We start from the raw sequence: 270,197 nt of genomic DNA, 5'->3' as shown, positions 1-270,197 counted from the left end.
TCGCCGGGGACCTTGTCAAAAGCCTTGCTTAAATTAAGATACGCTACATCCACAGCATTCCCCATATCTATCAAGTGTGTGATTCTGCCACAAAAGAAAGAAAAAGAAAAAAAAGTAAGATAGTCTGATATAACTTGTTCTTTAGAAATCCATGTAGGTGTTCACAGATCATTTTATGACTGTTTTATTATCTGCTCTGGAAAAAAATCTTGGTATCGGTATAACATTGATCAGTCAACTGCCAACAACCTCTCCCCACCCCCCTTTTCAAAGATGAGAACCACATTTGCCTACCTTAGGGATCTCACCTGCCCACTAAGAATTCTCAAAAATTGCAGATTTTTCTGTTCTTTGATTCAATCACCATTCAAATGGAGACTGCAGTCAGTAAATCAGAAGAAAATAAGTTTGGAAAGCAGCTATGAAAGAACTAGAAGAGATTCCTAAGTATAAGGATGTGTCATTGGAAACCAAGACCAAGATCATTCAAATTGCTGTGTACAGATGTGAGAGCTGGACAGTGAGGAAATTTGACAGGAAAAAAAAGATACCTTTGAAATGTGTCAAAGGAGAGTTTTATGGATATCATGGATCTCTATAAAAACAAATGAGGTTTTAATTCAAATCAAGCCTGAGGTCTTGTGAGAAACAAAAACGGATAAACTGAGGCTACTGTGCTTTGGGCACATCACGAGAAAGTATGACTCATTGGAAATGACAATAATGCTAGGCAATATGGAAAAAAAGACCGGACATGAGATGGATTGGCTCAGTAAAGGAGGTTGCAAGTTTTCATTTGTGAGCCCTAGTCTGAGTAGGATTGGGGAAACGTGTTCCAGTCCAAATCCAATCTGTGCTTGAGCTGAAATATTTTGGTGGAGCTGTAGGGCTTCTACTTTTGAGAGGCAAGCTAGGTTAGAGGTCATTAATTCATAGGATTGCCATATGCTGGAGCCAGAATGGCGCATTACAGAAGTAACAATAAGTAGGAAGAGATTTTGAGATTTGATTCGCAGGCTTATTTAATACTCTTCGCTGAGCACTACCAGCTCTACAATGTAGGCAGCAGGTATTCTTCTGGTTTTGCCTGATAGCACAGACTATCCTGGCTACCACTTCTGAAAGACTTCTGATATCCTCAGGCTGTTTTGTGAATGGTGAGTTTGCAGCACAAATAACGTTCAGATTTTTCTGGTTTAGCTCAGTATGTTAAGCACTGTGTTACACTAAATCCTTAGATTGGATGAATTAGTTAGCTGAGCTCTGTTAAAAAATCGTCAAGGATCTGGCCTGTGTTTATCACATTTGCACCTTTTCTTCAGGGATATCAAGGCAACATTCATTCATTCATTCATTCATTCATTCATTCATTCATTCATTCCATACATACATACATACATACATACATACATACATACATACATACATACATACATACATACATACCCCTGCCTTTCTCTTCGAGAGATCTCAAGGCAGCAATCTAAAAACAAGGAATATGAAAGCTGGGAGGGAAGAGGGAAAAAACAATTAAAAACCAGCAGCTAGTTAAAAGATAAGTTGCTAATGGAGCAATTTTCCAAAGATGGTAAAAAGCTTACCAGAAAAAAAATGATCATAATGTGCAGTATGTCAATCTCTTAAAGTGCACATGAATTGTATAAGCATAATTCTTCCTCACAGTTCACTACGGAGATATCAAAAGTAAAGTGATAATAAACTCAATTAAATGGGGCAGTTGTATCATAGCTTGTCTCTTTGAGGCAGGATTGGTAGGACACATAGTGAAGCAGAATAAGTATTATGACTGAACAGAAATTTTTGCTGTGCTAATTGAGCTTTGACAGAGAGTAAGTCTCCAACATTGATTGCTGAGGAGCATCTAGGGGGTTTGATTGTTACCAAAACCACCTTCTTTCATCTCGGATTCCCCAGTTGTGCCCCTTCCTGGATGAGAGATCCCTGAAGACCTTGATCCTTGCATTGGTAATCTTTAGAACTGACTACTGGAATGGTCTCTACGTGGGGCTTCCTTTAAGGATTATACAGAAGCTATAAGAAGTCCAGAATGTGGCAGCCAGCTTAAATTCAGGGGCTAGGAGATTTGACAATGTTTTCCCAATCCTGGCTGTTCTGTACTGACTTCCTGATGGCTGCCATGTCAGATTTAAGGTGTTAGCTACTTATGACTTACAAAGCCCTATCTACACATCAAACCTGCTCCTCTCAAGCTGCATTATGGAGGGTGTCTACCCCAAGTCCAATGAAGAAAAATACTAAGACTTGGGCTTTTTCAGAAGTTGCACCCTTGCTGTGGAATAAACTTTCACCAGAAACTAGACAGGCTTCCCTCTCTACAGGTCTTTGGAAGATTAGTAAAGTACTTGCCTTTGGCAACATCTTTGGTTAATATCTACATTCTGGTCTGCCCGGTGCTCAGGTTTTTCATCCCCTCTGGTTCTGCATAGGTGATTTATTGAGTTTCTGTAAGCTGGTTTTGCAGGTTTTCAGATGTGCTCATCAAGAAAATCTTTGTGAATGTTCATTGTGTAGTTTAATAACAATGGGGTGACATAACTAAGGGAGGAAGATAACAGCAAAGATGGGCTCACTGAGTCTATCATATTTTTTTGCTTTTGGTCAGAGATCTTTGCACATAGCAAAACACAAATTATTAAAAATAAATAGACAATACCAATTATGTCTATTTTTTTTTCAATTAATGGATTTCTTCCAGCTAAGCTATGCTTTAGTTGCTTTGAAATCAATAGTATTTTAGTTAGAACTACCAGGATGCTGTCACAAGGTGTCTGTTGAACCAACATGAGACCCTAACCTTTGTTAGATGTTAAGTTAAGAGATAGAATAATAGAAATTGGAAGGAGTCTGTAACTCCTGCTCAATGCAGAAATATGTATCAAGGTATGTCACACAGATGGCTTTCTAACTTTCTCTTGAATGCCTCCAGTATTGGAGCACTCACCACTGTTACTGTAATTAGGGAGAACGATGGGGAGAACACCAAAATTCCTTTAATTGGCTCTTGCTCCACCTGCCATTTATTTTCTCTATGGCCAATATGCCTCTTAGTTTGAAATGTTAATCTGTTTAAAGCTTACCCCTCTCTGCCTTTTGGCGGCAAGACAGAGAGAAAGGCCTTTCTCAAAGATCTTAAAGCTGGGCAGGTTTCTAGAGGATAATGCAGTCTTTCAAACAACCCTCTCCAAAACAAAGCATATTAATATTATTGTTAATTTTTACTGAGGTTCCTCTTTTAACTGATGAACTGAAGTTGGCACTTAACCAAATTCTTAAAACATTCTGTTCTACTTAAAACATCCTACCGATAGGACATTTCATGCCCAATTCTGTTGCATAATTGCTTCATTAAATCTTTGCCTAGGAAAATAAAAAGCATGTATATTAACAAATCAAGAAGATACCTTTTGTCATGCAGATTGGTCATTTTCTGCCCTCTGGTGGTGATTTTGAGAAACAGTTTGAGCAATTATTCATGGAGAAGTTTTAAATAGTACATATTTAGTGAATTAATATATAGTATTCAAAGTATATTTGTACCTTTGTCTTCTATTTCCTATCTTGAAGCAATCATACTGCAATTAAAAATAATTATGTTAAAGATTCATTTACACTTTGCATCTGAGTCTCGCTTTGAAAACTTGAAATACATGAGATTCAGTATGACATCCAATTCATTGCAAACAATAAAGTGTTGAGGCACTTTAAAGTCTAACACATTTATTATGGCATGAAATTTGATGGACTTGGAACTGCTTCGTAAGATACTAGGAATGATTCTGTTGGCATGGATAAATTGACCACCTCACCAGTTTTCCCTTTCAACCTACAGTCATGGCCAAAAATATTGGCACCCTTGCAATTTTGTCAGAAAATGCAACCCTTCTCTCAGAAAATTGTTGCAGTTGCAAATGTTTTGGTATTCACATGTTCATTTCTTTGGTTTGCATTGGAAACACACACACACACACACACACACACACACGGACACACACGGACACACACGGACACACACGCACGGGCACATGCACAGACACACACACACACACACACACACACACACACACACACACACACACACACACACACACACACACACACACACACACACACACACACACACACACACCAGAGAAGGGAAGTTAAATCTAATACAATCCCACACAGAAACCCAAAAATGCACTGGCCAAAATTATTGGCACCCCTAACTTAATATTTGGTAGCACCCCCTTATTTTTGGCCATGATTGTACCTAACTCCTATACAGATATGATGGAACAAGTTTCATGCTCCATTCTAGTAGTCTCATGAATTGGCATGGTCTTTTGTTAATCCTGTAGGTTTAATTGCCAGTGCCCTGATCTCCACTTGGAACTAAGGGTGAACCAAGTCATCATATAATCACAGAGTTAAAGGAGACCCATGTTTGTGTTTACTTGTATGTTCCTTTGTTTTGCGCCCAAGCGTAAGACTTTACACATAGCACTTGTTGAAATTCAGCCTGCTAGTTTTGGCCCAGATTTCTAGGCTCCCAAGATCCTTTTGAATATCTCCTCTGTTGTCTTTTGTGGTGTTAACTATTCCTTCCAAGTTTATGTCCTCCTACAAATTTGCTGAGTTCTGCAAACTGATCTCAGTCGTTTATTAAAATGTTAAAACAGCACAGAGCCTAGCACACTGCCCTGTGGTGATTCACTGGAGACTTTCTTCTAGGCTCATGCAGAGCCATTCATGAGTACAGTCCTTGATGGAGAGGGATGCTTGATCAGTTGTGGATCTGTTCAACAACAGCTGGTCATGTGTTGCAATTTACTCAACAAGGGCATGGGAAACTTTGACACTTTCCTGAAATCAAGTCATGCTACAATCACAGGGTTCTCATAATTTATCATGCTAGAAACTTTAGCCAAACAAACAAGAACAAGAAGATTGGTCATTATATTGTCCCTCCTCCTCAAATAAACCCACAGTGACCCCAAATCATCAAAGCTATCTTATCCAGATTAGTAGTTGTGGGAATTGCACTGCCTGTAGATCACATGCAGTCCACCATGGGCCCCAGTGCAGTCCTCTGTCTGAACCCCCATCCCGTAAAAAGAGGGAAAAAGGAGTACCTTCCAAAACAGAACTGTAACTCCAAAAATTTTAGTGGAGAAGATTGTGATCAGATGTGCTGTCTGGATGTTACCGTGTTTTCCTGAAAATAAGACGGGGTCTTATATTAATTTTTGCTACAAAAATGCACTAGGGCTTATTTTCAGGGTAGTTTTTTTCCCATGTACAACAATCTACATTTATTCAAGTACAGTCATGTCCTCTTGTGGTTGCTGCACAAGGGTGGAAGGTGGGGTTTCACTCAACTGGGGTTTATTTTAGGGGTAGGGCTTATATTACGAGCATCCTGAAAAATCATACTAGGGCTTATTTTCAGATTAGGTCTTATTTTTGGGGAAACGGTATATTTGGAAGCATGTTTGTTAAAGAATGCAGAAATGAAATTGTTTAAAAATGATTTGACACATGGATTCATCTGGACTGCCCCGAGATGCTTGCTACCATTTATTGGCTTTGAAGGTAAGTTTTCAAAGGATGGAGGTGGAATAAAGGTGAGAACTATGGAAATGAAAGGTAATGCCAAAAGAGTTGTAAAAAAATTATAAGGCTTGCCCACCTTTACCATCTCAGCTGCTTCTAAGAATATAAGAATATAGTCCTCACTGAGTTTTTCAGTTTTTCTCTGGTGTTCTTGTTCCACTTCATTCCCATATAGGAACTGTGGACATTTCTGCCCCTAAAGTACATATACTTCGAACCCGTTTCCCGAACATTTATAATTTTGTACACATTTTTCTATTGGCTCAAAAGATTTGTGGACTCATTTTTGAATGTATGGATTTTTAGGCAAAGATATTACAAAATACTTTCATAGGGAAATATGAATCTGATTAATTGCTTAATCAAACCTACCGACAGCCCTTTTTTCTAGTCAAATTCCTTTGTGCATCAGAACAGTCACAAGACTCATGTGGTGGTTTTCTTGTTCCTGAGAGCCCTGGATTGCAGCTGTTGCAAATGAGAACAGCTGCTTCTCTGGATGCTCAGAGGTTCACCAAAATTACATGCAGCATAGAACTGTCTTGTGCAGCAAATGGCGCCAAGCCCTTCTGAGCACCTGTGACAAGAGGTGGTCTTGTCCTGGTGCCTTTTAGTTAAACCTGGAGCCTTGCCAATTGGGTTGCATTGCTGCGTTCTTGTTCCTAATGACTGCCATTGCTCAGAGGTTCCAGTCCATTAGTTAAAAGAAGCAGAGCAGCTCCCATTGGTCATCTTAGCCTGAAGGCCCTTTGGAAAGCAAGCGACATGAACTGCCATTCATCTTCCTTGGAGGTGAAGATGCCCTTGGTGATTCTCTTGATAGTCCTGAGCCTATGAGAAATTATACTCCCTGCCAACTTTTTTTTAAAAGAGCAAGAGGTCTAGAATCCTGCACAAGAACTGATGTGCATGCAAGAACATCCATAGGAGCACCTGTTTAGCAGAGGCTTAAAACTACATAGCGCTACAGTCAAATTGCTGGAATACATTTTAAAGTGGTCAATAGGGGAACCTAGTTCAGTCACATATCATTGAACGTGAAAGGCTTTCTAAGGAACAGCCATAGCAGACAGAGCAAAGTTATGGGGCTTTGGCATTCTTGTAAGGTACCTGGGAGGTTTTCTGTGGGTCACTGCCAAAGCCTCAGAAGAGAAAGGTATAGATTCTCATTCATCATTTCTCTTCTCCCCACTTCAGCTTCTTAATCTGGATGCAAGGGACGGTGAGACGACTTCTTCATCCTATATAGGCATTTTTGCACTGCTGTCTTCTCTTCCCCCCTCACATTAAACTCCAGGGCCAGCCCAAACATTAGGCAGCATGAAGCAACTGGCTATTGTTGCACCTGCTAGTCATTCTTTCGTTTAGAACAGAAAAAAAATTAAAATTAAGATGCATTTTCAGCATAAACACCCTCAGGGGTGGTTCTCCCTGACCATCAATGTTAAGGGAAAGTTCAGTTGTCTGTTCATGAAGTTAGTGTACATAGAGGGACAGGAAGACTAACTGTTCACGGAATAACCCTGTTTATTCCTTCTGCTCACCCTGTCATTTTTTCCAGTTATCCCTGCTCCTCAGGTCATATGCATATCTGACAGCCTCTCCCCCAAACTGTGCCAGCTTCTGGCTAGGGGAAGCACTTGACTGTGAGGGCCTTAATCTCCCGGCCCCCATGTCATGGTTAGGTTACACACACCCACTCACTTCTCTTTGACTCCCATATGCACAATTACCCTGAGAGAAAGTGAAGATGAAAGTGAGATGCTGCCCTGTTGTCTTGTTCATGTCTGCCTTCCCATGCTCAGAGGGGGTGGACAAAGAGGCACTAAGAAAGCTAAGAAAGAGGAACACCAGCTAAAGGGGCCCCAGGAGTTAGCAGCTGGCCCTATGCAAGAGTGTGCTTTTTGGCTGCTGCCAGATCATGCCAATTCTTGGTTCAGGCCCTTTTGTTTGCATCCGGGGAGTCATAAAGTCGCATCCCACCATCTTGCAGCAATACAGCATTTGGTCTCAAAGGTCTATTAGCTAGATAAAACTTTATTATGGTCAAAAGAAAAGCCTCAGAAGTCTATTTAATTTCTACCCCCCCCACACACACACACACCCAGAACGATTCTTCTTCTCAGTAGTTCTCTGTGGTCAAGTGGGGATTTGAACCCAATTTTCCTGAGTTTTTGTTTTGTCTGGCACTCTGCCCACAACACCGTAGTGGCTCTCCTTTGAAGGGCTGCCCGTCTTCCTTTTGAAGATGTCCTCTGTCGGAAGGGCCAACTGACCCAAATCTGATTTAAAGAAAAAAGACAGGTAGAGAGATCACGGACTCTGACATTCCCCATCCACAGTGAGCATCTGGGCTGCATGATTGGTGAGCAGGCAAATCACCGCCCACTGTCTTTCCCACTAGTGATTGGTTCTGTGATTCCATTAAAATTACAAAAGAGCATGGTCAGTTTTGCATTTGTATGTATAAATTATGGTACGCAATTTGAGATGAAACAGGGCCCTCTTTTGCCTTCCTTTTTGGTCCTTCTTATGATATGCAAGTTTCCATCCCAGCTTGAGTCCAACAACAAGCCATCACCACTGGCCCATACCATGTACAGAAGCGACATGTTACTTCAGCATGGGCAATGGAACAGTACCCTTCATTGCACCTGAGGACAGAAATATGTCAATCCGCCTGGGCACACCTCTATCAGCTTCTCATTTCCCTTCCTCCTCCCCCCCCCCAATCATTTTCCATCTGTTTCACTTTGCCTAATGGTAGAACCAGCACAAGAACAATGGGTCCTAGAAGTCCCCGAGGAACTGAGATGCACCAGCAAAGCCGATTAAATACATCAATACACGGCAGTGCAATACATTGCAAGTTAAAAGGAGGGTGTGTGTGTGTGTCATTTTCTTGTGAGCTCCAAGGCAATTCTTTCAGTAAATTATTTTCTGAATTATGGTCTGCAAGCAGAATTTGAAAGCCTAGAAAATCTGTTCTTTTATCTCAATTATCTGGTTCCTCTGAAGACTAGCTTTTCAGCCTGAACTATGTCTGGATTAGTGTATGCCAAATATTTCAGGGTCCTTTGCTTCATCCTTCTGGTGGGCTTATCTGACTGGAAAGCTATCCTAAACTAGAGCACTCCAATATGCTATGTATCCTTTCAAAGAACCAAGCAGTGCTGTGACTGCATTGTAAGGCCAATGTTACAAATAACCCCTCAAGAGCTGAAGTCAGGTTACTGTTCCAGAGGTGTGATTCAGGCAGAATTATGTATCACACTTCCCAACAAAGAATGTTCATATGTCTTGTAGACCAATCCCAAAACCAAGCAATTGGAGCTGCAAGCTACAGGAGATAAAGGAAGCTCTCGCGGCTGAGACAATCACACATTTGCAGACAGTCAACTATGAATCAATTCTTTCTAATGATGGGTGATCTTTAACATTTGAGAGTTCTTTGAGCATTGATCTGAAATAGTAAGATGTTAAGCTTTATTTTACAACAATGAAACCCATTATCTTAGATTTTTGTCCACTATAAAACGTGGTAGCCAGTTTTTTAAAAACTAAAATCTGGTCTATTACTTTCTCTGCTACTTTCTCTTCTTCTTTCTCCTCCCTTCTGGTTGTAAAAAACTGTGTAAGCTTTAGTTGATCTTAGCCATCTTGCAAACTGGCGGGCTACTCACACAACTAGGCAGAATTCCCTGGTCTCTGAGTTCTTTTCTGGTAATTTTCAGTACGGGTCTTTGGCTTGATAGTGTGTATTCAAACAAACATCCTTTCTGATGGTTGTTGTGGGTTTTTTGGGTTCTTTGGCTGTCTTCTTCCTGATGTTTTGCCAGTCTCTGTGGCCGGCATCTTCAGAGGACTGGAGTAGGAAAAACCCACAACAACCATCAGATCCCGCCGTGAAAGCCTTCAAGAATACACGAAACATCCTTTCTGTTTTACCTGCAGAAGCCAGTCTGTGTCCCGTAGCAACAATAATAGTCCAATCAAGGTTAGACAAAGTGTAAAGTTAAAACAAAGAAGGAAGCAGCAGGTAAACTCAAAAGCTAATCATGGGACCTCCAAACTCCATCTTGCTGCTGCCACCATCTTGCTCTGCCTCTAATGAATGTTGTAGACATAGTTTAACTCTAAGGCCCTTAGTTCACCTCTAAGGAAGGTCTCAGGAGGAAGTCCTATATGCCACAGTTGTTGGAGCTGCTGACCATGTTGGATGAGGGCAAGACAAGAAAGGATCTGATTTTGCAATTGTAAAAAATCTGCTTTATCATGGAATAGGATGCCTTTAATAGCTGTGTAACTGCCTCTCTGGAGAGAGCAGTTTCTTGCATCTAAGTCCGTTGTGCATGTTGTTGGAGGACTGGACTGACACTGTGCTACGATATCGAAGGCAATACTAGGAGACTCATACTTCCATATAATGCTGTCCTTCACAAAGAGCTTGGCAATACTGCCTTAAGAATAAAACATTATGGTAATTTCTTTTTTAATAACAAGGAAAACAAACATACTGTATTTTTCCATGTATAAGATGACCCGATGCATAAGACAACCCCCGCTTTTCCAACTCCAAATAAGAAATTTTGATTGCTGCTTTCCCCCTCCACTTCCTAAGCCCTGCAAAAGCAGGATCAAAGGGCTGCGGAAGTGGAGGGTGAAAGCAGCGATGAAAGGGCTGCACGGTCACAATCCTTTGATTGTGCAGCCCTTTCATGGCTGCTTTACCCACTTCCTAAGCTGCACGGGCTGCATGGTCACAGGGCTTAGGAAGTGGGTAAAGTAGCCATGAAAGGACTGCAGGATCAAAGGGCTGTGATCCTGCAGCACTTTGATCCCTTTCCCCTCCTTACTTCCATGTATAAGACCACCCTCAATTTTTACTCTAACTATTTTAGGAAAAAGTATTGTCCTATACATGGAAAAATATGGTACTTCACCTGTAACTTATTAAGGCCCATACTATTTCCAGTTTTGACATACTGAATAACAAGTTTTATCTGCTTATTATACTTCTCTTCTATGCTTGCATCTCAGAGATTGGAGCTGGACCACTATTGAAAGCCTGGGAAGGTTTCATGGTGAAATGAGCTCAGGTTTGCAGTCCTGGAAGGTTTTGCATGGATTGGGTTACAAGATTTTGCATTGAACAGTCACTGTGATTTGCAGACTGGCTATGATTTCTTTAAGAAGTGACAATTAGTGTAACAGTTAATGTAATACAGGGAGGTTTTGCACTTCCAGTATGAAAATAATGAATAAATTTTGTTATTCACTAATAAATAATTAAACAAAGCAATTTTAAAACTAACTTTTCAGGCTTTGCATTCATATGTATTAGGTTGTCGTAGAGCATTAATTATTGCATTTTGATGACTGTTTGGATGTTGTCTTTTTTTATAACAGTTTTTGCATTTTCTTTTCATTGAAATTGCCCTGGGAATTCGTTTTATTTTAAAACAGCAACTTTAAAAATGTTCATAAACGAGTGGCAAAATGAAGCTCATGTCATAAGATGAAGAATACATTGTAATTCCTCTTGAAACCTCTGGCCAACTATTATTAAAATGTTGTTGGACACTGCAACCAATAGGCAACACTGAAAGAAGTTTCTTGTACTGCTCCTGATTTGTATTGGGTTACCAGTCACTTATTTGGTGCTCCTTTGCTGATGATGAAACGAGAAGGACTTATTCCTATCAAGACACTTCCGAGAACGGATCTCCCTTCCCCTAAATTTTGTCATACTTTCAGGAGTAAAACCCTGGATGGTTTGACTTCATTATGTTCCATACCATTTGATGGTCTTTTAAGGCCCTTCTGCCGAGATCTGAGGTACGTAGTAGACATCCTTCAGTCTTGGAACAGCGTCTAGTGTGGCTGAGAAGGCCAATTTCAGAGTGACAATCCCTTCCACATTGAAGACAAATACAAACTGTCCCCTGTCCAGCTCCCTGATTTTGCTGGTTTTGGGATTGTTCGCCTTGGCCTGCTGAACATGTGTCTCTTCAAATTGGGAGAGGCCATGCTGCACCACCTGCCTCCAGGCTGAACGCTCAGATGTCAAAGTTTCCCATCTGTTGAGGTCCATTCCTAAGGCCTTCAAATCCCTCTTGCAGATATCTTTGAGAGAGAGATCGAGAGAGATTGTTGAGCCAAGGTACACGAAGTCATGAACAACCTCCCATTCTTGTGTGGAGATGGTAATAGAGGGAGGTGAGTCCACGCCCTGGCCCATGACTTGTGTTTTCTTCAGGCTGATTATTAATCCAAAATCTTGGCAGGCCTTACTGAAATGATTCATAAGTTGTTGGAGCTCCTCAGCAGAATGGGTCAACAGCTGTATCATCATCGGCGAAGAGGAAGTCCCGCATGCATTTCAGCTGGACTTTGGTCTTTGCTCTCAGTGTAGAGAGATTAAAGAACTTTCCATCTGATCTAGTCCAGAGATAGACAACTTCTGTTGCAGTTCCAAAGGGGTGAGGACACAGCTCTGTTTCACTCTGCTTTAGATGTCAAGGGGATCTGATGTTCAGCCATTAAAAACTACAGTGCCCTTCATTTTCTGATGATGATCTTAAGGAGTCGAGGTGGACATCCAGTCTTGGGAAGTATTTTAAAAAGGCCGTCCCTGCTAACCAAATCAAAGGCCTTTGTAAGATCTATGAAGGCCACAAAGAGTGGCTGTCGTTGTTCCCTACATTTCTCCTGCAACTGTGTGAGGGAAAATACCATGTCAGTGGTGGGTCTATTAGCTCGAAATCCACAATGTAATTCTGGATAGAATTACACCTGGAGTCTCTTCAGCACAACACAGGCAAGTAGCTTCCCTACAATGCTGAGAAGAGAGTAGTTACTGCAGTCGCCCCTGTCGCCTTTGTTCTTATACAATGTGACGATGTTTGCATCCTTCATGTCCTGTGGTATTCCAACTTCCCTCCAGCAAAGACAAAAGATTTCATCCAGCTCAGTGGTGTATGTATGTATGTATGTATGTACAGTATGTGTGTGTCTGTGTGTGTGTGTGTGTGTGTGTGTGTGTGTGTGTGTGTGTGTGTGTGTGTGTGTGTGTGTGTATGTATGTATGTATGTATGTATGTATGTATGTATGTATGTATGTATGTATGTATGTGCACATGTGATAGTGTCAGCATGCATTTATTAATTGATTTATTGACTGATTGATTGATTGACCACTTGACTTAGTGCTGAGCACTATAAGTGGTTTACGTCAAGGAATAACCCTGAGAAACCAAAATGCAAATAAACATATGTTACATTAAACCCTAATAGTAGCAGCAACAGGAAACACATTAAATGAGGATGTCTTTAAATGCTTCTCAAAAGGCAGGCCTGTTAGCATGGATGTTAAAATGGATTTAAAGTGGCATGTTTTAAAATTTCTATCTGAATCGACACAATGAATTGCTTGAGAAATGAGATGCTCAAGTGGGTAACATTGCAGCATCTGTAGTTTAGTTTTGCAGGTAACAACATGTCTAAAACAATAAGTGCATGGGCTGGGCATTGAGGGAGGTAATGTGTCATTCTTCTATGCCAGACAGGCATGCTGTGTGATCAGTAGTGATGTGGAAAGTCAGAATGTGATTGCTTATCTATTACTTTCCATGAGCTCACACTTTCCCTCTTCCTTTCAGGCACAAATCCATATGGGAAGATATGCGCCAGACCAGCAAAAACAATGCACATTGTCCCCAGTTCTAGTCCTGTACTCCTTATGCAGATAATGAGCTGTTACATGGAAGATGGAGCAAGGCTGTTTCCTGTGGATTCAGGGTACAGAGGGTAGGACCTGAACAAATGGATTCCAAGTACAAGAAATGAGATTCGGACTAAACATTAGGAAGACCATCCTAGCAATAAGAGCTGTACAACAGCAGAACACTGGAAGGCTGTCGATTTCCTTCAATTGAAAGTTTAAAAATAGAATCTGGGTGGCCATCTGTCAGGGATATTTTAGTGGTGAGTTTCTTCCACAGGGAGGAGGTTGAAGTATATAGCTCTTGGAGGTCCTTCCATGATTTTAGGTAATAAAATAACTTTACTAGTCTAGAGTACTCTGGACATTTGGTGATCCACTTCAAACAGCAACATTTGTCCATCTATTCCTATTCCCATTTACTCTGTATTGACAATTGAGTCTTATGTCTGCACTGGCAATGACATCCTCCAGTACACCCAAAGGCAGCAAGCTAGCTAAGAGGTAGGTCATGTGATACCCATCACTCTGTGCTCTTGTGGGGCAAGGTGAGTTGGGGTGAGTATGGCTGGCTGGGCTGCCCTCCATTCATTGAAAGCCTTCTGCTACTCAGGTAATGACTGCCAATCTTCCCTGGGGCCGTGATATAGTTGGAAAATTTTGAGTCCTCCTTCTCATGTGGTGTGGCCCTTATTTATCTCTTATAGTTGCATGAGCACCCTGTTCTTCACTGCCCTCTCCCATGATTAAAACCAGGCATAAAATGCAGTTGTACATTTTTCATAACATCTACTTTAGCTCAAAGAGCATCTTCAAATCCATTGGGCTGAATAGGTGATATGTAATTATAATAATTATGTTTTAGTGCACTTCACCGAGTGTTTCTGCATTGGCGGCCAATTTCCATTTTTCTGTGGATAAAAGCATGATGGATAACCTGTACAGAAGGTAGTCAGCTGAAAAGAAGGGCAGGGTGAGAATTTTGGGCAGATCCTGCCAAATATTTCCAAGAGAAAATGCAGAAGTTGCACTAGTAGATGCGAGGTCATTCTCCTCTCAGCTGCATGCTCAGTCGAATGTCTGGCATATACCCGGCACTTTGTCAGCTAGCCACAACTAGCCATACCAATTTCTGCCATTCCCCTTGCACGTGTGTTAAATGTCCAAAGATGATGAACGTAAGACTATCATACTTTGGATGCATCATGAGATGAAAAGACTTGCTGAAAACGAGAATAACAATGTTAGAAAATGTTGAAGGCATCAGGGCAAAAGGAAGACCAAATATGAGACCGACTGACTCAATAAAAGAAGCCACAGCATTGTGTGTGCAAGATCTGAGCTGAGCCGTTAAGGACAGGACATTTTATAAGTCACTCATTCAAAGGGTGGCCGTAAATTGGAAGCAACTTGGAAAGTAGCACATAACATCGGACGCCACGTAGAAGGACAACCAAGACCCAATAGGATGTTGGACCACGTGTCCTGATTTGCAGAGGACAGTCTTCTTTTTGAAGGACGACCTCAGCCTACCCTGTTTTAAAGATAAAGAACCGTATGAGGGGAGAGCCAAAGCCTTGAGGGTGTCCATTCACACTTAGCAGTTGGACAGCAGACATGCTGTCACTGAACACCCAGGTCACGGATTCACAGCATAAATCATTGCAATCAAATGTGTTATATTCCTCTTTAAATGATGGTGTTTCTACATTTGCAATATATGGCCAACTTCCTGCTGGTTTCTGTCCTCATTTGTCCTTATTTTTTTGTTGGCAGTGCATAGTAAAGAGGCCTTCTGCACCATTAATCACGGAGAAGAGGGAATTTTCTGGAGGTGACACTTGTCTCACTTTTGCATGGCAAGCAGCAGCCACCACAATTCCCTTGGCCACCAAAGTCTCCAACTCCTTTACATCTGGCCATCTGAATGCCAAGGTGTTTCTCGTTTCCATGTGTCCTGTTAAAAGCCAGAGTTTCAGGCAAGCGTCAGCAGCAAATGGGTAGTAGCGTCTCACTGATTGTTTTCTCCAAACCTTCACTTTAAATTATTAACCACGTCAGAATCCAAGCATTTCCAGTCTGAAGCAGAGTTTAACATTCCAGGCTTGCCCTGCTGTGTGTTCAGCAAATTATTCAGGCTTTTAATCCAAATGACATGTATGGGAGAAACTACATTTCAATTGAAGCTCAAGTTAATCGAAACAAAAGTGAGGGCATGGCAGACTGAGCCCATACCAGCTGTTTGATGCTGTATAGATTTGTTTGCATCAGTGTGGTTTTAAATTGCCCTATTTGCATACATAATCACGGAATGTTTACTTGCAAATGAGGCCTGCAGTTCTGCAAGGGGGAGCCAAGACACCTCCTTTGCATCCACCATCTGACTATAAGAAGAAGTGCAATTTCCGTGTGTTTCTATTAATGGCCATGCATCTGGGATGTTATTTTTATTGTCACTCTCCTCTTAGCTTGCACTTGTTCAAGGGGTGGGGGGAGAGTTGACTGGGATGCTGATGCGACAATAGAGGGCAATTGATCTTCTTTTTACATATTTACACTAATCTGGGGTGGGTAACTGTCAGAGGGCCATACCTATCCCCACGTATGAGCCACTTCAAATGGCAGGTGTACTAGGGGTGCCAGCATCCCTCAGGCTGTGCTTTGCCTACCCTTGCATTAATTCCATCCCATTAGGGAGTACATCAGACTATTGGTCTACCCAGTTTGATTGCGTCTGCACTGTTGGAGAGCAAGCAGACAACAGTACAAGAGCAATGTTAGCTTGTGGATTCTGCCCTGTGAAACTCAGAATGATTAGCTGAGCAAACTTCCCCTGTAATAAAGGCATCACAGTCACACTTTTTTCTATGAAAAGAAAGGAAGGAAGCTTCTGTTTATTAGACAAATTTTTTGATAGGAAAGATGGTGGAAGGCTAAGTTCTACAGAACTAAATTAGAAGTGCCATGGACCTTGTGGCATGGTGGTTAAACTGCAATAAAGGTAAAGGTTCCCCTTGACAAATTGTCCAGTCCTGTCCGACTCCAGGGGGCGGTGCTCATCCCCGTCTCCAAGCCATAGAGTCAGCATTTGTCCGTAGACAGTTTCTGTGGTCACGTGGCCAGCACGACTAGAGTGCCCGTGTGAAGGGGTGGGTGGGTGCACGGGCAGGCATGCAGGTGCCCCTGTGCATGCACAAAGGGGTGGGGGAGCGCTCAAGCTGGTGCTGGTAGGCGGGCGCTCCTCCACCACTTTGTGCATGCGCCCAAGAGAGCACCTGCGTCCGCGTGCACCTGTGCCCCCCCTGCCTTCCTCGGAGGCTCAGCCCATCCGCGGTCTCAAAAAGGTTGGGGACCACTGCTCTAGATGCTTTGGACTTCAGTTCCCATCACCCACTGCAGCATGGCCAGTGGAAACAGATTGTGGGAGTTGCAGCTCAAAACATCTGGAGGGCCAAAGCTTCCCCACTGATCACGTCTACAGTGAGTAGCAGATTTTCAGGCACTGGTTCTTCTCAGCCTTCCTTTGACACGTCCAGGATTGAACCTGTGCTCCACCCACTGGCCGTGGACACATCCTGTGTATCAGTCCTGAGAAAAGAATTGTGCCTGACAATGGACATTTTAAAAACATATGGATATATGAAGCTGTCTTGTCTTGAGCTGGGGACAGACCAATTGTCTCACTAGCTCTGCACTAGCTACTCTGCTCGGTGATTACTCCCTCGTTTATCACCTGCTATCTGATCCTATTAATTGGAGATCCTAGGGATTAGATGTCTTGGCCCTGCTTTCATCAAGAGCCAGGGTTGGCACATGTTCAGAGGCATTTACTCAGATGTTCTTTGCCTGCCTTCCTTTTTTTGGGCTTGGCTGTTGTCAGTTAACTTCAAAGTTTTCATGGGAAGCAAAGGCGATCTTGTAAATCTAAAGCCTCTTTACTCTTTTCCAATGTATCCTGATTACTACACTCTAGTGGCAGTGCCAGGCTCCACCACTAACTGGAATTGCCACAGCTTCTTCCTCCCCAAGGATACTGGAAATGCTCCTTGATAAGAGGGATGGAGAATAGAATCAATGGACGTTTGAACAAAGCACAAGGTAGGTCCACAGTTTCTAGTTTCCAGACTGCAAATATTGCAGCTCGCAGGTCTCAGGGTTCCATGTGAAGGGACTCCAGCCGAATTCTCAGGAACTACCTGTACTTCTCCTAACAGGTAGGAACTACCTGTACTTCTCCTACCATTCTCAGCTGATGCCAGGGGCTTACTGTTCAGTTTGAGATGTTTTTGGATGTGCTGTTCCATATGGTTCCAAGTGTAGGCATCCCATTGGATCTCTGCCCAGTCCCCTCCCTTTGCTCCTGGCTCTTTTGGCACGCCAGTATGGCGCTATTGTGCTACTTGAAGTAAATCATGGAGTAGACTACCACCCTTCCTGTTGGGCAGCCCCTGGCAGTGAAAGCACAAAATCTTGGGAAAAAATTTTGTCCTTCTCAAACCTTCCATGTTCCACCATGTGATAGCAGTTCATCCCACTGCTTCCACAGCTTCCCCTGTGAAGTTTCAGAGAATGGGCAGCCATTGCTGAACTGGCAAGTCCAATAAATTCTGATAATCTGTTGCAGCAACACATTTTCCTGTAGTACAGTACCTTAAAGTCTAAAAAGTCCTATTTGGCAGAAGTGTGTGCGGACTGCAGCCCATCAGTGCATCTGAAGAATGCTGCAATTCACAAAATGCCAAAAAGACCTTATCAACCTTTAAAGGTCCACAAAACCAACTGGATAGTTCAGTGGTTTAAGTACCTGGTTGAGGAGCCAGAGGCTGGGAGTTCAGTTCCCCCCTGTGCCTACTGCAAGTACAGCCAGCCTGTGCGGCCTTGGGCAAGCTGTAAGAAAGAAATATCAACAACCTCCGATATGCAGATGATACCACTCTGGTGGCAGAAAGTGAGGAGGAAGTAAAGAACCTCTTAATGAGGGTGAAAGAGGAGAGTGCCAAAAGTGGTTTGAAACCCAACATCAAAAAACTAGGATAATGGCCACTGGTCCCATCACCTCCTGGCAAATAGAAGGGAAAGATATGGAGGCAGTGACAGATTTTACTTTCTTGGACTCCATGATCACTGCAGATGGTGACAGCAGCCACGAAATTAAAAAACGCCTGCTTCTTGGGGGGAAAGTGATGACAAACTTAGACAGCATCTTAAAAAGCAGAGACATCACCTTGCCGACAAAGGTCTGCATAGTCAAAGCTATGGTTTTTCCAGTAGTGATGTATGGAAGTGAGAGCTGGACCATAAAGAAAGCTGACCGCTGAAGAATTGATGCTTTTGCATTGTGGTGCTGGAGGAGACTCCTGGGAGTCCCCTGGATTGCAAGGAGAACAAACCTATCCATTCTTAAGGAAATCAACTCTGAGGGCTCACTGAAAGGACAGATCCTGAAGCTGAGGCTCCAATCCTTTGGCCATCTGATGAGAAGAGAAGACTCCCTGTAAAAGACCCTGATGTTGAGAAAGTGTGAGGGCAAGAGGAGAAGGGGACAACAGAGGTCGAGATGGTTGGACAGTGTCATCAAAGCTACCAATTTGATGCAACTTCGGGAGGCAGTGGAAGACAGGAGGGGCTGGTGTGCTCTGGTCCATGGGGTCACGAAGAGTCGGACATGACTTGATGACTAAACAACCACAAGATATATAAAATCCACCTCTTTTTTATTTCTGAAGGACACTGACTGCAACTAGGGGACAGGATGGAAGTAAACCTCTTCCTCCCACCTTTTTCTAGACTGTACTAACTCCTTGCAATGTCATCTGTGAAGACAGAACTATGCTTCAAGTGGCCACCTGGACATGCCCTTAAAACATAATCCTATGAACAACCACAGACAGATAAAAAGTCTTGTGGCAGCTATTTAGATTAACAGATATATTTCAGTGCATGGTTTCCTTAGACACATGACATGCAGTATTCATTCCAGTGGTTCATATGCACAGAGTGGATGGTTGTGTGTGTTGAGGGGTGTGGGGGGGCGAGGTCATTTTAAAAATAAAAATAACCATGGAATTGAACTGCTGAATAGTTCAGTGACTTTAGGTATCCAGCTGCAAAACCAGAGTATGGGAGTTCAGTTCCTCGCTGTGCATTTTTGAATGCGGCTGGATCTGATGATCCATTGGGTCCCTTCCAGCTCTGCAATTCTAAGATGATGAATACGACAACTAATGATCAGTTTTACTGTTATAAAAGGGCCTATGAAAGTTTTCAGCTGTTTCTCATAAAAGAATCGCCACTAGAGGGCAAGCCTTGCCTATATTTACATGTCTGCTAACCATGAGCAAAAATTTTTTCAAACTCCTATGGAAGGACATGCCAATAAGTGCCAGTATTTGTGCACCGCCTGAGTGCCTGTTATCCATTAAAGCTGCTACTCTTAACCTAGATGAGGATGTTTGGGGGGGGGGGAGCAAGATATTGTCTAGGTCTCCTTCTGGGAGCTTGGAGAAAGATGGGTACCTTGAGATGGGGAGATCTGAGTTAGAAACTCTTTTCTCAATCCTTGCTGAAACATCTGCATCTCTTATCTTTCCAGGATCAAAACTCTGGCAGTGGAGGAACTGAAGGGGTGGCTCTTCACTGATGGATTGATTCCATGGGTAGATGCTCTCATGCCATTCTGGTCTCCAAATTTGCCCATGACTCTCCTCCTGCAGCCTTGGAACAGGAAGAAGGGAGGGCCACACCACTTCTTCCCACTATTAGGATAATGATATGATGTTTATTGGTGGAGTCCAGTGGGTAGTAATCAGTCTGGAGATTGGTAATAAGGCAAAAGCAAAACTTGCTGTTTATGAATTAAAGAAATCCATTTATTGATAGTGCAGGAGGGTAAAGAACCCTCAACTCATACAGAGAAGCTTCCATTTAGGAAGGAAGCACAAGAAAGAAAGGTAAAAAAACCCCAACAAGTGAGCTTAAAGGAAGAAGGAAGCTTGCAAGTATCAATTTGCATACAGACTATACACAAAAACCAAATCAGGTTCTGACTTCCGAGCTTCAGGTAGGTTTGCCTTGCCTGTCAAATTCAGGAATCTTTTTGCACAACTGTTTTTCTCATTCAGCGCCAGCTTGATGAGTCAGAATGAAAAAAGAGACACTTTGCGCTTTTTGTTTGTGTAGCTTCTGTGTGCACAGGAAAGCGTCTACAGTACTACACAGTACTGATCATTATGGAAGTAAATACTCCAGGTACTGTACCACAACATTCTATGATGCTCCTCAAATGTTACAATGGTGATGGTCAGAAAAACACCCTCTTCTGAAATTCATTCCTTGATTCCTTCCAGAGAAGATAATCTACTCTGTCTTGCTTGGTATGTGGTTGCCCTAACTATTTGCAAGCTGTATCTTACTGGATCAGTAAAAGTAATCTGCTTTCTCTCTTAAATTATTTTTCCTCCACGCCCTGCCCTAACATTGCTGACTCCGACCTGCGGCACCATCACACCGCAGTCTTTCTGACATCCACCGCCGGGTCTTTTAATGGGAAATGCTGAGGACTGAACTCGGGGCTTTCTTCAGTCAAAATGGATACTCTTATCACTGAGCGTTGGTAGTCCTGGATATATTGCTAGCTTCTTATGTCGCTTTTCAAAGCTGTCTAGCAGTAAAGGTGCATAGGGAACAGGAAGATTCAGAAGAAAGCAGAGTGGATTCAACATGCTCTCTTTCCATCCTGTTTTGAATTTGCAATCCTCCTTTTCTCCTAAAATTTCAGGTTAATTGCCTGATAGGCACTGTTTCCCATCACTTCTGTTGGTCTCTATGTCAGTTTTGCCTGCCATGTAGTTATTAGTAGACCATGACCCCTTCTGGAAAAAAATAAGGTGGCGACTCTGTTTTGTGAATGGGTGGTTCAGGGAAAGCACTGCTTTTGCATGTGTTCACTGGGAGTTATACCCTCTGGTGCCTTCTGACATCTTCCTACCTTCCCATTCTGCCTGTCTCTAGTGGTCCTTACAAAAAGAAGGAGAAAATCAGTAGATATAAGCCATCTCCAAAGAGTTAAAGTGGTTCACTAATAACAACAGATAGAAAATAAGATGACCCAATGATCCAGGGAATGAATGTGCCTCTAGCAGAAATCGGCTGGTCTGTTTTTTATTCCCCAGACCATGTTCAAGGTGATGGGCGGCAACAGAGCCCCAGAAGAGGCAATTTCCTTGAATTGCTCTTCAAGAGCTATTGATGCTCATACAACAGTTTTCTGCAAAGCCCTGTCATCTTTCTGGGCCTTCTTGACTTGCCAGTCAAAGTGAAGTGTGCAGTCAAGAGCAAGGAGGTTAAGTTCTTGAACTGCGCAACCCCTCACCCATCCCTGTCCACCACTCTTGACATGAATAAAGGAATACTGCAGATGGGAGGCTGGCGCTGTGTACATGAAGGAAGAGTGATCGTGCTAATTTAAGGTTGCTTTTAGGCAAGATTTTATTGGAGAATTGGACTGCCCCAAACATGAGATCTTGAAGGGGTTTGCTGATTGAGGGGGAAAGGAACTCTGAACTGATTCACATTTCCCTTTACATCATGCAGTCAATTTTTTAAAAATGCAAGCCAGCCCATCCCAATCCCGTAACTCATTCTGCAATTGTAATTTATTTATTTAATGTGAGGGCACCCAAAATCGTGTTGGCATGTCTCCAAAAGAGTGCAGGACAAGTCAGGCACCAAGCAGCGTCCCCTTATTTAGGCATGGATTGGGCTGGGAATCAGCATATGTCCCTAGTTAAGACCGTATATGCCTGCTGGTAGTTGACTAAATGGATATGTCAGTGCATTGTCATTTTTGCTGTTTTTGAGTATGTTAGGTGTGATAGCTGTTGTTGCTATTTATTTTGTCAGTGTATATTGTTTGATGCAGTAAATCTCCAAGATGTTGAAATTAGAGTGCATCTCTAGCACAATGTGAAAACAACATCAAACAGTTAATAATACAAAAACATTCTAACAATAGCACAGATAAACAGAGTAGTTGTCAAACAGGGAAGGCCTACATAAACAGTTACGTTTTCAGCAGACATTTAAACTGAATACAACTTCTGTCTTTCTGACCACGTAGGAGAGAGTGTTCAAAAGGGGAGGGGCCACCACTGGGAAGCGCCCCCCCTTTCACACTGTTATGAGATGGTTCTAGTAAGATAATCAGTAAAGCCACTTTTGAGGCTCTCAGGACTCAGCTGGGCATATGCAAGGGAGGGTTGTCTGCTTGCTAGGTGTTCCACTCCCAAGGATCTTCAGGCCTTGTATGCAAACAACAAAACCTTCAGTGTGGCTTCAATATGCCACCAAGGGAGCTGTTTCCACATAGCTATACTGAAATATAGCTTGCCATTCTGATGACCACCCACACTGGACCACCAGCAGCTTCCAAACCATGTGCAAGGGCAAACCCACATACAATTCATTTCAGTAGTCTAATGGTCAACTGTGCATTCCTAAAGAGTAAAGGAGATACTAAGGAACTATAGATGTGGAAATATGGTACTCTGAAGCATAGTTATTGATAGGCCTTTTGAGAAATGGACTGAGAATTCCTTAGATTCCTGCTTTCCCTTCCTCTTTCCTTTAGAGTGCCTTGAATTATTTGAATGCAGGTCTACTTCAGGGACTAGCTGAAGAACCCAATTGTGATTGTAAGGTAAAGGTAAAGGTTCCCCTTGACAATTTTTTTTGTCCACTCGTGTCCGACTCTAGGGGGCGGCGCTCATCCCGCTCTTCAAGCCATAGAGCCAGCGTTTGTCCGAAGACAATCTTTCCGTGGTCACATGGCCAGTGTGATTTAGACACGGAACGCTGTTTACCTTCCCACCGAGGTGGTCCCTATTTATCTACTTGCATTTGCATGCTTTCAAACCACTAGGTTGGCGGGAGCTGGGACAATTGTGATTGTACTGATACGTAAAAAGCCTTAGACTGAATTAGAGCATTGACCCATCTATCCCAGTGTTATCAACTCTAGCTGTCAGTAGCTCTGCAGGATTTCAGACAAGATTCTCTCCTTGTTGTTGTTTAGTCATTTAGTCGTGTCCGACTCTTCGTGACCCCATGGACCAGAGCACGCCAGGCCCTCTTGTCTTCCACTGCCTCCCGGAGTTGGGTCAAATTCATGTTGGGAACTTCGATAACACTGTCTACCCATTTCATCCTCGGTCGTCCCTTTCTCCTCTTGCCCTCACACTTTCCTAACATCAGGGTTTTTTCTAGGGAGTCTTCTCTTCTCATGAGATGGCCAAAGTATTGGAGCCTCAGTTTCAGGATCTGTCCTTCCAGTGAACACTCAGGGTTGATTTCCTTCAAGATGGATAGGTTTGTTCTCTTTGCAGTCCAGGGGACTCTCAAGAGCCTCCTCCAGCACAATTCAAAAGCATCAATTCTTCAGCGGTCAGCTTTCTTTATGGTCCAGCTCTCACTTCCATACATCACTACAGGAAAAACCATAGCTTTGACTATGCAGACTTTTGTTGGCAAGGTGATGTCTCTGCTTTTTAAGATGCTGTTGAGGTTTGTCATCGTTTTCCTCCCAAGAAGAAGGCGTCTTTTAATTTCATGGCTGCTGTCACCATCTGCAGTTATCACGGAGCCCAAAAAAGTAAAATCTGTCACTACCTCCATGTCTTCCCCTTCTATTTGCCAGGAGGTGATGGGACCAGTGGCCATGATCTTAGTTTTTTTTATGTTGAACTTCAGACCGTTTTTTGCACTCTCCTCTTTCACCCTCATTACAAGCTTCCTTAATTCCTCCTCACTTTCTTCCATCAGAGTGGTATCATCTGCATATCTGAGGTTGTTGATATTTCTTCTGGCAATCTTAATTCCGCCTTGGGATTCCTCCAGTCCGGCCTTTCGCATGATGTATTCTGCAGTTAAATAAGCAGGGGGACAAAATACAGCCTTGTCATACTCCTTTCCCAATTTTGAACCAATCAGATTCTCTCCTACCCTTACCTAAATATCAGGAGAACCCTGATACTGCCTGGTGATCTCCCATCCAACTGTTGACCAGGCCAAACTCTACTTCCCTTCCAAGGCCAGGTGTGTCCAAGGTGTTATGATGGTTCTGAAGATCTTTCTAGGGACGTAGGAAGGTGCATTGTACTACATCAGACTATTGGTCCATCTAGCCAGCATTACCAACTGTTTAGAGTTTGGGCATAATTATTTTCAAGCCCTATCTAGAGTTATTAAGGACTGAAAACATGGACTATACCACTGAGTGAAGGAGTCTTCTATCCTCTCAAGCTCAAAACAATGCCCTGGGACAGAAAAAAGCTTTGGGCATGGAAAGGTCTGTTTGTTGTGCCTTTGTTTATCTTAGGAGAATGTTTCAGAATTGAATAGTTGTTTTGTAACTTGCTGCCCACTTGAAGTATGAGGAGAAACAGAGTTTCTCTACAGCATTATTGTTGTGGTGTGTTTCAGGGGACTGCTTTAAACAGTACTTCCTATGCAAGATTTTTGCTGAAAGCCCTTCTTTACCTATATATACTTTACAACACAGAGTAACAGCTCAATGTTTCTACTGTATTAAACTTCTGGAAACGTTGGAATTCATCTAATCATATTGATAACTTTATTTTGTTTGTCGGTGGCCTCCATCTGTTGGGAATCAATGGCCAGTGTATGTATCAAGTGTCTGAAGTGGTGGGGGATAGTGGCGGTGGTGCGAGATATAGGCCTGTGGATGTTTTTGTCTCCTTTTCTCTTTTCTAGATTTACATGCAGATTTATACTCTCATGTTCTCTTCCCTCTTTTCTGAGATCGCTTTCCATTTGTTCTTTCTGTCTATATTAGGAAGAGGAGACCAAGACATAGCATTTCCATGATGGATGTTAGGTAGACATGAAAATCAATTTCAGGAGCTTCTATATCTAAATGTAGATACTCATTTTCTTCTTGTGTTGTTCATGAATATATTTCTTAATACAATAAACTGTACGTCCCTCTTTTTTGTTATTTTTTTGTTTTTTGGTCTAAGAATTTTCCAGAGCAATTATTCCTTTTCTTTAATCACAAGCTAAGCACTAGGTCATTCTTCCAGTCAGAAAACAAATAATGCTAACTCCCATCTTGGCCACAAGTCTGTCAGCACCCGGCCGATGAGTTCGCTGTTAGAAGAAGTCTTCTGGGAAAATGGATTGTGACAATTCCATCCTGAATAAATTCATTTTAATCCCCTGAATGCACTAAGCCTGAGAACAGCAGGCTGTGGGCATGTCCCTTGACATTGCAAGGAACGAATTATTAAGAGGCTTGCTGTACAGCATAAGATAAGCTTCAAATGAAGATGCTTATGAGATAAACAGTAAAAATGCTTGATAGGAAACCAATTAGAATGAACAAAGAGACTGCTAATCACCTACCCACCAGTAAAGCAAAGGGAAGACACATAACCACAACTCCTATGAAGAGAATTTTAAACACGCATCTGAGTTAACTTAAGACCTTTCTCTTACACACTTTTATAGTCAGTTAGTAATTACTATTATAGCTGCTGGACAGCTCAGTGGTTTTGGCATCTGGCTGGGAAACCAGAGTTTGGGAGTTTGATTCCCCACTGTGCCACCTTTGACAGGGGATGGACCCAATCATCCATAGGATCCCTTTCAGCTCAGCAGTTCTAAGATGATGATGATGATGATGATGATGATGATGATGATGATGATGATGATGATGATGATGATGATGATAGTTCCTATAACCCCAAACCCCTAAAACATAAGCCTGGAAAGTTGCATCTTCCTATTGGCAGGAATCCTTCCCTGGATCTGTACCTAATGCAAGAAGGGATTTGAAGGTGTCGGAGAAGCTGAGAGCAATAGCATCAGAAAGCTAGATGATATTCTAAATCTGCACTTCTATCAAGATCACCAAAGAAGAATGGGACATTCTTAGAGTTGAGACACAAGACCAAAATGCACCCATGGTTTTCAGGAATTAATGGTAGAATCAACAAAAGAGAGTTAAAAGAGCTACTTGTGATGGGTGTAGAGAAGCTCTTAAAGTGCTGCTACTGGGCAGCAGCTGTATTAGGAAATGACACAGGCAAGATGATGCTTCACAGACAATAACAGTTATGCTCAATGGGTGGAACGATGCAATGGCAAGCCACTTTTATTTTGTTTTATATCTCAAAAACTCTATGGGGAATCAATCCAAAATGGAACAAGCGATAGTGCTGGAAGATGAAACCCCAGATTGGAAGGCATTTAATCAGTTACTGGGAAATTGGTTGGGAGCTGGGGACAAATGTAAGTAGTGCTAAGAGACTTGTGGCACCATAGTTATACTGCAGCACAGCAGTTAAAACTCTGCTCATGATCTGAGTTTGATCCCAGTGGGCTCAGGCAGCTAACTCAAAGTTGACTCAGCCTTCTATCCTTCCAAGGTCAGTAAAATGCATACCCATCTCTCTCTCTCTCTCTCTCTCTCTCTCTCTCTCTCTGTGTGTGTGTGTGTGTGTGTGTAGTCTGCATAGTTAAATTATAAACTTATCAGAGGGTACTTTAAGTGCTATGAGCTGGTATAAAAGTAGCACACTAAGCAGCACACTTAGTATTATTCTAAATGAGGCAACTGAAAGGGTGTTTAGCTGCATGTGTGCAGATGAAAAAGTAAAGTCTAAAGTGGCTTGACCTATGTAACAAACTTGGAATGTTAGAAATATGAATACAGTTAAGCTTAAAGTTGTAAAACCCAAAATGCAACATATAATCATCATAGTACTTGGAGTGAGTGAAGTGGACTGGAGTAAGACAGCTTCAAATTATGGTATATACCATTTCATTCTAGAAGCTGGGTGAGATAGTACCAAAGCTACAGGATATTTTTGTTACAATAGACTAATTTCCTATGGCAGCCTAAAGACTAACAGATTTGTTGCAGCATAAGCTTTTGTGGACAAGAGCCCAGATCATCAGTTTAATGAAAAGCAAGGAGTATGTTAAAACTAATTATGTTAAAACTAGAGCGTAGGAAAATTGCTCTTTTTTTCAGTACAGCTCCCCTCGTCTCTGTGGGAGACTGGCCACTTTCCCAAGTTCTAGTGGATGTTGCTGGCTTAATTGCAGAGCAACTGTAGGTTTGTTAGTCCTCAGGGTGCCACTGGACTCTTTGTTCTTTTTGGGCATGCTGACTCTCCCCATGACGCTCCACAGCATTGGCTTTCCCTCTCAGGCCACCTTGACCTTCTCCGCCGTTTATTTAAGGCGACGGCTCTTTAAAAATGTATAAATGTGGGAGTCGTGGTGGAACACAATAGGGCCTCCAGTTTGCTGTGGTGTGGTTTCAGCGATAGGGATGGAGTGACAAGAGAGAGAAAGGGGAAAGAAATAGCAGCAAGAGAGAAGAGACCGTGGTATCTAAACCTCCCGAGGGAGCCTTGTGCATTATCAGTGTCACTAGAGCTAAAAAAGATATTACGGGAGGCGACTCTGGGAAGGTTAAACCTACACCGTGGCTTGTGGTGGAGAGAGCTTGGCTAACGAGTCTCTTGAAGCCAGGTTTTAAATCTGCTCCAAATGTCATTTGCAACCAAAGAGAGGTGAACCGACAGCATGGAGGCAGGGCTGGCTCACGTAGAGGATGATTTAAAGGGTAAATTCAGAGGATGGGTGAGGAGATTCTCTTTCACAGCCAGGAAGTCTGATAACTCAGGGTCACCTTTCTTTTGACCTCTAGATAAAACTAGCACTGTGCAGAAAATTTCTCCCACAAGAATTTCAATTCAATAATTGAAAAATGAACACTTCCTTTCAGAAAAGAATTTCAAAGGAGAAGTTTCAGAGAAATTCTCACAGGTAAGGCTCCCAATGTCTGTGCTGATCCTCCTTAAGAGGTTCCCAAGTTTTGTGCGTGTGTGTGTGTGTGTGTGTGTGTGTGTGTGTGTGTGTGTGTGTGTGTGTACACAGGCATGTGTGCATTTCGTCTTCATTATGCCATCATCTCTATAACAGCTAGCAACTTCCTCATCTTCTCATACTTTAGTTAAAGTCCAGAGGAAGGGACTCCCTCCACCAACTTCTCTCTCTCTCTCTCTCTCTCTCTCTCTCTCTCTCTCTCTCTCTCTCTCTCTCTCTCTCTCTCTCACACACACACACACACACACACACACACACACACACACACACACACACACACACACACACACACACACACACACACACACACACACACACACACACTCAAATGCTAAACTCTTGGCCACTTTGCAATGTTATATTAATTTCCAGATATAACCAATAGAGGATGCAAAGGGCCCTGAGAATGAGTAAAATAAAATAAATAATTTTTTTTAAAAAAAGAAAGATAGATAAAATGAAATAGAAAAAAGAAAGCTCCTTCATGGAGAAATAAAACTGAAGTAAATGGGAGGGCAAATGAAAGCATAGCACTAGGCTCGCCTTTTTACCTGCTTCAGGATTTACAGGGAAGGAGATGTATTAAAACCATCAGCCGTAGAAACCAAATATGCCTCCAGTAACACTTCAGCACTGTAATATTTGGGAGGTTTTGAAGAAGGAGCTGAGTCACAAGAATGACAACCAAATGTCAAGCCAAAATTTTCAGAAGGCATTTTTCTAGGTAATGCTCTGATATTTTCCTTTTCTTTCTCCCCAAGAAATGGAAGGTTAACTTTTACAGAATTTATTCCAAATGTTCTACATCCTTTCTTGATAGTGGCTTCCTTGCTACCACCATCATTCCAACAGCACTAGAGAAGAGGGAATTGTGGAGAAAGCAAAGTGATGGCCATGTGGCTAACAAAGTCGCTGTTGTTGCCACCTGGCAGTGGGAGACACAAAAAACCTTCCATGGGAGAAGCTGAAGAAATGCCATTGAAGTTCCCATCTGGAAACGTTGTGCATACCAGTGAATGCACAAGCATTTTGACATCAGGTAGAATGAAGCAAAGGAGAATAACTGCACAACGGTCAAACTCCTGTTTTACAATGTCAGCAAAGCCATTAATTTCAGCCCATTTCTTGTTTGTCAATAAAAAGTCCTTGTTGTGAGTTTTGGAAGTATTCACACAAGCTTGCATGGCGCATGTTCTTGGTTCTGTTGTCTTGCACAGAACTGTGAACTTCAACACAGGCAACTATGAAAAAGGTAGAAGCAAATGAAATATTGATTTATCATAGGATACTAAAAGTGTTTTGGACTGAGAGAGAGAGAGACCAAGAAGAAAAAGTACAAAAACAATTGAATAAAGCCCAAGAAATCATACCTCACAAACAATGCAGAGAAGCTAGAATGCTTTGGTCACATAATGAAAAATGAGAAAGTACAGGTGGTTACAGCTGATCATTCAAAGTAAAAAGAATGGGAAAAGACGTAGAACAGAACAGAAGAACTTATTAGACACAATCCTATTAGTTACACCTCCCGGCCTCATACAATTGATGCAAAGCTGACATAAATCTTGGCAGTGAATTGTCGTGAGATAAGAAATTGCCACAGATGTTTGCTGCTGCTGACTTGGCATGTCACAGAAACTGTCTGCTCCAACCTCTTACCCAGGGGCAATTTGTTGCCAAGATTTATGTCGGTTGTGTTACACTGACATCAAAACACAACAGGACTTTGGCTGACAAACCTTGATGACCAGCTTGAATGCAGCAGAACATCATTGTTTTAGAACTACAGCAGCTAAGGTTAAAAACCAAACCAAACCACCCAGAGACAACCAGTCTCTTTCAGGAAAAGAACAATAAGGCAGAATACATCACCTCCCTCCCTCCAAAGGACACAGGTCTGTGTACTTTGTGAGTGCTAATTGGTATGTATAGATGCACGTGCGGAAATAATTACTTGCTCTGTGGTCTTCCAGGGCACCTTGCCCACAATGTCTTATTCTGTATGCACGAGAGAGAGAGATACTTTTTCTAGTACTTCACCCATCTCGTTGTACTCTTCTGTCCAGCACATTAGCAAAGATTATGGTTGGATTTATATAACTGTTGATGCCATGTTATACAACACCGATATTTTATATATTCTGAAAATCCTGTTGGGGTCATCATAAATCAGAAACAGTTTAGGGCTCATCCTTATATCTTATTTGCTCTTGTTTAGGATGTCATTCCATCTTCCCTCTCCCTTGTTTCAGGTTCGTTTTATGCATCTTCATGATGTTACTGGAGACTCAAATAAATATCTTCCACTTACAAAATATTTTACTAGAATTGGGATTCCCCCCCCCCCAATTTTCTTTTTTTAACTCCATGTATGTGTCAGTGTTAAGAAAGCAAAGAGTCCCTTGTGGTGGGGCTTTGCAAAAAAGCTGGACAAAGCAACATGAAGGGAGAGAAAGAGACAAGGTGTGGCCACAGGGTGGAGAATGGAGTGGGCATGAGAAGGAAGGAGGGGAAGAGGAGGAAGAAAGGGAATCTATGGTGTGGCAATTGAAATGGGAAGAATCTGGATTATATTGAAAGAAAACTGACTAACAGGTATGGGAGTCTGCAGTGAGTAGTTCCAAATCTATTGGGGGGGGGGGGAAGGGAGAACTTGGTTCCAACCTATATCGATTCAAGCCAAACACTTTATATGGACAAACCCTTTATGACACATACGTAGTAAGTTTTTCTTCATATTCAAATGTCTTGTGATTTATCAAATGACAACAGGAGGAAAAAGAAGCAGCATGAGAGTTTGGTTACATGACAACGGATGCAATAAAGCTGCAGGATGAACACAGTTTGTGTAACTAGCCAAGTGAAAAAGGGAACGTGAAGACCTCCCAACTGCTCTTCAACACCACCAGCTCCCTACTCTGACACAGGAGGGTCAGTATCACATCGTCAGCCCTCTGCAGACTTTCCAGTGCAGATGGTGAGGATGGATTGGTGGGTGGGTTCTATGAGCAAAATGGGGGAAGAGGCAGGTATCATGGCTCACCTTGCAAGGGTCACCCACCTCATTTCTATTCACACACCATCATTTTAGAACTGCAGAGCTGGAAGGGAACCTGTGGATCATTGAGTCCAGTCCCTTTCAAGGAGGCACAGTGGGGAATCGAACTCCCAACCTCTGGCTCCGAAGCCAGTGACCTAAGCCACTGAGCTATCTGGCCAGCCTGTTTTGATCCCCAAGAGGGTATAAAACCAACTCTGGAGACCAGGCAGAGCTTGCAGAATTTAGAATTTTGACCTACAAACCCCCCAAAGTATTTGTCAGGAGTTACAATAATCACAAAGAACTTTTTCCAAGCTCTGAGGCCTGGATGGAAAGATGTGAGTGTCATTTTTTAAATGGTTTCAAATGTCTGGCCATGACAATTTTGAAGATTTTTCTCTTTCTTCAGCATCTCCTATCCCCAGCACTGCAATGCCCAGCCTGATGAAGAGTCACCCTCCTTTCCGAAGTTTTAGTGGTCTAATGAAACCAACACCCACCCTTGGTTTTGGATTTTCTACTGGGACTTAGTTCTACTGGGAATCAGTTCCCTTCCATCATGAATGATGGGGAGGGAGAGGGGGGAAAACATATTCTTTGTCAGTTTATTGATGTGAGCTTGGAAATATTACAGAGCATTTGTTCTAATGAAAGTACTGGATTCCATAGGGATCATACTGGTATTTCCCCCTATTCACACAGTATATTCCTTTTTTCTAGTTAGTTCACTGTTCTTCTGCCTTGTTTTTTTTCCTGTTCTTTTTTTCTGTTCTTTTTTTGTTGGAAGTGTGGTTTGTTTTTAAATTTATTTCTTTTGACATTTCTTTGTTTTTGAGCTGGAATTTAGTACAATTTTGCTTCTCAGTGAAAAGCGCTCTGCTGTTCCAACTTATATACCAGCGCACAGTGCTAGAGCACTCTCTGGGCAGTTTACAACATAATAATTTGGCCCCCAGGCAGCTGGGTGCTCAGAAGCTTTTAATTAACACTTCAGAACAATTCAGAAAGGAAGTAGACTTTTCTATGTTTGTTGTGGGTTTTCCGGGCTGTTTGGCCATGTTCTTAAGGTTTCTGTTCCTAACGTTTTGCCAGTGTCTGTGGCCAGCATCTTCAGAGGACAGGAGTCAGACAGAGTTCTAGCTCCTGTCCTCTGAAAATGCTGGCCACAGAGACTGGCGAAACATTAGGAATAAAAACCTTCAGAACACGGCCAAACAGCCTGGAAAACCCACAACTACCATCAGATCCTGGCCATGAAAGTCTTTGAGAAGACTTCTCTATGTTTTTCTAAAAAGATTCCTTCATGATCTTTTACACAGCAGCAATCTTTTTAAAAAGATTTTTCCCCAAAAAGAGAGGTTTGGGTGCACAACCCAGAAAACAGCACATTCCTGTGGCAAACAAGTGTGCGTGTGCGTGTCGTCGTTTAGTTGTTTAGTCGTGTCCGACTCTTCATGACCCCATGGACCAGAGCACGCCAGGTCCTCCTATCGTCTACTGCCTCCCGGAGTTGTGTCAAATTCATGTTGGTTGCTTCACAGACACTGTCCAGCCATCTCATCCTCGGTCGTCCCCTTCTCCTCTTGCCATCACACTTTCCCAACATCAGGGTCTTTTCCAGGGAGTCTTTTCTTCTCATTAGATGGCCAAAGTACTGGAGCCTCAGCTTCAGGATCTGTCCTTCCAGTGAGCACTCAGGGTTGATTTCCTTTAGAATTGATAGGTTTGTTCTCCTTGCAGTCCAGGGGATTCTCAAGAGTCTCCTCCAGCACCACAATTCAAAGGCATCAATTCTTCGGCGGTCAGCTTTCTTTATGGTCCAGCTCTCACTTCCATACATCACGACAGGAAAAACCATAGCTTTGACTATTCGGACTTTTGTTGGCAAGGTGATGTCTCTGCTTTTTAAGATGCTGTCAAGATTTGTCATCGCTTTCCTCCCAAGAAGCAGGCGTCTTTTAATTTCGTGGCTGCTGTCTCCATCTGCAGTGATCATGGAGCCCAGGAAAATAAAATCTGTCACTGCCTCCATATCTTCCCCTTCTATTTCCCAGGAGGTGATGGGACCAGTGGCCATGATCTTAGTTTTTTTAATGTTGAGTTTCAGACCATTTTTTCCACTCTCGTCTTTCACCCTCATTACAAGGTTCTTTAATTCCTCCTCACTTTCTGCCATCAGAGTGGTGTCATCTGCATATCGGAGGTTGTTGATATTTCTTCCGGCAATCTTAATTCCGGCTTGGGATTCCTCCAGTCCAGCCTTCCGCATGATGTATTCTGCATATAAGTTGAATAAGCTGGACAAAAACACTCCATGTGGAAGAACCCTTTGTTAATATCATTATCATGTTATATTGTTTGGCTTCATTTCTCATTCCAGCACCTTGACTCTTATAGTTCCACTTATTCTAGTTTTATCAACAAATTAAAAGCAAGCGACTTAGACAACAACAGCACAATCTTCCCTCTGGACTTCTCTCCACAGATGTCTAAGACCTCCTCCTCTTTCAGATCCGAGTCATATCTTTCTTCATAACATCTTAATTTGACCTGTTTTCAGTCTCATAATCACTCAGTTCCAGACTGTCTTCTTCCCAATGCCCTTTCTAGCTGACCTCAAATCTGTCTCAAAACCCCAATCTCTGTCTGACTCATTCCAGCTCACTCACATGGGCTCATTGTAACATTCTTGAAAGGGCCAGTTCCTCTATAGTGGAGGGGGGCAGAGATCCACCCTCCTGCTCACCTCTCACTGCTTGCTAAACTGTCACTCTGTATGGGCCAGAGCCTGCACAAAGACAAAACACAGCACAGATCTACATAAAATTTGTATATGCACTCACAAGTATGACTGTATTTCTGTATTTTACCCTGCCTTTCTCCTTATTAAAATATTTCAAATATTTTTACCCTGTCTTTCTCCTTAAAAAAAGATCAAAAGCAGCTTATACCATTAAAATATTTAAAGCTAAAAATAGTAAGTAAACAAAAGAAGATCAAACAAATACCAAACTGAAAAATGGTAAGCAAAAGCAATGCTAAAAACACATTTGAAGCAGGAAGGCACAACAATCCATTTAAAAGCCCCCACTCAAGAAGCCATTCATTACAGGAAAGCCTACTTGAAGAGAAAGGTCTCTGCCTGCTTGCCGAAGGATAGCAAAGATGGGGTCAGCCTGGTCTCCTGTGGGAGGGAGTTCCAAATTCTGGGAGCAGCAACAGAAAAGGCCCTCTCCCGTGTCCCCACCGAAGGCATCTGTGAAGGTGGTGGGACTGAGAGAAAGGCTTCTCCTGATGATCTTAAAACCAGAACAGGCTCAAAATGGAAGACAAGGTCTTCGAGATAGCTCAGACAGACCCAAGCCATTTAGGGTGCTATAAGTTAGAATCAGCACTTTGAATTTTGCCCAGAAATGGATTGGTAGCCAGTTGAGGTGTCGTGACAGGGGGTTATATGTTCCCTGTGACCAGCTGCAATTAGCAACCTGGCTGCCGTGTTTTGGAACCACGGAAGTTTCCTGACACTTTCCAGAGGCAGCTCCATGTAGAGTGTATTACAGTAATCCAGCTGGGATGTAACTAAGGCATGTGCCACAGTGGCCAGATCAGACAGATTTCTCCAGGAATAGGCACAGTTCATGCAGTAGTCTTAATTATGCAAATGCCGAAACTTCGGCATCCAGACTCAGAGACGCAGCTGAGCACCTGTGTTTTCAGAGGGAGTATAACCCTGTCCAGCACAAGCTGCATCCTCATTCTTTGACCTTCCAGTAGGGTTTACTATAATTCTTGCAGTTTTCTGCATTGGCAGATGGTTGGAAATGATGACACATAGTGTGCCTTTAAAGTCTATATTTCTGATACCAAGAATGCAGGAATACAATATCTCTCTCTATAACAAGGAAAATAGGGATCAGGTAATTGCTGTGCACCCCTGCTCAGTTGGCTACCAGTCATGTCTAGTGGACAATGTCAAGATCTTGCTCATTTTTCTTATGGTTTCTTTATCTCCAAATCCAACTCAGATAGCCCTTCAAATACAGAAGGCCTCCAAATAGTGTGGCATAGTGTTTAGCGTGATGGACTGACAATTGGGACACTGAGACATGAAATGTACGAGATGACCAATTACTCTCCTTAGGCTGACCTACCTCACAGGACTCTTATGAGAACAAAGGAGGCACCGGAAGGGGAAGCTTGAGCTCATTGTAGGAAAATTAGCCTATCATGCTACAAAAGATGAACAGAGGATGCTTCTCAGCCGGGGCTTCTAATAGAGAGCAGTTCTCTGTAAAGAAAGAGGTCGGACCTTGAGGGAACCAGTCTGCCTGGCTTGGCTATCATGAGTACATAGTTTTTTCTCAGCTGAACGGCCACTAATGACCAGTTTAAAGCAGTCTGAGTAGCTACCTCATAACAACCTCTGAGTCAAATTACTGTTCAAGATTATAAATGTCTCCAGCACTGACTTTACAACTTGATCCCTCCCCTCCAAAGCTATAAACACAGAGCTGCTAAAACAAGAAGACAAAAGACCCCCCATCTCATGAATGGTACCTGATGGGTTGAGTCACCGTTGCACCCATTAAGGCTCCAGATGGATTGCCTTGTCTCGCCTAAAATGATCCTCTTTAATACACTTGGCCCGTTTACTGCCTCTCTGTCTCCAGGCTGTGGAATGTGGCTTTCCGTGACTTTGTTTGCATCTGTCTAAGATGGCTGGAGGATCAGATCAATTGTCTCTTTTGCCTGGCAAGTTTTCCTCGTAGACTAATACAATCCGAAAGTGACGGCGCATTTTGGGGAGATGAACTTTTGTGACGTGGGCTGGAACTGAGAGGGCAGAGGTGGAGGGAACATGATGGGCAAGAGGCGAATAATGGAAGAGGGGATGTAATGAAGGCTTCTGATGTTCACTGCTGTCGCCTTTGTGGAAAGCGACGTTTGTTGTCATTCTGAGGGCTGTGCAACTAAAAAGGTAGCAGAGCTTCTGTTGGATGAAAAGGTGGCACCACTCGTGATGCTCTTTCTGAAATCCAATGGGATCGTAACCATCTAGGCCTATCCTAAGCTGATGTTCAGAATGTATTGTGTATAAAAACATGTATTTAAGGGGGATCCTTGAATGAACAAGTATGGGGAATTGGAGTAATACCTTAGTAACATGTTCCTTGTATGTTGTTTTCATTCTACCCTCTTTTTTAAAATGGCAAAGCACCCTCCCACATGACCCTTCATAACTAACATTTGGGAAATGAGTAAATAATAATAAGAAACTTAGAACTGCAGAGTTAATTTTATTCATCATTCTGAAGAGGAAGAGCTTTCATAATTTGATCTCCTCTCCCTCCCCTTTTATCTGGCAAGAAAATTTTGGAAAGGTATTGTGGAGAAGTGGGATTCCCTCCCCTCCTCTTTTTTCGTTATATCCTCACATGTTTAATAATTTCTCAGCTTATGGCCCAAAAACTGGTCGGTGCTTTTTTGTTGTTGTTTCGACTAATATACCACTTCACAGTGCTTGGAGCACTCTTTGGGTGGTTTGCAACATAATTATGCAAAGAACTTGGTCCCCAGCAAGCTGGATACTCAATTTGCTGACCTCGGAAGGATGGAAGGCTTAGTCAGTCTTGAGCCTGGCAACCTGAAGCCATTGGGACTGAACTCAGGTTGCAAGCAGAGGCTTGACTGCAGCACAGTAGTTTAACCACTGTGCCATGGGGTGCATGTTAAATCAAGAAGCCATTATATATATTTTTTATCCATGAAGTTCTCCTGCATGTTCTATGTTACAACTCCCATAGCCCTCAGTCGTGTGATGGCCGACTCTCTGAAAGTGTGCTGCTTACATACAGCCCCATAGTGCTTAAAGCACTGGATGCTTTACAATTTAAATTATGTAGGCTACACATTGTGTGGAGTGATGATTGCAGTTCTTTTTAATGGCAATGAGAATAGGATTGAGGTGTGACATTTTATAACCCTCATCTACTCAGTTTAATATAAATAATAGTGCTGGCTATGAGGATGTGTGTGTATCTTCTGTCAACATCACAGACAGGGTGGGGATTTAAGATTAGGGTTAAGAATCCACACCTATTTCCTGCTGACAGCCAGAGTACATTAAGTCTGCTTCACTGCATCATGGTTTGCCCCAAATTAACATAGACCAGTGAAATTTGGAAACATCCTCGACACCACAGGTTGAAATGTAGTAGAATGCCTGCCTTGTAAGTCCACCCCCTAGCTGGATTGAGCAACAAAACAACATTCTTAGCGGGCTCAAGTGTCCTGCCGAGGTACACAAGTGTTTAAAAAAGTAATCTCAAAAGGAATATTTGGTCCTGAACAGCCAACCTGTCTCCTGTCACTCTAACCATTTAGTAGATGGAGCCCTTTCTGAAGGTACCTTCCCTTTTCAGTGTGCTGTAATACATAGAGTGTTGAGCTAGGACTCAAGAGACCTGGGCTCAAATCCAGGCTCGACATGAAAATTCACTGAAGGGTTATACTCGTAAAACCACTGCTTAAATATCTGACATACCTTAAAAACCCTTTTGGGTCACACACCTATGGAGTTATTTCTTCAAGTACCTTTGCTTTTCTAATCCCAGCTGTACAATTTTACAGAGCTGTCAACTGAGAAGACAAAAACCTGCCTTACTTGTTTCTGTGCTGTAAACAGGTATTAATGCACAGCTCCTTGGCAGATGTCTTTATGGTTTGAAGCTAACTGTGATCACCTGTTAAGCATAATGTCTGCTAATTGCTGCAATTTGAATGATTATTAGAGGGACAGCTAGAGGGGGTAGCTAACAAGGCTGATCAGATGTCAAAATATTGGCTTCTGGTTGTTAGGATGACCAGGTGCAAAAGATTATGTTGTACCATCTTGCACATTCTTAATTGTTAAAGGCAATTTGGCAGGGATTTAAATGTTAAGATCAAGAACCTAGAAAGCTCTCAAATACAGTGTGAAATATCAATCTTTTCCTTTTCCAGTTAAACAACATGTTCGCCTACTGCTCATCAGGCTGAATGGATCAGTGGTTCAGATATTTAATCCAATAAATTCTATCAGATCCTGGCTCTTTGTAAACCTTCATTAATTCCATTTATATCTCATTCTTTCTTCCAAGAGGATCAATGCATCCTTTTCTTCCCCATTTTTCTTCTGAATGACAATCCTGAAAATTACGTTGAGAGAGAGTGGCTGGCTTAAGATTTTCCCTATGCCCATCACCCAAAACCTATTGCCTACAGGTTCAGTGGATAATCTCATCTCCTTCCTGGTAATGTCCAGCTTCCCATCCAGTTGGCTTCAGCATCTACAAATCCATCTGGATGGAGCCCTTCCCCCCACTTGCCTTCAACTGCCAAATAGCTTTGGTCAACCATGCTCTCCTGCTTCATTGTTCCATTGGTACTTTAGAAATAATAGTAGTCCATCTGCTAGCATTCTTCTGAACTTCAAAGTAGACGGAGACCATTACAAAGTCTGAAACAACAGCTTCTAGAATCACTTATACCTGTGTTTCCCAGGAATATCTGGATACCAGAGAATAACAGAATCACTGAATTGGAACATTTTAGATTGGAAGGAATCCAATAATCACCAAGGCCAGCCCCTGGCATGGTAGGAAGCATCTCTGACAGAAGGTCGGACATCCAAAACTCTATCTAGAACTTCTCAGAAATGGAAAGTGCACCACCTTCTGAGGTAGTCCATGTTACTGTCAAATAGCTCTTACTATCCCAGAGTTCTTCCTAATGTGTAGTTGGACTCTCCTGTCTTGTAATTTTAGTCCACTAGTTGAAGCTACTGCCTTCTGGAGCAGCAGAACACAAGCTTATGTCATCTTCTGTGTGGCAGGCAGCTCTTCAGGTATGTGATCATAGCTATTTTATCACCTCTGTGTCTTTTCTTCTCTGGGTTAAACATGTAAACTTTTCCCTTGAACTGCATGGGTCTGAGCAGCACAGTTGTACACAGTCCTCCCCCCCCAATAAATAAATATTTCAATAAATATGGAGTCTCTGGCCACCCAGAACCAGGGGCGTGAGTTCAACACTGAAGGTATCGAAGTGGTCTACTTGCCCCAAACACAACATCTCTAATTCTGTTCCTCTAATTCAAGCCCATTACACATGGTACTGTATGGAAAGAATTGTCAACACATGGAAGAGAAACCCTGCTAGAGAGAACTGTTCACTTTGTGTGTCTGTGTGTGAATCAAGTGTTTATGCTTTGTAGTTACTGTATTTTTCCGTGTATAAGACTATATTTTTGTCTAAAATCTTTAGACTAAATATCGAGGGTCGTCTTAAACATAGAAGTAAGCTAAGGAGAAAAAAAATCAAGTGGAGGGGAAAGCAAGGATCAAACTGTTCCTGCAGGGCTTTGATCCCTGCTTTCCCTTCTGCTTGCTAAGTCCCATGGGGCTTAGCAAAATGAGAGGGAAGGATCAAAGCAATCCCATGGCTGTATAAGAGGGAAAACGATCAACATGATTGTGCAGTCATGGAATTGCTTTGCTCCCTTTCCCCCTCCTTTTGCTAAGCCACACGGAGCTTAGCACAAAGGTAGAAAGCAGGGATCAAAGCCATTCTGCAGCACATTGATCCTTTTTACCCTACATTTGCTAAACCCCATTTAGATTTCTTAATTTTGGATTAGAAAAGTGGGGGGCGTCTTATACATGGGACGTCTTATACACGGAAAAATATGGCATATTTTTTTGGGGGGGCATAAGAGTTATGCACAGATTTTGAACTACACGAAGCTCCAGTACCCCTAACCCCAGTATTGTTCAAGAGAGAAGTGTATTTCAAAACAGGTGATGTTTCAAAGCTCTGGGTGCTGGGCTACGGCATAATTCCTCCTTCTCTCCCTTCCTGATAACTTGGAAAAAGGAGCAGGCTGTGTCTATATCATGGGGACGTGCGTTGAAACCTTCCAGTATCAGCCCAAGCACATGGAGCGTGGAGGCTCTGGAGTGAGAGCAGCTGATGATCTCCCATTAAGGTCTGCCGGAGCAGATGGCTTGTTCTGCTTGCTGATTCTGGAGAAAGCAAGGATCAAACTGTTCCTGCAGGGCTTTGATCCCTGCTTTCCCTTCTGCTTGCTAAGTCCCATGGGGCTTAGCAAAATGAGAGGGAAGGATCAAAGCAATCCCATGGCTGTATAAGAGGGAAAACGATCAACATGATTGTGCAGTCATGGAATTGCTTTGCTCCCTTTCCCCCTCCTTTTGCTAAGCCACACGGAGCTTAGCACAAAGGTAGAAAGCAGGGATCAAAGCCATTCTGCAGCACATTGATCCTTTTTACCCTACATTTGCTAAACCCCATTTAGATTTCTTAATTTTGGATTAGAAAAGTGGGGGGCGTCTTATACATGGGACGTCTTATACACGGAAAAATATGGCATATTTTTTTGGGGGGGCATAAGAGTTATGCACAGATTTTGAACTACACGAAGCTCCAGTACCCCTAACCCCAGTATTGTTCAAGAGAGAAGTGTATTTCAAAACAGGTGATGTTTCAAAGCTCTGGGTGCTGGGCTACGGCATAATTCCTCCTTCTCTCCCTTCCTGATAACTTGGAAAAAGGAGCAGGCTGTGTCTATATCATGGGGACGTGCGTTGAAACCTTCCAGTATCAGCCCAAGCACATGGAGCGTGGAGGCTCTGGAGTGAGAGCAGCTGATGATCTCCCATTAAGGTCTGCCGGAGCAGATGGCTTGTTCTGCTTGCTGATTCTGGAGAAAGCCACAAATGGCTTGTGTCTTGCCCAAAAGCAAACAGGACTTGTCAGCTCAGGAGTTTGCTCGCTCCCCTGCCTGATATTCAAGTGGGTTCATTTTATCAAGGCTCATTGACCAAGGGTAATTACGTTGGCCAAGCAGCTGCAGAAGGGTCCATAGCAGATTCACACTCATCATTCTTCAGGAAGCTATAGAGGAGAGGAGGAAAATGGAGCTGTGATGGTGATGCCTTTGAGCACACGCAACAAAGCAAGGATTCAGGCCATAGGCCAAATGCACGCAACTGTTTGGAGATGTTCTCCAGGCAATAAAATCATTGCTATGAGAAACTCTCACTGCTGCCTCTGAAGACATGCTATTACTAGAGCTACGAGCTTATAGTGGTGCCCCGCATGACGATAGCCCCACTAAATGACAAAACTGCAGGGCAATGACTTTTTAGCGATCGCTATAGCGATCGCAAAACGATTTTCCTATGGGGAAATTCCGCTGGATGTCAATTAGGTCTGTGCTTTGCAAACCATTTGTTCGCAAGACAATTTTTCTGGCTCCGCAAAATGGCTGCCCTGTCTTTTCCGGACCCATGCTTTGCAGGGCAGCCATTTTAACATCTGATCGGCACTCAGAAAATGGCTTCCCCTACGGGCGATCTTCGCTGGACGATGAGGTAATTTCCCCATTGGAACACCTTAAACTGGGCTTCAATGCATTCCAATGGGGAAAGGTTTTTCACATGATGGCAATTTCGCTTAAGAGTGATTTTCTTGGAACGGATTATCGTTGTCATGCAGGGCACCACTGTATTACGCACTACAGCATTATAACATTCTATAACAAGGTTATAATATCATTCTATTTAAAATAGACTGAAACAAGAATTAATGCTGTCGAACTGTTAGTGCACTGAGTTGAGGTTACCTGCAAAACATATTTTGGAGGCCACTTTTGATACACTGTGGCCATTGGAAACCTTTTAAAAATAATTTTCATGATTTTCAAAATGAGTAAGTCAATGGATAAAAAGCAAGTTTGATACTTTGCTGCAGAGCCAGAGGTTGAGAGATCTTTCTTTTCTTTATTCGTAACAGAGTGTTGCACAATTCAAAATCAGGGACACGCATGAAATAGGCAAGAAATCAAAAACCAATGAAAACGTCAAGACAAGCAGACTATTTTTGACCAGAAGCAACCAGAACTTGAGATGTATTGCTTGATTGACCCTCGTTGAGAGGGTCAGTGTCTATGAAGTAGGTGGTTTCAGTGTTTTTCCCATTCAATGCTTCTGGAAGTGAAGGATTTGACAGCTGCACACCATTGCCAAGGCACACCTGAGCATACTGACAATGTTTCTTCAGTCTTTGGGGAGACTTCTTCTATGTCAGTTCCTCACTTTGCCACTCCAAGAACCAGCTTGTGTAGCCTTGCGCAAGCTGCACAGCCCCAGCTGAATGGACTGGTGAAGCACCTCTGAGTACTATATACCTAGAAAGGATTGCCATAATCCAGAAGTGACTTGATGGCACATAATTATTGTTAATAAGGTAACAAGTAACGAGTAACAACTATTATGTTTCCCTTTTCCCTGTAAAGCTAATGCTTTTTAGTTTTTTTTTTTTAAATAACATTCCAAGCTTTGCTTATGACTTCTCTGAAAAGGGTAAGCTGTGATTCTGAAGCTGGTCAGATAATTCAGCAAATGATCTACCAACACTATTATCTTGTATCTGAAAGGATATATAACGAGGATTGCCAATTGGCCAAGGAAAAATGTCAAACCTGGCCTGCTCCTGTGGCTCTTCACAGAGGTTTTGTGTGCAGAGATAATCACCTGCTAAGCATAACTACTTGAGAATTGCTACAAAATTAACCCCTTCACTGATTGCTGCCTTGTCGTAGCAAAGGGGCTTGTGTAATTCAGAGAAGCTATGGGCTATGCTGTGGAGGGGCACCCAAGACGGACAGGACATAGTGGAGACTTCGGACTAAACGCGATCCACCTGGAGCAGGAACTGGCAATGCCACTTCAGTATTTTTGCCAAGAAAACTCCATGGTCAGAAACAAAAGGCTAAAAGATATGACTCTGTAAGATGAGCCCCTCAGGTCGGAAAGCGTCCAACATGCTACTGAGGAAGAGCGAAGGACAAGTACAAGTAGCTCCAGAGCTAATGAAGTGGTTGGGCCAAAGCTGAAAGGATGCTCAGCTGCGGACGTGCCTGGAAGTAAAAGGAAAGTCCGATGCTGCAAAGAAAAATACTGCATAGAAACCTGGAATGTAAGATCTATGAACCTTAGGAAGCTGGATGTGGTCAAACAGGAGATGGCAAGAATAAACATTGACATCCTGGGTGTCAGTGAACTAAAATGGATGGGAATGGGCGAATTCAGTTCAAACGATTATCATATCTACTATTGTGGGCAAGAATCCTATAGAAGAAATGGAGTAGCCCTCATAGTCAACAAAGGGGTGGACAAAGCTGTACTGGGATACAATCTCAAAAATGATAGAATGATGTCAATACAAATCCAAGGCAGACCTTTCAACATCACAGTAATCAAAGTTTATGCATCAACCACCGATGCTGAAGAGGCGGAAACTGATCAATTCTATGAAGACTTACACCTTCTTAACTGACACCAAAGAAATATGTTTTTCTCATTATAGGGGACTGGAATGCTAAAGTAGGGAGTAAAGTGGGCCTTAGAAAGCATGGCTAACAACAAGGCCAGTGGAGGTGATGGGATTCCAGTCTAACTATTTAAAATCTTAAAAGATGATGCTGTTAAGGTGCTACACTCAATACTAATATGCCAGCAAGTCTGGAAAGCTCAGCAGTGGCCAGAGGATTGGAAAAGAGCAGCCTATATCCCAATCCTAAAAAAGGGCAGGGCCAAAGAATGCTCCAACTACCGTACAATTGCACTCATTTCACACGCTAGCAAGGTTATGCTCAAAATCCTACAAGGTAGGCTTCAGCAGTATGTGGACCGAGAAATCCCAGAAGTACACGTTGAATTTTGAAGGGGCAGAGGAACTAGAGACCAAATTGCTAACATGTACTGGAATATGGAGAAAGCCAGAGAGTTTAAAAAAATCTACTTCTGTTTCATTGACTATGCAAAAGCCTTTGACTGTGTGGATCACAGCAGACTATGGGAAGTCCTTAAAGAAATGGGCGTGCCTGACCACCGTATCTACCTCCTGAGAAACCTATATGTGGGACAGGAATCAACAATTAGAACTGGATATGGAACAACTGATTGGTTCAAAATTGGGAAAGGAGTACGACAAGGCTGTTAACTTATTTGCAGAATATGTCATGCAAAAGGCCGGACTGGAGAATCCCAAATTGGAATTAAGATTGCCAGAAGAAATATCAACAACCTCCAATATGCAGATGATACCACTCTGGTGGCAGAAAGTGTGGAGGAATTAAGGAACCTTGTAATGAGGGTGAAAGTTCGTTCGTTTAGTCGTTTAGTCGTGTCCGACTCTTTGTGACCCCATGGACCAGAGCACGCCAGGCCCTCCTATCTTCCACTACCTCCCAGAGTTGGGTCAGATTCATGTTGGTTGCTTCGGTGACACTGTCCAACCATCTCATCCTCTGTCGTCCTCTTCTCCGCTTGCCTTCACACTTTCCTAACATTAAGGTCTTTTCCAGGGAGTCCTCTCTTCTCATGAGATGGCCAAAGTATTGGAGCCTCAGCTTCAGGATCTGTCCTTCCAGTGAGCACTGAGGGTTGATTTCCTTTAGAATTGATAGGTTTGTTCTCCTTGCAGTCCAGGGGACTCTCAAGAGCCTCCTCCAGCACCACAATTCAAAGGCATCAATTCTTCAGCGGTCAGCTTTCTTTATGGTCCAGCTGCATCCTCTGAAGATGCCGGCCACAGAGACTGGCAAAACGTTAGGAAAAACAACCTTCAGAACACGGCCAAAGAGCCCAAAAAACCCACAACAACCATTAGATCCCTGGCCGTGAAAGCTTTCACGAATATATTTGAAGGTGGTTTAGTCTTGATCAAGCAATTAAGAAGTACTAGCTTTACAAGAGGCCTGCACCTCATTTGTTGATGTGGACCAATTCAGCAGACACTGTTTTTGGACTTTCTTGTGAAGGTTGCTGACTGCAAAGACTGTCATGAAGAGCTCCCGCACTTGCAAAATTTACCACTGCACCAAACAGTTTGCTATCCGAGGCAGAGAAGCAAATTGTGCCTTCATCTTACCTAAACCAAGGCACATAATAAATAAGACTGGGCCACTTATTTTGGTGCACGGGAGGCAATGTGGTGTGTCATTTACCATGCTGGGTTAAGTGGGAGGCGCAGGTTCTAGTTCTTGACTGAACCATGAAACTCACCAGGTAATTCTGTGGCCAGTAACTTTCTTTCATCCTTGTCTACCTCACAGGTTTGTATTGTATCCCCCCCCCGCTGCCCCTTTGCAATGGTGACTTGAGAAGAAGAAAGTAAGAACTAAAACCCAACCAGTATTTGTCCTCTTCCCTGGCAGTAAAATGAAAGTATAGATAAATGAGCAGCTTCTGTTTTTTCCCCCCCTCAGGACACCCAGACTCATCTGCTTGAGGCAGCCACTTCACTCTTCTGGATAGGACACTTCACCTTGGTTCTTCCCTTCCCCCCCCCCCCATGAAACTGGTGGTGGGTCTTGAAGTTTATGTATATATGATGCTCTGCACTCCATCATAAATTATCTGTGGGTAAACTCAGACTTTATGATGGCTATGTGTGTGTGAAACTTCTAGTGACACTCGTAGAGTTTTCAAGGTAAATGAGACATTTAAATAGTGTAGTTTTACAAATTCAACACACACACACACACCCCAGTGAGTGCCCACAGCCAAGTAGAGATTTGAACCTTTTTCTCCAGAAGAAGTCCTCCAAAAAAAGTCTTAGTCAGTTACTCTATCCGCTACACCACACTGGGAATGGTGGCTGTAGCCACTGCATAATTACACCTGGTGGCTGATTTCCAGTCCACCATTAAAATGCATAGTGGAGATTAGACCTTTTTCTCTTTTTGACAGTTTTAAGACTACTGTTTAACCTGCTTTCTTATTTATACATTCAAGGCATAGTGTGATGATACACCCATTTTGTACTGAATTTGTATGTAGACGTTGATGCTAGCAAAGCCTGCCATTTCAAGTTTTCCACATCACTAGTGAGGCAATATATAGGAAGTTGTCTGTCAAGTGGGATTATGCTGTAATGTTTACCTGGAGTGGGATTTAAGGTAGAAAAAGAGTGCATCAATATGCCCATATTTTGAATGGAAATGAATCTCTTTATTTTTACTTTAAACTGATGCTTTTTCTCTTTAGCTATCTGAATAGCTCAGTGATTTGTACATCTGGCAGTGGGACCAGAAGTTGGGAGTTCAATTTTCCATTGTGCCTCCTTCAAGTAGAACCAGCCTGTGTGACCTTGGGTCTCACATCCAACATGGTGAAGTACTGGTCCTCTTACTGGCCTGGGAGCTAAAGAAAATGTTTTCCAGTCTTGCTGGAAGTATTATAAATCTTTGGAGATACATTTCTATGATGCTTTATGCAGTTATATAAATATACAGTAAGTAAAAATGGGAAATTCTGCTTCAGGATTACCTCACCTTTTGCATTCCTTTTTGAGGTTCAGCATGTCTTTTTGATCTTCACACTTCTCTCCTGTGGTCTTTCTTGATCAAGTTTCTTCCAGTTTTTCACTTCAAGCTCCTTCCCTCTAGCTTGAAGCACCTCTGATCTCCTTTTCTATTGTAAAGGTAAAGGTTCCCCTTGACAATTTTTGTCCAGTCGTGTTCGACTCTAGGGGGCGGTGCTCATCCCCGTTTCCAAGCCATAGAGCCAGCGTTTTGTCCGAAGACAATCTTCCGTGGTCATGTGGCCAGTGTGACTTAGACACGGAACGCTGTTACCTTCCCACCGAGGTGGTCCCTATTTATCTACTCGCATTTTACGTGCTTTCGAACCGCTAGGTTGGCGGGAGCTGGGACAAGTGACGGGCGCTCACTCCGTCGCGTGGATTCGATCTTACGACTGCTTGGTCTTCTGACCCTGCAGCACAGGCTTCCGCAGTTTAGCCCACAGCGCCACCACGTCCCTTTCTATTGTACCTACCTTTAAAAGTTTTAGTTTCGTTACCAGTCAAACTGCTCCTTCAGTCCGGCCAATAATTTCTGTCCTTGCCCTCCACCCTTATGCATTTTCCTCAGCTGCTAACTTAGTCCTGGAATTCCATTTTGTTCCATTTATCTCTTATTCTCAGTTTACCTCTTTCTGGTGGCCTCTCACAAGCTGATTTTCAAATACTGTATCAGCATTGTGTTACCTGGTGTTGACTTAGTTTTGGCAGCACATAGACTTACATAGCAGAAATATGTTATCTTATGTATGTGTATTTATAATTTATCTTAATTCTTTTAAAATGCCTTCAATGTTTCTTAGAAAAAGTCATCTAATAAATCATGATAATCATCAAGCATTTAGGCTGCACCAACACCAGAGGAAAGGCCAAAATAGATGATGCTTGGGTTGCTTATATTGCTAAAAAAAACTATGGTGAAGTTTTCTTTTTTTACACTAGATCAGTGATTCCCAACCTAGAGTCCCCAAATGTCCTTGGACTATAACTCCCAGAAATCCTGGCTAGCATAGTTAGTGGTGAAAGTTTCTGGGAGTTTTAGTCCAAAAACACCTGGGGACTCAAGGTTGGGAACCAGAGGAAACATGGGGAAGAGGATCTGAATCGGAATCCAAGCATGGGAGTGAAATGCTTTTTGGAAAAACAAAACTGCCAAAAGTGATGCATTTATTTAAATAAATGATTTAGGATCAATGCAAATCACAAGAGCACTGAGGCTGCACCAACTTGAGAGTAATCGAGGGAGGTCAAGCATTGAAGTCCTCCCTATTGCCACACTAGATTAATAAGCCAGTTCAGGCACGCTGTGCTTACCCACGAGTAGCGCTTGGAGCACTTATATTTGGGATTAAAATTCCCAGACCCCACCCCTGCTAGCATGGCCAATGTTCTTCCGTTGACCCGAAGAATTTGATTACTTAGTTATTGCTAACTACTGTAATAGCTTTAAAGGGTGTAGTCTTGTAGATCTCCAGGGAGGCCAACCCAACCTCCTACAAGGTCCAAATTCAAATATAGCAAACTGGTTGGGAGTCATGTAGGGTTGCCAACTAGCTTGTGTGCCCTTAAGAGCAATTTCTGCTATAAAGATCATGGCAAGTGAAACTTCACATGAAGGGAGGCAACATCTGGTGAGCTCTTACCCACTGTGATTTAGCCAGCTGCAAAGGATGGTGTATCAACAGATGGGCACAGAGACTGAGTAAGTTACTTATCCAATAGATAATTTATCCAGGCTTTGATAAGGGATTGATGTACAAGTTATCCACAATATCTGGAAGGCCAAAGGTTTTCTACTCTGTATTAAACGGACAGTTACAGAGGCAAATTGAGAAGTTGGCAAGCAATCCCCTCTGTTGACCATCAGTATTCAGCCAGTCAGAGATGTGTGATTATTCCGAGTTCAGCCAGGATGGAAATTTGGCCTGTGATGGAAGCAGTACTTTGCAGAGAGAGGGTATTTTTTTTCTTCTTCTTCCAGCCTTAAAGCACAGTGCCGGTCCCAGCACCCTTGACAAATGAGATGTCCTCCCCTCACCTTGATATGGTGTCATTAACTGCAGAGATGGAAACCTTTCCATATTCCCCAGCCCTGGAGGGACTTGCATTAGCAATTCTATCTGTTCAGCAGAAGGTGGAGTGCAGGCGAACAACAAACTCACACTTCAATTGAGCCAGTGCTTCACAGAAGTTTTGCATGAACAAATTTATTTGGAAAACATACCATTTCTGCACGACAAATTGAGTTCTTAAGCAGAGAAACAGAGGTTTGGGTTAGGTGGTGGTGTTTTTCGTTTCATGTGGCAGGGGTGGATAGTGCTGTGGTGTTCACAGCTGTAGCCCTTGGTATTTCATTGGTGGCCACTGGATAGTCTGGAGTGAGGTATTCAGGTTTTAGGTTAGGATTTCCAGCTTTTATAGGATGTAAAAAAGAAGCCTCTTGCAAACAGTTGGAATTTGTTCTTGTTTTGTTTGCTTGCTAGCTTGATCTCACAGTTTTGTCACTGCATAGCACCATTAGGATGTGAACAGAGGTGGGGAAAGTTACTTTTTTGGGGGGGACTCCAATCCTAGGACTCCTCCCTGGCCATGTTGGCTGGAGAATTCTGGGGATTGGAGTCCACAAAGTAACTTTCCTACCTCTGGATTTGAAGCCCAGAACATCTGGCAAATAGATGTGAGGGTGGCTGGTTCAATGTTTTAAGGATCCAGTTGTGCAAAGATTTGTGTGTGCGTTTGCATTTGTTCACAACATGGACCCAGTAGTGGGTTAAGGAAAACAGAGGTCCTGCGTGAAACTGTAATCTGGGGTCACACATCTGTCCTCTCCTCTGTCTGGCTATTGACTTCCTGCTGTGTCATTAGGGAAGAGCCCTCACCCTCTGAACTGTGTGTAAAGAGAAAAGGAGAAAGATGCTCCACACAGGATTCCTGGGTCACATTACCTAGAGACTGGCCATCTAAAAGGTCAGCTCTCCCAAAGGGCGGGAAGATGCACCTTCCTCAGCAAAGTGCAGGAATCCCTCAACAGTCCCTAAAACTGATCCGAAGAACCTTGTCTCTGGTGCTGCTACCTAGAGATGGTTGAATTTTCCTGCCCACTCCTGCCTCATAGTCTGTCTTGGTCTGACAGCAAAACAGAGGGCAGGTAGGATCCATAGAGAATCGAGACAATGACAGAAAGCAACCAGCGCTGTTCCTCATAGGCCTGGTGAGACCTCAAATGGCTGACTCTGTGTGATTGAGGCATCTCTGTGGAAAGTAATGTATTTTTCCATGTATAAGACACCCCATGTATAAGACTTTTCTAACCCAAAATTAAGAAATCTAAGTGGGGCTTAGCAAATGTAGGGTAAAAAGGATCAAAGTGCTGCAGGATGGCTTTGTTCCCTGCTTTCTCCCTTTGTGCTAAGCCCCGCATGACTTAGCAAAAGGAGGGGGAAAGGGATCAAAGCAATTCCACGACTGCACAATTATTTTGATCCCTTTCTCCCTTATACAACTGCAGGATTGCTTTGATCCTCCATGGGACTTAGCAAGCAGAGGGGAAATCAGGGATCAAAGCCATCCTGCAGCATTTTGAGCCCTGCTTTCCTCCTGCTAAGGCTTAGCAAGTGGAGGGGAAAGCAGGGATCAAAGCCCTGCAAGATCACTTTGATCCTTGCTTTCCCTTCCACTTGTTTTTTCTTCCTCACCTTACTTCCGTTTATAAGATGACCCTCAATTTTTAGTCTAAAGATTTTAGACAAAAGTATAGTCTTATACACAAAAAAATACGGTAGATGGTGTTACTCTTTTCACAGAGCTGGCTCCCAGAACAAGATGAAAAGGACGAGCTAAGGATGTTTAGGGCAGTGGTGTTCATGGCTCCAGTGGGCCAGCAGCAGCATTCCCTCCTGCCTCAGGCAGAAGTCAGCCTGGACCATTGCTCTCCATGTGGTTTTCTGCCTGTCACCACATCAGCACATGCCACAGCAGCTCTTTCTTCCATCCAGCCCTTCTTCCCGCCAGCCTTTTTGCTCACTATGTCACCCTTCTGGCAGTGCAATGGACCCAAAGCTGTAGCTGCTTGATTAGGCAGAATGGTGAACAGAAGGATAAACATCTGAGGCTTTCTCAACAGCCAATTCAACAGTAGAGTTAAAGTTTCAAAAGGAAAATCTCTGGCTTGCAACCCTCCAACTCTACCCATAGGTAATGGAGTTGGCCCCTCTTTGTTAACCCTGCGTATGTCTGACATACAACAATCTGGCAGGTAACATTGTTCCTTCTGTTTAGTAAGAATCACCTGCCACATTATCCTGTCCCAAGCTCTTCAGGTGGCAGCTCCAAGACAGAGGCTCTGCAGGAGTGGACTGGCTTTCTTTGTACCAGGAGCCCAGGACTCTATTCTGCTAGATACTAACAGCCAAGAAAGCCTTGTGGAAGTTTTTTTGTGGACCCCAATAAGACACATGATGGTGGTAAAGTTGGCAATGTGCGTGCGACTTTGCAGAATCTGGGCTTGCTTGCTTGTTTGCATGTGCTTATGCATGTTCAGCGCAGGATATCACAGAATCTGAGTGCGCTGGTTTGCATTAAAACTCTGGAAATCTGGGACAAGTCCGAAGTCTAGTCCCATCTGTGTTCGTTGACCCACTCACATCATAGACAGTATGCTAAGTTACAGCAGCAGCTTAGCTTCAAGACCACCAGTGGGGAACCAAGGCATCTGCCACATTTTACATGACGCATGCTTTGCCATGCTAGCTAGAGCTACGACCAGTATTTTCTTGGTTAAAGATAATGCTTACACATATAAGAACAGCTCATTCCATCTGGATGAATCCCGAAGTGCTTTTTGAGCTCCTGAGTGGCTTGGCTGTTACGGACTGGTAACAGAGCAGCCACTTTTGCAAACACTGCAGAAGCGTGGCCACTTCTGGAGGAAAAAAAGTGTCTGCAAGCGTCCAACGGCTCAGAGCAACATTATATGTTAGTTCTTAAGGACAGCAAGCGAGGAAGAAGCACAACCCAATGGAAACGGCACAAGGGAATTTCAGGTACAAAGCATCTAAATGGCAGCTTGGGAGTTGACGAAGACGCCAGCACAAATACATGAAGTGTCTGTGTTATTGGTCTTCCTCTTTCAGCCTAAATGAGACTAAAGCACGCGAGATATACCAGGAGAAGAACAGCTCAGAAGGGGGAGATATCAAGCAACCATAGCTAGGTTAAAACTTTGTCCTTGGATCCATCACTTCCATGGGTGGCGAAGCCATGAGCCTTTCATCTAGGTCTTATTTGAATTGGGGTCACTCATAGGGTTGCCAACTGACCCAGGGAGAAAATGGCCAGGTGGTGTACTCCTATGCCTCTACTATCAAACATTATATCCTTTGCCAGCACCTATGGTTCAAGATTTAATTAAAGGTATCGGAGATTTGTTGGTGGCATGCGGAAAAGCTGGCAATGCTAATTACTAGCCTTGGTTTGTGCTGCCAATGCAGTATATCGGGGAGGGGGCTGCATCTACATCCTCCCTTGGTTACCAACTGCTAATATTAGCTTCTTCCGTTGTTGTTGTTTTTCAAAGTTCCCAAGACCCCAATTCTGAAGCTCTTTTTTCCCCCTGCCTAGTCACGTACATCTGGCTGATGCTTCCACCCATGTCATCCTTCTGTGTTTTTCTTTCTTTCACTCTTTCTTGGCCTTGTGTGTTTGCATAAATACTACCTCTGCAAAAAGGAGTGCAGTAGCACATTCGCCTAGCTAAGAACTGAAATGGCAAGCTAATGCCCAATAACATATTGCACACAAGTGACTAGCCCTCAGGCTGCCCGGTACTGAGGCAAAAGGAACCACAGGTGTGGGGCTGATCTATGCCGTGTCTCTCTCCTATAAAGGGCACCAGCTGATGGTGCTGGTCTCAACCCTTTAGGCTTCCACACCTTGCTTTGTTTGGTAAATGTGTTCCCAGTAGCCAACACCACTGCGGTGTTTTTGTGTGTGTGTGTGTGCATAGATTGTGTGTGTGTGTGTTTTCCCCTCTTCTGTATCCCTTCATCTTGTCTTCCTCGGCTGTCGCTATTCCTCTAACATTATCTCCCTGGTGTAGGGAGAGGCTTCAGCGAAGCAGAGGAGATTAGTTGCCGACACAGTGATGTGCTTACAGATTTCTTGCTTCTGTGCCCCAGTTAAACAAGAGGAAAGCACTTCAAGATATTGTCTGGGTTTGAGTTTCTTTTCTTTTTTTTGTCTTCTCTTCTCTTCTTTTCCCCGCCTAGACTAACTCCCACTGAGAAGATGTATTTTTAAAGCTCCATTTCCTCTTCTTAGCCTTACTTGTCACTGTTTCAAGACGATGAAAATATTCAAGTGGAAGCAAAGGCAGGTGGTTTCGAGGGGCGATCGACTGCACATGCTTTGCATGCAGAAAGTCCCAGGTTCTGATCCCTGGTGTCTCCAGTAATTGTGAAAAGGTCTTCAGGTGGCAGCGGGTCTGGGAAGCATCTCTGCCGAAGACCTTGGAGGGCTGTGGCCAGTCTGAGCAGCCAGTGCCAGGTTTGATGGGCCAGTGGCTGGATATGAGATAACACCAGCTTTGTCTATTCCCTGTGGGATCCCATGTTATGGAATCCCACCTTTCTACCCTTGGCTTGGCCATATTTCTTGGCACAAAACCTTTGAGTGAACTGTCTCTCCAGTGCCCCGTTTTCATCTGGCTATTATAGAGCTTACAAATATGGGCGAGCGTTGGGGGGGAAAAATCACCTTTTTGGACTACAGTTCCCAGAATTCCCCTCCAACATATCTGTAACTGGGAACACACTTTGAGGAAAAAGCGGTGTGGTTAGGATCTAAGTATCCTTTGCCATCCCGGCAAATTCCATTTGGTGGTCTAGGAAAACAAAGCGCAGTACTGACATTTTGTTTCTCCCAGGGTTCGCACTGAGAATAGGGATGTCTATAGGAGAAGAAATCCAAGAAAAGGAGGTGAGAATCAGATTATAGAATACAGATGGACAGGTAATTTATCCTATACTGTGAATATAGAGCAAAGCTATGCAACAGGAGTAGCAGCAGGAGAAGCTGCTCTCTTTGTCTGACTCATTACATGGCAAACTATTCTATCATATATTTCCAGAGTGTTTTAAGGGGGTTTCCTGTTTCTGTAGGCATCAGATTTGAGAAGTCCCCAGGGACAATGTCTTCTGCATCCCCACAGTCACCTCTCCAGGAGCATCCTCATCACCTTTAGGTAGTCCCCTTCCACATGTTCTTAGGGAGAGATGCTGAAGCAGTGGGAATAGATGGCCACCTACTACCCATTTCAACACCAGGATGCTGAAGGGCTGCAAAGGTCCTACTGGTCCTGGCAGAATTAATATCTTCCTGTCCAGCAGACTTGTCGGGGAGACAGGCTGGTGGTTTGGAAAGATGACCTCTCTGAAACATGGCTCAATGCCCCAAAATTCAAATGTCTCTTACCTTCCATTTCTTCCTATGAATCTAATTTTGAATGATATTTTCTTAAAACAATTCTTTTATTTAAGACATTGGGTTGGTTGGTTTGTTAGTTGGTTGTTTGGTTGGTTTGTCTTAAGGAGGGAATGACTCTAGTTTTAAAATACTCCTGTATTGGTTCCAAAGGTCAGAAATGCTTGAGGTGGGGGTGGGTGGGGAGGAAGAAGCATCTCCCAGAATCATCTAGCTGTTGTGGCCAGTAGCCATCCCAAAGGTCATGCTGGCTGTGTGGCCGGAGGAACTGTAGCCCAAAAGAGTAATTTTCCAAGTTCTGGTTGGCTCTACTGTACTTTTTTTTGCCTGTTGACTTTGAAAAAGAGGACTTTAAATAGTATTGACCAGAGAGAACACATCAAGTTGGGAGCCATTATTGCAGCTTTGTTCCAAAAGCACAACAACATGGGGCGGCTGTCAAAAAACTGGCATTGAGGAGTAGTTACTCAATTACTGTGATTTTTCTCTGAAACTAGGTTTTGTTCATTTGTGCCATATTGAAAGGAACAGCTTCATTAGCACCGAAATCAAAGGACTTACCATTAGATACCTGCCATTTGGGTTGTTTGGGGAGGCAGGGGACTCTTTAAGAATTCCCCTGGCAAAATTCTGAGAGTTCTTGCCCACAAACACACAGCGACATTTCACTCACCTGGAAGAGACCCTTTCTTCCAGGCTGTCTCAGACTGACTACCTGTACAAAAAGGACACTGCCCCAGTGCTTCCTGGGAAGCCTAGGTCTTCGTGACAGGTATAGTTCTTTGGGAGTGCCCTCTTCAGAGTCTAATAGAGAGCAAGACTACAACTCCCACAAAGACCTAGGCCTCCCAGGAAGTATTGAGAAAGTTTCCTTTTTGTACTGGAAGTAGGCCCAAGACATCCTGGAAGATAGGCCTTGTTCCAGGTGAGTGAAATGCAGGTGTACATCTGTGGGCAGGAACTTCCAGAATTCTGCCTGGGGGATTCTTGGAGAATTCTGGTTGCTGTAACCTCAAAATATAAAAACAAATGGCACATCCTTACTTGTTATTAAAGTCTTCAGGATCATTTTCCCCAGCCCTGGCCCTTCTATCCTGAAGAATGTCTTGCCTCATTAGTGAAAAGATGTCAAAACGCTCAGCAAGCTGGCTGTAAAACCCAGACTTTGTGGCCACAAGCCATCCTGAAAGAATGTTGTGTCTTTGGAGTCCAGTATCTTCTGTGCCTTGTTTTTGGCACAGAGCGAGTGACTGTTGGTCAACGTTCTTCCTTACAGAACGGGCCTTTGTTCTCAGGCCTCAAGCAATTGTTGCTCACTAAATTCATGATGGACACATAATAAAAGACATTAATACTGAGTGGTGTTGTCTTCAAAGCACTTGTAGACATTAGGGTGCCTCACCTACACGTGCCTCTCTTGTGAGGTAGATGGATGTCATTTAACCCTGACAAACAGGCAGGGAAACGATACACTTTCACTGTTAAGGTCTCACAACTGACTTGAGGCTAAAGAGGTAAGGTTGGAAAAGTTGGAATAGCACCTCTGATATCTTAGATCTCCCCCTGGATGCTTTTTGGGGGAGATGTGTTCCTTCACCATTTAAATAAGAATAAGAAAGAAGAAGAAGAAATAATCCTATTTGTTCTAAGTGCATGCAAGACAGGCTGTTGCATGCAAGGTGGAGACAGAGAGAACATGGAATGCTCCACCTGCACGGCCATGATGCTTTGCATTGTCTAACAGGATTCTCACCTCTCTGTGTGTACATGTAAAAAAAAATCTCTAAAATTTTTATGCACATGAGTTGCTTCTGCACCTGTGGCTGGATTTATGTTGGTACGGGACGAACTTTAAAAAGAAGAAAAATAGGGCAACCCTGTTGAGGAATTATGGGTAGAGATGGGGGTATTCGTGTACGAATACAAATTTCCCCACACAGGTGGCGTTAATGAGGGTCCAGCCCCATGGGGTCGGACGGTCCACTCACCGATCCGCTGTGGACGGTGCGATTCCACAAATGGCTCCGCAGCATGCAATCCGCTTGCCATTCCTGGCAGGAGGCCTCGCTGCAAGGTCAAAGAATGGCAAGCAGATCACGCGCTGCAGAGCCATTCGTAGAATCACGGCAGATAAATGAGTGGACCATCTGGCCCCATGGGGCTGGACCCCCATTAGCACCACCCGTGCGGGGATATTCGTATATGAATACCCTCATCTCTAATTATGGAGCAATCTTACTACCCAATCTTGCTACAGACAGCATAGGATTGCATTAGCCTCTGTATCAGTCGGGTACTTGCGCTGGCTGAACACTGGATGTGCAGATAATCTGCATTGCAGTGCAGGTCCACTACATTATCTCTGAGGAGCAAGAGGCCCTCTCTGTTTGAGCTATTGCGAGCACAGCAAGATTGAATTAAAATTTTGCACTCTAATTATGTGAACCATTAATTCTACCTGCCTCCGATGCAATGGCATGGATTGATGGAACACAAGCAATGCAACCTGGCCACCATGCTGCGCAATGCAGACCACACAGGTGGCACTCGATCCTTGCATATATATATTTTTTTGCCAAAATATTGGGGGTGCTGCCATATCACCGATGATGCCCAAAGATCTTATGAGACAGATTTGAGGAAAGGGGCTCAAAGGTGCGGGTGGAGGGGAGAGAGGATAGGAATTGTTATTATTGATTCCCCCTCCTTTCAGGTGCTAAATCGTTGGCACAAAATTGCAACAGTGAAACAAACAAACAAACAAACAAACAAACAAATAAATAAAGGTGATGATGTTTGAAGAGGGGGGGAAATGCTGGTGTAAGTTTTGCAGTATTCTCCAACCTGCAAAGCACACTTTGGGAACCACTAAACATATGGACCAAAGATGGATTTTTAGATTGATACCAAATAAATGTATCTGGTCTAGGCAGAAGATGGATTACCCCTGCCTCTGAAGCAGAGGTGGGAAATGGTGGTTCATTTGTTTTGGATTTCAATTTCCAGAATGCCACAGTCAATATGGCTATGCTGGGAGTTATCACCCAAAAAACAACTTTTTCCACCTCTGTTCAGAACCCTTGCCCCTTCTCGCCATGCTTACATCAGGTCTCTTGCAATACTGGATGGCAAAACATCACCCACCACATTCACAGTCCCCATCCCTGTCTTCTTCTTCGTCACGAGCACCATGACCTGCACGGTTCGCTTCAGGCTTGGCCGGCAAGCACTTCCATCCGTCAGAATCGCCAGGGGGTTGGTCTTGGAGGCAGAGTCAGGCTTCTGGGAGAGCCTGTAGCAACGTGGATAATTCCGGAAACATTCAAATGTGTCCGTGCAGTTCCTGCAGGATCCCCGGTGGTCGGTGAAAGCCGTGGAGAATCGCATGGAAGCCCTCCCGTCCCGGGTGTGGAAAGACTTGAGGGCGATGACTCTGGGCCGGCTGCAGCAGAAGACGGCACACACGGCCTGCAACAGGGACAGGTCTTTGGAAAGGAACTTCTGGAAGTTGGGCTTGAAAAGCAGATACACCAGAGGGTTGTAGGTTGCTGAGGACTTGGCAAAGACAGCAGAGAGCGCAAATGCCAGGACTGGAATCTGACTGGCGTCACCAAAGGCGGCCCACATGGAAACAATGGCATAAGGGGTCCAAGCAGCCAGAAATCCAATACACACTGAAACACTGAGCTGGGAAGAGAGGAGGAGGAAAAAAATATTTCTTAATCCATCCATCCATCCATTCATTTACAACTAGAAACTGAATAGCCTAGATCAGTGGTTCTTAACATGGGCGATAATGCCCCCCAAGGGGCGATTTCATTTTTCAGGGGGGCGGTAGAACGAAAAGGGGCGGCGTGGGGGCGCTGGAGCAGAAGGGGGGCGGTAGGAGGGCGCCGGAGCAAGCCAAACCCGTGAAGATGGCTGCAGCCTTTTTCCAGTGTGCATGAATATATATTTTCCTCCTATCTTAATTTAGTTTCAGACTTTTTGTCTTGAAATTTTTAGTTCCTGCATTTCTTTTCATGCCCTTTTTATATTTCTTTTTGCGTCTTAAAATTCACTTGCAACTAAACCATTAAATGTTACTTTTGGGGGGGCATTTCATTTTCTTAGAATTTTATTTTATTTTCAGGGGTCATTGGATTTAAGTGCCATAAATAAATAAATAAATAAATAAATAAATAAATAAATAAATAAATAAATAAATAAATAAATAAATAAATAAATAAATAAATAAATAAGATATCATCACCGTGGGGAGGGGGGGTGATGATAACTTCCTCAATGGCTCAAGGGGGTGTTTCTTTCAAAAAGGTTAAGAACCACTGTTCTAGATCCTGATGAGCATTCTTAACACTCTGTTTAGGCTGCATTAACTGAAGTATAAATTCCCCTGTATCTGGTACTTGCTAGGCCTCATCTTGAGCACTGTGTCAAGTTCTGGACACTGCAATTCAAGGAGGATGCTGACAAATTGGGACAAGTTCAGAAGAGGGCAACAAGGATGATTAGGGGGCAGGAAACCAAGCCATGTGAGGAAAGACTGAATGAACTGGGCATGTTTAGCCTTGAGAAAAGAAGACTGAGGGGTAGATATGACAGCACTGTTCAAATACTTGAAAGACTGTCATACAGAAGAGGTGTAGAATCTGTTCTCAGTTATCCTACCAGGATACATAATAATGGGTTCAATTTACAGGAAGCCAGATTTAGGTGAAATATCAGAAAAAAATCTTCTTAACTGTTAAAGCAGCATGACAAGGGAACTAATTACCTTGAGAGATGTTGAGTGCTCCAGTGCTGGAAACATTCGAGAGAAAATTGGACAACTATCTCTCAGATCTTCTTTGATTTGGATTTCTGCACTAAGAAAGGGGTTGGACTTGTTGGCCTTATAGGTCCCTTCCAGGTCCATTATTCTATGAATCTATTATTCTCCCCACAGCTTTACTTTGCTCACAGAGGGATGATTTTTATTGTCACCAACTCTGACAAAACTCAAGTTTTTCTGTGCATTTAAAAACTACCATCAGGAGACGTCATCTTTTGTTTGTTTGTTTGTGGGCGAAACGGTGAGCAAGCAAGTGGGTGGAGGGGCAGTGAGTGAGCAAGGGGGGGTACCCAGGTGGGTGAAGGGGTGATCAGGTAGACAGGGGCCCCCAGAGAGTGGGGGACAATCAGGTGGGCAAAGGGCTGACCAGACGGATGAAGGACGAGTGACTGAGGGGGATGAGTGGGTGGGTGATGGGGTGAGCAGGCAGGCTTTTTCTGCAGGGCGGTATTTCATTTAATTTTTTACAGTCCTGCCATCTGATAGCAGGAATATTTTTTTAAAAAAAGCAGATGGGGCGTTCATATATAAACAGACCTCCTTGGAAGCAGGATCATACAGGCTGGCATGTGCGAGAGATCGACTTGGTTTTTCATAGTCTAACCTTAAAAATCAGGAGGCCATCAAAACTAAGAAGTCTTTGGAAAATAACAGCATGACTGTAGTATTATTTTGCAATCAAGAGATCATTGTGTGTCCAGACACAATAAATATAACAGGTTTGAGGAGAAGCCATATATGGTGGGGCTTTGAATTTATAGTCTGCATGCATCTCTATTAATAGCATTAGACCATAATTAATGAGTTAATTAACTGAACCAGTTAATTGGGGAGTGCACCCACTTGGATTATAAGCAAGGCCCAGAGTTCCTCTAGCCTTTAGATAAGCCACTCCTGATCTCCCTCCTAGTGACAAAATGCTGGTGAGTCCAGAGACTCAGGCGTACGTACGGTTAAATTAAGCTGTCAAGTCATGAGAGACAGCCATGCAATGTGAGTGAGCAAATCATCTTGAGGTAATAGAATTCAGTTACATTCTACCTGTGCCTGCTGCAGCCCATCTATCATATTTCTAACCCACCCGCCCCCAAGACCCTGATACGCCATGCAGGAAATCTGTGTGGGAGATACTTTATATATATATATAAATACTCTTTTGCTGGCGATGCCTTCATCCTTGGTTCCTGCAAATGAAGAAAGTCCAGGAGGGTACATTTATCTTTGCTGCAACGTTATCTTGGAAATTGGTCATCCGATGACAAGCTGTCACAGAGATTGCGTAAGTTGCTTTTTTGGATGACAGTTCCCAGAATCCCTGGCTGCTCATGTTGGCTGGGGAATTTTGGGAACTGCAGTCCAAAATCCTCCCACTTTTGTGGCTGCTTATCGATCAAACGGCTTCCCCATTCCCAATTGTGTGTGGAAGTCTGCGCACCTGCTTGACCTGGGTAGGCAATTACTAGCAGTCCAAGGGCTGCACATGCCCACCCCAGGCACAGCAATGTCATGTCCCTACCTGTGTGCTGCCCACCCCAAACTGTTTCCTGTTTTTAAGCCAAAAAGCTTTATCATGCCCTCTAGCGGGCAGAATTGTTTTTAATTTTTTTAAAAATTTTTTTTACAGGGGAGGGAGTCAAGGATGCTTGGATGTGGGTCAAAACCTGGGGGAAGTGCCTCCTACACCCTAGGGCACTACAGTACCTTCTGAGCAAACTTTTTTCTTTTCTTTTTAGCATGTGGGGATTCAGGGGACATTTGGATCCTGGGGTTATAGGCTGGCCTTTCCCCTCCCCTGTGTTATATGTAGTGTTTACACTCAGGTCTGAGCTGCAGAGACTCTGATATCAGATGCCCCTTTCTTCCCCCTTAAGGCTTTCTTGTTACCACTGAGCTTTTCAGGTACAATCCTTTGGTACCTGGGATCCTTTTTTTTTTTTTTTTTTTACTTCCGCTCCCAGGATTTTCAGGGTTGTAGTCTTGAAAACAAAAGAAAAAATAAAGAAGACAAAAAAATGTTGTGGCCCCTTAAAGACTACTATATTTTAATAATGAGCTTTTGTGGACAAAGTCCACTTCCTCAGAAAATCCCGGAAGCTGAGACCCAAAACCATAAATGTCCAATTTCTAGACGGCTTAATTACCCTTCTCCCCCACCCACCCCCCAAAAAACTTGATCCAGGTCAGATTAACAAGAGGAACTCAAACCTGGGCTGGGACTAAAAATTTGGCCTCTCATTTTAAGGGACTTTGTCCCTCTGCTTGACAGGGAACATCCAAGTGATCCAGACTTTAGATGGGTTACACAAAGGAAGAAGTAATCAACAATGACTTATGACATGCAATAGAATTGACCCAAGGGTTTTATACTTTTGCAAAAGCATTGGGGAATTTAGAGACTGTAAAAAAGAGGTTGCAAAGAGATGCCTACATATGGCACCAACATTCCCAACCCTTCCTCTTTTCCCATTCTAATTTGTGTTGCAGAGTTTTGAATTTTTGGATAATTTCCTCTAGCAATGCAGCAGAAGTGTAGGGATTCACAGAGAAGAATAGCCTCAGGTTTCCCAGAGTAGACCACACCCTTTTCTCATCAACTGGCACTTACAGTCTCAGTAATTTGCTCTGAGACATTAATAGGTGAAAGAATATAAGATTTTGTTTACTTACAATTGAACCGATCAAACAGTATACAGACAAACATGACTGCTGTCAGAAACAGACTTCAACAGACTCAAGAGAGGAAAAGAACATTGAGCAGAGTGATGGGGCTCTCTTTTAATTCAAAGACAGGGAAGGAACGATTGGTTAGTACTGGATAGTTTGGTAGTCATCGCAGCTCAGAATGTTCTCTCCAGGCAAACCTGCTAAAGGCAGCATGCAGGGTTGCAAAAACTCCCACAGTTTGTTTACCTTGACAATCAGGCTATGGACACTGTTGGCTTTCTTCCGGGGTGACATGTGCTGCTTCACTGCTCTTTGGGAGACCTTCACAGTCCAAAGGATGAGTGAGTAGGAGATGAGGATCAGCAGGCAGGGGATGATGTAACAGAAAATAAAGAGGGCCACGATGTAGAACTTGGCTTCTTGAGTTGATGCTTTCCACTTGATGCAGCAAGCTGTCCCGTAGGGCTCTGGCCCATAACTGCCCCAGTCAGCTAGAGGAGCCACGGCAAAGATGAGAGCATAAGCCCAGACACATCCTAGGAGAGCACTGGCATAGGTGGGAGAGAACTTGTTACCTGCGAGAAGGGGGGGGAGAAGGGAGGGAGGGACAGAGACCATCAAAAATGGTTTTGGAAACACTCAATTTCTAAGAAATGGCACTATATCCCCAAATAGAGCTAAATCTCATTACATTAAATACATAGAGCACAATGGAACGTCTTTGTTGTTTTTACTGCAAAATGTATGGTGGAGGCCCAATGTTGGTGGAACTTTGTTTTGTTTCTTCTTTCACGCCAACTGGGAAGTGTCTCCTGTACTGGTGCTGTTGCCAAGATCTCGGGTGCACAAATTGTAACATTTTGTTGTTATAATTGTTCATGTTGTCTGTTATATAACTGCAGAGAGAGAGAGGGAGAGTCTTTTGTGAAAAATTTTCACAATTTTTGCGCAGTTGTGTTTGCAAGATTCATCAATAGTAAGCAAATAGCCCCACAGAACTTTAAAGTGTTATACTTCCTTTGGAGTCAGTAAGGAAGTGAGGCTCAGCTGCACACTATATATCTAACACAGCTTTTTGGTTAGCCTTGAGGTAATGGAGTTCAAAAGAAAGGACTGGTGGTAGTAGTAATAATAATGCAATTAACAAATAAAAAATATAGAGGGATAGCTAGTTGACATTAGGGATTTTGAATTTTTAGCTGTTGTGAGAGTTATTTTGCAAATGTGGTTTTATCCCTTGTGTAGTACTACAACATTGCAAATCATGCTGCCTTGAATTTTCTTTGGAGAAGATACATGATCCCTAAAGCAGAACACAAAAAAGTTACTTCTGTGGATCTCAACTGACAGAATATGCCGACCAGCATACTGAAAAAGTAACTCCCCCAAGCTTTGCCCTTATTTTAGGAACATAAGGTGACAAGACCACAGTCTATTCAGTTCAGTCTGGTCTACACAGTCTGGAATCTGTTTTCCAGAGTTCTAGAAGTGGTATTTCCGAATTTAGAGGTACTAGCGCAACACTGGAAGCTTTTTACATGAAACACATGTGCAATAGACCTGCCTTCAAATGATGAGGTTGTCCTTGTTTTTTTTTTTTTAATGCTGGTTAGAGTTTCAAGGAGGTATCAGAACTGCATCTGGGGGAAGCTTGCTGCTGTCAAATAAATGTTGCAAGGAAGGCCATCGCTTTCCTTCAGAGGAACCAAGATGAGATAAAAGCTTGAAGTTGCATAAAGAACAATACATTGGAGTCCAATCCATTTCCACTGTGTTCATTACCGATGCTAGAAGTTGAGAATCTTTTAAGCACAGGGTTCGTGTGTTAATGCAGAAAAGAATGACACTTGTGAGCATCCGCAGTCACTTTAAGAAGGCTTGTGCATCACACTGAGGGTACGATCCATAAGTCCCATATCACATTTGGCCAAAAAAAAAAAAATTGTTAAAGTGAAAGCATGACTCATTCATCGGTGACTGCAGTTTATTCACTGTTGAATCATAAAATACCATCTATTTTTGTATCATCGATGGGATCCTGAATTGTTTTATAGTTTTATTTCTCTCTATTTGTTTTGGTAATGGGTCTGAAAGTATGAAAAAAGTGTGTTGGTGTTTTTAAAAGCTGTTCTTTTTCCTCATTTCGTTGTGAAGTTTAAACAAGCTCTTAAAAGCTGATCCTCACCACCTACACAGCTTTTTTATGCATGTTTGCTGAGGAGCCAGGGAAAATCCCCCACACAATTTTTTTTGTGCAAAGGCTGGTTACAAAGCTTCAGATAAGTGAGCGGAAGCCTGCACCCCATGACCTCTGAAAGCTCACGGTGTATTCATTATTAGGTAAAGGTAAAGGTTCCACTTGACATTTAGTCCAGTTGTGTGTGACTCTAGGGCGCAGTGCTCATCCCCATTTGAGCCAGCGTTTGTCCAAAGACAATCTTACATGGTCACGTGGCCAGCGCGTCTAGACACGGAACGCCGTTAGCTTCAGAACACCATTACCTTCCCACCGTGGTGTTACCTACTCATCTACTTGCAATTTTTACACGCTTTCGAACTGCTAGGTTGGCAGGAGCTGGGACAAGCGACGGGAGCTCACTCCGTCGTGTGGATTCGATCTTACGACTGCTGGTCTTCTGACCTTGCAGCACAGAGGCTTCTGTGGTTTAACCCGCAGCGCCAGCACGTCCCACTATTACCCATGAATAATTATTTACTGGTTGGCTCAAGAGGGTTTTATTCCAAGGTAGATGTGTGCATATTTGTTCTGTGAACTACAGCTCCCAGAATTCCTCAGGCAGCATAGCCATATAATGAGAGGTATAGTCCAGAAACATTTTTATCTTAAAGCAGGGATCTCCAAAATTTTGAGTGTGAGGGCCACATTGTATGTTTTCCACATTTTTGAGCGTCAAAGGAAAGCACATGTGCGCATACACACAGCTGGCTGGCTGGCCGCTCACACCTCTGTCCACATTGGTTGTCCACCTACATGCGCACATGCACCCCACCTGCCCAGATGCCCCCCTGCCCCTCCCGTGCATGCACACAGACTGAAGGGAACAGACCGAATAAAATGGCAAGGCAGGCTGGGTGTGGCCCACAGGTCAGTTTAGAGATCCCTGCCCTACAGTAAAGTGTTGCTGAGTTTTGAATTTTTTTTTTTTTGGTTAAATTCCTTTACTTGCACAGCAGAAGTGCAAGGATTCATAGAGCAAAACTGCAAAGTAGACTACCACCCCCTTACAGTCTCAATAACTGACTGAGATATTAGTAGGAGAAAGAATAAAAGTTTTCATTACTTACAATGAAACAAATCAAACAGCACTAAACAGACTCTAGGGGGGGGGAAACACTGAAAAGAAAGTTGGGGCTCTCTTTGAATTCAGAAGCAGGAGGGAGCAATTGGTTAATGCTGGATAGATTTGACAGTCATCCTAGTCTGAAAAAGCCCCTCCTACCAAGAAGAAGAAGAAAACAAAAGAGAAATAAAAGATAGATGTGCTCAATTCCTATTTTAGCCCAGTGCTATTCAATATTTTTATTAATGACCTGGATCAGGGAATACAGGAAAGCTAATCAAATTTGTGGGTGACACAAAATTGGGTGGAATAGTTAACACCATGGAAGAAACAAAATTCAAAATAATCTAGATAAATTTCAGCACTGGGTTGAAAACAAGAGAATGAAATTAAACAGGGATAAGTGCAAAGTACTGCACCTCGGAAAAAGAATCCAATTGCGCAGTTACAAGATGGGAGATACCTGGCTCAGCAAAACTACGAGCGAGAGAAAAGGAGGAAGGAAGCCTAAGGCTATCAATCTGTGTGAATATCTAAAAATTAAACGGGGAAAATCAGACTAAAATCTATGTAACTCCACTCATACACTGCCCCCTACTGGTTTAGCTGACTTACTTCATACACTGATGCTCTGTTTCAACAGTACTAACTCACATACAGGTATGCCTATAAGAATTGCTTGCTTGCTTGTTTGTTTGAAGGTGAGTTCTTTCTTTCTTTCTTTCTTTCTTTCTTTCTTTCTTCCTTCCTTCCTTCCTTCCTTCCTTCCTTCCTTCCTTCCTTCCTTCCTTCCTTCCTTCCTTCCTTCCTTCCTTCCTTCCTTCCTTCCTTCCTTCCTTCCTTCCTTCCTTCCTTCCTTCCTTCCTTCCTTCCTTCCTTCCTTCCTTGTGCTGTTTGTCCACCCTCCCATTTTCAGCCGTTTGGCCTCACTCTTATGTCCCCTTTTTGTTCTTAGAGAACTGATCTCAGGAAACGATAACTAACATTCTGTCACAGGAAAAGATCCACATTTTGGATCTTGAGATTTATACCATCTCCCAATGACCTTTTCCAAAGAACTGCTGGTGAAGAGGGAGGGAGGGAGCTCTATTTGCATGCGTGGTCTCCTTCCTTGCAGAAAGCTGCAGCAAACACTCTGACAAATAGCCCTTTGAGCACGAAACTGCATATTTACACACACAAGCAGAGCCTGCACTGGCAAATATTTTCCGAAGCCCTTTCAACACATTACCTTTAATGTCAGGTCTGATAGAAAGCTTCAGAGGTGAGAGCTCTGTTTTTCTCTCCCAGTAGGCAAGAGTAACTTCCATTTACTCGAAGATGAGTGATCAAGAGGGTGCATCAGTGCCTGCTTTTACAAAGTAGCACTCGCCATATGTAACAAGGAACCCTCATTTACCTTTCCCAAGATATTTTTTTTCTCTGCCCGGCTCAGATGCACTAAATGGTGCTGGTCTTGACTTGTAATTCCCTAAATGGTTTGAGACCTCAGTACATAGCAACACACCTACTTCCAACAGGTACTGCCCAGTCTACCTGTGCAACTCAGGCTAGGTGGCTGGTGGCTGAGGATGCTAACCCTGAGAGAGGCCCAGAAAGAGAAAACGAAGAAATGGGGCTTTGCAGTGGTTGCTCCTCAGCTCTGGAATGAGTTGCTACCTGAAATTCACCTGACCTCTTTCTGGAGATCTATAAGAAACATCTGAAAACTTTTCTATTCCAGCAGGCTTTCCAAAATATATCATTTTAATAGCTTGCTGAGACTACAAGCCTAACATGTATAATTGCCAGCTGCTTTAAATGCAATTTCAACATGGAACTGAATTTCTAAATCTGTTTTGTTAAGAAACGTCCTCCGCTGATTCCATAGAACATGCTTGTTCTATTGTGTATTTACTTGTTCACTTGCCTATATGGTTTACTGTTGTACACAGCCCAGAGGGACCTTTAGTCAGATAGATGGTTTATAAATGAAAATAAATAATAAATAAATAAAAATCAATCAAAAAATAATAATAAACAAATAGATCATCAGGCATCAAGTTGGCCTGTAGGAACACACAGATGAAGTTCATTTCTTTCTTGTGATCCAGGAACTGCGCCACCACCACATATTTGGCACACATAGTTGTTGTGAAAGTTTGATTGCTATGGGTATACCTACGTATACTGTATATCCTTTATTCTCTTTTAGAAAGAGATGGGGAAAGTTACTTTTTAAAGAGTTCACCACCCCGAATAACCCACTGGCCACCCTGGCTGAAGTTTTCTTTACAGGGTAGCCCAGAACATCAACAAAAAACCTGTCCCATCTCTGACATAGTTTCCTCTCACCATTTCCTGCCCAAAGGATCCTGTAGATTCAAAATCTATGTTTTTAACAGTACTAAAAACAAAAAGACAAGTATTGGCATTTCTTTTCCTTTTTAAAATGATCTCTATTGTGGTACCTTAAAGACTATTTCAGTGTGAGCTTTTATGAATCACAATCCACTTCTTCAGATATATGAAGCATAATAATTAGGTCACAGTTTTATGAACACAGAGACCATGATAGAGAGATGGGAACCAAATTAAATGTGGAAAAGAGAGTGACAGTTATGCTGGTAATGAGCTATCAAAAATGACAACAGTTCTGTTGACACCAGCAGTGATCATTTAAAGTGCCGATTAACTAGTTTGAAACCATATGTCAACAGAGATGAGGTAATTCTTGAATGAAAGTAAGGGAAATGGGTAACAGGACAGATGATGAGAAGCAGTGATCCTGTATGGAATCCTTCTGACTTGTGAATCATAACGCGTTTTGCAAAATTACTGTTCAAACTTTTGATGGTCTATGTTCTGAGATTGTGAGGTACCTTTCCATGTTACTTTTCTATTAAAAAGGTTTTTCAGAAATGGAGTCTGACAGCGAACTATAATCATGGTGCTTTGCTTTTGCAGGTTTCTCTCCCCCATTGCACCCCAACTGCCAATGTCATCGAAACACCACCTACAGACACTTCCCTTGTCTTCACAAGAATTTATAACAACTAACTGCACAGAAAAAAAATTGTATCCTTCCAGCTGGAAAAAGTAGAAGTCCCTCAGTGGGAGAGATTAAAAATCACTTTGGCTGTACTGATTCATCATGTGATCAGTAAAAAATATTTCAGATTCACCGGTTTTATAAGCAAAACAAATCCCATGGTATTTGACCATGTCATCTCACTCTTGGAAGGTTAGAAGGGAAAGAACTAGAAAAGAACCTCAAGTGTTACGATGTGTCACTGGAGACCAAAGCCGAAAGCATCAATACTCTAATATTCCCAGTTGCCATGTACAGATGCGAAAGCCGGACAGTGAAGAAAGCTGACAGGAAAACAAAAAAAAGAGAATCAACTTATTTCAAATGTGATGCTGGGTGACAGATTCATAGACACAATGAACCACCAGCAAGATAAAAAAGCAGGTGCAAGATCAAATTAAGCTTGAATTCTCTCTAGAAGCAAAAATGGCTAAACTGAGGTTATTGTATTTTGACTATATCCTGAGAAGATACGATGTATTGGAAAAGACAGTAATGCTGGGAAAAGTTGAACAGATGCAGCAAAAAAGGAAAACTGAATATACGATGGATTAACTCAGTCAAGGATGCCATAGCCTTAAATTTGCAAGACATGAGAATGTCATTTAATGACAGGACTTTTTGGATGTCACTAATTCACAGGGTTCCCCTAAGTCGGAAGCAGCAGCAACAACAAGCTTGTCCGATAGAAGCAGGCCGTTCACTCCTTCTAATGGTAGCCCCTATAGTCCTCTAGAATTTATGCAGTTAAAGCGCTCATACTGAATGGACTGGCTGTGGGGAGCTGTGTGTCCTCTTTTGTAAATACTGTACAGTCCTTCATTTGAAGAGTTCCAAGAGAAAAATCTTCCATCTGAACAGCTGTCCAGTCCAAGTCGGCGAAAGCGAAAGAACTCCAAGCAAGGCAAATGCAGATTTCATTGTGACCCATCCACAGTGGACAGCAGAATCAGCAAACACACAGATTCCCCCACTGCCTTCCTCATTGGAGAGAAACACATTGTAATTCTGTTTAAACGATAAAATCATTTCAAATTTTGCATCTGTATATGAGCATATGCAATTTTATGCAAATTGGTATCTCTATATTTTGCTCTTTTTCCATAATATAATGTGGTGAGGGGGGAGGGGGTGATTCCTGCAAACTGAATGGAAGCATCCTTAGTGGGGGGGGGAAGCCCTTTCACCCACACATGGGAGTTTCTTCCCCCTCCTCCTTATCATTTTTTCCCACTTGGCTTTGAGGATGACATCCGTAGTTTTGGTAAAACACTTTTTAAGTGAGAAGAAGAATTCTGCAAATAAAAGAGTGAGGACGGTAGAAAAAGTATCACTTCTATGTAAAATCAAAATTTTTAAAAATGTAATCAATTTTTTTTTCTCCACAGAAGTCAATATGTACCAGAAAAGCTGGACTTCTTTGCATCCACGTCTTTCCTAGCCTAAATCCTAAACTCTCTGATCTTCTAAAGGCTTAATTTAAAACACACACACACATACACCCAACACCAAGTCTTCAGACATATGTAGGGATAACATTTCTTTGAACCTAAGCAATTAAAGATATGCTGAGATTAGTTATTGCCTAGTGGGAAAACACAAAAGGGCATGAGAGAAAAGATAAGCCAGGGAGGCCAGGATACTTTGTTCCATAGTCATCGGACAACAGCAACCGAAATTGCAGAGGGAGGAGATTCGGTTTGTTGGCTGCTGGCTTATAGCTGAAGTTAGTCTTATCTTTCCTTCCACCTTCCCCAGTAATTTGTGCAGCCACAAAGAGTTGTCTGTGCTGGATGCAGAGTCTGGCCCCAGGTGCTTCAACAGACTTAAAAAATAAATAAATCTATAAATGGCTATTGGCTGTCTACGGGTACAGTACTTAAGTTTTGTCGGCCCTTCCTATATTCTTGCCAAACGGTTTGTTGTTATATGTCCTCCGCATCTGTCTTTAATCTGGTTAGGACTGGATTTCCCCCCCAACAGTTTCTTTGGACAGGGCTAGGATGGAACAGAAGGCAGGAAAGGGATTACTCGTTTGTTGGAATTGGAAGCACAGATTAGTAGAAGTGGGGAAATGGATATGGTTATTTGCCCATCATCTTTAGAAAAGTTAACTTTGGGGTGCACAGCTTCCAGAAGTTTTCAGCCAAAATGACTGGCCATGTTGGCTAGGGAATTCTGGGAGCTGTATGAAAAAAAGTTTTCTAAGTTATCTCAGAGATTCATAAAATAATTGAGTTGGAAAGGGCCTGCAATACCCTTGTGTCCAACAATCTTCTCAGTGCAGGAATCCAAATCAAAGTAGATCTGATGGATGGTTGTCCAATTTTATCTTGAATGCCTCCAACATTGGAACGCTCACTGCTCCTGAGGTAATTGGTTCCATTGTTGTACTGCTCTAACAGTGAGGATGCTTTCCTGATATTCATCCAAAATTTGGCTTCCTGCAACTTGAGCCCATTATTATGTGTCCTGTATTCTGGGTCAGTCAAGAACAGATCCTGGCCCTCCTTTGCGAGACAATCAGTCAAGTATTTGTACTGCTATCATACCTCTTATAGGGCTTGTTTTCTGGTCCCCTGGTCATCATTGCCCTCCCCTGACTGGTGCCAGTTTGTCAGCATCCTTCTTAAAGTGCAGTGTTCAGAACTGGACACAGTACTCAAGGTGAGGATTAACCAATGTCCAATACAGAGGGACTAATACTTTATGGAATTTGGAGACTATACTTCTGTTAATGCAGCCTAAAATAATATTTGCTTTTTTTGCAGCAACATCACACTGTTGGCTCATATTTAGCTTGTGATGTACAGTTCTAAGAGCCTTCTAGCGTATAGTATTACTAAGCCAAGTACTCCTATCTTGTAACTGTGTGCGTCATAATTTTGCACTTATCCCTGTTAAATTTCATTGTTATTTTCAGTCTAGTGCTGAAGCCAATCAAGATCTATTTTGAATTTTGTTCATGCCTTTCAAGATATTACCTATTACATCAAATTTTGTGTCATCCTCAAATTTGATAATTATTCCCTGCACCCACTCATCCCTTAATAAAAATGTTGAAGAGCACCAAGCCCAGGACTGAGCCTTATGGCACTCCACTTGTTACCTCCTCCCAGTTTGAGAAGGAGCCACTGATAAGCACCCTCTATGATTCTGTAACTAACTTGTGCTATCTAGTGCCCAAACCTAGTTAGCCTGTAAATCAGAATATCATGGGACACTTTGTCAAAGGCTTTGCTGAAGTCAAGATATATTACATTTGCAGCATTCCCACCATCCACAGGGAGATTACCCTATCAAAAATGAGATAAGATTAGTCTGACAGGATTTGTTCTTGACAAATTAATGTTGGCTTCTAGTTATTATTGTGTATTTTTTTTCAAGGTAGTTGCATAGTGATCACTTTATCATCTGCTCCCAAATTTTCCCTGGGATTGATGTCAGGCTGATTGACCTGTGCTTCCTCCTTTTCACCTTTTTTTGAAGATAGAGGCAATATTAGCCCTCGTCCAATCATCCAGCACTTCACGCATCCTCTATGATTTCAAGAAAATTATAGACAATGGTTCTGAGAGTTTGTCAGCTAGTTCCTTCAACACGGGTCTGAAGATTTGAACTTGTTCAAAATAATAAAGCCCTTTTGAAATACTTCTTCGTGCTGTGGCCGAACACATTCTTCCCAGTTCTTACGAGGTGCAACCCCTCACCTGCCAGCAATCCATCTTCCAGGAAGCATAGTCCATAGTCCCAAAATCCAAATCCCTCATGTTAGCACCAGCTTTGTAGTCAGTCGTTCATCCACAATATTTTTCTTTCCCTTTCTATTCCTTTTCTGTGTGAATGAAAAGAATATCTGTGCCCCAAAGGCCTTGAGTTTCCTTCTCAGAGCTCCGAAGTCTGATGTGATTTCTTCATTGTTCCTCTTGACCATGTCATTTGTTCCAGTGTGGACGCGTAGACACCCATGGGGTTTAAGAGTAATAGCAATTCTTCCATCACATTCCCGATCCATTCTCCAGGGAGACAGCATATGTGGTGGGTCCCCGGATCTTCCTAGTATATTTCAGTTTCAGTCCAATGCAGTAGGGAGTCTCCTGATACAACCACTCATCCTCTCTCTTTCTCTTTGTGTCTTGCACATGTATGCACTAAGACAGACACACACCACAACAAGATATCCTACTGCTAGAGACTGAATGATGCACACTACTGCTGTTTCTCCTTGCCATCACCATCTCTCCCCCATCACCTCTCAATGATGGGAAACCTGAATTTTGAAATAAGGATGGGGAACCATGGGTCTCCAGACTTCCAGCATAACAATTGTGGGGACACATAGGAGCTGCAGTCAACAACATCTGGAGGGCCACATGTTCTCCATTCCTTGTATAGATCGATGATGATGATGATGATGATGATGATGATGATGATGATGATGATGATGATGATGATGATGATGATGATGATGATGATAGTAGATTGCAAAGCTGGGAGGTATCCTATGGATAATTGAGTCTAGCCCAAGTGGCTGTTCAACTATACGCACAAATCCTGAAACAATGATTACCATTTCACCAGAAAAATGTTACATCTCTTTTTTAGCAGGGAAGACTGGAACCAGCTGGCTCATTTTTCCTTTCACTCTGCTGTACAGATGCTAATTCTTAATGGGCAACCCGAATGATCTTGCTGTCCCTTTTCAAAAATCGTTAACCAGATATACATTCCTTCACACAGAGATCTGTCCTTTACTGGTGGACTTACTCAGAACGCCCCCCAAACAGATTATTGTTTTCCATGATCACCTTGTTTCCCAACACTAGGTTAATCACACTGTTGTTCTGTGCTATCAGGTCACATCAAACTTATAGTGAGCTCAAGATTTTTTCTCCAGGTGTTTGAGATACTTAAGGAGTGTTTTTATCTGTTCTCCCACAAGTTTCCATGGCCAATCAGACAGTTCAACCTAGGTTTCTTGAGTCCTAGCCAACTGCTCCCTCTGCTACGCCACATTGACTCTCAATCTCATGATGCATAAAAGGAATATATAATATTTCATTACCTGAGAGAAAAGTTGCCTAGAATCCTAAATGGGGAAAAAGCCCCCTTGCTACCCTCTTTGGGAGAAGCGCACTTTATTTGGGCAACAGCAGCATTTACTGTCCAGTTCTATTGATCTTCATTAACTTAGCATCTTCTAGGCTGATGTGTGTTTGTTGTAACCTGACAGAGACATCAGTGGAGCTGCCTAATGTTTCCTTAGTTTAGGGATGATTCATACGAAAGCACATCATCTCTTCAATATAAACTCACACTGCAGAACATGCAGCACCTTATAATCTGGCCTGACTTCCCATTCCCAACTCAAGGTATCTGAAATACATTGCTGTACATTACTGGGGATAAACAAGCAGTGTATCATACTTAGCATACAAGATGGATGCCAACATGCTGGAACTCATATACTTAGGATTGATGCTATTCATTCCCAGCTTGATGTGGGAGAAATTTATTGGACAACTGAGCTAGTGGGGTTTGTCTGCAGTGCAAATCAAGTCAGTTTCCTTTATTTGTATCATATTTCTGTTTCAATCAATTTGTGCCAAAGAAGACGTATGTGGCTTAGTTTGTCTTCCTCAGTTAGAATGTGTATGCCAAGGCCTGCAAAAGGATGTAAGGATATGGAGTATCCCCACCCCCATCCCTGGATGCAAACTGAACCAAAAGGTTTGTCATCCAGAAAACAACGCTTACAAATCAAAAGCCCATTCAGACACAAGAGGAAGAAGTACAACTGCATTTCAGTGTATCCATGTTTATGTAGCACGGGACACATTGTCGGTGAGGTGGGGACAAGGGGGTGCCCCAGTCAGGAGCAGATTTGGGGCACTCCGGACAGACATTTGTTTTCTCCCAGTACTGGGACTCTATGCCCAACATAGGTGCCATCATAATTATATATACATATATATTTGAATAATACAACTGAAAACCCAAGCCAGTGTCCTACTGCTAGACACAGAATGGAAGGACAATTGAAAAAGTGTCCTCTTCATTTGGCTTGCCTTCTGTTGCACATCTATTCTTGCACTAGTTGTGAGAACAGTTGCACAAACACATCACGTGACAAGGAGCCTGCCAGAGGGGAGGGGAGGGGAGGGGAGGGCACTCGCATGATTGCTCTTCTCCTCTGCGTTGAGGCAACAGGCCACAGTTAAATTTTTCTATTAAAACATAATTAAATGCATCATCATATTAAAACAACCACTAAATTCAAAGAGTTTAAAAGCTGTGTTAAAAACACGTCAAAGAAAAAGTACAGCACAGCCCTGCCTCGGGGGAAAAAGTTCTCCCCAGCCAGGCTGCTTATCAAAAAGGCCTCCCTTGAAGGCACCCCCCACATGTTTGTATGGGAAGGTAGTCTGTACTGAACTTCCACAAGGCATGTAGAGTCCTTTCCCTTTGTGACATAGTTTAGATGAAAAGGCCATCTCCCTTCTCTAAAATGACGGAAACTATGTCTGAAATACACAGTTATACCCATTTGTTACCACTTTTAACTGTTAGGTCGATCATTTAGTGAGGTACAGTACTCAGATCTTAGTGCTAGAGAGATACAAGGAACTGCACTGAATTACACCGAAGCTCCCTTGTGGAATATTCTTATTAAACAACAAATTACAGAAATCCATAGGATGGAACCATGGCCCATAAAAGTAGCATAAAGTTCCTATTATGTGTGGTGCAGATAACACCTTTCATGATGAATTCCAAGTAACCAGTTATTTCCACTTAGTTGCTTCTAACCTCTGGTTGTTACTATTCATAAGCAAGCCATACACTTGATATTGGCAATTGTGGGGCCAGGCAGGATCCTTGAGGAACCACTTCAAGTTTTAAGGCTTTCCCTTTGCTTGTTTGTGTGTATCCTTGTTCCGTTCAAAGGGACAGAACTGGAGGATGCTCAGAATAAAATTCCCAGTAATGGGTGGTAGTGAAAAATAAGGCATCTCATCCAGCTACAACCATGCATCTTGTGACTTATAGGTTGGATGCAAAATAGTAGACAGGCCTATAATTAATCTACGTATGCAAATAAAAGGGAAAATGGGTAGCCGCTGTACTATATATATATGGTGCTAGTTACTGCAATTTCAAATGTTTGATGAATAGGGTCCTTAATGGAAAGTCCTTGTAAGAGAGGTGTTGGTAAGAGATTCATGACTTTTCTAACCCCGTGAAAGAGTTGTCAGGTGTTGCAGGGTGGGAATGAAGGGGGGGGGAGCAAGGCGAAACTGTATTTCCCTTCCATGTCCTGGCACTTACCATATGCTGGATAACAGACTTTCATACAGCAAACAGTGCTGAGAGCTGTCAGGCTGGTAAGACTGCACAGGCCAAAGAGAACTCCACAAAAAGCATAGAAGGTGCACATGGCATGGTTGAACAGCCACCTGGAAATGAGAGATAACTAGCAGAAATAAATAATCTTCCCATAAGGTGTTCTGCCCTGCGGATCGCCGTGAGAAAGCAATTTATTATTTATTTATTATGAATATTTATAAACTGATTATGTGGGACAAATTCAAACCAGGGAAGAAAAATAATTTTGAAATAGGCAATAAACACAGGGCATAAAAATGAAGCTGCAGTATTTACATTGACCATAAAAACGCACCAAATTAAAATACAGTATTTATGTTATCTGTAAAAGAGATACTAAGTTGGGATATAGAAGGAAAGCTTGCACAACTAGATAACCTTTTCAATACACAAAATATTCAACTGTGTTGAATTTCTGAGGGAAGAGTGTTTCACAGAGTGGGCAACAGCCCACTAAATACCTTATTTCAAGCAATCATAGGCAAACCTTTTGGAGAATATGGCCCCACCAGAAGATGATCAAGGATCAGATGGGTTTGTAAAAGGAAAGGTATTCTCTCAGGCAATCATATCCCAGTAATGCTTTAATGTTGTTTATCTAAACTGAAGTTTTCTCTGTGATTTTAATGAGTATACACAAATCTGCATACACTTAAAGAGTATGCACAAATCTGTAATTATATATTCCTAATTACAGATTTGTGTATACTCTTTAAGATTCCTGTCTATCTATATACCTTTGATTGTAGGAACAGTTCTTTTTGGAGTTGGAACTCTTCCAATCCCTCAGTCCACAAGTCCAGGGATCAAGGCTGAGTTAGGGTCCAAAAATGTCCTTTTCTAAGTTCTGATTCATGCTCCTATTTTGTAGTCAGAAAACTTGCATTCCACAACCTAAATAAATTACTGTTCATCATACCACTATTTATACTCTCCATATACCAAAAACTGGGCATCATAACGACATGTTTCTAACATAAAGATGACAGTTTGTTATATATTTTATAAATTAAACAAACACATGTACTGTATATTAAATTTTTATTAGGATATGTCAACCTGCTTCTGCTAGTCTGAGAAAGGAGCAATAAACCATGCAGTTCACTCTTAGGATTGTGTGTGTGTGACTGTGAAGGAACACCTCTTGTATGGGCTTTGACTGACTTGGTCTCTCTCGAGCCCATGGATCCTTTGTGTTGCAGTCAGCATTCGTGAGATTGAAAAGTTCTGAGCCCAAGATGCCCAGCAGTTTCAATGAAGGAGATGGAAATTGAAAAGACTTAGCTGCTGATGCCAAAAGAGAAGGCAAGTGACAGCTAAATCCTCTCCTGCAGTGGGAATTTCTCAAAGGTGTGTGCTTCAGGAATCAGGTTGGCAAATTAAGGCTGTGTTTATCTCCCAGGAACCAAAAACAAAATAAAGCACAGAAATGCAAGATATACAGCTGAGGGGAAAAAAAACCTGCATCAGGATATGCAGATGTCTTTCACCACATAGTTCAGTTTGACTGTAACCTTCTGACTAATTCCATGTGGAATAACTGCTGAAATCACAATCTGATTCAGATTTGGAAGAATTTGCTTCACCTTATTGCCTAAATGTATTGGAGGCAAGGGGACAGTTGCATACTACTGCAGTCTTCATGTCATTAGAAAAAGCAGATGACATGTAGGTATGGATTTCAAAGAGTCTTAATAGAGTCAAGTATGGAGCTTCTCTTCATGGCAGATAACCCACTTCCTACAAGAAATTTCTGGGTCCAGTCAAAGCTTGGAAATGTTACTTTTGGGGCTACGATTCCCACAACCACATGCTGGCTTGGAAATTCCGGGAGTTGTAGTTTCAAAACTTTCTAAGCTCTGACTAGGAAAGAAGAGCTTAAGTCCTCAAGTCTTCCCTTCATTTTGGTAGGCTTGAAAAAACAAAATTTATATTGTACAGGGGGTGGGGAGAGCTAATTATCTTTTCTCTGCAGTATAACACCAATGCAATTGTGCCATGCCCCAGCTACATTTTTGCAATGAGAACCATGTGGGGAGCATGTTTGACCTTGAATCTAGGCAGGAAAGAAATCTAATCACAGCCTGGATGGGAAAGAATTAGAAAATGTACAGAAGCGCTTCTGAGCTAATGGAAGAGTAGAGTCTAAGTTTATAGTGAATGAAGCGAATGGATGAATGACCACATGGGGCACATTACCTGTGTGCAAAGAAGGATGGTGTGGCCAGTGGAAAGAGGATCACAGTCATGCCCACATCACTGATGGCGAGGTTCACGATAAAGAACTCAGCAGGTTTCAGGATGGCCCTCTTCCGAAACGCTACCAATAAGAGGAGAGAGTTTCCAAAGAGGGACACTACACCTGAGAGAGAGAGAGAGAAAACAAAAGTAGAAATCAGACTGAAATTCATGACGAAGCAATAATAATATATAATTGTGTAAAAACTAACCAAATCAGGAATATACGTATGTGGACTATTGGGGCAACCAACCAAAGGGTAGATCAAAGAGCCCAGAGATGTTAATGGAGTAGAGTGGCACCCTCCACAGCTCATTGCGTTAAATCTGGTATTTACACATCATGAATAGAAGTTAGGAGGGAGGAAGGAAAAGAAAGGAAGATGTTCAGTTGGAAGCAATGAAGAAGGAGAGTATGTTCTTTACCATAGAAATGGGTTTCCTTTGCCTTCCCTGTTGCAAAGTCATTAGATCATCAGAGCCTTTTCTATGGCCCCAGCACTACAGATCCAGGGAAGAGAGAAAGGATGGAAAAGGTAAAGAAGAGCAGTTTCTCCACATTCCCCATTAAGAAGAAATCAGAGGACTAGGTATGTTACCCCTTTCAGGTTCCTCACTTGTTCCTTTCCCTGGGGCTGTCTTAGGAAGCTGACAGAAGCTTTCTGCTGGCAATTGAAAAAAAAAAATCTGAAGGTCCTGCGGATTGCTGCTGGGTGCAAGACCCTTTGTCCTGCATGTAGCATTTGGTCTATGATCTAGCCTTGCCATTTGGATTCTTGAATTCGTATGAATAGCATCTGTTTGTTTGACGGAGAACTGGAAAGACACCAGTACTATTACCAAACCACACAAGGGTCAAGATGAAGTGTCATCAAAAGGGCACAGGGTGGGTTTTGCACCTATCTGTGTGCTATTATGGACTGGGTTGGGGGGCTGGTGCACATCTCTACACACCACTGCAGAACTGAAAGAAACGTCAAGGATCGTTTTGTCTAACCTCTGTTGTTCACAGCTACAGTATTCCTGATAGTTAATGTTCCCAGCTTTGTATGGAAACCTGATCAGTTGTTGAGTGACCCAGGAAAGACATGGATATAGCATAGTCAAGATTTTTCCCACCAGCTACAAACATTTTTTGTGTTGTGTAAGTGCTGTATCTGTGCATTGATTTGGTGGTAACCAACAACAACGTCAGCAATAATTACAATGATATCTAATTATAGTGGGGACAGTGTGACCTTCTAGTTGCTGAATTGCTTGCTACTCCTATAAACCTCAGTCAGCATATCCAATGGATAGAAATGATGGCAACTGCACTCAAGGGATGTTTGAAGATTCACACATTCCCTATCTTTGGTTCAGCAATGGAAAAGGAAGCATTATTTTGGACTGTAATTAATGAAATGAGTGCCATCAAGTTGATTCTAAAGGATGCTGACTTTTCTATGGTTTTCCAAGTATAGAGTACTCAGATGTGGATTACTAATCCCTTAATCTGTTCTGGACCATGTAGATTGCCCAAGTCTACAAAGGTGGGCTCCTCTTCTATGAGACACAGTGGAGTACCGAAATCTTGACCCCTGTTGTTCCAAATTACTGAGCTATCCAGACAGTGCTTTTGAATTACAGCTCCCAGAACCCCATAGCAGGCGGGTTATGGTCCAAAAAAGCAGTATTCTACTTTCTGCATTTAGGGCAGTGGTTCTCAAACTGGGGTGCTCGGATGTTCTTGGACTGCAATTCCCCACTTGCTGTGCTGGCCAGGATTTCTGGGAGTTACAGTCCAAGAACATCTGGGGACCCAAGTTTGAGAACCATTCACTGAATTAGGACATCACTTTTTCCTTTCTTTCTTTCTTTCTTTCTTTCTTTCTTTCTTTCTTTCTTTCTTTCTTTCTTTCTTTCTTTCTTTCTTTCTTTCTTTCTTTCTTTCTTCCTTCCTTCCTTCCTTCCTTCCTTCCTTCCTTCCTTCCTTCCTTCCTTCCTTCCTTCCTTCCACACCCTTCATTTTGAGGAATAGACATTTCATAGACAGATGTCATCCTTTACACAGCTAGAGGAGTCTGCTTCTCAGATTAGGTCCCATAGAATTTTGCAAATTCTCTGCCTAATGCTGTTTTAATTGGAGGTGCATCTTAGTGTTCAAACTCCTGCTGTACATCAACAAATAAAGGGATCTGGAGAAAACAGTATTAAAAGACTCTTGATCATTTACCAACCATCTTCTAGTTAACACCAATGATATCTAGAATTTTTCAGAGCAGAATTGAATTCATTGTGAGTAATTTTGATGGCAGAGTCCAATTTCACCCAAGCAGAATACAAGACATGGCCATTTGCAGTTGTCATTCAATCTATCAGTTTGAAATTGAATAATATTCACATTATTTTTTTTCCTCCTGGCAACCTTCCTCATATAGATCTGTTTTATGCAATAATATCTTATGTGCACAAAACAAACAAGAGAAGGAACATTGGGAAGATTATACAAAATCCAACTGAAGCTTTAGGGACAAGCTGTTCCTTTGTTTGAACACAGTTGAGACAACAGTGGTAATTAAAATTTAATGCCCAGGATCTTCCTTTTCTATTAAGTCATGCAAATTTCGTTTAAAACATAGTTTTCCTATATAACCACATAGGAGGTCCTGATTACTCCAAGGACAGTTTATGGGTAACTAGAATGACTTTTTCATAAATTAGCTTGCATATTAAATATGATAACAGTAGCAGGCCAGAAAGGTAGAACGGCTGCTTTAGCAATATTGTCCTCTTCCAGATTCTCAGTACTGCTGTATCATTCTTAAACAATGTGAGAACTGAGCGTGAATCTCTTTTGGTGAATCAACTAGATCTATATATTCCGCTTTCCCCTCTTCTTTGTGACTTCTAATGGAAAATTATTTCTTATGCCCTTGTTGAAGCTTTATTGTATCAGGAAACTGGTCAAACAGAATAACTTTACTGTAATTGCTGGGGGTGAAACGTCAAGGTGGTGGAGGAATTGAACTAAAAATGCATAAAAATATGATAGTCAAAGGTTGCAGTTTCTCTTGAGGAATCTGATGTAAACTGCAGAGCTATATTGCAGGAGCATTTCTTTCCTAATACTCTACTTGAATTGGCCTTGTAGCCAGATGTACTACAAACTGGATGATTGGTCCATTACACTACAGCTTTTAAGGACTGTCTATTATCCCCAAACAGACAAACAGTAAAATCTTGCCCTTTTGAGTGGCCATAGAAATGCAACATAATGTATTACGACTTGGAGCCCTGCTTAACAGAGCTTCTGTTCCTGCAACAAATGAATCACTGGTTCAGTTCCGATTGATTTATTGATTGATTGATTGATTGCCCTGTTATTTATTTCTTCTTCTTCTTCTTCTTCTTCTTCTTCTTCTTCTTCTTCTTCTTCTTCTTCTTCTTCTTCTTCGATTTTGATAAGGTCTTCTAACCTTGTTGATTTATTTAAATGACTTAATCCCCTATTGTTGGGCTCTTACTGCTATATAGGGGCTTTTTCCATGTGATTTATGGGGGTGGGGTGGGTATAGCAGGAGCAGCTGGGTGCTCGAGGGCTGAAGTAAGGCTTGTTTTTTCATCAAGGACAAAGCTTTTAAGAGCTTTGAAGAAGGCCAATTCCGTGCTCGGTATCATTAGAAGGGGGACTGAAAAATAAAACAGTCAACATTATAATGCCATTGTACAAAAGGCTGCACCTGGAGTATTGCATACAGGTCTGGTCACCGCACCTAAAAAAAGATGTGCTGGAACTGGAAAAGATGCAGAACAGAGCGACTAAAATGATGACTGGGCTGGGGCACCTCCCTTATGAGGAAAGGCTCCAGCATTTGGGGCTCTTTTAGAGAGAAATGGTGCCTGAGGGGGGACATGGTTGAGAGGTATAAAATTAAGCAGGAGATGGATAAAATGCAGCAGCCAGACTGATTATATAAAGGTCTTAATGGTTTGGGGCCTCGATATCTTCAAGAACATCCCACAGAATAGCTATCCATCCCAGACACTCCTCACAGGCCTTTATGTTAAGAATTATAACACCCAGGGAGGCTAAAAAAGCCAACTCTAGGAACTGAGCATTCTCAGTTGTGGCCCTCTTTCCCTTTCGAACAAGGTTCATACTAAGGTTCTCCCGGCGCCAACCCTCTCCGTTTTTAGGAAGACGAAAATCTGTAAAGTTGCCCAATACCAATGTTAATATTGTCCTGAGAAGTTCAAATGGATTTTAATTTGTGTATTTTTATTCAACGGTAGTCTCAGCCAGTGGCAGGGTTTATTTTATTGTATTTATTATATAGTGTTTTGGTGTATGATTTTATTGTATATTGTGAACCACCCAGAGAGTGGCAAAACTAATGGGGCAGTATAAAAATGGAAATAAATAAACAAACATTCACAGGTGCATTTTGTGGGTACCTGGGAAACGGCCTTCTCTATTGGTGCTTCCAGACATTGGAACTCCCTCCCACAGGAGACCAGGCTGGCCCCATCTTTGCCATCCTTCTGCAAGGAGGGAAAAATCTTTATCTTCAGACAAGATTTTCCTTAGTGACTGACTGCCTGGAAGGGTTTTTAAAATGGATCATTGTACCTTACAGCTTTAAATGTGTTTTTGGCGTTGCTTATGTTTATTATATGGCATTTGTTTGATCTTTTTTTAGTATTTGTATACTCACTGTTATTAGCTTTAAATTCTGATGTAAATTGCCTTGGGTCCTTTTTAAGGAGAAAAGCAGAGTAAAAAAAAATAAGGAGAAAGGCAGGGCAAAAAAATAATAATTCAATGAATGAATGAATGAATGAATGAATGAATGAATGAATGAATGAATGAATGAATGAATGAATGAATGAAAAAAGAGCTCTTTTTACACAGACATATTAGTCAACAGATTTGTTGTTCTAAATGGCCACTAAAATTTACCATTTACAAAACCAAACTTCCACAGTCCAGATCCACCATGTGAACTATGAGACCTGACTTAGCAAGAGTCATCTACGCTTTAGGCCGTGGTCAAACCCCCCCCCCCCCTTTGCATTTGTGTTGATGTGGTGGTTAACTTCTGTAAAATGGTCTCAAGAAGAAGCTCTAAATGCTTATTGAATTGGAAGGAAATGACTCAGTAACTCAAAAACACATTGGGACACACCTCCTGGAATAAAATCTATGTGCAGAACAGGAATGTGATTAACAGTTTTGTAATCACAGGTGGACATTTTGCTGGTGCAACCATGGCTTTAGTTACATCATGCCTTGACTACTGCAGTGCAGTTTACATGGAGTTACCTTGAAGGTTTGGGATCTTCAACCAGAGCAACATGTAGCAACTAGGATGCCAACTGGTGCATGACATTCTGATTGTATGACCTCCAATACTGAAAGACCTTCACTGTTGCCAGTTGCTCACTGGGCTCAGTTTTAACCTTTAAAGCTCTAATTGGGCCCTGGTTATCTAAGGCAGTGATCATCAGCCTTGGGTCTCCAGATGTTATTGGACTACAACTCCCAGAAGCCTTCACCACCACCTCTGCTGGCCAGGATTTCTGGGAGTTGAAGTCCAAGAACATCTGGAGGCCCAAGGTTGGGGGCCACTGATCAAAGGGATCACCTACCTTGTTATGAATCTCTCTGGACTTTAAGATCTTCAGGAGAGGACTTCTTAAAAATACGAATGCTTTCAGAAGCCCAACTAACAAACACACCGGAGAGGAACTTCTGTGTGGTTCCTAAGCTATGAAATGCACTCCCTTCCAGGTTGTGTGATCTGTTTCCACTCTGACTGCTTTTAAGAAGGGAATAAAAACACATCCTTTAGAATTAACATCCCCTCCACCCTTTCACAAGGGTGAACCTACAGGCAGCTTTCAGTGTGAAATTTTCTGACATCAGATTTCTGTATCATTGAGACTTTGCAGAATAAGGTTGGACATTCTTCTTTTCCAGTAACATGGAGCAGACAGTGTATAATATCTATCTTCTACTGAAGAGATTCCCTGGAGAAAGTTGGCTTTTTGTTAAGATTGACTTCCATGTAAACTGTCACCAAGAAAAGTATGAATTGGCACTGCAAGGAAATTGTGTGTCTGGCTCAGAACATCACAGAGATTGCTATGGACTGGGTGGACGGGCAAGGACAATGTAATGACATAGGTCAGGAGCAGCAATGAGGTGGACACCATAGGGGCTCAAGGAAGTGGCAAAGCTTATTCAAGAAACTTTCTGCCTCATCACAACTATTTACTGCTTGCTGTTACATGAACACTCTTATTCTAACTTGGCATCAGTGGCAGCGGCATCAGCAGCAATGCAAAACTTAAGCTGAGTTATTCTTGGCCTACAAATGATAGCTATTTAGAATACATCTGGGTGGCACTTTTGAAAGGCATTTTGAAATTGCATTTACCTTCATGCACCAGAAGGAGACAGCTGGGTCACCCAGAGTTGCCTTGTTGTAGAATTCACTCAGAATTAGATCCACACGGTCGGCATTCTGCTGCATTGTTACCTTATATTTCAACTACTTCTGAAAAGTTTCTTTAAAAATAAATGAATAGAAAACATCTGGAATGTATCCACATATAATCCCAAATTGCCAATTGCTTTTTGCTGTCCAGGTACCTTCTTTGGTTCCAGCCTCTTTAAGGTATTGAGACAGTTTGAGGGGCAAACCACAATGCAGCAAAGTAGAAGTAGGTACTTTGGTATGTATGTATGTATGTATGTATGTATGTATGTATGTATGTATGTATGTATGTATGTATGTATGTATGTATGTATGTACGTACAGTGGTGCCTCGCATAGCGAGGTTAATCCATTCCAGATTAACCCTCGCTATGTGAAAACACCGCTAAACGGAACATAAAAACCCATTGGGCCCTAAACTTACCGTTCAGCGAAGTTTCCTCCATAGCGGCAGCCATTTTCATGCCCTCGGTAAGCAAGGGGAGGGCGCGAAAATGCTGCACACGGCCATTTCGGGTGTCCGGCGGCCATTTTAGAACCGCCAAACAGCTGATCCGCGGGCATCGCAAAACGCTTACCCATCGTCGCTATGCGAGTTTTGCCCATTGGAACGATCGGTATGCCTTCGCATTAGCGATCCCGAAAAGGGGATCGCTATGCGGATTTGTTGTTGTACAGTGTGCTCGTTAAGCGAGGCACCACTATATGTATGTATGTATGTATGTATGTATGTATGTATGCATGCATGCATGCATGCATGCATGCATGCATTTATTTATTTATTTATTTATTTTATTTTATTTTATTTACCTTCTCCTTGTCACTAATCTGGGTGGTTTCCAACAGTAAAACCAACATACAAAGAACAGCCCCAAATGCCACCCAAACCTAAAATATAAAATAAGACATATCTATATAACAAAACAATAGGCACAACTCATGCAATGGAGAAAACAGTTTTGTCTTTACATGCATGGTGCTTCCTACCCTTTCTGAGATTTTCTAGCACAATCGCTTACAAATGCTTGTGGAGTGCAGAGGACCCTCTCTGAGAAACCCCAGGGCAGTCCGCAGCAAAGAAGGCAACCAGTCCAGTATTAGGAGCTGCTACATTATAGACTTAGAAAAACATTATTTTTTGCCTGAACCTTACATAATTCCTCACGGCAACAGAACCACTGCTCTCGCCGCCACCACTGAGTGCTCTGCTGCTTGAGGTAACAGTTTCCCCTGTCTAATGGCTGCCCTAGCATGGACTGTAGCCCTTGCCTTATCAGACCTCCAGGTTGATCCTTTCATTTCGCAAGTTATTTTGGCTGGGAGACCATCAATCTTTTTTTTCCCCTCCATGACAGCAGTGATCCCTTTTTTCAGAGCATCATTAAGCATCTCCAGGAAGAAGACAGGTCTGACACTGATTAATTTCCCCTGCTGCTACTGAAAGTCTGAAACAGACAAGTCACCAAGACGGCAGATGGCCAGGATTCTATGTACGGTCTTTCTGTTCTCATCGTACACCTATGCTGCTCTATGGGGGTTGATTGGCTGCAACAGACTTACTTAGTTTTTTTAGGCTGTGACCAAGATCAAGATTTGTAAATGAGATGGGTGAAATGCTGATTTACCAAATTCACATCACAGCCACCGTTCTGATAAATATTCTGATTTACGTTGCCCAATTTCCAGGTAGAGTATACTCAGAAGTGGTTTACCATTCCCTTCTTCTGGGGGCATCATGGAACTGTGCAGCTTGCCCAAGGCCGCACAGACTGATTACATGCTTAAAACAAGCTCTCAGACACCCCCGGCTACCATGATCAATAGCCATGCTGGCTTGAGAATTTGGGGAGCTGTAAAATGCATTTTCCATACGTTTGGGGATAGGCACTTGCCTATTTTTGAACCAAAATGATAATGTTAGCATCCAGAATAATAACAAACGTCCTTTCTGCCAATAGCTGGGATAAGATCCTATGTATCTTCAGCATCCTAGATTCCATCCCACAGTGGATTTCATGTTTATAGAGGCTGCTGGCTATGAAATACCATTCACCTCCCAAATCCCATGTGATTTTCATCCCCAGTATGCTTTGAGGCATTCCTTTTTTTTTTATGCCCTCAAAGCCTTAACTAAATAGTCCATATAATACAGTCCAGAATTCTGTTCCCACTGTGGCCAAATAGATAATGATGAGAAGCCCAGAGCCAGGACAAAAACACACATATTGTAGAAGAAGTCAGAATAAACTGGATTTTAATTTCCCAATGGCTTCAAACTTTGGATCTTTTGTTAGACAGCATTTCCCTTTTGCAAAAGGTTGCAGAATCGGGTGACTTTATGCCAGAGCAAAAGGCTCAATCACTTCCCATCAAACAGAAATGATGCTGGTTCTAGCAAACTTCAGAAGTCCCTTGAATATCCTGACAGAGAACTGTTAATAGTCTGCATTGTACTGGTTGGTTTATTTTTTTAAAAAAATATAGTTTTGATTTTTGGGTTTGTTTGTTTTTTAACCAAATGGCTCCTTTCTCGGCCGTCTTACCAAAGAGTGAGTACAGAGTTCCGAAAATAAGGTCTTCTCCTTCAGACAAGGTGGACAGGAACACTGAGGAACTGGAGGCATTTTCCATCTGCAGGCAAAATAAAAGGCCAAGGCAAGTCATGAGAAATTTGAATGAGCTGCAGAACATTCAGCATGCATTTCCCCCCAGAAGGAATGGAACTGTACTCTGGCCGGGGGCTTTACAGCAGGCTGTGGCTAAAACTAAATGAACTGCTGGAACTATGAGCGCACTGCTGTGAAGAGAGGAAGAGACAGTTCACCTTGATGGTGGCAGATTCATTCTATGCAGTGGATTGATCCACTCAACTCTAGGCCATTGGTTCCCAACCATAGGTCCCCAGATGTTCTTCACCACTAGCTGTGCTAGTCAGGGTTTCTGAGAGTTTTAGTTCAAGAACATCTCAGGACCCAAGGTAATCCCACTTAATTACAGCCGTGTGCATTTAATTACAGCTTACGTTGATTAACAGCAGAGTGATTTTTCTTTTTTTTTTTAACTTAAGTACTTTGCAGTCAGAAAAAGCCGCTTATTGGGATCAGCTGCTTTCTTCTGTCACTTATATTTGCTGAGATTTGCACTAGGTTCTGATTTCCTATCCTTGTGGATACTCTGGGGACAGTCTGTCTGAACCTTAATGTTAACTGCAAAGAAGTTTACCAGCTTAATCAGAATGAAAGCCACTGTATTTTTTTTGCAGCTGTCTGCCAGGTGATGTCTGCAGTAAGATCAAGTTGAATGACATATTAAAGCAAGCAGGCAAGGAATTCTACTATGCAAAACATAAACATGTAAGCAGAATCATACTGGATCAGACCAATTCTTCCTTAATGGTTTGCTCTTTTTTACATTCTTTCCAGAGACATCCACTGACTTCCTCCAGAAACCTATCCAGATGCCAAGGCAGAGGATGAATAACATCAGACCCATGAGTCATAGGCAGCTCCCTCTTTTATTTTGGGAGCCCCCAAATCCTTCCAATCAATCTTGTTTGAAAGCAAACTTCCCCTACTAAACAAAGTGTGAAACTCTCCTGCCTTGTACTGACCGAAACTGAAGTTCCTAGGAAACTGGAAGTAGAATTCTGACAACATAGTGGCATCGCAGTCACAATGGTGCCAATGAATTGCTTTCCCCTTTGCATTCATCTGGTACAACACATGTTGTCTTTTAAGCACCAGTGAATATTGCTGTGGCAGGAACTACACATTTGCAGATAATCCACAATAAGTTTTTTTTTTTACTGTGGGTTATCTGCAAATCGCCACAAAACTGACTGAAACACATGCTGTTTTAATGCCTCTTGTTTCACATGGCTGGATGACAATAGTGGTGGCTGAGGAGTGTGCTGGCAACAGCAGCAGCAGTGTCGGGGGGGGGTGTCTCTTGCCCTTTGAAGACACCCCTGTTGCTACTGTTGCTGTACTAGCTGTCCACCACCATCCAGCCACCTCTAAGACAAACCCAGCTGGCTGCAGAGGGAGCTCTACTGTGCATCAAAACAGTGCCCATTTAAAGCACAGTAGGGCTCACCAGGGATGCTGGTAACTCTTCGGTCCTGAGATCCAAGTCAGAGTTTCAGGCCCCAAGTCCCAAGTCTTTGGTCCCAAGTCCCAAATCCCAAGTTCGAGTCCCTATTAAAAACAGGCTTTTTCCTTAGGAAAAAAAAAAGGAGGGGTGGCTGCGTTCCGAGTTGAGTCATTAAAAAAAAACAAACTGAGTCAAGTCACTGGTGCAATTTAAGTCTGAACTGATTGTGAGTCTGACTTGAGTTCCCATCCCTGGGGGTTACATTGTGTGAAGCTACAAAAGTTGCTTTACGTTCCACGTTTTTTTATGGGGGTGAGTAGTTGCAGCCTACATGCGCCTGCAGATTACATTATGCTGCCTGGTCTGGAAAAGTGTGAGGCAGTGCCTTTCCCATTAAGCCAAGGTATATACCATACTTAAAGCCAACCGGCTAATCCTGACATAAGCACCCCTCCACTTTCCAGTCAGTGATAATACAATAATAGCAAATTAAATCATTATTTGTTGTCCCATTTCATGACACCCACAATCTGATGCCTCAGGTGGTCATCACACCCTCCTTCATGAGACAGCCAGCTGTGATTTCATAGCATTTAAAATAGCTCTCAGCATACTGACCATTTTTTTTACTGGATTTGCTGGTAAGTGAGGGAAGTTTTATTTCCTATTTTTGTTCCTACATGCTAAAACTATGCTTCATATTATCACTACAAACAACATAAACCATGTTGGCCATTTCCCAGACCTAGTTTTTAAAATGTAATTGTCTTTTTTTGAATCGCTTCTCCCCGTGTATGCATGTTCAAGGCAATTTGCCATAAAATGAGAACACCATGAAAAAAAAGCAAAACATGACCATTTCAGGAAAGAGAGACCTAAAGCACAGCAGGTAAAATTTGTACACTACCATAAATCAAGGGAATTCCCTAAAACAGAGATGGAAAATATGAGACATGGCCATTATTGCTGCTTCCCAAAGCACCCCTAAATACTATATCACCAAATTCTGGAAGGAACGCTAATAAAAAAAAAATTAAAGCACTCAGGTTTCTGACTTTAAAGAACTTGTAGCCACTTACCACAAAAATTCAGCCACAAACAAGGGAAACTCCATTTAAAGCAAGCAACCCTGCCCTCCAGCACACACACATTTTGGCAGCAATCTGTTAAGATGAATTTAAAGCCATTTAATTGACCCCCCCCCCCCTTCCTTCAACTGGTGCTCAATGTTGGCAACCCAGTCTTGTCAGGGAGGGGGTATGAACCACAGCTGCTATGAGGAGGACAAAAGTGCCCCACGGTCCTTGGCTGACATTGGCCACCTTGGCTCTAAAATGAAAGAGCAGCCTCAGGCTGCAGTGACGCCAGTGTAATGTTTCCAAGTTACTCCTTGTGAATTTTGATCCTTTTTTTGCGGAGGTGGTGGTCAGATGACATAAGGTCATTATAAGTTCTTTTGTTCCCCCTCTGTGCTGTTTCCACATCAAATCCATCCTGCTGAGAGGCTACTACTATCTTTGTTCCGTGTTTCATCACACAGCACAACCGGCATCCCATTAAGTGTGTACTCCAAAACCAATTCATTTCTTATGCACCTACCATGCTGTGCACCTTCCTGTACAGACTAGTACATGGCCAGCAAGGGTGTTTTGTCGACACAGCAATGTATCCACACAATTTTTTTAAAGGGGAAGAGGGGCAGGGAAAGGAAGGGGATATGTCCTGCTCAAGGGGTATAGATGAATGTAGATGAATGACTACATCTAATTTACCCCCCAAAAGCTGAACGGTTAAAAACATATGACCCACTATCACAGGATATATGCCATGTGACCACAGTGTAAAACTATATAGGAATCAGAAGACATGAAAAAGAAGGGAGTCATTTCTCTTGTGTGACCGTGGTCCAAACTGCAAAAAATTCAGTGGAATAGTACCATTTTAGCCAGTTTTCTCATTACCAGTAAGGGTTTTGTGTGAGCGGCTATACATTTTGGAGGAGAGGAATAAAACTGTTTTGAGTAAACACATTCAGTAAGCCAGGGATGAGAAGGTGGAAGGAGGCTGAAACCTCCATACGCTACTACTTGCAGGCTTCCTGAAGGCATTCTGATTGTTTACTGCGGCAAAGAGGATGCTAAAGTCAATGGACCTTTCACTCAATCCATCAAAGCTCTTCTTTTGTTCCTGAGCCCAAGTTAAAAAACAGCTGGATTTTCTTCTAAGTAAAGATGTCTGAGATCAGGCTGCCCAAAGCTATAACTCAATGAGGAAAGGTTAGTCTCCACTGATAACTCTGTGTTCAAAAGAACACAAGGCAATTCCTGGCTCCTATGCGAGGCTGGAATCTATCACATCATCCACTGGAGGAAAAGTTTAGTATCAGCTGTAACCAAAGGCACAAGAGAATCTGTGGGAGCTCTTTTGTTCCTTTAAAAATGGAGCAATCAGCTTATGAAATAGATTTCTATTGGTTTTCCATCATTACAGGAAATGATGGGGAAAAATCTTTCCCGACATGTTAGAGGTCTACCACAGCTTCCTTGTCACCCCACAAAAATCTCAAGACAGTACGGTTAATCTGCAGGGTTTCAACCATACATACCCTTCAAAATTTCAAAACAACCTAGTTTAAAAGAAATCTATTGAGATGCTTTTCTTCATCAGATGCAACCTATTACGTACTGTTTGTCAGGGCTATCTTCCTCTTGAATCTCCTTTGTTATTAAAAAAGTCCATCAGTTGACCTCCAGTGCTGGAGATGAACTGCCTCTGATCAGATGTCATCTGTCTGCAATGTCATAGGGGATGGCATGCCCTTAATACTCCCAGATTTTGAGAAAGTTACTTTTTTTGGACTACGGTTCTCAGTGTCAGTGACCATCCTGACTGGGAGCTTCTGGGAGTAATAGTAGTAAACAAACAAACAAAACTTTTCAAGCTCTAAGTACTCCTTGATTCCCTACTATCCCTTTTTCTACCTTTGGAGAGGAGCCATAGCTCAGTGGGGTAGAGCACCGGCTCTATATACAGAACATTCCAATTTCCATTGCAACCATCTCCAGCTCAAAGCACTGTGTATGGTGAGTCTCCCTATGGCCTTGGTGATTTCTTGGTGATCATCCTAGATGATAATGAACTAGATTAGGGTGGACCACTTGGTTGCATCCAGTACCAATTTTGACTCCCTCTCTAGTCTGCTAAAAGGGACGTGGTGGCGCTGCGGGCTAAACCGCAGAAGCCTGTGCTGCAGGGTCAGAAGACCAATCAGTCGTAAGATCAAATCCACGCGACGGAGTGAACGCCTGTCGCTTGTCCCAGCTCCTGCCAACCTAGTGGTTCGAAAGCATGCAAATGCAAGTAGATAAATAGGGACCACCTCGATGGGAAGGTAACAGCGTTCCGTGTCTAAGTCGCACTGGCCATGTGACTACGGAAGATTGTCTTCGGACAAAAACGCTGGCTCTATGGCTTGGAAACGGGGATGAGCACTGCCCCCTAGAGTTGAACACGACTGGACAAAAATTGTCAAAGGGAACCTTTACCTTTACCTTTTCCTAATCTGCTGTGTTTTGCAAAATCATAAATGGCAATAACTTCACTCCTGGTTTTGGAACAATAACAATAATAATGTGTCAATTTGCCTGTGAGTTATGGTGGTCTTCATAGAGTTGTCTAGATATAAATTATTCAGAAGTGGTTTACCAGTGCCTCCTTGTGGTGGTGCTCTGGAACCATACAGCTTTCCCCTTGACTGCAGGGCTGGCAGGAAACGTAACCCATCAACTACATACCCTGCGTAGATTACCTCAATTGGCCCTTCTCCTGAAAGGCATAGTGTGCATTCATACACCATTCCTCTGTTTACCTTCCACTAAAACAAGGCCCTGCACTTGCTTCTGGAGGTACTGAAAGGCAGTTTTCCTTACACTGAATAATTCTTTCCCCAGAAGCCTGAATCTAAAAGAGTAAAGAGTTATAAAATCAACAGAATTTACGTAAGTGTTGTCTCATCACTCAGTAACAGGTTCAATGAATCGACTGTGACTAGGCTGCTGACTGGAGTCAGCACAGAGTGCATGAGGTCCATGAGATCTTAAGGGCCCACTTCTGAGAGAAATGCTCTGCCATATTCTATGATAACATCATGAAAATGGCGGCCACTTATACTTCATTGCAAAAGCTGGTGAAAGTGGATGCTTATTTGTATCACATTTGTATCTGCCAATCTGCATTAACAGATATGAATTTGCCCCCAATTACTAATTATCTTTAATACAACCCAGAAATATAGAGAACTTTTCTCTGTAAAATAAATTAAAGTAAGAGATATGGCTGCCCTAAACTCCCTACACTGGCCGCCTAGAGTAGTCCACCACGACTAGATAGGCGGGATATAAATTAAATAAATAAATAAAATAAATAAAAATACACTTCACTCTTGACTGTGAGACTCAAGAGACAATGTTACTCCTGAAGCTTCACTCCTCCACATGCTCCACTATTTATTAAAAACAACAACCAAACAATCTTGTAAAATAACAATTTAAAAAAAATTTAAAACCAAGAGATCCATCTTGTTTCCAGAAGAAAACAAATAAAGAAATTCAATACAGTAGTTGGATTTGTTTATCTCATCATGATCACTGCATAAATCTTTGATGGCTTGTAGGCATGATCCACAAGTTAAGCACTTGCTAAGTGTAATTGATTGCAATGGGAAAAATATTTTAGCCTCTCTTATTGAAATCAATAGGACTTTAAAGCATGGATAGGCATTTGAAAGTAAATAAATACTGGTAACAGGAATTTGTGTGGGGTTATCTATCTGTACAGTGACAGGGTGGAAGGACACAATGCCCTAGAAAGATAATATGTGTGATTTCCCATCCCATCAGATTCTGTAAGAAGGGGGTCTCATATGCTAACTGTCCATGCTCTAATTGCTTTGTGTAGTAGAATCCTGACAGTGCTAAGAGTGCTGAGAATATTGTTTTAGCATGAATGTTAGGGTTCACATTTTACAAGGGCAGGTACACAAACAGAATACCTTTGGCCCTCTTTGATTAAATGAAAGTGGGCTTTTTATAGGGGTTCTCAGAGTTAAGATGGGCAGCATCTGAGAGTTGAAGGGACACATTACGCCTGCCAGATCCCATTAAAAATTATAATGAAACTCAGATGCCACTGCCAATTTTTCTGGTGCCTCTGAAATTCAGCAGAAATGGCGACAGCTCTGGTGTGTGTGTGTGTGTGTGTGTGTGTGTGTGTGTGTGTGTGTGTGTGTGTGTGTGTGTGTGTGTGTGTGTGTGTGTGTGTGTGTGTGTGTGTGTGTGTGTGTGTGTGTGTGTGTGTGTGTGTGTGTGTGTGTGTGTGTTGGATTTAGTAAATGGGGAGGAGAGGGGCCAAAAACATTGGCCTGCACAATACAACATGCAACCCACCAAAAAGTGGGTTTTGCATGTGGATTAGAAGGAATCCTTTCCCCTGGCACCTAAGTGTGGTAGCAGGAGAAAGAGGAGCATCCATAAGAATGAATAAAGGAGTACAGAAGCAAGCAGAAAGCTGATGTTTTGCTATGGTGCAGTCAACACAAACTTAACTGGGCAAAACATATTTCTCTAAATGGAAATGGTTTACATGATTATTTCAATATACAAAGAAAGGGTCACATCACTACCATTTTCCATTCCAAACTCCAGAATGAAATTAGATCTGCATTTCATTTTTTACCATATGTCTGAAGAAGTGGACATAATCCACAAAAGCTCACATTAAAATATAATGGTTAATCTTTAAGGTGCCAGATGTTTCTGTCTTTGATTTGTTTTGTTCCATATAATAGAATCTTGTAACCAGTTGGATTCTGTCTGGTTTTAGCCAATGGGTTAACTGCCAGATAGGAGAAGTGACTGTTATGATGAGACTTACTCTGTTGTTCTGTTTGTCTGTTAGCATGAGGCTTTTTTTTGTTGAGAAATAGTGTTTTTCAGTTATGCTGTTTGCTATTACTATGTTAGAAGATATTGCGTAACTGTCATAAGTCTGACAAGCACAAATCTATACCAAGTAAAAATGTTCAAGTATTGTTAGTTTATTTTCCAACGTTCAGTAAACATTCTTAAAGTTTTTCCATGATTAAATGAATATTATTTCATTTAATCATGGCTCACTTAAGTTCATATATGTATATCGAGGGAGAATTTGTTCATGATCTATGTGTTTTTTTCCACTCATACTTGATCCACTGTGTGTGTAAACTCTCAGATATTTTGACATACAGTATACAAGTTTTATTCTGTTTTGTGTGTGGAAGAGCACAGAGTCTTTATGTTTATGACATATGTGACTATTTCAAATTGCTTCCTTCATTATTGTTAGCAGCCTTGAGCATCTTTATGACAAAAAGGTAAGATAAAAATATTTCAACATGATAAATAAAGCTCTGTTAGCTACATAATCTGTAGTCTAGTTCAGCCCTAACACTGGTCCCATTACAGTGGACAAGTTAATCCTCACAATGACATTTCTTTCAAAGGCTTTGCAGCACAGAATACATAAACTGCTTGGGGATGGAGGTGATATCCAAATAAGTAAGTACCAAGCATACTCATTTGTCTCCTCTCAAGGATAATTCATAGAATGTTTGAGTTGGAAGGGGCCTATAAGGCCATCGGGTCCAACCCCCTGCTCAATGCAGGAATCCAAATCAAACCAGCTTGAACAGATGCTTGTCCAATTTTCTCTTGAACGCCTCCAATGTTAGCACGCTCACCACCTCCTGAGAAAATTGGTACCATTGCCATACTGCTCTAGCAATTCAACTCTCTGCATGCTGACGCTACCTTTCATCCAATTTCTTAAGAACGTTCGGCAAAGACTAGACATGGGGTTGGTAACTCCAAGTACAGTGATGCCTCGCTAGACGATGATAATCCATTCCACTGAAATCGCTTTTTAGCGAAATCATCGTCTAGCGAAAAGCATTCCCGCATTGGAATGCATTGAAACTTGTTTAATGTGTTCCAATGGGAAGAATCATTGTTGTCTAGCGCTTTGCGAACCACCAATTGGCTGTTTAAATAGCTGTCTTGCGAAGCTTAAGTCCCAAAAACACTCGTTTTGCGAGCACGGAGGGAGCTGTCAAAATCGTTGTCTAGCGAAAATCAGTTTGCAAATCAGGGACCAAACCGTTGTCCAGTGAAATTCCCCCATAGGAATCACTGTTTTGCAAATTGCTATAGCGATCGCAAAAAGTCAATGTCTAGCGAAAAAACCGTCATGCGGGGTAATTGTCTAGCGAGGCACCACTGTACTGGGGCTGAATCTAGCCCAGCTAGGGTCCATCTTTGCCCTACTAAGGAAATAATACCAGAAAATTATTTCCAAATCACTAAGACTTTCTGCATACAGATATGCTTTGCCACTGAGGTATGGCAATAACACTACGACAAATGGTACCATTAGGCAAGAAACCTGGAATAAGAAACATCTATGTCATGGTCATCATCTTTCCCCACACCTGTAAGTTCCATGGTTCATCGTATGTTATTGTGTAACCTGTGTAGATGGCTAGTATGCACCAAAATAGAGCTGTGAGTGGTGTTACCTGAAATGACAACCCTGTGACATCTTTGGTGGGGTGCGGCATTGAAAAGGATGACAGGAAACCCCCCCTTCATTTTTTAAAAAGTATGGTAATTTGCAGCACTAAGATTTTTCTTCATCACAAAAGGACCTTTCCACATTGTTTCATGCTTCCTATTGTTTCACTGGACTGAGGACCACATCATCGTGGTGAATGATCTTTCCTGAGAACTGGACAAGATAAATGTGTTTCTGGACCTGCAGTGACTCCAATCCTTCCTGGAGGGGTAAGCTCAGAGAGGAGTGCTGAGGAACATCTGGTTAAAGCCCTGATTATTGTCTGATGGGGTTCCTGAGGGGTGGTGTTCTGTTTCTCTGGCTATTTAACATGCATGTGAAACCACTGTGGGAAGTTGTTCAGAATGTCAAAAACAGAATATGTGGATGATGCCCAACTCATCTCTTTTCCTGCAATTCCAGGGAAGCAGTTTCGTTCCTAAACCAGCATTGGAGGCACTAATGGTCTGGATGAGGGTGAGCAAACAGAAGCTTAATCCAGATAAGAAAGAAGTGCTCCTGGTCAGTCTGAGGGCAAATCAGAGAACAGGGTTTCAATCTCTGCTGGATGGGGTTATGCTCCCCCTGAAAACTCAGGTTTGCAGCCTGGGCATGCTTTTGGATTAATCTCCACCAAAGTCTTGGCAGTAGCTAGGGCTGTGTTTATACAGTTAAAACTAGTGAGCCAGCTATGCTTGTTGTCTGAGACGTCTAGTCTGGCAATGGTGACGTATGTTTTAGTTACATCCGATTTGGATTATTGGAATGCACTCTGTGCAGGGCTGCCTCTGTAAAGTGTTAACCATTGGGAAAAGTGAGCAAGTTTAGGGGGAATACTCCCAAGCTGAATCTTCCCAAATAATACCTTTTTTAAAATAGCTTGATGTGCTAGAACACCTAGACAGGGAAAAAATGAGAAAAGGAAAAGAGGAGGAAACCAGCCATCTCTCCTTGTTTACAGCTTATTACCATGTATGGAGCAGCTCTTTTGAAGCTGTACCACCTGCTGGCTACAAGAAAACTAAGTTAAGCTGCAAATAAGGCTTTCCTGTATAGCCATTTCATTCAGACTGGCAAGGGAAACGCGAACTTCCTAGTGCCACTTCACTAGCAGTGAATGCAGGCAAATTCGCATTTCCCTTGCTGTATAGTCAGACCCGCAGTCTCTTTCAGAAACAACAGACAAAACAAAAACAAATATATTGTGGCTTCTTTAAGAGTCAGAAATTCATCTCTGGGTCAACTTTCATGGATTAAAATCCATTTCTTCAGACAAACATCTTCTGTCTGAAGATGCGGATTGTAAATCACAAAAGGCACAAACTAAAAGTTTTAAAGATGCCACAATACTTTTATTTCTGTTATCCTAAATGGGTTTCTTCTATATTAGTTTCTTTCCATTCTGCCATAATACTGTATTCGATTTCAGGTCAGTTATTCTGCTTGGAAGCTAGGAGCTCAGCATGAGGACCCCGGAACTCTGCCAGTAGAAACACAACATAATAATACCAAAACGGTTATCAAATCTGAGAGTCTTCATCCTTTTCCCCCATCCACTCCTTTTGTCCCTTTTTGCCCTTATTTTGGCTTCAAGCCCTACACTTTTGGTTTTTGATTGCACAGTAATTTCTCAATATAGAGTAGAGCAGGGAAGATGGCAAGAAGCTCACTTGCTAATGTGTACGCATAAAAAACAATAAAGTTAGCAAGTGATGCTCCCCTTTCCTCGAAGTGCCTGACAAAAAGTCATCATGCTTTATTGCCCTAATTAGTTTTCCTGGTATTTCATGCAGAGGTTCCAGAGTGCTTAGAAAGTTAATAGGGGGTAATAGAGTGGAAAGTGAGTAGGTTCCCCCCACCTCCCACAAACACTCCTTTCCTTTGCTGATAACAAGTGCGGAAAATATTTTGGTTGCTTTATGAAAAACAAAAGTTCAGAGTAGGTTGTGGGGAAGTGACATGAGCGACATTAGGATCTTTTCTAGCTGTGCCACCCAGATAGCTTGCATCTGCTATGGTTAACGCCAGCATTAATCATGGTCCACACCTGGATAGGACACGATGCATCCTTAGTGTCTTCTTTTAAAACCATCTTCAGTTGCAGCATAATATTTAAAAAGCAGCCTTTGCAAATAAGGAGAGAGCTGAAAAGGTCTCCAGAGCACACTCCCCTCTTGTGCTTTTTTTTGTTAGCCATGATTGTTGTTCATCATTAACCTTGCAAAGGCCTGATTCTTGCAACAGCAGAAGATTTTGTCAAAAAGAAGAGTGGGAAAATTGTGTGAATCGGTTCTAGAAACACTAGAAGAATAAAAAAAATCAGCAGGTGTAGCTTGCATTAAAAGGCTCACCTTCTGAAACATTCTTTTTCCAGAAACAATTAATGTACAAGAACCCTCATTTTCTTCTGGTTACCCTACCATTTTTCAGTGATTCAGATATTACACCCGCTTGCTGCTCTAGTCATGGTGACTCACCTCACATCTGCTTGCTCTTCCCAGATGGATAGATCTTATGAGGTTGTATCATCATGTTATAATTTCTGACAGCAGGTAAGTCCAGCATCTCCACAGTAATTACAAAGGTATTTCAGAACCGGTTCTCCAATATATAGTGACATTCTTCTGTAAACGGGCATGCAAATTTCTTGCAACTCTATGTTTCTTTTTTGTCCTTTTTCCATTTTTGGGGTGGGTGGGAAAGGATATATTTTGGTTCAGGAGCAATATGTTAAATGGCCACTCTACTCTGGTCCCCCTATTTCCAATCTGGAGGCAGAACTAATAAGCAGAGAATAATAAGTAATTTTATACCAGAGTTGTAGCAATATTTGGGGAGATAAGCAGAGCAGTGCTTATTCAATTTTGGGAGATTATTTTGAGCTTTTGCAGCCTGAGTAAGTGGACAAGATTTAGTCCACGATATGCTGCTTACGTTTTCCTGCCAGCTACAACCATCTGTGGATAACAGAACTCAAAGAGAAAATGACATAACATTGGTTGTCCCCATACAGCTCCCAACTGAGACTATTTAAACATCTCATCAATAATCCACAGCTTGTTCTAACCAATGGTGCTTCCTTCTCCCATGTTCTCAGGGCTGTCTCATTCTTCTTTGCAGATGGCCTCCCAATCTAAGACCACTACAGGTACTGTACACCATAGGCCACACAAATACCAGTAGGGAGATGGAACTAGGCCCTGCTACAAGCCCAAATAAATGCCTTTGTGCTCCCACATCTATCCTGGAAGAACCATGACAGCCCCAAGAGCATCACTCACAACATTACGACCTTGTTTACTTCTTCATCTTCTAATCAAAAGCAGCCTGGGCCACCAGTGGCCCATGCTACACAGGGCAAAAAAGGACAATTACTGCATAAGAGAATAAAGAGACCCAGATCTGACATCAGAAATGGCAACATACCCAAACCAGTTTCAGAACACTTCAACTTCCTGGGATGTTCTCTTATAGATCTCAGAGCAACAGTTGCAGAGAAAAGGAATTACAAATGAAGCTTTGAGAGAGAGGCAGCTCCAGTGGCCTGCATTCACAAATGCCAATGGACATCAAAGGGGTAAGATAAGGACCAGGATGCTTAGAATCATGACACCTTCCAGACTAACAGAAGCATTTCAAGGTGAGCTTCCATGGATTACAATCTACTTCCTCATACATATACAGCAAAAGATCTGAGCCACAGGTATATTGTGCCTATATGCAATTGAATTCAACAATCAAACACAACACTTTCTAACTAAACTAGCAGTCCTCTGAGACTTGCTTTGTTTCATTCCTTACAGAACAGGAGATTTAGAAGTGGTCTGCCATCATGGCTTCAAACCATGGTAGTGAAAATGTCTCATTATTTCGTTGTAATATCAGAGATGTTAAAAAAAAGATATTTAACTTTGATGGAGCTAGATAAGAACATTTATTCTTCATTTCTTTTGTGGGGGGAAAACCACCAACAACCCAATAGAAAAACTTCCATCATGGAATGTCAGGTTGGGATTAAATTCTCCATTCCCACGGCAGCACTTAACTCTCTGGGCCATGCTACTAATTATAGACTTTGATGGAGCTTCTAATAGATGTTAGACTACCTAGAGAATTTTCTAAAGCGTTTCTTTTCATGAAGTGCTGATGACTTTGGTTTCTCACAAATGGAGCAACCACAAATTGTCATCTTGACAACAAATGTACTCTCTCTATCTCTCTGTTTTTAAAGCCAAGCTCACATCCAACATTCCACTCAGACAGATGGAGCTAATTACTTAAAGTGGCAAGTAAATTGGCTTAGAGAGTAAGTGTATTTTAACGTGCTAATTGGTGCTAAACTGCCAATACACCCCACCAATAGATTTTTAAGTTCCCTGAGTAGCTGGAACGGCAGCCCACCCTTGGGCTGATTAGCCTGACCAGCTATTTGGCTGCATCATGACATGTTTGCATGGCAGTATTTACTGAAAAAAAATATTTCTCCTTCAGGCATCTTTGCCATCCTGTAGGCTATTATAGAAGCATCTCAAGAGATGTTAGAGGTAGAAAAAAAGAGCCTGGCTCTGGACATGCCTGAAATCAATGTCTAGATCTGAACTCTGAAACTGGCAATGGTAATGAGAATTTGGAATTCAACATCCCATTGATGCTGGCAAATTGAGGAAGCAATCCACCAACAAATCAACACTTAGGATTTCCCCAGAGTTTGGAAGTTACTAACTTTGACTAGAACTACCACAATCCCCCTGCTACTCTACACTTCTGTGAGATTCAGGGATCCCAATCTAAAAAAGGATTCCACCCCCCCCACCAAGTGATGGCGTGTTTCTTTTCCAGTGGGACAGTAATAAACAACAATATAGAAATCTATTGGAACAATAGATCGTGGCTACTAAGTGGTGTTTAAAAAAAACCCTACAGCTTTCAGAATACAGTGGTGCCTCGCATTACGACGTTAATTCGTTCCAGCGAAATTGCTGTAAAATGAAAACGTCGTAATGTGAAAATAAAAAGCCCACTGAAAAGCATTAAAACCCATTTAACGCATTCCGATGGGCTGGAAACTCACTGTCCAGTGAAGATCCTCCATAGGGCAGCCATTTTTGGTGCCTGTGCAGTGAGGAATCCGTCCCAGAAAACAGCGGGGAGCCATTTTATTTAACCGGTGGCTATTCTGAAACCACCGATCAGCTGGAGGAAAATCATCGTTTTGCGAAGAATCGGTTCCCGAAGCAGGGAACCGATCATCACAAAGTGAAAAAAACCCATTCAGACCATCGTTTTGCGATCGCAATTGCGATCGCAAAAAGGTCATCGTACTGCGGTTTCGTCGTAATGCGGGGCAATTGTAAAGCGAAGCACCACTGTACTCTACCCAGCATAGTCATGAACTATGCAGACAGCTGTAGTCTTATCTAAATATCAGTGAAGGGGTTTCCAGGGCAGTCTGAAACACAAACACGAAAAGCACTCATAGATTGTACATAACTAATAGCCACCTATGGGAAATACTTGAGTTAATCATCAGTGCTGTGTAGTCAGACTGGAAGCCTAGGCCGATACAGTATTTAGGACTTTGTAGACTGGCTTCCATTCAGTGATCACCCACTGAGAAGCAGATGACAGGGGCAATGACAAAAGGGCCTGTCATCAATAAGTATGACACTACTTATGGAAATATTCATTCTTGTTTGTGACAGGCTAAGGGGTGAAACCAGATATGTTTATCATGATATTAAAAGAGGTGCTCTGCCAAAAGTTAAAACAGCTGTTTGTTGCATCACATGATTTTATCTGCATATGCTTATCATGCTTTGTTTTATGATTGGTCACTAAAAGACAAACACATTATTAATTTGCTAGTCTGATTTCTTAGGCAGGTCTGTTAGGATATCTTGGGTATTACGTCCCTTCCTGGTGCCTGGGAAGAGTAGCAGAGGTCACATTTTTCCCAGCAAAGAATTAAGTAAAATAATGTGGAAGTCTTCTTGAAGAAGTCTCTTCTTCAGTTCTATTAGATGTTTGTTGCGGCATTTTCATACACTAAAATTGGGATCAATGTGCCATTTGGAACAATGCAGACAATGCAGCACCAGCATCATGAATTTCTTGCACAAGTAGTAGGGCAAAACCTGTGAAAATATTCTCACAACCTTTTCTTTTTCACTTCTGTAATATCATAAAGATCTCCCTTCTAGTCTCAGATTCTTTTGGCCTCAAAATCGAAAGGAGTGAGATGCCGCTGAGCTGGCAATGCTATCTTTACTTCAGGTATTGGGAATGTCTTGATATGGACAGAAAAAGGCAGGCAGGCAGGCAGGCAGGCAGGCAGGCAGGCAGGCAGGCAGGCAGGCAGGCAGGCAGGCAGGCAGGCAGGCAGGCAGGCAGGAAGGAAGGAAGGAAGGAAGGAAGGAAGGAAGGAAGGAAGGAAGGAAGGAAGGAAGGAAGGAAGGAAGGAAGGAAGGAAGGAAGGAGAAGCAGCACCACTCTTCCAGGAGATGACATGACAGCAGGCCTTTTGTCTGATGTAGCCAGTCCAAGATACCAGTTCTGCTAAGTGAACAAACTCCTACTCTTTTGTTCAGGGATAATACAAGTCTCCTGGTTCCTGTGCCACTTGCAGCATCCAAAGTAGCGATATGAAAAATATTTGCAAAATTATTCATATGTTCATTTTTGCTATCTGAATATGGCAACAAGAAATTGGATAGTTGGATGAGATTCCTTATCAGCTGCCAAGAGAGTGAGCCAAAGGCCTTTTCTTCATCTCCGTATTTTGCAAAACATCTCTTGAGCAGCAAAGAAGGAGCTCACAGAGAACACAAAAAGCATGACTTGAGTATAAAAAAGATGGAGTCGACTCTGTTCAAAGCTTTGAGCTTTCAGATGTCCCCAGAACTAAGGCCCACTCCATATACTGTAATTTGCACAACTTGCTGGGTTTGGCATATTCCGTACAAAACCTCAGCCGGTCCTCACAGATAAAGACAACAATATGGCAATTCCTCATCCTTACTGGTGAGGACAAGATAAGTAGGGATTTACATTATGAATACTGTACCATTGTGTTGTACATCCAGTATTCCATGTTACACACACACACACGAAGGAACACGTGACTAAGCTTCCCTGGAAATGCTTATAACCAACCTGTTGCAGCATGGATAAACATGTGCAGACACACTCTCTTCCTCAGTGTTTCTCCACCCAATTTGGGTAAGCAATTCAAGTGCCAATTTAATGTTGTGGTAAGTCACAAACCTTTGTTGTTTATCTCCAAAGAGCTTTTCCAAAACCTGCCACACTCATTTTCCTTCATCCCCGGCTGTTTCTGTTATCATGAGAATGAATGAAATATCTACATCACAGTCAGAAAGATGTCTTGCAGGAAAAGAGGCCAATCGGCATGTAATAACTTCGGTTATGTAGGCAAGAAAACAGATGGGGTGAGTTGGAATTGTAATTGTGGGGGAGTTTTAAAAAAGGGGAAACTGGCGATGATTATCTGAAGAGATATTATTAAACAAAGAATCAGGCTGTTGTGATTACAGGGAAAAATAGCGCAGCTCATGATCATTTTGCCATAGAGTGCTATCGTTTTGGTCATTGCTGCTGCTGCTACTGTTGAATTGTTGTTAAGGTGCAATAATTCACAGAAGCTGCTTCTCTGCTTCTTAGAAGAGGCAATGCCACTTCTTTATGGAATTATAAGAAGCCCTCTGGATAAACTGGTAGTCCTTAAGGCGGGGCAAAAAGAAGTTAAGATGCAGCAAGGAAAAAAGTCAATATCACAAGATCACTTCCTTTGAAGAAATCACAAATAAAGACTTCCTTGCTTTCATGAAATCCCACATTGTTAGACAAGACAATCAGCACTGTTGACCTTCCAGTTGTAAAAGCCAGCAGTGTGCTGGAGGAGACTCTTGAGAGTTCCCTGGACTGCAAAGAGAACAAACCTATCAATTCTACAAAGAGAACAAACCTATCAATTCTAAAGGAAATCAACCCCGAGTGCTCATTGGAAGGACAGATCCTGAAGCTGAGGCTCCAGTACTTTGGCCATCTCATGAGAAGAGAAGACTCCTTGGAAAAGACTTTGATGTTGGGAAAGTGTGAAGGCAAGAGGAGAAGGGGACGACTGAGGATGAGATGGTTGGACAGTGTCATCGAAGCAACCAACATGAATTTGACACAACTCCGGGAGGTGGTGGAAGATAGGAGGGCCTGGCGTGCTCTGGTCCATGGGGTCACGAAGAGTCGGACACGACTAAACGACTGAACACACACACACACACACAGGAATCTTGTTGCTGTTGTTGCACAGCACAAATCGGAAGTCCTGCAACTGATGCATGCAAACTTGTCAGCTATTATTGTGTGCTTGGACATGTCTAGGTTATATCATCATTTGCGCAGTCAGTTGTGCACCCAGGCACGTGACAGATGGCTGGCAAAATGCAAATACTGCTCGGATGACCGTGCTTATCTATGTGGTATTTCACAGTGAGATTTTGATCATTATTTCCAAGCTCTGTGATCCAGTTCACTGTGGCTCCAGCAATCCTGTTGCCTGAGGTAGGAGGAGATGCACAAAAGTTGTAACTAGGTTGGTGCAATTGATGTTTTGCCCCAAGACACCAAAATCTAGGGGTCACTGAACTCTAGAGGTGAGTATTAAGAGATAAAAAGCAACAAAAAGTGTTGATGCTTACGTATAAAACCCTAAATGCTTTAGGACCTTGATATTTGACGGAACGCCTACTCCAACCAAGATCTACCTGTATCACTCGATTGAGTCAGGAGGTGAGGCTGAGGGGCCTGATGCTGAGGGAGGCCCGAAAGAAATCGGGGGCCTTCTCGGCGGTGGCCCCTCGCCTCTGGAACAACCTCCCTCCAGAGATTTGGGCAGCTCCATCACTGGGCATTTTTAAGACCCAACTAAAAACCTGGATGTTTAAGCAGGCTTCCCTCCAGTCAATACTTAATTTTTTTTCTTTTTTCTTCACTTATTCTGTTACTTTTCCATCTTGAAGAATTTGTTTATTGTTTATTGTTTTATATCATTTTATTTTTTTTTTATTTTGGTATATGTATATGTTTCATTTATATTGTCTGGAAGCCGCCTAGAGTGGTCGCAATGACCAGATAGGCGGGGTATAAATAAATAAATAAATAAATAAATAAATAAATAAATAAATAAATAAATAAATAAATAAATAAATAAATAAATAAATAAATAAATAAATAAATACACATCTTGTGACCCTATTCATTTTGCTTCTCCTCCCCCCCCCCTTTTCTTTTGAAAGCATGGGCTTTCCATTTCTTTGGAGGGGAAACAGAATTCTTCTCCTTGTTTTTCATCGGAGCTTGTGCCCATGCCATACAACAGAGTGGGTAGTAGGTGCCACTCTGAGAAGCATTAAGAAGCATGACAGAAGGCAGGTGGGCTTTGGGGAAGGTACTGCCTTGGAATGAAGCAGTTGGCACTGCATCCTACAGATCTGAGATGGCCCCGGAGCCTGCCATTGTGACTCTGGGGTCCAAGGAGACTTCCTGGCCTGGAGAAGGCCTGACTCTGCATCAGACATGGTAGAGTCTTCCAAGTGGGGTAGAAGTTCAATTCACACAGCACTCTGGCCTCCCACACCTAAAGAGACCTCTTCAGTGGGCAAGCTACCTGACCTGGGTAGATTGCAAGGATAAAATGGGATTACCACGATACACTGAAATCATTGCAGGAGGAAAAACCTTGTTTATAGACATAATAAATAACAAGAGACAAACGGCTGCACTGCCAAAAGTCAGTAACTGCTCATACCTTTGACTTGCAAGCACTATTGGACAGCTTATACATTCATTTGGCATTTAGATGGTCAAGCTTTGCAGTGATACTAACTGCTCATAAACTGGTATTATCAACTAGGTAAACAACAGAAATGCATACTTTGAGCCTCCTATTCAGTGGGACTGGAGGCAAACCAAACCATTCAGGCTGATAAAATAACACACTCAGCTTGGTTTTTCATTTAACAGATACTTTATGGTTGATATACAGAGAGCTAACATCTTGTTGTCTTGCCGAGTCTTATGACTGCTGTGTTATTTGTTCAGCTGTGGTCATTTTGCCCTTAAATGCTTTTCTAGTGATAATCTGCCCTCTTATATTATTCTTTTATATACTTATTTTGGGGTTAGCTAATACAAATGCATTCATTCCAAGCATAGTACTCATTGGAAGCCTTCTCAAAAATGATTCCTTGTTTCCCTTTCCCCTTTATTTTGTCTTAACTGCCTTTAAAACAATGGAGAATAGTGATGATCACAAGGGGGCATCTCCTTCATCTCAGAATCCTTTCTTCAGTGTGTGGGATTATAAAATATTATGATTACTATATAGGCATCCATACAGGCTCTTCCCACTCAATGACCTTTAGTAGATGAGGGGAAGTTTGCTGACCTTCCTTCAAGAACTCAGAATGCTGTCTAATTAATTTTTATACAATAAGCACAAGTTTCTGAAACGCAGCAAAAGATGAAAAATAGCTTCATGTGCTCTGCCCATGTGACAAAAGTAGTTTGCACACAAGGAAAATGATCAAACCTTCCATCAAATGCATACATTTGCATATCAGTCTCTAGCATTTGCTAAATAATCAAGGAAAACTGTGTGATTCACACCTACATCAAGCAGAAGCACACTGAAGGCTCATCTGGTTTCCTCAGATTACACCTTTAGCATTGAGGCTGTTTGCTGACAAGGACATGTGGGCCACGATCCAGCAAAGTTTGAGGCAAGAGCTACCATTTACCTAGAGAAGCCCTTGAGGAGATGTTTCTCTAGTGATCAGGACTGCTTTTGTGTGAGACTTCCAGCAAACTGAAAACCGATAGATGCTTTCCTTTTGAAGTGGACTTGTAACCTAAGGTTTATTGGGTGGCATTTGCAAGTGTGACCAGCCCTCACCCAGGCTTGCCATTTCTAAATAACCTTCCTCTAAAAAAGCCTTGTCTTCAGCCATAAACATACATGCCAGGTGTAAGAATGAAGAAATGATAAGTTCTTTATTACAACCGATCAACTGGTAAACAGAATTTAGCCTAAGTTCTTCTTAAGTTTCTCTCCAGCTTTTCTTGGCTCCACCTTCTGCAGGTTCTCCTGGAAAGGCTCACCTCCTGCACTCCCCCAGCCAATAATTTTATTTCTCCTGTTACCAGGCAAAATTGGTTGGGTTCCACCATAGCACGGCACCATTTTTATATTATTCACAGTCCCCCAGAGCATGGTATGCTACCTCACAGATGCAGGGGCTCAGAGTTAGGTGTCTGTTATGGTCAGCCATAGCATAACCTGTCCGTCACAGCTGGGAGGGAAAATCTCAGCCAATGAGAGGGCGGAGGGTGTTGCAGAGGCGGGAGGAGCTGTGATATATAAGGTGTGTGTGAGGTGTGAGTGGCTCAGATAGGAGATAGGAGATAGGAGATAGATGAGAGATGAGTGTCTGAGCTGCAAGTTAAAGTAATCTTTGTGTCAGTGTGAAAGAGTCTGTGACAGCTAGTGCCTGAGAAACAGTAAATGATTATTTCTTTAACAGTGATTTACCATTCCTTTCTTTTTGTATTCAATAAGCCAAGTTTTTATTTTGAAAAGTTATACTGGCCTGCTGTTTGATTTATTCATTAAGGAATGGTTGGTGGCAGTAAAGAAGAGTGAAGGGTTCTAAAGTGACGTGATGACCTCCCTTTGTGAGTCGTGAGGAAGGCCATCACAGTGTCCATACCGGGGAGCCGTGCCACAAAATTGGAGTCCAGCAGTTGCCTAAGAGTGCAGGTTGCTGGAGCTGGACATGTTCCTCATCCAGCAGCTTGTACCAGAATTTGTGCAAAGGACAAACAAATGTCGCAAGTGGCAAAATCCTTGTTCTCTTCTTACTCTTGCTGCTCCTGAATGTGTCTCAGTCTTAGCTCTGTAGCTATAACCGACAGATCTCCAGCCTCCTCTATCTATCAGACGTGTCATTTCCTTAATAAATACTTTTCCTTTATTTAAGCATCTTTGACGCTGATTCAAGGCAACGAGCTTCCATACAATGTCAACAATTTCAAATCCAGTTCATGCAAGACACCAAGAGAAGGGGAGGGGAAACGAGCATCTATTCCCATCAGTGTCACTTTATTATTCAGTTTAAAGAGGTGGGAAGTGCAAGAAATGGAGGTGAGCATCATTTGCAGACCTGCCAGCAAGTTAACCAGAAAATGCCAGGCTCTTTCACTGCTTTGTCTGCAGAAAGCATACTAGTCATCTTTGGTGCTCTCATCAGTACAGTGGTGCCTCGCTTAACGAGTGCACCGTTTAACGAAAGATCCGTATAGCGATCCCATTTTGGGGATCGCTATACGGATCAGCCCCAATCGCCGCACTCGCTTTGCGACGATTGGGGCTCCGGCGGCCATTTTGGAGCCGCCGATCAGCTGATCGGCGGCTCCAAAATGGCCGCCGCATGACCCGAAATGCCCCCCCCGCAGCGTTTTCGCGCCCTCCCCTTGCTTAGGGAGGTCGCGAAAACGCTGCGGGGGGGCATTTCGGGCCATCCGCGGCCATTAAAACGGCCGCGGATGGCCCGAAATGCCCCCCCTGCAGCGTTTTCGCGACCTCCCTAAGCAAGGGGAGGGCGCGAAAACGCTGCGGGGGGGGCATTTCGGGTCATGCGGCGGCCATTTTGGAGCCGCCGATCAGCTGATCGGCGGCTCCAAAATGGCCGCCGGAGCGAAAACATCGCTGGAGGGGTAAGTTTACAAACTTATTGGAACGCATTAAACTAAGTTTAATGCGTTCCAATAGGTTTTCCTGCCCCGCACAGCGATGTTTTCGTATAGCGAAGGTTAATCCGGAACGGATTAACCTCGCTATACGGGGCACCACTGTATTGTGTAGCTATTTAAAGCACCAATGCACTACAGTGGTGCCTCGCTTTACGGCGTTAATTTGTTCCAGCAAAATCGCTGTAGAGCGAAAACGTTGTAAAGCGAAATAAAAAAGCCCATTGAAATGCATTGAAACCCGTTCAATGCATTCCATTGGGCTGAAAACTCACCGTCCAGCGAAGATCCTCCATAGGGGCGGCCATTTTCACTGCCTGTGCAGCTAGAAATCCATCCCTAAGCACAGCAGGGGGCCATTTTCTTCATCCGGCAGCCATTTTGAAACCTGATGATCAGCTGTTTTTGATCCTTGTAAAGCGAAAATCAGTTCCCGAAGCAGGGAACCCATCATCGCAAAGCAGAAAAACCCCATTCAAACCATCGCTTTGCGATCGCAATTGTGATCACAAAAGCATCGTCGTTATACGGGGTCAGGGACGTGGTGGCGCTGTGGGCTAAACCGCAGAAGCCTGTGCTGCAGGGTCAGAAGACCAGCAGTTGTAAGTTCGAATCCACGCGACGGAATGAGCACCCGTCGCCTGTCCCAGCTCCCGCCAACCTAGCGGTTCGAAAGCATGCAAATGCGAGTAGATAAATAGGGACCACCTCGGTGGGAAGGTAAACAGTGTTCCGTGTCTAAATCACACTGGCCATGTGACCACGGAAAGATTGTCTTCGGACAAACGCTGGCTCTATGGCGTGAAGAGCGGGATGAGCACCGCCCCCTAGAGTCGGACACGACTGGACAAAAATTGTCAAGGGGAACCTTTACCTTTACCTATACGGAGTAATCGTAAAGCGGGGTACAACTGTATTCTAGTGGCAAGCTGCTTTTATGACTCAGTTTAACATGAACAAAGTTTAAATATTGGGGCACCGGGCACCATTATTACCAAGCTCTTAGTTATGTTTTAGTTGATCCTATTGAAACTGATGCAGCAAGCATGTTATGACTTAGTCGTGTGACATCAAGCTAGAACCAAATCATAGTAATCTTAATAGAGCTTTCAATGTAAGTGAGAAATCTGAAGAGCAGTGTGACGGAACCACCTCCAAATCCACCTGGAGACATCAAAAAAGGAGCTTATTGGAGGAGAGAAGGTGGAGGACAACCAATTGACAAGAAGGAAAAGGTTAACTTGTCTTCCTAAGGAGGGAGAGCAATTTTGTTTTCCAAGGAGGGAGGTTGGGTTTTTAGAGTGGGCTGTAAAAAAGAAATACTTTGTATCAGGGAGAACAAGGTCTGGTGTGGGAAAAGTTGGCATGTATGATTAATGTAACCTCAAGCTAAAGTCTGTGCAGTCTAACAAGTTGTTATTTTTCAATAAGTATTTTATTTTTATGTATCAAATTAAAACTGCTTCAGCTCCTATGATTTGGGCTTAAGACAAGCTAGCTGACAGTAAAGGGCGGGTTGAAGATGATTAGCCAGGTACGGCTGGTCACAAGTTCTCCTCCCCCCAGTGAGTTTCAACATCCAGGGTTTCTTGTTGTTGTTTAGTCATTAAGTCGTGTCCGACTCTTCGTGACCCCATGGACCAGAGCACACCAGGCCCTCCTGTCTTCCACTGCCTCCAGCAGTTGGGTCAAATTCATGTTGGTCGCCTCAATGACACTGTCCAACCATCTCGTCCTCTGTCATCCCCTTTTCCTCTTGCCTTCACACTTTCCCAACATCAGGGTCTTTTCCGGGAATCTTCCCCCAGGGTTTCTAGTTCATCAGTTTATCCACTACACCACACTGGGTACCTCAAGTTATGACTAAGTTCTATTAATTTGAAGAGAAACTAAGGGCCTGGGCCTACTGTCGGAATCAAGCAGGAGAGGGGTGATTTCTTTTCGACTCAGGCTAAAGTCACATGGACTTTAGCTTGAACCCAAAACTTTCATGTCGGCATGTGCACCCTCAGCATTGCTACCTTCAGCCATATTGTCCTTGCCGCCGCCAAGGCAGAAATATTTAAGCTCCCCATAAGTACTAAACCGAAAGTGATAGCAGCCATGTTTGCTTCATGTATGAGTGAACACATCGCATTGTGTCCCTCCTGAACACCCCCCATCCTTCTCTGCAGCCAAGCAAACCATTTAATGGCTGTAGCTTGTGGAGCAACTAACAGCCAATTTTTCTTCTTCGTTGCCCCCATTTGTCTCCCAGAAAAGTGAATGAAATTGTTCCTGGGCAACAGAAGGGAATGTTTCCATTGTGTTTAACCCAGACTTCTGCTTCTGTTGTTTTTAAAAATGAAATTTCATTTTGACACGGACAAGCTATTGACTTTGAGACGTGAGCCAAGTACAAATGTGGTGGCTGCTTCTCCAACCAGCTTTCCCCACAAAGCAATCTAACTCCCTTCCCCTTGCCCAACACTCCATTCTGATTCAGAGCAGACCATCCCCCCACACACACACATTGTTCCCCTCTGCTAGAGATGTACATATTTGTGCTTCTGGACTACAACCACAGATAGGCACATGCCTACTTTTCATGGTGTCCTTTCCACCCTTGCCCCATCCCTCCACAAAATCTGTCCACAAAAGGCAAAGTGGGGCCCTCTTTTTTTATCCTTGCACAGAAGTAGGTGGGGCTCATCAGCCTGGGAAGGCAGCCCATTTAGGAGAAGGAAAACTCTGATTTCAAACCCCCATGCCGTGAGGAGGAGGCGCCGCCATCATCCATGCCATGATGGGGCAGGCTGGGTAGGTGGGGCTCATCAGCCTGGGAAGGCAGCTGGGAAGGCATCTAGGAGAAGGAAAACTCTGATTTCAAACCTCCACTGCCTTGTGGCTATATCCACTGATGGAAAAGGCTTCATGAGTTAACCTCAAGGCAGAATCCAGAGCTGGAGTCCCGGAGGCAGGTTGTGTCATTCTGCCAACCCCTGCGATGTCGCTGGAACCAGTTGTATTGGCTCTTGCCTTTCCATTGGACTATTTCAGCGACATGGAGAGGGGGAATTTGCTGCTTGGGTAACAGCCTATCCTCCATATTCTTTTACCCAGGCTTTGTGCTCTGGAGAGGACACTCCAGTTTTGCATACAGCATCGAATAGACACTATTCCAAGTCCTCCATACAGAGCATGTTACCATAGTCTCTCGAGATTGAAGGATGCCTATGATTACAGAAGTAACAGACCAGATCTCCTGGTGGAAAATCCCTCCTCAGATGTGTTCCTTTTAGTGCCTTACATTGATTTCCAAATTCCTCAGCTCTTACTCCTGTTTCCTGGACCCCATTGCTGCAGTATTGCCTAAGCAGGAACATCAGGACTCAGGGATATTTGTACTGCCAGGGACAAGGACCACATCTGTCACTGCTTCTGCGTTCCTCTGAGTCTGAAATCCACACATGGGTGGGAGAGGATAGGTTTTTCTCAGCAAATACAGTGGTGCCCCGCATAGCAATGATAATCCGTGCCGAAAAAAATAATCGCTATGCGGATTCGTCACTATGCGGGGGGGAAAACCCATTGGAACGCATAAAACACGTTTAATGAGTTCCTATGGGGAAAAAACTCACTGCTATGCGGAAATCCTCCATCTGGCCACCATTTTCGCTGCCCGGTAAGCGAGGAAAGGGCGCAAAAACACTGCGGGCGGCCATTTTTTTCCAGCAGCCATTTTGGAACGGCGATCAGCTGTTTTTAAAACATTGTTATGCGGTAATCGGTAAGCGAAACGCTTACCGATCATCACAAAGCAATGTTTTGCCATATAAAACATCGCAGTGCGATTGCTTTTGCGATCGCAAAAACCTCATCGCTATGCGGATTCATCGTTAAACGGGGTGCTCGTTAAGCGAGGCACCACTGTATAGATTACAGTGAGCTGTCTCTACTATGTCACAAAATACCTTGGGATGGCCTGGTTATGAATAGGCAAATTAAGATCTGTTAGCTTTGTAAAAAGCAAACTAGATGTTATGGTGTAAAGGGGGGAAACGCTCTAACTGATTTGTTGATATGGATAAATAAAAATGCTGAGGACTCTTATGATGAATGACTGAACTTTGAATGTCCCCCTGTACTATTGCTTGTTGCCCCAATGCTGAATACATGAACCTGGAAGTAAATTATATGGAATCCATCACATGCACTCATTCATCCTCCACCCCTTCTCCCACCCTGCCTCTACGCTTGACATTCTCTTCCTGCAAAATTATCATTCTGATGCAATCTTTCTTTCTTAATTTTCATTCCTTCCTCAAAACTCATGACACATCTGCAGATAATAATGTAAGAGCCAATCTAGATTAGACTGATCTGAGTGACTATGAGAAGCCACTTAGCAAGATATGAATGCAGCGGCATCTTCTCTCACACATTCCCCAGTAACTGAAACCAGAGGCAAGTTTCCTCTCCTACTGGAAGGAACATTATGCATCACAACAAATAGCCAATGAAGGTTCCTAATACATGTGTGCCATGAAGTCAATTCTGGCTTATGGCAACCCTTTTCAGGGTTTCCTAGGTAGACAGTACTCAGAAGTGGTTTATGTTCCCTTCTTCTGAGGCATCCTGGGACCGCGCAACTTGCCAAAGTCTAGCCGAGCTGGCTCTTCTGAGCTGCACAGTGAGAAACTGAATGCTCAACCTCTGGCTCCACAGCCAGAAACCTAACTCAACAAGCTATCCAGCCAGATGTAGGATGTAAAGTTGATGCGAATGCTGACAATTGCTATAGCTGCAAGGCATATATTGACACTTTCCCTGTCCCCATCTTCCAGCTCTGAAGCCAGATAACTAACTTAGGGTGCGACTACATCACAATATATTTCTTCAATTACTCCAAGTTTAGAACAATGAGAATTGATTCAAATTTTTCCAACTACACAACATGGTAAGCATGGGGGGAAACTCGTACTTTTTTTCTATGAATCATTTCTTTTTGAAAATCCTCAGAAGTCTGTTTATTTAAAATTGCTGTACATCAGGCTGTTTTTTGTCTTGATTTTGGTTATGTGAATGGCCATGTCATTCTTTTAATTTAATTTTATTTAATTTAATTGTATTTAATTTTTTTCCGGCCAGGTGATACCAAAATTGCATTGCAGACAATGCATATGGAATGGGTTCAGCTCCTGCCATGCACAAAGGGTCCAGGACTCACTGCAGTATAGGAGTGTGCTCAGGACACAGGCTCTATAGACCTGGATCTTGGTATGTGTCGTCAGCTTCTTATTGAGCCATACTCTCTTTGTGAGTCTAGAGAACATGGTGGCTGCTTTGCCAATGCGTTTATCCAGCTCGACATCTAGGGAGAGAGTGCCAGAGATCGTTGAGCCAAGGTACATGAAATCATGAACAACCTCCAATTCTTGTGTAGAGATGGTAACAGAGGGAGGTGAGTCCATGCCCTGGCCCACGACTTGCACTTTCTTCAGGCTGATTGTTAGTCCAAAATCTTGGTAGGCCTTACTAAAACGGTTCAGAAGTTGTCGGAGCTCTTCAGCAGAATGGGCAACAACGGCTGCATCATCGGCAAAGAGGAAGTCCTGCATACATTTCAGCTGGACTTTGGTCTTCGCTCTCAATCTAGAGAGATTAAAGAGCTTTCCATCTGATCCAGTCCAGAGATAGACACCTTCTGTTGCAGTTCCAAAGGCGTGCTTCAGCATGACAGAAAAAAAATAAAAATATAAAAAAATCCCAGAGTTGGGATGCTCCCAATGAGATAGGATAATTGTATCTCATTGGGAGCATCTATTAGGTAGAAGGGGGTGGGGGGCTTCATAAACATGTTAGATAAATTAATCACTGGTGTGGGAAGAGGTCTCCTATTCCATTTTGTATATCTCCCTGGGCTTATGTTTGACTCTTTTTAGCCTCTGCTCCTGCCCCCTTTTGTGCTTTCAGCACTGGCAAAGTATGAATTGTAAGCTCCTTAGGGGCAGGGACCTCCTTTTTTCAGCTTATATAAAATCTAGAAGATAGGGGAAGATGCCAAAGAGTCCAAAAGATGTGGCCAGATATAACAGTCCATTGTTGCTTTAGGCAGACTTGCTAGCAAGATAGAAATTGCAGATTCAGAGGAAAACAAAAGGTGTCAAGATATCCATTTATGGTCTCTTCTGATTGCAATATAACGAACAAGAATAATAGCCACATTATGCAGGCAGATTTTCAGGACTTTTGGTTCTTCTTGTATCACCCAGATTTTATACCATTTTTTTCTGAGGCAGAGTTCTGAAGTTTGCCTTAGATTTCAATTTCAATAATATTGTTTTGACTCATGGATCACATGGCTACTTTTTTTTTTCTATTTTCAGTTCACGTAACTTCCAAACAGCCTCCAGGGATTTCTAGACATATAGAGCTTGGGGAAAAATCTGTATGGTGATCACATTATATGGGGAGATTGCCATAAAGGACAATTCACTTAAGTTCTGGTAACTGAGCTTCTAGATGCCAGTCCAAAATTTTACACACACCCTCTCCCTCCCTCCCTCCCTCCCTCCCTCTACTCTCTCTCTCTCTCTCTCTCTCTCTCTCTCTCTCTCTCTCTCTCTCTCTCTCTCTCTCTCACACACACACACACACACACACACACACACACACACACACACACACACACACACACACACACACACACACACCCCTTATTCATGTTGGCCTGCAAACCTTTTGGGGCAAAGTCAATGAAAGGGCTATTCTTCCAAAGCAGATCAAACGTAAAGCTTGGAGAAGTTACTTTATCTAGGTTACAACTCCCAGAATCTCCCAGCCAGTATGGCCAGTATCCATGCCAGCTGGTCTGGTGGTGATTTCTGGTAGTTGTACATAAAACAAAGTAAATTTTCCAGGCAGTTATTGAACTGAATAGAAAATCCAGGAACTAATGGAGGGAAAAATATGTATCGGATGCCACTGAAGTATGATGTGGGTGAAGAATTGCATTTGTTTTTGTGATATTCATACCTCTCTGTAAAGATGGATTCCAAAATTTGAGTATAAAGGGTTCAGTGGTAATCAGGATATATACAAGTGTTACTGACAGCCACTTCTGCTGCGAGAATTTCCATGGGTTCCCGGCATCTCTGGTTTTAATTTCTTTTGGAGGTAGGTCATGGGAGGTCTTATGGTGTTTTCTTCTGTTTGCATTTAGTTAAAAATACAAACACTGAGCACAGGTGAAAACACAGCTTCAGTACTCAAGCAGTTAGTCCTGAATCCACGGCTCCCACATCAACTTTCATGAATCCTAGCAATTCCCCGCCCCCCCCCCCCGAGACAGCCAAATTCGGCTTTCTGATTCTCCCCTGTATTTAGGTCTGACGATGGGCAATTCCTTTACCGAGTCACCAACGAGTTGCAAATAAGATAAGTTTTCAAGTTCTCAAGAACTCTTTGCCAGGCAAAAACAGTACAACATTTATTTCTGGCAAATAATTCCAAAACTGGGCCAGAGTTGGATCTAGTCAGCTTGACACCCATGGCAAGAGGCATTATTTTTCCACTCACTTCACCCGGAAACAAAGTTATAAGACACACACCCTCAATAAAGAAGGAGAAGGAGGATTTGGTGTCTCCCCAAAATAAAGCAAGTTCTGCTGTGAAAAAGAAAGTGAGATATACTGGGGAGTATTGCTGTTTATTTTTTATGCACAAGTAGATTCATCTCTAGATTTCTATGCTTTCTGAATTTTGCTGCCCTGGGGCAAAACCCTAGTTACAGTCCTGACTAGACGTAATGTCCTTGGATCAAGAACCTATACCACCATCACAGCAGAATGGAGTGTGGATTCCACGTAAGGCAGAGACAACAAAGGTATCAACTGGTAGTTCTTCTCCCTTCTGCAGACAAGAGACTGGCTTAGCCATGCCACAGATTGCCCCACTGCTTTAGGTAAAAGTCTCTTAGTAGGCTTATGGTAGAAAAAATACGAAGAAAGGTCTCAGGTCTTTATATCAGTAAAGGAGAAGAACACATTTTGGCATCTCACAATGCTTAAAAATCAAGTAAAGCCAAACTGATAATCATATATAGGGATCCAACAGAAATCTTGCTCTGATTTTGGGCTTTGTTGCTATAATCACACAGCAGTCTTTTTGTATCCTTCTGTATCTGTCTCACTCAGAAGAATATCTGTTTGTTTTTTTGTTTGTTTTTTTGTTTGTTTGTTTGTTTGTTTATGCCACTGACCTAGTGCAAAGCACTACTGTAAGCAGTTTACAGCAACATACTGTAACAGTGACCCAAACACCCAACATTAAATGTCTTAAATAAACAACTGATACAGACCCGAAATGATGGCAACCCTGGAAGCACATATAGAATAGGCCAGGAGAGGATGCTTCTGAATGCCTCTCAAAACAGGTCAGTCTTTAGCATCCCCTTAAAAAATTGGAGGGAGGGGGCCTGATGTATTTCACTGGGAGCCCATTCCATGTGGATGGATCAAGAAGGCATGATTTCTGATGATGGTCTTTATTGTCTTTCTTGGTGTGGCAACCCAGAGAAATAGGGCCTGAGAAGAATGGGTACTACAGACTGATGTTCTGAGGGAGAAATGCACCAAACTATAACAGGCCCCCAAACTTTTGTGGGCTTGTATTCTAGAACTAGAACCTAGAAGCTAGCCTGGAAAACAACAGGAAGCTATGCAGGTGAATTAGAACCAATGAAATATGATCAAATTTATTTACACCCAATAACAATCTGCATTCTGCACCTGCTGCAATCTCCAGGCCAGTCTTAAGGGTAGCCACATGTAGAGAGTGTTACAGTAATCAACCTTAGAAATCCCCAGCACATGTATCAATTAATAGTTAAATGATATGGGTAGCTCATTTTCAGAAAATGTGCTCCCTCTATTTGTCATAATCTCCGATTTTCCTTTAGTCTGTATCTTGCATTTAAAATGATTTGTATTGTGACTGGCCATTGGAAGGTAAATACAAGCTTAAATGGTAAATCTACTAAGGCACAGATCTGTAAGGAAATTCCACGGTTGGAAGGTTAGTAAGAGGGAGTATGCACTTTTTAAAACATCTAGTTCAAGACGGACAGAGTACTGCCCCAGTTTAACAATCCCCCAGCCCCACAAGGCATTTTTATGGCTCCTGGAGGTCTTGCCATAAAGATGAGATCTGCAGAGAGTAACAGAGGGAGGGAGACAGATCTTCTGGTCCTGCAAGCCTCAGGTGATCCAGTGTCCCCAGTGGCAGAAAACTGGTTTTGAGATTTTTCACTGTTGCCCACCCTGATTAATTTAAACCCTACATACTGTATATCCCACCCACCCCAACTCTCTTGCGGTTATCTTTTGATTAGGTGGGATGGGGTATTCCACTGTCAGGTAACTGCTAGCCATTCCGAAGTCCAGCTGTTTGACAGCAATCAGCCAGCTAGTTTGCTCCCATGGCAACCACATTGCCTGCAATTTATCTAACAAAGGAGACACTTCTCCTGAACAATTAAAGTAATCTCCAGCAGTCCTTGAGGTGCTTCTCCACTCTTGGAATCAAATTGGGTGAAAGGAACCTTGGAAGTCATCCAGTCCAATGCAATTGCATTGCTTCATTTTCCACTGCCTAATTTGTTAAAAAGCAGACTTTTCCTACCTCAGGAGCTTTGCACCTTGAATATGTAAAGCAGGTGCAGTGTCAGCTCCAGAATTTGGCAGGAGAGGCAGCTGGGCAGCATGCTTGCAGTGAGTCCCCTTCCCAAGTGCGTCCACCTCTTTTTGCCTCCATGACTAATCCAGACCCTCCCCAACTAAATTTTAACCAGTTTCCAGAAGGAGGTAAAGGCAGGTGAAAGCAGCTGCTCCTCCTGCTTCTCCCTGCTTGCATTTGCAAGAATACCACATGTCCTCTTTTAAAGAAGACGGGCGTCCATTTGAAGGGTTATCAGACAAAGGCCCTCTTTTGGAAGGTGTCCTCCATCTGGAATGATGTCCCCCCTCAAGTCCAATTTAAGAGAAATAAAACGAGGGAGATCAGGGACCTTTTAAACTGTGCATCTGCCATGAGTGGTCTGAAGAGCAGACTCATAAGACCCCATGCCACCTAGTTACAGTCTCCCCCACTTGTGAAAAATGTGCTGCAACTCTGTTTAGTGGTGCAGAGTTGTCTAGGTCAAGGCCACAGCATGCATGGAGTAGCAATAGCAGGGCAGGAGGGAGGAATCTCAAGGAAATGAGGAGGAGCCCTCCAATGGGGCTCAGGGAGTCCAGTGGAAAGTTCCTGCTACAGTGCAGGCCACAGCAGGGCCCTGGAAGCTAGCTTCTGTTGTCAGCCTTACACATGTGCCCCAAACATCTGCCCATAGGATCAGTGTTTCCTATCAAGGTTTATTTTTTAAAAAAAGAAAAACCCACTGACGTTCTGCTATGGATGCTGGAAGCTTACAGAGATAAAGTTTCAGGGACCTCTGCTGTCTTAGCAGAAGAAAAACAAGCACTAAAACCATTCAGCAAAGGCTTCCTTCCCCCAGAATAGTAATTAATCTTTGGAGGCGAGTAGTGTTTGGAAATGAAAAGAACATAAGCTACAGCTTTAAATAGGCTTTCCATATCTATTTAAAAGAGACTGAAACAAATAGTGCACCCCCTCCCTCCCCCTCCCTACAGCTACAGATCATATTTACATTTTCTTGATTAATTCCTGGGCACCTACTTTGATCCTTTATGAATATCACCCTGAGTCATTTTTTATTCTTTTGCACCTCGCTTCTCTTTTCCCGGCAAAAGTGTGATGTGGCAGGTGCATGACCTGATTACGTGATGGTATCAAGTCATTATCAGTTATACTTCCATTGCTCTGCTGGGTTTCACATTTTTTGTCATTCTCAACATGCTCAGACTGCAATCTCCTTCCCACTCTACACAGTTAAGAGCCAGGGTAGTGCAATGGTTACAGTACTGGGTTAGTATCAGCTCTGGATTTCCAGAGGTTTGAAGTGTTATTTTTTTGTAGACCACAACTCCACTGGCAATGATTTCTGGAAATCCCAATTTGAAAAAAAGGTAACTTCTCAAAGCTTGCGGAAAAACTTGGTGACCTACCACAAATGTCATGGAGATTTGCCTGCTGGTAAATCCTAATCTGCCGGATTGCCGGAAGAAATATCAACAATCTCTGATATGCACATGATACCACTCTGATGGCAGAAAGTGAGGAGGAATTAAGGAACCTTGTAATGAGGGTGAAAGAGGAGAGTGCAAAAAACGGTCTGAAACTCAACATGAAAAAACAACAACTAAGATCATGGCTACTGGTCCCATCACCTCCTGGCAAATAGAAGGGGAAGATATGGAGGCAGTGACAGATTTTACTTTCCATGATCACTGCAGATGGAGACAGCAGCCACAAAATTAAGACACCTGCTTCTTGGGAGGAAAGCGACGACAAATCTTGGCAGCATCTTAAAAAGCAGAGACATCACATTGCCAACAAAAGTCCGAATAGTCAAAGCTATGGTTTTTCCTGTAGTGATGTATGGAAGTGAGAGCTGGACCATAAAGAAAGCTGACCGCCAAAGAATTGATGCTTTTGAATTGTGGTTCTGGAGGATGCTCTTCAGAGTCCCCTGGACTGCTAGAAGAACAAACCTGAGTGCTCACTGGAAGGACAGACCCTGAAGCTGAGGCTCCAGTACTTTGGTCATCTCATGAGAAGAGAAGACTCCTTGGAAAAAACCTTGATGTTGGGAAAGTGTGAAGGCAAGAGGGGAAGGGGACGACAAAGGATGAGATAGTTGGACAATGTCATCAAAGCAACCAACATGAATCTGACACAACTATGGGAGGCAGTGGAAGATAGGAGGGCCTGGCATGCTCTGGTCCATGGGGTCACGAGGAGTCGGACACGACTAAACGACGACAACAAAATCCTAATCTACCTCCCTCCTGCCTCTGCTTTATAGGACTCAGGAACACATAGCTAGGAAAAATTTGGTGAGGAAGGCTGGACAGAAGGCAGTGAATGCTTCCGACTTGGAAGATAAAAATGGGTTTCAACCCCAGTTTTCCCTGTGTCAAACTCAATATCAGAGTTAAGGAAATGGTTGCTCTCCAGACATTACTAGATTCAACATCTGTTGAGCCCCAATGAGTATGTGCTGCAATCAGGGATGAGGGAGTTGCTATTAGTCTTCAGATATTCTTGCCTCCAAGTTCCTATCAGTACGTTTGGCCAGTGATCAAAGGAGAGAGTGAGAATCTGGGGACACAGTACCAGACTAATGATATTAATAACCATCCCTTTTACTCACCTCTCCCCGCAATAAACTATGTTTTCATGAGGGGGAAAAAGGAGTTGAAAGTCATGGCGGGGGAAAAGCATGGTACTAAGTGAAATAAGAGGATCATATTATGCATGGTAGATATAATAACTGCAAAATCACAAGCACAACCCTCTACTTTAAGGAGAGCAACAGCTCTGTCTGAAGGAACCTTGAGTCCTCAAGGTACTACAGGACTCTTCATTGTTTCTGCTGTTAATCAGAGTATTACTAAGAGGAACATGGTAAGCAAGAGATCAGGGTAGCCTGAATGCTTCGGAATTAATGGCATGGGGCTACCTCCTCTTGCATGTGCGCCTACCAGGAAACACCAGATATTATTCCAAGTTCACAACTGCTATATTCCTCTGGTGAAGTAGGATTGCCAAGTTGCAATAAGGTAACTGTCCTGTAAGAAGGGTGGGAAAGTTGTGACAGCCCTATGAAACACATCTCCTAAGCTTTCAGTTAAAATGATGACCGTTTCATTCATTTCTGGCCAGTTGAGAACCGTAGGGTTGAAAGATAATGGGAAGTAGTGCAGACTTTTGGCTTCCAGTCCTCTCTCAGAGAAGAGTACTCAAGGCATTCAATTGTCATTTCAAAAGGAACCAACCTGATCACAAGTCTGAACACAGATAATGCCGTGGATCAGAATGGACTTGTCCTTAGGATTGTGTGCCTCTCCAAGATGTGTGAAAGTATTTGCAGCTCAAATGATGTAAGAAACCCCCAAATGCCCCTTTGCTCCATATCAATCCTCTCAGTTCTTCAATTTATTCTCAGCCACCCTCTTTAGCAGATATAAGTTTTTTTTTTAAACTACAGTACTTGCAACTTAGCTTGCCGAATAACCTGGTCAATATGACTGTCAAATAATACATGTAACTCAAGCTGTTTAAATAAAACCTACTGTCCAACATCATGTCTATATTGACTCTGGATGCATCTATGCTAAACCATGATGTAGTGTTGTATCAAATCAATCTTCCAGGTTCTTTAGCTCATATGTTTTTCTCCTTGCTTTATTGGAATGATCAGCTGTAGCAATTTGTACTTTTCATTTCTCAGTCTACAACAACAGTTTTCTAGCCTTCTGCATCTTATGTGGTTCATGGTTTCTTGGTCTTTGTCCATTTGCTTTAGTACTTCTTCATTGGCTACAGTCTCCATACAAAACATTCTTGTCATCCTGAGATAAATCTTTTCTACAGTGACCTGTGTTAAACTCCACAATTTTATGTCATACAGGAGATTCAAGAATATTTGGCAAAGGATAATATGCATTCTCCAAGCCTGTTGTAATTTTCCATTGCATATTCTACTTTCCATCTTAAGGAACTAGTTTCCCCTTAAAACACTACCTCAAAAACATCCCTTTGCTTCATACTATCACTGTTGATCACCTAGGATATTCCCAATCACTCATTTTAGCAGAAATTGGAGAATATTTCTTTACTGCAAATCCTGGAATAAACTAAGTAGCATGACCACTTGTCACACTGACATGAATATAGTTACAAAAAAGGAACTTTCTCTCTCTCTCTCTTACAAATGACCATCAGGATGCTCCCTACCAATTATGGTTTACAGTTTTCTTTTTCTCCCTCCCCCTGAGCATGTCTTTAAATTATTTAATTTATAATATTTCTATACTGCCCACTTAGTGGAAACCACTACACTGGGCAGTCTTACAACATAACATAAACCCTATTCCCCCTCCCCTGACTCCACCCAGAAAACAAAAATAGTAAATTAAAATAACCAATAAATCAATAAAATACAAACAGATAAATAAACAGGCTGAAATACTAAATAACGGTGACAAATCACAGTGGCACATGGGTCAGGCCAGACTAACTGAACAGGACAATGGTATTTAATGGCTTCTTTAAAAAGCGTGGTCTTGATCTGTTTTTTTTCCCCAGTTTTGAAGGGAGGAAGCCTGTTGGATATCCAAGGGAAGCCATTCCAAAGTGCAGGGGCCACCACCGAAAACACTTGACTTCTAGTTGAGTTCTTCCTTGGCTCTCTCAGTGTGGCCACCTGCAACAATGAGGTCTAGGAGGATTTGGTAAAACAGGCAGCGGTTCTATGGGACAAGATACTCTAAAAGATTTGGTTTTAAAGCAAAACAATGGGCCTCAGCCACCAATCATCCTTATTTTATAATATGTAGGGTCCAAGAATATTCCTAAGAAAAATGGATGTTACTGAAGACCACTGTATTGTAACAATCTCCCAGCTTTTTTTTTTTTTGGAATAATTAAAAAAGCACCTAAAAACAAAACATGAAAAACTGGAAGGGCAGGTGCCTGGAGGCATCAAAAGATGTGTCTCTGGACACTTTGGTGACCAGAGACACCATGTTGAGAACCCCTGCTGGCTAATCTATCATAATGCCTAGTCAGGTTGGGTTACTCAGTTCATTCAAACGTGATGATCACTGTGCTTTTGAAGGTCACAAACAGAACGGGACAAGCCTGGAGCCCAGTTTTTCTTGTCAGAAACCTGCTAGTTCTGCTGGCTATAAATTTTATTGCAAACTCTTAACTAAAATTTTATTTCTCCCCTTAAATGAGTAAAATGGTGGCATTTTCTGGCCACAAAATATGAAATACTGGTCCATTAGAAGCTGAAAATGTTACCCAGAGGCAAAAAGCAGATCTTCAAAACTTAGTTTATAGCCAGCCTTCCCTTCTCTGGAAACCAGCTTGTGTCCAGGTGGGGAAAAGAACATTCACTATTTGGAAGCAAGTTGCCTTAAAGTGGAAATATTGGTTTGGTTATAAAACAGGTGCACCTTATATGTACAAATATTTGATGCAGCCTTTTTTATTTCAGGATCTCTCTTCGGCCTGTCATAACACAACCTCTGGCTCCAGTATTTGTAATATCATTCAGCTTCGATTGAACTTTAGCTAATGGGATTAGCTAAACAAAGAAAAACAAACCTACGGATGTGCAGTCATGTCTCCTTCTTCCTCCCACGCTGAGGTCATGTTCAAGGAGCTTCTGAAATGAGGGTTCTCCTTGATGGCCTGGTTTTGCCTACCAGGAATCTCCCAAAAGGAGCCTTGACACCATTATTCGCTTCTGATGTTTCCATCATTGTTAGGATGAATAAGCTGCTTTGCATGTTTAATACTGTATTACCACCAATAAAAATCCCATCTCGATGTCTTGTTTATGGCAATCATTTCAGGGAGCTCACCTCTTGTGTCAAGAAAGACCGACTGAAATTAATGCCAAGCGTAAACTTAGTGGACAATTACAATTTGTTTATTTGTTTGTTTGTGTCCCACCTTAGTCCCTAAAGGAACGAGGGCAGTCCTCAACATGAGTTGCTAAAACAACAGAATATCATAATTTCGGAACACGCTTATATAAGATGTATTAAAATAAATTCAAAATCAAAATAGTTTTTTTAAAATGTTTAAATCATCTTAAAATTATTAGATATTCCACATGCCTAAATGGCTAGATACACCACACGACAATGCTAATGCTTGAAATATGGGCTTAAAAGATAAATTTCCCTATGATACTTCTAGGAAATTGTGCTCAAAAGTTTAGTTACCCAGTCCAATTGCTTAAATTAGGTCCAAAGTATCTCCCTTTATGAGCCTGCTTGTTAAGTGGCCGGCTTGATGTATATCCACTCCCAGACTCTGCTGGATCACTGACCACATGGTGTGTGTGGTTAGTGTCATCTTCTGCACCCCAATTCACAGCAGTAAATTGGGTCTCCCTACTCAGCTGCAAAGTGGCTGATGCCAGCACCACGCATCGTGCAGTATGTGGTCCAGTGATGTCTGGGACTGGGTGTTCATCAAACCAGCCACCTGTGCCAGTGGGCTTCATATACAAATACGAAGCCCCCTTCTTTAGTTAAGATCATCAGAAGAGCCCTTTCTCTTGGTCCTGCCACCTTCAAGTATGCATTTGTTGGGTACACTGGAGAGAGCCTTCTCTGTTGCTGCTCCCAGACTCTGGAACTCACCTCCATAGGAGGCCAGGCTGACCCCTTAATTGCTGTTCCTCCAGAAAACTTTTCTTTTCAGGCCAGCTTTCCCCGAGTGACTGGGTGCCTGAGTGGGAGCTTTTAAATGGATGGTTATACCTTACTGCTTTGAATATATATTTGGTGTTGTTTTTGTTTTTGTAAATTCCTGGAATTCAGGTAAGGTCTAGCCCAAGGTAGACAATATCAGTGAGGCCCATTTGCTAGCAGCCTAAGGACGGCACACACCCATTTCCACATTTAATTTCATTGTTTGTATGCATTAACAGAAAAGTTATGGACTATAAAAGTTGGTACAATGAGTTTTTGTGAAGGGAAAAATGGGTTCAACTAAAAAAGTTCTTAAAAGGTGCTCCCATGCCCTCTCGTGGCCAAATTTGAAGAATTAAAATAAGAGGAAACACGGGGATGCCAGGGGTGTAGTGAACTCCTGAGAACATGGTGAAATTGCTCTACATCACCCCTTAGAGGGTACAAGTGGACTGGCTGGGCAAAAAGATTAGGAGACGAGTATGTGGAAGTGCTGAGTGCCCAAGGGGAGCCGGAGAGACACAAAAATGGCCTTGGAGGCCCACATGCAGCCTAACCCCCCACCCCATCTGCCAACGTACATACACTATGAGGTAAATTAGAGGTGAAGATATTTTGCCATGTGAGTTCGACCATCGGTTTACAGCTCTTCATAGCTACCCTTTAAGGACTAACCAAGATCAGAATGGAATGGCTCTTCTCGGCACTCCGTTCCCAACTGGGATGATGAAAACAAAGATCATGCCCACAGATAATAGTCCAGTGAGGTCGTTTTATTGCTTCCAGGCCTGCACTCCTGCCACTACTGACATTCCTGGTTGTTTCTGCATTCCTAGAATGTTTGAACAACCTTCCACAAAAAAAACATTTTTGTTGTTGTTGTTGTTTGTCCCTCATTAAAAACAACAATAACCAAGTCTCTGGGCAAAAGCAATTTAACTTTTAAAGCTTTTAATGCAGAGCTTGAAAATAGTTCCTTTTCTGGACTGTAACTCCCAGAGTCTGCAGCCCCAGCAGTTAAACATTAGGTGTTGTTGGAGTTCAATAAAGACTTGAGAGATGAACTAGTGACTCTCCAGATGTTGCTGGATGCGGCTCCTATGAGCTCTAGCCAGAAGAGCCAATGAGGAAGGATGTTGTTATCCAAAAACATCTGGAGAGTCTTATGTTGGTTTCAGCTCAACCGTGTGTTAGATCAATAAAACTAGCCTTCCTCTTTCCCTGGGAAAACAACTTACGACACATGCCTCAGATGCAACAAACACAAAAGGATGTCTTTTATGCCTCTCTACAATAATGGACAAGAATCTGTCTGTGACGGGGTTGCTGATTGCTCCCTTACTGGGCTGTCTTCTCCCTCCTGAGACACCCAGGTGACAGCATCTGAGCTAGATGGGGAAAGAACAGGAGCACCTGTCCTGGAAGGGAGGGGAAAACACAGTGAACAAGGGGCATCTGACACCTGCTTGGGGGTGGGGGAAGAAAGAGGCTGAGGCATCTCTGCAGCTGGGGGCTACTAGAGGAGGAAGTGGGTACACAGGGGAGAGGGAGAGAAGCATGTCACAGGTCCTGGGCGACCTATTGAACCCCAAGGAAGTAGAGAGATAGGCACAATGAGCAGGGCGAGGTGGCTGACATGTATAGCAAGGAGGAAGTCTGGAGTTGGAGGGTGACTGGGGTTATATATCCATTGAGGATCCCTGGACAGGGGTCCTCAATACCTCCAAAGAGCAAGGCTGCACCTCACTAAAATGAGCTCCATGCACCACGAGACTAAAACCACCTCTGCCAGCTGGAGCTGGGCCAAATGGGCCCCATGCCAACATAGGAGCAACCTGTTTTAAAGATGTTTTGAGCAGTCTGAACTAATTATTTTAGTACCAATATACATTTAACTGTTTTTTTTATGTAATGATTTGTTGTGTTTTAAACTGATTTGTTTCCTTGATAATTTGTGATCAGTCTTGGGTCCCATAATTGGGAGAAAGGTGGCATGGATATAAAATAAATTCAGTCAATCAGTCAATCTTCAGAGCTTGGAAAATTACTTTTTCTAATTACAGTTCCAGAGGCAGATTCTGAAGTTGGAGTTTGAAGAAATAATTTTCCCTGCTCTGCTCAAGCTGTCGCCCCCTCCAGGCACCGACTGGGTTCTGTCCTGCATAACTTCACTGAGATTGCTATGCTATCAACCAAGGATAAGCTAAGTGCAGTTTTTATGATGGTCTTGGACTGCAATTCCTACCACGCCTAGCCGGTATTGACACTTGAATGATGGGAGTTGCAATCCAACAACATTCAGAGAACTTCATTTTGTTCACCCATGCCTTAGGCCATACCTTGGTCCAGTTTCGCAACAGAATAAAACTCTTAAGTTTCATCCAACTTTGCAAAATACATCAATGCAGTGAGCTTTTTTTAAAAAAGCAACTTTGGGCACAGTTACGCTTTTTTTTTAAAAAAAATCTGTTCTTGTGTTTAGCATGTTTGCAATTAATTTTAAGAATTCCAATTACATGACACACACCAAGCATTGATTTTTTTTTATTTCTTTTCTTTTCTCTTTTTTTTTGGCCAGGAAGCTTTGGGGTGTGGTTTGGTAAGTGAGGTATTTTACTTGGCCACAAGAGGATCTTTTATTTTAAACCACTTGTGAAATCAATTTCTTTTGAACCACTTCAGCATATGTGAATGCTTTGGTCAGTGTAAATTTTGTCTGTGGAGTCTGTCAAGTAATGCATGCTAGAAACATGGCAGGCAAACAAACAGGAATATGGTTCAGGTTTTTTTAAAAAAAAAAATCAGAAAATATAGCAAGATGAAAGTGAAAAGTTGTTGATGGTGGGAAGGAAAGCTTCTTTCACAAGCCTAGAACCTGCCAGTTTTGTCAATTTCTCTGGTCAATTTTTCTTTGCCACTCACTGGTGTACCTTCCCTCAGGCCAAGCCCAGCTGCCAGTTCCCTTGCTCCTTCCCATTCTCCACCCTCTGTGTATATGTGTGTGTCTCCATGTGAGTGTGTCAGTCTACAAGAAACCTTGCAGTCCAATCAGTTAAACCAGTGGCTCTTAACGTGGGCGATAATGCCCCCCAGGGGGCGATTTCATTTTTCAGGGGGGCAGTAGAACAAAAAGGAGCGGTGTGGGGGCGCTGGAGCAGAAGGGGGCGGTAGGGGGCGCTGGAGCAAGCCAAACCTGTGAAGATGGCTGCAGCCTTTTTACAGTGTGCATGAATATATATTTTCCTCCAATCTTAATTTAGTTTCAGAGTTTTTGTCTTGAAATTTTTAGTTCCTGCATTGCGGTTTGTTTTTATGCCCTTTTTATACTGTATTTCTTTTTGCGTCTTAAAATTCGCTTGCAACTAAATTATTAAATGTTAGTTTTTGGGGGCATTTCATTTTCTTGGAATTGAATTTTGTTTTCAGGGGTCATTGGATTTAAGTGTCTTAAATAAATAAATAAATAAATAAATAAATAAATAAATAAATAAATAAATAAATAAATAAATAAATAAATAAATAAATAAATAAATATCATCACCATGGGGAGGGGGGCGATGATAACTTCTTCAATGGCTCAAGGGGGCGTTTCTTTCAAAAAGGTTAAGAACCACTGAGTTAAACAATAAAGCAATGTTTGTTTGTTTGTTTATCAGTTTGGTGGTTTGTGCTGGTTCCTCCTTTGGAAAAACAGTTGTTCAGGACTTCCCAGCCCCATCTTCTCTGGTAGGCGCCCACTCAGAGGCAGCACCCCAGCTTTCCTGCCCCACCTCCTCCACACACTGCTTTTGAGTGGATTACTGCCAGAGGAGGCAGGGCTGGGAAGTGCCAAATGAAGGACAAACCAGCTCAAACTACTGAACTGGTAGTTCACACCCATCTCTAGTCCCTTCACAACAAACTGACTAGGTCTGAGTCTTCTCATTTTTTTTAACTGTAGTCTCCACTTGTATTAATTACTGAACTGAAGTACAGAACCTTAACAATATCAACATTAAAGTTATGTAATTCTTCTATAGCTGTGATTTTCACATTCTTAAGGTTGAACTGCAATCCTGCTTTTGCTCCTTTCAACCAGTAATATGCTGTCATCAGCTGCTGATTTTTTCATTCTCACTGCACAAGAATGCATGTATGTTATTGTGCAGCACAGCAAATCAATATTCTGCCAAGCAATTCTAAAAATAAGGGTGGAGTCTTTAAAAATTACAACTTTCAAACTGACCTTTGGATCAGCAACACATTTGACATAGAGGCAGCAATCTGTTCATGCTCTATGTCAAATTTGGGGATGTTTGGGCAAAACGTTTTGAGTTACTCTTTTAAAAAAATTAAAACTGTTTCCCCTCACCTTCCCACGCTAAAAGAAGCAACCTTAAACATCTCCAGATTTAAAACAGATCAAATGAATCGAAAAGACCCAACTTGCTTATCTTGAAACAGAACAGTTGGCCCCATCCACTTGTTTTATTGGAAAGCAATCCAGGCTTCAGGGGCTGAAATATTAATCCTTAAAAAAAAAACCTTCCAAAACAGTAAAATAGTAACTTTGCTGTAAACTGAACTTGCAGGGAACAGACTTGCCAGCAACATGGTTGCAAATTAGATGCATTATTACAGATTCATGGGCTGGGAAGGGAGAGATTTGGAGGCAAAGAGAGCTCATGGAAACAGTCACAAGACAGGTTTTATTTGGAGAGTCAAAAATTTTTTTAAGTCTCCCTTTAAAGAAACTAATGGAGTGAGAGTCCTTCAGAAAGGAACATTTTGACAAGTATCTCCAGGGAATTGACATAAAATTATGTAAGGCATTTTCAAAAAAATTCTGCATTGCAGAAGCACAGAGCAGTTGCATCTGTCCCAGCTTTGAGTGCTTTGAGAAAACATGACAATTGCTTTGTCTGTGGGTGAGAAGTGGTTAAATGATGAAAAAAGAAGTCAGCTTCCCTTGCTTGGTGCCACTTTGTGAATGGTAGGAAGGACAAGAGGGTATCCTGTAGAGTCATGACTGCTGCCATTGGGATTGTCAGCATCCAGGCTACCCTTTTACTTGGTATCCTTTTTCCTGCCGGCAATGCAAGCACAATAACTGTGCACCAATATCAGACCATCTCCTGATATTTTGGATCATGGACAGAAAAGTACAATATCCTGCATTCATAAATTGGAGTTTTTCTTAAAGAATCAAATCAATTTTTACCTCTCCATTATCTGAATTCAATCCGGATTTCTGTATGACATTCTGCATACAGATTGAATGACAAGGAGATAAAATATATTCTTGTCTTACGCCTTTGCCTATGGGAAACTGTTCTCCTTCTCCATATCCTGTATTAATTTTAGTTTCTTGTCCATAGTACAGTGGTGCCTCGCTTAACGATTGCCCCGCTCTACGACAAAATCGCTTGACGATTAGGTTTTTGCGATCACAAAAGGATGTTTTAAATGTTTTTTTTTCATTTAACGATGATCAGTTCCCTGCTTCCGGAACCGATTTCTGCTTTACGATGATCAAAAACAGCAGATTGTCAGGTTTCAAAATGGCTGCCGGCTGCTTAAAATGGCTCCTTGCTGTGTTTTGGACAGATTCCTTGCTTTACAGGCAGCGAAAATGGCCGCCCCTATGGAGGATCTTCGCTGGACGGTGAGTTTTCAGCCCATTGGAACGCATTGAGGGGTTTTCAATGCGTTTCAATGGGCTTTTTTATTTCGCTTTACGAAGTTTTTGCTCTACAGTGATTTCGCTGGAACGAATTAATATTGTTAAGCGAGGCACCACTCTATAGGTTACACATTAGAACAAACAAACACAATGGTACCTCAATTTCTTTTAGAAGGATTCACAGTTTTATAAAGCATAAATTGGTTTTTTCCTTAAAATTATTTGGTTTGCTCTCATAGCCAACATATCTTTCCAACTTCCAGTGCCTCTTGTTTTTCAGCTTGAACAACAGGCATTTCTCACTCCATATATGGCAGACGTCCTTGTTGCAAAACCCTGGGCATCACTTTACTTGCGTGGGAAGTAAATGTAATTGTCCTGTAGTTGCTGCACTCTTTGGTGTTTCCTTTGTGGGGGGGGGGGCTGGAATGTATATTGATCATTTCTAGTCAGTGGCCATTGTTTGTTTTAATGCCCTGTAGCTTGAAATAATTATATTGGTATCTCATCTACTTCGGGTGATTTATTTCTTCCAAATGCTTCAGAGCTGCTTTTACTACAGTTTGTAAAAATGCAGGTTCTTTGTTATAGTATTTTCTCCCCCGCCCCCAGAAAGAGTCATCCTTTCAATTCTGTTGTATAGTTCTTCAATATACTGTTTCTCTGTTGTCTTTATTTTATCCTGATCTGGTAATAGATCATTCAGCATCCCTAACATAGGTTTAAATTTCCTTCTAAGTGCTTGGAACTCATGACCTCATTATCCATGTGGCAATAACTGAAAAGTTATATTTAGGATTTCGACTCTATTTCTAACACCTAGCTTTCTTTTCTCTTGTTAAAAGTCAAAAATTTCATCTGTTAACCACCTAGATTCTTCTTTTCTTGACTGTGGAATAGTCTTCTTGTATTTTAATCATGATTTTGATAGTCGTCCACTATCTGGGAGATAGTGGAAGACAGGAGGGCCTGGCGTGCTCTGGTCCATGGGGTCACGAAGAGTTGGACACAATTGAACGACTAAACAACAACAAATTTTAATCTATCATATCTGGCTGCAATCCATAGTTCTTCTGGGTCTTGGTCATTTGAATCCAGTAATGCAGATCTGTTCTTTATATGGACTACAATTTCATAAGAGTTGTTATTTAAATTATATTTTGGCACTATGGTGATCTTTTTCAATTTTATTCTAATTTTTAATATTAACAGTTCACATGGTCTAATCCACAGTCTGCTCCTAGTCTTGCTTTGGTAGAGAATATAGCTTCTTTATACAACACTTTTGATTATACGTATGGTCTCTTCGATCTCTCTATCGACCATCTAGTGATGTCCATGGGTATAGTCATCTGTTTGCCTGAAGCATATATGTGCAATAACCAGGTTGTCGGCTTCGCAGAATTCTATGAGTCACTCTCCTGTTTTATTTCTGACCCCCAGGCAAAATTCTCCAACAATGTCTGATTTTGCATGGCTCCCTATTTTTGCTTTCTGGTCACTTATCTTTATCAGCACATGCCGTTTGAGGATGTGGTCAGTTTCCTCCTGAATACTTGAATATAAGCATTCAATTTTTCTTCTTTTATGCTGTTAGATTTCTTCTTCTGTTGCATGGATTTAAATGATGATTATGTTGATAGGTTTTCTGAGAAGTGTAATGGATATTATTTGGTCAGACTTTTCATTAAAGCCCAAACTGCTTGCAGTTCATCTTCCTCTGTATCAGAATCACACTATTTTTTTCTGAGTTTGTCATTTCTGAAGTAGAACTCTTCCTTAAAACATTCATAGCAAGCACTGCAGTGTTTAAATGTTCGATTTCTTGCTTTATAATTTTGAGTTATCTTGATTTGTATGTCTCATATGTCTTCCACTTATAAGGATAAGACTTTCCTTTTGCTTCTGTGCACATTAGCAAATATATACCCTCTCAATTTTAATCTGCCTGCTTCATAAGCTACAACACTATTCATACTTGTGCTGCTTGAGAGCCTGCTAGCCTGAGAGTCTCATCTTCCAGCTCTATCTCTGAGGAAAGATTTTTTTCTAATATTTGGTGATCAAGAGTCAGTAACAATTAGAGATGGCTCCTGAACTGAGTTTGGGGTGGGGGGAGACAGACTCATGATTTCAGAGCACCTGTCTCTCATAGACCATGATTTGTCCATGGTTAATGACACAGTATTAGAGCTGTGTTTTTGTTTGTTTGTTTGTTTGAAGAGGAGCTTGGAAAAGTGACTTTTTGGGTACAGTTCCAAGAATCTCTGAGCCAGTGTGGCAAACTCTTTAAAAAGGTACATTTTTCCAAGTTCTTATTTATTTTAGCTGGGAAGAGCTTATGCAGAAGTTGGTGAGAGTCCACTCTTTTTCTGCTAGCAGGTAATCAAACACAATAGTACAGAGCCTATATTCTTTTATTTATTCATTTATTTGACTTCTAAATTGCCTATTTGATCAATGGCCACTCTCTGGGTGATGTACAACATAAACAGTATAAACATATAATTCAACATAAAACAATTAAAATTGATATAAAATATAAAATCAGGCGGTGGCTGTAGATGTTAAACATATAATCTCAGCAGGACTTTTAAGATGGAATGGTTTGAAAAGCCTGCTAGAATAGAAAGGTTTAAAAGATTTCTTTAACATCTCCAGAGAAGGGAACAGGTGGTTTATGGCAATTCATTATAACGCAGCGGAGCAACTGCCGAGAAGGCCCCGGTTACTTGTTTTCTCTCTCAGAGTTAATATCCTCAGCTGCCTAACCTGAGAAGCATGGGTAGGATGGGCAGTCCCACTTGGTAAGAGGCATTCTGTCATGTACTGAGGTCCCAAACCACTTAGGGCTTTATTGGTCATCCTCCTTGAACTTGATAAGGAAATTGGTAACCAGTGCAAAGCAGCCACTATCAGGGAAATATGGTGGTATTTATTGATTCCCCTAACTAGTCTGGCTGACATATCCTGGTCTGGTTGGAGTTTCCAGATTAGTCTCAAGGGCAGCCCCATGTAGAGTGCACTGCAGTAATCAGTTCTTGAGACCACCAAAGCATGGACCAATGTGGTGAGGGGCCTGCTGTCAAGGTAGAACCATAGTTGTATGATCCACCTCTGGTGCAAATAGGCTGACCAGACCATGGGCATTATTTAGGAGTCAATCAACAGCACCGGGTCCAGGAGGATGATCAAGCTGTGAACCTCATCCTCATCCTAGTTTCATTAGTTGTTCAGTGTCAAGTAGCCTATACTACAATGTCATGGCAGAGAAGGAGGAGGAATTACTTCACCAGTTAGGGTTGCCTTTGGTTGACCTTCCATTGCGCATCCTTGTCTCACCAACCCCAGTCAGCAACAATCACCATGCTCCATAGGTCAGATGCATCTTCTGTCTTTTCTTTGCTACCCCTAAAATCTGTCACTTCATTTCTACTCCTGGGTAGTCTCTGGCAACAATTCAGATGGCTTTCTTAAGTGCCGGCATGACTGTCTTGAACAGACCCACAACAATGTTCCTGAAACTTTAGGATTTCTACTAAGGGAATTCTCCTCTGCTGTCATTTTCTGTCTTGATCTCAAGCAACAAGTGTGGTATACAAGCACTGCTATAAACATCAGGCCAGCAGGACGGGTGAAACCCCCTCAAATATATAAATCCAAGAGATGAAGTTTTATTTCTGATAGATTACGTCAGATGTGTCCATTTTTATGGGTATGCCAAAGCCATTTGTAAGGTGTTCATTTGTCACTTCAGCTATTACAATGAAAGGCATGTCTGGATCCAAGTGATTGATGGGCTCCTATCATTAACAGTAAGGTGCGCTTACTGCAAAGTAGTTGCAGAGAAACAAGGAGATTTGTCAATTTTGCCATTGAAGGGAGACAGTAAACTAGGTCCTTTAAACTTGCCTTGCGTGAGACATGAGTGTGCTGAGGCAAGTTCTATTAGTATTGTTACAGAAAATTTAAATAAAAGCACTGAAGTGTTTAATGGGCCAGTTCTGCTGTATGCCCTGACATTCTCTCTCTCTCTCTCTCTCTCTCTCTCTCTCTCTCTCTCTCTCTCTCTCTCTCTCTGTGTGTGTGTGTGTGTGTGTGTGTGTGTGTGTGTGTTTAATAAGTTCTAATCATCATCACAATTCTATTTCCAGGTTTTAACAAAATGCTCACCCCCTTCAATTCCTCTGTACTTCTGATTACCCCACACATTTAACTCCCTGCAAAATCTGTCAAGAGAAGTCAGAGGGCACAGCCCTCTGGTGGGGAAAAATGGCCTTGATGTTGGAACAAAGTACTAGAAATGGAGAAGATGGCCATGAGGTCGTAGGGTAAATGTGCCGCTTGATGCCACCTTTTCTTCCCTGACGCAAACAGCGTCAAATGTCATTGGCTGTTTCTTCCATAAATAGAACGGCATAGCACTTCTTGTCAATTAGGTAGCACCAAGAATAAGGTATCATGGAAAACCTAAAACAAGAAATGGAGTGTTTAAACATTGCGGTGTTGGGTGTAAGTGAAATAAAGTAGGCTGGAACAAGATATTTTCAGTAAGACAACTACTCTGGAAATGACAAACTCAGAAGAAATGGAGTGGCTCTAATACTGTGGCAATATGTAGCACAGGCAGTTAGGGGCTATAATGCAAAATCTGCCCAAATAATACAGTATCAACCAAAGTCTGCAGATAACCTATCAACATAACCATGATTCAAACCTATGCTATAACTACTGATGCTGAAGAAGATGAGATTGAAAACTTTTATGCAAGCATCCAGGAGGAAACACACCAAGACAAGATATGCTTATAGTCATAGGTGACCAGAACATAACAGTAGCGAACAAAGCAGAACCAACTTCCATTAGAAATTTTGGTCTATATGTAGAAACTAAGCAGGAGAAGGACTCAGAGTTCTGTGAAGCCAACAATCTATTCATCACAAATAAGTGATTCAAGCACCTGAACAGATGACTGCACATGTGGACATCAACAGATGGCCAATACAGACTATGTAATTGGAAGTAGGAGATGGAGGACCTGTATTCTCATGATCAACATCACAGTCTGCTGCCAAAACAAGACAAGCAGCAGACTGTGATATTGATCACGAACTGTCAATATCAAACAGAGTAAAGCTGAAGAAGAGTGCTAAAATAATCTTAGTGCCAAATTCTAATTTAAATAACATTTCGCAGGAATTTAAAGTCCACATAAATAACAGATTTTCATTACAAAACTCAGTTGTCCATGAACCAGAAGAACTGTGGATTGAAACCAGAGATATTATTAAGGAAGAATGCAAAAGTAAAAAAAAAACCTCTAGATGGATGATGGAAGAAACTCTTACAATTGTTAAAAAGAGGAAAGAAACAAAAGAAAAAGGTGACAGAAGAGGGGTTAGAATTCTGCATGCAATGGCTGTCACATAGAGGGAAAGAGAACTATTATTATGGCTACTGCAAAGAAAGAAGAAAACAGCAAAAGGAGAAAAACAGGAGATACATTGTAGAAGGGAAATTTAAGGCTAGATTAGGAATGCATCCTGAATGGCCAACAGGAAAGCACACACGTTCATTTGAAATATGGTGCTGAAGGAGAGCTTTCAAATATACTGGACTTTCTAAAAGTGAGTCCTAAAGCAAATCATGCCTGAACTATCTCAGGAGGTAGAAATGATATGAACTAAACTAGGTATATCATGAGAAGGGAAGATCTTCCAGAAAAGACATTAATGCTGGGAAAGGTTGAAGGCAGCAGGAAAAGAGGAAGACCAAATATAAGATGGATTGACTGCCTAGAAGCTTGAGTTTGCAAAAACCGAGCAGGGCTGCCGAGGACAGAGTATTTTAGGGATTGCCCTTTCATAGGATCACTGTAAGTTGGAGTTGACTTGACGGCACATAACAACAACAAAACTATGAAAGTCAGTTTGAGTCATTTAATTGGTCCATTTGGTCCAGTATGTATTGGCTGATATTATTAGACCACTATGAGTTTGGACATTTTCACTTCAGCTAATCATAAATCAAAGGTGACTTGATAGCATGTAGCAACAGCAACAACTATGTTACTCAGCTTGATGTACATTACAAGGGTGCTGAATGGATCAAATGAGCAGCAGAGAACCAGATGTGCTAGCCAGGATGAAAGGTGGGACAAGAATGCTATAAGGAAACTGTTTTTGAAATTCTGTATCTGGACTCCTGGTTCATGATTTAAAGTTCCATCAGTCAACCATATTTGTTTAATACTTGTCTTCCACCAAGCATTCCAAAGTAAGTTAAAACACAATGACAGCCAATCTCAGCAAGAAATCACCTTTTAGAATCACTTATCACTGCTTTGAGACTTCCATTACATGCTTCCTCTACCGTCTCATAGGACCTATACTGCACTCCAGTGCATTACAGAAACAATATGCACAACCATGTCTCATACCAATACTTTGAAATCAAGTGTGTTTTGGTTTGTTTTTGCAAATGAAAATACATGGTATACATTTAGCAGATAAAACTGCCTGGACATGGTCTTGTGGTCTCTCTCTCTCTCTCTCTCTCTCTCTCTCTCTCTCTCTCTCTCTCTCTCTCTCACACACACACACACACACACACACACACACACACACACACACACAAATAGGGATCCTTTTCGCTTGTAATATTTTTATTTTTCTTAACTAGCATACAACTATTCCCACTTAGAGAAAGCTTTAGTATTCTGTAAGTTTAGTTTTATTATAGAATTGTAGAATAATTGAGCTGGAAGGAGACCTATAAAGTGCTATCACATTTCCCCTCAGTCTTCTTTTCTCAAGACCAAACCTGACTACAGTAGTTGTTTCCATCTTTCCTCATCCGGTTTGATATCCAGTCCTCTGATCATCCTTGTTGCCCGTCTTGTTGGCATCTTTCTTAAAGTAGAGAGTCCAGAACTGGACACAGTACTTAAGATGGGGCATAACCAGTGCCAAATAGAGGGGGTTTAGTACTTCATAGGATTTAGAGACTATACTTCTGAATTAGTGGAAGTATAATGCAGCCTAAAAAGGCATTTGCTTCCTTTGCAGCCACATTACACTGTTCTCAATATATGATCTACAACAATTCCAGGATCCTTTTCGCTTGTAATGTTTTTATTTTTCTTAACTAGCACACAACTATTTCCACTTAGAGAAAACATAATGTAACATATCTGTGTACTCTTTAGATGTGTAAATCCAGTGGACTTGATTTAAGCTCCACGGTTGAAATCATTTGCATGAAAAGATTCACAGAAACATTTCCTCCCCTACCCCTAAATGTGCATTTAAAAATACAAAGATTTTCCAAGAAGCCACCACTGCAGGCAATATGTTATGGCCAGTTTATATTGAGGATTAGTAGTATGATTTCACACATCTGCATCGGGGAAATCAACACACACGTATGCACACACTTGCACACATATTTGACTTCTTTCTATGAGTCAGCCCCAGCCTCTGTGCCCCTGCTATCTCTAGGTGCGGATAGCCATACATCGTGCCTCAAATTTGTGTGCGTGTGTGTGTGTGCATGCATATGCGCATGCACGCGTGCGCGCACACACGTTTTCTGGAACTTGGCAGACTTTTTTCTCAGCTTCAGCTGCTTAGAATGTCAAATATCTCTAAAAAGGGGAGGAGATCTATGATAAATCTGATGTTCTATATTTAATGGGGAGTGATATAATAATGCCCGTAAGCAGGGAGAGGTAGCTATAGCTCAGTAGGAGAGCACGGGTCTTGCATGCCAAAAGATCTCTCATTCAGTTCTGTAGCTCAAAAGATAGCAAGGCTAAGACTTGTACGGCTGATGTGAATCCCACCTGGTAACCAACTACTGCCAGCTGGAATACACACAGCGCTGTTCCACCTGGACAACTGGTTTGATTCAGTCAAAGGCACCCTCATGTATTCATAAAAAGAAAGAATGTGCACCACAGTGTGATGTGCCTACGCAAAAATAGGCCTTTTATACAGCAGTCAGAAGCACCTTGCCTCTCCTCAGTGAATCCACCTGTTCAGCCACCACAGCTATTCTCTGGAGTGCTTTCTCCCAACAGCAAAGTCTGTCAAAAGAGACCTGTACAGCATTGAATAGTACACACAAATATGAATGTGTATTCGTCTATATTCAATGCACTTGATTTTTTTTTATCCTTCTCACAAGTATGCAAATGGTAGATCTTGCTGTAACGTCACCCTAGTCCTAGGAAGGAAGGATGCTGTGGCAGGAAAACGTTTATTCTGGAAGACAGAAAAAGCTTCTTCTAAACCTGTACCCTCCCCTAGCTTGTGATTGTAACGCCCATCTTCCCATTCAACACAATAATGATCAAGACTAACGGGAGTTATCATCCAAAACATCTGGAAGTTACCGGGTAGTGGAGGGCTGCTTAAATTAATTGAATATGATTAGCATAATACTGTATCTACACTTTATTCATCCACCAAGAGTCTTAATGTGGACTTAATAAGAAGCCACGAGAGAGCCAGTGTGGCCAGTGGTTTGAATTGCTGGGCTAAGGCTTGGGAAATTTGGACTCAAAGCCCCACTCATCCATGAAATTTTCTAGGTGAACATGAGCCAGCCGAAGTCGGTCTGACATATCTCACCAGGTTGTAAGAATAAAGCAGGGAGCATGTATGCCATCCAGAGATCACCCAAGGAAAGGTCTTGTAAAGGATTTGGTTTTACTCTCACAACAACCTCGTGACGTGGACTAGAATGAGAATGTGACAGGCCCAAAGGCCTCAGTGAGCTTCCTCAGTAGCAAGAATTTGAACCCAGCTCTTCAAGGTCAATGCACAACCCTCTAACCAATATTTCTACACTAGCTTCAGTTGATTAATTGAGGTGCAGACAAGTACAGTGTGCAGGAAAAGTCATCAAGGGACCTGATTAAAGGTGCATAACGTTCCTTTTCAGAGGCAATTTTGGTGAGGGGGTAATGAAAAAGGGAGGAAAAAGAATGAAGAAGACTATATTAAAGATTATCTCCCTTGTAGCGAAGAATGGTAGCCTCTGCTCATTAAAATTGCAAATGATCACACTTTCTTTTTGATAGCTCAGAAAAGCATACCTATATTAAGGTTTTAGTGATGTGCAAATTTAATGAAATTTAATCACTCCATGACTTGATTAATGAATAAAAATGCAGAGGATTAAGTATATAATAGTCTTTGATTACCCCTAAAAATAAATACAAAATCCAAATCTGGGAGATTGTAACATGAAAATAAGCATGCTGGTGCAGTTGTTCTTAACTTTGGATCTTGGAACATCCATGAAACAGATGGAAAGATGAAGTGGGGGAAGTAGAAAAGATACTTCTCTGTTTAAATTTTCAAAAACATTTATTTTTCCTCACAAATATTATCAATTAAAATGCAAAGCTAGAATACTTGGATCATGTCATAAGAAGGGAAAAAAAATCATTCAAGGTAAAAGATACAGGATAAGAAGTCCAGGAATGAGAATAAATTATTGGCTGAAAACCTTTGAGGCTGGTCTAGATGCTACACAACAACATTGTTTAGAGTGGCTGCATTGAAAGTTGAAAAACCTCTGAAATCCAGACTAAGGCAGGAGAAGAACAAGATGATCCAAAAGGGATATACACATTCTGACATTATTTTATTTCTGACATCAGCCAGTAATCTCTCTCTCTCTCTCTCTCTCTCTCTCTCTCTCTCTCTCTCTCTCTCTCACACACACACACACACACACACACACACACACACACACACACACACACACACACACACACACACACACACACACACACACAATTAGAGACTTATTGTCTAGTAAGCAAATTACAGTACAACATTTTCCTTGTATGGCTGATTAATATGTACTGAGGAACAGTAACAAATAAAAGATCCACACAGATTTTGCAAGAAAACCGAGCTGCATATATATATCCCTGCAGAGTCCATGGAGATTTTTCATGCTGCCATGACGTTTTCAAAATATATTCCTCCAAACCATTGCGCCACAATTGGCCCTAAGTAAGCCTCCACATCTCTGTCGCATGAAGTGGAGAAACAAACACCAGTTAACCAAGATATAAACCCTTTGGTTTCAGAAAGCTGTTTTTCTGAAAAAATATATAAGTGTACATAAATTGGATATCCCAAATCACACAAGCTTATAGACGCATACCCTGTTACTTCCAGCCATCCCATCAACTCAGATTTTGCTCCACAATCTCTCTTCCTCCACATCCCCTTCTTGGAGGGGCTTATTGTGCCTAATGTTATGAAGGATATCTGTACTACAGTTAAAATATTCCAAGATTTTCATTTCCTAGCCTTAGGGTAAGGCTTGAGAAGCTACTCCCCCTCCAAAAAATCTCCAGGGGTGAGGAGGAAAGTTCTTCTCCCAGAAGTGTACAATTCAGTCCTTGGGCTGGTCTCTCAATCTGCACCCTGCCAAGGCAGTTGGGTTGGGAGAAGCCTTGCACTGGATTTTTAATAGCACATTTGATGCTCATTTGGGACACACAATCCCGAGCTATTGTTTGTTTCCCCATGAGATTCTGTCTTACAAACCCATCTGTTTCCCCGGAAACGTGTTACTGAGAGTCAGTAGGACCAGTGGATATTATGTCAGACTAGGCAAAGTGATGGAAACACAGGTTCAAACTATGATGCAGACACAAATCATGTTAGATGACCCCAGGCCACTCTCAATTAGTTCTACCTTCCAGGGTTGTTTTGAAAAATGACGATAGGAAAAACCCCTCTGCAGCTTTCAAGCACAAGTGGCATATAAGTAATGCTTCCCTCCCTACTTCTGGGAGGAAGTCTGTTGCTCACCCCACACACCAGCCTTGGGCTATCTTTCTATAATACAATTTAAGTTGTTGAATCACAGTGCATTACAGTGGGGTCTTGACTTGAGAACTTAATCCGTATTGGAAGGCGGTTCTCAAGTCAAAAAGTTCTCAAGTCAAATCTGCATTTCCCATAGGAATGCATTGAAAACCATTTGATCCGTATCTGCTTTTTTCCGTCCATAGAAACTAATGGGAAGCTGCTATTCCGCCTTCGACCACTAGAGGGGGATATTTTGTTTCTTTTTTTTTAAGGTCAAGAAAGGTTCAGAGAAGGCAGGGAAAATACAGCCCAGGCAGTACCAGGCAGTCTGAAGACTCCCAATCCACTCTCTAAACGCTGGGAGGAGTGAGGAAGCAGACAGGCACCCTTTTCACTGGCCAACAGTTAACCGAAAGTTCAAATTTTGCACTTTCCCTGCCTCCCACGTGGGTTTTTTTCAGTTCTTAACTCAAATCTAAGTACTTAAGTCAAGTCAATATTTTCCTATGAGAGCGGTTCTTAAGTCAAAATGTTCTTAACTCAAGTCGTTCTTAAGTCAAGACCCCACTGTATTGGTTTGAGAATACACCCATGCTGTGGCACTCACTGTTCAGATCAGGTCTCGTGTGTGTATGCCAAGTTTAATACACTACATAACCCCTCTTCTTAAGTTCTCAGATTCTGTAAAGAAATAGAAGCTTTAAGAGAACCAGAACATGCACCTTTGTGTCCCTTTGATGTGAGAGCAGGAAAATTAAATAAAAAAGAAACATAACATGCACAAACCATTGCTTTAGGAAGCAACCCTGTAATGGAAGGACTTTTCTAAAAGCTTTGGGGGGGAAAATTGGTTGACTGCCCTGCTCTGTGGTGGGCGGCTTGTGTAGAGCAGGAGAGAACACTTGCTCTACACAGTCTTTGCTGTCCCCATCTGTCCAGCTCATGACCTTGTAAGAGAATCTCAGAGACCTCTTGAATGTATTCTATGCAGGGCTTTCAGACCCAAAATCTGGGGATGCAGCGGCCTTTTCCTGCCATTGTATGACTCAGTCCCAGCTTCTGTTGCAAAGAAACAGATGGGTGGGTAAGGAGGGTGAAAGTCCAAGCATGTGTCTCAGTACAGTGTGTTATTTACTTGTATTACATTTGTAACCCACCTTTTCCTCTGTGGGGGCACAAGGCAGTGGACATGGCCTTCCCCAACCCAGAGGGGCTCTTCTATAAGAGCAAGTGGGGTGCGGCCCCTACTCAGGCTGCTCAGCCCCCAGTCAGCCCACTCCTGCCTGCCTGCCTGCTTCCACCAGGTTGAGACTCAGGACCTGCCTGTATTCCCCTCCTAACATGCGAATGTTTGCTTGCCTTTGCATATATGAATCTCTGCCTGTGACCCTTGACTCTCCCACCTGTCTTGAACTTTTTGCCCAGTCAACCAAACACAATTGCTACTCCATTTTATACTCCTGACATCCGTGTGAGGTAGGTCAGGTTTGAAGACAATGGCTGGCCCAAGGTCACCCAGTCAGCTTCATGGCCATGCAGAGATTCGAACCCAGGTCTTTTGCATCCTTGTCCATTCATTATTCGAATGCTATACCATGCTAGCTCTTGATAGTGCATGCTTTGATTCAGTCTGCGGTAGAATGTTACCCCATTCCCCACTTTGAGGCACCCCAAACATCTTGGATTACAACTCCCATCATCTCTGAAAATTGGTTTTGCTGGCTGAGGTTGATGGGAGTTATACTTCCAAATATTTTGAGGGTACCGGATTGGAGAAAGCTGCGGCACCCAGTCTAGTATGCCTGCATTTTCTGCTCCTTCTCTGTTGTGTCTCAAAAGAGTCACAAGACACATACAGTACATTTTATTTTTGGGGCAGGGGGCTTTCTTTTCCCAACACCTGCTCTATAGAATCTTTCATCTTTTTCCCCCTCACTTTCTCCCTTCTCCATGCACACATACATTATTTCAGTGTGGTATGCTTCTCTTTTTCCTTCCTGCCGCCCCCCTTTCCCGGAACTGTGATCAAAGACCTCCACAAACACCAAACTTCTGCCTGTGGGCAGGATAGTGCTTCCCCTTGGAGACTTGTTATCACACCTACTCTGGTGGAGGTGCAAAAGGGGGTCACCTTGTGAGACTGTCCGGAGTAGGGGTGTGAGACAAACATGCCCGATCCCTGCTGCTGTTCGGGGGGCCCTTCTCCCCCTCCTGCCTCCCCTCCTGCTGGTTGAGCAACACCGTCGTCTTCCGCAAAGTGTCTGGTCCAAGGTCTCCAAGCTGAGGATCCAATGGATGAGTAGAGCATTTTAGGGGACCGAGCCTTCCACCTTCCAGTGGGCAAGACTTCCATCTAGAAGAACTGCTCCTCGCCCTGCTTCCGTACGGAGGGTCACTCCTACGGATCGGGAACCCCTCCCCTCGCTATTAGCATGCAGGAGAGAAGAGGCGAGAGAGAAGGCGCCTCTCCTTTCGCCGCGCGCGCTCCAGGGTAGGACGAGGTGGACGGAGGGAAGCCAAGTGCCCCGTGGGGGGGGGGGGGGGTTAGGTCGAGACTGCCGTTCGTCACCCTTTCGAGACTCTTGAGGGGCACCTGGAGGTCCCTGCGCCACCTCTGGGGCAAGTGGTGTGTACGTGGGAGGTCGCCTCTCTTGGAGCACGACTCCCCCCCCCAGCGGTCCCGATCCGTCGTCCTCCCACCCTCAGGTCTCTTCCTCCTCCGCCTTACCTTCTTCGCGAAGCGAGGCCGGGAGAGGCTTCCTTCCTTCAGCTGGGCTCCGTCCTGTGCACCAGGAAACTTTGTGAGGTTCCTGCTGCTGCCGCTGCCGCTGCCGCCGCCGCCGCCGCCGCGGCGCCCATGGCAGCGCCGACCTGCCGCCGCCTCCGGAGAGGGAAGAGGAGGACGGCGCACCGGGGCTGCGAGGATCAGCACCGAGAGGTGGGCGGACAGCGCTCCCCGGCCGCCCGATGCCCGCCCGCCGCCGGGCCAGCCAGCCAGCGAGACAGGCGGGCGGGCGGGCCGGCGGGCGGGTTGGCTGCCGGTGCTGGCCACCAGCGCCGCGCCGCGGTGGAGGCGCCGGACTTGGCTGGCGCTCGGCGGGCCGTCAAGCAAGAGGGCGAAGTGGGCGCGCGCAGTCCCGCCGCCTTCTGCCTGCCACCCACGGAGAGCGGCGGCGGGTGAGTGCCGGGACCGCGAGGGGGAGGGGACAAGGCGCGGAGGGGAGGAGGGAGGGGGGCGGCAGAGGGAGGGGGAGAGGGAGGAGGAGGGGGGGGGCGACCCGCGAGAGAAGGGCAGCGGGCGGCTGGTGGCAAGCCGTGTGCGTTGGTCAGCGGGGCGGGGGTGGGTGGGTGCGAGAGAGAGGGAGAGAGAGAGAAGGGGCCGTCCGGGAGGTGCAGTTCCTCTTCTCCTGCTCTCTATGTCTCCTGATCACTCCTGATCACGCCGCGCGATTAAAGTGGATTAAGCACCCGAGTTTGCGATCGATTCATCGATCGCCGGGAGTTGCGTGTTGAAAAGGGCGGAGGTTGTGTCCGTGGGGCGGGGGCGTCGAGGCGTCTTGCTCGGCTTTTGAGATCCTGCGCGTGCAAAGAGCATCCGCACCTCCCTCCCCAACCTAACGTGGGGAGGGGGGGAATCCCTCTCTGGCCCCCCGCGCGGTCCAGGGAGGCGGTTGCGCGAGAGGGAAGGATCGCTTGTGACATCAGTTGGATCCCCCTCGCGCACCTTTTTGGATCCATGGGACCGTCAGGAACCCGGCTGCGTGACAGGCCTAGGTGAAAGCCGCTTGGTCTGCCCGTCCTGCTTGCCTCCCTCGGTTAGGCTGAGAATAGTAACGGGGCTGAAGAGTTAGCGCCAACCCGGAGGAGCTGCCCGAAGACTTTTTGCTTCCTGACGTGAAGGGCGCCCGCATTCGCGATGCCCAGGGGCTGCTGCCCAGGTTGGGAGGTGACTCTTAGCCCCGCAGTGGTGAGGGCTTGCAAGGCAGTCTTTGTGGCCATCCCCAGCTCTGTCCTTGAACACCCACCTCCTTGCCATTCCATGTTCCCCTTCTTCTTCCCAGCATCTACCACTTGCCTCCCGCTGCCTAATGGTAGGGTTCCCCCATATAGTGTCCCAAACTCTCATCCACTACATCAGCAACCCCCACCTGTTGCCTTCCTGGTGGGCAGCTCCTATTACCCCAAGCCAGCATTGCCAGTGAAGGTGGGAATCATAATTCAACATCTCCCTCCCTCCCTCTCTTTTTTTAAAGCAAAGGTTGCTGAAATTTGCCATAAAATAAATTCCAAAATCTATACTGAGTTAATCAGTTTATCAGGTCAACCAAAGAGAAGCAACAGGTATTCAGGCTTTTCATATCACTCCTCTCTTCACTTAGGCACAATGCTACAAAAATGAAAAAGATGAGCTGCATTTCATTGTGTACATAGCCTCATTCCGTTGTTACATCTCAAGATTGCCTGCAGAGTACAAGCATTTAAGATCAAGCCTCTCTCCCCCCCCCATTGGTTTTGTAACATCTAATCTGCTGAAGAGATCAGTGAAATCAAAAGCCTCCACTCTTTTCTGTGTTTTTGCTTAGCCTAAGAGAGGTTTGTTTGGCCCAATAAAAATATCAACACGGTATGAATTAAATTAATGGCAGGCTCACGCTGATCTGGGCCTCGAAACTGAGCCGTTGAATGTTTTGCTTGTCTGTTTCTTAGATCATTTAACATGTTTCTAAAATATCTTTCTGCCCCCACAGTGAGCTTCTTGAGGCAGCTGGCTAGAGACCCAAAACCATTTTTAAAACAGCAACAGGGAACAAAGCAATAATCTATGCAGCCTTAAACCTAAAAAATAAATGCGAAGCAGCAGATAATGTAATCTAAGTAATATCAAGGGAGAAGGGCAAAGCATCAGGAAAAAGCCTTCAAAAATATGACAGGCCAAAGGTGTGCTACATATGCAGATGAACAATTAAAAAGAAAGCGGTGACAAAGTAGACAGACACAAGCAAGGACAGAGTAGTGACAACACATTTTGTTCGTCTTTGTTACTCAGAGTAAAGTTTAATGTGAACATTCAATACAAATATGCAACACTATTGAGCATAAAACAAGTGCAATTCCCCCCTCTTTTTGGTATCGATCCTGGTTTTATTATCCCTCTGTTTCTCATCATGACTCCCACCAGCTTGGTTGACAGGCAGAGAGCTACTGGGAAACGAGAGAATGGCATCCAAAACAATGGAGACTAGGAGCAAATCCAAGAGGACTTTGTCGCTGGGCCACTGCCTGGGTGCAGACCTTTGTCAGGGCTCTGACCGAGCCCACACATGATGCTAGTCCTACCTCGCTGCCTCAAATGGGTTGGGGAACCCCTTGCAGCAGTAGGAGAGGCAACACCGGGGAAAGGCAAAGAGAGAATCATTGAAGCTTGCCTGCCCGTCATCTTCTGCTCAATCCTGACATCCCTCCTTTGGTTCAAAGAATGGGCAGCCCCCGTTCGAGCCACCGTGTTGCCTTCTGCAGCTGCATTTATTAGATAATACTTAAAAAAATTGCTCTAGTGCATCATTTTATGCTGATTATGTTGTGTTAACTGAATTAAAGAAAACACATTGTTATTTAAGTGCGATTTCGTTAGCCACCTCAGATGGCAATCTAAAACCCACTTAGTTTGGAGTAAGCCCAAACAGGACTTCCTTTGTGTAGAGCAGGGGTTTTAAACTCAATTTACCTGGGAGCTGCTAGACACAGAGTCTGGGTGAGGCTGGGCTGCATCAGATTTTCTGCCAAGCGGAGCAAGAGCCCGAGGAAGCTGCCCAGGAGTTTCCTTAGCTGACAGACAGGTGGTCTGGCTGGCAGGCTGCAGTTCTGGATGGAGGGTGCAAGAGGTGCTGTCTTGGGAGAGAGCCGGCGAGCGAGGCAAGGCTTTTTTTTTACTCTTGACAGCAGAGGATATGTGGGCGGTTTGGGGGGGCAGGTAAGGTGAGGGCCACAAACGATCATCTGGGGGGGGCGCAAATGGCCCCCGGGCCGCATGTTTGAGACCCCTGGTGTAGAGATATCTAAAGCTGCACTGGTTGATTACATTTAAGTAAGAGGAGATATTAATCAATCAGTCATTTAATCAATCAATCAATCATTCATTCAATCAATCAATCAATCAAGTTGATTTCTTTGCAATGAGTAGACTCATTACTAAAAGAGTAACAAAGTGCATGCTTTCACTGCATGCTACTGTTTGACTTGTATATCTCTTCTGGTTCATGATGCTATGTACTTGCCTCCAGCATGAGATGGAAATTTCCGCTTTTGAGACTGCAGTTTCCAAAACTGCACAGTGATTTTGGAGTCCTGGGGAGTTGCAGGCATTTGTTCCCCATTTCTCTCTCTACCTCCTATCACCAAACCTCACTCTTTCCTTTCCACCAAAGGTTTCTTTGAAGGATGGCGGCGGGGGGTGGGGGGAGGCATTTTCACACACTAACATTCCATGAAAACCTATATTATTCATATCTGAATACATTTATGGAACTCTGGGAGCCAAGCTAGATGTGACAATGAACACACAATTGTGTGGTCTGGGGGGAGAGATCTTTTTCAAAACAGCTACATGTGTTTATGTGATCTAGATCAGGTTTGGGGGGGAATTAATTTAATTACTTCAAAGTAAGTGCTATTGAATTCAATAGAGGAAAAATTTAAAAGCAAAAAAGCAAAGTGTGTTGCTTATATACTGCCGCATAGCATTTAAAACACTCTCTGGACATTTAAATTTTAATTATGCAAACTTCACATTTCCCCCTCCCCAGCAAGCTGAGTACTCAATTTACTCAGAAGGATGGAAGATTGAAAGAACCTTGAGCCAGCTACCTGAGATTGAACTCAGGCCATGAGCAGAGTTTTTGCTGCAGTATTGCAGTTTAATCACTGCATCACCAGGTGCAGTGGTTAACCCTTTGCCCTTACCACACTCCTGACCCAGATCACATACAATCTGTGTAGCTGTTTTAAATATATATATATATCCCCCCCCAAGATCATACAATATTGTGTGATCAGTCAGAGGCTGGGAATTCTATTTCCACCTGACAGGGGCTGGACTTGACGATCCATAGTGTCCCTTCCAGCCCCGCAGTTCTAAGATTATATTTTGTCACATCTAGCTCTCCCTTAGAACTCTATAAATGTACAAGGTTGCATTGTAACCAGCCAAACATATAGCATACAGAGGCCATTTGCAGGAGGATCTTACTGCTATATCTAGCTTGGTTCATAAGATATAATAATAAGCAAAATGAGGGCCAAAATCACTGTCAAGCTTGTAGTAGCAAAAGGAGAGAGTGAAAGGGAGAGACTAAAATAGCTGTTTTCTAAAAATACTTCAGAGTTGCATTTCTCCATCTTTGCCAGAGAGAAGACAGGAGTAATCACAAAATAAAAGTAAAGTCAGATCAAATCCAGAGTACGGTAGTTGAGCGCTAATATGCAAGAAATGGAAGACGTATGTCAGGTCTAGATTGGAATTAAATAGCTATTTTTTCATAGAATGTATATGGATTTGTGTAACACATGTATATGTATGTACATGTAGACACGTAACATTATATTTTCATTTATAAAAAGTTGTATATCCACATGCATGGGTGCATATACACAAGCTCTTTCTTCTACATGCATACTGCAGCTCCTAGCACAGTGCTGTTATTAAATGCATATTAAATAGGACAAGAAGGGTGAATAAAGCATTCCAGATTGGAATGCAGGTAGCTACCTCTTTTCTGGCCACTATGCTCTGCTCCTTTGGGGAGATGGGCTGTGTGAGTAGCTTTAGTGATGGGCTGTTTGCAGACATTGCAGGAGGTTATTGTTAGTCTGTACCGAAACTTGGCCCATTTTTTGTTTATTAAATCAAATCAGTTGTTGGCTCTTCCAGGCTTGGCAAGTCTCTAGTCACGACCATCACTTATGCATGTATTGTTCTTTCCCTCTACGTGGAAATATTTCCTTTGGTTGTCAGTTAAATATAGGAAGAGTATTTTAAAAAGAAAATGGGGGGGGAGAGAGAATAAAAGCACCCCCCCAGTGTTCTTTTTCAGAGCGGACACGCACATTAAATAGATGTGAAAAAGTAACAGCATTTGCTGAAGTCAGAGAAACAAAACTTTGTTCTAGGTTTTTGGGCTGTTTGGTCGTGTTCTGGAGGTTTTTCTTCCTAACATTTTGCCAGTCTCTGTGGCCGGCATCTTCAGAGGACATGAGTTAGAACTCTGTCTGTGTTCTGGTGTAGTGTATGGGATACCGGCCATGAAAGCCTTCGAAAATAGAAAACTTAGAATGACAGTGTGTTCTACTTATGTCCGTTCACTCAGGTATTAGCATCATTGAGTTCAATGGGTATGATTATAGCAGTCTTGTGTAATATGGCACCTTTCTGAGATTTTAGACCAAGACATTCAGGTTTCAACTACGGCATATGTTATATGTCATTAGACCTGAAATCACATTCATTTTTCAGAAAGATGACCCAGGCACACATGTATGTCTGAGAAATCAGACTTGCATATGAAGAAGATGCTTATTCCTTGACGATCAGCCACAAAATTAAAAAAGCTAATTTGTAAACATTGGGACTTCAGAAAAGTTGCTACTATGATAATTTGCACATTTAAGGAATTCCCTCTTCTAATAGTGGGTTGTCTGTAACATTTAGGTCAGCGCTGATAAGACAGCAAACTGTACGGGGGGGCATAATTAAGGACAAGATATTTTTTTGCCTAAGGAGCAGCAGCAAACATTATTCTTTATTTTATATAGTATCCAAGACCAACCAAGTTAGCTTGGGGCATGAGGCAAAAAATTCTATAAGTACCTCCTCACCTGCCAGCAGTAGAAATGCAATAGGTTGGGATCAGATGGAGTCATACTTAGAGTACACCCATTGAGATCAATGGGGTTTAGGTTTGTCTAGATTCAACACAACATAAAAATAAGAGACCATTTATTAACTGTTGGTGTAAGAATGTAGCAGTGGAAAGAAAAGGCTAAAAGTAGTTTTGACCTGTGAGTCAGCACTCAGAGGGCAAAACTATACATTATAGATAATACATAATTGGAAGCTGAAATCTCTTAGTGTTCCAGCAAAATGATTGAGACAGATCTTCTTTTCTGAACAATCACTTGAAGATGAAGGTTGAGTGTACCTCACATCAACCAATCAACAAATTAAGCAAGCTAATTAATAAACTGAAGATAGTAGATGGAGTGACAGATTCAGGGGACTTGAATTCAAATTTCTGCTCATCCATGAGAAGACATGGGGAGCTAGCACTAGCAGAACCACTCCCTAAATAGGAGCCTCGTGGCGCAGTGGTTAAAACCGCTGTACTGCAGCTAAAACTGTGCTCACGACCTGGGGTTCAAATCCCAGGTAGCCGGCTCAAGGTTGACTCAGCCTTCTATCCTTCTGAGGTCGGTAAAATGAGTACCCAGCTCGCTGGGGGGGGGGGCAATGTGTAGCCTGCATAATTAAATTGTAAACCGCCCGGAGAGTGCTTGAAGCACTATGGGGCGGTATATAAGCAGCACGCTTTGCTTTTGCTTTTGCTTTAAATATCTCACATACCTTGGAAACACTATCAGCTTACCATAAGTCGATTGCAATTTGGCAGCACATAAGAGAACACACATACAGTTTGTGTGACCATTTTCAGCACTTCAGAAGTTCCTTCTGCTAATAATGCTTCATCTGCAATGTATCATTCAGCTCTCAGTCTTATGATGGAGCAGAGAACAAGAGTGACTGCAGATGTACAACATAGTCTTATGCATGCCTGCTCAGAAACAGATGCTGCTTAGTTCAGCATGTGGATAGGACTGCAGTCTTAACTTGATTAAGGTCTATTCCTATAGCCTCTATAGGTTTCAGGCTATGCCTGGGGAGTGCAGAGATAAAGTACCAACCAACCAACCAACCAACCAACCAACCAGCTAGCCAGCCAGCCAGCCCGCCCGCCCGCCAGCCCGCCAGCCCGCCCGCCCGCCCGCCAGCCAGCCAACCAACCAACCAACCAACCAACCAACCAACCAACCAACCAACCAACCAACCAACCAACCAACCAACCAACCAACCAACCAACCAACCAACCAACCAACCAACCAACCAACCAACCAACCAACCAACCAACCAACCAACCAACCAACCAATTCCTTATAAAAATGTAAAATGCAAGAGTTACCCAGCTCTATTTCCACCCCTAAGAAAAGAACACAGGTTCCTTATGAAAAAGCAAACAGAAGTTTTAAAAAATCATGCCAATATGTATATTTTAAAAGGTGGAAATTAATTTTAGGTAGCGTAAAAGTCTATAGAGGCCAACATAGGTGTCAAACCAGGTAGTGTTATCTAGTTGTTGGAAGGCATGTAACTTTCCACAAGTGCAACAAACCTCAAATATTTTTAAAGACTTTCATGTACAGCAGAAAAGAAAAAGACAATTCTTATTGCCTCCAGGAATAACCTGGACATTTTTTTCTTGGGAGCAAGTCCTGTTAAAAACAGCTCAATATATTCATATCTACGAAGTATGATGTAAGCTTGTTTTCTGGCACTCCAGAGATTAGAACCCAATGCAATTCAAATTACAAGAAGACAGATTCCGACTAAACATTAGGAAGAACTTTCAGACAGTCATGACAAAGGGTTGGACTAGAGGACCTAGAAGTCATCGAGTCCTTCCCCACTCTATAGTTCTATGATTCTCTGTAAATATACATTACATATTTGGCCATGAAAATAGCTAGGCAGGAAGAAAATAAAGGTGAACCTAAATGTGCCATTTTAGCAGCATACTTTTTAACACGCAGCATTTTAGTTTTTGTTAAAACATGTCTCTAGTTAAGCATAGCTGATTATAGCTATTATTGACATCATTTAAAAAGCTGTATCTTTGTTTTATAAAACAGAGAGGCAAGGAGCTCAGCCCATGCATTCCAGGAGGCATTCTGTGTGCCACAAGTGGCTCTTGAACCAAGAAGGGGATTTGCCAACCCACGCTGTTGAAGGGAGAAAAACACTGCTCTGTCCATAAGTTATTTGTGGCTTTGTTCACACAATGCACATTGGCAGCACTCAACTGCATCTTAGCATTTTCTTGAGCAGGCGGAGAATCACGAACACAGCAGGAGTGACAAGTGTGCAAGATGTTCAATGACAGAATTGTTTAGGCCATGCAGCCTGCTCTGTGTCCTTTAAAGTTGTCTGCGGTGGAATAAGCCGTCCTGTTACTAGTGCTAAAGTAAGATTAAAGCATCATCCTCTTCCCACTTTTTACATGCAGTGGGGATGTGGGTATCATCTAGTCAGCCATCTTGGGCAGCAAGATTTCTACACCTAGCTCTGTCCTGGTATTTGTTCCAAAATTAACCTGCAGGAGATCACAGCCCTGGTCACCGATTAGGTGACCTTGCTCAATGTCCTTGTTTAATAGCATCTCTATAAAGTCTGTAGAAGCAAGCGCAAATCCATTGATTTCATTGTTTCATTTGTGTGCGTGATTTTAAATTGTGCAATGCTCTGATATGAAAGGAAGGAAGACAGGAGCCTCCAGAAGGTGGTGCCATTAACAGCATTACTTGGGTTTTGTAAACTAAAGGCTGTGGTTTTCTTTACTGAATCAATCCATTTCATGTTATACCTTCTTTTTCTCGTACTGCCTCCAACATTTCCTAACATCATTGCCTTGCCCAGTGAATTTTGTTTCCTCATGATATGTCCAAAGTACGATTGACTCAGTTTAGTTATTTTAGCACTTAGTAAAAGTCCAGGCTTGAATTAATCGAGAAACCATCACATTTCATAAGAGTTTACTTTTTTCCTGCTAGCTGTCTTCATTCTCCAGCTTCATACCTACTATAGAATTTGGGAATATCATGGATGATCTCGGAGTTGGTCTCCAGTGACAAATACTTATACTTGAGAATCTCCTTTGGTTCCACCATAGCTGCCTGTCTGTTCGTTCGTTCAAGTATTCTCATCTCTTGGCTGCAGCCTCCATTTTGGCAGATGACTGAACACAAATACAGTAAATCTTTAGCAATTTTGATTTCCTCATTGTCAACATGAAAATTATGTAATTCTTTTTGTAATAATGATTTTTGTCTTCTTAATATTTAAAGAGCAAACACTGTTTCAGAGCAAGGCCGAAAAAAAAGAACACTAAATGAACGGCAGGGCCAAAATGTAATTCAAACAACATTCCTGAGGAATTGAAAGTCCACACAAGGAACAGACTTGCATTACTAAACTCAGCTGTACACGAACCAGAAGAACTGTGGATTGAAACCAGAGCTATTAATAAAAAGAAAATAAAAACCTAGATGGATGGGAGAAGAAGCATTTAAAATTGTAAAGAACAGATGAGAAGCAAAAGTAAAAGGTGACAGAAACAGGGTCAGAACCCTGAATGCAGTTTTTCAGTGACTGTCATATAGAAAAAAGAAAGAAAACTACTACTACAACAAAAACAAAGAAATAGAGGAGAACAACAAAGGGGCAAAAACAAGATATTTCTTCCAAAATGATGAAATCAAAGGGAAATTTAAGTCTAAATTAGAAATGCTGAATGGCCAACAGGAAAGCATACTAGGTGACTAGGAGAAAATAAAGAGAAAGTGGAAACACTATACTGAAGACCTATAAAAGAATGACTGATTCCTTTGGAAAGGAATCCTATGATGAAGAACCTGCAATTCCAGAAAGTGAAGTGAAAGCTGCTTTGAAAGCACTGGGAAGAAATAAATCACCAGGGGTAGATGGGATACCAACAGAACTATTTCAAGCCACAGAGATAGAATCTGTCAAAATCCTAACAAGAATATGCCAACCAATGTGGAATATAAAACTGTGGCTCACAGACTGGCAACATTATATATTCCAATCCCCAAGAAAGAAGATGCCAAGGAGTGCAGACTATAGGACCATTACTCTAATTTCCCATGCAAGCAAACTGATGCTCAAGGTGTTGCAACAAAGGCTTTTTGCCTTATATGGAGCAAGAAGTGCCTGGTGTTCAATCTGGATTACAAAAAGGAAGAGACAGTCAAGAACATATTGCAAATATCTAATAGCTACTATTAAGACAGAATATAGAGCGGCAGAGTGGTTTCCTGTAGACAAAGGTTTCAGACAAGGGTGCATTTTATATTCTTCTCTGTACAATACACATCTTACAGAGAGCTGGACTGGATTCAGATGAAGGAGGACTGAAAATTGTTGGAAGAAACATCAGTATTGAAGATAGGACACCATCTTATTGGCAGAAAAGAGCAATGACCTGAAATCACTTTTAGTGAAAATGAAAGAAGAAAGTGCCAATTGGAGAACGGCAAGTGAACATCAAGAAGACAAAACCCATGACAGCGGGTTAATGTTGATAATGAAGCCATTTAAATTATTAAAAATTTTGTATAGCTTGGTTCAGTCTTAAATCCAAATGGAGACAGCAGCCAAGAAATCAAAAGAAGACTGAGACCAAGAAGGACAGCAATGAAGAAACTAGAAAAGACCACCAAGTGTATGGATGTGTTGCTGGACACCAAGACCAAGATAATCCACACTCTTGTATTTCTCATCACCATGTATGGGTGTGAAATCTGGGCAATAGAGAAAGCTGACAGGGAAAAATTGATTCGTTTGCAGAGCTTTGCAGATATCCTGGACTTCCAGAAAGACAAACTATGATGTTGGGAAAGGTTGAAGGCAGCAGGAAAAGAAGAATACCAAATACGAGATGGATGGACTCCCTAAAAGAAACCACAGTTTTGAGTTTACAAGAGCTGAGCAATGTCCTGTCCTCTGAGGACAGGACATTTTGGAGATTGGTCATTCATATTGTCAGCACAAGTTGGAGGAGACTTGATAGCACATAACAACAACGACAACCACGTTAAACTGTAGTCACCACTTTTGCATTTTGAAAACTTCCTTGGTTGTCATTTCAAGCCATCATTTCTGCCAGGAATGTGGTATAATCTGCATTTCTTAAATGATTTACATTTCATCCATTAATTTTCACTCCTCTTTCATCTCTAATCTTGGTTTACATTTCCCTTTGATTTCTTGCCTTATGAAGGAATATTTTATTTTTTCCATTTTTGGTTGCCAATTCTGTTTTTCCCTGCCCCCACAGTGATTATAATCATTCTCTTTGTCCCATCTTGCTGAAAAGTTGCATTTAGGATTCTAAGCCTGTTTCTCTCTCCTTCTCATTTGGGTCCTCGTCAGGTATTAACATTTTTAAGAGTTTTATCAGTCATCCATCTAAGCCTCTAGTGGCTACAAGAATAATCTTTTGCTTTCCCTCCTGATTATATTTCTAGTTTCAGATCACAGTTCTTCTGGTTCTCAATCAATGGAGCCTAAGAACAGAAGTATGTTCTTTACATGATCTTTAGATTTTTCAAGATTGTTGTTTAAGTTAAATTAGTCTGCTATGATTGTAATAGTGTTCATCTTTTCCTTGACTCTAATTTTTTAGTTAACAATTCATTGTTTGTACCACTGTTAGCTGTTGGTGTTGTTTCTGCTGAGAGTACAGTTTCTCTGTCTTCTGCTTCCAATTGCATAGTCTCTGTGGTTTCTATACAGGCTGTTTGGTGATATTTGTGTTTACAGTCATCGGTTCAGTTGCCTGAAACATGGATTTGCAATAAACAGATTGTCCATTTGACGTCATTCTATGAGTCACAATCCTGCTATACTTTAAACTCTTAGACCAGAGCCTCCAAAGACATTTAGTTTTACTTTATTTCCTACTTTTGCATCCAAGTCACATCAACACATCTTGTTTTGGAGTGTGATCAGAGGATACTTATATAAAAGTGTTCAATTTCTTCTTCTTCAGCTGGAGCATATACTTGAATGATAGTTATGTTGATTGACTTTTCATGAAATCTGTTTGATAGTATAGTAATTGGTCAAATACACTGACTCACTGGCTGTGCTGCAACACACTTTAGCATTAAAACTATATCATTTCTTGTGTGCCAATCATTTCTGGAGTAAAACACTTTGCAACAATCTAATTGAAAACATTCTAATTAGTTCATTCGCACCGAGTACTGTGATGTTTTATATTCCATTTCATGTTTTACTGTTTTGACCTTGCATTGACTCATATTTTACTGGACTAAGGAATAATGGGACTTGTAGTCCTAGCAGAAAGGAATATAATCAATTCCTTTAATTGCACAGCATGGGAGGCAGTTTGGAGTTGAAATTGAAATCATTAAGTCCCCAAAAATATACACTCACTCCAAAGCATAGATATACCAGTTTAAACTAATTACTCAGACACTGATTTAAGGTAAAAAGAAAGAAGATTTTTACTCATGGCAATAGCTTGCAAACTGCAGGCAGAAGCTTGGTTCAGAAAGTTGCAACAGGAAATAAACAATATCAGGTACTTCAGAAGTTAACAAGAAGGTTAAAGAAAAGTTAAAATAGTAAAAAGCAAAAATGGTTTCTCTCAGACCATGGTACCTTGGGGAAATAAAATGTGGTGAACATGAAGAGATGCTCAGCAGAGTCTCCTCCTCCTCCTCTCTTGTCCGAAAGCCTTGTGGAATGTGTGTGCCCTAAACAAAGGTAGAACACAATTTAAACAAGAAAGGAGGGGTTACCTTTGCCCACCAAACAAAAGGCATTAGTTAATAGGTCAATGAAGGGAAGAGGAAATCAAATTAACTACCCAATGGGCAGTTAATTTGATTGGACTGGACTGGAGGAATCCCAAACCGGAATTAAGATTGCCGGAAGAAATATCAACAACCTCCGATATGCAGATGATCACTCTGATGGCAGAAAGTGAGGAGGAATTAAGGAACCTTATAATGAGGGTGAAAGAGGAGAGTGCAAAAAACGGTCTGCAGCTGAACATAAAAAAAAAAAAAAAAACTAAGATCATGGCCACTGGTCCCATCACCTCCTGGGAAACAGAAGGGGAAGATATGGAGGCAGTGACAGATTTTACTTTCTTAGGCTCCATGATCACTGCAGATGGAGACAGCAGCCACGAAATTAAAAGACGCCTGCGATGACAAACCTTAACAGCATCCTACAAAGCAGAGACATCACCTTGCCAACAAAAGTCTGCATAGTCAAAGCTATGGTTTTCCCTGTAGTAATGTATGGAAGTGAGAGCTGGACCATAAAGAAAGCTGACCGCCGAAGAATTGATGCTTTTGAATTGTGGTGCTGGAGGAGGCTCTTGAGAGTCGCCTGGACTGCAAGGAGAACAAACCTATCCATTCCAAAGGAAATCAACCCTGAGTGCTCACTGGAAGGACAGATCCTGAAGCTGAAGAGAAGACCCCCTGGAAAAGACCTTGATGTTAGGAAAGTGTGAAGGCAAGAGGAGAAGGGGATGACAGAGGATGAGATGGTTGGACAGTGTCATCGAAGCTACCAGAATGAATTTGACACAACTCTGGGTGACAGTGGAAGATAGGAGGGCCTGGCATGCTCTGGTCAATGGGGTCACGAAGAGTCAGAAACAACTAAACGACTAAACAAACGAACCCAATGGGCAACATAGACATTTCCCTTCCTCTCAGGTGATCATGCACTAGGCTTGCATGTTGATTTGCTAAATAAACTCCAACAGTACTTCTAATATTCCAGTTTCTATGAATCCTGTAGTTTCAGACTTTCCTTTCACATCTGTTCACATCAGCAGCTGAAAACTGTTAGCCTTACTCCAGTTATTTCATTAAGAACAGCACTACAGATACTTACCTTTGATTTTGTAATGGCAGCTGGTTGATTTAGTGGTCGTGTTACCTGCCTTTGTTGTCTGCTTTTGGATTAGTCAATTTTCTGTTGCTCTGCCCCTGCTCTTTTGAAATAGTTAGTTTGGGGCATGGGAGCTGCAAAAGATTAGGGGATTGATAGTATTTTGAGAGGCACTCTGTATGGAGCTTAATGATCAAAGAGACTACCAGTCTCCTAATCCCTTGTAGCTTGCATGGAATTTAGATTTTTATGTTGTAAGCCGCCTAGAGTGGTCAAAATGACCAGATAGGCAGGGTATAAATAAATAAAATAAATAGATAGATAAATACTTCCACCTGTTTCTTTCTTCTTCGGGCTAGTGACAGTCACTACAGAGAAAGATTTTTTGAGGTATGGGTTTGTGCACTGAAACTCCTCTGAGGATTTCGATGTCTTGGCTACAGCTATCAGATTTCTGGCTGGAGGCATTCCTAGCCAATTCTGGGAGCTATCGTGAAAAAAAATCCAAATGTCCAATGCCTAGACGTTTTCAGGGTTCTTTATTAATGCTAGAAAGATTAAAACAAAATTATCCAAAGGAGCAGTCCCAACAAAAAACAAAAACTGGTACACGGAAGCCTCAAAAACAAAAGAGGCAGCCCCCCCACAAATAACCTAAAACGACCCAAACATGGATGTTTTTGCTGTGCCCATCTGTACAATTGTCCCTCTGATCTCTGAACAATTCTAATGTTGCAACAAAAGTTGATGCATAGGTCTTGCGAACTATTATGTTTTCATTGTAATACAATTACATTTTGTAGACATTTGTTTTGACAAAATTTAAATAAAAAATGGAAGTTAAGATGTTCCCCCCATGGTGATTTAAATCTTGATAAGAAGCAGCAGCCTTACACACACCAATTCGAGAGTAATATCCATCAAACACAATGAAACATAGCATCATCCTATGCATAATTACTCACAGGTTAGCACCACTATGGGCAATTCAACTTACACTGCAATATGTATGTATAAGAATGCATTGAGTTGAGTTTTAATCAGTCTGCTTTGACTCTGACCAGTGATGGAAATTAAATGCTAGTTTACAGGAACCTTGTCTCAGATCTAGCTAGTGTCTTCTCTTTCTCACATCTGTAATACTCAATAAACTTGATGTAGTGTCAACAGTATTGTCACATTTGGTAGCTGAGATATCTCAGCTGTCAGATACTAACTGCTTCTGCGTGTCAGCTGTGACATACTGTACTGAAAACTATTCCATGTTAGCAGCAGATACCACCAATTCTGAATACTCATCAAATACTGTTCTTAAAGCAAGGATGGAAATTATACAATCTGTGGAGTCCATGTGGCCTCAAGGCCATGTTTGGCATCTTCAAAGCTTCTGAAGAGGCACAGAATTACACCAATAGTCTCTAAAACAAGTGCAGAATCCATCTTTTAGAAGCATTAAGTAGTAAACAACAGAAACAACAACAGAAATGACCTTCTGAGAATAGAAGAATGACCCCAGGAGTTTGTCTACCACCGATGTAAACAATACATTATCTATCACACATATGTATTTATTGATTGATTGATTTGATTTGATTTATACCCCGCCTATCTGGTCTACTCGACTCTGTATGTAGACTCTGCATCCAGTATGTGTAGGCTGGAAATCTTTGTGTGTGTTTAAAAACGTAGTTGATTAATTACATCCATATATGGCATTTGAATCATGAATTTTAAGGGATTGGGGGGAAACTCATGTCAGTTACAGCATTAGAGTTTGAAATGTACAGCTCTGTGAAAGAAACTATAAGCTGCAACCCCATTCTGTGTATCCTACATGAGAACAAGTCCCATTGATTTCAAAGGAATTTTTGCTAATCAAGTTCAGAAAACAGGGATAAGGAGCATGTAGTCTAATGTCATTGCACAGCCAGACCTCACCAGAAAGGCTGAGATGAGAGACTATGGCAGCTGCAGTCCAACAATCTGATGGCCTACCTGTTCCCCACCCATGATGCTTTGGGTGGGAGATCAATGCCAGAGCCTTTGCTGCATCCGAAGCTCTGATTGTTTGCTGCTGTTGGAAGGGGAAGGGGACAGTGGTCATCTTTCCCCATTCATGTGCCTCTCCTTCATTGCAATGAGAGGGGATGTCAGCTGCAGGACTAGCAAACTTTTCAGGTCTTTTAAAGTGCATCTAGCAGAATGAGAAGCGGAAAACCTGGTGGATTTATTATGGCTTGTGCAAAATGCTCATACTGGCTTTAAAAGTTACATTTGAAAGTAATTACTTACAGTAATAATTGAAATCCCCCCCAATACAATTCAGTTATAATTCCAAGTCCCCAACATAGTTACCAGCATAGTTATTATCATTTTTAAAAAATAGCGGTGTCCCTTTTCTTAACATTTTGCTGAAATACAAACTCTATTGTTACATCAAAATCTGAAGTGTACAAGTCACTAGGCTGTGGAACAAAACATATTCTCCCCCATATATCTTGTTGTCACTAAAAACACCCAAGATGCTGCACATGTCCTTGGCACAAGATACAATGTGAACCAGCACTTGAACCATGTGGCATGCCTGCACCATTTTATGGCATATAATGAGCCATGTGATGCTTGTTTTTAACCAGTTACAAGCATGCACAACCACGTCCCCCACTATAAAAATGACTGAGAAGTTACAGTTATACCATGAAGGAAGTGAAGTTATATTTCAATAAGCTACAGTCATAATTTTATTAGAATATGGAAATCAATCACATGTAATGGATTATTTGTAATTAGTTTCTTCCAAACTCTGGAAAGGACAGTTTGGCATCCTTCTATGCTCTTTGTGTCAGCCTTCTGAAGACCACAGAACTGTACTTCTAGAATACTCTGATTTTCTTTAATATGAAGGGGAGTGGGAGGGGCAAGACTATTGTAGCATTGAAAAATTACATCCTGACCAATTATTTGTGCATAAATAATTATGTAGCCAATAAAAGAAGCCACGGCCCTTGGTTTGCAATACATGAGCAGGACTGTTAATGACAGGACCTTTTAGAGATCATTAGTTCATATAGTCGTCATAGGTCAGAGGCGATTTGATAGGCCATAATAACAAATTAGATACTAGATAGGACAAAAATTGCTTTGTATTGAGGAGGAGGTTGGACTCAATTACCTTATAAGCCTCTTCCAACTCCATTATTGTATGATTCTTCAAATAAATAGTGTTCTGTTTTCGAAGCTGACCATTAATCATGATGTATGGTCTTTTTTTACTGTACGGTAGAGCTATGTCTTCTTTAATACAAATAAATTTTTAAGCCATTTCTATACCATCCATTTTAATGCATGTCATAATTGTTTATTTATTTATTTATTTTATTTATTTGATTTATACCCCGCCTATCTGGTCCGCACGGACCACTCTAGGCGGCTAACAACCATAAAAATAATATAAAACAACGAAAACAGACAATTTAAAAAAAAAAAAAAAAAAAAAAAAAAAAAGGCACTACATTAAATCATATAATACACAAAGCAAAAGCAAAAACAAAGAGGGGGGTCAAGAGGAGAATGATGGAAAGGCCTGCCGGAACAGCCATGTTTTTAATTGCTTCTTGAAAACACCCAGCGAGGGAGACCTGCGGATCACAGGAGGTAAGTTGTTCCAGAGGCGAGGAGCCACCGCCGAGAAGGCCCGATTTCTTGTCTTCTCCTTCCGGGCCTCCCTCGGCGTTAGGCTCCTCAACCTCACCTCCTGGCTCGAGCGAGTGACACGGGTAGATCTTGGCGGGAGAAGGCGTTCCGCCAAGTATCGAGGCCCTAAACCGTTTAGGGCTTTATACGTGAGCATCAACACTTTGAAGTCTATGCGGAAGCGGATGGGCAGCCAGTGCAAGGCGGCCAGAGTGGGTGAAATATGTTGGTATTTTTTCACACCGCTGATTAATCTGGCCGCCGCATTCTGCACCACCTGTAGCTTCCGCAGCAACCCCAAAGGTAGCCCCACGTAGAGCGCATTACAGTGGTCTAATCTGGAGATTACGAGCGCATGTACCAAGGTAGTGAGAGCCCCCACATCAAGGTAGGGTCGCAGCTGGGCTATCCGCCTAAGATGAAAAAAGGCGGTACGGACCACCGACGCCACTTGGGACTCCATAGTGAGCGCCGGGTCCAGGTGGATCCCCAAGCTGCGGACCACATCCCTGACGGGCAGGGTCACCCCCCCAAAAGAGAGGGGGTTTCCCAAATCCCGAGCTGCGGGGGCGCCCACCCTCAGCACCTCCGTCTTGTCCGGGTTCAGCCTGAGCCCGTTCTCCTGCATCCATTGCAGTACAGTCTCCAGGCAGCGCTGAAGGGACGGAACGGCATCTCCTGTGGTTGGCAAAAAGGAGATATAGAGCTGGGTGTCATCAGCATATTGGTGACACTTGGCTCCACACCCCCTGATGACCTCGCCCAGCGGCCTCATATAGATGTTAAACAGCATTGGGGAGATAATCGACCCCTGCGGAACCCCACAATTGAGGATCCACGGGGCCGAGACACTCTCCCCAAGCTGAACTCTCTGAGGACGGTCCTCCAAGAAGGAACGGAGCCAGGACAATGCCAGGCCGCCTATTCCCAACTCGGAGAGCCTCCCCAGGAGGATACCGTGGTCAATGGTATCGAAGGCCGCTGAGATATCAAGGAGGACCAACAGAGACACTTTGCCCCTGTCGGCCTCCCTCAATAGGTCATCACACAGGGCGACCAATGCCGTCTCCGTACCGTGGCGCGGCCTGAAGCCCGACTGGAATGGATCCAGGGCATCTGTTTCATCCAGGAGTGCCTGCAGCTGATCGGCCACCACCCTCTCCACCACTTTGCTTAGGAAAGAAACATTGGCGACGGGCCTGTAATTGCCAATTTCGTCCGCCGCCAAACTAGGTTTCTTCCTGATGGGCCTAATGAGTGTATCCTTCAGGGCAGATGGAAATCTGCCCTCAAGGAAAGACCCATTAATTATAACCGTGGCCCATTCCGTTGTTAAAGGCCTGGCTGATTTGATTAGCCAGGCCGGGCAAGGGTCCAAGGAGGAGGTGGTGGCACGGCAGCGATCAAGCACCCTGGCCACAGTGTCAGGCGTAACAGGCTGAAAGGTATCAAGAATCACCGGGCAAGACGGAGCGCTGGACATCTCTGCTCGACTCACTGTGTTCAAAAAGGGAGAGAGGTCCCGGCGGATGGCCTCCACTTTTGATTTAAAAAATGCTGCAAATTGGTCTGGCGAAAAACTAAAGGGAGGCCCGTCGCTCAGACCAACTCCGGATAGGTCGCGTACTATACGGAATAACTCCGCCTGCTGGTTGGAGGCTTCGCTTATCCGGTTAGCGAAGTATGTTCGACTGGCAGCCTTTACCTTAGCCAGGTAAAGGTTAGTAGCGACCTTAACAGCTATCCAATTCCAATCCGTCGGGTCCTTTCTCCATTTGCGCTCTAGCCGTCTCCTGACCCGCTTCAATGCCCGGAGCTCCTGGTTAAACCAAGGTGCCGGACGATCTCTGCGGCGGAGAGGGCGTTTAGGAGCGATCGTGTCTGCAGCCCTAGCCGCGGCTGAGAACCAGCCATCAACCAGAGCGTCGACAGGAGCGCCAGCCAGGTCAGTCGTGGCACCTCTCATGGCCTCCTGGAATCCAACCGGATCCAGTAGCCTTCGAGGGCGGACCATGACAATAGGTCCCTGCTCCCTGCAGGGGGGAAGAGCCATGTTGAGGATGCATTTTATTAGGTGGTGATCCGACCATGACAAGGGGACCGACTCAAGGTCAGTCACCATCGGACCACTCTCGCTCCCATTTGTGGAAAAAACCAGGTCAAGTGTGTGGCCACCCACGTGGGTGGGGCCGTTAACATGTTGGGACATGTTCAAGAAGGCCATGGTCTCCAAGAACTCAAGAGCTGGCCCAGAAACCTCTGCCCCCGCATGCACGTTGAAATCCCCCAGAACCAATAGGTTCGGGGAACCCAGCAGTGCCGCGGAGACAAAGTCCACCAGCTCCGGTAGGGAAGTGGCTGGGTCGCGGGGAGCACGGTAACCCAGCAAAATCCCAATACCATCCCTGGCCCCAATCGACACGTGAAGAGCCTCTAGACCCGGTTTTACCACTGTGGAGCGCCTAGCAACCTCTAAGCTGGATTTATAAACAATGGCTACTCCCCCCCCCCGACCTTCCAGTCTACCCTGGTGTTGGACGGCATAACCGGGCGGACAGATGAATGCTAGGGGGGGACCCCCCTCTCCGCCAATCCAGGTTTCGGTTATGCATGCCAGGTCTGCATCCTGCTCCAAAATAAGATCGTAAATTAATTGGGCCTTGTTGGATACAGACCTGGCATTCAACAACACCAGGCGCAGAGTGGATGGCCGACTGGACTGGCTACCTCGATACTGGGGGTTGGACCCCGTCTCAGAACAATGTACAGGTTTTAGGCATCTGCCCATCGTTCTTCTTACACGAGCAGGGACGGGGCCAATGCCATATCTCCCCCTACCCGTGACTACTGAGATGTTTTGGGACCCCTCGCTGGGAGGGCAGGCCCTCCAATCCATCATCAAGGGGGAAAAAAAAAAAGGGGGGGGGGAATAAAAAGGAAGGAGGGAAAAAGTATAACTCAATATAACAAATCAATTAATAGTAAAAAAACATAATCATATGCAGTGCAACAAATAAGAAGATATACATACATAAGCCTATACAGTGTAATAATAACTAAAAAAAAAAAAAACATATAAGAGTATAAAAACTATCCCCCACATGTATCCCAGGTCTGTCTTTCTCCTCCACTGTGCAGCCTAGTCCTTAAAGATGTTGAGGGCAACGTTAGTTTGCAGTTTTCATATAAGGTGTAATAAGTCTTAATTACTGGCTCAGGGTTCGCGCTGATGTTCATGAGCAGAAACAAAGGCACTGATAGCCAAGATGGTAGTTCTGTCTCTGTTCTCGCCCCTTGAGGGTCGGTTAAAAAGGTGTCCTTGTATGGTGGAACCCGGCAAGAAACAGGAAGGGAAGCAGGGGGGAAAAGCTCCAACATGGCGCCGGTGCCCTGATGTTCCGGTACACCAACCTCGTGGTTCCCTCCAACTCCTGCCCTGGCGCTATGGATTCCCGGTCCTGGCTGGGTCCGATCTTCACTCTCGATCCACCCGTCTGGGACCTCCACGCCTCCGGGAACCTCCGCGCCTCAAGGAAACCTCCGCACCTCCAGGAGCCTCCGCGCTGCGACTCCGTCCTGAGCTCAACCCCCGCTCGGCTCCGTTCTCTTTCTGCCGCAACACTCCGCGACCACAGCCAGGAGCCCAGGTCTTTTCGGGCTCTTCCACTCCAGCTCGTCAGGGCTCGCTCTCCGGGGCGGGACCAGCACTGGCGCGTTCGCCCTCTTTCCTTGAAGCCGACCAGCGAGCACACCCCTCCAGATAGTCACGGGAAGCGCTCCCGGACCTCCGAGCCCAGCGGGGAAACCGGAGAAACCTCTCCCAAGCTCTACTCCTACTCCGGCCCTCGCTATGGGCTCCCGGTCCGGCAGCGCGGCGCGACGCGGCCGCGGTTTCGCTCCAGCAGCCACCAAGGGAGAGCCCTCAATATGAGCTCCCGGTCCGGCGGCGCGGCGCGGCGCGGCCACGGTTTTGCTCCAGCGGCCACCAAGGGAGAGCCCTCGGTATGAGCTCCCGGTCCGGTTCATGTTTTTCTTATTTTTTGGCCATAGTCAGCATACTTCTCTCAAGACTGAGCTTGTTATTCAAGAACGCCATATTTTTCGAGCACTGCTCAATGTGTAAAATGTTATACCTGTCTTGATGAAACATTTTACCTGGAGGCGGGGTTCTTTACCATGGTGACTGACATGTGGAACATTGTTTATCTACCTGTGGTATAATCAAGCAAAGGCTATGAGGACCAGGGCTCTGGGATTTTTTGATTAGCAGGAAGATTCTTGTAATCTACCTCCTATTCCCTGTTCCTTAATCACAGAAACTAGCAGGAATGTGTGTATGAGGGAGATAGAATAGTATACTGTTGTAAACTGGCCCTTTTGTAATGCAAAGTATTATGGAGTGCTTTCACCTGGAACAGCTAATTAAGACCCATTAGCTTTACAGAAGACCTGCTCCCCATTGACATGAAAATGAGGGTTAATACACTGGTTTGTATTTTTGTACTCTCTTTGGGGAGGTATGGCAATGGGGACAAGTTGTAATAAGCATCTGTACAGTAGCCCCTCGACTTACAGACGGCTCGACTTACAGACTTTTCGAGTTACAGACTTCTCTGGCTGCAAAATTTAGGTTCGACATGCAGCCAGAGAATCGACCTACAGACCAGAAAAAAACAAAATGGAACAAAAACCGAACAAAAACGCCCGGTTACGGATTAATCGGTTTTCAATGCATTGTAGGTCAATGGAGACTCGACCTACAGACTTTTCGACCGGCAGCCACTGTTCCAATACTGATCAATTCCATAAGTAGAGGGTTCATTGTACTTCAAAATTAACCACCACTGGTGCACATCAGAACTGACCATGGCCAAAGAAAAGGTTGAGAATGGCTGCTGTAGACAATAAAAGCCAGTCAGAAGCAAATATTGTAGAGATAGAACTCAGAAAAGCATGATCTCTGGCCATGTTGGCTGGGGATTTGGGGAGTTGTAGTCCAACGGGCTAAACCGCAGAAGCCTGTGCTGCAGGGTCAGAAGACCAAGCAGTCGTAAGATCGAATCCACGCAACGGAATGAGCTCCCGTCGCTTGTCCCAGTTCCCGCCAACCTAGCGGTTCAAAAGCATGTAAATGCAAGTAGATAAATAGGGACCACTTCGGTGGGAAGGTAACAGCGTTCTGTGTCTAAGTCGCACTGGCCATGTGACCACGGAAGATTGTCTTTGGACAAAATGCTGGCTCTATGGCTTGGAAACGGGGATGAGCACCGCCCCCTAGAGTCAAACACGACTGGACAAAAATTGTCAAGGGGAACCTTTACCTTTACCTTTAGTCCAAGAAAGTAATTTTTCCAAGCTCTGTGTAAACATGAATTGTCATCATGATTTATAAAATCTCTGGACAAGTAGGCAGCATGTGGATTGCATACATGAAAGAAAAGACCCTGTCCATAACTTTGCAGTCTAAAACTGTTCCAAACAAGGAAGAATTGCCGTGCCTGTAATTTTCCTTAACATTTCCTTAATATTGATGTTTATTCCTTTATTATTTCTTTAGAGGTTAGGCACTGCCTCTGTACAGAAATTTGCATTTAGGTTGGCTGGAGTTGTGGGGAGATAACAATAGCACATCTATCTAAGTAAGTGACAAAGAAATTATGGATAAGATCCCAGGAGAGCTGCTAACAGTGCTGGGGTTATAAGGATTACTGATCTGCCTCTGCATAAGGCAGCTTCTTATAGACAATTCATTCTGTATAAAAGATTTCCTTGGAAATCTGATAATAACTCACTGAATATGTCTGGGAGTTCAGGTAGAATCTAGCTTCAGAAACTACCCTTGCAGATTATCCTAGGGTCTGATTTAAACAATAATGTAGCACAAAGCAGTGAGGTTTAAGTGAAACTTTTCATTCCTAGCACCCCTTACTTCAGATGCGCTAGTGGCTCAGGAAGAGCAGAAAGGGGTGGCCATAATGGAAGATCTCTGGTTGAGGGTCATCTAAGGAAGCAAGGATGGGCATGGAGGCTGCTTGGAGGAAAGTGGGGCACCCGTCCAATGGAAATGGGAAACTTTATGAGCCAGATGAATAGCATTCCATTAGGAAGCAGAATATAGAGCAGGGCAGGATAGCCTCTGCCAAACTCCAATTTACATCATCCCATCAGCAAAGCCAATGGCCAGGAGTGGTGGGAATAATCATCAATAGTGAACGACATGTTTCCTGGGTCTGGTTATAAGTACTGTACACGAACCAGAAGCAAGTCAAGGACTGCTATAATCAGAAGGAATGCAATTGTGGTTGTGATATTGACAGGAACGGAAGGTCTAGGTCAGAGATGAACCACTTCCAGAGTTCTAGAGTCCACCAATGGCCATCCCTAAACTTTGAAGAAATGCAGCTGCCCCTGCATCCCATTCACCACTGCTACCCACCTCCAAATTTTGCCATCTGTTGTTCAGGCAGCATGACTAGAGCTTTTGGAACTGCCCTTCAAGAATATCTGGAGGTCCAAGGTTGGGGACCCCTGATCTAGACAGTATAACTATAAACATATGTCACCTCAAACCACAAGAGTTGTGCATAAGTAGATTTCAACTAATTATTTTGGTGATGTAGCATATTAGAGCTCACCTTGTTCATTTCGTTCCATTTCACACTTCTGGATAGCTCATTGGTTTAGACATCTGGCCACAGAGCCAGAGGTTGGGAGTTCAATTCCCCTCAGCACCTCTGTGAGAGGGGCTGGACTTGATGATCCATAGGATCCCTTCCAGCTCTGTAGTAGTAGTAGTAGTAGTAGTAGTAGCACCAGCAGCAGCATCCTATATTTCACTTGAACTCCAAACCCAAGGTGGCTTACAAAATAATTGGGGAAGGAGGGAGAAAGTGCACATAAATTAAATATTTAAAATGCAATTAAGCATAGAATGTGGTTTTTTTAAAAAAAAATCAGAACAGAGTAGAGAAAAGTTACTGGTTTGAACTATAATTCCTAGAATCCTCACAGCCATGTTGGCTGGAGGATCTGAGGACTTGTATTTAATGGAGGGAGGGCCACTTTTCCCAAGCTCCTGTGTAGATGGTTCAACTTTTTATTTCAGTGTTCTATCAAGTAGTGGTGATATGAGACCAAGGTCGGCTCTAGTGAAATAATTTCCCTGTTCCTATTCAGATACAAACACAGGTAACTTAATAATACACTTAGCCATACACCATTCAACTCCATTTTGCCAGTGAAGTACTTTTATTCCAGCTCATATTATTCCATCCCATTTATTCATACTGGGATGAAATGTCTCCCATCGGCATGTTGCAAAGAAGCAGAAATGACATTGTCTGATTGTCGGTAGTTTTGCTCCATTTGCGAGTTGAGTTGGAGGGATTTGATGTGGCCATGAAATCCTAAAATGCATTTGGAATACAGTACCTCACACTCTGCTTGTGCATTTACAACACCCCCTATATCTCAATGGTAACCTCACAAAGTCCAAACACAGAGGGTGACATAAATGCACAAAGAAGGGTCAGGGATAAGGTTGTTACCACTCTTTTGGGTTTATATAACTCAGAAACATAAGTGCTAGAATATGGCTATTCAGAATAACACACATACACATAACTATCATCATCATCTTAGAACTGCAGATCTGGAAGGGATGCTATGGATCATTGGGTCCAGCCCCTGTACACTGGGGAATCAAACTCGCAGGCTCTGGTTCCACACCCAGATGCCTAAATCATGGAGCTATCCGGGATTTCATAGAGTTGTTTCTATATTGTGTCCGTTTTTCTGTGCAATGTGTAACAATGAGATTTGTCCTTGCTTCCTTCTGCAGGTAAGTGTCATCAAACAAGTCTGTCCCCAACCCAATAATTTAAAAGAGATACTGGGGTGTGAACAATGGGTGTGTTTCCAGGAGGAGCTTGGATTCGGTGGAACCTCTTGCTTAGCCTCCCCACCCAAGAGGTTTCAGTGAGACCTCCACCAATCCCCCCATGTCTCTTCCCACACTGTCATCTCCCACACACTCCTTAACCTCCTAAAGTAGATTGTTCTGTAGGCGAGTATGACTGTAAGTGTGCAGAAGCTCGGAACAAAAATTAATATTTTTTAAATCTCTTCTTCTCCTCCTTCCATAAGGCAAAACGTCCACTGGATCCACTTTTTCTCACAGGCACCGTTGGAACACTGTGGAGCCCCATGCATATCAGAAAGCGAAGGTATGGAAATACTCATTTTTATTATACAATCCTTTCTTACCCAGGCAATAAACAGTTTAACTCCTATATCAAATCTTTCTTTTCATCTTATTTACTTCATTTTATTTACATCCATCCTTTTCCCCAGAGTTAGGATCCAAAATTGTAATCATAAAGAAGATCTTGAACTAAATTCGATTGCCAATCTTGACTAGAAGAAACTTATTGAATCAATGGGATTTGCAAAAATGTTGATGTACCATCCAGCAAGTGGCTCAATATTCTGGTTGGGACTAGCAAACAGATCTAGGCCTTGATGGTTATTGTTGAGGACTTTTTACAATATAAGATAACAAGACTATCCCTAGATGTTTTATAGTTTGTTAGCAATATCAGCTGTATTGAAACCTATCACTTCTTATTTCTTCTCCTTGAGTTTCTTCTCCTTAGTATTCCAGGGCCTTATATTTGCACTTGCCTTGAATGACATTACCTAGGCAATCCACCTGTATATATAAAAGGCTTTTGTGCAAGTGGTTTACCATAATCATATTAAGCTTTATTATGCTGAAAAATATAGAGAATGTAATGGGGGAAAGGATACAGATAAACAATTGAAATGTAATGTATAAATGATATGAAACATATAAATAGAACAATGTTTTACATTTCTATACAATTATGATACACAAGTAATGTCCATTGATAAAAATATGAAAATATAGGATCCTATATAAAATACATTGCTACTGTGGTTGAGTGAATTGTTCCTTTAAATGGAGGATTAATAGAAAATATGTCTAGAATTACTGGTAAGTCTTTGGATGATTTACAGTAAATTGATCACTTCCAGTTGTTTAACAAAGGCAGCAACAGGATGGTCAAAAGCTCTTACCTGCTTACATATGCTGCAACTTTTGGAATCAAACTACCCCAAATTAAGAAATTACTGTGGACATTAGCAGCTGCATACTGAGATGTGTGACTCAGTGTGCAACTGATAATGTCTACGGCAGTTGAATACCTTGGAGAACTTTGTCTGTAAAAATAATGCCATTTTCGTAGCTACACAAGAGGATTGGGCGAATGGATGTATCCGCTATACAGATGTAATCTCCATGACTCCACCCTACAGAATCCTGGGATCTGTCACTTGGTGAAGCACTTAGAAGTCCATGCCAAAGACCTGTAGCGACTCTGGACTCTGACATGCTAGCAGTGAATTCTAAGTACGGTTCCATGACAAATCTCAGGATTCCATAGGATGGAGCCTGAAACAATATCAAATTGATAGTGTCAATACATTTTATGACATCCTTCCTACACTGGTGAAATGAAGCTATGTATGTATGTATGTATGTACGTACGTACGGACGGACGGACGGACGGACGGACGGACGGACGGATGGATTGACTTATTTGATTTGATTTGATTTGATTTGTACCCCGCCCATCTGGTCTATACGACCACTCTAGGCAGCTTTCAATATAACATAGACAACTAATAAAATAACACAGAAATATTATATGAATCTTCGAATAACAATTACATACCAGAAAAATAGAGTAAGGAACAAATAAATAAAGAATAAAAAGAAAGAATCAAGTATTGACTGGAAGGAAGGCCTGAATAAACATCCATGTTTTTAATTGGCTTTTAAAGATACCCAGCGTAGGGGCCGCGCGAATATCCGGAGGCAGGTTGTTCCAGAGGCGAGGAGCCACCGCTGAGAAGGCCCGATTTCATGTCTTTTCCTTCCGGGTCTCTCTCGGCGTCAGGCCCCTCAGTCTCACCTCCTGACTCGCACGGGTGATCCGGGTAGACCTTGGTGGGAGTAGACGTTCCGCCAAATATCGAGGTCTTAAACCATTTAGGGCCTTATAAGTAAGCATTAAAACTTTGAAGTTGATGCGGAACCGAATGGGCAGCCAATGCAGTGCGGCCAGAATAGGAGAAATATGCTGGTATTTTCTCGCTCCACTAAGGAGTCTGGCCGCCGCATTCTGCACCACCTGAAGTTTCCACATCAGCCTCAAAGGCAGCCCCACATAGTGCGCGTTACAGTGGTCTAATCTTGAGATTACAAGCGCATGCACCAAGGCAGTGAGCGCCCCCATGTCGAGATAGGGTCTCAGCCAGGCTATCCGCCAGAGATGGAAAAAGGCAGTGCGGACTACTGACGCCACCTGCGTTTCCATAGTCAACGCCTGGTCCAGATGTATCCCCAAGCTGTGAACCCCACTCTTCACGGCTAGGGTCACACCCCCAAAAGAGAGGGAGTCACCCAAGTCGCCAACTATGGGGGCACCCACCCTCAGAACTTTCATCTTATCTGGGTTCAGCCTCAGCCCATTTTCCTGCATCCATTGCTGGAGGGACAGGACGGCATCACCTGCAGTTGGTGAAAAGGAGATGTAGAGCTGGGTGTCATCAGCATATTGATGACACGATGCCCCACACCCCCAATGACCCCACCCAGCGGCACCATCTATATGTTAAATAGCATTGGGCAGATAGTCGACCCCTGTGGAACCCCGCGATTGAGACTCCACGGGGCTGAGACATTCTCCCCAAGCTGTACTCTCTGGGCGCGGTCCTCCAAGAAGGAACGGAGCCAGGCAAATGCCAAGGCATCAGTTCCCAACTCAGAGAGCATCCCCAGGAGGATACCGTGGTCGACAGTATCGAAGGCCGCCGAGATGTCGAGGAGGACCAACAGAGATGTTTTACCCCTATCAGCCTCCCTCAACAGGTCATCATACAGGGCGACCAATGCTGGCTCTGTACCATGGCGTGGCCTGAAGCCTGACTGAAAAGGATCCAGGGCATCTGTTTCATCCAAGTGAACCTGAAGCTGGTCAGCCACCACCCTCTCGACCACTTTGCTCATGAAAGAAACATTGGCAACGGGCCTATAATTGCCAATTTCATCCACCGCCATATTAAGTTTCTTTCTGAATTGTCCTAATGAGTGTCTCCTTGAGGGCAAGTGGGAACCTGCCCTCAAGGAAAGACCCATTTATTATTGCTGTGGCCCATTCTGTTGTTATCGGCCTGGCTGCTTTGATTAGCCAGGATGGGCAAGGGTCAAGGGAGGCAGGCAACTTGGAGTAATGAAGAAAAGATTTATTTGTTGAAAGACTGTGAGTTTTATTCACTTCAGATGCTCAAGCCGATTTCCCAGGCTTCAAACTAAGTGTCTGCCTTTTGCATTAAGCTCTTCTGGCTGAATCTAGAATTACTATAAAAATAAAAGTACGTACACCAAGTCTGAAGTCTGACCAATCCTGCTTTAAATATGACCTCGTTTTTGAGGCTTAGTATCTGCTTTCCATTTTACTTTTAGTTTGTTGTGATTGCCTATTTCCCTTTGGTTGGTTGCTCAATCTGTGAGGCACATACAGGCTGCTTATCTGTGTAGTCTTGCAACTGATTCAAAGAAGAAACAGCATACAGGAGACCCCCATCTACGGCTTTCCCATTCCCCTCACCAACTGATTAAGCAATTGAATTTCCTGTAACTAGGTATTCAGATCCCTTGATCTTTTTTTGTTTAAAGGTTAATCAAGTGAAATAGTGCTGAACTGACAAGCATTTGAATTAGTGATGTCCATACACACATTTGGAATATAATATGCAGTAGCATAGCAGACAAAGAGCCAGTGTGGTGTAGTGGACAGACTGCTTGACTAGAACTCATGAGACCTGTATTCAAATCACTGCTTTTTCATGGAAACTCACTGGAAGGTGGCACTGAAAAAAACCATTGCTTAAGTACCTCACAGATGTTGAAAACCCAACTAAAGTTGCCATAAGTTGGAATCGACCTGACAGCACACAACTGCAATAAAGCAGATACAGATACACACAGAGAGAAGGGGGGGGGTGGGGGAGAGAGAAGATTTCAAAAGGACAGACCTGTGCATTCTATAATTGAAACATACTGTTAGGTTTATGTGATTTTTCAGAAAGAATATTTAATTTCTCTGAGAATGGTGGTGGTGGAGGAGGAATTAGCAGTGTTTACAAAAAATGTACTACATGTACAAGGTCATTATGAAACATTATAAAACATAAGGGTGCATTAAGTAGCATTGCATTTTTAAAAAGGAAGCTAACAATGCAGTTATCGGTTTGAAAGACATGCTTGTCATTGTTTTATTTTTCATTAATATATTGTTAATCCCAGGAGCGGCCTTGAACATATCCACTGCCGTGGCTTCAATTGTACAGTAAGTGGTTTCTTCACTGGCCTCTTAAGGCAAGGCAAAGAAAATACATTTTAATTTTTTTTATATAACTCATGTAGAACATCAGTGATAGTCTATATACAGTCAAAATATTTTTGCCACTTCCCCTGCCTTCTGCTGAGCAGGAGAAGGGATTAATTTGCCAATATCCTAAAGTGGCTTGCTTATTAAGCCAGTTCACAATACTGGCAAATTGAAAGAGGAAGGCTCGTTTTGAATCCGTTCCAGTGATCACAGGCATGGAACTGATCAAAAAACACAGTACTGCTTTCAATCAAATAGGCTCACTTGAGTCACCCCTTATTCCATATGTAAAAAAGAAAAGGCAGGCGACTCAAAACTTGCAGATTGCTCAGCTGTTCCACAGAACCAGCTTTTCAAAGGAATGTAACAACCTTTTATTTATGATAATGAGCTGAGCCAATGGCAGAAATTGGCATTATCTGGACAAGCAGACGGGGCACAACCCTAGTATGGGGCCCCTGTCAAATCTCAAACATCCCTCTCCCTGTTGCTCTTTCTCCTTGCTGTCACTGTCTGATCCCTTGCCCTACGCAAGATTGATATGAAAGGAGCAAGTGTGATTCTCTCTGGCTGCATCTGGACCCATAAGATCTACTTCTTCCATATCTTGTTCCACAGAATGAGATACTTTTTTAGAACAACAATCATTTTTATTGAACTGCCATGTAACTTGGTAACCAGAACAACATGTGAACGCTTCAAAATGTCACTTAACTCTCCCCAATCATGAACCAGTACTCCTCACAACCACCAACCCATTCTGGGACCCTTTCACCCCCTTTTGAGCTCACCAGTGAAGCTTCTGATTACAGCTGACTTGAAGGAAGAGTATTATATACCTCAGTCAAAGAGCGCCACGACAAGGATGGCTTGTAGAGACCCGCTGGGTGCAAGTGGGCAACTCCTCCTGCCTTCCTTTCCCCAAGTCAAGGCATTGGGGAGCTTCCTGTGCAGTGGGCCAAGCTGCTTCAGCTGGACTAAGTTATTTGGGGGCACTTCGTTCTTGAACCCAGCACCTTCACTCTCTTCTCTCCTTCTCTACCCAAAAAGAGGATGTTAGATGAGTTTGGGGACTTGTGTTGCATCTTGGCCTGTTCCTTCGGTACCCTAAGAGACATGATCTCCCTAGTCCAAGAGTCTCCCATTTACACATGCTCCCATTCTCCTTGGGGTTCTACAATCCCCAGTACTTCACCTAGACAATCCCCTTCCTTATGTTCCTCTAAAGCATTACCCCACTTTTCTACTTCCTCTTTTTCTTCCTCTTTCTACATATTTCCCGCCATCTCTTCCCCACCCCCTTACATCTTTCTCCTTGCTCTTAAAACTCATCTCCCTCTGGGAGTTGTCCTCCTTCTCCCAGGCTTTTCCTGTCTCCCACAGGTTCTCCATTAACTAGGCTTTCCACTTCCCCGAAATAGTTATATGTAATCATTGTCTGACCCAGATTGACTAGGGCACTGGAAGTTGGAAAGTCCTTTGGTCTTGGGGAGATGCATGATGGCCTGCCAACAAGGCCTACACTGCCACTGCCACCCTTCTCAAAGCAAGGAAAGGGAACAGCGACATGTGCTTATATTTTCTTTTCCCTCTGGACAGGGATGTGAACTGGGGTCAGGAGTATTTGGATAGAGTATCACCACATGCAACAAGTAATCTGCAAGGGTAGGAGGCAACAGAGAGATGGATAGCTAAAGTCCCTTCTTGACTTTTCCAGACCTACATACAGATCGGAACTCCTAGGCTTCTTTCTTCTCTCTCTGAGGCCATTTCCCACACTCACCAGCTCTGTCCTCAAATTCCGCACATTTATCTGCCCTTAAAAAAAGTCCTGTATGTCTATACCATGGGATTGCTACCCAATGAAAAATCCCCAGTACAAAATCGCAGAAAGTCTGCACAAAAAGTTGATAAGTATTATTAGAGATCAGAATGGGTTGTCATCAATGGACATAATCTTAATATGCAGGTACCAATGCATGTTTATATACATTCATGCTCTGTAAATGAACATTTGCATCTTATGTAAGTAACTTTACACTACATATTTTGAGGTGCCTATCACCAGAATACAACTGTGCCTGTTTTGTCTCACCATCTAACTTCTGTCAAAGCCCAGGTCAAATGTTCCATTGTGCGTTGCCAGAATGGCCATTCCCAAGGGTTCAAGTCCATTTTGCTAGGTCTCCAGAAGATAAACCTTTCATCATGAGAAGTCTCTAGCCTTCAGTTTTGTCAGATCTGCTTTGCTTTCAGGGCATGGAAAAACTCATTACAAATAATTTGTTGTCTCTAATTCGTTAACTTTCAAATCACAATTTAAAAAGTCATTATATCAATTATTCAATGTCACCAGTCTTATTTTTGAGTAGTGGCTAACATATCTTGTTGCTTTAATGGATTATTAGCCATTTCTAGTCATTTTAAATATTCTTTTACAGTTTTTTTAATGATTTAACAAATCAGTTAACAAACTGATCAGCAAATAAAGTTAGGCATTTTCAAAGAATATTAATGTTAATAAACAAATCTCATTTGATGGTTTGACATTAATGTGTGAAGACTAGCTAATGTTTCTGAGCTCTGTTTATTAAAAACTGAAAATCCGTCAACCAGAGTAATACATTTAGATTTAAAGAACAAGGGACAGTTTGAGCCAAGGGGTTTGTTTTCAGTAGCAGAACTTAAACTCATCTCACACCCTTTTTAAATACAAGATCTCTCCTCATTACCCCAAGTTTTCTTTGTTTCTGCACCAGATTTAGCTGGAAGGGCATCCATGTGTTTATGCCATTGTTACTCTGATTACTTGTTCTGCTGTTCTGATTCAAAAACCTGTGCCAGGTTACTGCAGAGCTCTCAAAAATTTAATCCCCTGTTCTAGTGAACTTGCTGTCCTAGTAGTATGTCCAGGTTTTCAGATTATTAAAGCTGAATATATAGCCTTTCTACTTACGGAGATATTATTATTATTATTATTATTATTATTATTATTATTATTATTATTATTATTATTATTATTATTATTATTATTATTATTGTTGTTGTTGTTGTTGTTGTTGTTGTTGTTGTTGTTGTTGTTGTTGTTGTTGTTGTTGTTGTAGTAGTAGTAGTAGTAGTAGTAGTAGTAGTAGTAGTAGTAGTAGTAGTAGTAGTAGTTTTATTATTATTAGTTTTATTATACTGCATTTCTCCCAACAAGGGACCCAGAGCACCTCAACAAATATAAACCAATGTATGCAGACAGTAACTTACCCAAATGTTCTGCAAACCTTTTTTCTAATGCCATGTCAAATTAGCACAAAGGTTCTAAGTATCCATTTGACATTTGAGCCCTCCCCCACCCCACCAATTTTATCAGAATATGAGCCTGTCCAAATGGACATTTGTCCCTCCATTTGGTGCACTGATGGGTTGGGTCGGTCCTCTCTCTCTTTTCCGGCGTCCACATGTGGAAATTGTTGGAGTGGATCAATTTGTGCCAACCAGTGCCTTTTTGAACCTGTCAGTGTGGTCTACTATTTTGCTGTGGGTTGGAGGTTTCCAGTTTAATTCATCCCAGTGAGCATGGTCATTGGGAGTCAACTAACCTAGACAAGCCACTTCAGGATATTAGGAATTGAACACTTCCCTTGATCATCTGTAGAGGATCAAGAGAAGTGAAAATTTTTTTGCATCTGCTAGATTCATCAATGATGTAATAAGTCTCTTTGACTAAATTCTTATTTTCTCTTTGCCTTTTGGTGTATTGTTGATCAAAATTGTGGCTGCGGACAGGTTCTCAAGCAGCAATACAGAAACAAAGAAAAACTTTTTTAATTTAATTGAAGTGATTCATTTCATCAGCAACAATCTAGCAGACATAAAACATTAATTTCATTCACTTAACCCTCCATAGGGTCCATAGACAATCAGGAAGTATTTCATTGACAGCAGAATGAGCAGGAGGTCAATAAGCTATATGGACAAGAGGTGCATACCAAATGGCACATCACTGCTCCCTCCAGCCTTAACCGTTTGTACCCTGATCTAGCCCGCATCAAAGTGGCCAGTCTGGTCAGGCCCTATATGTCATTAACAATATTAAAAGGTCTCATGTACAAGGAGGAGAAAATATTAACTTTCTCATTATTGGTGAAAAAAGTAGGTATTTTCTGGTCCACTGCCTAGAGCTCTTGCATTGGTAAGAATTATATATATCATTGATATATAGCATAAAACTGCACTGGTTGCTGCTTTGTTTCATGGACTTTTTAAAGAACTAGAGGCATTGGATGGCTTGCTTGTGATTTAAAAAAAAAAAAACATTTTATCATTCTCTCTTCGCAGCATCTATGTGCTTTCCTTCTGAGAGAGAAAATACACTAATTTTGTACGCAGGTATTCTATGCAAAGATATCTTGTGCAAAGTATGGAAACTTTTGAGAGACAAAGGAGGTCCTTGCTTTAATTTCATTATCGAGGTGAGGAATCTTGGGTGTTTATTGTGTTCCAAACACCTACATTGATGAGAAGCAGAAATTTAATGAATGCTTTTTACATCCTTTTTTCATGTATGTTGTCATTTTGAAGTGCTATCTAAGTTTTTAGGTAATTCTTTCTGCTTTGTTGTTTTATAGGAGCTAATAACAGCCTCATCCCATTAGATTTTGTGCCTCCTAAAAGCAGAAAATATCACAAGCAGCTCTATCTACTCCCAGAAAACTAAATAGATGAATGAAGTGTATGTTTAAAACAGGGAGCATACAAATGGATGGTGCTAGCAGCTTTGTGAAATCAACTTCAAGAATGAATTGAAAGCCCTAAAAGACTCTTTATGAGTTTTGCCATTGAGAGAGTGAATTAATCAGGCATTACAATACACTAGAGCAGCTTAAAACAGAATTATTGGCTTCTGCCTCTCAAACTCGGAAACCTGTACGCAAGTCACCTGCAAGCAGCTCCAGTTTCTGTATAAAACTCCTTTCTGCTGACCTGTCTGTGAGGCAACTGGGACTACCTTTATAACATACACTTTAAACCTTCCTTCCAAGCTTCATATTGGATTAGCTCCTCTTTCCCAAGAAGGGAAGAGGCTGAGTCCAGAATTGCATTTAGGCGTTTTATAGTTCTACAGCTGAGTGATAATTTGTAACTTCTGTGCATTTCAGCAGTTCATTTGGACATACGTTTTATTTTTCAAATAGATGGAAGTTATCACTCTGCCAAACACACTTTAGTCATTGTTAAAAACATTGATTCTCTGCAAGTCAGAATAGGCAGCAAGCTTGTGTTTGATCTGCTAAAGCAAGATTGGCTTGAAACCTATGGATTTCCTATTTCTCAGATGAGTTTTCTTAATGGCTGGTTAACATGTACTAATGACATTTGATTAATCACTAATGATCTTTTGGCTGTAGTTTTCTATTCTCTGTTATGCTTGCTGGCTTCAGACGTATTCATCCTCATTGCTATGCATGTGCGAAGTGTATACAGTATTGTAGTGGAACCAGGGCTCACACAACATCTTGAAATTAGCATTTAGATTGCTGATTATGCATGTATATGAAATATAGGTAAATGTTAAAACAAATTAAATTTTAAGATAGACTATTTTTGACCAGAAGTAAACTACTTCAATGGTGTTATCTCGGCCCTTTGCTAGATCTTATTTCATATACAGTACATGCATGTAAGTGTTGCATTGATTAAATTTCTCCACAGTCTCAGAAAATTTGTCCTGTATCCAAGTAGCCTCATTTTACACAGAAGGAGACTCTCCGAAGAGTGGGGAAGCACTGCAAATACATTCAGGTATTCCCTGGGCAACAGAGTGCAGCCAGCCAATCCTTCACTTACAGAAGCATTGCACTGTACATTTGCTGATGAGAAACTATATTGCTAGGAGTTCTACTTTCCTTATTGTTCTGAAATGTATCACACTAAGTGATTCTAAAATCTCAATTTTGCCTTAAAAGGCTGGCTACAGACAGACTGACCCACTACACAAGGAGCAGAAACTGCAGAACTTGCAAAAGTCTGAATAATTATCTTTCTTTATCTTTCCAGAATAAATTACACACTGGCCAATACAAAGCTTGGCAAGAAAAATGTTCTATTAAGGAAGCACCATCACCTCTACCAGTAAACACATTAACAGTTATCAATAACTAGCAAGGAAACTTCTGTTGTTTAGTCATTAAGTCGTGTCCAACTCTTTGTGACCCCATGGACTAGAGCACATGAGGCCCTCCTGTCTTCCACTGCCTCCTGGAGTTTGGTCAAATTCATGTTTCAGTGACACTGTCCAACTATCTCATCCTCTGTCATCCCCTTCTCCTCTAACTGTGCTCTGTATGTACACACCATGGAGCCTCTATACTAATTTTATACCTAAAACTCTCTAGGCACGAAAAACAAAAGAGCTCAATACCTTAGTCTCCCTTTTGTTTTCGGAATAATCACCCCCTTGTTCAAATTGAGTAAGGTTTTGGTTCATTCAGCCTGAAGCTAAATCTGCTTCTGTATCTTTTTATCTCATTTTCCTCTTGGCATTTTTATTTCTAAATATACTATCATTCTAGTTAGAGCTGTTAGAAAACATACAGCTCCATGACCCCCCTCTGAGCTTACCATCCAAAAAGCACAAAGGTTGAGCAGCAGGGGCCATTCAGAGAAAAGGAAAAGAAAGCTTTATTACAGAAATTCTATCTGATGCTAAGATATCTTTGGAAGCTACTGTTAGACAACAATGTCCTTGAAATGATTGAAGAAAGAGGACAAAAGGGAAAGAAAGTGATCTTGAAGAATATCAGTCTAGACCTGTGGTTCCTAACCTTGAGTAACTTAGGTGCTCTTGGACTGTAACTCCCAGAAGCCTTCACCACTAGCTGTGTTGGGCTGTAGTTTCTGGGCATTGCAGTCCAAGAATATCTGGGTTACCCAAGGTTAGGAACCACTGATCAAGGCAAAGAAAATAGGTTTGGCAAAAGAAAAATAGGAAATTCCAGGTGGCCCTCACTAGCAAGCACAACCAGATTCTCTGCAGACTTCAAGCATACTCTTCTGTCCAACCCATGAAAGATGAGTTTGAGTCCATGTAGTTCAAAACTCCACACGACAAGAGCCTCATGTGATCAGATGTTCTGGTTTAAAAAAAAATGAAAGTCATTTATTTCCATTAGGAAGCTGTCAAGAGAATAACCCCATTCTTCATGAGCAGGGGGGGAAAGCATTGAAAATTAACTCTTAGTCTACCTGGTGTCTTCTGATAAGCTAAAAATCAAACTTAAGATCTAATTACTGTATGTGACTGCTTATCTGAGTTTTTTAAATGACATTGTTGCTTCCAAAGGGAGAAGAAGGGGGTCTCTATAAAATGTGGCAAAGAACTTCAGGACTTGTGACAAAGCTGCAGAAACATAAACAATCATAAAAGCCATCTGTATCATTAGGCAAAGTGAGGGAGCAGCCTCAGGCAGAGACGCTAGGAAGCAGTGGCAAGGTACTGCCAAAGCTAGCCTACTGCCCTCAGGTATAATGAAGAATACTGTCTCCGATACTTTTGAGATGGGAAACTAGAGTCTTCAACTTTCAGAAGCCTGAGTGAACATGGCCATAGTTCAGGTATTCTCAGAGTGGGTGTCAAACATCTAGAGAATCAAGAACTAAGAGAATGAATGTACTAACACTTTCATGTTATTCTATCATGGCACTTCTTTTCCAACCTCAAGTTCTTCTTCTGTTCAATGTAAAAGCTAAATGTTACTCTAGCTACGTGATTATCCAGTGACCCATTGTGAACCTCTGTGCCTCTGGCCGTGATTTTTATTTTGCAATAAGAAGAAACAAATAAAAAGAACAGCAGCTTATCTCTCTCTCCTAATAGGAATGCAGCATTAAAACTAATTCTCACAATATCCCTCCTGGACACTTTATTAGAATTGGCTTTACCAAATAGTGAAACTGAGGCAACATGGAGACAACATAAATAGGGGCTGTTATTATCCTGGTATTCTTTAGCTAGCCTTGGAACTATAAATGGAACAAACTCCAAAACATCAAATTCTGTGACAAAGAAATTAAAATTGTAATAAGTCAAGCAAGTTCTGTGGGTTGTGGAGGAAAGCCAACACACCAAAATGATGAAAAGAACAAGTAGGAAATACAAAGAAAAGTCCATTGCTCAGCAGAAGAGCACAGGCTTTGGGCAAGGAAGGCTCAGATTTTGGCATTTATAGTCCATGGCAAATAAAGACTTACAAGATGTTGTGGAGAATAGTTGGTGGAAATCAGTCTTTCCCTACAGCCATTTTGTCTACAGTACCCACCATCCTCAAACCAGCATGGCCTGCTGTGGTAGCTGATGGTAATCTAAAACCTCTGAAGGGTACATCCTTGAGGTAAACCTATATAGTTCAGAAATGCAAGGACTCTGGTCTTAATCTGCCGCCAGTGATCCTCAATCTTATACACAGAATTTTCCTCCTTGGGGCCATTTCCTTTCAGAGTTAAGCAGGAAAATGAATTATTTCTGTTACTGCCCATCAGTGATCAGAGACAACAGCAGGGATTCTCTAACCCACTTTGTTTCCCTTTCCCTCCTTACTTCCCAAATGAGAAAGAGGCAGGTGAGGGAGCTAAGTTGATGCCTGACTGCTACACAGTTTGAGAAATGGGCCTTAATCGTCGGCATCATGACTTTCAATCTTCTATTGCCTCCAGTCTTGTTTCAGTGTTTAGTGCCAGTGTAGTCCTGGCTTGGGCCACAAACCCCAGGGTCTGTGCTGCTACCTATAAGCTGTTATGTGCCACAAATACCATCCTAAGTAAGAAAATTATATACAAGGGGGAGAGTCCTAATGAATTGCTCAAATCACATCTTGCAGTTGGCCCGATGGAACGTCCAGTGCGCCACATTTGTACATGCCATATCTGCGATGCAGGACAGCAAAAAAGTGGCATACTTTGTCATAGGTTTGGAGGAGATACAAGGCAGGGGTTCTGCAACTATCATGTTTGCTACAGCTCCCCAGCTTTTGATTTTAAATTAGTTTCCTTTTTTGAAGCTTGCCCCTTGTATGCCAGGAACCTTAACTGCATAATTTGTGGTCAACAAAAAGTCTTGCGGCAGCCCTGACTGTTCAATTGTAGGTATGACCACAACATTCGTTTTCACAGAACTGGCAATTCTTTATTTATTAAATGAGCATATAGAAGAATACTTCTGCAAAGGAGCAAAATTAATCTCAACCTGCCTCCTCATTCTGGTGCTCTCGGCCCACTCCACCCCAGCCTCAGAACAGTTCCAGAGTCCCTGTTTCAGTGTAATGAAAGGGCAATTTACTGCTGTTTATTTACATTATTATTACTGTATTTTTATTGCTGGGAAAGAGAGAGCCAGGTGCTGCCTCATGTGCTGAAATAATACGTCTGGTTTATAAATTAAGGGGGATGAATTAAGTGGCCAACTCAGATGTCAAAACTCTGCCCACTACATGCCACGAACCAGGCGAGGAGGACGGCCCAAAACATTTTGCTGCCTAAGGCAAAATGCCCTCTCCTGCTGTCCCAAGTGCACAGGATTCTAAACTTGGATTGATGCATCTCTGTTTCTCCTCATGGCAGGGCAGTGCATGAAGTGACATTTGGCCTCCCTCACGGCAGGGCCGGCTCTGCCTCGGGGGTGGGGGGCAACCTTCTCTGAGGTTGTGTCCGAAGGTCTGAGAGTCACCCCGACATTTGGGTGAGGGGGAGGAAGCGCGCCCTCCCCGCCTTGCACAGCTCGCTTATGTCTTTCATCAGGCACCGAGCGGGAATTTCCCAACCTGAGGCAAAGAGAGAGAGAGAGAGAAAAGGCGAAATTGTGACGTTTGCCTCTTGTCCTCCCTCCCTTCTTCCCGCCCGCCCGCTTTTCCTCGTAGGCTCCGTTTGTTCCCACCGAATAAAGCCTCACGTATTGCAAATTGTTCTCATCCATAATCAAGACAGGAGAGGCAAAAACAATGTGACAAAAAAAGTGCCAAGACCCAGGGGCACCGCCGGCGAAACTGCTCGGAAGACTTTGGGAGGGGGGGGGGAGGAAGGAAGAGGTGCGGTGGGCGGTGTGTGAGTGAGGGGATGTGGGGGGTGAGGCTCGTCTTCTTTCTCCCGACGGCAAAGCGATTCGGGGCCAAGATTGGGGGGGCGGCGGCGATGGCCCTTGCGGGGGAGGGGAGGCGCCGGCGTTGCCCCTTCGCGGCTGAGTCAGGCGGGAGGCTCGCCGCAGCCGCCCCCACCTCCCCGACCGTCCCCATTTGCTCGCCCCCGCTCGCGAGCAGGTGGCAAAAGCTCAGCGAGATACGCGAGAAAACGGCGCAGCGCCGGGCTGGGTGGAGAGACTGGAGGTACTAACGCACACAGTTACTCACCTGTGAAGCAAATAGGGAGGGGGGGGTGAGCGCGGACGTGAGTGGGAACACGCAACCACACAGAGACATACACACATACAGAGTGGGCGGCTGCTGCAGGCGGGAGGGGGAGCGCCGGGCCTGGGAGACATGGCTTTATTTCGGTGTTACTCATTTTAAAAGCGCCTCGACTGAGCGCGGGGTCCTGGAGAAGCTCAGAGAGAGAGAGAGGCAGGCGAGGCGGGTTATGAATGGAAGGGAAGGTAAAGAATGAATGAATGAATGAAGGGAAGAGGCGAGGAGAATCCGGATCAGCAGCGCGCGCACTCCCCTCACCCCCCCACACACACACTGCGCGCGCTCCCCGCTGCGTTCCAAACGTGTCTCGTTCTGGGAGATCAAAGGCGAAAAGGAGGCGAGGGTGGATCGGTCTTCGGGGAGAGGAAAAAAACAGTGAATGGAGCAGAAGCAATAGCCATTTTTTTAAAAAAAAAAGTTTTCTTCTTGTTCTAGGTAGGCATAATGGAGCTGCAGGAGACTGTCTAAACAGCTGCTTCTGATACTGGGGATATCTATGGGTTAGCACAAGCCGACTCGCACGCACCCACCTCAAAAGCCTCCTATCTCTTTCTTGCAGGCCTCGCCAGGCCCAGGGAACGGCAGCGTGCAGGAAAGGGCAGCAGGCACCCCACATTCACCGAGGCACGTTGTTTGCATAAAATATTCAGCAGATCCAGCGCTGATGGCGGAGGGGGTGCGCGGGTGCGGTGGAGTGGGGGGAGAGAGCATTGTATCCTGTTTTATTTTTGTAAAGAGCCTTTGACGGATAGCTCCCGTCACAACCACCTAACCAGATCGGCTCAGAATAGCAACACTTAGCACATGCATAATGTCTTTGGATCTTCAAGGCACTTTTACGGGTTTTTTGTTTTCTCTCTCTCTGTGTGTGTTTTTAAACTAAACATGAATGGATGAAATCTTTGTGGAAGAATGGAGAAAATCCAACATTGTGAAACAAGGAGATAACGGTTTTAATATAGCTCTCCTTTATGTGTGGTCTGTGCTGGTTTTGTAATCTGCAGGTGAATGGCCCTTCGAAAAGGGGGTAGAAGAATAAAGGGTAGGACTGATGCCCTTGCTTACACATAAGCTTCCTCTAAGTACTTAAAGTGCATTATCATCATCATCCTTACAACAGTCCAATGCAGGTCACTGTTATTAAGTTCTGTCTTCCATGAATTTGTCCAATCTGCTTTTAAAGCAAGCCAAGTTGGTGGCCATCCCTACATTTTATGGTATATTCTATAGTTTAAATATGCATTATGTGTAGAATTTCCTGAGATCTTGCTGTGCTGGTCTGTTTCAGCATGTTGGCAAAATTAAAAAGGAAAAAGAAAAGAAGGAAGATAAAATATTGTGGTACTTTAAAGAATAATTGATTAAACAGTATTATTAACTTCATAAAGAAGTACTTCCTTTTATCTTCCCTAAGGAGGAAAAAGAACTAAAGTGGATTTCTTGTGTTTTGCATTGGAAGGTTTACTGGAAGTAGTCAGTTTGTATCTTCAGTGTGGACTCAATCTCTCTCTTGCTTTTCTCGTTCCCTGATGAGCCCAGTTTGAGAGCCTGTAGTAGACCCTTCCTTACAACTACATTTTAAAACAGCATCCAGATGGCATGACTTGAAGCCTCTTCCCACATTCTGTGCCCTTGCTTTTGTAACATAACCCCTGATAAAGAGGTCATTTCAAAAGTTTGCATAATTTTTTTTTGCCTTTTTGGTTAGTTGAATAAAAGCACTATCATGTACAGATACCGGAAAATTTTTTGCAGCCAGTATATACACACCTGCTTCCCTACAACACTTCGCTTCCTCCACATAATAGGCTTCTTATCTCTACTGTAACCCTCCTCCCACACTATAAAAGAAGTGTATGGTTTTTTATTTTCCCATATTGTCATTTTGAGATGGAAAATTAGGTACTTGGTGAAGCCTAGCAGTTCAAAGAGCATGGCCCCAGCATTTAATACTGCTGGAGTAAAAAGTAGTAGGTGGCATTGTTTCAACAGGTACTTTCACATTTTATTTCATTCAAAGCATTATGAAAGACAGTATACATGCCTCCCTTCCACAACACTAGGATTAGGGGTGCCAGACCACCGTGTACTGTAGTTCAGAATCCATGTAGAATTTTTAGGCCTCCCCAAAACGTAACTACAATGCATAAACAGTCGACTCTCTCTCTCTCTCTCTCACCTTTCTCAGGCCACCCACCTTTCTCAGGCCACTTCCTGGAAATGAATAACAACACAGTGTGTGTTTGTTGGAGAATATAGGGCAGTAGAGGAGGGTGGAAGCTCAATAACTAGCCTTTTTGTCTAAGAGTATTGGGAAAGACGTTGCAATTCACACTGCTAGAAATGGATTCTGAAACCTCCTACTCTGACACGAAATTGCAGCCATCCTTTTTGAAGTGTTCTTTAAGCGGAGAAGCTGGCTGGCTTACTAAGTTGAGCACAGCCAGAGGTTGGGAGTTTGATTCGCCACTCTGCATCCCAGAACAGCCAGATGGTGTAGCCTTGGGCAAACTGCACATCCCAGAATGCCCCCAGAAGAAGGGAATGGTAAACCACTTCTGAGTCGTCTCTATCAAGGGTCACAATAAGTCAGAATTGACTTGATGGCACACTGTCGTTGTTGTTGCTGCTGCCGCTAAGCTGAGAAAAGCCTGGCCTGCACTTGTGGCCATGAATTTTGGAAATGTAATGTTTTTTTTTCTGTACCATACACACAAACCTCTGATGCACAGCTTGATGCAGACTGGTACAGGTCAAAAGTTAGTTTCTTGTATGAGTTTTTAGTATGGTCTCATTTTAGAACATCAACAAAAGTATATCAAAACCAGCTGTTAAGCTCAGCGCATGTGATTTTTAGACTTGTTGGATTAGAATTATTCTACATGAATTTTTCAGTGGCTTTTTTGCAGTTAAGATATTTCAACAGAGTTCTTAGCAAGTGCTCACCCTTAAATATACGTATAATGAACCCATCTCTAGGAGCCACAAATAGTCAGTGTTTCCCACTGAAAGGCCCCAGTTTCTTAGGGATGCGTGCATGTGTTTCACACTAGCTGTGCTTCTTGTATTTTTGAGATTGTCCATTTGTTTCTGTTGCAATGCTGCTTTAAAGTTTCTGGTTTTAGTTTTATAATTATGTTATCCCCTTTTGTCCCTTTTGAAGCTATCCTGTGAGCATGTTGTATAAGTAGGGTAAAAAATACTGCTACTGGTAATAACTGTAAAGTGTTTGCAGCAGGAAATCCCTGTATAGCAGTGACAAATATGAACACCATATTTCACATCGTGTCCCCCAAACAAGCACACCATTTCTTTCTATTAGGAAGAAAAAAACTGGACATAAATGTGCTAAACACAATTTGAACCAAGACTATATAAGCAAGAAGCAAAACCAGCCACAGATGACCCTTAACCTCTTTCTTTAACCACTAATCAATACTGAACTTCTTTTTTAAAAAAAACTGTCTCTTACCTTTTACCAAACACAAACACCAGCAGAAAATAAATCCTAGTGGGCAGGGTTTCTTTTCCAACTCACACTGGGCAATGCTGTCCATTTCTAAAGCTATGTAAATATAAAAGCATTACCTTGAAATTGGTTTTCCCTTTCCTGGGTTTTCACTTAGAAGTTCTGCTCCATTAGTTTCCCCCTAATGTTTATCACCTCTGTAGAACTATGTAATAAATCCTTTCTTCCTTGTGTGCTTCAGCCCATGTTAATTCATTTTCTCTTCACAAAGTCATTTCTCCTTACTTTTCGCCCCCCCCCCAAAAGACTTTTCAGAAAGGTAGATTGTATGACCAGTGGTGACGACACATGCTGTAAACGTCCTTGTAACAGAAATAAATAAATAAATAAATAAATAAATAAAGAAAGAAAGAAAGAAAGAAAGAAAGAAAGAAAGAAAGAAAGAAAGAAAGAAAGAGAAAAAGAAAGGGGGATTCCAGAAAAGTGATAAAGAGAGAGAAAAACGAGAGAGAAACCACTGGGATTCTGAAGTCTGGGGAGAGTTGCTTTTTGGACTACACTTTCAAAAGTTGTTGTCAAAAAGGAACTTTTTCTAATCTTTCCAATTAAAGAAACAGGTGGGAAGTCCACCGCTCTCCCTGATCACTGATCAGAGATAACAGTGGTACTCTCACTAGTCAGAGATAACAGGGGCATCTTATATGCAGATTCCTTTTTCTCTCCCTGCATAGAGAAGGCAAGAAATATAATATCAGTGGCATGTACAGAGCTCGGGGATGGAGATAGTGCCTTGCTGACTGTGGTATCATCTGGCTTGACTTGATCCAGATAGGGGCAGCAATTAAATCCTGAACTCATTGCAGCACGGCTGAGGAGGATGAATGTTGTCATTCAACACATCTGGAGGATACAAGACTGGAAAAGCTTTAAACTTCCATTCAGTGAAAAAACCTGCAGAGAAGTGCCTCTATCTTCATCAGCCTGTATTGTTCCAGAAAAGCTGTTTGCACATTTAAATAAAACTTTTATTAAAGCCAGATTTAGAATTTGGGGGCTACACTTTTAACTATTTTGTCAAGGTTTTAAATTAGAAAGGCATTTGGAAATCTGTGATCAGATGTATGGGTGTGTTATTTGAAAATCTCCTTGGGGGCTGAATTCATAGAGGCTGTGGCACTGGGAACAGAGAGATTAAATAATACTGATTGGGGCCATTTCTCCAACCTAACTAATCTCATGGGCAGATAGCAGCCGGGAGGACTGCTGATCCCGAAAGCAGAATGGAGAACTGCTAGATGGCTCAGTGGTTTAAGCTATCTGGTTGCAGAGCCCAGAGGTTGGGAGTTCAATTCCCCACTGTGCCTCCTTGACAAGAGCTGAACTTGATGATCCATAGGGTCTTGTCCAGTGCTGCAGTTCTAAGATGATGATGATGATGATGATGATGATGATGATGATGATGATGATGATGATGATGATGATGATGATGAAAAGGTTACCTGTCTTTCTGTCAGGCCACTAGTCAGATTTCTGCATGTCCTCCCTCCCTCTCCCTAAGCATACACTGCTGGCTGTTTTTGTCTTTTGAAAAGATCAAATCCTAAATCTCAACATCTCACTGAGTTTGGCCCCAAGGCATGTATCAGCAATCTATTTATCGGTGGCAACAATCACATTAATGGTATTTTAACTGGAGGCAGACCCTCTGAAAGAGTATCAGTGCAAATGTCACTGCTGTATCCTACATAGCCTTCAACAGGGTGGAAATGAACATAATATTTTTCTTTTTCAGTATTAGGAGATTAATTGTTGTATGCCATGGTTCCCTCCCACACTTGACTGTCATAAATTAGTTTTGAAATAGGAATTTGTATTGTTTTGGAAACTTGTTTGAACTGATACAATAAAGGTGGTCAGGAGTCTGATACCCCCCACTGTGCAGGAGGAAAACCAACCTATGTGGCTGGTCCCAGAGTGCCCCCCAGAAGACGGGAATGGCAAACTATTTCTGAGTATACTTAGAAGACCCTGGAAGGGGTTACCACGGACTAGAATTGATTTTACAGCATATACCCTGAGTGCTCACTGGAAGGACAGATCCTGAAGCTGAGGCTCAGATACTTTGGCCATCTCATGAGAAGAGAAGACTCCCTGGAAAAGACCCTGATGTTGGGAAAGTGTGAGGGCAAGAGGAGAAGGGGACGACCGAGGATGAGATACTTGGACAGTGTCATCGAAGCAACCAAGATGAATTTGACAACTCTGGGAGGCAGTGGAAGACAGGAGGGCCTGGTGTGCTCTGGTCCATGGGGTCACAAAGAGTCAGACACAACTTAACGACTAAACAACAACAACCAGAAAGGGGAGGAGGGGAGGAAATATGTGAATATCAGACTGTCTACAAGATTTTTGTGGGGGTGTGCTGCACTGTAAATCTGCCAGTCTTCCAACCTAAAATGTGATTTGTGTGTTTAGTCTACAAATTTGCACAGCTGCCCAGCATAGTTTGTGCCTAGTGCTTGCCATTACAGTAGCCAAAATCCTGTTGTGAGAAAGGCATATCTTTTCGAGGTAAATTGCTACAAATTAAGAAACTTCTGTAGGCATCATCTGTTGCTTGTTGGGTCACATGACATAGTGTGCAACAGATAGTGCCTGTGGCAAGTGCTTAACTTGTGTCAGTTTGCTTCTCAAAGGTACATCTATTGTGTAACAGCCCATTGCTGGCAAGTGTTGGCTCCTGCAGAACAATACTTTTGGGAGTTCAAGTTGCCTTCCTCAACCTGGCACTTTCCAGATATGCACAAACCCCACAATCTGCTTGTTAGGTAAGGATGATGGGATCTGGATGATGGATTGGTAGCCCAACACACATATAAACTGTTCGGATGGGAAAGGGCTGTTCTTAATCATAGAATCTAATGAACAGGAATTCAATTTTCCTGCTGCTCTGCTACATCTTCTTCTTTCCATCCCATTTCCTACCCATAGCAACATGTATGCTGTTCATTTCCATTTAAAATACTGTGGACTGCTTATAAGAGACCGGTGTAAAATATGAAGAATCCTGTTCAAATCCTTCTAAAACACACTTCAATAATAACTTCTAAAAATAACTAAAACATGTAACTACACAAACACAAAAAGAAACATTAAAGCCATTCATCCTTTGAATTGGGCTATCACACTTTGATGAGTCCTAAATAATAGTTATAGGTTAGCAATCAACCTTGAAAATTAAATCCTTGTTTATGTTCTAATGGCCAATCACAAACAAAGCATAATGAATGCCATAAGGGGAGGGGGGGAAATGTGCTGTGCCATACAGATGTCATTCACTAAGTAAGAGAGGATCACTTCTACATACATGCCAACTGTATCACCTAGATCAGGGGTGGGCAATTAATTTCTATAGGGGGGCACATGAAAAATCTGAACTGTGTTCGGGGGCTGAACCAACTTTACTTAAAAATAAAATGAAACAGTGATGTTATGATTGTTTTTATTTTAAACTTGTTAATCTTCACAAATACTAAAGAGGTTTTTGGTGGTATGTTAAAGATAAGCAACTGATCAACTTTAGACAAAAAGCTATAAATGATTTTGATGGTCAAAACTGTCCGCGGGCGGGACAGGAGTGGCTCGCGGGCCATATGTGGCCCTTGGGCCGCACTTTGCCCAGGTCTGACCTAGATAGATCTTATCCAAAAGTAACTTTTCCAGACTTCATCTTGAAGGTGGTATACACACATGTAACGAAATACTGTAAAAGATATACATACAGGTAAATGAAATCAAAGGCAACAGCAAAAATGAAACATATTAAGAGCAAACAGAAATGGCAGATAAAATTGACATCAAGCATCTTTCTTCTGAGGGAGGTTTTTTCTGCCTCCCCAGGGATAGCTTCAATTTGGTTGTCATAAATCTCTGGTACCATGAAAGGATTTTCCAAATGAAAACACATTTGTTTTACATAAAGCTTGAGTTCCAGCCCCTTTCATTTTAGAAATGGATCACTGTTTTAGGATCAAGTGGATTTCAGCAGACCCACCTCCTTTGTGTGGAATGGCCTGCATTTGAAATAGTTCCTTCATTGTTATCTTACTGAGTCTCATTATAACAGGGTTTAATAAACCCTGTTCTAATGCCACCCATGAGTGTATTGCAGGTTTCTGTCTCTTGTTCTTTCTCCCTGACTTTCTGCCATGTCACCTCTGTAGTATTCCAAAAGGCACTTCTACAAGCAAGTTGGAAATATTAAAGAAGTATCCTGGCCAGTCTCCAGCGGAAATTCATTCAGGTTAATCAATGAAAAAGAGCTCCGAGGAGCTGCAACAGTCCCAAAAGGGTTTATAGATCAGAGTAAGCAATAAGGGCTGGCAGCTTTTAAAAATATCATGTCTTTTTACAGAGGGGAGATCTATAGAAGCCAACAGCAGTTGGGTTAAAAAGGATAATTAGTGGAGGGAAATAGAAGCCCCCGGATGTGGATGCTGGGGGAATACTCCAGCTAAAAATAAAGAGATCTTCAAAATATAAACACAGTGACAAAGAGAGAATCGACCCGTTGCATAAAAATAGCAAGGAATCAAAGGAGGAAATGGAGCAGTGTCATTCAGAACTGATGTACGCTATAGTATATCCCACGATCCGCATGGCAAGGGCAGGTGTAAAGAAATCTTTCCACTTTGCTGCCATTGTGTCTGGAGAGCACTGTGTAGAAGAGATGTTTAGGGTATTCGTGAACAGCATTCTGCTGAAGCTGCTGCTACTGTACTCTGCCCCATCTTTGAGTGCTGGAAGCAGGAAAGACAGAATTAGAGGTTACATTTTAGATCAAGAGATTCCATTGTGGACATAGAAAAGAATGTTCTGCCTTGTGGGGGTCGGCGGGGGGGGGGGGAAGAGGATCAGATCTTGCTATCTCAATAGCAACTCTTTAATTTTTAAAAAGTCAAACCAAGATATCAGCATAATCATAGCTCTTAACTGCATAAAAACACCATATCAATCAACTCAATAATGAATATTTAAAAATATGTTTTGAGAGGTGTTACTTTATGGGCACATGACACTCTCTCTCTCTCTCTCTCTCTCTCTCTCTCTCTCTCTCTCTCTCTCTATCTATCTATCTATCTATCTATCTATCTATCTATCTATCTATCTATCTATCTATCTATCTATCTATCTATCTATCTCCCAATCTCTCTTTGGGCTTTCACTGAATTGTGGGAATCTGGACAGGTAAATACAGGAATCCAGAGGCTCACTCAAACTTGCTTCTCAGTTTTGTTTTGTTTTTATTTCCTTTGGACCTCTTTTTTAAATAGTTTGAACTTCTGTCAAGTTGAATAATAAAAAGGGAGGGTGGATGAGAAATTTTGGCATAATGTTAATTTTAACGGAGTAAAGTGTGTTACATTGATTAGAAAATATTCTGGATCCATGTATTCTCAAAGGCTTTCACAGCCAGGATCCAATTGTTGTTGTGGGTTTCCCAGGCTGTTTGGCTATGTTCTTAAGGTTTTTCTTCCTAACATTTTGCCAGTTTCTGTGGCCGGCATCTTCAGAGGACAGGAGTCAGAACTCTGTCCTGTCCTCTGAAAATGCAAGCCACAGAAACTGGCAAAATGTTAGGAAGAAAAACCTTAAGAACACAGCCAAACAGTCCAGAAAACCCACAACAACCACTCTGGATCCAGATTTTGCATCTATTTTGACAAGATTTGGGGGAGTCTCAGGATCAATCTATATCTCATAAGTAACACATCATTAAAGCTGAAATGATGTTGGTGTTCTAGAGATCTGATTTAGGCAGAGTTTCACATCTGAGAAATCGAGCTTCCAAATGAAGTCTCTGTTTAACCCCCAAAGCCCAATGATAAAAGTGGGTGCATTTCCAAACCTTATGAGGTGAAAAAAAAAAACCTTACTGCTTTTTCCACCACAGTATCAAATCAAATATTTCCACGTGGTAGTGTTACTCTGGAGCCTTGGTTATTTTGCTTACCTTTTCCAGCCCCCTTTCTAACTCTACAATATCAAAGCATTGTGGTCAGAACTTTATGTAGTATTCCAAATGTAGTTGTTCCAGTGTGCTGCTTAGTGGTGTCGTTGGCCACTCTGGGGCTGGGGGTTGTCAAAGCAGCAGCACTTCTCTTGCAGCCAGGATCCTCCTGAGTCATCCCCTCTTGGCTCTGTCAGATCAGCCCCTCCATCCCCATTCCCCTGGCGGTATTCCCCCACTCACTTCTGACTACTTTCCCTTGGGTGGGGGAGGTGTCCCACCCCCTGATCTGTCCAAGGCAAAGGGTTCCTACTCACCTTCTCACTTGCCTGCCTGCCCTGTTTGATGGCTGGGATGCTATACTTGGCTTTCTGTGCCCCTGCCTTTGTCAGCGTGTGTGCGCCAGGTGTCTCCTAAGACCCAGAGAAGGAACCAGGTTGCAATTCATTCATCTGACTGCTTGGAAAACTTAGCTTCCTTCTTTCTCTCTCTCCCCCTCCCCGCCACACCCTTTGTGCATCTGTGTGTTTTCAGAGTCCTGTTGCTACGCCTAGCAGGGCAGGGCAAGGCAGGGTTGAAGCATGGAGGGGAGTCATAGGAAAGCCATGGCAGCTACCGCTGGGGTTGGCATTTCACAAGCCATGTAAGAAAGAGATAGGGGGCTGGTCTCTTGATGGCAGCTTCCCCCTTCCCTCCCCACAGATCCTTCCCCCCCCCCCTGGTAATCACATCTCAGTCATACTCTGGAGTGTGTGAATTTGTGTGCATGCATGCTCAGGAAGGAAAAAAATTATCTCTGTGTGTAAGCCTTGTGGACAGACCCTGCACTTGTGAATTTGTGACTACGCTACTGCATCTAGATGCACCCAAAGGAAAGTTTCATTTGCTCTCAGTTTCAGTGTTTTGGCAGAATCCTATGAATGGTTTGACAGCACCTTATTTCCTTGGGCATTATTCTGCATTACTCATCAAGCTGTCGCCTTTAAAATATTTGGTTTCTTTCTAATTTATATTCCTTTTAAAACCTATGACTTCCCCCCCCCCCATCTTCTTTGTGCAACAGCTATGCTACCTCTGGTTTGGAACACAGAGATATACTGTTTCAGGCAAGACTCAACCGTACATGTGGAGTCATAAGATATCACTTCATTATCTTACCCTTTTAAAAAAAGGAAAGAAAAGAAGAAATCAGTTTCTCCTCCTTCTCCAGGCAAAATTGCTCAGCCTTATCTCTCTATTCATAGCATGGCTTGGTTGAAGTGTGACTTAATGTGCATTTTGGCCTGAAGGCAAAAATTAAAATCCACACAATTATGAAAGTCTCATTTAAGCAATGAAGGGGGGGGGAGATCAAGATACAGACTTAAAGGGAAATGGGACCCCAAAAAAACTCATATTCTCTGTCCTTGTTCTATATACCATGGTGTATAAACAACCATTTGGAAGTGGCCAATTGGAGAATACCTATTACCTGGGAGCTGGCCCTGCCATTTGCCAAAGTGAGCATGAAATTCAACAGGGATAAGTGCAAAGTACTGCACCTTGGAAAAAGAAACCAAAACTGCACAGTTACAAGATGGGTGATACCTGGTTATATAAGTATAAGTAGAGAAATTGCACACAATATTATAAGCAGTTGCAGATCTCAGAAATAACACCATCAGAGCTGTAACAAAATGGCAGTATCAGGAACAGCATACATACTGCACCGATATTTAACAGACACTCAGTTTTTTGTTTAAAACGTGCATTTGTTATATAATACCAATCAATGTTTTTATAATTTTGATTGACTGTGTCTGATATTTTTGAATAATAACATAACTCACATTGATGATTTCTACTGCACTACTGTGTAAGCTAATGTGGAGCACCAGTGCCAGCAAAGGTAATAGGTTGTTGGACTATGCTGAGACCTGAACTTTTCAGCCACTATCTCAGTACTAGATGTGATGGTAAGTGGGCATTAAACAATGCAATTTTTGAAACAAATGCTACTAAAGATCAGAATCATGGCAGAGATAGAGCTGAGAAAGAGCCCCTTCAGATAAGCACCTCCAGAAGAGAGATTCTTTTCAGGACCATAGCAAGGAAAAGCAAGAGTTAATTTTCCCTCTATGCCTCCTGCAATTCTGATAGTTATCAGTCTTCTGTTCCCAGTTGATCCTTTTTGTCTGTTTAAATGGAAAGATGCATTTAATGTCACATCTAGTTTGCAATGCAGCAGCTCAAAGGACTGGGCTCAGAAGCATTGGATAACGATAAATAAAAAGATAGTACAATGCCATGACTCATGACACTTCTCCATGTTATTGCTATGTGGCTCTCATATTGTGTTGGGTTTGCAACTCCCATCTTCATTGACCATTGGCTATGTTGGCAAGGGGTGATGGGGGACTAGTCCAACAATATTTGGAGGTCTGCAAGTTGCCCACCTCTTCTGTGCACTCTGATCTGTCCTGCTCACTGATTAAATCCCTTGGGTGCAATTCAACTACCCTGTATTGGTTAGTCTCTCAGTGTTGGTAGGCAATGATCCCATCATCCCCAGGCATTGTCTATGCTGTTTGAAGTGGACAGAATTTCAACATCAGAAGTGCTCCGGGAGCCAACATCTTGGAGTCCAGGATCTGGGAGATTGCAGGATAGTTCTCCCATCTTGGTCTGAAACTCTTCTGGAATGGAATTTAAGTCCCAGTCATCTGACTGGTGGTTCAACTTTGCTGACATGCATAAAAATATGTTAATGGATACAACTATTTATATTGCCATACATGAAGGAAGTGAAAACATCAGATGTTGAGTATCGACTATGTCACATTTGGCTGGAGGAGAATTGATATTCCAGACGAACATGACTGATGTTGCTTGGAGAGTAGCAATGGCCAGTCTCTCTGATGTCTTACCATCACATCGATTGCTAAATAAATTGATTGTGACAATTATGTCATCTCTGTCCAATGGCTTGTTGCTCAGATAAAGCACTTGTGCAAAGTCTGCCTTAGGTACAATGGCAATGTGAAAAAAGTTACTATTTTGGACTACTGGCCATGCTAGCTATTACATCTGTTTTGATGAGACACAAACTTTAGGAGCAGGGGGCTAACAAACAATAGAAAAAAACAATGAATTTCATTCAGACACATTCCTCTTGCTTTCTCTTTTCCATGTGGTTCAGTTGTGGCTGTGTTATTTGTCTTTGAAATACCATCTTAAGTTTTCCTTGGATCGGTTCTTCTATTGGACCTTTGCTAGGTCCTATATCTGGGAAGTAAGAAGTCCCATCTGATTTCTATCCCAGTCTATGGGAACGATTTCTTCAGATTCCCATAGTGCATTAGCTAGATATAAGACTCCATTTTTAGAATAAAAGTGATCATTAATTTTAAGCATCAAAAGATAAAGTCTGAAGATTTATGGGACAGGTGTCTTGCTGGAGCAAAGCAGGTGTCGTTCAGAACTTAGCTGGGAAAAGATTGATGAACCTCATATAGGTTACCATGATGGAGAAAAAGTGGAAGATAAGTTTACCAAATAGGCATTGGATGAATTTAGTTAATAGGCATCATTTGTAGAACATTTTGCAGTTAAATTATCTACAATGCTTTCATTTCATTTTCAATCTTTAAAAAACTTAGTTGGTTTATTTTCTTATTCATAATATAAAAATCCATTCATTATAACATAGAAACCAATCTGATTGTTTTTACAAGCATACAAGTCAAATATACTGTTCCCATGTAAATACTCTGGCCAGTATGCTTTTGGGGGGGGGGGTTATAAACACCACTCATGAATTTGACCCAACTCCGGGAGGCAGTGGAAGACAGGAGGGCCTGGCGTGCTCTGGTCCATGGGGTCACAAAGAGTCGGACAAGACTAAACAACTAAACAACGACAACAACAAAACACCACTCATGCAATAGTAGTTGCTCAGGCAGTTTGCAGGCAGGCACTAGCTGCAAAATTGAATGAGCAACAGACACATACATATGTAACTGCTTGCAAAGTTATCCTTGTGCACACAGTTTTTTGCAACAGAATCCTGGCTGTGGAACATAAGGCATTTGTCTGTCTTATTCCTTTGCTACTGTAAGAAAAAAAAATTTCAATGAATTTAGTCAAACCAGAATGTTTCCCCCCCCCCCCTTCATTTTCATTATCTGTGCAATAGCAGCTGTAATACCTTTGGACCAGTCTGAGATTTCCTTATGAAAAGTATGCCAGCAGATTGCTGCCTCCTGTGATTTCTAAAGATATATCTATTTCACACCCAGTTTGCCTGGAGTTTTCAGTGGTTCATTGGGCTGTTCCCCAACTCCATCTTTCAAGAAAGCTCAGCCATGGCTGTTTTGTCTTTCTTGCTGACCAGAGCGGTAGCAGTTGGCATGATTCATGCCTCCATAACCTTGAAGCTTGCCTGCTGCAATGCAGAGATGATGTGGGGCTGCCCCTGAAGACTTTCTGAATCTACTGCTGGAACAGAACAGAGTGAGTGACCTCCTAATAGGGGTGAACTGCTTGAAGCAGTAGGTCCAGAGAGACTTGCAATGGAAGGAGAAATAGTCTCCTTGCAATCACTTCCAGAGGTTACCTAGAGGGGAGTCTCTGTAAAGTGGGCAAGGTGTCCCTATCTTCTAAATCTTCATTTAGAATAGCATCATAGTCTCTCGAAGCCCTTCAGGAACTCTTCAAGGTGCTACAGATAAAGTAACTTGGGGCTCATGTACTTTAGGGGTGGAGACAGGCAATAGTTCTTTTTATTTCTAGAATGGCAAGTGATGCAATTACACATCCTAGTTCTGTACAGATACACACCAGGGTGCAACAAATTTCTATGGGAAATAGATAATCGTGTTTAAGGAAGCTGAAGGTGGTATGGCAAATACATTAAAAGCCTGCCGCCTGCCAATTGTCTGTGATCAGACAGGTTTGCAGGTATTTGAAGTGCTTTGAAGTCCTGCAAATCTTCTCTGACCAAGTAGAACAGCACAAAAGGAAAGGATGTTCATCAAAGCCAATACTGGATCTATTGAACCTTCTTTAATTCTTGCTTGCACAGCATCTAAAATATATTTTATGGCTGCAATCGCACTGTTGCCAGTGCATTCCTATGTATGTTGTTTAGATGCAAGTCCAGCTACATTCAGTAGAACCTCTTTCTTGCATCAGAATTGGAGACATTGACTTCACATACAGTATCCCCACATACACACACTTCAGATGTTACAATCCGGGTTTTTATTCTTAGGAAAAGTTTCTAGTCCTCACTGCTTTAGGGATTAAATGTGAATTACATTGCAGGTGCATGCAATGAAATTCCTTTCTCTCTTACGAAGTGTCAGTGTGTCTTGTGTGCTTTGGTAAAGGGAAAGATGGGCCCATATGTTCTATTGCTAATCATTTCAACCATAAAATATATTTTCCCAACACTTAGAAGAGCCCTGAGATAACCAGTATAGGCTAGTGAATAGAATGATGGACTAGGACTGAGGAGACCTGTCTTCGAATCCCATCTCTCCCATGGAAACTCATGGGGGTGGAGTGGGGGTGGTAAAACCGCTTCTTAAATACTTCACTTGCCTTGAAAGCCCTGTTAAGGTTGCTATAAGTTGGTTTTGACTTGACAACACATAGCAAAACAGAAGAACCACACTTATATTTCGTGTGTAAATGTGAGTCCAGAACTCTGGTAGATATAAAAGTTGCTGAGTAGGAAATATTGGAGGGATACAATTAGGAAAGGAGAGAAAAGGAGTTGCATGGACTTTATGAGTACAGTAGTTTGCCTCTTGGATCAAAGCTGAACAAAGTAACAGCATAGCACCATGAGTTAATGACTTGTATGGCCTGATTGAAAGGATGTGATTAGAAGAGAATGATATTAAGGCTGGAGAAGACAGAAAGTGGAGGTAATCCAGATAGCACTCTTCCTCCTGTTTTAGTCCACTAGATGACATTATAGCTGCTTTGGGTCCCTTGTTGGGAGACATGCGGCATATGAATAAAACTAATAAATAAATAATAAATTATAGGTTTTTTAATTTTCATGTTGGTTCTTCTCACGTTTTGCTTTGCAACTCGTCGTCACTCACCCCTCACTTCCTTTTGGACCATAGCAGGCACCAGAAATACTAACAGAAATGTTCAAGAAAAATCCAGATCTTAGTCAAATAAAATTGGTAGGATTAGTCACAAAAACGGCTGCCCTGTAGCATTCCATGACAGCAACCTAAATGCTTCCAAAATGCTGAGAAACAACCCCTATTCCTTTCTAACGAAACATTTTGCCAGAGTTTATGTAGGGTGGAAATCCACTGCTTCCTCACAGAATGTCATGGATGTTAAGGTGTGGAACATCTAGTGACAATGTCTGGTCTCTTAACATCAGCTGAGAGAGTGATAAAACCTCATCCACACACAAAAATCTACCTCTGAATAACCCAGGTTTTTAAATTTCATTTCAGCAATCTGGAGTAGGAAGGAATTTGTTCCTGCTTGTTATGGAATAATTGGGAAATCCTTATTTGCTGAAAGACCACCCAGAAACCTATTGGCAAAGCCTATTGGTAAAGCTTCATCTACCATTTGCTCACACTCAGCTCTTCCCCCAATATAGCTTGGTGGTTTAAGTACCTGCCTGTGGAGCCACAGGTTAGGAATTCAATTCTATACTGTGTCTCCTTTACAAGGGCTGGACTCGATGATCCATAAGGTCTCTTTCAGCTCTGCAGTTCGAAGGTGATGGTGATGATGATAAAACATACCTTAGAACACCAGAGCCCCAGAATGCTCCCAGAAGAAGGGACCGGTAAACCACTTCTGTGTATTCTTTACCTGGAAAATCCCTGAAAAGGGTTGCCGTAAGTCAGAAATGAGAACTGCACAGGGGGGGGGGGGGGAGGCCAGACAAACATTGATGCCGGAGTGCCACCTACAGGATATTTCAATAACTTTTCACAGCATATTAAAGAGAGTCACAATTGTTTGTTCTGGAGTACCTGAATAAAAGCTTGGAAAGATTCTGTTTGGGGGTAAATACGTTGGCCAAATTCTAATTTATATATACCAGTGTTTGCCCCTCCCCAATTATTTGTAATTATGAATGTTTTGGGTGTTAGAGATTTTAGAATCTAACAAGGTTTACATCCCACCACCATCACCACTCATAGGTTATATTATATCCCAGTACTGTAACTCAGAAGTATTGGATGACAATGTTTTGCAATTCAGAAATCAAAGTGAAATACAGAATTATGCCATCGTGCAGTGCTCAGTTCTGAATGGCCAGTATGCATCACACCATAACCACACCCAGAGGCAGAGCCCCCCAATGCAGGCAACTGTTTTGTTCCATGTGGCCTTAGCTTCCATTTCTGACAGGATGAGGTCTTTTGTAAAGCTAATGTTACTCAGTTACCTAGTCAAGATCTAGACAGCCCACAAGATATAGCTGCCAATTATATGTTGCTATTGGGGAAAGCCATACTCCCTCAACCTACAACTGTTGGTAGGGTAATAGTAAAGCTCAGAGATCATAGAAAAGTCTGAAGGAGGTGAAAATTTTTTGGTGTTATATAAGAGCCTTGTGGCACATTGATTAAATTGCACTGCTGCAGTCAAGACTCTGCTCCACAACCAAAGTTTGATCCTGGACTTTGATTCAACCTTCCATCCTTCCAAGGGCAGTAAATGAAGTATGCTGCTTGATGTGGGGACGGCAATGTGTTGACTGCATAATTAAACTGTAAGTCGCTCAGAGAGAGCTTTTAGCACTATGGGGTGGTATATATGCAGTACACTTTATTATCAGAACTCCTCAGCAGTTTGATTGCATAAGCCCCAAGCTCCACAACACCACTGCTTATCAAGTTCTCTTTCGGTCCACTTCTGTACAGTGCTAGCGTGATTTAAGCTTTTTTGGGAACTGCCTACACGTGTTGGCCTTGTGTTCTGTATTGGCATGCTGGTGTTTCTGAGAAGAAGTCAATGAAGTTAGATGACGATAAGAAATGCTCACATCCCCTCTGCCCAACATTCCCTTCCCTTTTGCTTAATTTTCAACATGTTCTTCCAAATGTTCTTGACCTGCAGCACCATCAGACCTAGCAGTCTAACCAGTGATGAGAGTGATCATGGGTGGCCTGGTGCTCTTTGCAGTTGGTGGGTCGGAAGGCGAGAGATGGCAACCCAGTATTAGGTTGGCAGCTGTTGCCCTCTCCTCCCCACCAGTTCTTCTTTACACACACAGAGGCTGGGAGCAGAGCAGAGGGGCAACACACATAGGGCCCTGTCTCTCTGCCTATGGTAAGAAGGCAGGCAAGAGTGCTTTCATGCATCCACTGCCATTTGCTTTCATGCATCCACTGCCTCTGAATGGGAGTTGCAGTCCCGTAGCATCTGGAGGCTCACCCATTTCCTGTCTCTTAATTTATCAGTTAGAAAAGGTAAATGTTCATAAAAATTGGTTCCTTAAAATACATCATACTATATAAATCAGTTCAAAAGTTCTACATGCCCAAAGAGGGAAGGTGCCTGCTATCTGTCTGGATGGTCCATTCACCTGGCCATGCTTGCTTCCAGTAGATTGGTTAGTATAATGTGGTGGTTAATACATTTGAGTTTATAGATAGCATGTTTTTTGTTCAGGTCTCAATTCTGCCACAAATTCTCTCCTTAGGAAAGCAGCCGTCTCCCACTTCAGACCTTGCCCACCTGTTTTGGAAATATGGTGAGAATAACGGGATCTAACACTCAGATTAGTTGCACAGGTTACTGTTATATTGCATATCATATCCTTTAAACACTGAAAACATATGTTGCTTCTGCCTAACAAAGGAGAGCAATAACTGGTTTTAAACTTTGGAAAGCAAGGAAGGGAGTAACCCTAAGAGCAACAATCTGCATATCAATGTGTAAGTATATAGTAGAAGAGACCAGGGGAAAAAGGGGGAGCCACTTGGGCTTACAGAACTATCCATCTTCTTCTTTGCTCCCAATAGTTCAGGTTACTTGTTGCATGCATTGATGCTCAGTTTCCAAATTAAGAAAAGCCATAATGGATCTGAACAAAGAAGTACCTAGGCCAGTATTCTGCTCCTCTATAACCAGCCAAATGCCTCTGGGAAGCCCACGGGCAATAGTACCTTCTATGCTAAAATATTTCAAAAACATTATATAAATTATGGCCAGAATCTTGTTTGCTTAGGCAATAATATAAAGGCACTTTCATGCATCTTCTTCTTTAGCAGGCTCACTTTAGTGCAACCAAGCATAGTATGGCTGAAATCTGTTGTGCAGCTCCATGCACACAGTGGTGACAAATTGTCACTGATTAAATGCAAAATGCTACTGATCAAAGGTGATTTGAAGGTGCACATGACTTGTATACATGCAACAATGTCACATACAAGAGAGAATCACCAAAGGAAACCTTTAATCAGTGGCAAATTGCTGCTGACATCATTGTTGTATATGTGGAGCTGTATGAGGATTTCAGCCAGTGCTTGTGAAATTTGTTGCACAACTGATTGTGTGAAAGGGAGTGTATGAAGAGGGGATGCTGCATGATTATCTATATGCATGCATAAAATGTGAACAGGATTCTGGCCACTGTTTAGTTGTTGTTTAGTTGTTAAGTCGTGTCTGATTCTTCGTGACCCCATGGACCACAGCACGCCAGGCCCTCTTGTCTTCCACTGCCTCCCGGAGTTGGGTCATATTCATGTTGGTAGCTTCGGTGACACTGTCCAACCATCTCGTCCTCTGTCGTCCCCTTCTCCTCTTGCCTTCACACTTTCCCAACATCAGGGTCTTTTCCAAGGAGTCTTCTCATAAGATGGTCAAAGTACTGGAGCCTCAGATTCAGGATCTGTCTTTTATGCATGCATAAAATGTGAACAGGATTCTAGCCACTGTATATTATTATTAATAAGGAAACAGACTGCAACCTCTTGAAATAATTCTGCAAAACATGAGCAGCATGAGAATACTGAGTCATTTAAACTGGCTGTGTATATTTCAGAGCCTGCTAAGGAGCATGTTGTACTTGGATTGTCTGCTTATAAGGACTTGTGGCTGGCATGTGCCACTGGCAAAAAAAAAGCATCATTGAAGATTGCTCATAACAACGGAACTCCATCTAGATATATTTGAGAGGAAACAGAATGGAAGGATGTGTCTTTGTGTGTGCCAGTAACGTAATATTGCTATGACAGGTGGAGGAAATCAACACCATAGCACTGGTAGCAAGAGGTGTCTCATACTTTATTTGAGTCACATGGAAACCTGATTTTGAAAAATAAGGCAATATTTGTTTTCAAACCAATCAGCGAAGGGGAAAAAAAGTGTGCCACAGCAACATACAATGAAATCAGACTTAAATAATAAAATTGTCTGCTTAGATGTTGAGGGAGGCAAACAAGTAAATAAGCCTTTGCTCGGTGGTAGTGCCAAGACTATGCTATGCTGCACAGGTTCATGACTAGAGATGGGCATGAACCAGTGGTTAGTGCCAGTTTGTTTTTTGGCCAAGCAGGTATTTGGTGCTTCCCAGCCTCCTCTCCTCCAGTGGGTGCCCACTCAGAGGCAGTCCCTTGGATTCCCTGCCTTGCCTCCTCCAAGTGCTGCTTTGGAGTAGGCACCTGCAGGAGGAGGTGGGGCTGGAAAGCTGAACACCTATTTGACCGAAAGGTATAAACTGCAGAATTGGCCATTGGTACCTCTTTCTATTGAGGACCTTGCAAAACAGGAAGGCCCCCCCCCAAAAAAAAACCCACAGAGGATCAACAACTGAGTCACTGTTGTAGCTATCCATGTATAATTTTGAGTAATGTTCAACAGAGATGAAGCTCAAATCATACACATCATCTTTTGCTAGAGTGCTTTCTAAGAGCCAACAAGTTTGGTCACACACGCTCTTCGATTTTTTAAGACATTGCAGATATTGGTAAGGAGAAAGGAAAATCCAACAGATTGTGCCATGGCAAAGGAAGGAAGGACCCCCGTTCTCCAAAGTATTTAATGGCTCAAATTTGGAGAAGTGTGTACTTCGCCACCACTGTAGGATATTATACAAAAGAAGAGAAGTGATAATTGCCATTCTGGCATCTGTTAAGGAAAGGGGGAATAGCCAGGAAGGGAAGGGTGGCAGAAAGTGTCTCAGACAATGCCCCCTTAAATCCACCAAAGACCTGGTGGTGCCCGCCACTGTGTTTGCTATAAGCAGCCTTGGGAGGGTGTCTGTTATCTTCTAAAAGTCACACATTCAAGCTACTTCTCCATTATTTTCCTCCCTGCCCCCCCCATTTGTTCTATGCTTTTACATCAGGAATGGGAAACATTACTTTAAAAGTAAGACATTATTTATTTTTTGAAAGTATTACATAGTTTTACATGTTACTAAATTGTTTTTACATTAGAAGTTGAAAACGAAAAAGACAAAAAAATCTTTATTGTCAACATTAAAGTTGTGTAGTTCTTCTGCAGTCATGATTTTGGTCTTCTAAATGTTCAACTGCAGTTTTCCTTTGGCACTTGCTTCTTTCTCTTTCATTGAAAGTCATTTCATTGATGTTTTCTGCCAGTAAGTTGGTGTCAACTGCATAGCTTCAATTATTGATTTTTTCTTCCAATGTTCACTACTCCTTTATTTGTAATCTAGTCTAGCTCTCCATATGATATGCTTTGCATACAGATTGTCCAGATAAGGGGATAAATGCACCCTTGTCTGACATATTTGCCTATAAGAAACCATTCCATCTCTCCATATTCTGTCCTAATGTTAGTTTATTGCCCACAATACAGGCTGTGCATCAGGACAACCAAGTGCCAAAGCACACCCATTTCTTTCAGAACAACCCCCCCCCCATTTCTCATTTTCTCATGATACAGAGTCAAAGGCTTTGCTATAGTCTATAAACCATAGACTGATCTGAGAATCTTTGTTGCTCTCTAGTAGCTGGCAGATATTTGCAATATGTTCTTGAGTGCCTCTCTTCCTTTTCAAAATCCAGCTTGGCTATCAGGCATTTCTCACTCCGTATAAAGTAAAAGCTTTTATTGCAAAACCTTCAGCATCAGTTTGCTTGCAAGAGAAATTAGTGAAATGCTCATATAGTTACTGCACTCCTTGACATCCCCTTGGGGATTGGAATAATCTAGTATATTTATATACTATCTAGTATATACGATCTAGTATTTTTTTTAATTATACTATGGTGCTTCTGAGACAAATGAAGCAGAAAGACTGAAGCCTCAGAAGAAGGTTGAAATTAAAAACATGATTTGAAAAGAAGATAAAGGGAGGAGGACAGAATGTAAATCCCTCTCTGGTAAAAGGCAATCAATGAGTCTGACCTTAAGCTAGTTTGGAACTATGATTTTCTTCCCTGTTTTGATTGCTGTCAATTATCAAACAAAAGACATACATCTTACAAAGCTTAGGAAGGCACAGCAGTAAAACCTTTGTAAGGCAACACACAAGTATGGTCTTGCACAAATTAAATACACTATTGTTGTCTCATCAGCCAGAATCCTATGATCAATTTATGCTTGAATAGGAGAAAACAATTTGGTGACAAATTGCTGCTCCTTAATGAGGGGCTGATTGCACTCCTGGAGGTACATCAAATAGACAGAATGCTTTTCTTCTCTTCTTACCTTCACAGTTTGCCTACAGGTATGTTCTCCATGAATGTTGATTTCTTATTTGAGATCTGGGCTTATCACTATTTGGAACAAAACTAAGGCTTCTGGGGTGGGCTCAGGAGGACTTCTGTAGGTATTTCATTTGATCTTCTCCAATAACTGAGGGACTGATTAGCTGAACATACCTATTTAACACCAACACAGCTCAATTTCAGACACACTAGTAACATCCATGGCTCACAGATACCGACCTTGTATCTTGTAATGTGAGGGGCACAGTGGGGGGAATGGCAACTTTGATTTTATGGGAATAATGAGTCCACTCCCAAGTTTCAGCTGGAACCTCTAGCGGAGCTATCCGAGATGCAGAATCTCTTTTTTGGATAGGGTTCTGTACCTTGGATAGCTCTAAAGTTCAGACTGAAATATTCTTCTGTATATCACAACATTCAGACACAAATAAACTTGCCATCCTACCTGCCTATTAGGGGCCTCTGCTAGCAAGCTTCCAAGATATTGATTCAATTTCAAAACAAGGTTGCATGCCTTGTTTTAAAACAGAAGAGATTGTTTCAAAGATGATTTGGCATTTTTGCTGTAGCATTTCAGAGGTATGGCAACAACTATAAAGGGGAAGAGGATAAATCTAAATGTATTTAAGTAACATATGAATAATAATAGCTCCATGGTTTAGGTATCTGGGTGTGGAACCAGAGGTTGGGAGTTCAATTCCCTTTTGTGCCTCCTTGCCTGGGCCCAGACTCAATAATCAACATAATCTCTTCCCACTCTGCAGTTCTAAGATGATGATGATTACACTGGGGCAATTTCACCACTGCAGCAACAAATCTGGCAACAGACCCTGGGGGCATAACAAATGTGGTATGCATATGTCATGTTCCGCCTGTTCCTTGGTTATTTCGCCAAGCAAAGGGCACAAGATATGTGTCATGTGTCGCTGCCACCAGTTGATTAAATCAACATTGTTTATTATTACAGGTGATGAAGGTACAATCAAAGTCGTTAACTCTTAACAAATCATCCTACTTCATCCACTCTCGCCCTCTACTCCAAACTCCAAAATTCCAATTCTCCTTCTTCCCCCTCCTGCAGAGACTTTTATATCTGGTACCTCCCCCTCTCCGGCACTCTCATTGGTACATGCAGATAGCCCATTCATATTCATGACCTGGGCGGACGTCACAGCATGTAACATGTTGGCTGTCCCCTACTTTACATGAACACCTCCTTCATAATTGTTATAGTACCAGTTCTATGCACCTGTATACACATCCAGTGTTATACACCTGTATCAGAGCATATACCTTTTACAAGAGGTGACCTCAGGATTCTGCTATGCCATTGCTCCAGCAGAAAGGCAAGCTTTGAAGTAAATGAAATATGTTCAACTGAGATAAGAAAGCTTATTAGCATTGCCTTCTCATCCTTATGGCCAGCTTTGTTTGTAATGTAGAATTAAATGTCATTGAAAGTATTAGTATTTAAGTTAAGCAAAAGCAATTTAGCTGAAGCAGGGCTTTTCACTATATGCAGACTGGCCAGCTTCAATAGTCAATTTCATTCACACATCTAGTTCCTGATAGGCTACTGGTTCACAGGTGCCAGTGTCTAGGGATGTATGCTCAGATCCAGAAATATTCAGAATTCTTCCAAATATATCTGAATTTGAATTTGATTTTCCTGATATTGTAGCAATAATTTCTAATCAGAGTCCTGTTTACTGAAAGCCAAAGGCTTGTTTTCTGCTTGTTAGAGCAATGGTCCCCAACCTTTTCTGAACCACAGACCAGTGGGGGGGGGCAGGGTCCCCCCCCGTGCTTGTGGGAGGCACTTGCAGAGAGAAGGGGCACATTTGTGCTCATGCGTGGAGGGGAGGGATGCGCTTGTGAGCATGCATGGAGAGGGGCATGCTTGTGGAGGGGAGGGGCACCTGTGCATGCAGGTAGGGTGCGGGGGAAGTGGGGGGGGGAAGAGATCTTTCTCCATGGCCTCGTCCTACCATGGCCACAGACCAGCACAGGGCCAGAGACTGGGGGTTGAGGACCCCTCTGTTAGAAGATGAAGTGAAAGCGAAACCTATTTCTCAGACATCCTGAGACACTCTGACACCAAAGGTAGTGGGGGCAGAGAACTCACTGTCTCCTGATTGGGGTTGCCATGGGTTTCCTGAGGGGGGCTAGGGTGTGAGCAAAAACTGTAAATGAGTTCTGTCTGCACCAATGAAATCTAGCAGCAGTCACAGACACCAGAAGGTGTTTTTTTTCCAGATTGGTTCTTTCCAATTAAAAGGTGGGCATACCTGATTAAAAATCCCCCAAGCATATGCCTCTCTCCCTGTAAGGACACTGGTGAGAGGTAGAGGCATCAACACTGTACCTGTTTTCTCTGTGTCCTTTTCTGAACCCACAACTTAAACTTATATTCTCTTATCTCATTGTGTATTATTAACTTAATATAGTTTGGAATAAGGTTTAGGATTAGTAGATTCATAGATTAATATAAACCAACAGAGAAAATATATTAGGCTTAGGCCCCTTTGGAGTATACCAGCCAGGGGAATAAGGTTTTGTTATATATAAACAGCTATATTAATAGATTTACATCAATGTGTGCATGCGTGTGTTTTTCATTGGAAGAGTTTGTGTTCTGCTGTCAAAGAATCAAATACTGTTCTCCTTTGGGTCGAGTCTACAGGCAGTATGAAACATTAGTATGGTAGAATTAGCCATTGAGGAAGGCTGCAGGATTGCTGCCTGCAACCACTGCAGCAGCTTCTATGGTGACGGGTGGAAGGAGGAGAGGAAAAAGACAGTTTACGACAGCTATTATGAGCTCCATAAACAAAATCTATCATCCAGCTGCCTAGTTCATTAATAGAGCAGGAGGTGTGTGTGTGTGTGTGTGTGTGTGTGTGTGTGTGTGTGTGTGTGTGTGAAGTACAAGCATGCGCAAGGACATAGTGGAGAAACGTCCGGTCCTAGGTTGGACAGATACGAGTGACCTTCAGACATGTTCCAGTGATGTCTTTGTGCAATCCAGCCAGAAAAAGTGCCGAAAAAGATGGTGAAGGCACTTTTCTCCCAAAGACCCTATGTGCCAGAGAAAGGCAAGGACTCAGGCTGACACTGTCAGCTTGGGCAGCGACAGTGCTGCTGCTTTGTAGTTGGGAAAAATAATGCCTTCCATATCCATACCATGTTTACCCCCAGCCTCCATTCCTAGCAAATCTCTCCTGTGCATTGTGGTTGGTGGGCACTCTCCAATAGTAGCATGCTCAACCATCTGAAGACTTAGCACAGGGCATTACTGCTGGCAAATGAAATGGGTACTGTGGGGGCAAATGGCTTCCTTATTGTGAAGCAGAAGTCATCAGGGGGCAGAAGCTGGATCACCAGCAGAGGTAAGAAGGAAGGTAGATGGACAAATAGCAAGATGCGGGAAACAGCAAATGCCAGACCCAACATTTCAAGAATTTTCAGGCTACCCTGGAGGAGCTTGGAAGGGTGCTGGAAAAAGCCTTTTGCAAACATAAAAATGCCAAGATTACTCGACTCCAAGAGATGATACCCCTGGATGACCAGCCATTCTCTCTGGTAGAGAAAACTGCTTTCCATAGATTTGTGGGAGAATTCATACCCCATTGCCAAGTACCATCCCCAATGACCCTTAGCTGCAGAGTAGTGGCAGATTTATATTGGGGTGTCAGGCAGGTGGTACAGCAGCAGTGGATGGTGGATTCCATAGAGGGAGAACAGCATTTTTTCCAGCCTGAAGTACTGGCCCTGGCCAGCAAGCTAAAGGACCTGATCCACTGGAGTGATTTTAAATCAAACCGGTGTTTTTGGATTTTTAAAAAAATGCTTTTAAGGGAAAAAAGCTGTTTAGCTAATATAGATCATGACCGTTCAAAGCCCAGCTATGTCAGGGACTTTCAGTGTTACATGAACCACTCTTCTGTTTAGCTCACCAACTGAAAAATGAAATGAATAACATATCCTTAAACGGTTGTGAAGAAGAAAAGCAGAATATGATTGTGGAAATAGGTGAGCGGTATAAATTATCTCAGCATATACAAACTGAATATGAAATTCCCTTCATCCACCCAAAAAGCAATCTTAAGAGAATGAAGTGTTTCTCTGAAAAATCTAACCCACAAATCAGATACCAAACAACTGCATTTTAAATTAACATATTTTACTGTCTCAGTCACAGCAACCTCATACAGTAGGATACACATAAAAATATATTTACCATGTTATCACTTGCAATTTAACACTGTTGTACTATAGTTATTCCATGACATGTATGTACAGAGGACTTGTTTTTTGTTTTTAAAGCAATATAGTTAGTCCCTGCTAGGTTCACTGTATAAATTACGTGGCATCACAGTTTTTCTTCATTAGTGTCATGTGAGTTGCAATATGGAACCCAAACAAGCATGTACTAGACATTATACAGTATAGCAGCCAAATAAAAACAGGCATGATGCTTTAAGATTGAACAGAAACAGAACAAATCAAAAGACTTCTTAGAAAGAGTAAAATAGGTTTAAATTTGGCATTATATATACATTATATCTACAGGTACAGTAATATATACTGAATAAAAAATTCCATCTAAGATGTTCAGAAATCTCAGTCAATCATTGAAACAATGATTTCCACTAACCTTCTCGGTCAGCAAGGTAATACTTGTTCGCAAAAAAAAAAAAAATAGAAACTGAATGCAATATGCCAATGCAATAATCAAACTCCTCCTTTTCTTGACTATAGTTTCTTTCAATTTATTATGAAAAAAAATAGTTTGAAACTCTACAATTAATATTTGTTCATGATATTATTTCAATAAATTTACAGGCATCTATTAAATCCTGTTGTGCTCTGGCCCACCACTGCAACCCGCTTTTAGTGTGATCACCAGGCATTCATAAGCTTGTGGCTTAAAAGGTGAAAGGATTACAATTTTTATCTAATGTCTATATCCTTATAAATATACACTTATGTGATTGATTGTGATCTCCCACAAGGTTTGGAATGCAATGCTAAGGCATAATAATTTGATATAAAAGATGAATAATGAAGGGATACATACTCTGTTATCTTTTGGGGCTAAAAACAAATTCCGTATTTGGACTCTCTCCTGAAACTGAGAAAGTTTACTTCACAGGGAAAAGCAAACCCTGTATTTTTAATTGTCACCACTCAGCAATGTTATAGATGTGTAGTGGGGCACTTTATGGAACAAAAAAAATGGAGAAAAAGCATATGTGTGTGACCAAGTCTTCGTAGTCTTGTTGCAGCTAAAGTCATCACTCCTGAAAGGTCTTCACTGGTATTTAGAAGGGAAGGGGGATACTCTGTGCCTAACTGTAACTTACTCCAAAAGCAGAATTTAAAACCAGCAGGAAGCAATAAAGAGGCAAGTAAGTCTGAATGACACCTGTCTTTAACAGTTATCCTAAGCTGTGTGAGAAACACAGTAGAAAGGGGGAAAACACTTGGAAAAAATAACCCAAAGATTTCAGTTACATGATCTTACCCTTTTTTAAAAAATACACAACGTAATGAATATATTTATTAAAAAATAGACCGCTTCAAAATCACCTATTTACAGTAGAAAGAACAAGATCTGATACATGTGCAACAGTTGGCTCATCCAATCATTAGGGAAAACAGCACTGCAGGCATAAGGTAACACATACAGTTTCACTCCCTTAAAAATATTAGAACAGTAAAAAATAATAATAATCCAAGTAGGCTATATTGGAAACACAGGAAAATAACACTCCACTCAGAATTCAATTTTATATTTTTGAGACAAATCTGGGAATTAATGATAGGAACAAAGAGATAGGAGAATGAAACAGTGGTGATTTGGTGCACAGTGGTGATTTGGAGTTTTGGATACATATCTAATTTATTTCTTTTTCTTCTTTTTTTGAGAAAAATAAGTCATTGTTTTTAGCAAAAACAAGGTAACAGAACTATTGTGCAAGCTATCCAAAGATACAGTTTCACAATTCACTGAAAATAGTGTTCTTGGTTCCTTATGTTTTTAGTTACTGCTCTGTTATGTGGATGAGACGGTGACAGCAATGAAACACAGACATGTGGTATCTTTTGGAGAAGAAATGGAGCAGTTAAGAGTCACCTAAAAGAGGAGAAGCAGCAGCAACTATTATACAGACAACATTTGTAAAATCACATCATCAAGGACTGGCACACGTGTTACAATGTATTTGTCTAGTACTAGGGCATGTCTACTTTTTTCCTCCTAAGAGGCTAGTAGGATGATTCTTCTCACCAGGAACATCAGCAAGTTTGCGATTTTAGCCCTTTTGTCCCAAAATGCAGAATTTTCAAACAAGAAAAAAAAAGTATCTATCTGTAAACCAGGTGTGACAGCTGGTTTGATTTATAATTTAACTGGTTATTTGGCAGGAACCTGTGAAGCTCACTTTTTCGACAGCAGGGATCATAATAGTAAGCACTGAGACAAGTATCACAGGAAACCTTTGAACAGAAAGTGCATGTGTTTGTAGCTCCTGAACGATTGCAAAAGCCACAGCGTGAAGAGCTTGAAGGCTTAGATTTTGAACTGAACTGAGACGCTCGCTCTTGTGTCTGTAACATATATTGAGGTTTTTCTCTTACAGCAGATCCAGATGACATGCCTTCACTTGAAAGAGATTTCAGAGAATAGTTGCTCTGTTTTACTGCTGGATACTCCTGCCTGCAGATAAGCATGTTGTCACACTTTTGGCAAATGGAGGTGCCACAAGATAATCCACAGTTTTGGCACTTAAGGGAAGTGGTTTCTTTGGCTAGATGTGTACGTTTATAAGCTGGGTTGGCATCATTTCTTAGCAGCCATATATCGTGTTTTGTGGATTCCTGTCGTTTAAACATACTTCTAGAATCAGGATCAGTATACAAATCTAATTCATCTTGAGGTGAATAATAAGTGCCATATGGAATTCCTGTTCTTAATATGCCATTGGCATGGGCTGGAACTGGTAAATATTCATCAGAGCATCCATGTGAATTTGACATGGCAAGGAGAGATGGTGATGAACGAATTATTTCATCTTTCATGTCATCTTCTGTATCAACCAAAATGGGTTCTTTTCTGAGACTTAATGATGATATCAAGTGTGGCTTCTTATTGTCCAAGTAGTTATCATAAGTGTCCACTGACTTAGAAGGTTTGCTAACTTTGGGCTTGAAATAATCTTTACAGCCTCTCTCACTAGCAGATTTCTGAAGTACCATTCTTGACATGGAAGTGTTTAGATTTTCCTTGCATTCTGCACGACGTTTCAAGGCATCTGAACAGCCTCGGACATCATCATTGCTATTTTTTCTCTCCTTTACAATGTCAAGTTCCGAATAACCTTTGTCTTTTACTTGCAAATGAATCTCAATCAGCTGTTCACACTCTATTTTGGCCAAGAAAAGTTCAAATGATACCATCTTCACCTGGAGAGTGTCAACCAATTCTTTAAGTTTATACATAGTTCCTAGTTCTTGAACATATCCCATTGAGTTCAATATGTGCCTTATATCCTCATCAGATACTGTAGATTTCACATAATAAACAAAGGGTCCTGTGTAAGTCTGAAGATACAGAAGAGAAAGAAAGGAAATGTAAACATAACTCAGACACAGTTTTGAATCATCTTACATGGTACAAGGCAGAGATGGGAGTATTCATATACAACTACGAATATCCCCATATAGGTGGAAATAATGAGGGTCTGGCCCCATGGGGCTGGACTGTCCACTCACAATTTTGCCACTGTTGCTGGCTCTGCAGCAACTTCCTATCATGCTGTTCTCTGCAATGGATTAGCCACTCTCTGACCTAGGAGAGAGACTGGTCATCCCACCAGGACTGGTTAATCAACTGTGGACAACAGCGCAATAGGAAGGCACCGTGGAGGGGGTCACAGGAGGGGGCATACAGTATATAACAGCAAAGGGTTTTGGTCCAACACAAAATAATCCCACAAACCACTTGTGCTTCCTACACCAAACTGATTTCAATCAAACTATATTACCACAGTAAATTTCATCACCACTTGGTCTCTAATCGAGTTTCTACAATTCTGTATGCTTTGGTAGATACTAAACAGTGTTACTAGGTTTCAGCTCCAAAGAAAGACTCCAAAAAGTTTTGCAATTTTACTTTTTCCATTTTACACAAAGTACAATTTGTTTTTATCTACAAAGGAGTATCACAGACACTCTTGGAGGAAAACAAGCTTATGTTCAAGGGACACAAAGATGCCAAGAGTTTGTACATTTGAGAAATATAGAGAGAAGTGTAATTATCAGAATATAATGCATGCCTTATTAAAGTCTCAATCAGTGAAACTATAAAGGTGTATGATGGAAACTGCAGTAATGTTTCAGAGTCAACATACACGATTATTAGAATCTCAATCCATAACACATGTACTCACCAGAACTCTGGTTTGTTTAAAAGACTGGAAAATATTTTAAAATTCATACTGAGAAAGCAAGTTCTGATATAAGGGATGGAAAACAACATATACATCAGCTTATATTTGGGAGAGGAGGAAGTAGATTTTGAAAGACCAGCAGTCATTAGATTACATATACTTCACATTCTAGAAGGCCAACATTAAGATTGTAAGAATGGGATTGTGTGCACGGGATTTTTCGAGCTACACAGTAGCTGTCCTTTAGAGTTTTGTCTGTAAAAATATCACCCATTAACAAGCTATTAATGTTGAGAACTGAATTCAGTGTAGAATAAATGCCACATTTATTAAGAAACTTCAGGGATACCAAGCCACTTTCACTAAAAATCCAAATGTCATCTTTTTTGCTATTATTTACTTTAAAAGTAAACACACACACACATTATGGCATAACCATTTTTTGTATTTTATTGGTACATCTTAAAAGACAATATGTACCTTCAACAAATAACCTAGCCTTACTTTCATAAAATATTTTACTGGAGGTATTGCAGGCCAAGCCCAAACATTTGTTCAACTTACTTTTTCCTTCTCATTTTACATTTTAACTGGGGCCTTTATTTTCCTCCTTAGATTAGATATAATGTTAGAAAAATAAATGATTTTTTCCCCATTTGGAATAGGGAGGCTCTGTTAGGCGACTGCTAGAAAAATAATAACAAAAGTGTACAAAAGAAATTGATAAGGCTGAATACCAATATTGGGTTACAGTGACTAATGTTTAGGTTATATTTCAACTCAGTTCTGAAGATTTTTGGATGGTATCAAGTAATTTCTCAATCTCATATACAGAGATCTTGCAAGGAAAAAATGCTGTTCCAAGCCCCCAATGTTATGTCAGATTGAAACACAAAGAAAATCTCCCTTAAACTGAAATTTCAGAGGAAAGGTTAATTGTACCTCAAATTACCAAAACAGCTGATCGGAACTATATTTAGAAGCACTGCAGTGATACCCCAGCATAAATGCCAAAGAGGCACTGAAAATCCAGCTCTGATGTTCTAAGATGATGATGATGATGGAGGAATTAGTTCCGTTTCCTCAAAATTATGAACATTTTATATCGCTGTCAAGTGTGAAGGAGCTAAATACAGTGGTGCCTCGCATAACGATGTTAATTGGTTCCAGGAAAAAAAACGTTATGTGAAAACATCGTTATGTGAAGCACCATTTCCCATAGGAATGCATTGAAAACCGGTTAATCCGTTCCAATTGGAACGGATTATCCGGTTTTCTCTCTCCCCCCGCGGCTTGGATCTGACCCACGGCGGCTACCTCAGCCATGGCTGGACTCCCTAGAGTCCGGCCATGGCTGGGGTAGCCGCCGTGGCTTGGATCCAAGCCGTGGGGAGAGGGTGGGGGGATTGGGATGCCTTTCAGGCATCCCGGGCTTGGATCCCACCAACCGCCGGTTACCCTTTAAGCGGCGGGGACAGGCTGGGGGGTGGACCGGGGAGCTTGAAGCCTCCCCGTGCTGCTTACCCAGGCCGTTCCCGGACTTCCAGAAGTCCGGGAACGGCCGGGGTAGGCGGCGCGGAGAGGCTTCAAGCTCCCCGGTCCACACCCCAGCCTGTCCCCGATGCTTGAAGCCTCCCCGCGCCGCCTACCCAGGCTGTTCTCGGACACCTAGGTGTCCGAGAACGGGCTAGGTAGGCGGCGCAAGGAGGCTTTAAGCGGCGGGGACAGGCTGGGGGGTGAATCGGGAAGCTTGAAGCCTCTCCGCGCTGCTTACCCAGGCCGTTCCTGGACTTCCAGAAGTCCGGGAACGGCCGGGGTAGGCGGCGCGGAGAGGCTTCAAGCTCCCCGGTCCACCCCCCCAGCCTGTCCCCGATGCTTGAAGCCTCCCCGCGCCGCCTACCCAGGCTGTTCTTGGACACCTAGGTGTCTGAGAACGGGCTGGGTAGGCGGCGCGGGGAGGCTTCAAGCATCGGGGACAGGCTGGGGGGGGGGTGAATCGGGAAGCTTGAAGCCTCTCCGCGCCGCTTACCCAGGCCGTTCCCAGACTTCTGGAAGTCCGGGAACGGCCTGGGTAAGCAGCGCGGAGAGGCTTCAAGCTTCCCGATTCACCCCCCAGCCTGTCCCCGGAGCTCAGAAGGGAATTGTCGGCAGGGGACGGTGGCTTCGGGGTCCTTCCGAGGCCGCAGCCCACTGCCGACATTTTCCCCCAGCTGAGCAGCGGGGCTTCAAAGCTCCCGCCGCTCAGCTGGGGGAAAATGATGCCTATGGGGAAAAATCGCAAAGCGATTTTTCCCCATAGGCAAGATCGTTGTGCGGTCGCAAAAGCGATGGCAACAAAGCCATCGCTATGCGATTTTTTCGTTAAACGGGACACTCGTTAAGCGAGGCACCACTGTAATGTGATCTTTTCAAGGTTTTTCTAGGTATAAAGTACTCAGAAGTATTTTAATATTCCCCTTTTTGGGGGGTGCCATCGGATTCTGCAACTTGCCCAAGGCCATGAAGGCTGACTCTTCTCCCAAGAGGTACAGAATTCACAACCTCTGGCTCCCAGTCAGGTACCCAACTACATGTGCTTTTCAGCCAGCTCCTAAGAGGTCGACCAATTGAAAATTTTAAAATCAGCTTCTAGAAGTATTCCCTCTCTTTCATTGGAACAATTTTTATCTTGATGCAAAAGTACGCAACTCTTGTCTTGCCTTTCAAATGTTCTAAATCTCTGGAATCAATTTGAGTACTACACACTATACTAGAATTACCTAACCAAGCATTTTCCAGACCATGTTGGCTGGTGGAAATGGTTGGAGTTGTAATGCAACACATCCAGAAGGTACAATTTCAAGATCAGAATCTACAGATCACATGCACAATAAATATTTAAGTCATGAAAACACTGACATAATCGCACTACCTTACCTTTATATTTTTGAATTCCTTCTTCCAAGGGTAAAGGAAAAGATTTACCCCAACTGATTCCAACACACTAAATGCATTCTGAAGAGAACGCAAGCTTGAAGATTTCAAGAACCTAAGTGAATGTTCAGCAATCTCATAAAATTTAATCAGACGGAATCTATAAAAGGGATCAATCTTGGGAAAGCAGAGTAAGGCTGAAGCTGCCACTCGTAGATATTCATCACTAACTGGACGATGCTTCTTTTCAGAGATATCCAATTTAGATTCATGAAACTGTATATACTTCCTAAACACATCGTCTTTATATTTTGCATCCATCTGAAGTCGGATTCTTGCACGCTCAAGGGCGGCTACCTCATCTTTTTCATTGCTACTTTGAGGCACGCTGATCTTTAAGTAATGTAAAACAGCACTGAAGTCTTCTGAAAGAAAAGAGGACAAACATCACTCATTTGGACACTACACAAATTATCCCTAAAGTACTAATAATTATTATGAAAGCATCTGTACCTTGGAATGGGCCCTTCACACTTTTGCATCTGTCCAGCATAACTATGTCTAGTTTGTAGACTCACCCTTCATTTTGCTAAAAATAGTACATATTTAGCTGATTGTGGTTTCGATATGATTATCTAGAACTTGTCTTAATTAAATTGCCTGTTTGGTCCCACCTAATTTTTTTCAAAAATACTTATCTACAGTTCCACATACAGATAACCATGACCGGTAGGACAATGAGGGAAAGACAGAATAATATCCATAATTTTTACAGTTTTCAAAGTATTGCACATATAATATTCACATTTTCTTAGTAATCCTTCTGACATCTTCCAAAGTCAATCTAATCTTAAAGGTAAGAAAGTATGATGTAGATGGAAATAATGTAAACTTCTGGATTGCCCCATTAAAAGTGAGTGCATGATATATGACTGGGATGGGTAACAGTGGCCCTTCAGAAGGTTTTTGGACAAATTTCCATAATTTTTACCACTGGCAATGCTGAATAGAGTTGAGAGGACCTGCAGTCCAATAATAGCTGGAGGGTGATGATCCGTCTTAGCCTGGTACAAAGATTTATTAAAATATGTTTTAAGCATACAATACAGTGGTACCTCGACTTAAGAACTTAATCTGTATTGGGACTACTTTCTTAAGTCGAAACGTTCTTAAGTCAAAGCACCATTTCCCATAGGAATGCATTGAAAACCATTTAATCCATATCTGCTGTTTTCGTTCTTAAGTCGAGGCATTGTTCTTAAGTCGCAGCATTAGTTCCTATGGGTTAATCCATATCTACCACTAGGGGGTGATTTTTTTTATTTTTTTCTTCTTTTGACCTAAGGTGAACTTAGGTCAAAAAAAGGGCAGGAAAGGTTTCTTTTCTTTCTTTTTTTTTTTTTGGTTCTTAAGTTGAAGCTCTGTTCTCAAGTCGAAGCAACTTTTTGCGAACAGAGTCGTTCTTAAGTCAAATTGTTCTTATGTAGGGATGTTGTCAAGTCGAGGTACCACTGTACTTTATAAGTCTGGGTTGTTGCTTTACATGTCATCACTACTCTTGTTCATAACAAGATTAATTCAACACTTAACATTCAATAGATGCTTGAATTTTTTTTCCAGAAGCATACCCACAGGCCAGAATTTCAGAAGCAAATTTTACTTAGTCAGGCCCTTCTGCTTTCTTTGGTATCGGGCCTATCTCTTCTTTATATACAACTTAGTACAAACTAAATACATTGTTATCAGGGTAGCAATTTCTAAAAGCTTTGACTAATATTTAAGCACACAGACTCAGTATACAGTACATAGGTCGAAAGATTTGTCCAGCTTTATTACCAGTAGTATTCTATGAAGCCCTTCCCTTTTTAAGACTATCAAACATTGCCTTTTAATTGTTATTGTAGGTTTTTTCAGGCTGTTTGGCCATTTTCTGGATGTTTTTCTTCCTAACGTTTCGCCAGCCTCTGTGGCTAACTGGCAGGAAGAAAAACCTCCAGAAGAGGCCAAACAGCCTGAAAAACCTATAACCATTGGGTCCCAGCTGTGAAAGCCTTCGAGAATACAGTGCTTTCTAAGATAGTCTTAAATTATATATTACTTTAAAGATGATTTATCTATGTATGCCCAACAATGAAGCAAAACCCAAGTAAAACAGAAAATGAGAGACAAAAATGTGCAGAGTATTATGTCTTACTTTAATCATCTTAGTTGTTTTCAACACATAGCACAACTCGGTTTGCAAGTTTTTAACATTACAGGTGCCATCTGAGTAGTCTGACAGAAATATCTCATATCAAGAACAAACTGGCAGTAAGCTGGCAACACTGCCAAGCTATTTTGAAAAAGGCTGTAAGATGTTCCTAACTCCAGAAAAAGCATCTGCACACCCAAAATAAAACTACACTGAGCACAAACAAGCACTTTTTTCCAACAAGAGATTCTCTATATTAATCAGATGATGACTTTCTTGGCCCAGACCGTGACAGTATGATTGATATGCATACAAAAATTTTAATTATTAGCTTCAGTTCCAGTTGAGGAAGACCAGAGCTACAACAAGCATCTCCTAAGAAGTGGATGTTTAAAGACTTGGGGAACGTACGACTCTCCACCGATTACTGAAACTACAACACCCATCACCCCTAGGCACCACAGCCAATGGTAAGGAATGATGGGAGTCACAGTGCAAAGAACATATGGCAAGCCATACCTTCTCCACCCAACTGAAAACTCAGGCGTTCGATGTCTGTCTCTGTCAGTAAATGAAAGCCACATTCCCACCCACTCGCTTTATTATAATATTACAGTTAACTACACAAAAAGCAGACGCCACCGTTTGTTTGTTCTCAAACGGACCATCTGTCCTCAAGATCCTCAACCACTGAGAATGGCTCTGAGGGGAGGCAGGGGGAAAAGAAGAGAAAAGGCGGAAAATTCCCCCACTGCTTGTAATAGAAACCCCTCCTTCCCCACCTTCGCTCGGCTGAATCCGAACCCAAAAGGAGGGCTAGAGCCGAGCCCCAGGTGGGCCCCCCTGGAAGGAGCCACCCGAGGGATGCAGGCGAGAGCGAGGCACCTCTTTCCTCCTCCCTCCTCGCCGCCCAGAAGGGTCACCTGAGCTCCCCACCTCCCTTGACTCCAGCCATTCTGGTCCCCCACCTCCCTCCTCCCTGGCCTTCCCCACCGCCACTCACAGAGCCGTACCCACCGAGAAAGCTCGCCACAAGGAAGCGCGGGAACCGAGCGACAACGTCAGCTGCACTGGGGCTCCCCACCAAAACCCACAACCGTCGCCGCCACTAGCCACCCAGGAAGACGTTCGCAACCCGGAAGTGCAACCTCCTCCTCCACCACCACGGCTCCTTTCTCCCCGCCCCAAACAGGAAACCGGAAGTAAACGTGAACGCATTTCTCCGAGCCCTCCGTTCCCGCAACGGCTTGAGTGGGAAGCGCATGCGCATGAAGGAGGCCGGGAACTACGTCACTAGAGCTAATAATAGCTGTACACGTTTTGCGCATCTTCCAGTGCTTTACATCTCTTCTCTCCCTCCGTGGCTAAAATGGGAGCCTTTGTTGATACCGGGGGAGGGGGAGGGGAAGGAAGGACGGTACAGAGTCTTGTGGCACGGCGTGCTGTGGTCTGCCCGTTTGTCTTCTCGAGGCAGCCCACAAAAGCTTGTGCCAAACCAAACTTGGCCTTTGAAGTGGCACAAGACTCTTTGTGATTTAATTCTGTCCTCACCATGGTGACGCTAAAAATAACCTTCTAGGGAAAAGCTGTTCTCCAGACAATTTGAGTTCTGCTCAGGCGCCTCTTCTCCCTTAGACTGGCTCTCCATGCGTTCCAGTCATTGTACATTTTTGGAACAGGATTTCTGATTCCCTGTTCAGTCACAGTCGTTACCCACTTTTCCAATTCCATCTCCGCCTCCCCCCATCGTAGTTTTCACATTGGTTTCTTACTCATGAAACATAAGGGGTAGGGAGTTTAGTAGCTACTGAACTCCTTAGCTTTTGCATTTCATGAGTAAGAATGTAAGGAGGGGGAGGCGTAGAGAAGAGAAGGCTTTGAAGGAATCTGATAGACCAGTGATGGTGAACCTATGGCACGCATGCCACAGTTGGCACACAGCCCTCTCTGTTGGCACACGAGCTGTAAGTCGCCATAGAGAAATACTTACCCATCCTCCGATCCTGGATCTCAGCACTCCCCTCTGCTGATGCAGTGGCCCAGCGGAGGGGTGCAATGGTGACCATTACCGGTCTAGCCCAATGGGGGATTGGAGGATCAGTATTTATTTGTTAATGGGGGGGGGGGAGGAGAAGAGACAAGCATTTAACCCTTGCAGTACAGGAGCAGTTGTTTTTTGGGTTTTAATTGCAGTATTGTCACTTTGAAATAAATAAGTTGATTTTGTGTTGCAGTTTGGGCACTCAGGCTCAAAGGTTCACTAGGCGCTCAAAGGCAGCTACTGCCCTCAAGCAGCAGATTTTGCAGTACCAGTGTATTTTTGCCATCTATCCATGGCATGGATCCACATTAATTTTAATGTACGCTCATCTCCAATTCATTGCCCATCTCCATTTCCTCGGTTGTGGCACTGGCGTGAGAGGCTGGACTGGAAGCTTTTCGAAGTGGCATATTTTCTCCCCACTTGTACTCTGCAAGGAGCTGTCCATGAAGTGCTCATGGTGTTGATGATGAAGATGAGGCTTGCCAGGCCTCAGAGAATGAGCTGCTGTGCCAGGAAATGGCTGGGCTCCCCTGAATCTCCAGGCCAGGCAAACAAATGTGAGCAGCAGTGGTGGAAGGGAAGGGGTGAGTCTCGTTGTTACAGGGTGGCCATAGTATTTGGGTACCCAACTCAACCCTCTCCGAATGGCACCAGGGCTCACTGGATTCCTGTGTCTGTCCAACACGACACATAATATACTTGCTTAGGAGCTCAGACAGGGAACCCACAATGCCTAGCTCACTCCCTCACACATGGAGATATATTATGTTCCTAATTCCTGTGACATCACAAGGCCCCACACAATGACTTCACAAAGGCCCACCTCAGGCATTGGGCCCCAGATATAATGAGGGGATGGGGAAGATGATCCCGTGACAGCCCCTGACAAACAAGACAACACTTCAAAATCATTCCGGAAAATTCTTTTATTGGTTTTGGAAAAGAGGCTAAATGGGTATCCTCAGCGGAGACAACGGCCTGGTTCAGCTCCAGCAAGATGCCTGCCTTCTGGTCCCTCGCATCCCTCTGGGGAAGAGGAAGCTTCGGGCCCTGCAAGAGAAAGAGAGAGAAAAACAACTAAGGGGCGAGCTTGTCCACTGCCGTCAACTGGCTTCAACCCAGGCGTATCCACCAACCAATGTTCTGGAAACTTCATCCCAAAGTTCCGCCTGCCAACATCCAATGGCTTCCACAAGGAATATCCCACCCGTTCATCTCTTCCACTCCGCTTCTGAAGCCAGCCTCTGCCAGCTCCCAAATGCTTGGGTCACACACACGCCCTGGTGGCATCCCCACGGACCACCAACCAGCCCATTCACACACACATTCTCTCTCTCTCTCTCTCTCTCTCTCTCTCTCACACACACACACACACACACACACACACACACACACACACAAAGACCAGCCGCCGCCACCCTGACACATACCTTCACTTCACCATTCACACACACGCCTAGGCTTCCATCCACTGATATCCACCAAGCTTCTGCCAGCTGGTTTCAGGAGGCTTAATGTCACCCAGCTTCATCTACCAACCTCTGTTGGCCTCCGCCTTGCGGCCTCAGCCAGCTTCCGCAGAGAGATTCCACCAGCTTCTGTCTGCCAACATCCACCAACTTCCCCTCAGTCCATCGCCGACATCAGTCAGCTTCAAGCCACAGATCTCTGCCAGCCTCGAGCTGTTAACTCGCAAGCCCACTTAGCAAGTTCACCTACTTTCGTGAGAGAACTTGCCTTGGGCAGAAGGGCTGGGTCCTCTGCAGCCGCTGCCGCTCTCTCTGCTGGACTGCCCTCTGGCCACTGGCCTCCCTTCTGGTTTCCTGCCCTGCCCAGCAAGCCCCTTTTATTTGCCATCAGAGAGATGGGGCTCTGTGAGGTCACAAAGACCCAGTAGAGTGGGGCTGTGTTCCCAAGGCAGCAGCAGCACCCTTGGGATTGGCTGAATCCTGAAGATGATGTCAACAGTCCCTCTGAGCATGTGATTCACCCACAAAAGCTTACATTTTGCATGATTTTTTTTAAATTTGTGGCCTATTAATGTACCCCCTGTCATCAATTCCTGATTGTTAAATCTCCCCACATCCTTCATCAGCTTAGCCACTGACCTGCTAGCATGCACTGCTTCCTCCCTCCCCATTGCACAATCTTCCAGTCTGGGCAGGAGCCTGGATCACCCTTCCCCTCCAGCAGCTGGCAATTCAAGATAAAGAGGTGGGGCAGGGATTGCTGCAGTGCTGCCTTTGAGTGCTCAGCTGCTGGAGGAGGCAGAGACGGGAAGTTCAGACTCTTGCCCAGACTGGAAGATAATGCAATGGGAAGAGAAAGATCAGCACTTGCTGGCAGGTCAGTGGGTGAGCCGGTGAGTGGGAGAGGGAAGATGTGGCACCTGTGCTGCCACACAGACAGATTCTGATGAAGGGACACAAAGTGCTTCATGCCCATCTCTACTTAACACTTGAGCAGGCTTATAAAGAAAGATGTGGTCTTTGAGATAACTTGGGGCTTTAATAAGTTAGAACCAGTACTTCAAATTGTGCCCGGAAATGGATTGGCTACCAGTGGAGCTGCTGCAACACGGGGGCATTATGTGGTAACTGTGACTGGCCCAAGTTAGCGATCTGGCTGCTGTGTATTGGATCCACTGACGTTTCCTGACACTTTTCAGAGGCAAATGTAGAGTGCATTACAGAAATCCATCCGGGATGTAACTAAGGCATGTGTCACCACAGCCAGATCTAATCTTTCCAGGAACAGCCACAGCTGGCATATTAGTTTTAATTGTGGAAATGCATTCCTGGCCACAGCTGAAACCATCCAGACTCAGAGACAAATCCAGAGGCACTCAGAAGCTTTGCACCTGAGTTTTCAGGGGGAATGTAACCACATCCAGCACTGGCTGCATCCCTGTTCCTTGAACTGTCTTTTGACTGACCAGGAGCACCTTTGTCTTGTCTGGATTTGATTTTGGTGTTCTCACCCTCATCCAGTCCATTACTGACATCAGACACTGATCTAGAGCCGAAACAGCTTCCTCAGATTTAGATGGCAAGGAGAGATAGTTTGTGTCTTCCGCAAGCTTCCAGAACACGAGACAATTTGTCTGAGTGGTTTCATGCAGACGATTAAACAGAACCCTGAGAGACCCTACAGGCCAGTGGCCAGGGTATCAAACAGGAGTCCCCCAGCACCACCTTCTGAATTCTCTCCTCCAGGAAGGACTGGAGCCACTGTAAAGCAGTGCCTCCAAGTCCCGTCGCAAACAGACAGGCCATGAGGCACCATGGTCGATGATAGTGAAAGCCACTGAGAGGTCCAGCAGAACCAACAGAGACACTCTTCCCTTGTCCATTTCCCAGTGTGTATCATCCACCAAGGCAACCACAGCGGTCTCTGTCCCGTAACCAGGCCTGAAGCCAGATTGATGGCTGTGGTGTTTGCCCTTGTGGCCCCTGTTTGTCTTTCCCTCACAAAAGCTCACTTCATGTTTTCCTCTCGCTGCCACCAGTGGATTACCTCAATCCACAATATAAATGATGTTTGTCTGAACACTAGACTTGTGAACAGAAACAGAACTTATTTATTGAAGTGAAGCAGATTGAATAATAACAGAAGTTTCTCAGATAGACAAGCAAATCATCAACAGTTCTCTCAGTACATATTTCTTTTCTCTTGCTATGTCATTACCACCTTCTCTACCAATTTTCTTAACCAGCTTTAGCTCTCTCAGTATCTGTTCCCTCTCTCTCTGACTAACCAGCCCTATCTTTGACGACTCCTTCTCCCGCCAAACCTCATGTAGCTGTTGACTTCACCTCTCCAGTCCTCTCATAGGTTCATGCAAATCAGCTCATTAATATGAATAGCATGAGTGACATGGGCGAACATCACATTGGCACATAACAGCCACCAATTGGTTGTCCACATTGTATGTCCAGATATATGACAGATGGCTAACAGAATGCAGGAACCACTTGCACAATTTACCTTATATGCACACTATTTCACAATAGAATTTGGTCAATGTGTAGTATATCAAATACTAAGTGAATGTACTGTGGCACCCTGAAGACCAACAGATTTATTTCAGTTTGAAATTTGATGGATTGTAATCCAGTTCCTCAAACACATGAAATAAAATATTTAGCCACAGATTTATATACAAGTATACATTGTGGAGGTGGAGCCTGTGAAGATGGATACAGGCATAGAAAACGGGATTTCTTAGTGACAGTAGCATTAATACCAGTAATGTGCTTTGGGAGTGCAAATTACATAAACATTCTGACATACTGTAGTTAGAATACTTAACCATCTGGCACAGGCTATATCTGAGATGCAAAAATGTCAAGGCAGAAAAGTCACTTGTATTTTTCTGAATGAACTTCAGATTCTGTAGCAATATTTCATAACCTAATCTATGCACAAGACTATAAAGTAATCTGGATAATGGGCTAAGCATCCTTGTTCTTTATTCAAGCCTTTAACCACACTCTAGAATTTAAAGATTAAATGTACCTTTCTGGCTTAAAAACATATTGAAGATGTTTTTAAAATGCATGCTGGACTAACACAGCTATCTATTGGATAACTGTTATTAAGTGACAAGGGGGAGGGTCATGACCTAAAAGAGGGTTTTGCTTTTTTTTCTTTTCAGGGGAGGGAATGTATGGCTCTTCAGATGTTGGACTGCAGTTGCCATCATCCCTCGCCATTGGCTGTGTCGTCGAGACCTATGGGAGTTTCATTGGAATGTTAGAAGTTACAGTTGATCTAACAGAATAGAATATCTTTCCATCATCTGTGGGTTGCTGTGCTGCATCAGTGCACTTAACTGCCAGAGATGTGGGTGGGTTGCAGTAAGAGAGAGAAAAGATTGTACAGGCATCCCTAGAGCTCATCACAGCCAGATAGTGAACTGGTTTCTTGAACACAGATGCCATTATGATTTTAGAACTACTGTGATCTGTGTTTAACATTTACATGACACAAAAGGGATTGCAAAATCATGTGGCCCACCAACAATGCCCTCATTGTAATATGAACCATTCCGTTCCATACTGTCCCTCCCCAACAAAGTCTTAATTTTTCTTTGACAGTTAGGGATGTTCAGTTTTATATTAATTTTATATTAATTATAAAATTATAATTAATTTATATTATAAAATTATAAATTTAAATTATAAAATTAATTTATATTAATTTTTGCTTCAAAAAACACATTAGGCGTTATTTTCAAGGGATGTTTTATTTCACAGTCATGTCATCTTTTTCTGGTTGCTGCACAATAGTGGAGGGCGGGGTTTCACTTAACTGGGGCTTATTTTGGGGGTAGGGTTTATATTACGAGGATCCTGCAAAATCATACTAGGGCTTATTTTTCAGGTTAGGTCTTATTTTCAGGGAAACAGGGTACATTTTACAGAAATGTCCTCTCTCTGTACTAAAGGGTATGAAAAGTGTCCCTCCAGCCCTACCAAAATAAAAAAAATACATCTGGAAAGATATCTCCAAACCTTATTGATTCCAAATCCCCCCAATGGTTATACTTTTCCACAAATAAATTGTTCACAAAGATCGGTGCCTGGGAAATGCATCTGCTATTCTTTATTAAATTGCAAAAGATGAGCAAAGTTTAACTTAGTGGTTAGAGTGCTGAAGTCCTTGTAGGTGGATGGCTCCCAGTGGTAAAGAAATGCAGCTATTCTGTCTTTTTCTCTAAGGAGATATTGTCTTCAATAAAACGGAATTAGCAATGGGAAAAACACAGGAGGAGTGCTGATAAACAATGATAGCACCATCTGGAAACCATCTCCCCCATAAAATACTGTGAATAGTGCAGGACAAATGAATATTAAATGCCTGGTTTGCCGTTTTGGTTGGACTGTAAAGTCCCTGCTGAGCTATGAAACTCTGGGAAGAACTTGAGCCAATTGTTATACTGCTGTTACACTAACAAATTCACTGAATGCTTCCATTAACGTCCTGGAAGAAGGGCAGGATATAAGTGAAAGTCCTGAATTACAGATTTCTTGCTTATACACTGAAAGCATTTTCTGTTCTACTGGTAAGGCTAAATGGGATGATGCCTGCCAATTTCATAAGTGTTCCTACATGTCAGGAACATTTTTCTATTTCTAACAAAATATTATAGAAGAATTCCAAAGGTTACGTATATGTCAGTTTCTTTCAAATGTCCACGACATTATTTTAGAGTTCTGCATTGGTAAAACTAGATAGAGTTCAAAATAAGTAATTATTATTTATTTAATCCATTTCTATACTAGCAGTGGAATACAAATAACATTTCACTGAAAATAATTAAAATGCAAACATTAAATAATAGGAGTCTCACATACTATTAGAATGACACCTAGGAGTAGTAAAAATAAACCACTCCTTGAACAGCTCATGTATCTCAAAAAACCATTAGGCTTGCCAAAAGTCAGAAACGACTTGACAACACGTATCAGCAAAATAAAAACAAACAAAAAACACACCTCCACACCCCCCCAAAATGGCTAAATCCAATGGTAGTCCTAATGAAAGCAGGAACATTGAAATGAACAGGCTTATTCATCACAAGTAACCTAAATTCTGTTGTGTTTGATGAGGCTACACTAATAGAGGGTAACACTGGGTTTAGCCCACACCCTTGGGACAAAGGCTTCTGCAACGTTTAGGAAAATGGCAAAGATGAACAAGAATAATACCTGATCTAATAGATTTGTTAGAATAGACACAAATAATGCCCTTTATGATCTCAGCAATTTTATATCAGGGGTGAAGAATGTATTACATCACTCTTTTTTAAAAGCTCATATTTCCCTTCCGTCTTATTTTGGTAGTGCAATAATGATATTCTCTAATTTTCTTTTTTTTATTTTGCTTTTAAAATTGTACATCTGATTTCACTCTTGAATTTGGAGTATACTGTGAATGCAATCACTTAGAAAAATAATGCCTTCCGTCTCTAAGAAACTAATCTGAGTACAAACTTTGGGAAAGAGTAGCAATCTTCCGTCCCCTGCCTACAATCAATCAATCAATCAATCAATCAATCAATCAATCCATCAATCCATCAATCCATCCATCCATCCATCCATCCATCCATCCATCCATCCATCCATCCATCCATCCATCCATCCATCCATCCATCCATCAAACAATCCTTCCTTCCTTCCGAAGCTAGTTAAGAGGTGTTATTAGGCACAACATTGTTCTTTTATCCCCCTGCTTGCTTAGTTAGCATTCCTACCACTTCTGAATTTCTTCTAACCAAAGGCCATCTACCAAGATCTTAAATCAGGGGTAGCAAGTCCAGAAGCCAATTTTCTGCTGGGAGGGTGGTGGCACATAGGCTGCCAAAATTGCCCAAAACACCAACAGCAACAAGAAATGAAACCCAGAATGACTAGAAACCCACTTCGATGCTTGGAAAACCTCATCTTGAGGACATTAAATGTGTTGGCGGCTTTTGACCTGTTTAAAAGTTGAATTGTCATCAATGGTTGCAAATATGGCAAAATAATATAAAGCTTACAAAATCGGTTAATTTCAAGGAGATGTTTTACAGGTGGCATATGACTCCGGAAAAATTGTCAAAGATTTATACAGATGTGTCAAATGTTTGTTGGAAATGTGAAGCACACGAGGGACGCTTTTGTCATATGTGGTGGACTTGCAGAGTAGCAAAACAATATTGGATAGGAGTGCATACTTTGTTACAAAAAATATTGCTTTGCAAGGTTCCACTAACTCCAGAACTGTTTCTATTAAGTATGATACCAGACAACATATATAAGACAAAGAAGTGCCTAGTTATAGATATAGTCACTGCAGCCAGAATTCTTTACGCCAAAAATTGGAAGAGATTGGTGATACCGAAACAAGAGGAACTTATTGAGAAGATACGGGAAGCGGCAGAAATGGACATTTTATCAGAAGTGTTGAAAGACTGTCCAATACAAAAGGCAACTGAATGGTGGGATTTATTTTATAAATGGTTCGAGTCACCAGATAGTGTTTGAATAACATAGATCTAAACTAGGATGTGAGTTAAAACTTGGAGGGCAGCCAATAGTAGAAAAGCGGAAAGTTTGAATTTTGATACTGCAATATGAATAGACTAGATGTCAGTATATTTTGTCTTTCTCCTCCCCCTCTTTTTCCCCCCTTACATTCTCCTTTACCCTCTGTATTCCATATCCTATCTCAAATTATTTAATAATAAAAAATAAATAAAATAAAAGCTGAATTGTCATTCCCAAAGGCTTCCAAGCATGACCACACACCTGGACTGTGGAATGCCAAAAGGCACCCTTTTGTCCCCACTTCTAACTGTATAAGAGTGTTGCATCTTGAGGTGACACTCTGTTCGGCTTCTCAGTAGCAGAGGCTGGATGTAATAATAAAGTCGGCCCGATGGCAGCAATTTTCTGAAATTAAGGACACACACACCCAGCATGTGCTCTCCCAACAGCTTCCTCATGATGAAAGGGATTCTGCAAGAGCCTTGAGAGCTTGGTGGGCTGGGATGGGAGATCAGAAATGTTTTATTTCTGAAAAATCACCACAGCTAATGATGCCATCAGCTGTACATGGCACAGCTGAGCAAAGAGGGTTTTAGCTATCAAAGTGAAAGTAATACAGTTATCAATAATAATTTACTTTTCTTCTTAGCAAGATGCCATGACATTACATTTCAAAAGAAGTGCAATCAGGATAGTACATTGGTGTAGCAAGTACTGTAATGTTCTCTACCTTTTTAAAAAAAGTACATTTTAAGGACAGCTTTAAGCAGTTTGGGTGGTAACTGGACAAGAATAATTCAAATTTTATGCTATTCTCTTAACAATTGTAAGCCCCTCCCATAAAACACAATAAATTGAGTGAGATAAGTGGCAACAACAAATTACTTCTCAAGCACCCTAATTAATAGTGCCTGATTCGGTGTAAGCTGAGTTTCGGGTATAGAGAGAAAGATGGTTGGCAAATAGCTAAATAGCTAAACAAACAAACAAATAATCTTTGAAAATAAGCTTTCCAAACCCTGTTCAAAATGGTGGCATCATTGACAGCTGGCATGCCACACTGTAGAGAGATTAAGTGAACCCAGAAAGGGGAAATGAAGGCACAACACAGTGCTGCTCTCTCTAAGACTGCTTTTCTAGCAGTGTCATGGATTGCTTTGTGTGTTAGAATCAAGGTAGGCAAATTCTTAATGCTAGGCCCTTCTGACACATAATTACACTCTTTGAACTACCATTTAGTGGAAACTCGCTTCTATAGCACAGTTAGCATGAGGATCAATCCTCACTGCCTGAGATTACTGTACTTTTAAAATCTTGTTCCCCTTCAGAAGAGCCTTGTGGCCGACCTCGACTTTACAGTTATATAATAATTTTGCTTGACTGGGACATATTTTTATTGGACCAGAATTTTTCTTGTATCGGTGATGTATAGGAGATTGGTGCTAAAGTAAAAGGCTGAGAGTTAGGAGTGGGAGTGACAAATATGAATCATCATACAATATGGGAAATTCTCATCTCTTCTATAACTGCAGATATTTGTCATTGTTGGCAGCAGGTGACCTTCTGATGATTTATGCTTTGATATCACACATTGTTGCTTGTGGGGTACAGGGATCATATGACAGGTACGTTGGATCATGTGTGAACAGAAGCTGGTTGTAGGAATCACAGTGTAGCAGGGATTAAAGAGAAAAATCCATTGGAGAAAAACCTCAGAGAAAGCATACACAGTTTTCTCTCATGGATAGGCAGAGCACGGTCAACTTAGTTCTTCAAACTAAAACGCCTAGGTGTTTTTAGTTTCATTTTTAAGATTTATATCCTGCCATTCCTTCTAAGGCTAACAAGATCACACTATCAAAATGGCAAATTACAAGCACTTAAAATACTAAGTATTTGCCATGCAGGCCGACTTTTATGTCTGAGGAAATGGACTTGTCCACAAAAGCTCACATTAAAATCTAGCAGTCTTTGAGGTGCCACAAGATTTTTGTCTTCTTTTTAATTTTTTTATTTGTTTTTGCTTAGAGATACTAGTTATGGATGTCTGCTAAAATGTTTTAAATTGGTGCCTAAAAGACAAACGGAGGATATCCAGATGTCTGACAAAAAGCAGTTTCATAATTAGAGCGTCACCACCAAGAAAACACTGCCATGTGTGGGTGAACCTTGAGGACATGTTATTTTATGACTCCACAAGCTGAGCTTTCCTGGCTGATCTCGGATCCTGGGTAGCTCAGTATTGGGGAAAGCCTTCAGGATCTATGTCCTGAGAAAATATCTCTACTAGTTGTGAGAAAATTCTGCTCACTCATGACCATGTAAGTATTATTGTATTTCAGTGTATTTAATATCTGTGGTTATCATGGGCTGTTATTACGATATCTTTTCTTCACAACTACTATTTTTCTAATGCTATTGCATGAGACACTGGGACGTGGTGGCGCTGCGGGCTAAACTGCAGAAGCCTGTGCTGCAGGGTCAGAAGACCAGCAGTCGTAAGATCGAATCCACGCGATGGAGTGAGCTCCCGTCGCTTGTCCCAGCTCCCGCCAACCTAGCGGTTCGAAAGCATGCAAATGCAAGTAGATAAATAGGGACCACCTTGGTGTGAAGGTAACAGTGTTCTGTGTCTAAGTCACACTGGCCATGTGACCACGGAAGATTGTCTTCGGACAAAACGCTGGCTCTATGGCTTGGAAACGGGGATGAGCACCGCCCCCTAGAGTCGAACACAACGGGACAAAAATTGTCAAGGAGAACCTTTACCTTTACCTTTACCTATTGCATGAGACATGACACGTGTATGTGAAAGAGAAGGTGAGTGCGGTTCTTTGCCAGCCCTGATTAAGCAAGAGAGATTCTTCATGATCATGCCATATGTCCTCCTTTAGGGAGGACGGTCCTCCCTTTCAGGAGATGTCCTACTTTTTGGTGACATCTAAGTGGCCACCCTGCCCCTGCTCCTAGCGAGCTTCCCTGGCTGTGGAGGGAGAGCAGAGTCTTTTTTAGTGATTCCTTGTTCCCACTGTCCTTTTTGGCAATGGAGCCATGGCTACCCTACTTCATCTCAAAATTATGGGGTGTGCATCTGTTGTTTCAGTCACAAGCCATGCCTAATCAGTAGGTCACAACTCTTTTGCATTATGATCTTGCACAGATTGTACCACTGGTCTTCTGAAACATCCCTCCAGAGATTAGAAGATTAGCAGAAAAGGGTAAACAGTTCAGTTAACTCTTAGTAAGCAAAAAAAAAAAAAAAAATCAAATTCAGTTAAGATTAAGAGGAAGGAAAAATTTGTTAACAATTAAGTTGATGCTCAATTGTCATTTAAATGTATTTCAATAGTGTAATAAGGTCAAACCTGAAAATTAGAAAACGTCCTTTCATTGTTTTACTTTCCTCCACCCACCCTCTCCCACGTTTTCATCCACCCTCTCCCACATCTGTTTCCAGAAAACATATACAGTATGTGAAACTGACTTGGTGACCCACAACTATTAATGTTACATCTGTGATTTTATCATGATTTTATTTGACCATATCTGTATTCTAAATAATTGTGACAGCTTTTAGCTAATACAATAAACTTGAACTACTACTATTAATGTTACATATTCCATGGCCAAGCTGACACATAAAATGGCCCTCAGTTCCTGGCAAGCTTTGGACGACCAAAGGGTGGTAGGAATATCTGGGCTGAAAGTCATATTATGAACTGGGAATTTATGATGCACATATAAAGCTTGGGGGGGGGGGCAAAATACAACAAACAAAATGAAAAGGATGAACATTCAAATTATTGGACTGAGAGTACATCTACACTTGTCCTTTTGGTGAGGGCTTGTAAACCACCCAGAGGGGCCCTGGCTGCCAGATGGGCTCTCTCTCTCTCTCTGTGTAAATAAATACAATATTTTTTTTTGCTTCTACTAAGCTATTGCTGATGCACTGAATCACTTAGATTTAATTAAAGGATCCATTTATTATTTAATAAAAATACAACCAACCCTTGCAGATTGTGTATAAGGACCAGAGGTCTTTTTCCTTTTTTTCCCCCAGAAAAGCCTTGTGGCAGCTTTAAGACTTGATTAAAAAAAAACACACCCTGCTCCATTAGTCTTAAAGCTGCCACGAAACTCTTGTTTTTCCTTCGGCTATCGCTGCATTTGAAGCCTGGCTAAAAGGTGCAGGAGCTCACACCAGCTATTTTCACGGACACAGTTCTGCTAGACGATTGTTGATCTCCAAAGACTTTTTAGGGGTGGCGCTTATATACTTGGGGGGAATATAACAACATAAATCTCAGTCTATCAAAAAGAACTCGGGACCGCAAAAAGGGCTACGCCGTCGGAACCCCTTTAGATTCGGTTGAGCTCCCAACTCCGCCACTCGTGATAAAACCCGGGGGGGGGGCGTTCCTTACTGCGCGTGCGCACTAAAGTTCCAACCTCGCTTGAGTGGGCGCGGCCTAAGGAGGCTTGTCCCTTTTAGGCCGCCGTATTCCTTCCCGACCGGTGGGGGTGGGTAACGTCTCTTGCAGGCTGTTGTGTTGCCGGGGGAGGTTTGCGGAAGCGTCTCAGGAAGATGGCGCTGGCCGAGGCTAACTCTCGGTACTCGGAGGGGGCCGTTGCCGCCGCCTCCGCCGAGCGACTGGACCCTCTGTCCCGCTTCACCTGCCCTGTGTGCCTGGAGGTGTTTGAGAACCCGGTGCGGGCGCCCTGCGGTCATGTGTGAGTGCGGAGGGGAGGGAAGAGGGGACGGGCTAGGCCGGGCCGAATGGGGAACGTGAGAAGGGAGGATACCCGTGTCAATGGGAAACACTCGGGGGGGGGGGGGGAAGCCTGGGGCATTTATTAAAGCCGAGCAGTTGCAGATTCCCTCACTCCTTTCCTGCCCACATGGCGTTATCTTGATTTTTCATCGAGGAAAAGCTTTGCTTCCAAAAGGAAATGGGTTTATTTTGAAAACCGCGAGTATTGTCCTGCCCTTTTATTAATATACTTAGGCAGCTGGGCATTGCAAAGGATCCTTCTAGTCAGCTGCTGCAGCTACTTTCTCTTTTGCATTCGCTGTTTTCCCCCTGTTGTGTATTTCTCTGCTGTCCTGTCATCTCACAGCCAGAGGGATGTCAAAATAGCATGTCGGCCAGTATTTGGATTCGTTACTGCCCCTATATCTGGTTAGGAAAAGGCTACCGAAAACCACCAGAAACAAATGATGATGGTTAGTTCATTGGCCAGTGCAGCTGATTTTTCATATGATGAGAAAGAAGTTTTCTAGTGAGCTGCTGAAAGGAAGCACCATTAATAGCTTTATAGAAGGAGTAGTTTTGGCTGAGATGCAATCCCTTCTCAGCTATTTCTAAGAAACTACTGTAATTGCAGAAGATACAATAAAATAAAAAAAATTAATGCGGTCTGTTAAAGGCAAGGACATTCTGTTTTTTGGATGTCCTATGAAGAATTGTATGGTGGACTCTTTATTTGGAAGGAGTAGATGGACAAGAATGGTTGAGTGGGCTTGAAGTAGGAGAGAAAATGCATTAGAAGATTGGCAAAACCTGTCTGAGATGTGATGTAGATGGCTGGCTTTTGGTTTCTTCAGGATTCAGGAACCTTTTCCTGTTCTTGCCACCTCAGAGGAGCTGGCATGTATTTGTTGTCAATTCATCAGTCCTGCATCTTAGGCTGTTTTAATAAGAACTTGCAGAGACACTTCCTGTAGTTGATTTTGAAATTACATGAGAAAGATGGGAGTGAAATCTTCCATAATGCCCTGTTTATCTAATCCCACTGACATTGGGGAATTGAACTCCTAACCTCTGGCTCCGCAGCGAGATACCTAAACCACTGAGCTATCTGACCAGACTTTCCTAGATAAAGGAAATGGAAACTTTACTACAGTGGAAGAGGAAAAGATGGGAAACAACTAGCCAGTTGGTCAGCTTGCCATCAAGTTGTTTGAAAACTTTGCACAGGAATGGAAAGTCCTAGCATCTCTGGGAAATGAAATTGAAAGCAAATAATAGAGCTTATAGCTGTTTCAAAGTTCATACATTATTCTGGGCTTTAGTTATGCCTAATGTGGGCATGATATGGGGAAATACTGCAAGGAATAGAAATTCGTGGTAATCCAATAGACATATGTCAGGAGAGTTCAGGGAAATGGAATAGAAACCAAAACTACAGTACTTACAAAATCAATTGTTTCCTTTTGTTAGTGAAGGGCGTAGTTGAACTCACAAACTTATCTCTTAGGTGTGCTAGTATTCATATTTTTGGTGGAGCATTAAAAGTTGGAATAGAGGCAAGAATAAATCAGTAACACTTTAGTACAGTATCTGAAACAGATCTGAGCTTGTGAAAATAATTTGATTATAAGTACAGTACTAGAAATATGCTAGCCTGGCCTTCCACAGCTGGGGGATGGCTGGACTTGCAGTCCAACAGATCTGGAGCATGCCAGGTTGTGGAAGGCTAGCCTTTTTTGATAACATTTTCTAAAAGTTATTCTGGGCTCTTGGGCCATGAATAACAGCCAGATGGTTTGAGGTTTTTAGGAACCAGCATGTGAAATGGGCAGTTTATTCTCATCACTGTAGAGAATAGACCAGCAGCTACTAATTCTGGAAATGGCTCAGTGTCACTATTTACATGAAATACCACTACATCTTTGTGTTTTCACTGGATACAATATATGCAGCTTCCCCATGCCATTGATTGAGAAGGCATACAGTTGGTTGCATAATTGCTTTTCTACATAATGCAGAAATGACAACAAATGATTATATGAACACATTTGATTAGAAGTGAGTGGCTGGAAAATTAACATAAGAAGATCCCTGCCAGATCGGGCCAAGGGCCCATCTAGTCCAGCTTCCTGTATCTCACAGTGGCCCCACCAGATGCCTCTGGGAGCACATGAGACAACTACATACCTGTCTCCTGATACCCCTCCCCTGCATTTGACTTTTTGAAGTACCTTCCTTTGAAGCCTGGAGATTATATATCCCCACCATGGCTTGTAACCTGTGATGGACTCTTCCTCCAGAAATCTGTCCAGTCCCCTTTTAAAGGCATCTAGGTGTGATGCCATAACCACATCCTGTGGCAAGAAGTTCCACAGACTAACAATACTTTGGGTAAAGAAATATTTTCTTTTGTCTATTCTCACTCTCCCAACATTCAATTTGAGTGGATGCCCCCTGGTTTTAGTATTGCATGAGAGGGAAAAGAGCTACGCTCTATCCACTTTATCCATCTCCTGCGTAATTTTATTTCTCAATCATGTTTCCCCTCAGGTACCTGTTCTCTAGACCAGTGGTTCTTAACCTTTGTTACTCAGGTGTTTTTGAACTGCAACTCCCAGAAACCTCAGCCAGCAGAGCTGATGGTGAAGGCTTCTGGGAGTTGCAGTTCAAAAGCATCCGAGTAACAAAGGTTAAGAACCACTGCTCTAGACTAAAGAGCCCCAAATGCTGTAGCCTTGCCACATAAAGGAGGTTCCCCAGCCCAGTCATCATTTTAATTGCTCTCTTCTGCACCTTGACTTTTCCAACCTTTCACATCACTATTCTTAGTCATGGCTCCATATACAACAGTGGTCCCCAACTTTGGGCCTCCAGATGTTCTTGGACTTCAACTCCCAGAAATCCTGGCCTATAGAGATGGTGGTGAAGGCTTCTGGAAGTTGTAGTCCAAGAACATCTGGAGGCCCAAGGTTGGGGACCACGGATATACAGGACCAAATAAGTCAGTTGATTATGACTTATGGTGACCATTTCTAGAGATTTTTAGATAGACAACACTCAGAAGTGGTTTACTATTCCCTTCTATGGGAGATATCCTTGGACTGTGCAGCTTGCCCAAGGCATGTAGGTTGGCTCTACTCACAGGAGTAGATATCTAAACTGCTGACTCAATCAGCCCCAAATATTGATAGCTGTCCAGTAGTAGGATGGTTTTATATCTTTCCTTTTTCAAGTGCTAGAGTTACAGTAATTTGAAATGTATTCCTCAGATTTGTAACATATTTTTGTTCTTAATACTATACAGTGGTGCCTCGCATGACGACGTTAATTCGTTCCGCAAAAATCGCTTTTGAACGAAAACGTCGTCATGTGATTTTAAAAAGCCCATAGAAACGCATTAAAACCCAATTAATGTGTTCCTATGGGCTTAAAACTCACAGTCCAGCGAAGGTTCTCCATAGTGCAGCCATTTTCGCTGCCCGTGCAGCGAGGAATCCGTGCCAGAAAACAGTGGGCAGCCATGTTTTTCACCCGGCGGCCATTTTGAAATTGCCGATCAGCTGGCCGAAAATCATCGCTTTGCTATGATCGGTTACCGAAACAGGGAACCGATCATCGCAAAGTGAAATTCCCCCATAGGGAACATCGTTTTGCGATCGCAAAATCTCCAACGTAATGCGATTTCGTCGTCAAACGGAGCACTTGTAAAGCGAGGCACCACTGTAGTTGGATACTAGTTGTCAGTTCTTGCCTAGCAACTAGGTCTGGGTGTTATATTTCTAACACAGCAGCTTTAAACTTTAGTAACAGTTGTGCTAGTGATTCCCTGGCATTATGTTGTACTGTTTTAGTGGTGACTCATTTTGCCTACTATCAGAAGTGAAAGCCATTGGGGAAGCATGCCACCTTTTATATTTTTAAAGTTTTTTATGCCAAGCAGATCTTTTTATACTGCTTAGGTATATAAATAAGAATCGAAATTTTTGAATGGGACATGTCCGTTGAAGTTGTCTGTAATTGTTGGGTGGGAGGGAAGCATCATTTGAGATGTTTCTGTTAAGGTTACACTGTCACATGTTGAATGGATTGCTGGTGTATCTATTTGTAACTTCTTTGGGGTTGTGAGGAGGGGCACATTGACTTCATTCTCTGCCATGCAAATGTTCACACTGTATCTTTTCCCCCATTAGCTTTTGCACGCCGTGCATTCAAGAATGTCTTAAACCAAAAAAGCCAGTTTGTGGAGTTTGCCGCAGTACCCTGTCTCATGGCAGCAGAGCTTTGGACTTGGAAAAGCAAATTGAAATGACAGAAGCTACTTGCAATGGCTGCAATAAAAAAGTATGAAAAGCCTGACAGTATTTACCTATGTATAACATGAATGCATTTAGAAGCTTTCTCTTTTGATTATAACTGCCAGAATCTCATGAACACAACTGAATTTCAAAAGGCTGCATTACTACAGGAGTAATTTAGAATCTGCAGACCTGGCCTCAGGTGGAAGGACTTCAAGTATTAGATTTGTGCTGGAGGTGGTGAAGGAATATATGCAAGATCTCTTGCATCTTTTCATGGCTTGATTATAAACTGAGAAGCAGCTTCCATGGAAATTAAAATTCATTAAACTGTTGTTATAATGCACCTACAGTGGACCATAGCAAACATTTTAGTTTAGGATTCATGTAATAGTGGGAGGTTTTGCATGTACTGTACGAGCTGACATCTTAAATAGAAATTGGCAGTTCTGTGACTGCCTTGAGCCAAAGTTATTTCCAGAGTAGAATTTCTTATTATTTCATGGGAACAGACATGAGTGAAGAGCAATGAAATTAAAAACCAGGTTGATAGAAGAACTATATATGTTCTTGGTGTGCTCTGGAAACCAGAAAAGATGCTAAGGGCTTAGTGCTCTTAAGCTGTGCTAGATCACTAACAGCTTGGGATCTGGAACTGATAAACTAGAATAAACTCCATAAAATTGAAACCATGGACAGCTATCTTGTGACTGTTGAAGGAGGTACATATAACACTGTGAAGACTTACAAAGAATAACTCAAATGTGACAACTTCAGATTCTTATTGGTAGATATCAACAAATATTCTTGAAGCATGCTGAACCATTCAATTTGATGGTAAAAACATTTCGACAGTGTCAGATGATTTCCGAATCGACCTCAGTATAGGATATGCCTCTGCAAAATATGAAAAGAGTGGACATTAAGCTCTGTTTTTCTTTACCTTCTGGTGTTCTAGTTCTGAAAAGAACTTGATTTTTAATGATGAAGGCATACAGTATACAGAAAAAAGTTGTCCACACACCACAACTTCAAGGATGTACATGTTGATCTATGGCACTAGTGATATTATTTTGTCAGACTGGAAAATTTTAAAAGTGTATCAATTGAAGTAACCACTGTTAGCAGATCGTGTTGTGCAGATCTATAAGGTCTGACTTAGTGCATATAAGTGAAATTGTAGCCTGTTCATCTTCAGGAATGAAAGATAAGAATGCACAGCAGTCAGGGAAAGAAGATGTCAGCTATCCAAGGCATTGTAATGAATCTTAAAGCTTTGTGGCAGTGTTGGGGATCAGCTTAACCTGATGGATTCCTTCTATAGCTATACTTGGTGACCAATAGCCTGACCAATTCAATGTAGTTGCAACATTAAATGGATTTTCTTATGTGCTCCTGGGGACATAATCTTTCTTGGTAGCTTGAAGCAGTTGCAGTTGCTCTGACTGTGCTAAGTAGCATATTTGTCTCTGTACAGATGAACCTCTCAAAGCTGCGTGGCCATGCAGCTGCTTGTACAAAGTACCAGAATTACATAATGGAAGGTGTTAGAGCTGTGACTAAAGATCCATCACAGGATGCCAGGTAACTCCTTGACGAAGTTGGCTTGCTTGATCAGAATGGAAGTGCACATGTATTGACAGGATTCAAACTGGGTTTTGATGTATCTTGACCAAATAAATTTGGAGGTCTTCTCTGTTGAAGTGACAGATTCTTGAATTTTGCTGTTTGAATCCTTTGTAAGGCTGCTCTTAATTTGAATTTAACTTTGCCACTCCTGTGGTCTATGTCAAGATCCCTGTCAGTGTTTATCAGTATATCAATATATTATTAATATATCTGGTTTCACTTGAAAGGTGCTTTAGGAAAAGTTACTGTATTTTACAGAAAGCTTCCAGTTGGGTGAAATCGCCACCACTCAAATTATTATTATTTTATTTATTATTAGACTTAATACCCTGCCCCTCTAGACAACGTCTACTTGGGGCGGCTTACATGAATAAAAGCACAGCTATATAAACAATATAAAAATCATCTAAAACACAATTTTAACACTTATTTCTAAACAGCATATTACCAAGATGGCATAACTCAGAAAGATGGGGATCAGCTAGTTGACTGGAGGGAAGGCCTGCCTGAAGAGCCAAGCTTTTAAATTAGACATTGGATCCAGCTTTAAGATCTTATTCACAAGTACATGTTAGGGGATGGGAAGATAATAATCTCAGGTTATATTTATACAACGGAATAGTGCGAGACTGCTCCACTCGGTAGCTAAACAAATCAGGGTTACTTCAGAAGCAGGCTGCTGAGCGGTGAAGCCCTGGGGTATAATTGTTCCTAAGTGCTCAGTGTTGAGCTTTAGGGTTAGAAAAGTAGAAAGCAAATTAATTACCTCAAATTAGCAATGCACTACAACATGATGAGAATGTCTTTTCCTCTCTGTATCCTGAAAGTGTATGGGGGCAGTGTGGCAATGGAGGAAATTTCATTCAGGTGACTTATACCTTGTGGAATCCCTGATGTAGGCTATACCAATGGCTAACTTATTTCTCAACAGTTGCTGCTGAACTAATGTTTCTAAGTTAAAGAAAAGAATTGCTACAAAAGTAGGAAATTATTTCAGTAAAGCTGACAGCATAATGTACAAAAATAGTACAGCGCTAGGATCCAGTCATAACACCTCATAAGCTTTATTGGAGTTATTGCTGGGCATTAGTGAGTGTGCATCAATACCTTTTTCTTTGTGGTATCTGTTCTGGATTGCATGCCTTTGCTGGGGGTTGCCTTATTAGTTTTATGTAAACTGCTTTGTGTGGGAACCTTTTCTGTCTGAATGTGAGGGTTCTGTTTCTGGCTCCTTTTGTTGTTCGAATAAACTGGGAAACTTTTGCATTTTTGAAATAGGAGTAAGGTTTATTGGGGTATTTAACAGGTAACCGGTATCAACAGGCTTGTTCCAATGTCATTCTCCTTCTGGCAGCGGGTCGGGCAGGGGGTTCCAATCTTCTTCTAGGAACGAGTTATTTTCACCTGTGTCACATGGACCCAGCCAGTCTATTAATTCTGGTCTACCCCTTGTCCTGGTTAACCTTCCAACAGGGGCACGGTGTCTTCATCCCAGTCGTTCACCCACATGGGGCATCCGGAGGGTGTGGGGGTCTACCAGGGTCCTCTCGGTAGTTCTTCATCTGCGTTTCTCTTACCCTCCATTCCAACCTCTCTCTCCTTTCTCTATCTACCTTCTCCTTTTCTTCTCTCAGCTTCCGTCTCCATTCCCTGGCCTCAGCTTTTCCTCAGTATGACGGTCTCTGGGAAATCTGCCTCCTCTTTTGGTATCCTTAGTTTGTCCCAAGCCCCAGTCCAGGGATCTTCCATTCAGACCCATTTCTAGCCTGGGGGGTAACTGTCCTTCCTCCCTTTTTATCTCCGCTGTTCCCGCCTCAGTCTCCACCCTCTCCTCCCGTTCTGTTCCCACCATCCTCCCTTGTGTTCCTTTAGCTGTTAATTTCCACATCTCTCGTTGTAATTCTTGGGTGTCTGTCCCCCATTGTTCTGTTTTCTTGGGGGGGTGAAGCAGGCAGGGTCTGTACCTCTTTCCCAGCAGTGTGGGAGAGGGACGACACTCTGGCGAGAGGGATGCTACTCTCACCCCCTGTCTCACACTGAACAGGGAAGTAAAAATGCTTTCAAAATAGTTAAAAAGTATTTAGATTTATAGCATCCTCCACTTAGTGTATATCCCTCCCCTTTTTCTCCCACTCTTCTCCACAATACCAAAAGCAGGTGAGGCTTTTGCTTTTTTTAAGCAAACACTTTGAGCCAGGAAATTTCTAAAGTAGCTTTGAGCCAGTAGTACAACCTCAGGCTCAGAGCTCTTCGTACTTGACTGACAGTGTCTTTCCCCAGAGGACTTGCAGGCAAGTAGGATTCTCTGATTTGTTCTGGCTTGACCAAAGTTAAGAGTAGGCTTATGATCTCATAGAGCTGAAGTTTTTCTCATTTCTTTTTGCAGGAGTGTTCCAAATAGATTCACATTCCCTTGCCCTTATTGCAGTGAGAGAAACCTGGACCAGGAAGGACTGGTGGAACATTGCAGAAAGTACCATAGCATGGATGCAAAGCGCGTGGTAATTGAGTCACTTTCTATGGAAGAAGAATTCCTTTAGTACTGTACAGCCTAACCCATTGATCTGTGATCCGTTGTTATAGTGTTTAAAGTGAAAGTTGCTTCTTGAAGGATTATGGTCTATATTTAACAAAAAGAGGTTTTCTAATTGTATTTATTTTCTTGGATTTTGCTATTCAAAGAGCATTTGCAGCATTTCATTCATTAGAAATGTTTCATTTTAAAAAGAGGCAAACACTTGTCAGTTCAGCGAGGTCAACAATAATAAACTTGTAGTTCATGAAGTTCAGAAGCAGAGGTGCAAGGGCAGAAGGAGCAACGTTTTCCACTGCATCATGATTTACTAAATGTTTCTTGCATCTTCGGAATTTGTAAACTTAAAAAAAAATATGAACACCTACATTGCTGGTTTATTTTAAAGACCATTATTTTCAATTTACCTGCATGTAATATTGCTTTGAATACTTCAAGAACACCAGTTTAGCCAACCTATTTTCCTTAATGCATGTTTTGGATGCACATTTGTTATGTCATCTCATAGCTAAATAATTATAATTCCATTTGTCAATTTGGGCTTTTCCAATTTGCTCATCCTGATGTACAGTAGGACGATGGTATCCATGGGGAATTGGTTCCAAGCACACACACCTGTAGATGCTGAAAAACTGTAGACTGTCAAATGTTATACATTGTATAGTTTCTGGCTTATTGTAGTGGCCAGTTTTGGTAAATACACCCTGGATACATATACAGTGGAGTCTTGACTTAAGAACGGCTCGAGTTAAGAACATTTTGACTTAAGAACCACTCTCATAGGAAAATATTGACTTGACTTAAGTACTTAGATTTGAGTTAAGAACTGAAAAAAACCCACGTGGGAGGCAGGGAAAGTGCAAAATGTGAACTTTCAGTTAACTGTTGGCCAGTGAAAAGGGTGCCCGTCTGCTTCCTCACTCCTCCCAGCGTTTAGAGAGTGGATTGGGAGAGTCTTCGGACTGCCTGGTACTGAACTGCCTGGACTGTATTTTCCCTGCCTTCCCCGAACCTTTCTTGACCTAAGAAAAAAAGAAACAAAATATCCCCCTCTAGTGGGCGAAGGCGGAATAGCAGCTTCCCATTAGTTTCTATGGACGGAAAAGAGCAGATACGGATCAAATGGTTTTCAATGCATTCCTATGGGAAATGCAGATTTGACCTGAGAACTTTTTGACTTGAGAACCGCCTTCCAATACGGATTAAGTTCTCAAGTCAAGACCCCACTGTACATATTTCTGAAGTTTTTTATTTACTATTTTCAGGCAGCAGATAATTGTATCAGTGGATACTGATCCTGCAGATAGGGGGGTCCTGCTTTACTCTCTTCTGCTTGCTAGAAAGCTATTCTAGAAGGTCAGGAAAACCTTAAACAACAATGTAACATATTGAAGGATACTGTAATTTGGTGAAAATCAAAGACTGACTTGCATGGAGGGAACTGATTTCTGTCCCATGGGTTTATTTAGGCTGGTTGCTGATAGACACTTTGGATGTAAACCTTTGAAAATAATTTTAGTGGACATTTATTCACTATATTTAGAAAGGATATCTAGCTAAACTACCACTTCTTACAGGTTTGCCCGATTTGTGCAGCAATGCCCTGGGGCGATCCAAACTACAGAAGTGCTAACTTCATGGAACATATTCAACGGCGGCATCAGTTTTCTTATGATACTTATGTGGTAAGTGGAAACTGGAAAACTTGGTCTTCATTATTTAAGTAGCAAAATGCTAGACTTTATTTTTAGCTTTTTTCCCCCTTGCACTGTCTTTTTCTACTACACATTAAGAAACATTGCAACCTTCTAATTGTTATCTTTTCCATGAAAAAAAAGTGGTCTTTAAATATAACTTTAGAGCAGTAATTCCCCACTTTGGGTACCCTGAATTTTTTTGGACTAGAACTCCCAGAACCCTTCACCACTGTCTGTGCTAGCCAGGATATCTAGACATTGTAGTCCAAGAACACCGAGGGACTGAGAACCACAGTTTTAGAGACATACTGTAGGTAAACTGGGCCACAGACATTTCCTGAATGTGCATAAAATGTAGGAGGATCTTTGAGGAATTTGGGTTTAAGTTGCTTAACATCCTACTGAAAAAAAAAACACCAAGAAATGGAAGAAAGAAGGAAAACCTTATTTGCATATAACTCTTCTTTTTTTTGTGTATGTTTAGGATTATGATGCTGATGAAGATGATACAGTGGCTGAAGTTCTGGTCCGTTCCTTAATGGAACAATGAATTAGCAAGAAATTCTACATACTTGGCTTCCATTGGGGAAAAATACTAGGGACTGTTCTTCCCCAAGATGCTTTGGCATCCATAAACTAATTTCCTTGGTTCTTGTTCTTGCAGTTTCCATACTTGATACTTGTTCTCTTCTAGTGCTACTTCTCTTACTCCTTACCTCTCCAGAATATCTTTATTTTATTTTAATCTTCTGAGAGCCTTTTTTTTTTTTTGGCTCGGTTTCCTTCCATTTCAACTTCTAAGGCCTACACTGTAAATCATCAGGAGTTTGGCAATAACTTCACTTGCAAACATCTACCAGTATTATTGTACTCTTTTACAGAACTGGGCACTAGAACTTCAGTTTTCCTACATGTGTAAAGATTTTCATTACTAGATTAAAATTTTGGAAATAGTTATGGTTTTCTTGGTTTGTGTATTGGAATGCTGTATTGGAGTTACAAATCCAGCTTTTCAAAAGTTGATGATAGTTCTTGCAAATGCATAAAGCCCTGAGGCTAAATCCAGTTGTGTTTTCACAGCTAGAATAGACCCATTAAATCAGTGTTGATTTATCAATTTCCAATTCAGTGATTCTACTTAAGCTCTGGCTGTAAGTTGTCTCACTTTTACAGTATGCCTTTTTGGTTAAACAGCTATACAGTAACTTCTGAGAGTTAAGAGACAGTTAGTTAAAGTCAAATTCAGACTTGTTTGTCTTGATACCTCCCTACTGTTGATATTAGAGTTCAGCTCTGATGGGGTTTTGCTACACATTATATCATTTCTGTTTTTTTGAATTCATAATAATACCCTTGTATATGTCTACCTCTATGCCTAGGATTGAAAACCAATTGAGAGCAGGAGATGCTGTAACCCTTAGCACCTAGTTCCTTTGGCTCTGGAGTGGGCAAAGTGTGGCTGTCTGGGTGTCATTGGACAGCCACTCACAGAACATTCGTCACCACTGGCTGTGTTGGTTAGGTCTCAGTTCTTGTGGGATTCCCATTTCAACAGCCCATGGAAGGCTGCACTTTTCCCACTCTGTCGTTAGACAAAACAAATGTCAGTCTATTGTGCTTGTAAACTGCACTTTAGTCTTTGATACAAAGATGTAATGAATTAATGAGTGGAAATTCCATTCAGAAAATTCAGTGTTTGTGTGCTTATTTTGCAGATGGTCACATCTTGAAATATTAAACTGCCATGGTTCATAAACCTGCAGTACAGAGAAGCTCTGGTTCTTACATGCATTATTTGCTTCTGATGTTACTAGACTTATTCTGGTTTTTATCCATGTATACTGAGCACATATTTGCACTGAGTGGGAGATGAGAAAAGGACTATGTATAGCTGTGTACAACTAGGAGGCCTACTGAGGATCAAACGCTTACAAGCATGCATCACCATTGCTGATTTCTTCAGAATTCAGGGTATGGGCTGAGATCAGCAAGTACCAATCCATGTCCTCATGACATCGGGACAGTGTATGGGAAGACAGAGCAAAGGGTTGTTACAACTGAAGTGCGAACTATTTATCTTCAGTAATTTATTTACTTTTTGTGAATGTGTACATTTTACCATGTGGTGGTACATTCAGTGTACAAACATGCTACAGAGACTCCACGTTAAAAGTGTGTTTGAGAACTGAGCCAGATTTCTTTAAGCCACTTGATACTCCAAATGGCTTACTGTTTGTTTAATGACAACTTTTTTGCACTAAGCATTATAAGTGGAACTGATGTGAAGTTTATGATGGTAGAGCTGGTGCACATTGGCACACATATCTAGCTCAGCAGCCATGGCATGTTGAAATCTGAGGCTACAGTGTGTGGTGCTGACAGCCTTGGCTCCATTGAGGACCTTGAACCAACAATAATATGGCACAATTAACGATACTGTCTTGCTGCAGAAATAATCTAACTGCCAACTGCTTATGCTGACTTCAAGATGCTACTCTGTTTGTAGACTGTTTAACCCTCATAAAAAAAAATAACCAAGAGATTTCAGTTGCTGGGATGTTTGTCCCATTTAAGAGATCCCCACTGATACTCTTGAGACTGGCCAAGATGCAGAGAATGTTTGTGATGTTCTGCCCCTTTGCAAGTTCACCTTCCTGCCGTAGGCCCTTGTATGTGTCTCCACTCAGATCTGCTCTTGAGGCTCAAGGGACACTCCAGAACAGCATTCCATAGTGGAGCCAGAATGGAGCACTGGCTGCTCATTCACATATGCATGGAAGTGCCTTCTGCGTGCATGTGGGTTTCTTTGGATCTTGGCCATTATCTTCTACATTTTCAGTAACTGACACTATTCTTCCAACCACCTGTGGATTCCATAGGATCTGGATATTCTTATCCATAAATATGCCAGACTTTTTCTTGTTGTTCTTTTATTCTAAGTGCACTTCTTGTAATTTTAATAAGAATTTTAGAATTTCAGAATTATCTTATTCTGGCCTTTAAATGAAGAAAATGTAAATAAAATTAATTGACAAAATCTTATGCATGGAAATCTTTTATTCTTATGAGAATTTTCAGTAGCTGTTGTGCAACAAGAATCTTACTCCAATTTATGACCCTCCTCTGTTACTGCACTGCAAAATAAAAAGGTGTTTATGGATTTTTTTTTATCGAAGACATCCTCCTATTGAACTAAGTTGAGTGTTGGAATTTCTATAGTGGAAGATCCTGTGGTGCTGCAGAGTGGACCGAAATAAAGCCATCAGCCAGTATTCTGTTCAGTATTTACAGGTGCAGCACTCCAGCTGCAAAAGCCACTGTGAAGGTTGGACATGTTCCTGATAGTGCTTGTATATCATCAGACTGCTGGGGCACGCAGCTTCTGCAGTAGGAGCTCCACATGTATGTAAATATTGAACAGGATGCTGATCATCATACTTATGACAGGGTCTGCCGCAAGACCCAAATGATGCAAGTTAATATCCTTCCCTACTTAAAAGATTCCTTTGGTTTACTATGTTATCTTGAGGTGGGTTTTTTTTGTACTAAAGCAGTATATGCATGTAGAGAAAAAAATTGTCCAGTCAAGTTTGGATGTACAGTAATTTGCTTTAAATTCTAAGAAATAAGTATTGAGATTCATATTCCATGCTAAGTTAGGAATGTACAAAGTACAGCCTGTAGATATTATTGGATTTCAATTTTCACCATTACTGGGCAGTGATTGTATTTCCAAGGACTGCTGACAGTTATGATTCCAGCAATATTTGGTGCCTTTGTTTTACGCACTGATCATATCCTTCCACATAAGTGGAAGGATATGAGCAGGCCTCCTAAGGTGATTTTAAATTGTTTATAATAAACCCAGTGCTAGTGTGTCACCTACATACTGTGGTGCTTGAACACAAACACGTGCTTAACATGTAGCCAGAGGGTAAGATTACCCAGTTGTTCATGTAGGTGCTGCTGCTATAAGATGTAATGGGTACTTCATGCTTAATTGGACATGTTTCTGTGTTCAGAAGCTATCCTGGAGAGAGTGATTAAAGTTGATGGGCAGCCAGCTCTGCTTTCTCCCTATTCAAAGCTGTAACCAGCTATGCCAGACATTTAGCAATCTGTGGCCAGTTTGGCAACTGTAGACTTCATTCGGAGAAGGACTCTGTGTCTCTTTTGGTGTTTGCCATGCTAAGTGCTTTCTGTAGTACGTCAAGTGTTGCTGTATGTCTGTTTAACCATGTAAGCATGTCCAGGATCTTTATTTGGCAAGGCAGGCCAAGCCTATGCAACAAGTACTGTATTTAAAAAAAATGTAGGTGTGGCCTGTTTGCTGGGGAGAGTAGTGATTCAAAAACACTCCGGTTATAAGTATTGTTTGTATTTCTGTTGCTTCAGAAAATGCTGATATTCTCATGGTGAACATGATTATCTCATAAAGCATTGAGTGCTCCTGAGTCTCTTAAAGAGTGACAAAAACATGAAAAAAAAGCTTTGTAAACTTAAATGAGCACTTATTCCAGTAAAAGGGGAAAGTAGTACATGTTAGATGATACACAGATGAATTTGTCTCATAATTTAGTTAGGGGTGGCAAAGTTTGGCCCTGTCGGTAGACTGCAGCTTCCAGTGTTCCTTGTGAGACAGGCGGAGGCTGCTGGGAGTTACATTCCAACAACATCTGGTAGACCACATATTGCCCATTTCTGATCTATCTGACGTTAGATTCTGTAATAGTTGCCAGGGAATACAATAGTAGATTTCTTTCAATGTGTGAGGCTAACACTATCCTGTGCAATGGGGTGGGAGATCTTTGGTTCTGCTCTTACAGTTACCAGAATCCATTATCTGAGGCAAATGAGAGTTGATCTCTGAAACACCTGGAGGACCACATGCTGCCCACCCTATTTGTAAGGCCTCATCTCCCTAACGTTGTCTGTACTATAGACTCTATACAACCACCAGCAGCCCATGTTTAGGGCTATGCATGGGGCTAACCAGAAAACTAAAACACCCACTAATTTGGAAGCTGTGAAAGAGCTGATGGTGTAGGACGAAAGGAAAAGATGCAATGCTGTCCTTATCAGACTAAACTCCATTTTATTCTTTCTACATAAAATGCCTCCCTCAACAGATCATGTGAAACTGTACTATTTGGTGTATGTACGAAATGGTACACAGTATGTTTTGCAAATTTATTGAGGGGTGAAGCCAAACTCAGTTCAATGAAATGTACTTGCATTTCATGGAGCCACTGTGTGTGCATTTTATGTATACCTACAGTCGGGAGGAGGGGGGGTAAAGCTGCAAACTGGGTGCCATGCTAGACTTGCTGCAGAGTGCTCTGCTCCAGAAAAGCTGATGTCACAACAGTATTACTTGGGTTCAGTTCTCTTTGCTAGGTCTGTGTACATAACCACCCGTCACGTGCATGGTTGGGCTTTTTTCCCCCAGTTATGCACAAGGAGGGATATTGTATGCTAGTTCAAGCTCCATTTGTTATAATATGGCTATGTCTGGCTTGCATAACAGCAAATAGGAGATTGCGTGGAGCACTGAGAGCAGATTGTGACGACCTGCCTGCACTCCAACAGGATACTGACCTTTGTCTTTAAGACAATATTAGACACTCTCAGTATTTCTGTTGTCCTTGAACCTATCCTTTATTTCCATGTCATCTAAATTAATAGTGACATCTGGACAGAAGAGGGTGCTCTTACACTTCTTTAGAACAAAGGCTTGTTAGGCAGCAGTGAAGAACATAAATATAACTTAGTACATCCTTCAGCATTGTTTTTCTGCCACCAAGTGACCATTGTTTCTTAAAATATCTCCCATGCACTATATGCAGCTAGTTGTCTTGATAATCAATGTCAAAGTGAATATTTAAAATATTGAGAACTCTAAGCTGGAACTCAGTTACATAGGGGCAGATTCCTTGTCTGCAGTGGGGCTTTTTCTTGAGTCAAGATGCTCAGGATTATGCTGGGTTTAAATGCTTTCTTGTGCCTATGAGGTTGCAGTAGGCATTGTGATATTTGAATGCTGAAATCCAGTACTGTGAATTACATGCGTATGTATAGACACACATCTAGGAGCAATTATAATAATGTCATTGGAAATACAGTGCAGTTGATTGTGGAGGAAGACTAGGGCCAATGTGCCCTCTCAGTCAACTACTTGGATGGTAGCTGCTACTGGGCAAAGCCCTCTACACCCTCTTACTATAGTTCTTCAAAGGATTGAACGCTCCTTTAAATGCTTCGTTGTAGTGGTTATTTATATTTCTACCCTGCTTTTTCTCCAATGATACAAAGGTGGTGATTTTAACTCTTCTTCCCCAGCTATCAACAACCCTATCAAGTAAGTTGGGCTGGGAAGGAAAAAATCTGGGTCATAGACACCAGCTCAGTTTTGCATCTCTGTGGGGAATCCGTTTGGGGTCTTCCAAAGGGATTGAAATGGATATATTATCTACTGTGTAAACACACACCCCAAAAGTAGGAAAGCAACATGGCAGGGGACTGGATGTCCTTGATATATTACTCCCTTTGTACTTACATACATCAGCATAAGCACGGTATCAGTTGACTAAATGAAAAAACCACCACCTTAGAACTAAAGAACTGGGAGGGACCCTGTGGATCATCAGGTCCAGCTCCTGTCGAGAAGGTACAGTGGAGAATTGAACTCCCCACCTCTGGCTTCGTAGTCAGACACCTAAATCATTCAGCTATCCAGCATTGGTGCAGTTCATCCTGTCATCTTGGCATACTATGAATTCCTAGCGATAATAAAATGGGGGAAGATTCAATGCAGAAAATACTGACCCTGACCATTAACAATTGTCTTTCTAATAACAGGTCCTTCTCTCACCGCATGTGTTAATCACCTAATAATGGGAGATCTGTGATATCAAGCAGCAGTTGTGTGACTGGGCAATATTAACAAGGTGATTGGTTGTGAACATGTGATGCCTGAGTGTATTTAATTTCCCTCTGACTCCCAAATCTACAACCCAGTTTGAAGTGTGTGCACTGTATATTGGGGATAGACAATTTTGGAGGGTCTAGAAGCCAATTTTTCCCCCTCCAGGACCCACCATGGGCTACCCACCACCCCAAAATGAACAAAGAAAGAAGAAAAGAAAAGAATATTGGTGAAAGTCCGACTCCAGCTGCTAAAATTAGTACAGAGAGGAGAATGACCTAATCTTGGTTCCACATTTTTTGAGTTTATTATGGTCACCATCATCATTGTCATGGGGGGGGGGATGAAAGGATACAGATATTTTTGTGGGGGATGGGACTTCATGGAATTCCCCAAGCCACACTTTTTTTACCACTGCTTTATATACAGCATCCTGGACTTCTGGATAACAAGCAGGCTGTATTTGACCAAAGCTCATGTTAGAATAAAATACAGTACGTTCAACATTTGAGGTCCTGCAATACCCTTAGAGGAGGTTTGCTTCAACAAACAAACTAGGCACCCCTCTGGAAACCGGTGCCTGCTGCACTATTAGGAACATAGGAATCGGCCTTACACTGAGTCAGATCATGGGCCCATCTAGCTTGATACTGGCATCTCTGATTTGCATTAGCTCTAGAACAGTTCCCAGATGTTCTTGGACTATAACTCCCAGAAATCCTGGCCAACACAGCTAGTGGTGAAAGCTTCCAGGAATTCTAGTCCAAGAACATGTGGGGATACAAAGTTTGGAGGCACTGCTCTAGAGGTATCCAGGTAGAATTCTTTCCTAGCTCTACCTAGAGATTCCTTGTATTCTGTGATGGCCTCCCACTTTAAGTATTCACCAGCTCCAACCCTACTTAGCTCCCAAAATCTGTTGAAATCAGGGTGCATTCAGGGTGGCAGATTGGTAAAACTAACTAGTTCTTCAATTTGTATTGCCTTTGTCTCCTATTTTGTTTGTCTGTTTTTTGGCACACAGCTAACAGGGAGACACACAATTCCCATTTCCTTATTGTAGCATTGCAAAAACCCTATGAGGTAGAGATGAAGTGGAGAAGCAAAGTTGGGGCCAGGATCACTTGCTTCAGTTTCATGGCTGATTAGGGATTTGCATCTAGATCTCCTCTTTCTAGTCTAATATTCTAACCAGTAGACAAAGTGATGGCAAAGAAGCATCCTTAGGAAATTGCCACCTCAACAACAGTATCCAAAGAGTGGCACTATTGTCCAGGCAGCAAAATAGGCTTCCAGTTACCAGGTGGCCTGCCCTAAGCAAATGTTTCCAAGGGTTGTAGGGCTAATGGATCTCAACAATGATTTGTGAAGCCCATCACAAGACAATGCTGGGACAATGGATTCATCCAGATGTGTGAACTGCCCTGCTTATCTCATTGCAGTGGGACAACAAACCAATCACTCTCAACCAAGGACAGAGCTTCACCTTTTTTCTGTTCTTTCCATGATGAGACATGAAACTGCTCCTTAGGATGGTATTGTTTTTTTTTTTTTAAACTTTCTGCATCTTCCAGCCCTTTTAAAAGATTCTCCCCTTAGACATGGTTCACACAACCAATGTACTTTTCCTATTAACACCCAAGAGAAAGAGTATCTTTAGGGCCAACTCATTAACTTTGTCATGAGCTTTTGTAGATTACAATCCACTTCCTCACACCCATGAAGTACAATAAAGTGTGCTGCTTACCTGTTACACTTTTAACTCAATACACCTGTTTGAATTAAAAGTGCCACAAGACTAATCTGGCTGCTCTTTGGAAATTAATTCTGTGAGCCACAGTGGGATAAAATCTTTGTTAGGAATGTGAAAGCAAAAAAGTTGAAATTGAGGCTGTCATACTTTAGGCATCTCATGAGATGGCAGGATTCTCTAGAAAAGCCAGTAATGCTAGGAAAGTTTGAAGGTAGCGGGAAAAGAGGAAGACTAAATACAAGATGGATCGACTCCCTAAAGGAAACCACAGATTTGAGTTTGCACAGGACATGACATTTTGGAGATCTCTCATTCATAGGATCACCGTAAGTTGGAGGCAACCTGACTGCACATAACAACAAAGACCAGCTTAAACAAAGAATCTTGTGAGGCTTTAAAATTTATCAGATGCATTTTAGCTTGATTTTTGTGTGTGGGTGGATTACAATCTACTTCCTCAAATGGAAGTAGGTGTTTCTTCCTGAGACTGATGGATTTCCACTCTTTCCAACTAAGTTCCATGCCTTTGACTGAAATCTTTTCAAAGATGTAGTTCTGTTTGTCTTGCTACAAATTAGTAAGCAAGCTTTTCAGTCCACCAGACCTCTTGCTCAATCAGAATGTCAGTCAAAACATCAAAAAGATGTGGAAAGAGAAAGAACCACGTCTAATTTAAAAGCCCCAAAGCCTGTAGCTCATAAGTCATAGAACAGAAGGTGGGCCTTCAAACGTTTAAAGACAGTTGTCATATCACTCTTCAGCCTTCCTTTTTCTGGGTTAAACACACATAACTTCATCAACCATTCTTCATATGGCTTGGTTTCCAGATCTTTTACTATCTTGGGTTCAGCCTTTTTGAACACAATCCAACTTGATGACACCATTCTTAAACTCAGGTGGCCAGAATTGGATATTATAGGTGACTTCTGATCAAACAGCAATATAAATAGAGAAACTATTACTTCTCTGGATCTTCACAATTCACTTCTCTTATTGCAATTTAATATTGAGTTCACTTTTTTGTTGCTGTCTCACACTCATGTTTAGCTTGTGGTCTAGTCTAATCACATACAGTACTACTGGCAAGCCACCTGTCACCTTTCTTATATTTTTATTTATTTATTTATTTTTATTTATTCCATTTATACCCCGCCTATCTGGTCATTGCGACCACTCTGGGCGGCTTACAACAGAAAATACAAGAACAATATAAGGAAGGAATTTTTACACAATTAGAGAATTCTACAAGATGGAGAGCAAACAAAACAAATCATAATAGAGAAAGAAGGGAAGGAAGTCAGGAATTAACTGGGCGGGGGAGTTTCTGCATTTGATTTTTTCCTCACTAAATCCAAAACTTTAATTCCCCCTCCCCATTAAAACTCATTTTGTTTTGACTCAGATCTTCAACTTGTTAAGATCACCTTGAATTCTGATTCTGTCTTCTGGAGTATTAGCTACACCTCTAAATTTGGTGCCAGCTGCAAACGCGATGGGCTTCCCTTCTGGACTCTCATCCAAGTTGTATATAAAGAAGCTGCAAAACATTGTGTGAATGTTGCAACGCTTGATTTGCCCCTTCTGCCCAGAAAGCGGAGGAACCATTGGTGAGCACACTTTGAGAATGGGCTGTTTCAAAGCAGTCCCAGCTGGCAGCCATTACTGCCTCTGGGTGGAAGCAAATTCTACTATTAAACAATGTGAAGAGGTTCTCCTTTTCGCTCTCTCTGAAAATCCTGCCTTTCATAAACAAAAAAGGGAGAAATAAGATCATAAAAGCATGGCACACAAAGATTTAATGAAGAGCAGTAGCTTAGTGGCAGAGAGCATTCAGAGAGCATTCAGAGAAGGGCTCATTCCTGACACAGCCAGAGCCTCAGGTCGGATTCTGCAGCTTCCTAAGTGTGTGAGTGCAGTTCATTACATTCTCATGCTGTCCTTGCTCCAAAGAGGTCCGGACGGTACACGTGATCTCATGTCTTTTATCTTCACAACAGCCCTCTCAGGTATGATAAGGAAAAAGATAATGATGGCACAGGATCACGAGTGGCTGCAGCACAGCTTCTCTCCAATCACAATCAAACTCTCTAAGTACATCCCAGATACCCTGAGGCCCAGAAGTCACTGGTCATTGTTTCAATGAATTCAAAAGTTTGGAAAAGTTGCAGGACTCAGTCATCCTTTTTTGCATTTTCACTACATTTCGTAAACCTGTCCTTTCTGCATTTGTATAAATGGCTGACTACAAAGGCAACACCCTATGCTGCTGAAGAAGTGGGCTACAGGCCATGAAAGTATATGCCAAATAAGACATGTAAGCGGTCTTCAGGTCTTTGTTTTCTTTGGATCACAACTCTCAGCATCCCATAGCCAGCAAGGCAATGATCTACGTACCTGTAATGAACGTGCTTGGTATGGAAATCTAGAGAGTATATCCCAGATAAATATTTATCTGGTTAGTCCAAGGAAAATACCAGTTGGGCCTGCAGAGTATGGGCAGATCTAGACAAGCCAAGGAGTAGCTATGGAGCAACTATTCTTCAGTGACTGTCTACATCCAGATTTTTTTAAATGGTTATCTATGATTAGGAAGTGGCCAAAAAAAACTGTGTAGGGCCAATGCTAAACTATGGCAGTTTGGGTAGGGAAAACATCTTAGTGACCAATGTGGGTGAGCTAGTTCCATCGACTAGATCGCCTGTCAGAACTACACATCCCAGCAAGTCCTGCAGCATTTTCAAGACTGACCAATGTGTTATAGGAGGACATTTTGTGGACCAGAAATGGAAAATCCAAACTTTGGGGTAGGGTGGGGAGCTAGAACTGCAAGGATACCAAAGGCAGGGCCCATCCTACCTGTGGGATTCTGGAGGCTGTTGTCCAAAAGACAAATGTTTCCCATCTCTGTCACAGAATACAGCACACTGTGATTCCTGAAAAAACACTGCATTTGATGAAATCATCTGCCTTATGTGGTGTACATTTATGCTGCTGTATTTCAAAGAACGTAATCCATCACATCCCATCATTACGGAATATTTTATATTCCATTATTATATCATTAAAATATACATTCTAACTGTTTGATGCATACTATAACCATTCCCCATTACACACCCTGATTTCTCCTGCCCAGCTATTTACAATAGTGGATGGGAAAGGAGACAAGCATGAGTCTAAAGGTTTTTTTTTGTTTTTTGTTCTTAATGAAGTGAGGATGTTATCTCCCAGAAGACTAGGATAACAAAAGCCCCTCCTTGCTCCAGGCAAATGAAAAAAGTGGTAACAAAGCTTTCAAGTTTTGTTCCTCCAGACAGATTAGCAAAGGGGAAGTAAAAGAATGAAGAAAATAATCAGCAGAGACTGGATAATGTTTATCTTCTCTTTTGATTGGGCTTGGGCTGAATTGAAGCCATTTAAATGCTAACAGTTCTCAGCAAGATGATGTACATTTCTAATTCGAAGCTAGAAGTTGCATTTCATTTTGCTAAGTATCTTCTCTTTGGTGCTAAACATGCTTAACAAGTTGAACTGATGAGATTAGAACAGAGGGTGGTACTGCTGACATCAATGCATTAAGTTATGGCCTCTTAAGGTTAACTATCCAGTTGTATTTGTGATTGGGCCAACTGTCTACTAGCCTAGCAGATTTTTAAACAGAGTGTTAGTTCCCTTGAATAAAAAATAATAGGAAATTAGGATATAACTAAATAGAAATGTGAAGATTTCTATGATCTAGGATTATTGTTGGGGAGGTAGCAACAGAGGTCTATTTTGATTACCTTGGATGAGCCTGTGTTGGTTAACATGACCAGCCACCAATTTTGGAAATTCTGTTAATGGTTTCAGTGAGTTCTTAGAGGAGTCCTCCTCAGAGTTCGTGCTGCTTCAGAAGCTTTGGAACATCTGGAAAATGGAGCTTATAGAGCTGTTTTGACACTGAGAGAACATCAGTGATGTTATTACTTTGAAGCCTCGTGGTGCAGTGGTTAAATTGCAGTACCGTAATGCAGTCTCTGCTCATGACTTAAGTTTAATCTGAGAGGCTCAGGTAGCTGGCTCAAGGTTGACTGAGCCTTCCATCTTTCTTACAGAAATGAATTTCGAGAAACAAATAACCATTTGCAGGATTGCCATAAACCTAAATGCTTTTTAAAATTCACAACAGGAGTCTGACATGAAAATTCCTTGAGCACGAATGTTCAGTATGTAGCAATAGCAAAGCAAAAGAACTATGTAAAAAGTCTCCGTCTACTGTTTTGCTTTCCCAGAGACATGCTAGACTTCCCAAAGGGAGCTTACTTCTGAATGAGAATAAAGTAAAGCAAAGCAAACTGTGCTGCTTGAATACCATCCAATAGTGCTTAAAGCGCTTTATGGGTGGTTTACAATTTCATTGTGCAGGTTACACATTCCCTGCAAGCTGGGTACTCAGTTTATCAACCTCAGAAGGATGGAGGGGCTTTGTTTGCTTCAAACAAAAATCCATTGATGCTTGTCCCACACTTCCTTTCATTCAGCAGGCAACTGTAACATAAATAATGCTAAAGAATTTTGTTGCTGCCATTACAAAACAACTGTTGTTCAGAAATCATCTCTTGTAATAGACTAACAGGCACCCTAGTACAGTGGTTCTTAACCTTTTTAAAAGAAACGCCCCCTTGAGCCATTGAGGAAGTTATCATCGCCCCCTCCCCGCGGTGATGATATCTTTTCTTTCTTTCTTTCTTTCTTTCTTTCTTTCTTTCTTTCTTTCTTTCTTTCTTTCTTTCTTTCTTTCTTTATTTATTTATTTATTTATTTATTTATTTATTTATTTATTTAAGACACTTAAATCCAATGACCTCTGAAAACAAAATTAAATTCCAAGAAAATGAAATGCCCCCCCAAAAGTAACATTTAATGATGTAGTTGCAAGTGAATTTTAAGACGCAAAAAGAAATATAAAAAGGGCATAAAAACAAATGCAGGAACTAAAAATTTCAAGACAAAAAGTCTGAAACTAAATTAAAATTGGATGAAAATATATATTCATGTACACTGTAAAAAAGGCTGCAGCCATCTTCACAGGTTTGGCTTGCTCCAGCGCCCCCACACCACCCTTTTCTTCTACCGCCCCCCTGAAAAATGAAATCGCCCCCAGGGGGGCATTATCACCCACATTAAGAACCACTGCTCAAGTAGATGGTGCAACTGGTGTTGGTCTTCCTTGGGTTCTATCTGTTGGCTAAATGGGTGAATCAAGATACAGGAGTATTTTCTGCTTGATAATGTCCATGTGTTAGGAACATGTTGAGAAAACAAAACAGAGCTTGGAAAATTTACAACTTTGGATTTCAACTCGGGACATCTTCTAGTCAACAGATTCTGGGAATTCTACTCTCCAAAAGTTGATTTCCCAAGCATGTGTTCATGCAAACGGGTAGAAATAAAACGCCAGATTTCAGCAACCACAGATCTTTTAAGGACGCACTGTTTTTGCACGGAGATGTAGGAAGTACATTCAGATGTGAGTCAGAACTGAATTTTCGTCAGATCTCCATGACATTGCTCAAGGCAACCCATGCCCCGTGCTTCAAATTTATTACTGAGGTGTCGTAACCTGTTTAAGAATTGTCAAAAGTTCCATGATTGTAAAGTTTAACACCAATTGTGATGCATTTCCATTCCCTCCCCCCCCCCCCCGGCTGGATTAAGCGGAGGTTGATTGGATTACAGGTGTTAGCCAGATTTCAGTTCAAGGCACATGATCCTGCTGGAGTTGATATCATCTCCAAACAGGTTTCTTTACAATGAAGTTATCTCTACCCCTGTCCAGAATTTCTCTGAATCACCTGACCAAGGTGAGCAGGGTCACCTGAGCTCCTTGCCTATAGAGGATTATGTCTTCCATACACATAAGCCTACGCAGCACATACAGAAACCCTAACGCTAAATGTACACAGCCTGAATGAAGTCACCGTGCAGCTTTACCAGTGTTTAAGGACTTGCTGGCTACTTAACAATGTTTAAGAATAGCTCTTGTTATGACAGGCAAAAGATATAAGTTTTCAACAGGTTGGCCAAAAAAAAAAAAAAAACCTAACCTTTTTTTGGACACGTAAATTGGGACCCTTCTCCAACACCCTCTCCATAATCAGTTCAGAGCAAACCAACAAACTTTAGTCTTTCTGTCAACAGCTATCTAATTTTATGACCAGTAGCCATTGTCTCTGCAGTGCAAACCTGCTTTAAGGGTACCTAATTGTATTCATTTCTGGGCCACTCTAGCACAATAGGAAGCTACCATCAAGGTGACTTTGCCTTGTCTTCTCTTATTACTTACAACTTTGCAACCCTTAGAGGACACCAGGCACTTCCCCCCTCTTTTTTTCAAAGAAAAGAGTGGCTTAAGAGGTGTTTACTTTGGTGGGAGTCAACTGGACATGCTGCCCCATGTATGTGCTTGCAACGAGAGGAATTAATCACAGATAGGGGGTGCCAAACTTTTCTTAATACCCTCCAAAGATTACCAGCTGCAGTCCTAATTATTTCCAGGGCGTGCCATGTTAATCGGTAGCCTCAGGAACCAGAGTTTTGAGGCACCTTTAAAGGCTATCAACTTTATTTAGCATATACAGTCCACTTCTTCAGGTGATGTTTTGCTTTCACCAACTTCTATTGATAACTTTTAAGAGGTGAATTTTGCTAGGGCAGCATTTACTTTATTTATTTATTTAGTTAATTAGTTAGTTATTCAAAAAAAGAGCTGTACAGACGGCCAGATGAGCTGTGGATGTATTTGAAGGTAATAATTGTTGATAAAGCAGTTTAAAACAGTATTAAATTATTTCAGAATTCAGTTAAGTGGTTAACTATGCCTGTCTATTGTACCCAGAAGTAATTCCAACGGGACTTACTCTCAAGTAAATTCTGCATAGGACTTAATTCAGTGAGGTTTACTTCTGAGTAGGCATGCAAAAAATAGCCTTGTTACAGATCTAAATTGTGTGTGTCCTGCAGGATCTGGAGGAACATTTCCTTGGTCTACCTTTATGTTGCAAGAAAAATTACACTGGTGCATTTATATTCCTCATTGACTGAACACTATATTGATCTATTTAAACTGATCTGAGTTGCTATTGTAAAAAAACACTTCAACGGCTTGCCGTTTTTTGAGCAAATAGTAACAAGTATTTCCAAACAACATCCATTATTTTCTTTCTATGAAGACTATATTCATTCATATACGTGTTCTTCCTGCATCCAGCTGCTGGAACGTCATTACACTTGTCTAAACGGGTTGCATGAAATTGTTTGCCACAAGTGCAATGTGTGATTCACTTATATACATATAATCGACACTTGCATTTCATTGCAATTCTTTGAGTGGAAAAAAAAGCAGTCAGCTTTGTAAAAAGGGTTTAATCCAGACACCCTGTTTGCATGGTACAACCTGAAAAATGACCCTCCAAATCCCCCTCCCACAGTCACTTGTAGTAATCAACTTCACAGATAACAACAATTTGTAAAACAGAACAAAAGAAATGGTTGGACAATAGGTTTATTATGAATAAGGAAAATGCCACAAGAGTGTACTAGTTTTTTTGAGCTCCCTATAGCTCATTATCAGACTCTAGTCTAGGAGGTGATCTATTACAAAGGGGTGGGTGGGGAAGGATCAGAAAAGCCCAAAAATTAGCCAGATGTACGACTGTTATTAAGTTACTAAAATATCAGTCATTCACGGGGTCACCATAAGTTGGAGGTACAGGATGGCAGATAACAAAAAAACTAAAAGTAGTCCTTTACTGCTTAAAAAAAAAATAGTCCTTTACTACATTAACAAGCCAGGCGAAATCTAAGCGAAGTTAAACCGTGCCAAATTAATTTCAGTGGGAGAGTGAAGAACATAGGTAAGCCTGTGACCCTGTGCATGCTGAGAGCCCCGCAGAACTCAGCCGACCTTAAAACTGCACTTAATTTTGGCCTAACGGGACTGTCCGCGACAGAATATATTTCACAATTATCCGGAAGAGGGCGCTGGTGCCCTAGTGGAAAGCTCACGGGGCGTCTAACAGGGATTCCCCTACACTGTATTGAATCGTCCCGACAAAGAGCGTATGTACATATTATAGGTGATCAAAAGGGATCCGTGCTCTTTATCCGAATCACGAATCCGGCGTGAGGAGGAAAAGGGACATGAAACTGGAAACTAGAAATTGTTTGCTATATTGCGCAAAAAGTAGGTTTCCCGGGCTGTGCGGTAGGAATTTGATTTATTGGAATGCAACCCCTCAGCCTGTTCTGCTCAGTTTAATTCCTGCGGATCTGACCCAGAAATCCCACGAGAAACGGTGCTCAGAAGGGGCTCTTTTCCTCCTACTCCACCACCCCGAGCCTCTGTCCTTCTTTAGGCTGGGAGTCTTAGGAGACCCAAAGAATCGCAGGTTCGGGAAGAGGCCGCGGCGGCGGGGGGGGGGGGGAGAGCAGGCAGGTGCAGAGTTCCCGTGGGCACGTCGGGGGCTGGCTCGCCCGCTGGCCCCGGGGCTTGGAAGCCACATCCGTGCCTCCTATTAGATAAATGCCCTCAAGTCGGAACCAACTTTTGGAGACCCTCCTAGGGCTTTCAGGGTAAGCGAGATATTTAAGGAGTGGTGTGACCGGCTCCTCTCTCCCAGTGAGTTTCCATGGCCAAGTGTGGGATTCGAACCCTGGTCTCCAGTGGCTCTTGCCCATCGCTCCGTCCACCATACCACCCTGGGTACCCAAGTCTCGGCCCGAGATCTGGAAGCCGACCTCGATCGGTGCCACATGCTGGATATTTTGTACACCCCCAGCTGGAAGGGATCGTAGATGAACACATACCTAGCACACGCAATACTGTACATAGACCAGTTCAAGACTGCAAAGATTGGTACTCATATCTTTTTGCATCCCCTTGCATGGGAATGCTGTTTTGCGGATTCCTTTTTAGAGGGATGCGGCCCCCGGGTGACAGACATGGGTTGGGGGGGGTAGCCCTCCCACTCTCATTCCCGGAGGGACGGCTCAAAACTCCAAAATTATTCTTCTCGGTTTGTAAACGGGGAAGGGCTGGGAAGAGAGGGGGGGCCGCCCGGCCGGCCGGTCGCGGGGGAAAGAGGGATGGGAAAAGTCGGCAACAACTTCCCCGTAGCCCCGGTGGCCTCCAGGCTTGGCTGCGGATGGCCGCCTGAGGATCGGTGATGATGATGACGACGACGATGATGATCAGGTACTAACGGGGATTCTGGCTCAGCGCCCTAAAAGTTCACACACAGGAGGGAAGCCCTTTTCGGATGCAAGACTGGCCGGGCCGACGTCACGCCCACTGCCCCCCTTTCTTTTTCACACACACCCCAAGTTCACAGGGGTTTCCCGATCTCTTCAGCAGCCAGAGATTTCCCCTCATCGGGAGCCGTCCCGAGCCGAAGGCTCAACGGCGGCCGGCTTAGCCACTTGGGCGGCAGCCGCCCCCCGCCCCCCGCCCCCGGCCCTCTTCTCGGACAGGTTCCGCTCCGCACCTCGCGAGGTGCAGTCCGGCGGCGGGGGGGGCGTTTTTCTGGTGGGGCAGCACCTGCTCGGAAAGCCCAGGCGCCGCGGCCGGACCCCTCCCCGCCTCTCCCATTGGCTGCCAAGTCCCCCGGAGGGGCGGGCCTGGCTCCCCCCTCCCCGCCCGGCCCATATTAGCCGGTGGCGCGGCCGCTCCGGCGTTTCGAGCTCCCGATCCCGGAGTGGCTGCGGGAGAGAATTGCGCCTCCTGCCGTCCTTGAATCCGCGCGTCCTGCAGACCGCGCACCCTCCGCTGCTGCCGCTGCCGCCGCCGCTTGGACCCGAGCCGCGCCCGCTTCGCCAGCAACATGCCGCGCTCGTTCCTCGTCAAGAAGCATTTCTCGGCCAGCAAGAAGCCGAATTACAGCGAACTGGAAAGCCGGAGGGGTAAGCGCGGGGCGGGCGGGCAGAGTTTGGGCAGGGGGTGGCAGGGCCGGGCAGAAGGCTGGCTGGCGGCGCCTGAGACAAAGCGGCCGGGCGCCCCTTGCCCTTGCCCGCCGACGGACCCACGTGGACGACGAGCCGCCGAGTGCCAACCAGGCGATCCCCGGGCGGGCGCGGACGGCGCGGCTCGATCCGGCGGGCGAACTCCGCCTGTGAAGCCCAGTTGCGGAGGGGCGGGAACTTTCGAGGAGCCGAGTAACGTGGGGAGGATGAGCGGGGCTAGTCGGGCTGCGCTAGGGGAGGCTTTGCGCCCTGGCAAGGCGGGGATTGGGGCGGCGTAAGTGGGGTGCAGGACGCGGGGTTTCTGCTGCAGTCCCGTCCACCAGCAGTGGGGAGGAAGCCCAAGGAATTTGGCGAGGTTTCCTTCTGTGTAGACACGGGTAGGCAAGCTTTCTCCTAGATGCCTGTTTCCCTTGTGGCACTCTGCGTGTGCTCAGAGGTACACTGGTCATGTTAATCACCGGGTTCTGTAATTTAGCTCTTCGGAAGATTACCCCCTTTATAAAAATGCTAGGGACCTGGGAAGACCGGATTTGGATCTGAGCTGTCATCTGCTCTGCACGCTGAGATGCTGGGCCTTAACTTAACAGCTCACTAACCTGTCTGCCTTTCGGCTTCTCTGCAGTGATTGTCCCCCCGTTTTTGTATGAGAAGTACCCGGTGTCCGTCATCCCGCAGCCAGATCTCCTGAGCGCTGGCCCCTACTACCCTCCGCTTGTGTGGGACGCGGGGCTCTTCTCCAGTTTCTTCCCCGCCGCGGAGCCGGAGTACCAGAAAAACGCCGCGTCTCCCCCGAGCCCCGACTCCAAACCCCTGGACCTCACCTCCCTGTCCAGCGAAGAGGAGGACAGCAAGACCACCTCGGATCCGCCCAGCCCGGCCTCCTCCGCCGCCACGGAAGCGGAGAAATTCCACTGCAGCCAGTGCAACAAGTCCTACTCCACCTTCGCCGGCCTTTCCAAGCACAGACAATTGCACTGCGACTCCCAGACCAGGAAATCTTTCAGCTGCAAGTATTGCGAGAAGGAATACGTCAGCCTGGGGGCCCTCAAGATGCACATCCGAAGCCATACCCTCCCCTGCGTGTGCAAGATCTGCGGCAAAGCTTTCTCCAGGCCTTGGCTCCTGCAGGGCCACATCAGAACGCACACTGGTAAAGGGCAGCTTTTTATATGTTTGCCTCCCATTACTCCTACCTGTGCTCTTTCCCTCTCCCAAAATCTCTCCTCCTGCAAAGGGCTTCTTCTCTCTTGTCTTCTCCCCCCCCCCCCTCCACACTGCCGTCACAGGTTTTTGGACGAGGGCTTTCCGGCTAGGGCAGCATGAGGGATCTACTGTAGTGGGAACCCCCAATCCCTTACGCTGGTGGGGGGGGATTCTCGGAGTCCCACTCCCCCCAAAAGCAATATTTTCAATTCCTGAACTACTTGTTATGTGCTGTCAATTTGCCTCCAACGTATGGCAGCCCTAGGAATGAGTGATCTCCAAAATGTCTCATCTTTGAATGCCCTGCTCAGGTCTTGTATACTCAAGTCTGTGGCTTCCTTTAGGGAGTCAGTCCGTCTTGTATTTGGTCTTCTTTTCCTGCTGCCTCCCGAACTACTTAGCCAGCTTTTACAAGCCAAAACCATCCCAGCACAATTCTTCATTTGCAAACTGCCCATGAGGGGAATTTCGTGCATGTTTGGGCTCATGTGTGTTCAGGCGTGGTCTTTGCTTGTATTTGTGCTCCCCACATGTGCTACAACTGGGATCCTGCTGCTGTTTCCTATTACTGTTTCCTATTACTTATTGAATCGGTTGCTGAACAGTGTTATGTACATTTGATTGAATCAATGGGACTACTCTACTTGGAACTAGCAGTAATATGCGAGTGATTAGCTCAGGGTGCACTCCAGTCCCCCGCCCTCCTCCTCTTTCCCTGGAGTCGTGATTCAGAATGGCCCAATCAATCTGGGGAAGTGATCCCATAACCACATCTCTCCAGGCAGGCAAACACAGCTTGGCTAACCAGTCGACTCAGCAGGCACTCAGTCATGTGAATCAGCCTTGAGTCACTCTGTGCACAAAGGGGCCATCTGACTGCAAGGGCTTTGTGCCTGCCTTGCCGTCCACTGGCAGCTTGCAGGCATCTGTAATGTCAACACAGGGGCTGAGGCATGTGCTTCCCCTTGCCTGGGGAGAGATGACTCCTGGGTTGGAATGCCAGACAGCACCTTCCTTACCCTGACTTTGTTTCCCATAGCAAAGCCCTATGCAAGGTGATAAGTGTTGCCTAGGTTCCCTGGGGGAGAGGGGAAGGGCAGCTCTTCCCATCTTCATAAAGACATAATGGCCTGGGTGAAAAGATTCCTAAAACAGGTCCTCTCCTGTCAAGACAGTCAAGCTTATCTTTCTCAGCACAAAGCTTACTGAGATGCATCACTCTAGTCCTTATTGATCTGCATAATTGGCCTAATGGTGCCTTGGAGGAGGAAGCAGGCAGGGATCTTGGAAAAGAGTGGAGGTGGCCAGCAGGCGAGCGGGCAGGCGGGCGGGCGGGTGGGCAGGGAGTTGCTGGTTCTGCCCAGGCAGGTGCTTTAATGGAGCACTGCCGCTCTTCCCTGCGTGCACCTGCTACTGTAATGCCTGGGGGGCTGAACACCAGACTTCCCAGCTGCCAGCCTGTGGGAGCTTTTTGAGCTTTTAATCCAGAGAGTATCACATTTACAATGCATCTTGCTCCAAGCGGCTTTTGTGCTGGTGGGGTGTGGGATCGTTTAATTGTTACTCAGTGCTGATTTCACACCTTCTTAAAAGTGCTGAAGATGATGCCTGAAGAAAGCCAGAAAGGCTTAATTGTGCTTTCCCAATTGAGCATGTCCTGTGGGTTAGTTCCCAAAGAACTTCTCAGATAGGAATTTGTCCCCCCCCCCACTTTATCCTTTTTAGCAAGGAGTTTATGAGGGGGGGGGGGAGTGAGCATTTGGGAGGGATCTGGCTCTGTTTTTGGTATTGTGAGACTGCCAGGCTGATGCGGTTCATTTTTTGCACTGTTGATACTACAGTAAGTTGTCCAATGAGAGCATTTGCATCTTGCAGAATTAATGTTCTTCAGCTGGATGGTCTGTTGCACTGGCAGTTGCAGAGCTTAGGAGAGTCCTATCCACCCCCCACCCCCACCCCCAGCACCTCCCCAAGCTACCAGAATCGCTCGCTCAACAGAGCTGGCTAGGAGGTTCAGATGTCTGCAGACCAACAAAGTAACTTCCCCAAATTCTGGCCCGATGCAGATCATGAGTGGGTTAGCACAAGCTGAGGAGACGCGTGCAGTGGTGCAATCTAATGCTCTCTATGCTTACTTAAAAGTAAGCCCCACTGTGGTCCATGAAACTTATTCCCTAGATAAATGTGTATAGAATTGCAGCGTTAGTATACAAACCTCAGCATACTTACTGGATCTCATGCTTTTACTTCAAAGAAGGAAAAAAGTATACATCCTGCTTTTTTCCTCTGACCTCAAGAGGATGCAAAGTTGCTTAATCTCATGTAGATCTACTGCACTCATTTTCAAATAAACCTATGCCTGTTTAACTTAAAACTGTAATTTTAATGCCTTTGTTTATGTAGAAATGGCCCTTAAGAGCTTCTGCACCATTTATTTCTAAGCAATTAGTTGAGCTTGCCATTAAAGGAGACATAGAACTGTTGCCTTCTCTAGCTTATTTCAATCTGCCAAAGTGATATAATTTGTGTGATCGAAAGACTTGGAAAAGGGCTATAAAAATGTTAGTAGTGGATATTTGTATTTTGTTTTATTTTGTGATGTATTTTCTGAAACAGTTGCTTGCAAAAGATCCAGATGTTTGAACCTGTGGCTGACCACCCTTTCTTCTCTTGCCTTTGTAGGAGAGAAACCTTTTTCCTGCACACATTGCAACAGAGCTTTTGCAGACCGCTCCAACCTCCGGGCCCATCTTCAGACCCACTCTGAGGTCAAGAAGTATCAGTGCAAAACCTGCTCTCGGACTTTCTCCCGCATGTCACTTCTCCACAAACATGAAGAAACGGGATGCACCGGAACTCGCTGAGAGCTCCCCATGCTTGTGCGTGCGTGCATATCCCCACGGACTCCTCGATACAAATACATATTCTTGTAATTAGTGTCTGTAGGAAGATAATTCCGTTGAGTTGCCAACACAGCATGTATTGTACTGTTATTTCCAGATGCTTCAGGCCTTAAAATACCATACATATCCTTTTTTTTTTTTGAAAAAATTCCTTAGAGAGCCTTTAAAACTTGAGTTGTCTTTCCTTCTTTCCTTCCCTATTGTGGCAGAATGCATCCTGATTCAGGCAGGTGCAGGATCCTATGGTTTCCCCTTGCAAATGGCTGGTTTACAATAGGACAAGCATGGATGTGTTTCACTGAACTAACCAGATTGTCTGTGACCAAAATCTGCGTAGCATTCTATCTTTCAGTGGTAGCCAGCTTCTGCAAACTTGCACAAGGTGTGTTAAAGTGATGGTTAGTCTACCTCTCCCCCAAGTCCTCCTGGCATCTGGTATTTGGGGGTATCCTGCCACCAAAGATGAAGGTTCTGCTAGGAATGTTGTGTCTAATAGCCATTGGGCCTTATCCCCTGTGAATTTTTCTAGTCTTCCATTTGAAAGCCATTTAAACTAGACGCCATCCTTACCAGAGCTTGGAAAAATTATGACCATGTTTGGCGTGGAGTTTCTGGGAAATGGAGGTCAGGAATAATTTTTCCGAGCTTTGATCAAAGTTGTATGTGTTCTTTACCACTGCCCCCTACAAGTATAAGAATGTTCAGATGGTGCTCAGTATCACTCAGGATTGAGCCTTGCAGTTTAGCTCGCTGGCCTAAAGAATAGCAGTATTTTTTCTTATTGTGGGGCGGTGAGGGATTAGTATAATAAATTGGCAGTAACTGTTGACCCTGAGCTGATACATCTCTGGGGGGGGGGGGGAAGTAAGGATAAAAGCAACACACACCCCTCCCCTGCTGCCGCACTCTTGCTGTCATCACTATATATACACTACTTGTAGAAGGTGTAACTATGCAGTAATACAGTGTTAGCACTGAGGCAGCTGCGTCTCCCACCAGCACAATGATAATTTGCAATGCCTCAGAGATTAACAATGTCTATAGAAGGCATTGAGTAGCCATTTCAAACAAGACTTCTGTTTACAGAGCAGCTATGCACTCAAGCACCTGCTAATATGACTTCTTTTAACACATGCTTTTTCAAAGGAACTGTGACTAATAGCGGGCACTTGTCAGGCGATACAATAGGGGCCTATGTAGAGAAGGCTGCCCACTGACAGGTGTGTGCCAAAAGAGCTATTTATGGGTATTGACAGGTGCCTCCTGAATGCATCTTTTCTTTTGTACATTGTTTTCACACCATAAACAAAAAGAAGAAGAAAAGGGTATGTTTACATTTCAAAGGTACACTGGTATTTATATATTTTTGTGCCACAATTTTATACTGATTAAGAACTTTTTTATATATATAATTATATGCAATTTATTGATATTCAATAAAGTGATTAATTTATAATATGCTTTTTTGTGCTGTTACTCACTTTTTTGGCTAATATGGATATTCTACAAGAAAACACAGTGGCCTTAATTTAACAAATGTGAATTGCAACAAAACGCTTAGCAACAGTGTTCTCTAGGTGGCTTGGATTACAGCTCCCATTATCCACAGCTGTTTGTCCAACACATCCAGCAAACACCAGCTTCCAAGGCTCTGATCTGCAAGTTGTTGCATGGCCAGC

General features: G+C 42.6%; 5 protein-coding genes and 1 long non-coding RNA gene across 12 annotated transcripts; 3 read left to right on the top strand and 3 right to left on the bottom strand.

Annotated features, from left to right (window-relative positions):
- Positions 1-48,933: 48,933 nt before the first annotated feature.
- LOC110071828 (opsin-5) lies at positions 48,934-144,469 on the bottom strand. Of its 2 annotated transcripts, XM_072996862.2 has the most exons (6): positions 144,363-144,469; positions 86,738-86,825; positions 77,674-77,836; positions 75,418-75,545; positions 61,963-62,291; positions 48,934-57,908 (listed from the first exon to the last, which is right to left on the bottom strand). In XM_072996862.2, exons 2-6 carry the CDS (start codon positions 86,823-86,825, stop codon positions 57,321-57,323), a joined length of 1,296 nt encoding a protein of 431 aa, XP_072852963.2. In that variant the 5' UTR covers positions 144,363-144,469; the 3' UTR covers positions 48,934-57,320. The 2 variants fall into 2 exon arrangements, with proteins under 2 accessions (XP_072852963.2, XP_078248762.1); XM_078392636.1 differs by lacking the exons at positions 86,738-86,825; positions 144,363-144,469 and having other exon boundaries at positions 77,674-83,879.
- Positions 144,470-144,491: 22 nt separating this feature from the next.
- On the top strand, positions 144,492-213,530 carry LOC144588982 (uncharacterized). 4 transcript variants are annotated; one of them, XM_078392638.1, is made up of 4 exons: positions 144,492-144,811; positions 170,256-170,335; positions 174,505-174,547; positions 213,241-213,530. In XM_078392638.1, the coding sequence occupies exons 1-4, from the start codon at positions 144,492-144,494 to the stop codon at positions 213,269-213,271; spliced, it is 474 nt and encodes a 157-aa protein (XP_078248764.1). In that variant the 3' UTR covers positions 213,272-213,530. The 4 variants fall into 4 exon arrangements, 3 of the variants coding, with proteins under 3 accessions (XP_078248764.1, XP_078248765.1, XP_078248763.1); XM_078392639.1 differs by lacking the exon at positions 174,505-174,547; XM_078392637.1 differs by lacking the exons at positions 174,505-174,547; positions 213,241-213,530 and adding an exon at positions 179,209-182,710.
- LOC140706504 (uncharacterized) lies at positions 183,736-194,970 on the bottom strand. Of its 2 annotated transcripts, XR_013544780.1 has the most exons (3): positions 194,831-194,970; positions 185,565-193,302; positions 183,736-184,395 (listed from the first exon to the last, which is right to left on the bottom strand). It is a non-coding gene; the product is annotated as an uncharacterized LOC140706504 (long non-coding RNA). The 2 variants fall into 2 exon arrangements; XR_012086145.2 differs by lacking the exons at positions 185,565-193,302; positions 194,831-194,970 and adding an exon at positions 184,978-185,516.
- On the bottom strand, positions 211,360-223,998 carry SPATA2 (spermatogenesis associated 2). Of its 2 annotated transcripts, none has more exons than XM_020779492.3 (3): positions 221,768-223,998; positions 218,563-218,984; positions 211,360-214,798 (listed from the first exon to the last, which is right to left on the bottom strand). In XM_020779492.3, the coding sequence occupies exons 2-3, from the start codon at positions 218,878-218,880 to the stop codon at positions 213,563-213,565; spliced, it is 1,554 nt and encodes a 517-aa protein (XP_020635151.2). In that variant the 5' UTR covers positions 218,881-218,984; positions 221,768-223,998; the 3' UTR covers positions 211,360-213,562. The 2 variants fall into 2 exon arrangements, with proteins under 2 accessions (XP_020635151.2, XP_020635152.2); XM_020779493.3 differs by having other exon boundaries at positions 218,563-218,981.
- Positions 223,999-235,330: 11,332 nt separating this feature from the next.
- Positions 235,331-248,772, top strand: RNF114 (ring finger protein 114). The gene is made up of 6 exons (XM_020779494.3): positions 235,331-235,561; positions 239,772-239,922; positions 241,354-241,460; positions 243,892-244,006; positions 245,616-245,723; positions 246,220-248,772. The coding sequence occupies exons 1-6, from the start codon at positions 235,416-235,418 to the stop codon at positions 246,283-246,285; spliced, it is 693 nt and encodes a 230-aa protein (XP_020635153.1). The 5' UTR covers positions 235,331-235,415; the 3' UTR covers positions 246,286-248,772.
- Positions 248,773-264,122: 15,350 nt separating this feature from the next.
- SNAI1 (snail family transcriptional repressor 1) lies at positions 264,123-269,976 on the top strand. The gene is made up of 3 exons (XM_072996861.2): positions 264,123-264,352; positions 265,035-265,562; positions 268,298-269,976. The coding sequence occupies exons 1-3, from the start codon at positions 264,274-264,276 to the stop codon at positions 268,477-268,479; spliced, it is 789 nt and encodes a 262-aa protein (XP_072852962.2). The 5' UTR covers positions 264,123-264,273; the 3' UTR covers positions 268,480-269,976.
- Positions 269,977-270,197: the final 221 nt, after the last annotated feature.

The sequence above is a fragment of the Pogona vitticeps genome, chromosome 4 (assembly GCF_051106095.1).
Source record: "Pogona vitticeps strain Pit_001003342236 chromosome 4, PviZW2.1, whole genome shotgun sequence".
In the NCBI taxonomy this organism is placed as follows: Eukaryota; Metazoa; Chordata; class Lepidosauria; order Squamata; family Agamidae; genus Pogona; species Pogona vitticeps.
This window is presented reverse-complemented; position numbering and strand designations above follow the sequence as displayed.

Coding starts and splice junctions, on each gene's coding strand:
- LOC110071828 (XM_078392636.1), bottom strand. CDS start 78,029: ATGAGCTGTGGAGGGTGCCACTCTACTCCATTAACATCTCTGGGCTCT. Junction 75,546..77,673: donor CCATCCTTCTTTGCACACAG/GTAATGTGCCCC, acceptor TCTCATTTCCAG/GTGGCTGTTCAACCATGCCA. Junction 57,909..61,962: donor TCCATAGCCTGATTGTCAAG/GTAAACAAACTG, acceptor CTCTCTTCCCAG/CTCAGTGTTTCAGTGTGTAT.
- LOC144588982 (XM_078392637.1), top strand. CDS start 144,492: ATGGCAGCGCCGACCTGCCGCCGCCTCCGGAGAGGGAAGAGGAGGACG. Junction 144,812..170,255: donor CCCACGGAGAGCGGCGGCGG/GTGAGTGCCGGG, acceptor TCCTTCCATAAG/GCAAAACGTCCACTGGATCC. Junction 170,336..179,208: donor ATGCATATCAGAAAGCGAAG/GTATGGAAATAC, acceptor GTTGTTTTATAG/GAGCTAATAACAGCCTCATC.
- SPATA2 (XM_020779492.3), bottom strand. CDS start 218,880: ATGGATGCAAAATATAAAGACGATGTGTTTAGGAAGTATATACAGTTT. Junction 214,799..218,562: donor AGGAATTCAAAAATATAAAG/GTAAGGTAGTGC, acceptor CTGTATCTTCAG/ACTTACACAGGACCCTTTGT.
- RNF114 (XM_020779494.3), top strand. CDS start 235,416: ATGGCGCTGGCCGAGGCTAACTCTCGGTACTCGGAGGGGGCCGTTGCC. Junction 239,923..241,353: donor GCAATGGCTGCAATAAAAAA/GTATGAAAAGCC, acceptor GTCTCTGTACAG/ATGAACCTCTCAAAGCTGCG. Junction 241,461..243,891: donor GATCCATCACAGGATGCCAG/GTAACTCCTTGA, acceptor TTCTTTTTGCAG/GAGTGTTCCAAATAGATTCA.
- SNAI1 (XM_072996861.2), top strand. CDS start 264,274: ATGCCGCGCTCGTTCCTCGTCAAGAAGCATTTCTCGGCCAGCAAGAAG. Junction 264,353..265,034: donor CGAACTGGAAAGCCGGAGGG/GTAAGCGCGGGG, acceptor GCTTCTCTGCAG/TGATTGTCCCCCCGTTTTTG. Junction 265,563..268,297: donor CCACATCAGAACGCACACTG/GTAAAGGGCAGC, acceptor TTGCCTTTGTAG/GAGAGAAACCTTTTTCCTGC.